Source organism: Strix aluco, chromosome 9 (genome assembly GCF_031877795.1).
Source record: "Strix aluco isolate bStrAlu1 chromosome 9, bStrAlu1.hap1, whole genome shotgun sequence".
Classification (NCBI taxonomy): domain Eukaryota; kingdom Metazoa; phylum Chordata; class Aves; order Strigiformes; family Strigidae; genus Strix; species Strix aluco.
Window position 1 is genome coordinate 12,202,585 of NC_133939.1, and position 288,358 is coordinate 12,490,942.

The 288,358-nt window shown below is 39.8% G+C and overlaps 1 protein-coding gene across 5 annotated transcripts; it reads left to right on the forward strand.

Moving 5' to 3' along the window:
* Positions 1-46,904: 46,904 nt before the first annotated feature.
* Positions 46,905-191,693, forward strand: NYAP2 (neuronal tyrosine-phosphorylated phosphoinositide-3-kinase adaptor 2). 5 transcript variants are annotated; one of them, XM_074833715.1, is made up of 8 exons: positions 46,905-47,691; positions 54,338-54,580; positions 111,743-112,041; positions 133,591-134,688; positions 153,445-153,657; positions 162,260-162,363; positions 187,615-187,888; positions 189,929-191,693. In XM_074833715.1, exons 2-7 carry the CDS (start codon positions 54,375-54,377, stop codon positions 187,840-187,842), a joined length of 2,148 nt encoding a protein of 715 aa, XP_074689816.1. In that variant the 5' UTR covers positions 46,905-47,691; positions 54,338-54,374; the 3' UTR covers positions 187,843-187,888; positions 189,929-191,693. The 5 variants fall into 5 exon arrangements, with proteins under 5 accessions (XP_074689816.1, XP_074689815.1, XP_074689819.1 ...); XM_074833714.1 differs by having other exon boundaries at positions 187,615-191,693; XM_074833717.1 differs by having other exon boundaries at positions 47,672-47,691; positions 111,748-112,041; positions 187,615-191,693.
* The last annotated feature ends 96,665 nt before the right edge of the window (positions 191,694-288,358 follow it).

Sequence of the window (288,358 nt, forward strand, 5' to 3'; positions counted from 1 at the left end):
TAGGATCCTGTTTCTCTTAGCTGTCATTATAATTTGAGTGTATTTTACACATCATATAGCTATATATCTATACAGTCTTATCCAGAAATGGAAGAGAAATATTTCTGATGAAACATTCATTTGCTGAATTTAATTCCTTTTGCAAAGCAGACTGTGATCCTTTGTACATGTGCCATAGGAAGTTATCTAACCACTATTTTTAAACTAAACAATTCCATAGTTAAAATAATTAAAAAAAAAAAATCTTTTTTTAGGTAGGTTAACATCTGAACCATACAGCTCCAGAACTGAATCCTCTGTGCAATGCTTAAGTTTGTGATAGGAATGATTTGTGGGGAAATAAATTTAAAGTTTTGTCTTTAAAAGTTCTCATTGCCGATAACAGATTATGCTACTAATCATGGCTTATATAAAAATTCAGAAAGCCAGCACAAAAGCATGAAAAGTATTTCCATTTGATCTAACCAGAGCCACTGAAAATAATCTATGTATTAAAAGCAAAAGATGTGAGTGATCTCTCAGTTTTTCAGGATGTAGCAAAAGTTAAACAGCACCAGTGAAATTTACAGCCCATCACCACTTGCTAAGGACAAATTTAGGGACCTCCAGGACCACAGATGTGTCTGTATGAACCACGTTCAAGAGCCTAATTCAAACAAGGGAAGTAGGAGTCCCACATGAAATCTTTGGTTATAGTTAATAGGCACAGGAACAACACTTTACAGAAAGGAGACACTTGAGTACAAGATGCAATCGAAAAGATGTGCTAAGTCTGACCATCATGAGGATGTTAAACATGGAATACACATGACAAAATAGTTTGTATTTACTCATTATTAAGACAAAGAATTCCAACCACCACATTAAGAGACTTGCATGTCTAATTTCTGTCCCAGACTAGTGGGGGACTTTATATCCAAATTATCTTCCCAGGCTTTTCATTAGTAATGGATTAGTTTGCCAAAACTTTCCTGTTAAACTTTTTTCCTCTATGCCAAAAAGCTGCCAGAATGGAAACCACTTGTACAAAAGAAACAAATTTGGGAAAACTTTAAAAAAAAGTCTTCCAAAAAAGTAGAGCTAAAAGTATTTATGAGTTTATAATGCTGATCTTGGCAACCTCTGTTTTCAAGAAGTTACTATTGGGAGGGAGAGAAGGAGGGAGATATTTCTGTGAGTGTTTGCTCTATAGTGATGGGAGTTGTAGATCCATTGCCTCTGCAGTATTCTACCTTCTGTTCTGGTTTATACATGATACCTAACAATAAAAAAATAAAGATGTATGTAAGGCCAAGTTGGACGGGGTTTTGAGCAACTGGGTCTAGTGGAAGGTGTCCCTGCCCATGGCAGGGGGGTTGGAACTAGAGGATCTTTAAGGTCCCTTCCAACCCAAACCGTTCTACGATTCTATGATTCAGTGCATTCTGATTCTGTAATCACTTCATACACATTTCCACTTTCATAACCACAGGCAACCTTTGCATAGTGCACTTTTGCAGTCATATTTGGCTAAATGCCCTCAGTAAAAGGATGAGAAGTGCTACTGTAAAATAGTTTTCTCCCCAAGCCTTCCATGCACTTTCTCTGTGGTCCCTGGGAAAATAGATGGGCTGTAAAATAGTCCCAAGATTAGGAAAGTCCTGTCTCACATTCACAAGTGGGTATTTTTTAGCTGAGACAGATAATTACTAAGATAGATACTTGGCCCAAACAGATTGTCACCCCCCTTGAAGATTACTGACCCCATAATAGACAAGGCTGAAGAAAATACATACATATACTTCTGTGGAGGCTTGCAAGCAAATACACACACAGTCCACTCAGCTGTCCTGATAGAGTGGAGAGAAGGAGAAAACAGGTATCTAGGGTAGCAACTATTTCACCTGCCTGCTAAATTTGCTTTTCACCCTCCCCAGCATGTTGGGGAGAAACTAGGATTCTTCCAGGAAAAAAGGTAAAGGGATTCTGTATAGTTGGTCCTGGTTTCCACACTTGTGACAGACTATCTTGCATTGATACCTAAACTTTCACTGTGAAGAGACAAATCCTGACACACAAGGCTGTGTCAGGGCTACCCCGTGGCTTTTCACAGCAAGGTCAGAGCAGCAATTTAACTTACTGTTTAACAGTCAGTTCTTAATTGGAAAACTATATACCGTGAAACTCTGAAGTAAGCAAGTTAATCACCACCCTAGCGCAATACAGCACAGTACAGCATAAAGCAGGTCCTGCTGAGAAGGTGAGCTGCAAGTCTGAAACAAAGCAAGCAAATAAATGGAAGGCACACCCAGACATTCCAAGAGGATTTCTAGGCCGCTGTAGCCATAGAACTTGGGACTGACAGGCATCTTTGACTTGCTGAAGTCAGTAGGAGCTATGTATGTATGGGATTACAGATCAGCAGGCCTTTAAAAGAATTTCAGCTTCACTACAACAAAGCCTTGAAACCTTTAGGAGTGTCATATCAAAATATCATTCAGTATTTGACTCCCATTTGCCCAGCCTGTTCACAATAAATAAAAGCTATCACTTCTCTTCTTGCCATTTTCAAGCCCTCTGTTTTACAAAAGTAAGTTCCTTGTGGAGCTGGCCCTCCCCTCATTTCTTCTACTCCACTCTTCTGTTTTACTTTTTACCTAGAACATAGAAAGAATGTCACAGATTATATGCTTAAGAAATTTTCCTAGTGAAAGTGCTTTCTTAATACCAACCAGCTTATTTTTTTCACATTCCTTTAAAATAATGTTGTTTAAATTTTGTACATTCATTCCAACACACTAGAACTGATTTCAAAAGTGACTGTCAGTTTGAAAAATTAGCCTTACGTACTGTGCTTTCTACACTGTTAAGGAAAGATGACAGGTGCATCATCAGCAACCATGCAAGGTTTTCTATGATTAAACACTCGAGTTCATGTCAGAGCAGATGAAAGGATTTAAAGGCTTAAATTCTTAATTATTTTTTTTTATTCCTAATGAACTAACTTTAAATATTTAGTGATTCTTAGAAAGCTTTTGGGTATGTTTTTTTTTTTTTTAAATGGTATTTAAAAAAAAATGTCCTATTTCTTTTCTATTTTCTAACCCATTTCTTTGCTTTATCTGAAGTGGCCACTTATCAACTGAAGGAAAAGTTTGGATAAAGCTTATTAAGAGTCTACAAATAATGTTAGGTAGCATAAAAATTCAAATCAGCATTGCCAAGTTTTCTAAAAGGAATGTCCTTAACAATAACAATAATATAGCTGCATATTGTTTAATGGTAATGAAGACAAACAGGAAATAAGAAATCTAAGTGAAGCTATTTGGAAAAATATTTTTTTTTTCTCTTGTATATTCTTGACTTCCCTAGTTATACAACAGTATATAAAAGACTTAGTAAATTATGTAGCTGTATAGGACTGTTCATCATGCACTGTAAGCCTAGACATTTCCTTTGATCCATTTTCAATTATAAGGCATAAACTGATGGACTGGGAAGTGGTTTCATCTTCCCCTCTGTTAAGATATTGCACCTGCAGCCAATGAAGTTAGGATCTAATCTGAATCCTCTTAAAAAGCAGTGAAAAGATTCATCAATTTTAAATATTTTAAGCCTGGAGCCTTCCAGTGCAGTATCAGGTATCTCTGTTACGGTGAGAATACTCTGTAAGACAGGTAAAAATCCTGACACTGCTACAGGTACTGAGACCTTGGTGCCAGCACCAAACATGAATAATTCCCTTGCTGAACAGTATTTCTACACAAGCTAGGCTATCAACTTGCATCATTTTAATGCTACTGAAAACAGGAGGGAGGAAGCCTACATACGAGACATTCATTTTTATGCAAGACATCCTCATTTAAAAATAAAAGTGTATAACAAAATAAACTTGTATACTGAAACTGATTTCTAATTGTTCTCAGACTGAAGCTCCTACCAAACAGGATGCTCCACTAACCACGTCTTTCTGCTACAAAATGTCTCACTGAAACCAATGGTGCAGCCTTTCTCCCAGTTTGAAAAGGAATTTGAGATTAAGATGGATGGACTAAAAAGTAAAACATGTTGCCAAAATTGTTTGCTAACAACCACTCCTCAGAATGTATGTAGGCACACATTCATCAGGGGAAGTCTGCTTTCCTTCAGTCTATCCTTTTACAGATCTTTCAAGAAAGGAAATAGCCATGCACACCATGCACAAAACCTGCCTAGCACCTCTGGAGATTGCACTTGATATGAAAACTCTGGGCCTTGTTTATAGGATAGCAAGACCCAGATGCCAGCTAATGGAGAAAGCAGAAGGTAGAAAGAAATACCAGTATTTGGCCCACAGCAAATCTTCTGGGAGGACAGGGCTCTAACCCACTTTCCCTCCTGTTGGCACTGCCCAACATGGCATAGACACGCAGTGTCAAGTGGCATAGTGATCGATGATTTCCTCCCTACACTGCAGCTGGTTCACTCCCAGGCTGGACATGAGAGAACATTTCACATGGTGCAAGGTAGCCTGTGCCAAACGTGTTATGCCACTAGAAAAGCACAGCAGATGGGCCAGAGCATCTGCTTTGCAGCATACATACAGTATGGCTGAGTTCAGTGCACTTGAGCTCTTTAGACTTCCTCCTCTGGTTTACAGGAAGCTTTGAGTTGTGCTGGGTTTTTATGAGAACCAAGACCCAGAATCTGCACAAACTTTTCCCATTACCTTCAGCCCTGTCTCAAGTCCAGATCAGGCAGAGAGAAGAAATGCAATAGAAAGAACACTCAGGTTTTGAAAGAAGTCACACCACTCATGAGGTAGAGCAAATTTTCTTCACATAATTACTTTTCTTTCATAGTTTTTCTTCTTTTCAATAACATAAAGGATATGCATTCAGCCAGAGTAATTAGATTTCATTTAATAAAACGTTTACAGCTTGATTTTGAAGGGGAAAGAAAAGAAATATGGAAAGAAAGAAACACCAGCTGTTTTTGCAAAGGTAAATTCAAACACACAATAGCAACTCAACATTTTTCAAAGCCCCACCCCACAGGGAGCTCCAGACTATTGCCAGTCATGCCCACTGTCTCCCACAGACATGCAATATTTGTCACTGACTGCATTCAAGCTTTTGTCTGCTGACAGACCTGGAATGAAGTGGTGCTCCCCAAAAGCAAGCTACAAATGCAAAGACAAAGAAATTGTATGTCACAGATCGTCAGCCAATCTAATTATTTGGCTGAAATGATGTAACATTCCAGCAGGAAAATAGCATTTAATTAGGCTGTCATTCACACTGTAACCAGAAATAAAATGAGAATTCAAACAAATGCCATGTATGGGTATAATCTTTACATAACAAATAGCAACTTCAATAGTGCAGGTAATTTGTCATAATGCCATCACCTATGTCAAAAATTAAGGAAGAAAAAGTGAAGTTATACTCCAGAGACACACTTTTTCCAGGGCCAAAGCATGGAAAAATCTGCAAGAATTGTATATTAATGGTCAAGTCATCCCAAGAGCTCTTGGAGTCAAGCAATAAGGAAGGGGCCAGAAACACTCAAGAAAGAAGGCAGGAGGAGGTGCCAGAAAGGCTCAAGAAAGAAGGCAGAAGGAATCAAGCTCCTGAAACAATTTATCTAATTTATCCCAAGTTCACATCTAAAAAAACTATGGGAAAGAGGGTGGCAAAAATCCAGCCAGATTAATTAGTATGGTGGCCAATTTTGGCCCACAGACTGTAGGTTACGCATTCTCACTCTAAACTACAGGGAAATAGAAGGTGAATCTACCCTTGGCTTCCCCATTTTCAGGCTCAAAAACTGTATTTTACCCATAACTTCAATCTCTTGTGAGCTACAAAGCTGAGAAACCAGACCCTTCCTCAGTATTCCTTGGTACCCCATCCTCAAGTCTCTTACTGTAGTGATTAGGTTGAAGAGCTTCCTCTGGTCCCTATCTTCTAAGGCTCATTGATTCGTTACTGCTGTCCCTCCTCTATCATTTCTCAAGGTTAGATCTTACTCTGTAAGCAGTGCACAAATGAGTGACAACTTGAAAACAAAACAAAAAATCAGGATTGAGTTCACAACAATGAAGTACCTTGTTGTGAGATAGAGACAGGCCTTGAGATTGCAGACAGCAATACACAGAGAGGTTGGCTGGGCAGTGGATGGGAGAAGCTGCAAAAGGAGAGATGGGAGCTGTGAATGCAGCAGGGCACCTTGGTCTTGATTTTCTTAGCAGGTAACACCCATGTCCTCAGAGGAGTTACCCTTGATTTACACTTGTGTAAAAAAGAATTAGATCCTTTAGCACTCCCAAGTTCCAATAAGCAAAGATAGATGAGGTACTCAGAAGCAACAGCATTTTCTGTGTACAGTATCCAAGCAACCTGATGAGGAACACCAATTGTGCTGCCTTTAATACACAAAAATCGCAAAGGTAGGGAAGAAAGGGAGAAAACAAAAGCTAGCAGAGAGGCTGGATTTCCACTTGAAGCTTGAGCCTACTTCAGAGGAAGTGACGTAGCCAATCTGGTAAGATGACGCAAGATCAAAGGGTGAGGAACCCAAAAGAATACCGAATTCACCTGATAAACAGATTACAAGCTCCAGAAAATAAACATCCACAAAAATATAGAGGTTAGTGTGTTGGGTTTGTATTTGTGTGGTGGGGTGGGGAGGGGGCTAGAGCAGTGGCTCCTGTGAGAAGTTTCTCAAAGCTCCCCTGGCTCCAAGTCAGATCCTCCTCCAGCCAAGACCAGGCCAATTAGCTGCACCTCTGCCCTAACATATTGAAGAAGGGGAACTTGAGAGGAGTAGGAGTTGTGAGGGACATACCTATGTGAACACTGAGGTCAGTGGAAGAAAGGAGGAGGGGGTGTGCGTGTGTGCCGGAGCTGAGACCCCCCTGCAGCCTGTGATGAGATGGCAGGGCTGCCACCCTGCCACCCATGGGGGGCCACTGGAGGAGCAGATGCTGACCTGCAGCCTGTGGAGGACCCCATGCGGAAGCAGGTGGCTGTGCCTGAAGAAGGCCAGGACTCTGTGAGAAGCCCCCACTGGAGCAGTTTGTTGCTGGGATGATTGCAACCCATGGGAGGGACCCACACTAGAGCAGTTTGGGAAGAGCTGCAGCCCATGGGAAGTACTCACTTCAGAGAAAGTTTGTGGAGGACTGTCCTCCGTAAGAAGAACCCTATGCTGGAACAGGGGAAGAGTGTGAGGAGTTCTCCCCCTGAGGAGGAAGGAGTGGCAGAGACACCAGGTGATGAACTGACCACAACTCTCATTCCCTGTCCCACTGAAGCACTGCGGGGGGAGGAGGTGGAGAAAATCAGGAGTAAGGTTAAGCCTGGGTAGAAGGGAGGAGTGGGGGGAAGGTATTTTAAGATGTGGTTGTATTTCTCACTGTCCTACTCTGATTGGTAAATTAATTGGTGATAGTATTAATAAAAAATTGTTATTTTTTGTCTCCTAACGAGTCTGTCTATCTGCCTTTTGCCTGTGACCACAACAGGTGAGACATCCCTCCTTGTCATTATCTCAATTTCTGAGCCTTTTGTTGTATTTTCTCCTCCCCATCGCTGGGGGCGAAGGAGTGAGCGAATGGCTGTGTGGTGCTCAGTTGCCCTCTGGTCTCAAACCAGGACAGTAAGCAATTCCAATTCACTGCTTGTTTATAGAACAAAGTTACATGTTCTACTCTCCATGTACCAGCATTACCAAGAAGGTGTTTTCCAGAAGCCAGGCACATTGAGGAGAAGAATTCACTATCTGAAAACCTGGAGACCAACCAGTCTGAATCCTCAGATGTTGACTCCTTCCTTCCCACCATTGTGGGCTATTGCTGCAGGCACAGGACCAGCAGTCCTGGGCTCAAACTCCATTCTCAGACTCATTTGCTCTGCTCTTGTGTGTTCACAAATTTCTGTATTGATTATGGATATTTCATATTCATACAAAACATGAATATTTGTAGGAAATACAAAAGTGAGTGCTGTTCACATTCAAGATACAAAAAACCTACTCTTGGGTACTGTTCTGTTAGGTACATATGACTTTATACAGATGCCCTTAAGTTCCTCATAATAAATTAGAAATGTGCAGCTATGCACTTGTCTAGGTTCCTCCCATCTTAAAATACATAGTACTTTACTACCACGAGTGTGAGTTTTTAATTTCCCTTAAATCATCCCCAGCTTTTAGTGTCAATTCTCATTTTGCAGAGCTGCAAATGTCTCAGTTGTCATAGGAGACAGATATAGTCATAATTTCATTTACAAATGATTTATTTCTATAAAGTACATAAAAATTATTTTGACCATATAGGTTTAGTATGCCAGTGGTGCAGCTATGGAAAAAAAGGAAAATGTCATAATTTCTCAGAGTAATGAAAAAAAGAATCTCGTTTTATAAGAAGTATTGATAAACTGCATCTAGTCTTTCTCATATTTAATAATCAGATTATTGAAGGGGGTGGAGCAAAGACCACTATGTCAGGTTGGACTTGCTATCCATCATGTCTGATGTCCCATGTGCAAAGCAATCAATCTTCATGTTTAAAAAAGGAATTTCCTATCTTCTGCCAAAACCAAACAAATCTTCAAGTCCTCCTGTAGGTCTCAATGCACCAAGCCAGCAGGAAAAATGTTCTGTTCTACCTTTGAGACAACAGAATTAGATGAGACTTTGGGCCCTTTAAATTACCTAAATGCTTCACTCTGACCCCCTGAGTTAGTTCTAGTCACTTACAATTCACCCATTTTCCCCTCCTATCCTTCGGTTTTGAATACATCAGCTCTTTGGAGCTTATGCGCAGTTGCTGAATCTAAACATAACTTGAAGACAATGCAAAATGCTCTCTCTTTCTGGCCGGAAAGAACTTTCACATTTGTGCCAGTTTTGCTAATCCAAGAAATTTAGTCCCTGGTCTCAGATCTTTCAGGATCACTGTTACACAACACAACCTGATGTCCCAACTGTTACACTGCAGTGCAGTGTACCTGCTTCAAATCCTCAAAACCGTATTATTTTTCTTATGAGCTCAGCAGTTTACTGCAGGAAATCAGTAAGTAATTACTCATGGTCTACTCTGCCAAAAGCTCATCGTGAAGGCCTGGAAAATTTCCCAGCCATGAAAACAAAAGCATTTCCCTTATAATACAGTGGAACATTTGTCACCAAGGCTCCTCATTTCCTCAAACCAGGTTTCAAGTTAAAAGGTGTCAGTTTGACACCATATGCAAAGCTGCTAGGTACCTAGATTGGAAGTTAGCACTTTTACTCCCTACAGACACAAGAAGTACACATGAAGGTTAGAACAGATGGTGAGGAAGTCAGGAAACGTATGTTTTTATCTGGACACCTTCACACTACGAAACGAAAGAAACCACCTTTCCTCTATCTGTTGATGCCACTCTTTGTTTTGTATGGCTTCAAGTTTGGCAGAGAAGGAGAGTTCGTTCTTTTTGCCTTCCTGCTTTTCACCACATAAACTAGTTCCGCCTCTCTAGGCAAAATGGGGGAGTCCTATCCCTCCTCTCCTGCTTTCTGTCATCCTTGGGAGGATGTCACAAGCGACCAGGGAGGGATAACTGCAGTTGTATATAGTGCTGCATGAAACACTCTAGATGCTTTATAAAATCATAAATAGCTAAAAATGTGAGCAGACAAATCAGAGATTTTACCAGTTACTGCTTTATGAGTTTTAACTGCTCAAACACCAATTTACAGAGAGGCCTAAAAGACATAAGCCTTCTACTGGGACAGCAATAGTGTAGATAAGGAGGGGAGAGTTCCATTTTTGTCAATCATAAATGTTTCACCTTGGAAACATTAAAAATTTCAAAAAAAGTCTTTAAATTAAAAATTATTATTCTTGACTGATGAATTTTGGTCTGGTATTCTCATAAAATTTCAACATTTTGTTGAAATATCAGTTGCTCAATCACTGCATGACTTTGATTCAAAAAGACATCATAGAACTTTGCAGAAATCAGCAGAATTGCTCTCTTTCTTGGCACACTGGTCTCTCTGCACAGGTTCTATTTTTTGCAATATACCAACACCCATGATATATCACCCTTCCTCTCACCTATAGAAGGAAAAAAAAGAGTAGTGTGACAAAGATTATCATCATAGTACATTGCTGCTAATTCCGGTCTGTCTCTGTTCCAGCCTCAGGAGGCAGAAGGGCAAAGGTAGAAGTGTTACATTCTACATGCACAAAGATGAAACTGCAAAATGGCTTATTTTACATGAAAAAACGTGGAAGGAAAGAAGTTTCCATGAAGGACTGCAGCATTTCTGCTGACCACAATACACACTAAGAGAAAAATATTTTTTGTCTCTGCATGAGGGTTCATAGAAGTCTGATTCTCTTTCCAGTCCTCTTCCCAACACACAATAAAACGTCTTGGTATTTTAAACAATTAATTTCCCTTTATGCCCTACTCAGCTTTCAAATACCCTTAGACAACAGTCAGAGCCTTTCCTTTGTCACTACTTAGTTGTTTTATACATGCTTAATCTTTCCTTCCAATTTCATCCCAGCAGATCATTAATCATTGTCCCCAAACTACCTCTTCATCAGGATGGATCATGAATGCTCCACAAGCGCACACAGTCATGCTTTAGAAACACTGTAACAGCAATGCTCTGTCTTCCAACTAAAACCTAACCTTCTTAATAGCCGTAAAGGCATTTCAAAGGCAAAACTTTCTGGAAACCTGTGACTCATCTTAATGCCCCAGGTGGACAATTGTTTGGGATACAGGTAGTTTTCTGCTGCCCAGACAGTCTGCAAAGGGTTATAGACAACTAACTCTCCTGTTTCCTGGAGATCAGCAAGCCATCAAGCCAATGACACTTCCCAACCTGTAAGTTTGGTGGTAAATTCTGTAATTCCAGGGATGTCTGAATGTACAAAACTATGCAAAACTGAGCTCCAAAGGCAGCTTTGCATTCTAGCTGGTTCTGCACAATTTGAAGCCTTCCAGTGGACTAATTTCAGCTGGACAGAAGCCTCCATTCACCAGGAACATACTATCCAAAAGATGCTCTAAACCCTGAATTCAGCAGGGTACAGTGAAATCCAAGGAAGAGTACATCCCAAATCTTCACGGCATGAATATTTGCCATGCTGGGGATTGCTGTGATGATACTGAAACTGGGGAAGGATTTCTTGTCTCTTTTTGCCATGGCTTCTAGGAAACTGCATGCCTCTGACAGCATTAATTGTGACTCATACACATACACTACAACCACAGGACAAAGATCAGAACAAGCCCCAAGATCTTTTAATTAGAATATATCTCTGTCCTGAAATTTAAATATCTCTAAAAATCACTTAGTGATCACTGTTCTTTTGGTTTTTGTTGTCTGAAGGGAAGAAAGTGCAACTTAAAAATCACTAGCTGAAGGAAAAAATTCTATTGATCACATTTTGCTGTTACTACAGCATGAGTAGCCATGACATTCCATTCACAGTTGTATGGAAACAGACTTTGTGACCATGAGGACTTCTGAGTACAAGCTGGTTAAGAATCTTAAAAAATACATGAAAAGGGAGTACACATTTCTCAACCAGAAATAGGTTTCTGGATGAAGGGTGTTCTGCCTGCATTCAAGAATATTTTGACTAGCTAAAACCCAAATTAATTGTTCACAATATTTTTTGAGGATTTATCCCCAGATAAAGTCATGGCTTTCAATTTTTCTTTGCTGCCTTTTGTCAAACTAAAGGCAAATTAAAAGTATTCCCTCTGATGCATTAAGGTAGAGTATGATTCTTTATGCTCCAGTTACTGGAAAGACCAGAGCAGTGGAAATAACTGAACTAAAAAATTCTATGAAATATACAGTTCCTTTAGCTCCATAACCTGGGCAGCTTTTCCAAAATCACTAGCTTCAAAAGCTTTAAAATCCTAAGAAAAACAGTAGATGATACTCAGAGGGGACTGTGTTTTAATAAGCTGCAGTGGAGCTATTATGCCCAAGTCTTTTTGCAAGTTTAACTGGTTTTTTTTGACAGGTAAATTCTTAATGCCTACCTTAAGAAAAGAGCTTATTGCACAGAAACAAAATAAGATACCAAAGCCAAAAAAATATAGAAGACGAGAATTTTTTAAAAATAGTTGGTATTCACTATGAAAGAGATGCAATCCTTGCTGAACACTGGTCACACAAACAGGGATGTGATAGCAAAAAGTGGTTAATGGGGCACCTTCCTCCTCCCCCCCTTTACTTCTGCCTTACATGACAATGCCTATCTACATTGCCCATTCCAATCTACATGTTGCAACAGTTACTGCTTTATCTTGAATCCACTGTTTAAAGACTATCTGCCGGGAATAACACAGATCTGTAAAGAACTCATTGTTCTTTTTTCAGCTACTGAGACACTTTGAAAAAATAACTAAAAGTTGTGCTTGAATATAGAAGAGCTGAAAAATCACTCCTCTGTGAAGGGACGAGTTTACAGGGGGCACAAAGGTAAAAGTTAAGCAGGCAGAAAAGTATTGTTTGGATTTACTGGGACAAAACCCTACTATTCCACTTGAAAAGGTGTCTGTCAGTATGTAAGTGGTACAAGGATTTAGGGTATTTATCAATAATAAAACTGAACAAGAGCTGAGGGCGAACACAGACTATAAGCTAATCAAGAGTATGCAGCAATATTCACACAAGCAAAGACAGCCATGCTTCTGGGCTGCGGAGGCAAAAACCACTACCACGGGCAGACGCATGACTCCTGCTCCACATGACCCAGATCTGACAAGATTGACATTATCACATCATCATAGCCACAACAGTGAGATGCAGAAAGGTTTCCTAAATTAACAACAGAGATGAGTGAGGGGTTAATTTCTCTTTGACTGGAACATGAAAAGACACACATCAGGAATTAACACCAAATAATGCAAATGTATTAAGCAGGCATAAAGCAGCTCAGCTCTGCTAAACTTAAAGGCTCAGTCTCTGAAAGAACTCGGCAGGTTTATACTGCACTAGGAGAATGCTGACAGGCAAGTGAAAGACATGTACATTTCCCTGTGTATATCATACCTCAGTTGCAATGAAGGAAGATTAAGTGCACTAAATACATACAGCTTGACCAGGCGAAGGCTGAAAAGCAACAAAACAAGACTGCATAAATTATTTACAATAGAATAAACACCACCATGGAGAAGAAAATTATTTGAATATAAATAGCGCTAATGGAATGAGAAAAAATACATATTTGAAATAGCAGGTAAAATTTTGAAAGCAATAAAAATATGGGTTTTGGGGAAGCAGCTGAAACACATTCACTTTGGTCTTACTGAACTGAGACTAAGAAAAAAATCTTGGAAACACATGCTGATAAACTAATTTTCTTACTGGATATACCAGATCTTTCCTACCTTTAACACCCTATAGTCTGTGACTCTTCACATTCATGAAAAAGAATTATAAAAACCCCCAACCTCAAAACCTAGCAACACAGACAAGAAAAGTAATCACTTTAAAATCGGACTGCCAATTCTTGGTACATAATTTCAGGTGGTTTAAAAATAAATTGTCTTTTATGTTTCTTTTAACAATGTCATTTCATCAGTATGTAGCATAAATAAGGTACTCCTAAGACTACACATCCATTTGCGGATGATTTGCATCGTGTTTAAAGTTAGTAAATATAGATATGAATGAAGCTGGAAAAAAATCCAATTATTTCTTACGTACCCAGTCACTGAAGGAGGATTTGGTAGTGCTCTTTCCCAATACAGTCTCAGGTCACAACAGCAAACAGCTGTAGCTACTAATACACCCTATTTATAAAGAGGAATACAGTGTCTCAATTTCTTTTAAGAAATTAAATCTCTATATATGCTTATATATTAAGTACTATATATAAGCATGTCGTGTTATTATATTGTCAAAAATATTATATATTGTGAAAATCTGCAGGAAATCTAATTAACAATGTTTACCACTACAAGAAACAGGTGACCTGCAATCTACAGTGTAAGTTGGTGGTATCACAGTGGTGATTCTTCAGAAATCAAAAGGCAGTTATTAGTACTGGCTTCTTATAAGTAGATTGCACCATTTTTTACAATGCAATAACATTTTCTCCCTTTTGTAGAGCAGGAAACAGAGCTAGAGGCATAAAACGACTTCCTGAGACTATTTGAGCAGGCCTGTAGTAAAACAAAGACGCACTATGCACAAGCAGTGCTCCTACTGCTAGCCACAACAAAAAGGCCAAAGACTGAAGAGGAATGAAAATTATCATTGTCAATTGTAAGGAAAGCATAGACAGGGAAAGTATGGTGAAGTTGCTGCAGACTAGAGCAGGTCAGAACATACTGCTCTTTTCAAGCCATGCTGTTCAGAAGGCTGTTGTGAAAGAGAAAAATTTTCACATATAACAGCCTTTTGGAGAGTAGATGTAGGGCTTTAAGTCCCTTTTGGGCCCCAATTATTAGGAATCACACAGAGCGCAATCTTCTGTGCACCTCCAAGTCAAAAAAGACCTTGACTAAACAAATTTTTTGAAATCATACCACCAAAACAATGTTTTAACAGTCTCTGTTTATTTCAAAGTAAAATAAATGGATATTGAAAAAATCAGAAGTACTCTAAAGAATACACAATTGTTATCCTCAGCCCTCTATAAGACTAAGATCTTCAGCTCTGCCTCATGAATTTTTGGCTGCTTGATTTCCCCCCAAGTGCCTTGAAAATCCCACTGTGTTTACAGCTGTAAATCTGTCACCTTTCATAAGCACTAAATTCACTATAAAAATAAATATTATAAAGAATGTAGTCACAAAACAGGCAGCAGTATGTCCCACATACAAAAACTGATCAGTCGGTTTTTAAACAGCATGGACAGGTATGACTCAAAATGCCTGATTAAAATGTTCTACTGCAGTTCCACATTTCTCTCAGAGAAATTCCTCATCCCCAAGACCCCTTCACAAAAAAAAAGTCTTTTTCTGACAATCTGCCTTACAGCAAGAGCACTGAATAGGATTCAGAGGAAGATATTTTCCACATTGTGATAACCATGATCTTTTTGTCTTTTTGCAAAAGTAAAGCCACCATTTAAGAGAATGAATTCCAAGTCTAATACAATAATTTATTCTGTCTGTATGGAGCATGAGGGGATTCTCTTTGGTCATGTTTCCTCCAAGAGACCTTCCTGCATAAATAAATAACAACTGGAAACATTCCCTCTAAGTGTTTTGTGGTTATATACTCGTAAAAGGTGACTACATGAACTGACTACATGAATAGCCAGAATCTTCAGGTAACTTACTATGTGTCAAACACTTTGACAAGCCTATTTCTCCTGTCATCAGAGGAATAGTAAGTTTACACTCTTCATAACTCTATGCAAAGAAACTCACCCTTTCTCAATGGAAAGGAAGTGTACTTGCCCAGTTTAACCCTATAGTGAGAGTCCTGACCATTGCATCTCAGGCTGTCCAAACCCCTTTGAATCAGCAATAATTCCTGTTGTCCACAACAATATTTTAATTTTATTAGCACATGGAAAACATATTATTCCTGGGGTTCCCCTTATGCTATCTTTGTCATTTATACCTAATCATTTCTGTTACAGATGCTTAAAAATATGTGCTACAGAGCCAAAAAACACTGTGCATTTTTACTTAAACTAGTGCTCCACATTTTCGATGTCTTTAAAGAAGCAGGACAAAGTAACAAGTTTGTTCCCTTTCATTCATGATTACCAAACCTTTCAATTGCATTTATTGCAGGTTCTGCACTTTTAAACACATTGAAATACTGACTCCGCAGTCCAGCCCACAGCTGCTTACAGGAAAGGAGCATTACATCTGAAGCAGAAAACAAGGCTAATCTTCTTCACCTTAACCTCTATAGCAAAGCCAGAAGCAAGGAAGTTTCTCAAAAAAAGGTGGTCAGAATCATCTGTTATGCCACCAAAAAATAGTATTAAAATACATAAAAGAACAGTTACTGTAACACGGGAGGAGGGAACCATGAAAACAATTGCACAGCCCTAGCTGGTATTCCTTTGTCAATGAATATCCTTAAATAGTCCCAAGAAATTAAGCAGAAAAAACCCTTAGAGGAATATAACACTCATTAAGCAACTCCATTTCAGTAGCAAGTGAGGGCCTATGACAAGTAATTTGTTCTTTGTATTCACTCTTGGGTCACTTACTACCTGTTCATTTCCTCCTTCTTTAAGACAGAGGAAGGCTTGGAGTCACTATAAAAGCAGCAGCCTACTGGTATTACAGCCTGCAGCCATACAACCTCAAGCTGTGACCCCGTAAACTGCACAGGGTGAGGCCGGGTCACTACCCGGGCAGACCATGGCAAGGGAAGTCCCTCAGCAGCAGCAGCAGGCGATGCTCACTGTGCAGCCAGCTGAGGTGCTGCGGAAGAGGTGCACAACAGCCAGGCCTGGGCTCTGGGTACCTGTGAACACTCCCAACTGCCCTCACAACATCGGAAATTACAAGCCAGTACCTAAGCTGGGACTAACGTCTCTTTTGTGCAGCCATTACCAAGCGTGCACAGGGAGCCATGGCTAACGGGCACAGACAAATGCACAGACTCCTCACAAGCAGGCCTCAGCTATCCCATGGTGTTTTTCAGAGGGAAAGAGATGTGATGACACAGCTGCCTGTGAACCCAGCTAACTGCACATCACCAAACAAAAACCCCTGCTTCCAGGTGTTTTTTACCAACCGCTTTCCTTGTTTCCCAGGGCCTGCTCAGCACCAGGAAACACCTCTGCTTCCAGGCCTCCTGTTTCTACCCTGTTCCTCACACACGACATAGCGGCAGCCACACTGAAGTGGAAGTAACAATGCACGTACCTAAAAGCTTCTCCATTTCCTTTGGAACCTGCAGAGGTATGGTGGGAGAGGGGGTAGCCAGCGGGGCGGGGCTGTTCGATACTGCCTGAGGCGGTGAGGGAAACCCTGCCCAGGGCAGGTGCTGCCATGGGCGCCTCTCTGAGGGAGCGCGGCCGGGTGGTTGGCTCCTCTGGCCAGTGTTAGCTGGGGCTGGTGTGGTGTGTGGCGGCATTACTGCGTGCCTACTACTGTACTCTGTCCTATCTGGTATACCTTACACTCAGAAAAGTAGTATGTCTGGGGGGGGGAGCGGGAGAGACTTGCAATTAAAAAATCTCTGTACCCAGAGCAGCAGCATAGCACTGGTGCCTGGGGTAGCGTCATGTGTGGAAGTGTATTTGCACTTCCACAACTAAAAGTTGCCACCTTACAAGAAGTACTTTTGATGGTCCAAACTCTAACCTGTTTTTCTGGACTGTGTTTTTTTGGTAGCTTTTAGAATCAAAAGACTTGGTTTAGGTGGTAGCAATTTCTTTTTGTTGGAAGAGACTCCGCCCTTTTTCAGGAGAAAACATTTTGTGCTTGATGAGCACTCGGGATGAATGTACTGTCTTTATACTGTCAACATTACCACCTTTTTTGCGTGTGTGCTGTTCTGTCTTTTACTTCTTTCCTCACAGCACATTGTTACTCCCTCTGCCTTTCAGTATGTCTGGTGAGCAGCAAGCAGCAGAGGGTGAAGGCTGAGGCACACCACCCAGAGCGGGAGCTCTGCTCTGAGGAACAGCCTCTTCTCCTTGGCTGGCAGTGGCTTTCAGCAGGGGGCCCTTGAATAAGGTGTTAGCAGCTTTTGTGAAAGAGCATCTCCGATAGCTTTAACTGTGGTTTTTGTAATTTGTTAGTTTTTGTTGTAAGACTACAGAGTACCTGGGGGGTCTGGACAACCTCACTGCTTACTGCTCTCCCTCCAGTGTCTTGAGAAGCAGTGAAAAGTCTGTGATACTATTGTCCTTTCAACTTGTTCTTCATATGTCCTTGATACACACATCTCTGTTTTTGACAGGAAGGACATGACATCTAATGAGTTTAAAAAAAATTTTAAAAAAAATCTTGTAAGGGAGAGTGGGTTATGTCTAGGGCTTTTTTTCCCTCCTTTCTGATTCTGATGGGCAGGAAAATGGCTATTGACTACAAAAGGAATCAAGCTTTAACGTGAGTTTGGACTAGAATTAGGGATTTGACCTTCTTTGAGAAAACATAAAGGAAGACCACAGCACCTTCATTTCTTGGGTTGAAGTAATTTCCTTATATAAAGGTCTCTGTAAGCAAACATGTCTCCTAAGCCTTTTACAAGTCCAAACTTTTGCACTGTGTCCACAGCCCTGATGGTGACTTGCCTGGGATGGATCCAGGATAGCTATTCCTATGCTTTAATTCAGATAAGCACCTAAACTGTTACTAATCCTGTATTTATCATAGTGACCTGAAGCCTTCATGGAGATGCTTAGTGCAAACATTTGCCAGTTTTCTACACTGTGCTTCTTTTTCAGTAGTTCTGAACATCATGCTGTGTGACTCTTGCCTCAGGTCTGTAAATTACTCATTGTAAACACCATTTTTTTGTCCATTTTTTCTCCCTCTGGTGCCCTGCCCTCCTTCTTTCCAGTATTTCTCAAAGACTGTGCTGCTATGTGTTACTGCATTTTATAAAAAACAGCAGCAGTGGTTGCTGGCTGAAATACCAGGTAAACTTTGATGAAAAGGGACCAGTTATCCAGACTGGAGTAAGATACCAAATCAGTTTGCTGTAGGTCATGGAGGTTTAATGAGGAAATTGTCCCTCCAATACAAAAAGATAGAGCAGAACTGTACCATCTGGAGGGTGACATGCTGGTGAACATGCATCTGTGCATTACATTTAAATGGGAGCAGGAGGGAATTGCCAAAATGAACTATTCGGGGAGCAGCAGGGGGCCCAGCTCTCCCATCTCTCCGGATGCAGAGCTCCCTCTGGAAGCTGATGAGGGAGCATCTTGGAGAGCAGATCTTAACTGTGTGAATTCCTTTTTCCTGCCTTTTCTCTGACTTCACTATTTGGAAATTTCTTTTATTGCTTTTCATGCTGTGTCATAGACTCAGTGTCTGGTGCTTCATGTCAAGGCCAAATTATCAGTCTTGGGAAGCTACCATCAAAAACAGGTGTGAAAATAAGGTGAAAGGCTGGGGAGGGTGAGAACATAGGAGGTGCTTTCTGTGGTTCAGCTGTGTTGTCTTTGTATTTATGAACACACCCATACTGTTTCTTTAAATCTGTTGCAGGAGGTGGGCAAGTTTCATGTGGGAGCAAGCAAGACTGAAATTTTGCAGTGAAAAGGAGGAAATTTGATTTCTCAGAGGAGGCTATTTCCAAACTGTCTATGATCTACTTTCTGGAGCTGAACATCAGGAACCTTCTCAATTCTTGTTGCTCCTGAATCAGTTGTAATTGTGCCTCAAAAAAAAATATAAAATATGAATAAGCTGGACACCGTTTATTATTGGAAAAATATCAAGAGAAAAAGAGACTGGTTGGCAGTCTTGTTCTGTGGCTCTCCTGAATATTAAATTTCATTAAAGCGGATCTATGGATTAGTGCTCTCAGGGTACAATCCATGCCACTGGAGGACAATTCACCAGAGTAGTTTAAGGTGGGTTTTTTACATTACTTTTTTTTCCTGGTTCAGGAGGAATGGTGACAAGGAACAGGGGAGGGTGAGGTGTGTGAGGTCTTCAATGCAGAGTGTGAACTGGCTGTATAAATCATAAACAGAAGAAATGTGTGCACTGAAGCTGGATATTTAAAGATGAGGTTGATGGGCTTGAATGGGCTAGAAAGAAAGCCTAAAATTCAAGTCAGAGTTTCAAGGAGAGTCTTGGTAGCCAGAGTTAAACATTTTGTTTTAGGAACTGCAACACAATGATAGAAAGGCAAAGGACTTAGGAACAAAGCTTGGGCTGTTGGGCTGCATTTCTGCCATTTTATGTGTGCTGCTGTTACTGTTGGCATAATTTCCCTGTTCAGCAACTCTGGTCGAGATGCATTATGGATAAATGAAGATGAAGAGCTGGAGTTAAGAATTAAAAAGACCTTTGTTTCCTCAGAGACCACCCTTTAAGGTTGATGAGGTTGAAACCATAGGACCTGTAAAGCCAATACAGCTGTCAACTGAAGTAGTAACAGTAAGAGAATTAATTTCACTAGCTGAAATTGGCAGTTGTTCTCTCCAGTAAATTGCAAGTCATTGAAGTGTTTTGGTAGTGCAGCCAAATTTATTTTCAGCATATGTTGCATATTTCTTCTTCAGTTTGTATTTTCCTTTCATGTTTGTACTGAGTTTCAAACGAGAAAACTAGCGTTCATTCTGAAGGAATAAAATTATTCAACATACCTTCTAATTAATAAATGACTAACCATACTGTATTAACCTTAAAGCATACTTTATGTGGATGACATGCTAATGCAGTGTACTGTAATTGGTAATATATGGATTCATCAGACTATACGGACCCTTACAAGCTATCTAGCCATGTCTATCAGTAGAAAATGAAAACTAAATCATGCAAGAGGAACACTTTTTCAGAGTTCAAGTGCAGAATATTCTGTAGAGATATATATATTTATGAAAAAGCTTAATTGCTTTTTCTTTGTTTATATAATACTTCCTCTTAAACAAGTTTCAGGAATGCAGGAATATAATATTAACACATGCAGTGTAAATGTTTTCTGTTGAACTCTTGTGGCGCTCTGAGTATGTGAAATACTTGACCTTTGTAGAGTAACACGCTTATGCTTTTCCAACTGGCAGATAAGTGGAAAGTGAAACTCAGGAATCCCTTGGTCACTGGAGTTTCTTCCCAGCTTTTTAAAGCCTGGAGGGGTGAAATGAATGTCTGCCCTGTGCTGCTTTCAATCTTTCACTCTGCTTGTGAGTTGGCATCCTCAAAGTTTCATCTCTTCTCATTTGAAGAGTTTGCCAGTCTGTTATTTTTCCTGCATCCACTGTGAGTTATCCTCCCTAAAGTCCAATGACTGGAAGGTTGGAAATTGCTTACAGACAGCTAGCAGCTAACAGTAAGAAGTGCTGCATTCCAGATCTGCATTTTGAACTTTTTCCTTTTTAGACAGATGTCATGTACTGACATTTAGTTTCGGAACAGCCAAATACTTGTGTTTCCCACTTCATTCATTCTGATCCTTTGCTGGATCCTTTTCAAGCTTATGCAGTCTTCCCTGGATTATTTGCTGCCCAGTTAAGTCTCTCTTTTACCAGCTGTAGTTCCAGAACTCTGCTTTGGGACTTCTGAGGAAACATACAAGATGTTGTATCCTTGAAGGATGCATGAACTGACATAAACAGGGTGGTGTTATGAGCTCTACAAGCACTGTTTTTCCTCCAGAGATGTAAATGACCCCTGTGCAATAGTTGACCTCTACCAGCAGAGGAAATAACATCATGTAACATCTTTTTGTGTTTCCAAGGGATAATACTGAGAGTTTGAGGGGGTTTTTGCTTGGCAGGTAGAGTTTTCTTAAATCTGGCACTGGAAATATATGGTTTCTTACAATGGGACAGATATAGCAAGAATAGCAAGTCAGTACATTTCCCTGTATCCGTGTATGTTACTTTAAATTACATGTTGTTCTAAAGCCCTATTTAAAGACATATCGAAGTGTAATTTTTTCTTTGTTAGGTGTGCACTCTTTTACATTACACAGCTGGTAAGTTTAGGGGAGAAGCATTCCTGTCCACATCAGAGACATCATATAGGTGTGGGAAGATGGGAGTCATATTCTGCTCAGATGTATATCACTTTTGAAATCACGTATGCAGGCATCCTACTTGCAATGTGAAGGGGCTATGTTAATTTCTAATGAATATGGCTCTAAGGCTGCAATTAAAACTGTGGCTTGTGTTCATTTCTATTAACTGCTTCAGCTGTGCTGTTGTTGCTCCCAATAGGCAATAATACTTAAGATGACATTAGGACATCTGAAGCATGCTGAATTTGCAATTGTTTGCTTTAAAGTAAATTTTGCTTCATTGTAAGTGTCCAGCATGGTTATTTGGGAGTCACTGCTGATAATGGAATACTTAGAGCTGTTATGAAGTAGGACATACTCAGCTTTAAGGAACAGATTCATGGTGAGATAGTAAAATATTTTCCTGTTCTGGCCAATGAAAGAAGTTTCATTTAGTGATAATGATCAAAAGAAGCATTTTGAAAAGATTTTAAAACCAAATGAACTTGGAAAAAAGCTGCTGAGAAGTTCATGTAAATTCTTTCATCTGTAAAGTTCAGAGCAACCTCTAGGTCAATCACTTTGCAGCAATTTGCAAAAATCTAAATGCCTTGATTAAGTAAGTTTTCAATAAAAAGGGGAGCTAGAAATTGTTGGCATTAATGTATTTATAAATCTATGCTTTTCAGCAGTGGGGGGGAATTGTGTTTAATCTCAAGAGCCAACACAAGATTGTGAAAATTTCTACAGAAATTTTGTGGATATAATGGCAAATTCATCCACTTCATAACTGTGGCCACAGGGTGTTGGCATAACTGGCTAACCTCATGGAAGCAGATACTCGTATGAAGCAATTTAATCAATCCTTAGGATTGTTATCAAATATGTTTTCAAGGGGCTGTGTATTAGCCCAGATTGTACACTGACAGGCAAGCAATTGCCTAATGGAATACATTGCATATGTTTAGTAAGTGAAAGCAACGGTCCCAGCTGGGACCAAGATGTAAGCCTTAGATGTTTCATTGAGTGCTTTGTCTGTTAAATGAAGCCAGTAAGAAATAGTACTACAAACTATACAACTAGTTCCAGTTTACAACTTCTTACTTTAAAAGAAAATACACAGGATTACTGTTCTGTCATGATTTTTTTTGATTACTAGACTATCTGAAATACCCCCCTGCTCAATTCTCTTACCCCACAAACTGGCAAAGGTCCTGGGATAATTGTGGATGTTTGAATCCAAAGCATGAGCATAGATCTAGCTATAAAAGTTCACAGAGCAGCAAGATAGACAGATAACCAGGCTGCTATTCTCGTGGTCTTTGTGAGAATGTAAGTGAACAGAGGTGATGTGGGTGAATGTGTTCTTGTAAAACAGACAATCCTCCTCCCCACTCACTTCCCCTGCCCTTCCCCAAAGTTCAGAAGCAGCCTTTGCTACAGATACAGGGATATGTAACCAGCATGGGCTATTGGACACAAATGTTCACTGCCAACTGTGCTGCATACCTTCAACTGTTTACTGAAGTGCTGTATTACTGGCAGCAAAGCAAATATTTGGACCTCTACTGTGTCATCTCTGCAATAAGGAGCCAGATCATCCTGTTTTATGGTCCTATTTGACTCTATGTAAGCTAACAATATAATCTGAAATGTAATAGACTGGGTCTTCTCAAAATCTCTAATGATGCTGTGGGGATGTATAACTTAGTGGGTGCAGTGAAGTGTAAAATGCATCCTTTCCTAGTCTGTTCATATAGGTCTAAATCATGTTCCCTGATTTGACTATGCTTGAGCTCCCTCCCGGTGTCTTTTTTTTAAAGGACTCAATGAAGCTTCCAAATTTCAACACCTGTGTCAGCAGTCAGCATCAATCTACTTGAGATCTAAATGAGACTCTAGAACAGTGATTTATTTTTTTGTATTTGGGGGGAAGGGAGAAGGAGGAAACTGCACTGCTTTAGGCTTCGGTCAAAAGAGGCTGATGTTGTGCCCTAGTCAGGTAGGGTCCTGCACCTTTTCTTGGTTAAAGCTGGGCAAGGTCTGTAATTGGCAGAAGCCTCAGAAGTGCAGTAGTTAACAACATTTCCAGTCACTTTTGATTTTTCTCTCTTGAAACACCTCTTGTAACCGGGTTGAAAGGGTAAGGTCTTCAGTGCAAGGTTTGAGTTTGCATCTCCCTGGTACAGTACTTTCACCCCCTTGCAATTCATGGTCTTCAGGCCTCCACCACAGCAGTATCAAGCGATTAGGCAGTGTGAATGAGCCGAGTATGTTCTCTTGTAAATCTTGTATAGTACTTCTGGTTCTTGCCCAATAGAAAAATCAAAGCCTTTTTTATGTTTGAGCTTCTGCATGGATGCCAGTTTGTTGACTTAACTAGTCTGTTTATATATACAAATATAATTAATTGAATCCAATGGGCTCATCTCAATTTGAGCAGTGTATACCCAGAGTTACTCCCCTCTGAAGAACAGAAGTGATAGAAAATAAATGCAGTATTTTCTTTTTGTGATTATCCCAGGATATGGTTTATAACTTACAACTGCCAGCTCTGGCCTTATCACTTCATGTGTCCTCACTGTCTGCTCAGGGTCCTGTTTGTGAAGAACTGAGTCTAACTGGTGCTTATTATCAATTGAACAGCAATAATGAAGGAAAAGTCATTACTAAGGCTGATGTGAATTAGTAGTAAATCTATTGTGGCAACAGCTATTACCACTGTTTACTTGGTTGTCTGGACCATTGGCTTCTGATATAAAGTGGGCAATTTGTATAAAAAGACCTATTTACAAGAATGGTAATTTCCCCCACAACATTAAAAGGGAACCAGTGAGCAATGATGACACATCTGCCGGATGCATCCAAGCTCACCCAGGTGATGCTGCATATACAAAAAATAAGGCAGATTAATGATCAAATATAAAATGAGGAGAAATCAGGTAGGCACCAGTACTCTTGAAAAGACTCATTGGCAGACCACAAACTGAACATCAAGCTTCAGTACTATGCTGCTGCTTGAAAAAGGCAAACATACTACTCTTGGGCAAATGAATAGGATCATCTTATGCAAGACATTATTACAGTGCTGGAAGTTCTCTTTTTGGGAGCTGTGTTTTGAGAAGGATATAGACAAATCTCTAGCTCTCTGTTTTATCATTGTTCTCTCTTAGATAACGGAAGCTATGAGAAGTTGAGGTGATTAATTTACAGTATGTGAAAGTTGGTTGTAAACAGAAACATGACCTGATACTCTCTGTCTTCCACTGAGAGCAGAGTAAGGACTTGTTAGCTGAATTTTCAGACTGAAGCAGGTTTCACAAGGAGATGGTCTGTCCTCTGTCATTGGAAGCCTTTAATAATAGGTTAAAGGCACCTGTGTGAATTGGATTATGTATCCCTCTATTGACTTGGAGCAGGGCAATGGATGACACAGCTGTTCTAGGCTTATTTTCTGTGAATCATGTAGCATGTGGAATCTTTTAAAGTGATGGTCTCAATGTCTACCTGAATTGTTTGTGCAGGTTTTCAAATCTTAGCTATAACTTTAATAAAATAGACTTCAAGATTAAGAACCATCCTGGGTTTTGTCCCAAAGATTAGATCTCTTTGACACAAGCAGGAAAAACCAGTCCAGATTTTGCATTATCTCAACTTTGATTTCTGGCTTCATTGACTGAGCAGATGGGATCAGTCCCATCTCAGTATGCTGCAAGGAGAATAATGATAATTGCAACTCTCTGTTGAGGTACTCAGAATATTTCTCATTCAGAGCTTAAATTAGTTTCAAATTGTTTGTAAATTTAGTGCGTGTTATGCTTCTGTGCAGCTGAAGGCATGTTGTTTGAATGAGCAAAAAGATTTGGTCCTACATATTTGTTATTATTATGTGGTGTATTTTTTTCCCTCTCAACTCAGCAAATATGAATGGAGTAAATCCTGTCCTGTTAAAATCTGGAAAGTATGCACACTGACTTCAGATGCACCAGGATTTCAAAGTCCCTTTGTCCCCTACATAAATGCTAAAATCTGGAGAGCTAAATTTAGCCCAAGGTGGTTTTATTTTTTTAAAGCTGGGAAGATCTATAAACTCCGAAAATAGCAACTTTTGGTACTGATGCACTAATAGTTGCACTTCTGGTAGTTGCATTAATATTGCTTCTGTGAAGTCTAGGATTTACAGAAAGTAAAAATACACAAATTCTAGTAAGCGTTTTAACAGAAATAAGAGTTCGTCAATTTCTGCGTGATAACTGAAATATAGGACTTTTGTTCTCTTTCTAAACAGAACTCTGCCATAATATCCAGAAATACTTCCCATTAATCATTTTGTTAAGTCTTTGCCAGCATGTAAATCTTGCCATGACTGGAAAAAATTAGTACCCAAAATGAAATGGAAATCAGAAGCACTGCAATAGCAATATGTGATGTGTTGAGCATTCAAATTGCTGAGCTATTGTCAAAGGTCTAAAAAGCAGGTTGGCCAACAAATGAGCTGGTGTGCCAGTCTGCTGCCTAAGAGCACTGACAAAAGTATCTTGCTGCTTGATTAAATTGGTACAGCACAAAAATGGGTGGAGAACAGAAAAAGCTGGTTTCTGCGTCTGCCTGCAGAGCCCAGATGCTCACCCTCTTTGTTGCAGAGGGCTGTTAGCACGCTGTTGTATGGGGTGGTGACAGAGCTGGGGAAGGCCAGAGTGAGAGAATGGGAAGTGCTAGAAAGGAGTAATGCAGCCGCTGCTGCTCCATGGAGTAGGAGGAGGTGTTACGGACCAAGCCCCTTCAAAAGCATGGCTTGAGTTGGATGTATTTTTCTCTTGGAAATACTGAGCACTGCACAACCACCAGAACCACCTTCTGAGTCAATAATTCGGTCTTTAAGGATCAGGGAACTGGTTGAGCAAAATACTGGAGTTTTTTCCTTGCCTCCCAATCCCTTATAAATCATTAGAGCCTTAAATGTTTGCTGAAACTCATGCTAAATCTGGACAAAAATACATCCTTTTAAGTATTCATCTAGTTTTTCATGGAGTGAGTTTTGCTTTGCTGTGCTGCAGCTTATTTCAGTCCTTCCTAAATGATCAGTGTAAGCTGTGACTGTCTTTTTGGTTTGGGTTTCTAAAGCACTAAGCACAGAGCAGGCACTGTATACCATATCACACCTTGGGTGACACTGGAAAGCAAATACTATGCATGTGTGTGAGCAATGGTTTTCATTTCTTCTCAGTACATACTAAATATTATACATGCTTTGATATCTTAGTAGTAACCTCTTTGCAAAGTTGCATATGGAAATACTGAAAGAATATTTATATTTTCTTTGTTCTCTCACCTGATACCTTTTTGAGTGAAAAGGTACAGTCCTAGTGCCTAGATTGCTATGGGAGATTGGGTGCCTAGCAAGACTTTTAGGTTCTTAGAGTGTTGGTGTTTGGAAGAGTTTATAAAATCTCTAGGTGCCTACATTTCCACGTACAAGCTTAGTGTTTCTTAAGCATTTTCTAAGGTGGTGTCTAGTAAAATAGTATGAAAGAGCAATCTGCAGAACTTAAAAAAAAAAAAAAAAAAAAAGCAACAAACAACAAACCCACCTCATCTGTTTTTCTAATAAATGTAAAAACTGGCCAGAACTTCTGTTCCTTTTGACCAAGACAGAATTGGAAGTAACAGCTTGGTGTTGAAAGCATTTATATCTTATTACTTGTCCCTTGAGTTGTGCAGTTCTGCCATCAGGGTTTCACAGAAGCAAACCTTCCAAAGCAAATAAATAAATAAAATCCCAGCTGACAAGCTAATATAAATGGTATGAAACAGAAGGGTAAATGGGGGGGAAAAAAAAGACTGATTTGACATAAACAAATTAGAGCTGTTGACAGCGTGGGTGATTTTGAGAAGTGCAGTTCCATTAAATTCACAGATATGAATCCTGACAAATAACAAGCCATAGTAATTTATATAAACAAGGAGAGGAAATAATGAGTGGATGTGGAAATCTAACAAGAATTTGGTTGTTAGTACAGCCCAAAACATTGTGGCAGTACCGATAGAGAAAACAGAGAGCCCCTGCCATAATGAGACAGTGCTAATGTACAGTGCCCCACTGGAAATGGTCACAACACTGCCAGTGTGAGAAGGTTGGAGGAATGACTGCAGTTTTCTGCCTTTCACACTTATTATATCAAAAATAGAAAGCACATATAATCAGCATGGTTAGATTGTAAAGTCACATAAAAACTGAGGTCTCTTGGTGCTGTGCTGTAGACTAATGTTTGGGTGCAGATGTCTCCAAGGCTAATTCAAGCTAGCAGATGCCCTGCACTCTACAAGCAGTAGGTCTGTGGTTTGTTCATTGCCTTGGAATGCCTTTTCATTCATCCAGCATTTTATCTGCTCTACGCTGACGTTTCCATGCAGGTATGCAGTACTTGTTCAGTGTGAATGGTCAATATCGCATACAGCCTACTGCTTCCTGCCTGCAGGCACCTCATAAAGTTCATATCCCTCTGTTTTTCTTTTAGAAAGAGCTTTTTTTCACCTTTCATTGAGGGTTCTTAATGGACAGACCTATTAAAAATTCAAAGGACTGTATTTATTTAGATAAAAGCTGTTAATTATAAATGTCCAGCCATATGGCCATTAAGACTAATATTTAGTAGGATAAAGAGGGAATGAATATTTTAGATAATAAAGAACTGTTTTAGAAAACAGAAATTTTCTTGATGTTATGTTTCATGTAGGTTTAACAATGGAGTGGTAGTTGGTAGCCTGTGGTGGTTCACACTAAAGAACTTGGTTTTCTTTTCTTTTATATTTTTAATGCCTTGCTATTGAAGAGTGTCTATTAAAAAAAAAAAAAAAAGCCACAAAAGAAATGCCTCAAGGAAAGCCAGATGGCTGAATATTGGCATCTGAAATGAAAATAAAATATTCAGCCATACATATGTGCCTTAAATACACTTAGCTGTAGTCCTTTGTTTATGAGCCAGACTCTTCTGTATTGCTTTTGCGATGGTAACTTTGCACTTGTTTTGCATGGTTCCAGTAGATCAAAGTTGAGCAAAAGTATGGTTAAGGAAGTTTTTGTGCTTATTGCATCTAGGCCCAAATCGAAGATACAAGGCCAGGTTTTGGCTAGATATCATAAACTGAAGTGGTGGGGGTTATTTTGGACAGAAGAGGAAAATAGTTTGTTTCTGTATTACTACCTCAGTCTGGCAGGTTTTGGGTTTTTTTAAAGCTCTGAATGTGAACAGGGATATCATTAGCAACTTTTTGAATGTGTTTCAGCATTTCTGATAACACTGCTGTTGCATGTAGTTTTGCTCATACTGAAAATATTTCAACTTCATTTGTAGCAATGGTGTCCTTGTTGCGTGGAACCATGTTGTGCAAGATGAGCAACAGTTGACAAAAGCATGTGTGTAGATAAGCAGACACCACCAATAACTAAAAAGCATAGTGGAGACATGTGAAAACACAGTTCTTCTATAGAAGCCAGCCAACTCCTGGAGCAATCTGCGAAATTCCCTGCAGGTATCCAGCATTGTTCATCTGATATATAAAAAGGCAACTTTTGTATTATTACTGCATTGCCAACCTCCTGCTTTGGTGGAAAAAATTCCTTTTAATATTTCCCGTACTTTCTTGTTTCAATAGAGAACACACATTTGAAGAGTGTGACTGAAGATGAGGGTAACATCAATTGCTGCCACCAAAAATGCAATTTTAGAAAATGTGTCCATCAGATATCCACTGTTGTGAATGGTGCCTAAACAGAACCTGCCATTTCCTTTGTACTGTATTGGTTCAAAAGACCCTTGAGGGAAATGTGCTTGGTGTATGTTTTTGAGTTGGGTGAGAAAGCCGAAGAGATTACAGTTCATTCCAGTCAGTCCTGTTTACTTTTTTCCTACCTCTGTCTCAGTTTGGAGATGAAGCTGTGAGCTCTGTTTTTTGTGTAGTCCTAGCCTGGACTTGCTTGCAGGGTCATTTTGCTACTGTCAGAAACTCATCACTCCTTCCTGTCTTAAGACTGTTAAGTGAGTTTAAAGTACCAAACTGTTGGCACTTGAGATTCAAAATGTGGGAAGAAAACTATATAGTGTAAATTGAAACTGGCGTGAATTACTGTTGTGTGTCCCTCTGCACAGTCTCTTTCAGGCTTTCTTACCACCCTCACCTTTTGGCCCATCTGCTCAAGAGTGCCATGAACTTTTGTGGCATGTGAGACAGTGTAAATACCATTTTAACAAGTCACTGTGTATCTAAGAAAGGCTGTGAGTGGGTGCAGCTCTATATACCTTGCTCCTGTTGATGTAGAGAGCAAAGAAGGCATGATCAGAAATGAGATGTGGCGGGGGCTGGACTGGTGGCTTTCCATCAGGTCTTCACTGTCAGAGTTGCTGCCTACAGCAATATATTTTTAGAGCAGTTATATATTACAGCAATGCCAGATGCTGCTTTAGGTCTGAAGGAAGATTGGGAGAGTGAAAAATGGATTAAGGTTTATTGTAAAATTGCTAAATCTGTATGAAGACATGCAAGATCTGATTCTTGTTCAGTACAGGGATGATTCACAACTCTGGTGAGAAAATACTAGGAAAGAAAGAGGCCCATCTAACAGCTTTAGATTTATGCTTCAAATAGATAAAGGGTTATTAAAAATTGTTCAGTTTTGAAATTGCGTTTAAATCAGCACAGTTTTCTCTAGCTCTTAGTTCTTAACCTGCTGCCAGTTGTCTCACCCAGCAGCAGTAGGCAGCAGAGATTCCCAGAAGTGTTCTGTAGTCATGAATGCCACTTAGACTCTGAACTTCCCATTCATTTACTGGGTAAGTTTGCATCTGACACCTAACTGACAGAAATTCTAAGTCAAGTTTGAAATATTAATGAATAGCAGAATTATAGATGAATAGACAGAAAATATTTTAAGAGTGTTCAAATGTTGGTAGTGTTTAACTGTGACTTAATTCAGCCACTAGACATTTTGATCTATTGTGGTTACTCAAAACCTCCAGCTGCAGAAGCCATGTACAATTCCTGAATATATAAAAATAAAATGAAAAAGACTGGATTTTGCTGCTGGGACAACAGAGGATAACTTAAACAAAAGCTATTGTTACAGATGTTACCACAGGTTAGGAAAACTGTAATTGAAGTTCTGTAGATAATTAGGTTAGGTGCCTTCTGAACAACACTACTCCAAATAATAAACAACTCCTGTTTGTCCAAGGAATCTGAAGCCCTTTGGGTTAAAGCAGTGATTTGGGATAATTTTGTCCCACTGTTAAGGTCTTGTTTCTGGAATAGCAAGTTACAGTTCTGAAGGGCCTTGCCTGAATCCAGTAAAAGCAGCTGTCTGATCTGAGACAAATCAGAGTAGACTAATTTCTGTAGGAATCATTGTAGTCCTAATGTTCGCAGTGATCATACTACCCTTCATCATGAGTGCTTGTACTCTGCATGAGGTATATAGCACAGTGTCTGTGCTAGCAGCCTCATCCTTTATCCTTTTGATGTAAGAGTTTCCCTGAGGGATCTGCTGGAAAAGTAGTTCTTCCTACCTAGCCTGTCACAAAAAACCTGAGCAAAACCTGGGTCCAGTAGAGAGACCCCCTCACTTTCCTACTGGTAGCCTTTATTTCTTCTAAACCTCTGCAATTTGTTCCACAGCAAGAAGTGAGAAATCTCCAGGAAATTGGTGGTTGTTAGGAATGTCTCACTGTTCCTTAGGTTTCGATTTACTGTACAGGGGAAGGAGAACCTCAAGAGGTTATCTTCAAGATCAGCAATGGAGGGTCATATGGAGAGTTGCATTCCAATCTGCACACTTCTGCTCCTCATGGAATATGCAGTTAAGCCAATGAGTGGGTCTCCTTGAGGGGTGGGCAAGGTGGTCAGGCTACTCAGAAACAAAATGCTTAAGATGGGGCTCCCAGGATTTCACACATGATAGAAAACATTTTGCTTCATGCTGAAGTGCAGAGGGACATGTGTCACATCCCTATTAGGATGACTGCAGGATGATTTTCATATGCCTGTGTGCCTACAAGGGAGTTTAAGATGTTATAATAGATGTTCAAATCATACATTATTGTTCAGAGGGAAGCAAACTTAGTGGGAAATCCATAGCAGGGAAAGGATTTCTGTGCTCTTCAGGTAAGTCAGCACTATCATGATCCATACAAGTTGATTTGGGCCAGTCACATGAGACTGCTTACTGTGCTTATGGGGCAGAGTATGGTAGGAACTGCCCATCAAACACCAGTGTCTGTATAGCATCCCATGTATTGCTTTTTAAGGGGCTAGTAGTAGTACTCGAGTACATACTGACCAGTGGTAACAAAAAAGGGCTTTCTTGAGTTGGCTGTTAGTATTTCTGCATGAATCCATCATGTAACTTTCAGTTAATGCCCATGGCTCAGGTCTAATCTAGATGCAGAGTTTTTTGCTGTATTCCTCCATTTGTTGTGACCACTGTTGGGGAATCCTCTTATATTCTCATTTATATTTGTAAACCACTTCCACTTTAGCAGATGGAAATGTATTCAGTGACTCTATCTTATTTAATGTGAAAGTCTATTTCAAAGCATGTATCCCTTATTATTTAGAATGAGATCTTTGTAACCATAAAAACTGGGAGATGGACCCAAAATCTGCACTGGTTATGTTAACCTTTGTCATGCTGACCTTCATCTAGAGATCAGGAAACAGTCAAGTCAGTTCTCAATCCTTTGTGTCACCCTCCCAGTTAATTTGTTTCAAATTGTACAGTGACAACATTTACTGTTTAAACAGAAATCTCTTAGCCCATGTCTGTCTGCATTGCCTTTTCTCTCCTCCCTTGAAGCTATTTGCAATTAAACCTCAGTAAAATATGAAGCATCAGAAATGTTAAACTATCTTGGCAATGAAGAGGCATGAGACAGATGAATAATGAGAAGCAGAAGATAAGCAGTAATGCCACTTTCATTCTGGAGTGCCTATTCTGGCAAAGAGTTCACATCACCTTTTACTATGTCATATCCTATATCCTATTTATGAGTCACAGGAATGATTAAGAAAAAAAAATCCCACCAGAGAACAGTCTTCAGATTTGTTTAAATTATGGAAATTCAAGGCCTCTTTAGCAAAAGATTAAGAAGTATTTATCTGAGATTGCTAGTGCACTTTAACTTAGAGAATTGTGTGGATAAAGGAAGAAAAGGAGGAGACTTGTATTTTTCTTGGATATGCCCATTTTAAGCAGTGTATGAGTAGAGCTGACACAACATCATAAGCTGCTTCCTTGTTATTTCTTCCCAGATATTGGCCCGGGACAGTTCTGTATTCATGGATAACGTACATTTGTGATAAATATAAAAGCAAAGCTCAGTGAACAATGAGCATGAGATCACGGGGATCTGGAGACTTCCCATGCAGCTTTCTTATCTCTTGTATTATTTTTCTATGTGAGAAAAACATGTTGGCATTATAAAACTCATGGATCTGTTTTCTCTTCTTGTTTACACAAGTTTTATAGGGGTGCTTCTCTTCTTGCTTTCAATGAAATTTGCTGATAATTTTCACTGCTGTGAGAAATTTGAGCCCTGTGTTGTTTGGCAACTTATAAAGGCTCACAAAATTCTTTACTTTGTCTGGATGACAAAGATCCTAGCCACTGTTTTGGGGTACAAAATAGTGTATACATTGATATATAGTCTATACATCAATATGTGGAATTACTAATTTTGTGCTATGTATTTAGCCTTGATTTTAACAATCTGGAAAGCAGGAATAAAAATCCTATTGAATATTTCTGCATGGTGTGCTGAAGGGGCAAGTTTACATAAGTCAATGTGAACAGAGAAACAGTGAGAGAGAAATGTGGAGGCATTAGATCTGGCTTCTCAGCACTATGGACAATTGGGGTAGTGCAGAGATGTTCAGCAAAAGTTTCTGGAGGAAAAACAATCTAAAGATATAATGTGAAGGACCAGAAGCAACGGGGTAGTCTTATGCAGAGAAGAATGTAATGGTTTGAAAAGCTCCTCAGGGTGTTTGAAGGATGTAGCACAACACTGATCAATCATGCAGAGTGCTGCAACTCGATCCTATCCTCTTGCTACCAGTTAAACGTGGAGTGGGATTAGCAGTGTGTCTTTATTCTTTACAGCATGCTGTGGGATTGAGGAGATAATCAGCACATAATTTGATCCAAATGCTGTGTTTACTATGTATGGCTATATAGCAGCCCAGAACATTTCTGGTGATTTTTGTAACAGAAGACATGGGATCCCTAAAAGAGTCTCTTAAATTGTGTGGTAGTATGCCTGACAACTTGTTATGGACCTTAAAGCTGTTTTTTCAAAGATCTGAGTTTCCCTGTTGCTTGCCACTAACCTGGCAGGTTTCTACTGCAGTTTCATATTGCCTCAGAAGCTCTTCAGCTTAACAGAGATGGCATTTTCAGATTTTAAGAATGCTTTGTCAGAACACCTCTGAGCAATTTTCAGCAGTGTTCACAACAGCAGTCTGCCAAAGGACTTGTAGTGAGCATTAACTAAGGTATTCAAAATTGAAAAGAAACTTAGATAATAAAATTAATCTGTGGTTGTATTTCATCATATTTCTCTTCTGTGTGTGCTTAATCAACTTGTATTCTATGTAGCCTTTAAACAGTATCAGCTCTTCACATTTGTTCTCTATACTGCACTAGGGAAAGCAGACTCCACCTATGGTATGTTGGAGACCTATAATCTGACTATTCCAATTAAAGTAGAAAAGAACTTGATACATCTAGAAGCCCACTCTAGAGGGACTGCAGGAGACACTATGGAAATTTTCCTCTGACCCATGATTGTAACTGCTTGCAGTACTGTGCTGTGAAGATGTAAAGGAAAGCTGCTTACAATTCTGCTCCTCTCGCACACCTAGATAAAACTGTTTAATCCAGTTCTCAGCAAAGCTATCTCAGTGACAGTACCTCGAATTCAATACACCCTGGACTAAGTTCTATTTGTCCAAGTCACCCATTTTCCTAATAACTCTAAAGGAGACAATTTCCCCCAAAGGGAGAGGCAAATGGTGAGTAATCTGAGAATAGATATGATGGGTAGGGAGGAACAATATTGTTCAAGAAGGCTGTAAAAGAGAGGAATTGTGCTATAAACATTTTTTCACCTTTATAAATAAAGCCAAAGGAAAATTACAAATTCAGTGCCCGCTACCACTTTGTTTGCACAGCTCACAGTAGGGCAATGACTCTTGAATTTTCCATGCCCAGGAAGAATTTTTTATTTTGACTGCTTGCTGTAATTTGAGTAACTGGAATGTAGGAGACTTAGTTAATGAAACATTAAGAGCTATGCCATTGCTTCTGTTCTTGGGTTAGAATAAAAGCAAAATCTTACCTGACACACACCCCCCTCCCCCTTTTTTTTTTTTTTTTTTTTAATCTAGAAGAGAATTCTGGCAAAGCATCCATTTGTTTAAATTTCTCTTTGGTCACTAGAAAGCCTTGAAATACTACTAATATGAGATTTTCCTGATAATGGAGGAAAAAGGATGTCATTACATTCCTGCAAAATGTGTAAATTAGGATGAAATTTCCATTAAAAAAAGCATGGTCTGAGTGTTCAATCAGAATTGATCTGTGTAGATCTGTAGGTAGAGGCATGCAATGGCATCTGTTTTGAAAGAATTTTGAATGCTTAATTCAGATAAAAAAAGGGCTAAATATCGCTGTCTAATTTGGGGGCTGTGCTGCTTATTTAATCATTGGGTTTGATCTCTTAGTGGTCCAAAATGGTTAATGACACCTGAGAATAAAAAGCTCAGAAATGCCTGTAATTTCTGCCCACTCCTCTGCAGTCACCATCTTTAAGTGGAAGTTGTTCCTCAGACGTGGTTTTACCCTGATCAAGAGACTTTCCTGGCTTCCTGTGCCTCACTTAAATTGGATCTGATTGCAATTCTAATTAAATGCTTTTTCAGTTGGAAAATGTTGATTCATGGAAACCAAAACATTTTGGGGAAATGTGCTGATTTGTAATTTCTTTCATCAGGGTGACTGTCTGGCTTTCAACAAAAGGTTCTATTTTGATCTTAGGAACCAGAAATAAGTACAAGCAAACCACAAGTTTACTTCACATGCTTCCTTTTGATCCTCTTTCCCAGGGATTACAGAAAGGATTAATTATTTCAGGTTAATATTTAGTCTTTGAAATGTCTCACTGCTGTCTGTAGGTGACATGATCTATTTTGCTATGGGGTCATCTGTTCTGTCTGAAGTCAACAAATACTCTAAATTGTGTTGTCCCAGACCTCTCCTTTCCCCTTCCAGGGCAGAAGCTTAATCCCTTCTTTCCTTTTACAAGTTGCATATCAAGAAAGGAGGGGAAACTGAGTCAAGCATGCAATAATATAAACCCTGCATTTCACTTCCTGCCTGTTAGCACACTTTTGGAAATGTTGGCATCTTCTCTCTTATACTTTTTTTTTAGCTTAGAAAAAAAGCGCAAGGCAGGACCGTTTCCCACATGGAATCTCTCATTGATCTGGTTCTGTTTGGTGCCCCCTTAATGTTCTTTTTTCCTTTGACTTGTACTCACAAATAAGGCTGTATTGCGGTTTCTTCATACCTGGATAGAGGTAACAGCAGTTGCATCAAATTTTTATTCTTAATGCCACCTGCATGTTATTTGTCCCACAGTCACAACAAATAAAATGCCACTGATAGCGGGGGAAAGTCTCAATCCCATTCAGAGTTTATTGTTGGCTCTAGGCATGATGGAGCCAAGATAAACATCTTATTTTCCTTTTTTTATGTTTCCCATCCACCCCTCCTCCTTCCCTAGCCTATGTCTTAGTTGTTTGGTAGATTTTTGCTTTGAAGTATTTACAGAAAATAAGAGTAACTGGCCTTTAATGTGTAAACTCAATGCAGACAAGGTTATTCCAAATTATTTCTTGTGTTTACTCTGAAAAAATGCTAGACACACCATTATTGGTATCATGTGTAATGCTGAGTATTTAAAAATTTTTTTTTCTTATTGGCATGACTGGGCAAAAAGCTAGTTGGTGGTTTGGAGATATTCTACAGACAGATGATTGTTTTACAGAAAGATGTAATTCTGTGGTTGGCCTTTAGTGGTGCCAGGCCCATTTTCCAGGAAACCGAGGACGTTCAGTTTTACAGGAGTTTTACATTGGAAGATGTGAACTGTAACTTCCATTGCACTGTTGCTTATTATTTTCTGGATGGGATTAGTTTAGCAAGTACTTGGTTCAGTTTAGATGATAAAGCAAAACACTTTAATGTTGAAGATATGCCACAAATAATGGAATTTTAAAATATAGACTGAGCAAGGTTAGTATTACAAATGTATAAAAGGCCTGATTTTACAAGCAGTTCTGTCTGGTTTTGACTTCATGAACTGGAGTACCCTCATGAATTCAGGGAACTGTAAACTCAACCAGTCCCTAAAACTAAGGACATCTTTGTAGGGCTGCCAGAAAGCAGTATTTCTAGCACTTATGTATGTGGTGGCATTGGTTTGTATGCCTATAGACTGAGTATGAAAAACATAGCTTTTCCTACCAGTGTTTTATCAGCTGTAATATATAAAATGTGAGTCATTTTCAGTTGGTCTAATTAGAGTTTGCAAACAGTAATTCCAAACAAAAGCCAGTCATGCTGTATTAAACACTTAACACTGGTGAGCAGAGTGCAGTTTTTATTTCTGAAGGGTAGTCTGTGTACAAGATGTATTTAATTAGTTTTCATCAGAGCTATGGATCCTCTATTTGAGGATTATAAACAAGCCAGGAAAACCTGGCACAGCTGAATTGCTGTGTGCAAGCTCAGTGCTCAAAATTGTGCCAAGGTGCATATAGATACCAAACAATACCATTGTAAATTTACTGAGAAATCTTGTGGTGAAAATAAGGATTCATGATATATACCGCTCCCCTTTTCCATCTGGGCATTGGTTAAAGAGTTCTTATTCTCCCTAGTATGCCAGCACTTTAACTGAGAATGGTTGATGATGATAATACTATAAAATGCTTAAGTGTATTTAACAAATGCAATATATATGAATATGATACATTTGTAATGAATTTGTCACACACAAAAACCCCATTACAGTAGTGTGGAGAATGTGGTTTGGCCATAAGGATGCCAGGGGACCTTAAGCTATTAAGTCTGAAGCTTTGTCCTTAATTCACCCTGTCACTTCTTGGTATTACAGTACATGGCACCAAATGTAACCCACTGACTCACATCTAGTGTAAAGAAAGGATGGTATAATGTGAAGTATACTGGGCAAAAGGAATCTGCTGTGAACTGAGCTTCACTCTACAATTTTCACAGTGTATATTTAGGTCAGGTCTTTGCAAGTACTTGGGATTTTTTTTGTACATTAAGTATTTGTAACACTGAAAACAAAATTATCCTGCAAAATTATTCAGTGTATTTGGAGTACAGAGTATTTAGAATGATACATTAGAAAACAGGTACTTAGGGGAATGTAATGGTTCAAGATAACAGAGAAATCTATATTTTGCCTCATTTGAGCTGTGTATATGTATTGTGTAAATCAGTAGAGGTATATTCAAGGTGATTAGCTAGGATTTAGTTCTGTGTGGGAGCAAGGGGAAAAGGTCTAATGGAAATGTTGACAGACCATTAACTAGAGTATCACTAATGGGTGCTATAATAGATAAAGATATTTTTAATTGTAAAGGGGTTAATTGGTATTCCTCATTTGCATTCCTTTCTTCCTGAGTGTTGGGCAATTTGAGCTCATCCATTGATAGAAATGGCTATTATACTGAGAGAATATAAAGGATCACAATATTTTCTCCAAGAAAATAAGCAGGAGAGAAAACCAGGAATATGTTAACTGACATACGATGATTAACCAGCTATAGCTGTGGAGAAAACTGATTTTCCTAAAATTTTATTTAGGGAGTGCCTGCAGGAGATTATTGTTTCCATAGTAATTAGAAGATTTTTTTTTTTAAATTGCTTTATATCTGAGCATGGGAAAAAGCTCACATGGTCAAAGTGTTTGCCATGACTTAGGTGCTGTTACAGACTTCAACCCTTTTCTCTGTGGAGATAAGGATCTTTTGACTGTAAGGGAGAAGCTACTGCTCTTTCCTTTTGCTTAATCTGAGGTGGTGAGGGAAGTGCTTACACAGCCTGTATCTAAGCACCCAGACACCTAAAATAAAGCGTATCTCCATAAACTGATGGGAACAAATTGAGCTTCTGCTCCTTGTTGCCCTCATAGGAGCTTAGTTGGTCCATGACCAGAGGAACTGGTCAGCTGATGCCAACTGAGGCTACCAGGTTTCTTCCGCCTTGTCACCTGTCTGTTCTGTCAATAAGGCCTTCCCCTCATGCTTTTTGACCTTGGATCATTGCACAGGGTTTAAGTCAGGAGCAGCTAATGAGGGCTGGGGAAGCCTGGCCACATGCCACCAGGGCAAGCTGCCGGCAGTGACTTCTGACTGTATGACAGCCAGTCTCCATTGTCTTCCCATATCTCTCCGTGCTTGGATTGGGCTCCAGGGGCTTGTGGTCTCCTAATGCTGGCTGCCTATGGACTGTAAGGGAGCTTCGAGCCTCCCCAGTGCCTTACATAGTCACTGCCTCTCTGAGTGTGACTTGCTGATTCGGGTGATGTGAACCACACAAGGTAACTAGCTTCCCTTGCCACTTAAAGTCCCATGTATAAAGCCTTCTTCCGCCAAAGGTCACTGTTTCTTCAACTCTAGAGTTAACGAGACAATCTTTGTCTCATTAAGAAAAGCAAACAAACAAACAAATGCACATCCATGCCCTCAGTTTCTTCTTTTCTGCAGTGGCCATCTGTTCTTTCGCTTGGGGTCACCGTCCCTGCATTCTCAAATTTTGTTCCTGTGCATGCTCTCTCTAAGGGTTTAACAGCTTTTTCATCCAAACTTCACTTGCCTTCCTGGCCCATCCTGAAGTGTATAGCAAGAAATATTTCATGTGGACTTTTAAGTACTGAAAAGAAATACATTTGAAAAACACATGATATAGTTGTGTTGTTTATAAAGCTTATTTTACTGAACAAATAGCATATTTTAGTTTCTTTATAAAGCTTATGCCTTATAGAATTTAGCCAACAGCAACAATTTACTCTTAAATACCATCTCAATGTACATAGCACACCTACATTACTTAGTAGAGGAATTTGCCAATTTGTCAGTCCTAAAGTACAAACTCCAATTTCTTCTCTGAGTCTTTCCAGTCTTTCAATATTTAACATGCCTTTATTTAGTGGTCCAGATGCTTTTTTTTGGTGAAAGTGAGCAACTCTGATTTTCCCCATCTTTGCCCATTTCCTAACTAAATGGGACTGACTTACCTTTAGTGCTGGAGAAAAACTGCAGATTATATTAATGAGTGCAGATAGGAGACTTCAAGTTCCAAGAGTTTCTCAACTCCCATTCCCAGACCTCTTTCTCTAGACTTCATCATGGGTTGCTTTTACAGATTTTGTGCTCTGTGGCCTTCCAGGCACTTTTTTTTTTTTTTTTTTTAGAGTTCAGAAATGCCGTGGGGCTCACTAGAGCTCCTTGTTCACAGCTGAGTCTCTGAGTAGCTCAGATAAAAGCAAGAAGTTGGCTGCTCCTGAATGAGACCCAACTGTCTTGCCTTCCATCTGCTGGGCTGCACTGGGTCTCTGCTGCCCACTGATGACATAGGCAGGGTGGTCCTCTCACAAATAACATCCATGTGGTGCCAAAATCCCAGGCTAGTTCTCAGCTTGATCGGTTTCCCAATCTGCTTCGCCACACGGCCAAGCAGCATTTGTGCCAGCATAAGTCCAGAGGAATAGCTGGGGGTGGGAGGAAAGTGGAGCTGCATTCTTGATTCTGGTTTTTTTAGCTGCAGTGCTGGCTTACACAAATTTGAAATGCCTGGAGTCAAGTGCTCTAGTAAAGCACTTTGCAATTTACATACGTGGTCCTGTTTATATACTGTGTACATACCCCTCTCTGCCTGTCTTAAAGTAATTGAGTGCTTGCATGTGCTTGTCAGAGTTGTGGAGTTTCTAGGGCAGCGAGGACTGCCTGTCAGCTCCCTGACTGCCTGTAGGATTTTCTTTGCTCCTGTAGGCTTCAGCACGCCAAGTCTCAGTGCAACAGCTTTGGCATGTGTGCTGCTTGGGCACTGGAGTCATTCAGATAGGAGCTTAAGTGCACTAGTAGCGTCTGTAGCATAAGGACTTTTCACTTTAAAAGTCACCGACCACTTTGGCAGGGGTACCATTCTCACGCTGTGAAGTGCCCTCTGCATTGTGTAGTGCAAGGAAGTGATTTGGTTGAAAAGAACATCCTCTGTTTTTTTTTTTTTTTTTTTTTTTTTGGATTCCCCCTCATTCCCACCCAAAATTATTTCTGTTCTGGATTATTTCCATGACCCAGTTTCCTGCCAGGCCACACAAACAGGAATGAGCAGCAGGGTGGTGGGGTGACAAGCAAGCTTAAACCGCCTTGTCTTTATACTCCGTAGGATAAAGAGTGCTTCCTTGGAGCTAGAAAATTGAGGCTACTATAGCAGAAATAGAGCATAGTGTAAGGGCAGCCATACTGACGCAGCTGGGTTTATCCTGGAACAATAAACCCACCTACTACCCCCTGTATGAGCTAAACAGTGAAAGCACAGTTTTACTGGTACAACTGCATCTATGTTGGAGGATTTTGCCAGCATCCACTATGCTATAAATACAGATGTCTGAACTGGGGACCTGACCATAGAAATGTATCTTTACCAGCTTTAATTGATTTTAGCTAGGAGCTAACAGGCTCCAGAAGAACTACTTACAGCTTAACATTTCTGTTGAAAATGTACCATTTAGTAATTAATGGGTTTGGAAAGCAGCCAGAATCTTTCAATCTAATCCAGTTTAAGAAAAAGGAATCAATTGACTCTTTTTTTGAATGGTAAATATAATGAAATATTTTACAACAAATCATGGTTAAAAATAGCCCAGTTGCACCAGCTGTCATGTAGGATAAATCACTTGCAACAGCACATGATCTTTGTGATTTGTGGTCTATGCAAATAAGCGCAGGGTTTTGCTCCACATTTTGTATTCAGGCAAAGTTCCCCGTGGACTTCAAGGGAATTTTGCCTAAGCAATAACAGCAAAATTGGTCCCATGTGAAAAAAATTGATCACTGGGGAAAATTAAGAGATTTTTCTTAAAGGCACAGATGGCAGTTAAGCATTTAACTTTAATTGGCTTTTTACATGAGTGGGGACCCCTCTACTGTTGTACTTTTAGAATAATCTTCCTTGGTACTCTGAAAAGATAAATGTGTGCAATGGTTGTGGATAGTCAGTTGCTGGGAGGGATAGAGCCAGTGTGCTCCAGGGAAGTGAAAGGGTGCTACAGAGGGATGTGAAATAGCTGAAGCAAATGCCAAGATGGAGGTGGAGAAATTAGAGCTTCTTTTACTCTTACTGTATGCGTAGTTGTACTTGTTGTGGCAGCACTGTATGTGTGAGGAGGGAGAGAGGAGCAAAATGAGCCAAACGCTGTTAGGAGAAGGAGCAACTGCAGAACTTCCAGGGTCTTAAGAATGCTTGAGGGGAAGAGTCATGAATGCTAAAGCTTCTCTGGGGCATGGACTGAAATAATTTGGGAAAGGTGGCCTCAAAGCTCTGATTGATGTTTTAGCATATCATGTTGAAAATTAATTGCAACGAGATCATTAGGTTTCCACTTTGCTTAGCATGATCCTAGGTGGATATTAAGAGCATGAACAAACCAAATCTGAGAAAGTTGTGTAAGGTCAAGGTTATAGCGAGCACTTTTGGATGTAGTTTGTTTTATATGCATTTTCTTGAATTAACCCACTGCCATTTAAAAATATTTATTAACTCAGGTTAATCTAAGTAGCTCTTTTCATGAATGAACAGCTGCCCGGGGAAGTGGTAGAACCCCCATCCCTGGAGGTGTTTAAGAGTCGGGTTGACCTAGTGCTCAGGGATATGGTATAGTTGAGAACTGTCAGTGTTAGGTTAATGGTTGGACTAGGTGATCTTCAAGGTCTTTTCCAACCTTGATGATTCTATAATTCAGTGCTAAACGAATATCATGGTGATTGCTAAACCAAGATTTAGGATGCAGCCCAGGTAAGATTGTCACTGAAAGTTTCATTTGCCTTATATATGACAGTGATGATAGTCTCTGTGAGGAAACTATTGTTTTATCATGAAATTAAGACACCTAGCTTGGTTGTAACAGTTGGGACTGATTAGAACCAGCTACCAGGTGTTGGAGTCAAGAAAAGCCAAGTGCAAGTGCTGGAAATGTCAAGGATAGTAGCAAAGCCTTGTTTACGACATGTGGCCAGAGATCAGGCAACAAATCCATCCTGCAAGGGGCATGAAGTGGCTCAAGCTATTGCAGGCTGGCAGCAATAGAAACTAACAATCAGGACTAAGTACATGGGAGACAGGAAAAAGTAACTGAAGTGAAGAAGTCAGGGTGAAGGCAAAAGAAGTAAACCTAGCTTAGCTTAGCCAAGAGACATGTTAATCAACCAAAGTCAGCACCTTGATGGCCTTGTATTTGTAAGTGTGGGTAAATTGTCAACCCTTAGCTTCCCCTGTGATGAGTCTGGCTTGGTAAGCCTTTGGTCTTGCCCTTTGGACTGATAGGAACTCTCTCTCATTTGGTTGCTGCATGGACAGGTCTTGTTCAGTAGCCTCTTCCCGTTCACTGGGATACAGAGTTTGAGTACAGGGATGTAGGTTCGTTCATATTACACTCCCCTTGCTTAGGTATCAGGAATTTCCAGGTTTAAACTTCTCCATTTCTGGTTTTAATTTCAGGTTTTTTAGCTCTTATGGAGTCTCAATTCATGGAACTCTTCATCTATGGCCTTAGAGGTCAGATACAAAAATCTGTCAGAATTCCTTCTCAGGAGAAGCTTCAGATGACCTGGGGGGTGGTGCATTCAAAGTGAAGAAACCGGTCCTTTTTGACCCCCATAAATGTAAATAATTACATAAAGGTCCCTGCATCAAGTCAGGTGTTACCAGGTTCAGATCTGGAAACAATGGAGTTTCCTTTCCTTGCAGAGCCTTCTTCCTCTGTTCACCAACCAAGCAGAGAGGGAGTCAGTAGCACTGAACTCTAATGCATTTGTCCTCAGGCTTCCCTTATTTCAGGAACGCAGACAGTCTTTCTCAGTCACTAAGTGGCCAGTTAGCATCTTAAATGAATATTCTCTTCCTCTTGAAAGCCCTTTGTCTCTCCTGCCTGTCTCTTCAGGCCTTGCAAATCCACTTGTGTCTGAGCCTGAAAAGGCTTGTCATCCCCTTGGCAAAGAAGCCTCCTGCAGAGGTCTGCCTTCTCCCTAGTATCTAGTGTGTGCTTCCAGCCTACTTAGCATAGCCCATATCTGGCCATGCTGTATCCTGCAAGGATTGTAAGGCCGAGTAGTTAGCTGCCAGTGTGCATTTCCACAGCAAATTGTTCATCTTCTCTTTTCTTAGTGTGCAAATGCAGCCACAGGCCAAAGTGACATGTCCCCGTCTCCATTGGTATATGTGTGTGCATGTCTACATACACATATATAAACAAAATTTGTTCATCCATGTGCTATGTAATGAAGCCTTGCACTTTATTTAAAGAAATTCAAAGCGAACACAAATAATCTACGTGTGGCAGAATTCTGTGTGGTTATAACCTCCAGGCAGGATGTGGAGCAAAGGAGTTGGGGAGAGCGAATTGGCAGCTACTGTGAGGAATGACTCTCCACCACTAGCTGTCTGGAAACCAGGAAGCCAGGTGCAGACCTCTGCAACATGAAAACACAGCTAGTAATTTGTGGGGGTGCATATATTTGTACTGATTAGACCTCTTCTATAACTAAGGAGTGAAAGCCAGTTACAGCTTCATTAACGTTGTCATTAAACATGTTTAAAGATAATCATAGCACTGTTCTGTAGGAAACTTGGAAGAAACCTACAAAAGAGGTGACCTGAGTTTTGATCCAGTTCTTCTGCCATCCACGCAGACAGTCCCATGACTGATTCTGTAGGTGCTTTTTCCTGGGTTGGTGCTATCCGGCTGTGGAGGCAGATGAGACTTTTCTGTGCTTTAACCAGGAATGGAACTGCCAGCCTTGCAGAGGTCATGATATTCCCCCACTATCCTTCCCCACAGTGCTACTGGAAGGAAAAATGGACATTTCCTTCCATAACTGATGGAGATATGGCCCCCAGGAACCTTGGTGCATGAATAATGAGATGTGGAAAATGCCAAAAGCTGCAATAATATCTGTAGTCCGGAAGATGATTCTATCTGGGTTAGTTCAATTACTGAGATGAACCATGTGGTGAAGACATAGCCAAGTGTTTCACGCTTGTGGATTAAAATTTGTAGTTCTTCAAATTGCTTATGAAGTTGTAATGACTTTACAGTGGTATCTTTGTTAAAGTAACATGGAAAGAAATCTGACTGGGCAATTTCTCTGGTTTTGGTGCATGACTTGGGGCAAAGATAGGGAAGGTCTGAAATTCTGGAGGAGTATTGGAAATAAGAGGCTATTATGTGACAGGAATCTCCAGCTGATGAAAATGAAAGAATTCCCCAATTACCGCACAGTCACAGCTCTTCTTAAGGTATCCTTCAAGGAAGAAAAGATCAGAAGCAGAGCTGCAGGCTAGCCTCTGGGCTAGGGGAAGAACTCTCTCCTTCCAGAGCTGCCTCCAGTTCTTCTACCCCCCCCCTTGGTACTTCCTTTCCAGATCTCTTTCCCTGACAAAAAGAAAACCCCTTTGTATCTTCAAACCCTGTTCTTCTGTCTTTGTAACCCTTCTTAAAGCATCCTTTTGAAATGGTCTATTGGAGATGTGACGTGGAAGCTTCACTGCCCCATTTCCCAGGGTTGCAAGAGGTGTGCTGGGGCACACACAATTACAGTGAGCAGTGAGTGAGTTACTAGTGAATGTGAGAGAGTTTCAGGAGCAGGCTTTTCTCAGGCTAGGGTTCCAATGTTAGTATTGGCCACTGCTGTGTGAAGGAGGTCACCATGTTTTGCAATGTGTGTCAGTGGCAACCTTGAGTGCTCTTGAATGTGAGGTAATATTGATATTTCAGTTGGAGTAGTAAATCTGCAGGAAGTTCTGTGTGCCTTAGGTGAGGTCTTATCAGTGTACTAGCACTGCTTTTCACGTGAACATCCTTTGAAAGGACTTTATTCTGTGACCATAATTTCTGTTATTACTTTGAGAAATAAATTCAGCTGTTCTTGTAACATCAATCAAGATTTATGCAAGAGAAAAATATGCCTGTAACTTAAGGGGAAAAATGAAATGGCATTTAATGGTGGGGTAGCGCATTCTGTGCCCATTGAGACATTTCCCCTTTTACTGGCTTTTGCGCAGGGAGTGAATTCTTTTGCTTTGTGTCCAGGCTGCAGGTTTGGGGGAGAGAAAGCAAACCCACACATATTCTGCGAGGAGGAGCTATAACACAGATAGATCCAGTTGAGAAGAAAGGAAATGTCTTCTTCCAAACCATTACATTCACAAATTCTGTATGAGCATAAAACTGTGCAGTTTCACCCTGAATGCATTTCAGACAGAAGGCCACTTTCCAGAGTGCACATACCAATATAAGTAAGCTGGCGTGTCAGGCACATTCTGTCTGAGCAGCAGTTTTGTTCCGTGCAATGGGAGCAGGTGGTGGGAGGTTGTTTTGAGGAGGTTAAGAAGCTCCTCCCCGCTTCGCCCAAGCAGCAGCAGCCTGATCTGCGTCAGCAGTAATTGTGTGCCTTGCACTGCTTTGCAGTGAGGGTGAGTGCAAAAGATACATCAATGTGGGGTATCAAACTGAGGCTTAGATGTTCCTTTTAAGTGGCTGCTCATCTCCTTGAGCCATAACACGGGCTAAAGGTCAACTTACACATTCTCCGTGGAAGAACAATGTCCTTCTTGGGAAGAGAGAGGGAGGGGGGAAGGGCGTTGTTTCCTATTCTTTCCTACCTATAGACTAAATGTGATGTACGGTGCTGTTCATGCAGATTTTTTTTTTTTTTTCCACTGGATCACTTGCTAATCAGACTTCCGTGCAGTGGCGGTAAGAGCGAGGCCGGTGCGTGGCCAGGCGGCGCCGCCGCTCCCGCCGCCCCCGGCGCGCCCCCGCCGCCACCCCCGGCGCGCCCCCGCCGCTCCCGCCGCCGCTCCCGCCCCTCCCATGGGCCCGGCGCGGGGGAGCTGTCCGAGGTGCTGGGATGCCGGCTGCGCGGGGGGCCGGGGCAGCCGGAGCGCAGCAGGAGCCGAGCCCCGCAGTCCCGCTGGCACCCGAAGGTAGGCTTGCTCTTTGTTTGAGAATCCCTGATTAATCGACAGCAGCAGCAGCAGCATCAACAGACTAAGGCAGCTGGAGAGAGCAAGCCTGCCTGTAGTCACGGGGGAGAGAGAGAGACGATGCCACCAGCTAGACTGCCTCAGACCTTCTGTATCTAAGTGGCAATGCGAGAGCGAGCGTCTTTCCTGCTGCAAGAAGCCATTTGGATAGGATGTCTTCTATTCCTTATATTCCATTCTTTTTGTCTCCACAGAACATATTCAAATGAGGCACCTTAGAAATCTCTGTGTTAGTGCATATGATGGTGCTGTAATCTTCTGTGTTGTAAAGTGGGTAAAAATCATCCAGTTTCTTCTCTGCTGGACCTCAAAGCAGGGTGTTGTTTATACCCTCCCATTATCTGTACCCTCTCTTCTCTGAATGTGGATTTAAAGAAGCAAGCACCTGTCTTCTCTTGCCACTGCATTTTTTAAAAGCCAAACTTTCCATGCCATTTTAATCGTATGTTAAGAAGATCTGTAACGTAACACACTGACTTCTAGTGATGCCGAATACTACAATCTGGGCAATTTTGCCAACAAGATTTAATGCACTTTAACTGAAGAAAAAACTGAGCCTAACTGCAAATCTGTTTCTTATGGTGCTGAAATATCCCTTCCGACTGCACTGAGATAACCACAGGAAAGGGCTTTTACAGGCAAAAGTCACCTTTGATTATTGCACTTAGCAGTCCCCGTGGACTTAAATCTTGGTACGTATGTATTTTAATACATTATATGAGCATGCTAATAAAATATGGTGATAATTAGAATGAAAAAAATAATATTGCAAAATGAAATAATGAGTAGTCAGAATGCATAATGATGAAGTTGCATGCATTTTTAGGTATTAATTAAGCCATTGCTAAACTAAAAGCTGAAGTCTATCTGACTGTTTTTGTGTACTTCACATGTTGATTGTGCTTGTAATAGAGACATTTTGCAGCTGGATTGTTTTTGTTTGTAAAAAGCACTGTTGAATAATTGAAAACATTCTTTGCTATTTTCTGATTAATTAATTGAAATAATTTCTAACATCTATGTTAGTTACTTATCAGACCTGCTGCCCCATTAATATTTTACAGCATCTTAACATGATGTTGGCGATAGTGAAATCTCCATTTCATTTTCTTAAGGAGGAGGAGGAAAAAAATACATCAGAAAGAAGCTTATTCTTTTTTTCTGAGTTCAGATTCAGTCCTGTTTGCATACAGAATGTGTGTGTATATGTCTGTGTGTTGTGTGGTTGTATTTCTTCTTGTTGTTCATAAGTCTTCTGCATAATATTGGGATGAGAATTACAATTATGACATTTTAAGTGCTGGCCATTCTGAATCTAGACTTGTAATTGTCCAACGTCCATGTGGCTAGGAGGAAGCATTATTTTCCTCAGGGGCAAAAGTGATAAAAGTGTTGCTGTATTGCAAAGTAAACAACAGATCTTTACATTCTGGAGTCATAGAGGAGTCATTGTTAGCAAAGACCTTTTCCCTTTTCAAAAGGCACTAGCAAGGAAGCCAAAATTAGAGGATTGGGGTATTTTTTTCAGTTCTTAAAAACTACAGGGAGCATAGCTTTACCTTATGAAGGGTGGGATGTCTATAGAAATGGACTATTTCTTTAAACCCATGCAGTAGCATTCTCATTCTACTGAAGGATCCACTTTTAACCTCTTTAAGTGAAGGGTTTAGCACTACTTAGCTTCAGTGATTTCACCCAGGTGCTAGAGCTCATGCTGTGCGGTGTAATGAGGACAAGGTATATAATCTGTAATCCCAGTCAAAATACAAAGTATATATTGTACTTCCAAATGAGTATAGAGGTTCTTTTTCTTTAAATATCTGCATAAAAAGTTGTCAAAGGATATATAGCAGGAAACTTGCAACATATTTCAGAAGCTCTTTCCCCTTTGACATTAGAATTTAATACATCATTGTGTGTGAAAACAATAATGCCAGCTTGTTGTTAAGAATGAGAAGGGAATGCAATTCTAAAAAGCATGTCTTAACAATTAGTCTCATCACATTCAACTGTTTGGGTATTTCAAAGCTCACTTGGTATAAAGCACAGTTATGATAAGAGACAGAGTTCTGCAAAGTAGTCTCTACCATATTTTTCCATCACTGAATTTTTCTTCATTGCAGTGAAAGTATTTTTGATTACTGCTGCTGTTGTCAGCAGTTTGTGAAAATTGGGTATGGCTAGTCTGTCTACTTTGCTCTTGCTGCCTTACAAGCAACTAGAATGCAACAGCTCAAACTCTAGGGTTGAATGGCTGATTGGCATCCTTGATGTGTGCAGAATCCTTCTGACACACTGCATTTAGTGGAGGGAGTTGACAGGTAATGTGAAAGCAGATGTGTTCTCAAAGAGAGGAGGCAGTATCTGGAAGGGAGACAGGCAGGACTGAAGGGGTGGGTAGACCTTTATAAATTAGAGGTTGGACTCAGGACTTTGGGCAACCCCACTCTTGTGTTTCCAGGCTGTGTTAAAATTGAAAAAAAAAAAAAAAAAAAAAAATCCCTCTGGTTTGGAAGAAGGCAATCAGTGCCTTTGTCGTTACTTCAAAAAGCTCCTTCAGTTTAATGTCAGCGTTGCCAATTTTCAATACAGCACAGCTGCAGTTTATGGCTGTCAAGCATACTGAAAATCAACTGGTATTTTGGGGATCCTCATGTGAATAAGAGGGAGAACTGCATGTCTGAATATTAACATATAGCACTGCCTTGATACTGTGATATCGGGTCGATTACTCTTCATATTCTGAATTCAATTTTTTGCATACTGATCATATGAAAAGGAGGTGATTTGGACCAAGAATGCTCTATGTTAGGCATCAGAGCAAATATTTAAATTCGAAGTAAGGTATGCAACAATCTTGTGAAGCACAATGCGTTATACTCCCATAGAAATTGTGTCTGAATCAATACAAAGATCTTGAATTAGTTATATAAATATTTCTAGGGAAACCAGTAAGGGGACTGCTTGCCCTTGCCAGTAAACCAGATGCACTGGCAGGGAAATAAAAAAGAAAAATATCTTGCTTGCTTTACTCCTCCTATGCTGACAGCTGACTGCATGGACCACAACAGTGTGAGCTGCTCTGTGCTCCTTTGCCAATGTCCCTCTGATTTGGGGATGCCTGGAGGGGCAGGTGCCAGTGAGCATGATCGTTGGGTTTTTTTTCTCAGTGACGTTTCACTTAGTGTTAGTTTGACCTTTAAGAGGCAAAGCGAACACCTTGAACTCCTTTGTGTCCTTGCACTCAAGTGAATTTCCAAAGATGTTTTTGTTCACTGAACACTCACAACAAAGTTCCTCCAATCAATTTCTGGTAAGTTCTCAGTGTGTTGACTTCAATAGCTGAAATCCAGGGCTTTTCCTCCTCCCAGCTGTCTCCTGCTCCTTCACAATGAGAAGGGGAAGAGAAAGGAGTGTCAAAAGAATTTCCCAAACAGAGCAACTCCTAGTTACAATTTTCCATTGTCCAGAAAACAAAATGCACTGAATAAAATCAATTTGATTGCAAATACACAAGTGAATCTGTATGGTCCTTGTTACCAGCTGACAAAATACTTGACCACAGCATGCATGTTAGGGGTACTGAAATGGTGGTGCCTCACCTACAGCTTACATTACTTATTTAACAACTTGCATTTACATATTTTTAATCAAATATAAATGTACTCAAACAGAACACTTGCTTGTACTTGTATCTGCCCTGGCTAGGAATTGCTTACTGTTGTGTTGGTTTTTTGTTTTTCTTTTGTTTTTTTTTTGTTTTTTTTTACTGCCAGTTGGCAAAACCTTTGATTAAAAGTTGACCATTGATCTCCACTGATTTTTTCCAAGGAGGGTGACAAGCAAGCAATGCATGGGACTCAATGGCCCACATATATTGGTTGCAGCCTATTGCAGTTATAAAGCCCATTTATTAAGGTAACAGAGTATCTCTGAAGTGGCATTAATACTACATGTATATAAAAATTGGTCCTAGTGTGCTGTGCAAGGAATACTTATAGTGTAAAAATGTTTACAGCAATTAGTTAAGCTTTTTGCCCCAGCTGTTTGCATTTTTATTCCCTGTTTAAGCGTAGCATACACAACTGTCCAATATTAGTAAACGCAATGAAACTGTAAAATACCATGCATGCGGGAGATACACAGGTTTTGATGCAGAAGATGCTTGCTACTTGCATAGATGTTTTCCAGAGTTAGCACCATAAGAGCTGCTTCAAGGTTTTGAAATACCTGGGAGTCCCCCAACATCCTCCAGGAGTACCCCAAACTGAATTTGGTGTCACAAGCATGCAAGCATCAACAGTCACAGGAGGAGTTCAGTAGCTACAGTTGCTCAGTACTGTTGCAGGATTGGACCCCTGTTAGTACAAAGGATATATCTGGATCTATTTATTAACTATTGTGTGAATTTTTGTCATTCTGAATGAGTTTAGTAATAGAAAACATCAGTGATAAACCAGTATATGAAGCATCTGGTCAGTGCAGGCAGCAGAACAAAGGCTTTTTTATTTTAGTCTTTTTTTCAATTGGAGTGACTTTATCCTCTGGTATGAAAAATAAATATCATAATAAAATGAGATTCAGCATATCCTTAAGCGTCAGCTCATTTTTGACCTCCAAAAAGAAAGGGAAACAATGAGGGGAAAAAAAAAAGCAGTATTGTTGTCATAAATGAGTGTAAAGCAGATCAAGTTCTGTATGTCTCGGGGAAAAATGGAACAGAACTGCATTTATTGAAAGCCTGCTGAAGTTATCTTCAGTATAAAATTTCATATTGTATTTCAGGAGTAAAATCTGGTCACTGGAGAAATCAATGGCAAAACTGCCATTAAGGTTGCTAGGGTGGGGTTTCTCTGTTGTACAGTTTTATCTGAATTTAATTCAACATATGGAGAAACTAGAAACTAGGCTTCACTAGAAGTCCAAAATGGAAAATACAGTGAAATAGCCATCTACTGGTGAAATGGCCCAGACTTTAACCATCAAAAAGCAGACACTATTTGAGAAGTTCAGAGACAGTGGACTTAGAGCTGTCTATGCTGTTAGCATTGTTTTTAATCAGGTAGGCTTCATGTTGTAGACAGACTCCCAGAAAGGGGCTATGGTATCTGGACTTACTCTTCTTAATCAGAAAGGTTAGAAGATGGTCTAAAATGATGTTTACTGAAGCATCAGTAACGCTGATAGTCTGTTTGGCTCATTGTCAGCTTTGCAGTTTACTCCTTTGCAGATACTGTGACACTTACACTGAATATATAGACCGGCTCAACACGTATTCCAACTCAGTGGAGTTGTAGCCACTTCCAACATGGAAGCTGGGTGAAATTGCATGCATGCATATTGGGCTGCACTAAGATCTCCTTCACTGGTTTTACCCTGTAGGGATTAGCAGGAAATACCTATATCCATGCCTGAAAATACTTTAAGAACAATTTAGTGACCCTGACCATCAGCCTTATGATCATGTTTCAGGCTTAATTGATAGAAAAGGTTGTCTTGGGAGGTGGATGAGGTGATAGGAGCAGACCCTTTGCATCCTCTGAATCTTCATGATTTTAACAGTCAGGTTACCATTGTACAGATAATTTTGATATAGAGACACAGAGAACAAGGGAAAAAAATTATTGGTGTGCTTTTTAAGTATTAACTGCCTGAAACCAACTGCTTGTTGCTATTACTGTTTCAAGTGATCAAAAACAGGAAAAAAAATTAAAGGGTGGAAAAATATCTCTCTTTTCATGCCATGCAGATTACTTACTCCATGGATGTAAAAGCATTTTGTTCTCATGTTCAGGGCTGTGCCTGAAGGCCCAGAGTGGATTGCTAGAATCTATAAGAGCTTTTAATTTATTCTTTTTTTTTTTTTTCTTTTTTAGAATGAGTGCCAACCCTGATCAGGGTTTTTCTTGTCGGGCAGTGTAATAAAGATTAGAAATATGGCAGTGTATTAAGAAATGCAGGAAAGATTTTTGTTGCTGATTACAGAGGGACTCTGCCCCTAAAATCTATGTGCAGACAGGATACTCGTTGCCTATTTGATAAGATCACTTCTAGTTGCAGTGCTGGCATGGTTCTCAGGCTGATTCCGAGAAGTCACACCATCCTCCTTCGGGGAAGGGAGGAATGCTGTAGTAGTGAAGAAGCAAACATGCCTTAGAGAGCTGAGCCTAGCTGCCAGGTCTGCCAGCATGTCACTCAGTCACTCTCTGCATCGATGCCTCACTTGTAAGATGAGGACCCCCCTCACAGGGCTGTGTGAGGATCATGCCACTCAAGATGGTAATGTCTTAAAGGTAATCAGTATTTAAAGTAAGAAGATGACACAATTCTGTTTTCTTAAAGTTCTATTTTACTTGTTTAATAAGTAGTTAATCCAGTTGTATAGAATTTAGATAGCCAGTATGTTTCTTGAAATTATACCTTGCCTTCAGTCACTGTAGTATTTACTGATGTGTGTATACACCAGAGTTCTTGCAACTGCCAGGGTGTCTGCTGCTGAGTGGAAAACCTTTGGGGCCTTTCTGAGAGCTTTTAGGCTGCCTGCCATTGAGCCAGGAGTGACCTAGGGATCTAAGTGTCTCTGTGCTCTATGCTGCATAGCTAGAGGTGCTGTAAACCCAGGTGTCTGTCCTACCTGTGGAAGAAATATGGAAGCTTGGAGAATTCAAGGGCTTTTGAGTTCTGAAGGTCCCAGCTCAGCTGGAATTTCTTGTCTGTTCATGGAGCTTCAAGCTAACAAGCTGTTGTGGAAGAGATGACCAGGGCTTATGGGCTCATATCTATGGTACTAAGAAATATAGGAAAGTATTTCACAATATTTCTTTCCAGATTTTGAACCTGAAGAAAATTTTGAACTTTTTTGTACCAAAAAATGGAACAGTATTTTTCACCTGAACTTTAGAATATCCTGCAGAATAGGAATTTTATCTGGTGATCTTCTCTGGTGCAGCTTTATCTAAACTGCAAAAAGGACCTGTTGTCCTGGGATGGAAGCCTTTTTAGTCCAATTCAAACTGAGATTCAGGGAGGTCAGTGTTGTTGCATCTGAAGGGTATTAGAAAAAGGGATGGGGTGGGAGAAAACCTTTTTGGGATTTGAACAATGTATAACTGGACAGATCTGCATTGCTTGGAAGAAGACACTCTTGGTTTTTAATCTCCTCTTGTCTCGAGTAATGTTGTTCTGTGTTCTGAATTGCTTTGTTTATCCTTTAGACAGGAGAAAGTCTAAAAAATTGTCTCTTACAGAGATGTTAATTACAATTGACACAATCTCGCTGTCATAAACCATAAGCTATTTTCCTACTGATTAAGGTATTATGTGTTTTTCAACCTGCAGGAAACGTTGCTTTCCTTTGTTCATTATCTCCTGCAAGATGATGAGTTCTAATCAGGAGGAGGTCACTTTGGGCGCTTTTCTCCAGTATATTGAAGATATGGGGATGAAGGCCTATGATGGCTTGGTTATACAGAATGCATCAGACATTGCTCGAGAGAATGATCGCATGAGGAATGAAACAAACCTGGCTTACTTGAAAGAAAAGAGTGAAAAACGCCGAAAACAAGAAGAAGCAATAAAACGGTAAATATTTTGATAAAAAGATGAGTGGTCTGGCAGAGTGAATGAACAGTGAGGGCTTTGGTCTCAGATACGGTAAATATGTGTAGACCAGTTGATTTCTAAGCAGCATGCTGGTAAAAGCAGTATAGACCATTGGCCCATGTCAGGCTGCCAATTGCATGTGCATTATGTAGACGTAATACTGAATGGTTCTACCTCCCTCAATGGAAGAGAATATTCTCATCCAAATGTATTCAGTTTGAGCATTTGTGATTTGTAACAATAAGTGTAGGTGTTTGGAATAGGAGATGCAGATCTGGTGGAAAATAGGTCCTCATCCACTTTTAGATGCTTTTAGATGGACAGTGTGTGCTTTGTGGAAAGATATATTTGTGTGTTGAGCTCTGGCAAGACAGGGACAGCCTCGCAGGTCAAAGTGGACCCTCCTTGAGTTGATGTTTTAAATCTGGTAAATTTTCAAAGCTCTTTAATTGTTGTCTGAGGTTTTACAAAAAAATATGTCTGTTATTTATTATTTTCTCACCATTTTGCATGCTCTGAAGTCAGTAAAAATATTGCAGTCATTTTTTTAAAGGAAAATGGATCAAGCCCCTGATGGGCAGAACCCTATAATGGCTCTTCTTGAACAATTCCATTGATTTTAATTGACAGTTAATGAGAGGAGCACTCACATGACCTGGCCTCTTATGCCAGTGGATAGCAATGAAATCTCTGTAGCCTCTTGGAGAGGAAAAGAAGGTTGAATGTGATAGATATAAATATTTATTACATGCACATTTGCATATGAAAAATTTGCATTTTCTTGAGGAGAGGGACAAATGGTGTAATACAGGTAAATCATCTGTCCAAATGCTAAACTTTTATATGCAAATGGATTGCTTGAGCACAAACTGATAGGAGGTCCTTTGAATTTTTTCCCCCCAGCATGAATCTTCTGAATTTCAGTCTGATTAAATTTTATGTTATGTCTTGGGTACTGTACATCTACGTATAACAGACATGCTGTGCTGTGAATGTTCCAGCAATGCCTCGGTAGTCTGGTAATTTTGATGGAATGTTAAAAGGGAAAGAGCATCACATACAGTTTGACAGAGGAGGAGAAGCAGCAACATAAAGCAAATTTCTGTCTGCTTTATGTTCAAGGAAGTAGAACTTTTTCAATTGTCACAAATTTGGTTGGGATGATAAGAATAACGTGAAAGTAAGGTGAATAATGGGAGCCCATGCAATGTGTATTTTGCTGCCTTCCGGACTGTTCTCTTGTCAGTTCAACTTTTGGGTGATCTTTAGGGGGATTCAAACTATTTGGGAGTCAAAGGCATAGGTTACTTGTAGCAGGAGCTATATACTATGCAGAACTTCATGAGAGAAAATGTTTTTTCTTGCACTAGATTAATGCAGGAGGGTTTTTTTGTTTTGTTTTTGATTTATGCTGGATATACATTTGGTTTCATTCTTGCCATCTTTGTTTAGTGTTCATGTCTCTCTCTTGATTACTGAGTAGCTACATAAACTGCAAAATTTCCAGGATGAAAGGGTAGGGGGACCCACCTCAAAATATTTCTTAATATGATGAAGAGGGAAGTTAAGTTCTAGTTACATTAAGCAGAGGAAGAATTTGAATCTGTCTCACCTGCAAAGTGAGCGCATACAAAAGTTCTAGTCAATAAATTGCTGTTTTAAAGTAGTGAAATGAAGAGTACTTTCTCATCTTACATTGCAGGCTCTTCTCCACTGAGGGGGAAAAAAAATCAAATTTGCAGCTATTTTGAAATTATTGAAACTTCACTATTTCATTAATTTAGAATTGGCTGGAAAAATAAATTCCCCAGTCCTTGTGACAACTTCTTCATTTGATGATAAGCTATGTTAAACTCTCAATGTATACAGATGTATTTAGAATATAGTGTTCAGAGTTGACAGCTAATTAGGCTGTGCTCTGGCTAATCTGTTTACATGCACCTTGGTATGTGTGACTATGAAGGTCACTAAGTGCCAGAACAGGTTTTGTTATGAATAAGTTTCTTGGGGCATGAGAGTGTAAACTGTGGACCTACCTGGTTCTTTATACTCCTCTAGCCAAGGTTCTCTACCTAATTTGAATGGTGGTAACAGTATTTCCTACCTTGTGGTTGGTTTGTGTGGTTTTATTTATTGATTTTGGCAAAGTGATTTGATGAAGAGCTCTGGATAAGTGCAGATGATTTAGGGCTGAACCAAAGCATTTAGCTTGCTCGTGCTAAACTGAGATCACTGAGAACAGCGCTCTGCTCCCCAGATACAGTAAGAAGACACAAGGATGATTAGCAGCAATATAGTGGGTTTATCAGAGAAACAGCATGTATATGTGTGTGGATTGGAGGCATCAACATTTCTTGAATATAGTGCTCTTTTAGGGGAAACCACGCTTGCGGCGGTCCCCTCTACTCCTTCCCCGCTTGGCTTATCTCAGTAACATTGAGGGAGTAAATGATATCTGTCTGAGGAAACAAAGTAGGAAAAACACCTTAGGAAATCTTGGAAAATGCTGTCTTTGAGTCTGTCTTTTTCCTCTGTAAACTTGGAAAGATGAGATATTTGTGATCAACACTTGATTAGGAAAACTAAAAGCAGTGGTAGACCAAGGGAGAACATCTGATTTGACTAAAGGAACCATGGTGTCTGAAGTGACTTAGGCTGATTGCAATTGAGTCTGCTCCCTGTAGTAACCTCCAGAGACTCACCCAAGACCATGTTTTCTGTTGAAACACAGCAGTTAGGAAAGGTAAAGTAGGATCATTGATTTCTTCTTTGCTCTGTACTATCTTCCTTATGTCTTTACCTTATCTTAGTGGGTAGTTATATTATCCCTAATTCCTGATAGTATGGCCTAGATAGCAAGTGGTGCACATGTGCAGTGAGAACAGTGCTACCAGTCTGGAGACTACCAACAGCTGAAAACAATCTCCTTGGCAACAAGGGAGCCATCCCCTGTGATTAACTGCAGGTAGATTTTGAGCAGGAGAGGGGGTTCCAGCAAACACTCTCCTTTTGCTTGTGGGAATCAAAATAAAGCAGCTATAGGTCTTTGGCACCTACTGAACATTACTTAATAGTCTGATTATTGAATTTTTGAGAAGCTATTCAATTTTAGCGTTCAGATGGTCTCTTTTAGAAGAAGGCTGATCATGTACATTAACAACATAATGATGAGTAATTTATTATCCAATAAAGGGGTGGTATTCACATACAGCACTGTTTGGAAGCAGCTGTTATTTACCTAAATCATCTCGTAACCATGCTGAATGACTTAAAAGTTCATTGAAATGCATTAGTCTGAGCAGTTGGGAAACAAGATCTGAAAAATGACCTAAAAAAAAAAAGCCGTTTGATTGTATGTTTTGCCTTCCTAAGGATATGTTGTGTTGTGTTTCTTCAGAAGCACTGATATACCTTCAGTGCAATTGCTATCTCATCATGTGAGGTTCTGATAGGTTAACTGTGGGGAAAATGTATGGATCTATTGTACATTGCAGGGGATAACGCACATCATATTGGACTGGAAAAAAAGGCAACTAGTCTTTGTCTGATCTTGCTGGGCTGAGTCAGCTGATCTGATCTGAATTTCTGACCTAATTTTAGTATGGTACTTAGTGATCATGCAGAGAAAATAAGGTTAATGTGCTGATGAGTAGCTGAGAGTAAGCAACAATAAATATGTGAGTATTTATATTTTGGGCCTAATTTTCAGACCTTTTTTCTTCCATCTTTTATTCATCTGGTCTCATTACCTGATCATTGTCTCTTCAGGCAGCAGTGTCCAGACCAAGAGAACATACTGGCATATTGCCCATAGAGCTTATAAATTGCAAATAAAGTTATGAAGCAGTATCATTTTCAGTGGCAATAAAGTTGCAGTACTGCGAGATGTACATTTGCCATGATACAATATCTGCCCTAGGCAGCGTTTCTGGGAACAGAAGGTAGATTTGCCTCAGCTGTTACGGGTGCCAGGGAAAAGGTGAGTATTTTGAGTTTTCATAGGGCATCTGTTAGAATGAGCAGTTGCTTTCTGACTCATCCATAATTGAAATACATATATTTAGATACTTTATATCTATTATACATAGTCTTGTGTGGGTACTTCACCAGTGCTTTTTTTTAAATTGTATAAATGAAAAATCTTGGTAAGAAGCAACTAATGAACACTCCTCCTCCTCTGAAGGCTGAGACATGTTGCATTAATGATAGGGAGTGGCTGGGGTTGTACACTTTCATAGGAGATGAATGCTTTCAAAGTTCTGGCTTCTAGTTTTCAGGTGTCATTCAAGCTACTGTTTCTGTTGGGGAAGTCATCATTTTGATTTGTAACACTATGAAGGTGTGACTGCTTTGGTATAAAGCTGATGGTGTTAGTGGGCATGAATTTCTATCTATCTGACAAATCCTGGACTTAGCCATCAAAATATTTATTTCTACTTCTAATGGTTTCCCTTACTTGTAGCTCATTCCCAGCACCTAAATGGCTCTGTGGAAAGCCTTGTTTCTGCTTGTTGAGGGAAGTGTCCAGACAGATGCTGTCAAGAGGAGGAGCTTTTAGGAGGACTGTTCTGTGCTAAAGCTAGCAGAAATGGGCCAGCCGCGGAGTTAAGCTCTTGTAATAAAGAAGGGATTGTAATGAACAGCTGTCATCCTAACCTCTCCTTCCTTTGGCGAATCAAATGTTGAAGACTAACCCATTGGCAAAAGTAAGATCATATTTTCCTCTTGCTCTATTTTTTTTTTTTTTTTTTTTAAGGTTGTGGAAGTAATTGAATTCAGGTATTATCTGTCTGTAGTTTTCTGTAGTTCCTGTCCTTAGGTTCCTTTCTGATCAAGACATAAATTATGTGTCCTTCAGCTCAAAGTTAAGTGTTATCAAGTGTGGGCAACAGCAAGCAAATATAAAAATATTTCTATGCATGGGATTATTCACTGCCAAAAGCTCTGTTCAGCTGAGAAAATGTGTGCAGTCTTAGAGTATATGGACATGCTGAGGTGTTTCTCCCAAAAGATTTCTACCAGAATCAAAAATGACCTAAGTAAAATACTTGCGTTATGAACTTACTGTTTATAATAATGTCTTGAAATCAGAAAAATACTTTAGGTAAAAGAATGCTTAAAGTTCTGTTTCTTCATTTGTCTGTAGTTGAATTTTTATGTAGTGAACTACACATTTCTGAATTTGCAGGAATACTTACGCTTGCTAGATTACAACATGCTTACAGCCAGACCTCAAGAAAAAGGTGAAAGAAATACAATAAATATTTTGGATCATGGCAGGGGACTTGATTGAAATACCTGGAAGCACATTATTGAGATGTTATAAATTACAAACTTGTGAACCTGTTGTTATTGGTTTGGTGTGTCAATGTGGGTTTTTTGTGATTTTGGGTTTGTTTTGTTTGGGTTTTTTTTAATTAAAATCTGAGTTCACTTAGTGAATGTGATGTTTGGTTATGAGGTCAGTGGTATGTGCTCCTTTAGCAAAAAGGGTATGTGTTATGAGGAATCTTAACTGGTTGTTTTCTTTATCTTCCTCCTGGACATGTTGCATACTCATTTCATCCTAGATTAAACTATTGCTGTGATATCACCTTTATGGTAGAAGTGGCTGACGAGGTGTGATAGAGACTAATTTTAGTATGATTTCAAAACCTTTTCTTGTGAAAATGTCAAAGGGTCTCATTTGAAGTTGGGTTGATGTAGAAAGAGTAGCACTGACAGCTTTTTTTCATCAAGAAAAAGTAAAATGGTTGTTCAGTCAGTGACCTCCAAACGTATTTTTGTTGCATTTATAAGTAAACAGATGTGATGATCTAGCCAACAAATCCTCCCTTCCAAATGCTCATATCCATATGGCCGCCTGTATTATTGCCACACAAAATAAACAACAGACACAATGCAAACTATATTATGTTGCTGTTATTCCAAGAAGTTTTATTTTAGGACAGTCATGCAACAAATGTCATTTAAAATTTACCATAGAGGCTGATAGCCTGCTTGGTAATCTCAAGTACCAAGGAAATAAAGCAGAAATCATTATCAGTTTGGTATCTAAATCTTGATGTTATTTTTCAATAAATCTTCCATGATTTTAGGGCTCCTGCCTACAACTTTTACTCTTTTTCATGGAAATTATATGATCTCTTCCCCTTCACAAATTGCTCACACATATACTGGCCCACTATGTAAGTGGATGCATTTTTGCTTAGATTCTTTGACTATATTTAAAAGCATAATTAGAAGTGTGGGGTCATAGAGACCCCAGAAGACTTCAGAAGGGGTTACAGACCCCTTTTCTTATTAAAATCCAGTTTGAGTGGCTTCATGCTATTGGTATTTGCAGGCTGTCTGACCACCTGTGTAAGCGAGTGAACTGGCCTTGCTCCAGTTCCATCTGGGCGTGTGTTCGCATACAACCTACAGGCTGGTGCCTCCTCGGCAGCCTGAGTCATTCTGGAGGAGGTCTGTTGTACTGCTGGGAGACAGTCCTTGGCATACCATTGCTGAGAGATCCTGGGGGGCGTATGGATCTTAATGTCCAGTTTTTAGTCATTCATTCCCATTCAACTTTTATTTCTAGTTTTTTTTTTTTTTCTCACTATTTCTTTATTACTATTTAACCATAGGATGTGGGATTGTAATTTTAACCTGGTAGTTACAATTATCCAGCATTGCCTCTAACCAAAAAGCCCCTCTTAGCAAGACAGAGATGCACGTAGACCTGTGGGGAAGTAGGTATTTTGCACAACTCTCTAGCGTTCTGATGGTGCTGCTATTTATAGTCAAAGCTTTGCATTTGTTTGGAAAATGTCAAGTATATTATGAAATTGCATAGAGTAGAGCAGAAATAAACAAACACTCTTATTGTGAAGACTGGATTAAAGAAAAGGAAGACGGTTTTTAAGCTTGCCTAGATAGTCTTTTTAACTAATCTAGGATGGACTTCATTAATGGAGAAATATATTCAGTAAAACAGCACAATTAATATGCCTTGTAACATTATTAAAGTCCAGCCCAGGACTGCTGGCAAAATTGAAGCATTGATCTGTTCTGGTTCAAGGCTTCCAGTAACTAAAAAGTGCTCCATACTGAAGTTCACTGACACCTGACAAATGTTGTAATTGCCTGTGATCTGAATTAAGAATTCATATTAAAACCTGAAGGACATATACTTGTATAGAAGACATGCAGAAAGTAGTCTCATGACCCATAAGTGGCAAAAATGCAGCTAGCCACACTCCTCAATGTGCATGCACATTCAGCCACATACACTTTGGAAACTCTGCCAAAACCATCTCAAATAAACACTGGGAACACACAGCAATGGTCTGAGAACCAAGCAGAACTGAAGGTCTCTGCTGGCATTAGAATAATATGAGTGAATCTTTCTGTGCCTTCAGGAAAATCCATCATTTAACAATACCTGTTCATAAAGTTAAAGAAAAACAAACATGTTCTTTGAGTGAAACAGCTTAGTGCATTTCACTTTCCAGGGCAATAAATCACAGCTGTATTTGGCTGCTGTTAATAATAGCAAAGATTATTTTATGCCCCACCCAGCTGGCAGGCATTTGTTCCCTTTGCATGTTCTTTCTCAGCACCCTTCTGACAGGCATGCTTTTATTTATTTTCCTCCACAGGAAAGCACAAACATAGTATGATGCTCAGTAATTTAATTGGGATATTTATTTTCTTAGCCCAAAGAGGAGAGTCTGCTCTTGGGTATACCCCTGAAAGCAGAGAATGTCAGCACAGACCACTTCTGCCACAAAAGAATCTGGTGATGGGCATCTTGTTGCCGAGTTACACTAGATCAGTGGCTAAAATTTTTATGAAAACAGGAATGTGCATGTGCACTGATTACATTTTTATGTGATTGGATTATAATGGGAGTAAGGAGAGATTAGAGAAAAATGGATTGCAGAGACATTACTAGCTGTAGCTTTTATAGTTAATTTGAGACTCCCTTTATTTTTCCTTCTGGCTTTCCACTCTAATTTGACTTGTAATCCTAAGTGAAGTCAGTCTAAAAACATTAAAAAAAACCCCAAAACACAAAACCAACCAACCAAAAAAACCCCCACTGTGTGGAATGTGTTCTCAGCAAAGGGTCTTTATCAACAATATAGAGCCAGCAGCCATCCCTTGTGCTGGGAGGCTGCGGCGGAGCTGACGTGGGGAGAGCCCGGCTTAGCTGGGGGCTGACAGTGCCCCTGCGCTGCTGGGGCGAATGCTGCAGCTCCCTGTCCGGGCTGCTGGGAGCCTGGGAATGAGCAAAGTGAGCTGGTTTGGTTCCACAGAAAGCAGTCATAAGTGCAATTGTTTTTTATTTTATTTTTTATTGCACACTACCCAAGGACCCCAAATGGAAATTAGATTCCTGTGAAACACTAACCCAATACACGCATGCAGCACAAAGACAGCTCACAGCATGAGCTGAAATTGTACCCAACAGGTGACTAAAGGGACAGCTGAAAAGCTAGGGGACTGCTCGTTTCCTTCCCCATATTAGTACAGCAAAGAATAAACTGAAGTATATCCCCAGTGGTTGTGATGAATTACATCCAGCAGTACTTTCTGGAAGCTAGAAACAAACGTTTTCAAAAGACACTGGCAGACGCTTCTGGAACGTGTCAAGATTGAGAAGGCCACAGCCACCTAAACCCCACAGAAATATTCCTGCCAAAAAGCGTGTTACTTGACAAGAGTGTAACATTTTAAAAGATCAAAAATGAGCGTAACTGTAGGGTTTACCATAAATTAATAAAATTTACCTGAGTTTAATCCGTTCTCCTTTTGGTGGATTATATAGGGTGTATCTCACCAGTAGATCCTCTGCTAGCTGAGGGCACTTTAGTTATTAAGTTGAGATCACATGTTAGGAGCCATTAAGTGAATTGCTTTGTACAGCCTTTCCCTGAATGCTAGGGCAAATGCAGTATTTCATACCCTTAGCTAATTTCATGCTGTAATTTAATTTCTGAAACATACTTTTAATTGAATCTTTAAAGACAAAAGGAAACTGCTGAGTCCTTTAGTATTGCAAAAGAGATTGTTTAAAAATGTAGCCCATCTAGAGAATAATCTTCTATAATTAAACGTAAAGTTTGTTTTGCTTCTCTGCATGCAGCTATGGAGAAGCAAATTCCTGCTGTCTGCAGAAAGCTCAGGGCTGAAAAGAGGTATTGGGGAATGCAAGAAGTTATTTATCTTATGCTCAGTTTTGTAACCTCAACATGAGACAATCCTGCAGCCCTCTACCATGTGCAAGTCTGAATAAGTAAACAAAGAGGCTAATTAAAAATTAGCCTGCTAACACCAAAATCGTATTAGTAGGAGCTCTGACTAGTGATCTAATTTTTCTAATTTTTGGTAATCAGATGAACTTGAGAGAGATGTCAGCAATTTTGTCATAAACAAAACCAAGTAGCACAACAAAATCAGTTATTTGCGTCTTGAAACTGCATCCAATATTTTAGTGTAGTAATAGTAATATATTAGATGAATCCAATATTCATCTTCCATAAACAGAGAGATTCAAGGTAGTTTCAGTAAAAATCCATATAACCTTGTTATGCAATTCTGTTATGGGAGAAGCATCTTGATTGGATCAATAGTGATGCAGGTCTTCAATTTTATGGACATACAATTAAAAATAATAACAATCAATGCTAAATGCAGCCCACTCCAATGGAGAGAAAATCCTGGAGCATCACTTTGTATTTTACTATTCCGATTCCTTTAAATCAGCAAGTGATTTGCAATGGAGATTTTCCCTTGTATTGCTACTGGAGAAAAACCTATGATGTACAGTGGAAGTGAGCTGTGTATGGGGGCATGGAGAATGTAAGTGGAGTAAGAAGCATAAGGTTAAAGAGAAGGATCTGAAATTAACCCATGAAGCCCCAACACAGTATCTTTTAGTAGAGGGAAAGAACAAAAGCAACATCTTGTTCTTTATGTGCTGGGAGAGCTCTGCACTTCCAGATGCCCTGAGTTGGTAGTAAATAGAGGCATGAACAGTGCTGTAGGTTTTGAGACCAGCCCCATGTAAGTGATGGGAAGAGTTTGGAAGCCAGTGTGTAGTGGTGGGGGGAATCCATTTGGCTTTAACTCAAATTTAATTTTTATTTGGTTTTCTTGCTGGAAGGAAACACTGAGAGAATCAATTGTCTTTTCAATACAGGTTAACCCTTTTCAAGGACTTCTACAAAAAGCATGGAGACAAAGGGCTAACTTTTATTAAAAATTCCAATTGCACTGAAGTCTGCCTGCTTTTATGTAATTGCTGAGGCTTGGGTACTCACTCTTCATGTCTAGGCTCCCTCTAATTTTTTGCTTGAAGGTTGTTTGTTCTGTAGTATCAGAAATTATTTCAGGACTTTATTTAAATTGTTTCTGCTTTACATACGAACTGTTAGGCTAAGCAAAGTGCAGCTTTTTTTCCTAGGAAATCACATTCCTGCATTGTTAATCTGAATTCTGCTACGTCTGTGATGAAGCAGATCAAGAGCTGTATATGTACTTGCCATGGCAACCCCTGTATCACATGACACACACTAGTTCAGCCAAAGAGCTTCATGGCTTATTAAACAGGCATGCACAGACCCAGACACACACCATTTTGCCATGTGACTGCTCTAGCTCTGGCAGCTTTTTAAAGGGAAACTGTATTTGAGCATCATAGTGTTTTCATCAGCACCATCTTGCCTGAGTTCCTTCCTCTCCTCTTAGATACTGTGTTGAGTTTTTAAAAAATGGATGAAGGTTGACAAGACTCTGCTTATAAGTGTTTTCTTCTTTCACTTGGGAAAAAAAAAATCTATGTGTGAAGATAAATAGTGTTTATCATTTTTTAATTAGAAATTAAGGGGGTCTTTGGTGCAGCTGAGTGCACAACATATTGCTTTTCTGGGCACATTTTCTGCTCTCACATCCTGTGGGCTTTTACTAGTTTTCAGGAGAGTATATGAGGACAGAGCAAAAAACCTCTCATCCATTACAGTATCAACAAAGCATTCCCAAAACATTTGCTTGAAAACACCTTTGCTCCTTGCTACTTAATGTACTTCCTCTTAGACCTAATGATAATGATCTCCAACTCCTCACCCAGCAAAATGTGGCCTGATACAAGTTTTTCCTAACTTTGCTTGTTTAAGAGAAGTTATGCATGGCACTAGATTAGCAAATCTGAGGGGCTGCAACCTCAACAGAATGAGTGCTGGTGAGCAAAGAGAAGTTAAGAGGGGCTAGAGTTGAGCAAGTATGTCTGTCTCCACCTTACTGTCCCCGAAGGAAAGGAGAAGAGCAGAAATACAGGCTTTCCCCCATTCCATTGCTAAAGGGCAGGAGCAGTGTCTGCTGCTGCTGGTGTCATCTCTGCTGCCCATTGGCACTGTTATTGAGGAAGAGCACACTCAAAGAGGAGCTGATGGAAAACTGATTCTTTACCAAAATGGCACACAATGGGAAGGAATCTCTTTCCTGTCCTGTTTGCCTTTCCTCTATCAGATGCCTGACTGAAGTAGCATGGGTTTTCCTTCTCATCTAGTTGGAACCTGAGGGTTTTGTGGCAAGCACTTCATTTGAGCCCAGATATATTGCCAGGTGCCTGACTAAAATGGAGAACAACACTGCAGAGCAACAAAACATTGTGAAAAGACTGTATTAGTCTTAATTAGTAATTGCCCTCAAAAACCCCTTAAGTTATTTAGTCTCCTTTGTCTGCTGTGCAGATGCAATTTACCAAGAGTTATAGAGACACCAACTTTCAGGTCCATGTGCTGAAATTAATAATTTTTGTGATTTATGGTCTTGCTTTTGAACTTAAGGAAAATCTATTTTCAATGTCCGGTTCCAGTCTGTCAGATATTCATCTTCATTTCCCAAGTAATCAGTCAAGGTGGAAATATTTACAATTAACACTATTCACTGAGAGACTGCTGGTTCCGGGTGTTCTGTTTCAAATGAGTTTATTGTTTGGTTACCATTTTGGAGATGATCTGTGGTAAAGGAACAATAACCTGCTTTGGGAATTAATTTAGAGAGGTACTTGTACATAAATTGACCATTAAACATAGAAGCAGTATTATGTTTGTTATTAGGGACACAGATAAGAATGGTGCTTTCTTCTGAAGTGTGTATTCATGCATCTCTGCCAGTGATTTTACAAGGATTCTAATGCAAAATCAGTGATTGAGTAGGAGACATTTTAAGATGATGTGTAATAAAAACTCTTTTGCCAGGGTAAGGTATTTTAGGTTACTGTTTAATTATATTTAACACTACTGTTTTTTCAGCATCTTTAACTACTTTTTTATTAATATCTGCTCTGATATTATTAAGAGGGAAAGAGAACTTAAGGATCATTTATTTCCTAGGAAGACACTGAACAAAGGCCCTGCCCACTCCACTGAAATGTAGTGAAGATTTTGACAACTGCTCCTAGCAGTCTGCTATGGCTCCCTTGTGCTAGATTTGCCGAAGTGCAGTAGTGGCAGCAATATTTCCTCTTTTGTGTGCAGTCAAAGAACCAGCTTTTCAGAATTCTTTCATGCCTACAAGTGGGATTGCAGTTTCAAAAGAGAATACCAAAATTAAATTCTTTCTGAAAAACTGGCCCAAACCTCTCCTCTATTCCAGAATTTCAAGTTTAATTTCTTCAGTTAAATAAGAGTTTTGCTATCTAAAGGTTTGTATTTAAGCCACAGGTTTCTATATTGTGTTTGTTTGCAGTTACGGCAGTGGAAAAGGCTATTTAGGCTCATGACAAAATATTTTGACTAGCTTCTTCCTACTTAGTCATTTGTTTGTCCTCAGTATATGTTTATTGTGAATTGTCTTCCCAAGAGATTATAAACAAGATGGTAGCTTTCACTAGCTGATCTTTGCTGTCATTTAATGATGGGCTGATCCAGGAGGTTCTATACAAAGGGGGTTTGTCAGACTGGGTCTAAAATTTGTGGAAATAATGTCATTACCAGAATACATCAGAAAAAAAAGCCCAGTAACTTCATTGCAAGACAGTTAAGGTTGCTAAGAGACAGAATGTAATTATCTGCCAATTTGTTTACCATTCCCAAACACTTAGAAGGGCGAGAGCTGTGGACTGCCCTGAATTCTAAGCTATGCACAAAATAAACTGAATGCATTTTGTTGTCAAATGCAGTTTTAAAAAGAGCATATGAAAATTACTTGAGAGCTTTAAGTTTGACCTCTGGTTTTCTCTAAATGTATAATATCTGTTATCTTCATTTCCCTTTCACTCCTGAAATCTACATACATTGCATGTATTTTAACTGATATTTCAGAAAATGTGAAAAAATGAAATTTATAGAAACATGCAATTTTTTTAGTAAAAGACTTACAGCTATGCTTTCTTGAAAATGACACATTCTTACTTTAATAGTAGCAATGTTCAGCGTTCCTGCATTATGATTCCTTTATTGATGTATGCTGATGTTAATTTCAGGTTGACCAGCGTTGAGTCATTGACTTATTTTATGTTTCTTTTTTCCAAAATATTTTGTGTTGTGCTTGCACTTTGCGATAAGTACTACAATTTATTTTGGGTGCAAACTAAGTTTGTGCCACAATGAAGTTTACATTTCTCTGTGTCACTGTGACAATTATGTAGACAGTATAAGATTTATGCCATCCTAAGCTATTAATTTTCTTGGTTTTAAGGGCGTGCATCTGGTAAATTAAGTACAGGCAGTAAAAAGAGAAAAGTAGAGGTTTCTCCCTCTGTTTTCGGAATGGTAATATCTTCTATTGCTTTTTCTTTAATGGAAATAAAGATTCATTTTTAGCTAATGTGAAACACTAGCTGTAAAATTGAAGAACTCACCACAGTACTAAAGGAATAAGCACTTCTGACTGGCTTAATAGTAAACTCAAATCTGAATTGGTACTCAGTCAGTAGCTCTGACATCGTCATGCTAACATATGTCCATACAGGTGCATTACTGTTTTGTGGGATGTTGCTCTGGGAAGGTTGGGGCAGAGGGTTGTCCTGGAGTGTGCTCTTTGGCCTCTGTACCTTGCCCCAGTGAGGACTGTGAATCCTTCTTTCACTGAAGTTCATCAGGACAGATGAAAGTAGATGTTTTCATCAAGCTTCAACATAGCCAAACTGCAGGTCACTTTCCCAGAAAAATTGTCCCAGAACAACTTTACCTGCTAAACCCTTTTTACATAGATGCAGGTAACCTCTCACCTCCTAGCCATCTCTTCAGGGAAGCACACCAGACTTTTAGGGAGATGGTATCAGCCCCTCAATGTCCTAGCTCATTCTCTGATCCTTGTGGCTGCAGAAGGAGTCTTTGTTAAGTTCTGATGAAACATCTTTTGAAGACTGCACAGAAACAACAGAGTTGCAGGCACATTGGCCTGTTTCACAGACGATCGTTCTTTAACTTCCACTGGTAGCAATCCAACAGTGGAAATCAGCATTGGGCAGCCAAAGGTTTAAGTCCCAGTTGTGCCCCGACACTGCTGACTGCTCTGGAAAGCTGTCTCCTAGGCCACAGGAGCTCAGCAAGGGCTTTCTGGTGGTTGCTTCTTTTCTCCATAGGGTCCCAATGATCTGCTGTTGGCTCCCATGTATAATGTAAACAAAATGGCATGCTGCCTTAAGAAAAGGAGCTGAGTCTCTGCCAGCAAAGTCTAGGAGGGTAAAGCTTTGTTGCTGGGTGATCTATTTTGACTGCAACACTAACACCCACATGCTGTGTCTGGATGCAGAAAACCCTAAGAGTGAGGAGATGCCATTCCATGAAGGGGTTTGCTGCAACTTTCTTTTCCTTTTTTTTTTTCTTTTTTATTTTTGTGATAATTTTCTTTCCTACTCCCCACTAAACATACCAGGACAAAAATAGTGTCATTTAAATAATATTCCTTTACCTATTTCAACTTCTAGATGCACAATTGTCAAGATGAAGAAGAATTGAATCTGAAACTTTTCCTCCTCTTTGTACAGCAATCTAAATCTCCTAACTTTTTTCTCTTTTTCATTTTTCAGAATCACTTTGGGGTGTTCTTTGAGAGCAAATGAAATGCAGTGACATAAAGCAGAAAGGGAGGTTGGTTATTTTCAACCTTTCATGCAAATAAGGGGGAGGAAAAAGCTCTTTTCAGTCTTTCTCTTTAATGGCAAGGTCATCAGAACTGCATATTTATTGTAGACCTCATATTGTAATGTACTTTCTAAAAGACTGGGATAAACACTGTAGTGATGATGTTGACACTGAGAATAAGGTGATGCTATGTGTACTTTGCTGTTTCTTTGGCACACAGCATTTCCTACACAGTTTCCAATTTTGCTATCTGTAATCACCAGCTCTCCACCCTCATGTTGCAATATGGAGATAATGTAAGTTAAAATCTAAGAAAGGAACCAAATGTCTTTGATACTGAAATTTTTGGAATGACTTATGCAGAAGGCTCTTTCCCTTGTGTGTTTTCTGTTTTGAGATACTGGTGATAATCATGCCTTTTATAATTTTATTATGAGGACTAGCCATTTTAGTTGATAGTTATTTGCAAAGGAGACCGTAATTTTTTTTAATGGAATATATGGATGTTTATATTTTTATTTAATTAAAGAAATGTAAATAATTGTCCAATGCACATTAACAGTTAGTTTACAGATATGTGTTAACTACAGTAGTCTAGTTCATGAGATAATGCATAATTTGTGTTTTATTCTAGTGTGTCCTCTAGTGCTGTATATAGTCACACTAACCTCCTACCCCAAGGTCAATTCCATGTTTAAATGGCGTATAGAAGGTCTTCTTTATTAGTTAAACAATATTTTGCAATTACTTTTTTGTATAATTAAAAAAAATCTTTTATCCTTCCATACCGTATCATTTCTACCATGGTATTTTGTATTAAGACAGAGTAAAATGCTTTTGCTTTTGGTGGAAAAAGCTGTCAGTATACCTGATGGCCTTTAATATGCCTGACAGATTTGTTGTACTTCTTTGATACTTAATTATATCAGTTTGGTTTCACAAAGTTGCACTAACCTGTGTTGATTGTTTCTATGGCTTGTGGTCAAATTCTGCATGATCTGCAGAGGCGCTTTGCTGAGCTCAAGCCTTCATGTTCACTGTATCTGACGCTCATTCTTCTGAGTACATTAAGTTTTACTGGGCAGTGCAAACACCAGCTGCTCAGTACTTGGATTTACTGCTTATGCAGTAGCTGGTTTGTATGTAAGTGTTGCAGTGCCTCCTGCTCCCTGAGGCCGGGGAACTGCAGGAGGCTGGGAAACAACGTTATGTCAATGTTACGTTACCGGGGGTGGCTTGGATGGCAAGCTCTACAGCTCAGCTCCTTTGTGGCAGCTGCAAGTCCCATCTGAGCACGGACCCAGGGCACAAGATACAGCTGTTTTTCTCAGAGCTATAGCCAACATTTTGTACCTGTGTGCAACTGTGTGTAGCTCCAGAAGAGAGCTGCTGTCATCTGGCATGGGCCTGCAGCTGCTGAGGAAGGGGATTTGTACAAAGAAGAATGTAACTTCAGGAGCTTTCTTTGGATGCTTATTAACTGTGTTTAAAACAGGCATTGTGTGTAATTCCAGGTGTCTGTTGGAGGCTACTAGGTTCTATTTTATTTAACTAAGTAAAAATACCTGCTACAGGAGTTGGGGTTGTTTTTTGTGGTTGGAACGTAGCTCTGCCGACTAACAGTAGTGTTCCTACACAGTTGTCTTTACTTTGTTTAACATGATGGCTCTCAGTGTATTAGCCTTTGAATACATTGGAGAATTCAGCTACCATGTAAAAGGTAAAGAATCTCAGATCTGCTTGTTGGTATAAAGGCCTAGTAGTCACAGAAGGTGACAGCTTGTTCCAATTCTGCTCTTTTGTCCTTTGATGCCTGATGGAAGATTGAAGGTGAGAACATTAAAGGAATCCAACTGAGGGCAGGTAAATACTTCTTGGGCTCACCTAGTGGAGTGCTAGGTGATGAGCAAAAAATGCAAGTGCCACTTCCTTTCCATCAGATCCATTTGGTCTTTCTGGCTGGTGTTGATATCCAAGCAATGGATTCATGGCCTTGATTTCTACAGTAACAATAGTATTTCCCAAATGTTATCAGAGAATTTAGGGAAGATGATTAAGTTTTCCAGTACTGTGATGCAACACAGACACAGTATTTTAGTTCTTAAAAACAAATACTGCTTGAAACACTTATTATAGTGTCTGAATTAGCCCAATGATTTAACAAGTCATAAGCAGAGCCAAATACTGGAGCAGGAAATTGCAGGTGAAGGCAATTCCATGTTGAAGCTAACACCTCAAGAAAATAGATGCTGAACAAAGTAGCAGAATCTCAGATTGAGCTCTGCTTCTTTACCACGGCCTCTTCTGAAGACAATGACAGGAAGTGTTCCTATTAACAAACCCTCCCTGCTTCACTCCCAGGCCTTAAAGCTTGCCCAAACTCACCAGCAGCATGGCTGCATCATTACAGATGGCTAGACCAGCCCTCTGCCCAAGTTATGATCTGGAGACCATTTGCTTTTCTCCTGTTGATAGAGAAGGAAAGATCAGGTTAGTGGTAACTGATGTATGCCTGTATGTTGCAGTGCAGACACAGGGCTGTGAAGGCTGTGAAAAACTGTCTCCACTAGAAACTTCTGTCAGCCTCTCTGCTGCTTGTTTATCAGGCCTGAAAAGTGGATTAGGCCCATGTGTATTCTTGTCAACTATGGCAGAAATATTGCATAATGTTGCTTTTTCCATTTCTAATTGGAACAGCACAGTGAGACCATGCTGATAGTTAGGAGCCACATGCTTTGAAAGCTGCAGGTACAGATTCCCGCAACTTTCCCTTCTTACTGAACAGAGCTTAAGAATGGTGAGAAAAGGGTTGTTAGAAGGAGGTGAGATCAAAGCAAGGCAAAGAAACACATCAGATAAATCACGCAAGAGTAAAAATATTTCAAGTGTTTTAGAATTCTCCTGGTCTAATATCACCAAATGTAGCACATAATAACCCAGCATCTATTGTCTTTCTGTGCTTTCTCACTCTGCAGATCATTAGTTAATAATTAAGTCTGTCATGAGAAATTTTTTTCTCAACTCCACAGTCATGTTTTCCTCCTACAAAAGAATTGTGATAAACTGAAAAATCATTATGTAGACTTTCAAAATTCTGTTCTGTAGGAAATTCTACATCTTCCAAACTTTTCTTTCCAACTAAAACCAAAACCAGAGTTGTTTGGATTGCGGTTTTTTTTTCTCATGTGAAATGAATTTAAAAGGCAAGGTCTAAGTTTGGTTTTTTTTCTTTTTCTATATGCAATTTTAAAATACTGAAAATAAAGGTCACTTTCTGTTGGAACATCTACATGTTAAAAACTTCAAATGTCACCACTGAACACTAATTCAGTGGACATGATTGCTTTTAAATGTTTGTTTTTCAACATAAAATACTATTAAAACTGGCATAGGCTGCAGAAAGTCTTGCTTGCAGCAAAATCCTTCATAATTTTTTCACATAAAGTACCCTGTCAGAAGATTCTAGACAAGCTCTGGTATAAATGTGTGAGTGATACTTAGGAGATGCAAAAAAACCCTTCATTCTGCTTGTTTAAAATGATCACCTGTATCTGTTCTCCCTGCAAGACAGCACAGCTTTTAATCTGCTATATCCCTTTGATGCTTGTTCTGTCCTGTGGGTTTGCTATGGTTCCTACACTGGTGACAGCAGGAAAATGTGAGCATGTAGGCTTTCAGTGAAGCGCATAGGGGGCAACTGAGCAGTATGTCTTATATTAATCCAATACAAAAGTCTAGAGGCAGTAAAAGGGGGCCTGAATTAGTATACATCTAATAGACTAAGATTGCGTGAAGGCCAGCAGTGGTTGATCCATGTTTATTTCAATGTGCTTTATGAACCATCAGTCATATTCATGATCCAAGGTCCCACTTGTTTCTTAGTACTTGTCAGCCTTGTGGAAGAAACTCTCCACCACCAGAGTCAATGAGCAGAAATAGAACAGAGAGAGCCAGCAGAGGAACTGAAATTCTCAACTGTTTTCTGCCAAAACAAAAGGAACAGAGTGGTAAGATATAATTATGTGCTGTTGGCAATTCGCAGTCCCACAACCCACCCTTTCCATTTCTTGGTTTGGAACTGGAAGTCCTTTCTCCTATGTCCTCCGTTGTATATGGAAACCTTCTATCAGCTTTCAGCAAAGAAGAGAAGCTAAGGTCTCTACAAAATGACCACGTAAAAGTAACATATAAAAATTAATTTAGGTGTACTCTGCAATATAATCTTTCTCTAGCAAATTCATTGATAGGCTGTGCATCAAAGAAGGTCTTTTAATTTCGTTGGAAGAGCAAATTGAACTTTGTTTCACTTAAAACATTTAATTTTCTATGCTTTGCCTTTTTTCCTCACTTAGCAATATTAACAGTCTTGGACTTATTATTTACATGACGGTTTATTTTTCCCATTTTTTGGTCATGTAGATCAAAGCAGGAGAGCAGATGTACACATAATGAAAACTGAGGTGCTTGTTTGCTAACAGTAGCCATTTCCTATACAGGTTGTTTTTGGGCAATCCCAATACTTTGAGACCTGCAGCCTGGACTACAAAGTTTAGACTCCACCTGTAAAAGTCAAAACATGGCAAATATTTCATGTTTAGTGAACTGATTGTTGTGTTGACAGTTTTATGTGTGTGATGAGAGTTGCAGTTTTGGTGAGTGCAAGGTTTTACAGTATATAAGTCACCTTCTGGTTTGTGAAGTTGGACATCTCTTGGCTTTGCAAACCACAGCTGCATTCATGAGCAGATGGTGCTTAGATTCAGCCATTTGCAGGTTTAATTTTGCACTATATCCCAATGTAAATGCCTCCACCTATATGACCCACATGTTAAAAGTTGTAACAGAAGGTTCTTGGATGTGCAGGATTGCCTGAACATTTACTGTATGGCTGTAAGTAACTTAGTGTTAGGATTTGCAAGGGGATGCAAGTCTCAGTATGGCGCAGACTTGCCAGAGCTTTTGGTTTAAAAGGCTGCAGTAGCCTTAGGATAGCTAAGGTGAGTGGAACTTGTTCAGAAGGGTGAGTATGAAATGACAGCTTGAGAAAGAAATATACTGCCTGCTATTTTTCTCTCTTTCTCCAGGAAGTCAAAACATTAAGCTCTTTTTAGTTTGAACTAAACCAAATTTCAGGTTATTTGATCAAAATTGATTCCTTCCCTCCTCAGTGATGTCTTCAATTTGCAAGAATTTTCAGTTTCTTCATTGTGGTTACGAGACTACAGGATATAAAGATATCTAATCTTGCTGTTTTACCACTGTGTTTTTTTTAAAGCTTGGGATATTTATTAGAAACAGTCAAATACCAGCAGAAGTAATTTGATGAGTAATTTGTTTGACAAGCAGTGGCAAAGTTCCTTGGATGATTCATACTCTCCGATTGCCTCACCTAAAGCTTTGTAGTTGCTTTGCTTTCACTGCTATGTCCTCATTTGTCTCTTTGCAATACTTTCTGCTGAAAGTGATGCAAATCACTTTTCCCAGTCCTTTTCATCTTTCTCTCTGTGTATGCATGGGAAACAGTGAAACATATCCAAATCTGAGCATTTTTGAGCCTGTGGTGGCTAAGGCTTTTATGGCATGCACTCAGACCCCACTCTGAGCCCACTCATTTGAACATAGAAGGGGAACATGAAATCCAGTTGTGCATTCTTTCGAACAAATGTCTCTTATAAACTGATGAAGTATTTGGGAGTGAATTGAGCTTAATCTTAAAAGTAGCCAGTTTTTTCCCACTGGAGTTTTAGAACCTCATTGCATAGATGATTTAAAATGTAGTTTTCAGCCTAAAGCAAGTAGGTTTCTGGAGTAGAGTTCTCAGTCTCTGGCATCTCCTTTGTTTTGTTTTTTTGTTTTTTTTTTCTTTTCTATTTATGAAGTGCCTCAAAACAACAGGACAGAGGTCTTCTCAACGTGACACAATCTGTGGCCATTTTTTGTAAGATGGAGTTTCCACTTCTAACAGCTGTGTTGGTATTCATTTAGGTCCTTTATGCCTACTCATGAAGGAAACAATTAAGACAGTTTATTCTTTATCCTCTTTCTTGCAGACTGATGCTTTTGATATGCTTTTTGTTGCTTTTTAATGTGAATGTGTGATGGGTCTGTGGTCAGGTCATACTATACCCACACTGGAAAAAAGCCTAGATGGTCAAAAACCCTTACAATTTTGTAATTATAATGAAGGCTTGTATGTCTGTTCCTCTAATTGCCTCGAGTGAACCATTTCCTGACCATGCTAATAATACATCCTATTACAATAATCATGTCTCAACCATGTTAGAATACCTGTTAACTTGGGATGGTAGTTGTAAAAAAAGAGAATGAAGCACCTCTGCAGAATATGTTAAATTTGCTTCCACTTTGATTTCATTGTATTTGTCCAGATGAGAAGCCAAAAATTGATTCCAACTGTTTCCAAAAATCTTTAATACCTTCTCCCACTTTTCCCAAACCTGCAATTTGTCCTGAAGCAGTGAGGGCTAACACCAGATCTAATGCAGCTTCCTGTATTTGCTGGAGTGTAACATTTGGGATGAACTCATTCCTGAACTTTATTTGTAATAAATTATTGGGGAAATGCTATTTTCTCATCTCTGTATGGTTTATTTGAGAGTAGCCTGTTGCATTTTGGTGCTATTAGAGTAAGAATGCTGACGTAGAATGCTTCATTATTCATCTGTACTCCAAATAAATAGTTCAGTCCTTGCTGCTTGCTATGACCATCATGCTGCTGAAACTGTCAGAGATTGTAATAAGCAAAACAAAAGGCCGTGAGCACTCCAGGTCTTTTAGCAATACTGCAGCAATCCTTCCTTACAATTGCATAAGCAAGCAACAAATACAGTACAATCAAGTTGCCTTTCTCATCTCAGCACTTCGTGATCATTAGTGGCTTTCCACCATGTGGAGTTGTTCCACCCAAGGGAGATGAAATCCCACCTGAGAAGTTGTTCCTTCTTAGGCTGATGCATACACCAGCTGTTTCACGTCTCTTTTCTTTGAAGGTGTGACAGACTGTGAAGGAACAACCAAAGTGGCTGCTGACATCGCGTGCGATGGCTATCAGGCTGTGTGCATCCTAGTGTTCACTCAGCAAATCAAGAGCATTAAATTAAGGCAGTAGGCCCGGTGTGCCATTTGACAGTAATGGTGTGTTAAACCTGCTGCTGTCTGTATGTTAGAGGGATTACTCATAAAATCATAATGCTTTTTGAAAGAATGTTCCCTGATTCACCCTCAGCCAAATTTTCCTGGCTTTGTGGGGTGGTTTGGGAAAAGAGGGCACTAAGAGGAATCTCATTCTGCCTTGTGGCTGCTGTGAAAGAGTCAAGAGATAAGCAGAGCCTGAGATCTGGAGGGATGCAGTGACGACAGCTTCCGTATGCCTCTTGGCACCAAGGTGGAATTGGGCCAAGAGGAGCAACTTGCCTTTCTGCTGTTATGAGCATGATGGAGATCTTGCTTCTTACTGCAGGTTTTTTACAGCTTTCTGTAAACCTTGGGTGTCATCAAAGAGAACAGGCTAGCTAGACTTTGGGTCTGATCCAGTAGGACAGTTTCTGTGTACCAGTACTACCTACGATGTGGAAGTCTTTTGTATGTACTGATAAATTACTTTCAGATTCCTTGGTTAAACTGGCTCTAGAGCAAAATCTTGAAGAAATAAGGCTATGTTATAAACTGACAAGTTTGAGTTAATTTCCTAAACAATGCTTCAAAATTAAATATTTTCAATTTCTGATCATGGTCATTCACTTGCTGTGGTTGTTTTAGTTATTCTTTCTCTCTCAGACAGCTCACTCAAAAATAATGATTCCTTTTAAAGGCACTGTGATTGTCAGGACTATTCCTAGTCTATAAAGTATTATGTGATAGGTAATTTCCACCCATATTCTCTTTGCAGACTTGGGATTGATAGGGTAGGTTCCAAACTGTCATGTTATAGCCTTTGGTAATTAAAATATAGCACAGCATTAGTATTGGTTCTAGATAATTACTTGTTTTTCAAGCAAAGCTTTGACAAACGATATTATGGAAGGTCTCCTGAAATTTGTTTAAAAAGGTTTTCTTGTGCCACAGAAGCAGAGATTATATTTTGCAGGTAGGGCTATTTGGAAACCAGTTGGTACCATTTAATGTAAGAGATGGTTGAGTGATTTGTGGAAAATAAGGTTATCTGACAAATTCAGCCCATATTTCAGTTCATAAATCATTCATAAGCTGATCGTGACTTCCACAATGCATTAATTATTCATAAGTGCTCACTGAATACTTTGTGCAAACAAATTTCAGCCTATAGAGTACCCGTGAGTTGTTTTGTGTTTGTTATTCTTAGTGTGTGATCATGGTGTTTGGTTTTATTTTCTTACTGTACGCAAGTTGGATGGTAGTAGATAACATTGAATAGTTTGCAAAGAAATGGCATACCTTTCCTGTATGAGACAAAGAGTATCCATGTCTTTGCCAATGTTGCTTTTAACACAAAAGCATTGGTGGGTCTGTAGCTGCTTATATCTTCAAGCAGAAGCCCACAAAGACGAGGTTCAGTTGGGACTATTCTGCTTAAGAATTGTAAGTCCAAACTTCTAGTGTTGTCCAGTTCTGCACACATTTTTCTCAGGAAATGTTTTAATGCCTACTTCCTAATTAGCCCTCTCTTCTTCCTTTTTTTATTTTCCCATTCTGTTCAACAGAATTTTTGCATGTGCTTCTTTGATGTTTTCGTCTTCATGAAAACTGTGATTCACCTGGCTTCCAGGAGAGCAGGGTGTTGGGGAAGGGGAAAGGGGTGAGGAGTAGGAGATGGTACAGGGAGATAAATAATTTCCAGGAGATCTTTTTTATTATTATTTATGTTTCAAAAGTCATCAATATGAGGGTTTGAGCTGATGGTAAAGAAATCCTCAGCCCCTTTTAAGTTAGACAAGAGGTTAAAGTGTGGGGAGTATCCTGTTAGTCAGAGGAACAAGGTTGGAGAGACTGTTGTTTGGTCTCCCCTGCCATAAGCAGCACTCTAGGAGGCAAAAAGTTACCAAAGTAGGGCTTTGGAGAGAAGGAGTTACTTCTGTCTCTGCCACTGTTACAAAATATGACTTTAAAATCATTAAAACTCTTTTCCTTTCCTTCTTCCCTTTTTGCCTGCTTCCTCTATTCAAACTATGAACTACTTGCAGAAGGGACTATGTCTGACTGGTTGTGCTGTACATATGATGGGGCCATGGTGGCATGTGAGGGATGCACCAAGTGTCCTGCCTACGGGTCCTTTCACTCAGCCCATGTGGCAGTGGTGTGATGTATCCTGTGTACTTCCTGAGTAATGCTCCTTTATTTTTTTTCTTCTTCATCATCTTAAGCTGAAAGCTGCTGGCTCAGAGGCCGTTGATCATTTTAGGAGTCTCAAACTGTTTTAATTCCTTTAGGTCTTGCCAGGCTTGTTTTTAATAATGGAAAACATCTAAATAAAAGGGAGGTATCATTCCTTAATTGAGGATTCTGGGGGAGACTAAAGTTCAGATGCCATTATTTCCATTAGCCTGTAGGAAAACAACTGGAGACAAATTTTCAGTTTTCTATTCATTATAGAGAGTAGATGAGTTATGAAAAGGGATTGACAAGGTACTCCTTAAGTAGCTGTTGAGATGTAAATTTTGAGGCAACAGACCTTTTTATCAGTAGTTTGGGTTAACAGACTGTTAACCCTGGTCTGTTTCAAAGTGATACTGAGTTTTATTGTGAGGGGAAGTAGAATATGTTGTAAAACTGCTAGTTATATCTGTATGTTCAGTGTCCCAGGTTTTTTGTTATTGTAGGCATCAGATATCTTGTGCACCAGACATTTGGAGACATAAGCAAACCCCATCTTTTGTGTATACACCCATAGGTAGAGTCCTGGAGTTACTAATATTCATATTCTTGATGAGAAAAAGTTGCACACATCCTAATTATTCCTGTTTGGAAAGCAATAAATACTAAGGTTGTCTGGTATTTATACAACTGCACCATCATCTAAGGAAGATTAAAAACAGTCACAAGCTTCACGCTAGAATGGCACTTCTGAAGGCCTGGGCATTGAGTACGGCTCAGGAGAAAATCTGAGGCACTGGCTATTTGAGTTTATATTTGGATGCTAGAATTAAATCAGAGAGAAAGGATACAGCCCAGAAGTCCTGTGAGATGTGTGACATTGTTCAAGTTGCATTCCTCAGCCTGTGTCTCTCTTTCTATGTAGTATTTGTAATGTCAAGAGGAGAGTCTGGATAACTTCTTCAGGAGGCCTGGATGCCTCTGACCTACTAGTATGGAAGTTGGAGATTTCTGTTACCAGGTAAAGGTATAATTTTGTGACGACCATACCTACTTGGTGTCAGACACAACATGGTGACCTGTTATCATCATTGTATCAGACAGCAATTTTTGCAGGTGTGTTTGGAAATAGTTCCCTTCTTCACATCCACTGGTTCTACACTGGGAAGGAGAAAATAAATGAACATCCCCATTGCCATCATTGGACATTAGCCCAGTTTCTGGATTAGAAACATATCCCATATGTGAGTTTAGGCACTCAACCTTGGTGTTTGGCCTTGAGTCATAATTCCCTGAATCCAGACAGGTCTCAAACATTTGGGAAAATTTAATGAAATATCTAATTCTGCATTCAGATTTCACTGCCTATTAGGTGCTCGCATAAGCTTTGCCAGTCTCTGAGCCACAGAAATGAAGCTGTGTTTTCCAAATAAGATGCAACCAGTTGTTCTGCTGGAGTGGGATTGGATAGTTATGAGAAATATTTTCTCATGTCTAGAATTAAGCCTTCCAAGGTAGGAACACATCACACTTGGAGCAGTATGTTTACTGAGAAGGATTTTCTGTTGTGCCTCCAAATAAAAGGGTTGTATGAAAGAAGAAAAGGGCAGGTAGAACTTCTTAAACCAGTTTTGCTGCCAAAACTAGTGCTTCCTAAAGCTTCACCCTCACTGTAAAATGATGAATAATGTACCATCTTTTGTATCACTGTTTATGTTTGAAATGGAAAAGCAAGCATCTATATTAAAGGGCTCATCTTTCACAAGCCCTCAGTTCGCCTTCAATACTTTAGTATGTACTACTACTAATAATGTTGAAGAGATGCCATTATGCCGTATGCCCTTTCATGGGACTCTAGGGAGTATTTGCAAGTACACAGATAAATGTAAGTTATTGCTGTGATAATCAAACCATGTGTGTCATATGGCACATAGAAATGATATACTATTTAATAAAAAACCTTTAATTAAGCAACATTTCATTTAAAAACAGGTATAGGCCTTTATCTTGTATATAAGATTGAATATATATATGCATCATGGAAAAGCCCAAAATACTGTAAGCAGTAACTGAAGATTGCTTGATCAGATCTGGAGACCTCAAGAAAAGGGATCACTTTTTATGCCCTCTCACATATTGTGCTTAAATGATCTTTTCCTTCTCCCTCTGCTTTACTGGGTGCTAATCAGCTGTGTAATTGAATTGGCAATACTTCCATTGCTTAGGTTATCAGTCCATATTTTTTACTAAATTCAGCCATCCTTATGTCTAAAAAATATATGAGCTTTTGAATGGACATTCACAGCTGGAGATTTTCAATCACTTGGTAAATAACAGAGACAATGGAGTTATTTTCATTTCTTCATGTTCTTGCTCTAGATTTTCTTTCTTTTCTAAAGACTTGTTTTAAAGTTTATAGTTTGCCTACTGAGAATACACATTTCTAAAGGATTTCAGTGGAAGCAAAAAATGCTGTTAGTGTACTCTGCCTTCCCTGTTCAAGAAGATATCCATCTAAAATGTATCCTTTTTTGTTTTGCCAGATTTGATTAGTTCAGGACATTTGCAGAACTTTCCTCCTCCCTGACTACTCCTAAATATTTCTATAGCTGAAAATGATAATATTTCTGTAGCTAGCAGGAGGATATACCTACCTACTCCAGCCCAGAATAACCTTCTTAAAACAAGAAATCCCTCATGAAAGAACACTGGGTCCTAATCCTGGAGAGGGAAGAAGGAATCACTATGTGGCTAAAAATTAGATTCTAATTATGCATAAACTGAATAAAGTAGGAATTGGATAATTGACACCAACACAAAGAATTTGCAGAAAACAACCCAGGGCTAGCTCCTGCTGCATCCAGTTGATGGAAGGGTTCTCACCCACTCAAATAGAAGCAGCACCAAGCTCCAAATAACTCTAGCATTTTAACTGCTGTTTGTTTGGTTTTTTGTGATCTTTCTTTCTTTCTTTTCTTTACTCCTGACAACCTAGCTGTCAGGAAACTAACCTGCTATTTAATCTAATGATGTGTTTACATTTATTAATCAATTTGAATATATATCTTCCTCAGTGTGACATTCTTCCCCCTTGTCTCCTCCCCCAGATCTAAGCTGGCAGCATTCAAAGTGATGAGTATCTTTCTTCCTTTTTCACTTGAGAAAGTGGCACAGAAGTTAAAGCACTTGAAAGAGATTGTTATCTCTCCGTAGCTATTGTATAATTAAACAACCTCTCCGTACCAATGTACATTCTCCTTGATCTTTAAGTATGGAAACAAAAAGAAGAGGCATCTCCTATGTTTGTCTCATCTAACAGATGAGCGTTATCTTTTCACCTTTCTGCTCTAAACTGGTTTGGCTTTGTTGGAAAGAAGCTGAACTAGGGCAAAAAGATTTGCATGCTGCTATATGAAACTACTAATATAATCTCTAACAATTGATAAAATTGTGCAGATGTGTGATCAATGATAGCTTGGTCAAATGTGACCTTTTATATATAGGATAGGATGTGTGGAATGACTTGCAAGATATAATGTGGAGTTTTAGGCTATGGACAAGGGGATGCTTGTCCCTTTTGCTCAGCATGTCTCAAATAGATTTTAGCTGTAGCAAATTAGGTAGAGCTAAATGAAATGAGAGCCACCTCCAGCTGAATTATCCAACTTAAAACAGCTTTAGCATGCTATTTTTAGATTTAAATATTCCTGCTTCATGGTGGGAGATGCCAAAGTTAATCTGCTTATGAAGATTCAGACTTCTAAAGTTTCCACATGGGGTCTGTTCAAGAAGAAAATAGATTTCTGTTTTAGTGTTTTAAACAAATTTAACTTTGGATTTTTAATTTAGCTGGAGGAAGCAAGTTGCTATCCAGGACCACATTTTGGTATGGTAGATAAATCCTTACTGAGCCAAATTTTCAAGCATGCAAACTCACATTGTGCCACTGACTTTGAAGCTACAGGATTTCTGCCATCAGGCAAGGAATTTGCTTCTCTGGAATCAGTCAGTGCGAGTGGTAGGAGAGGGGACAGGATGACATGGCACCAGACACTCCTTGTTTTCAGCTGTTTCCACAAAAAAAAGCCTGATCAAAGGTGTTTAAAAACATCTCTACTATTACTATAAATGACAGTAGACTGACTGTATAGAACTGTAAAAGTCAACTCAAATGAGACAGGTGACAGCATTTTACTCAGTTTCAGACTCACTGCAGTATGGTTTAATGAAAGCATCTTCTAAAGGCTAGTTTGTTTGAGCTCTAATTCATTGTTATATATAACATAATGATAACTATTAGTGTTGCTGAACAATGGTAGAGGGCTGAATGTGCAAATAGCTTTTCCTCTAGTCTGGAACTAAATGTTACTGGTGTGGCTGCAATCCCAGCTGGCTGGTTAAAGAAATGTGTCAAGGGATCACAGGAATATAGACATCAGTGGTGCATTTGGAATTAAAGCTTGCTCTGAGCTCTTGAGTCCTTTGCTCTCCTTAAAGATTTCCAGCACGGTGCAATGTGGGTAACTAGCACAAAGAACCTGTCCAAGCTAGTGTCTGAAGTATGGTTTCAGATGAGTTTTCTCTAAGGAAAATATTTGTCTTTAAATCTTTTCAGCTCTAATTAAGCCCACGTACCTACATTTTATGTCTGTGTGAGCTGTAATTGCTAACATTTGCACAGAGGAGCAAATGAGGAGCTGTCATGGCTGCTTTGTAAAATGCAAGCAAGCGTAATCCGTTGGTCAGGCCCAGTCAGTTTTAATGACTGACTGGTTCTTGTGAAAAAGGATGCAGCTCTCCTGTATTTGGAGGCTGCTTCAAATAAATATGCCTTCTCTTCAGAACCAGGGATTGCAAACTTCTTCCCTTCAGGGATTAGACTGCTTTGTGGCAGCACTGCCAGGGGAAAAGGCTGTTTGGTGTAGGCCAGGAAAAGCTTGGGAAAGGGCTGTGCTTGAGAGAGGAACTGCAGCCACAGGACAGAGGAGCCTTTGCTTCCCTCCCAGTCCATGATACAGATATCAAAAGCACAGGGCTAGACTAGCAGCTTAGGATAACAGCTACAGAAATAAGGAAGGGAGAGAGGAGTAGTTGTAGCTGTCTGGGTAGTGAAGAACCGATTCATTTCTTGGCTCCTGTCCTGCTGGTGCAGCAGGTAGATGTGGGTGTGATGGAGTTGTTTTATCCCCCCTTTTCTTCTTCCCTTGAGGCAGTAGGAGCCACTTGCTAATATGCCCATGGCAGAGAGGATGGATCTTAGCTCATTATGCTGTGGATCCAAGCACAAAGGAGAATGCTTCATTTCTTCTATTTGTGGGTTTGCTTGTTCTGGATGAATGGACTGAAATGATTCTCTCTGCGGAGAATGGGTATGTGGGAGGTATGTACGTTTCTGCCTCCAGGCAATAGCTACCTTGCTTCTGGAATTGTTCTTTTGGCCTGATTTTTTCACCTTGCCCAGTTATCAGTGTAAGTCAAGGAACAGTTACAGAGATTGACTTTTACTACTGAAATGTTACTGATGTGTTAAACTGGTGTGAAATCAGTCTAGCTACTCATGTCAGCTCCCTGGAAGTAGGGAAGGAGCTGAATGCTTCCATCCAACAGAAAAAGTCACTGCATGAAAATCCAGTACCTTGTCTGAGACTTCAGCAAGGACTTCACTGTCCTCAGGTGAAGTACCAGGTGAGGTACATGAATGTCTGCTAGTGAACCAAAACCACAAGTCTATTGCATCAGCTTTTATTTACCAGAGTTAAAATGGAGTTTATTCTCTGGAGGTATTACTGTCACTCATTATTAAAGGTTTAATTTATGGTGTTGTTTCTTTATTATTGGTTTAGAATTAATTTCTTTCCCACTTCATGAATGTTAGCTATGTAAAAATAAAGGCTTTAATTGACTGAGTTAACTTTCCCAATATACATCAGTCCCACTCCTTCCCACACATGTATCCAGAAGGGCAGAATAAAAGTGACATATGGTAAAAGGAAGCAGAATGTCTAAGCTCAGGTCATTAAAGTGGTAATAATAAAGGCTTCACCAAATGGAAAATACCATCAGTCTACTTTGAACTGTCTTGATCAACACTCAATTCATTTTTATTGTTTATAGTGTTAATTATTTTTTTAAGTATAAATTTAATTCATAGAATGGTTGTTAAATTGTAAATAACTGAATGCTGAAGCTTTTCCTCCAATAAAATTCTAATTGGCCTTTTAAAGTAACTACACTAATAAATTTCCCTTCTCCCTCCTCCTCATACTTAATAAAGTGGAGATCCTTAGTTGCTGTAAATCAGTATAATTCCTTTAGTCCTGTGAAGTTTTGCTAGCCTACACCAGCTGAGAATGTGGCACAAAGCAGAGCTGAGACAAGGGAAGAGAAACATCACCTCCAAGGTATTCATGTATAGGATTGTTACTCTGGCTGAAGTCGATGCTTTGCCACTTAGAGAGAAGCAAAACAGGGCATTAAAATTATTTATACTCATTGAAATGTTTTATACATAGTGATAGAACTTTGGAGTAAAAAATATGGTTCCATTTTTCAGTTGCTGCTATTTACATATTGAACTGATTTTATTAACGTACTAAACAAATGATAGCTGTAATGCACCACTTTTCCTCAGGATGTCTTAAGTACCTATGTGTTGCTTGTTGTTGTAGCACCTCTGCACCTTCTGATCCGCAGTGTACCTGATCTCAACTGTGTGGTTGTAAAATGGGGCAAAAACCTAGATTCATTCCATTTTAGCCCCACGGCCTGAATCAGCAGAACTATGTTTGAACTTCTTGGGCACCTGCTGTGGAAGGACAAGAGCCTCTAAAGAGTGAATACTTTCATGAATGATGATATGAATGATTGAGCCAGGCTGCTCAGGCAGTGTGTGGTGAAGCAAGAGAGATGAATGGAGGTCTTCCAAATTTTGAACTGCCTGTGACTTCAGGAGTATCCTCTCCTTTGCAGCAATCTTAGGCTGTTCTGATATTTTGCTCTTATTCTCTCTGCTGTTTCTGATAGCAGCCGTGCCTAGAGATCATTTCTTTCTTAATTACTTTATCCAAGATGATTTTGGTTTTATGCACAAGAGTCACAAGAGTGATTCAGGTTTCTTTGCTTACTGTCAATATATTTCTTGGTTTTGGATGTTACGTCTCTCCCACTTGATGGTTAGTGTATTTCCAGGATGCTTAATCTACAGATTCTGCATTAAATACCGAGGCTTGTACGTGCACCCCTTACAGTTTTGCACGTGTACAGAAAACTTTATATGTGGCAATACACATTTCCAAGTGCAGTGATCCAATTTTCTTGAGTTTGTACCTGCAGATTTGGTGTACCTTTACATTCATACTGCAGGTATGTGGTATTCTGGCAGCAATTTGCCCTGCAAAGGAGTGTGGCAGAAGACCCAGGGTGGTCCTGGAACTTGACTATAGTTTTGGGTGCTGGGCTGTGCAAGCACATAACCATGCTTCTCCGCAGGATGTAGAGCAGAGCTCTCCCCCTCACTGCCAGCATCCCCCCAGCCTCCATATAGTCCCTTTGAGTTCTAGAGAAAGGAGCCACCCAAGATGTCACTTAATGATACTGTTGTAGCTGCAGTCTCCCCATTGCACATGGAGAACCATTCCTCCTCTTACAGACATGGGACTGTATAGATGCACCAGAAATTGGCCCTTACGTGTCAGATTCCATGAAACCTGCTCTGGTGACTCATTATCCTGAGTCTACAGGGTGGATTGCTGATTCCCTGTAAATAGCACTTAGTCTGGTCTCAACCTGTTAAAAGTGTATGACGATTAACTTTTTTTTTTTCCAAGTGTTTCATTTTGACAGTACTAGAAACAAAAGCACTTCTATGCATCTTTCTTTGCTGAATTATTTATTTGAATGTAGATATGAATCATTCTTTATTGCAGAATACAGTGCAGTCAGGTCCTAGTACTAAAACATCAGTGCTAATTAGCTGGAAATAAAATTGTCAAAAATACTTGATCCTAATTAGGGTCTTTTTAATGTTTATACACTGTGGACTTGATCTTCCTCCCAATGACTGTGTAAATCTGGAATGCTTTCATTGACTCTAGTACAGTATTCATGCAAATAAGCTGATAACTTTATGGCTTGTTCTTATGGTTATTATATGCTGTTAGCTAAATAAGAAAGCAGTTCAAACTTGTTCAATTAAGTAAAATCAGCCCACGTTTCCTACTGCATATTTAAAGCATAGAAACTTTTGCAGTTATACAATTCAAGAAGTATAGATCTGACCATATGCTGAAAAGTGACTATATACTCTATTTAGCATACAAATATGTGTAGATAATTAACTGACTTCTTTTTATATTAGCTGGAATTGTTCAATTTGTATGGCTAAAGTATTAGAGTTGATCTGCCTGACAAGCGATACTGAGTCATATGTGTTAAAAGTTTCTTAGGTCCTCTGATGTTTCCCCACATAGTTCATTTTACCATTCTGTCTCTTTCCCTTTGAAATCAATTATCTGTCTGTCTTTTCTTAAGTGAAGCTCAGCTACTTCTCGATGTAATTCCTCAGCTGTTCACCACCCATTTTCCCAATCTCCAAGTTCATCAAAACACTCGATCCTCTAATATTTCCTCAGCTTTGTGCTTCTGTCCCAAGAGTTTTCTAGAATAACTTTTTGATGGTTGGGACCAAAAACCAGATTTAACCAGATGTGAAATGGGTTTGGATTTAGTATTTTACTCTGTGTCTTCACAACTGAGACAAAGTTTAGGTTTGTATCTGAACCTCATTGAACTTTAAGATAGGTCACATTTAGTGAACCTGCAGGATCTCATCCTTGATTAGCAGGAATTCTTGAATCCTGAGTTGTCTCTCACTGACTCTCGGTGATCTGCCAGGACCTCCAGAAGGTCTTCTGCAATTCCTCCAGTCCAGACTTTGTGTTATGTCTCTCTAGGGTCCATGCCCTCCACTTTATAAGTGTAAAGACAAAAAAAAGTGTGTGTTCTTCGTTTTTCTGAAATGGAAGTGAACTTCAAAATTCATAACTGCTTTTGTTAAGAGTTAAATTCAAATGCAGTTATGACAAAGCAACATAATTGTAAACTGTTTATTTTTGCAGCTACATAAGTAGAAGACTTTTTTTACAGCAAATAATTGACATGTTATTTTTCTCCTTTATAAATTGCTTAAGGGGGGGGCTTATGATTTTATTCATATATCTATAAATTTATTGTAACTGTTTGGATAATTCTGTAGCTAATTCTTGAGCTGTTAAATAGTTTATAAGCAATTTATTTTGAGGATTTTTACTTCAAAATTCAGTGGTTACCAGTAGCTAGTTTCCTTGGTTCATGACTAACTCCGGGTTCTCACTTTTTCATGGTCTGTAGGATGAGTGTTGGGTCCCTGTGTGGGACCTTTAAGGGCAATTGCAGTAGAAAAGAAATAATAGTGGCTTTAAGTGGGCTGATTTAGCAGTGCACCATATTAGGTTTCTGGTATGACCACCCCACTTTGAATCTTGCTGTCTGGGAGTATTCTCTTATGTTTAACCCTAACCTAAGCCAGGTCTGAACAGATCCCAGATCTGGGTGAATTACCTCAGACATTTACTTTAGGATTTGCTCACCCCAGGGTCTCTTAGGTCAGGTAAGAATAGAAACTGTTTTGCTTTTTAGCTGAGGATTAAATTAGAGACGTCTTCTGAAGAAATGGATAATTTCTTTTCCATATAGGTCCTGAATGAATACCCAGATGAAACTCTCTCCCTTGCCAGCCTCCTTTGCTGTCTTGAGTTCTGCTTTATGGGGGCTTGAGCCTGAATCTGTCCTGCTGCAGCCCCATTAGCACAATCTGGAGAGGCCAGCTAGGAAGTGCACAGATGTATAGTGACACATACATTTGTGTTTGATGAAATACAATTCAATAAATGGAGAGATTGCATTTATCATCTGTCCAAGGAGGTTGAGCAGGAAACGGGAGGTGCTTTGGAAACGGCTGTTCAGCATGTTTTAGGTTATATCTCATTTCATTCCAGAAACTCCAACTCAGTCAAATCTGCTGCATTTAAGATGACTGTAATGAGGGATGTAATGTCTCTGTGAATTACCTGAAAATCTTTTAAAAGCTCTGTCACTATTCTTTCCCTTGAGATTAAAGACTAATCTTGGGTATCTGCCATCTAGGAATCTACCTAATTACCTGAGGTTATATGCTGGTCAGTAAGAGATACTTCATGAAGGACAGAGGAATTGTTCTAGTGTTTGAAAAGTCAGTAACTGGGCACATCATTCCCCTGGAGATCGGTTTGAGGCGAAGGAACTAGGAAAGTCCTGATCTCCTAACAGGAAACTCCTATTTCATGAGATGAACCACAAAGAACTCCTATTTCATGAGAATTTCCCAAAAAGTGGCTGGGTTGCATGAGGACTTCAGACTGGGCAGAAGACAAGGCTCAAAGCATGTATTGCATCCAAGAAAGCTGGTGGCTGTTCATAGATCCAAAAGTATTTCCTCTAGTTATAAAGCAAAATTCCCTTTCTAGTCTAGTGAGTAAAAAGTATAAGGATGCTATCAGCCCTTCCCTTCAGAGACAGTTTCATGCACTACTGCAGCAGTTCTGCAGCCCCTTTTGCTTCATCGCTTTCCCTGCCTTTCCCCAGCTGCACTGAACTATACTCCCTGACCAGCTCCCAACTCTTTCAGAGCATTTTAACTTGCAAAACATAATTGTTCATATGGAGCAACTACTTTTCTCATTCCTTAGAGACCCATTGTCTCTGTTTGGCTTTTCTCATTGACATTGCTCGCTGGCTAGTTCTCCTGGGTCTTGTGTTGTGCAGACTAGAAGGAAGGGGTCTCGTTTGTCCAAAAGCAAGATGAGGACGGTGGCTTGTGTTTGCAAGCTTGAGTGAATTATTGCTCCCAGCTGTCCTCCTTACCTTGCTGTTGGAGATGGCTAAATAAGATGTATCCCCTCCCTAATCACTGCAGTATGCAATCAGGCCTCATATTGATATGCTGGGCTTCAAAAGATGGCTGGACTACTACTTGATCTGTCTGCTGTGGGATCAAACGTGAGGAGGATGGTCACTTCATAGTGCCAGCTGAATTTGGCTTTCATCACAAGTCAGAAGCGACTTGCCTTGAGGGAGTGGGATGAGGAACAGAGTTCCAGCTGGATGGAGAGCGGCAAGAGCTCTGCCTTTCATTGATTTGGCATCAGTCCTTCAATGGGAAGGCCTCATGATGGTTAATACCCACTGTGAGAATTGTGAGGTGATTAATAATTATTAAAGAGGGTTTGTTTCTCCCACTGAGCTTTTCTTAAATTTGTGCTGTGAAGCTTGCTCAGCAATGTAGTATAGAAGCAGAGTAGTCTTGTATTTGGATCATACTGTACTAATGTAGTCTTTTTCCTGACCAGCTCAGGCCAGCAGTAATACGGATCCTTCAAGCCAGGGTCACCCCGCTTCTGCCCATCCCTGGGCCAACAGCTCTTCAGGTTGACCTTGAAACAGAGAGTTGAAGTACTGTATGTTCAGGAGCACTAGGAAGGCTTGCAGCTTACTGGTGACCTGCACTTGCAGGCAGGGCTGATCCAAAGGCACACCCTACTTATACTTGTTTAGTCAACATTACCAGGAACATTATTATTCCCCAGTTTCTTTCCACTGATGAGGAAATATTTCACTGGTAACTCTCTACCCTAAGCAATAGCAGCAAGAGAAGCCCCCAGTGGAAGCCAAAATTCAAATTTAATTCAGAGAGTAAAATCCTAATGCTGCTGAACTTTGGAGGTAAAATACATCATTGGTGCAAGGTGCTCACATTCATGGTGCTCGGATCTAGGACAAACACAGTACAGGCTTGGGAAGGAACGTCAATTCCTTCTCACGTGATGTAAACTTAAATTGGGTCCCTAGGTTCAATAATAAATATATAATAAACTACTGAACTTTTGAAAGTTTTCCCTGTAAAGTTCTAAAATATGCGAAGTGTTGCTTGAGAGACTGAAATGGTTTCTTCACAGTCATGTTTATTCAGTAGGTCATACATGTTTAGTTTTAAATCCTTTATTAGGGTTATGCAAAAGTTATTTTTGTTCTAGTAGCTAAATCAATATTTAGGCAGGTTTAAGCTACTTACAATTTTTCCAAGGCACTGGAATAGCTTATTGTTCATTAATCTATCCTAAAAGAACGTATCTAGAATGTATTTTTAAGTACTTTGAAGAAATATTATGACACTTTGTTGACAAGGTAACTCCATCTAGACAGCAACATGAGGAAAAACTGAAAAGACAGGGATTACTTGACTTTGAAAGGGAGTAAAGAACATTCTTGTAACATATTTCTCTGAGCTGAAACTGATGATCAGAAAGTTAAGTATTGTGGATTTTGATGCTTTTTTTCACCATAACTTAGGACGATGAGTTCTACCAGTGTATGATGTTAATACTAGGTACTTTTTTTATGTATTGTGCACAAAAGTGCTTTATAAAGCACTGGGAGAATAGACAGTTTCTTGATGATTTCTGCTAAGTAATATTTTATATCATGCTTCTAGAAAGTGATTTTCTCTGTAGTAGTTGCTAAAACACAGCTTATCAAGCCTTGGTTTTATTTTTAATCTATAGAAAACTGTTTAAAACATGGTTGGTATCCAAAAACTTTCCATCTCAACATGGCAAGTGTGTATAGCAAAAATGAACTGGTTTTCAGACAGAATTTCCTGAACCATATTTCACACATTATAAGATGCATAAACACATGCTAGTAGAAAAGACTTGGCCTTGAAAATACTCTGCTTATACACATAGGAATCTGCAGGATGAGGTTCTTCATTTATTACATAAGATGGCCAAAACAGAATTGGAGGAATTTCTTTATAGTAATTAAATAAATTATCTGGGAGAGAATGTAGATGTTAATTTTAACGCTTCATTTAATACTTCCCTGGGCCTTCTATATTTAAATAAAATGAAATTAGGATTTTTGTTTGGATTGTTGAAATACTCCCACTTCTTTTTTATTCTCAGTGGTAATATCACATTCCTATCCCATGTTTTTAGTGTGAAATAGAATGTCCAAGTTAATGATAAGACTTCTATTCCTACCACAGAAAGTAATGACTTATTTGACTTTGGCCATCTTGTAAACAATGTAGTGCATAGGAATGGAGCAAATACATAAGACATCTTTATTGATTTATACATGCAATGACATTTACAGTGTGTGGTTGCCCAAAGTAGCAACATACAATTTGACCTAAGCTCAGGCTTAGCCTCAAGAATAAACAAAACGGCAAAACTGGAATTCATGGAAATGATCGTAGACTGAATCTTCTGAAGTACTTCCAACTCATTTTACATGTCATTCAACTTAAATCATCAGATCATCTTTTTATATCAGAATGGCAGTTTTTGTTTTGGAGAGCTGCTTGCTGTCAATGAGAGTTTTGAGAGGGAATGAAGGTCACCACAAAAAAGTCAGCAGTTACATGATATGGTATATAAAACACTGGCATGATTTCCTTACTCCAAACAAAGGGAAATTTTGAAGTATACCATTGCTGTGCCAGCAATAAGAGCCATGTCAGCAGATCTAAATCCATACTTAGGGTTTGTTTGCAAACTCAAGACTCTCATCAAGTCATGTGCAAATGTGGGCATGTATCAAAACGCATTAGGTAAGTATATTTGATTCTGGTGTAGATCAAACATGTTGCATGCTCCTGTACCATCAATGGGCTTTATAAAATACAATGCAAAATCTTATATCTGAGTTGGACCTAAGCATTACAACATCTATCCAAAGAGGTACATCAGATTGTCATTGTACTTATGGTCACTTTGGTGATTATGGAGACACACAGAAGGCAAACATGGTTTTACGCCTTTACTCAGTAGTGGAGTTGAGGGTAGAAGAGAGTTTGCTCTCTTCAGCAAATGAGTTTTATATCCAGCCTAGAGAGAGAACAAATGTCCTCCTATATGGAATATTGCCAGTTTGAATCCTGATGAAAGGATTAGTATCTTTGGATCTGGTCCCTGAAAATGGCTGATTTAATACTATGTCTTTTATTATTTATCTTGGCAGCTGATATTTTACCAGTGGCACCCTGTGTTTCTATGCAGGGTTGTCCAAAGAGAAGAGTAAACAGAACGTGGGGATGACCATGACTTGTGTAGGTCATGTTGTAGTAATGTATTCCCAGTGTCAAACTGGACAGCTACTTCCCCTAAAAACTGTGTCATCAGTTTGTGTTTCAGTTTCCCTGCAGTGCATTGGGACTGCATTTTAGGCTGCATATTTTTTAAGTAGCTATTGGTAAAGTCAAAACCTTTTACTGTCTCCACTTCAGCAGACTTTAATTCCAAGGATGGTTTGTTATAAGAGCTGGAAGTCATATCCAGTATCACTTCTATGGGTAATGACTTCTGCAGAGAGCATATTGCTTTTTAAAAGGCCACATGGTTAACCTCTTAAGACTATTATTTATGAAAGAGAGAACTGAATGTGACTGTCACATCCTGAGGTCTGACTTTTAACAGCCCCACTCTTCATTTCCAACCAAGGAATCACTGTTGTTTATTCGTTTCCCAAAGAGATTCAGGTGGACTGGAAGTAGGCTGAAGATGAGCACTGCAGAGTCTCTCCTTGTATGGCTTCTCTTCACTAGCCATCGTGAGGCTAAAGGTGCTGTTGCTACCAGCTCATCTCTAGGTTTTAAGTTCTGACATAAGTGAATGACACCTATAACATGTTAGGCTGTTGGGAAAATAGTACAACCAAAGTACAGTCCCAAGAACTCCCTCTGAATTTACCAGATAAACCATGCTAAATTTAATAGGCAACTGAAATCGTATTCATGGCTTTCACTGTGCCATCTTTTCAGTTAAAGGGATCTCATTGCAGGATAGGTGTCACAGCAAAACATAGATTTTGCATTGCTTTATTAGAAAGCATTGGACTGTCCCCATTTAAATGTACTGTACTGGGGATGTTGTTGTTAACTATGCATTCACACAGTATATTGTGTGAGTGATCCAAGTTTTAATGGCTTTATACTCTCTGTCAACATGATGTATCGTAATTGCTTTTTTGGACCAGTTACAAGCTGAGCGTAAATATTTAGTATTAATGAATTCAGGTTTATTATGTGTAAGTGTATCTGCAGTGCAGCAAATACGCATCCATCCATGAAACATCTTAGCATGCTGAAGGCAGGACTTCCCCTTTTCTTTTTCATCTTCCTCTTCTTTCTGCTTATCTGCCTTCTGAAAGGCAAAATAACTAGCCTCTGTTTTTCTCCAGTTGTTACTGGTCCCCTCAGCCTTCGTGCTTCACCACGTTTACTGAACACACTCTTGCATTTCTGTCTCTCGTGTCCTTTATTATGAGCAGATTGCCCAAATAGTCAAATTCATTCACAGGTCTCTGGCTGAAGGCTGTATCATATTGTCAACATGAGGTATTGAATTTTATCCTTTTTGTATATATCTTGTATTTTATATATTATCAGACTTTTGCTTCTCCTTCCACTGTGCTGGGGAACTTTGGAAAGCAACATTGGAAAGAATGAGATGACAGCTGTAGATAAGCCAAAAGCACATTCTGCCCTTGTTTTCCAGGTCTGAGGCCTTACTGCAAACCCCTTCTGTACTCTCAGGCCAAAGGCTTGGCCTTCTCCTGAGAGACTGCCATTGTCAATTGTGTCAAAAGCGTGAGTTGGGGGGTCTTCGTAGTGTCAACAGCCTCCTCCTGAATTAAAGTGATCCAAGATAGCTTGTGATGCACTGCTCTCTGAAAGCTCTGAGGCTGTGTTCTGGCATGCTACACTGCATTCAGACCAGTGTTTGTGTGTATTTCAGAGGTGGAATTCTAATCACATAGAGAAAAGCAGAAGTGTGACAGAGGCAAAGGATGGTTCTGGGTTTGAGATTGCAGCCTGGGAATTGAATTATGGGATGTGGGATTGCTCAGCTGTATGTTCTGTTGCTGTATGTTCATTGGCCAGTCTTTGAAATGGGCCAATAGCAGTTATCCCACAGAGATAAGTAAATTATTAAGAGATGCTTAGGTAAGGCTAAGAGACTATATAACAGAATCACAGAATTCTCTAGGTTGGAAAAGACCTTGAAGATCATCTAGTCCAACCATTAACCTAACACTGACAGTTGTTCTGTAGTTCCCAACTACACCATATCCCTCAGCACTATATCGACCCTACTCTTAAACACCTCCAGGGATGGGGACTCCACCACCTCCCTGGGCAGCCCATTCCAATGCCTAACAACCCGTTCTGTAAAGAAGTGCTTCCTAATATGCAGTCTAAACCTTCCCTGGCACAACTTGAGGCAGTTACCTCTTGTCCTATCTCTTGTTACTTGGTTAAAGAGACTCATCCCCACCTCTCTGTGACCTCCTTTCAGGTAGTTGTAGAGGGCGATGAGGTCTCCCCTCAGCCTCCTCTTCTCCAGACTAAACAACCCCAGTTCCCTCAGCCGCTCCTTGTACGACATGTGCTCCAGACCCTTCACCAGCTTCATCGCCCTTCTTTGGACACGCTCGAGTAATTCAATGTCCTTTTTGTAGTGAGGGGCCCAAAACTGAACACAGTCATCGAGGTGTGGCCTCACCAGTGCTGAGTACAGGGGCAAGATCACTTCCCTGCTGGCCATGCTATTTCTGATACAAGCCAGGATGACATTGGCCTTCTTGGCCACCTGGGCACACTGCTGGCTCATGTTCAGCTGGCTGTCAGTCAACACCCCCAGGTCCCTCTCTGACTGGCAGCTCTGCAGCCACTGCTCCCCAAGCCTGTAGCGCTGGCTGGGCGTGGTTGTGCCTGAAGTGCAGCACCCGGCATTTGGCCTTATTGAAACTCCTACAGTTGGCCTCAGCCCATCGCTCCAGCCTGTCCAGGTCTCTCTGCAGAGTCTCCCTACCTTTGAGCAGATCAACGCTCCCACCCAACTTGGTGTTGTCTGCAAACTGACTGAGGGTGCATTCGATCCCCTCATCTAGATCATCACTAAAGATGTTAAACAGGAGTGGCCCCAAAACCAAGCCCTCGGGGACACCACTCGTGACTGGCCTCCAACCGGATTTAACTCCGTTCACCACAACTCTTTGGGCCCAACCATCCAGCCAGTTTTTTACCTAGCAAAGCGTGTGCCCATCCAAGCCACGCGCAGTCAGTTTTGCCAGGAGAATGCTGTGGGAAACGGTGTCAAAGGCCTTACTGAAGTCAAGGTAAACAACATCCACAGCCTTTCGCTCATCCAATAAGCAGGTTGCCCTGTCGTAGAAGGAGATCAGGTTTGTCAAGCAAGACCTGCCTTTCACAAACCCATGCTGACTGGGCCTGATCATCTGGTTGTCCTGCACGTGTTGTATGACGGTACTCAGGATGAGCTGCTCCACCAACCTCCCAGGCACTGAAGGCAAGCTGACAGGCCTGTAATTTCCCAGATCATCCTTCCGACCCTTCTTATATATGGCCGTCATATTGGCCAGTTTCCAGTCTGTCAGGACTTCCCCAGTCAGCCAGGACTGCTGGTAAATGATGGAAAGCGGTTTGGCGAGCACCCCAGCCAGCTCCTTCAGCAGCTGTAACTATACAAGACAGCTGTAAAGACTGGACCCCACTTTCTCAGTGGGTCTTCTGAAGTCCTTGCTATCATCCTGCCATGCAGCTCCATCTGTAAGCCTAACTCCTCTTTGTCAAAACAAACTGCATCTATCTGTGTAGACTCAAGGGTGGCCCCTGCTTTCCCCAGTGCTCCTCATGCTCTCCTTTCCCTTGCCCCTAGATTAAAATCAACTGTTGTAAAACAACAGAAGAATGGCCATACAGCTGGCTACAGCTGTGGTGGTGCTGGACATTTGCACAGAAATTCTCTCAGTGCATAACATGGAGTGCACAGGGTGATTGGTGGTCTTGCAGTACAGGCAGCATATACAAAGGAGAAGAAAGGACTGTGAAAAGATGAGGCTAAAATCAAAGGCTAAGGGAAATGAGAGACAGAGCAGTGGATGTTTCTCTCCAGGAAGTGCTTGTGAACCTTTAGGTTTCCTGCTGCCTTCCCACATTTTATAAATGGACTGAACAGATGACAGTTTATATTCCTAAACCTAACTAGATGTTACTAGTCTTCTGTGAAATTGGTTGGATACCTAGTGATAAACTAATACTTAGTAGCAGTTTTCCCTCTGATGGCAGTATGAGTCCTAAATACCCAGTTTTATTTGGTGTCTTTTGTCATAAGGCAGATGATCATCTTATTAAGGCATGACTCGGGTAGAGCCAGCTTCCTCTCCATAGGCTTGCAGGTCTCACAAGATGCTTCTGAGCTGTTATGGCTCTTGGGGAGACAAGTCCCTTCTGGGGGACACGGCTGGCTGTGATGGTACTGCCTGCTGGACACATGCCCACTGTTCCTGCCTCAGGCGATGGTGTAGATAAAATAAATGCAGGGGAAAGGGAAAGAGGATGTTGAGGCCACCTTGTTGCAGTAGGGGTAGCTGGCTTAGTCTGCTTCTCTCAGTCCCCAGCCTCTGTTGGCCTGTGGCTTTAAAGTTTGGTAGCCAAAGAGAATGCATGGTTCTGCAACAGTTATGTAATTGCTTTGTGTCTGAGATGACCTGTCCTGAGGTTAATTACGTACACATATTTCACAGAACTGCCCAGAAAGTGGTAAGCATTTTTGGAGATCAGGATGACTACGTCTCTAATGCCGGCAATAAAATTGCTATTTATATTAAAAGCTCCAGAGTGCTTAAAATTTAGTTGGAAGTCATAGATGAGACATTACTTAATTTTCTCCTGCTCTTGCAAAATCACAGTCAATTTTTGCTGCTGTTTTTAATAATAAATTGGGGAAAATGTGCATGCTGTAAACCTTTTAGCTATGATTATTTAAACTCTCAGTTTTGTTTCTTTTTTCTTTTTTTTTTTAGTTTGTGTTGATAAATAACTTTAATATGATTTTTTGAAAAAATTAAGACAAATAATAATGCCTGTTTTGGATAGCTTGGAGGCTGGCCCAGCTGTTAACTGATGGAAGGCCTTTCTCATGTAATCTCTTGTAATTTACTTAATATTGCTAGTATTTTATAGTCATAACTGCAGTGGAATAAGAACTCTATGATCATTCTGTAGGGAACTCAGCCCTCAAATTGCATATAAAAACTGTGTTGTTGGAGCTTGCTGTAGGTTCAACTCACTGAGCTGCTTAGTGGTTTTATTAGCCATATTAACTAAGAGCAGGTGTATGCCTGCTCTTGGAAATTTTAAAGCTGCTTTGGAGAATTCCAAAGTGGGTTTCCATTGTGAAAGTCATCAGAACGAGCCTGCATTGCTGATTGCCATATATCCCTATCATGTGTCTAACAAAGAAACTCTCTAAGTTGTTTTGCCCATTGACCTACTAGTCACTTTAAATGCCAGTGGAGGCAAGCTTCTTTGAGGGTTTACAATTACTTATTTGTTGTTCAGCCTTCCAAGAATAAAGTTGAAATTATATTGATGAATTTCCCTTTGCCTTAATACAATGAGATTCAGAGTCTATCAAACACATCACTGCAGATCACCTTAATAATAATCTCAGTTTATAGACTCACTCAGCCTGAAAATAAATTGAAAGGTACTAGAATTAGTTTCTTGCAGGAACATTTTCTGCCACAGAAGTTCTAATGAGCAGGCAATTGACAGACTTGGCAAGGACCATAATAATAATAAAACATATTAGGAATGGAAGCTAGCAAAATAGAAGATGCAGCAAAACAAGAAGAATCAACAATGGTCACTATTACCAAAGAATACCAATGGAATTATTGAATTACATATTGGAGCATTGTCATTGGAAAATGGCACTTGCTGAGACTGAAGCTTTCTGTATAAGATGTGTAAATTGTACGTGTGGGAGGTATAGGCATGTGTATAACTCTGTCTCTAAAGGAAATTTTCAGAAGCTTGAATCTCAAGAACTTTGTTTTGTGGGTCATTTAGTCCCTGTTTCATCTCTCAGTTACTTTGCACTTTGCAGTTAAGAGGCAGGACAGAGGAACAGCCCTGAGGTGACCAAATGACTTGGGAGACCCGTCTGACTCACACTCCTCCTTGCTGAGCTGCAAGATGCAGCAGGGCACAAAGTGCTCCTCTCCAGGGACAGCCCGTCATTTGTCCAGCCATTCATGGACACTATAGTCATACTGAGTGACTTGACTTGTAAGAAAAAAAAGTTGACATTTGTTTATTTCCATAGAAAACAGAACTGTTTGTTGCTAACCCAGCCCTAACCTTGTAGTCCTGACAAAGCATATAAAGTTTTAGTTGGAAGAGGCCAAACCTGGTTTTGACAAAGGATGTGATGTGACTGTCTGTGATGATGGAACAGAGGGCACTGGGGAATGTAGTCCTGCTCAGGTTTCTCAGTTTTGTAGTGTTTTTTCCAAACTTGAGATGTTATGTTGAATTTGACCCTCTGGTCTCAAAAGCAAGATGCTACTGATTTGATCAGGTGAGGTGTTTGCTTCTTACAAGCCTGCCTCTTTGATAGCTTCATGACTTGCAATCAGACACTTCCCAGCTGAAATAGTAGACCTTTTGTGGAAGTACCATTGATGTCTTTTAAATGGGATTTTTAACTGCTCTCATTATACATCAGTATTAATACAGGCATTCAGTCTTTCATTTCCTGGCTGTATTCTTGTTTTGTTTAATCTTTAAAAAAAAAAAATCCATATACTTTCTTTTTTATTTTCAATTCATCAGCCAAATTTAATGTTTATATAAGAGTGAAAAATATAGGAAAATAGTTTTCTAGCTGTCAGTCCTGTAATAACCTGTGGTGTGTGCAAATGGAAAGATCTAATAACAGATTTAGGCATATGTCCGGCTTTCTTTTCTGGTATGCACTACTCGATTCTGCTGAAAGTCAGGAATAAAATTAGTGCTGTTCATTTTCCTATAATTTGAAGCAATTCCTAGCCTGAAATTCAGATTATTTCCCAATCTCATTGTGTTCAGAACATGAAGGAAACACTCATCTGTTCAGTCCTAAAAAAGAAAATTCGAATGCAGCTTTAACATATCTCTTTGCTGATATGGGCTTTCTCTGACGCACATTGATTGCCTGTCATACTCTGTAAATCAAAGTTATATATCTACATGCCCCTACTATTGCTAAAAAGAGATCTAATTGTTTCTCTATTCAGCTTGAAGGGCAATAAACACAGATTAATAAGCATATGCATAAATAACTAAATAACTCATACTATGAAAGATTATAATTTGCACTTATTTTTATCTGCATTTCAAGAATTATAGAAGCTAGCATGTATTAGACAACCCAGTTTTGTCACTTTCACAGTAGGGACTCTCTCCCTGGGAGATATTTTCTTTCCTTGACACTATTCTTTTATGAGCCCTCTTAAAGTTGATCTGAGTCCTGAATCAAAGCTATCCTAAAGATTTTACTGGAAGAATGAACCCTCTTTTAATATCTGAGGGTGGATTAAAAACTTTATCTTAGATCAGTCACAAACAACTGCAAAACTCCATAGTTTTGATTTCCCAAGTTTTTTCTCCAGTGTCTCACAATCCTTAGACTGTGTTTAGTTTTCCTTTCAAGAATCCAACAGCAAGAATACAAAAACACGACCACAGGTAACCATATAACTCAGAACCTGTAATGGGAAATATGCTGGGTTGACCCTTTACCTCCACACGGACTCTAGAAGGCACTTTTTAGAGCTCCAGTAATGTAGTTGTGCTGCTTCTATCTTTTCTTACATCTGATCATCTGCTTTTGTTGTAAAACAATGCATCCACTGGCTAAATAACTAGATGCTGGTAGGGTTTATTTAACAATTGCCATCTTTCATTTCTTACTGAGTAAAAAATAAAATACTAAGAGATTTTAGAGACCAGAATAATGATCTGGTCATCACCAGAAATATAAACATTTATACATGCTGTTCTAGGTAGCCTAGAAAACCATTTCACAAGCAAATTCACAGAAGTGCGTGTGTGTGAAGTCCAGTACGGTTCATCCTTCCTAGAACTCAGTAGCCCTTTACTGCCTTCAGTAAGTGGGTAACAGTGCCTGTTAAAAGATATGTTGCCATGAGCTCTCTGTAGAACTTGAAAGCCTGCCTGATCCAGTACTATGCATAATGGCCCAGAATGTTTGAGTCGAGCCTGCTCTAGTTTGAGGTTTTTATCGTGAGACCATCCTGAAGGAATATTTTTTGGCTTAGCATTACAAATCTTGAAATTCTGGGGTAGCAGGTGCAGTAAGCACATTGCAGCAGGCTTCTGTGTTCTGTGTGGGCACTGGGCAGCAGGGCAGGGAAAGGGGCATCATGTATTCTGGAGCAGAGAACAACAGTATATTCTTGTTTGTTTGGTTGTTTTGGGGTTTTTTTTGTTTTTTTTTTTTTTTAAAAAGAGTTGAATTGCTCTTACTAGAGACACACAGATATCCCTTTGTGCTGTCTAGTCTGCAGACTAGCTGATTTGGACTGAAGTGCTTGGTACATGCATACAAGGTGTCTCTGAGCTCCTTGGTAGTTTAAGTTGTTTTAAAGTAGACTACTGCCTGCAGTGTAACATTGGGAGATGGCAAACCAGTTCATACTATGTTAGGGTTATGGTTTCTAGCTAGAAGACTTTTCAAAGGGCCTTAAGTGACCTAGAAGTGTACATACACTAAAATTGACTACCAGCAGCTTTGCAGATTTTAATAGTAATTCTTAGTGCAAAGAAAAGCAGCAACACGTATTTTTGGATTGTCATCTGAGGTCCGGAGTTCACGTAATCCTGGTTGCCACAGCTCACCACCTCAATGCACAGAAAGCACTATTTCTTGCAAGCTCAGATACTTTGAACATGCCACTCCAGTGAATGACAGCTCCAAATAGTTACCTGAGGAATAAAGGGCATTTACACATTTAGCATGAACAGCACTGAGCTGATCACCTCTCATGCAGGGAACTAAACCAGTACATTCTCCACTTAATTTACCATTATTCATTGAGGTTACAAGAGTCTTTGCTCTTTAATATTTTAACTTCCTAAAAAAATCCTCACACAGATTTTCACAGCTTGGAAAACATACTTCTACTGTTGCTTTAGCAAGATTTCGTCTCACTGCAGCTTCATAGGCTGCAGTGACGATCCTTTGGGCAATGCTCCCATGTCACTAAAGGAGCATTTAAGTACTACACTTCCTCTGACACTTCCTTCAGTGTCAGAGCTTGTTGGATGTAGTTTTTGCTCAACTATTTGGCAAAAAACTACCCCTGCAATTAAAAAGAAAAACCCACAACATGACAGTGATGAAAAAAAGATAATTAGCTGAACACATCCATTTGCAAAAGCAATTCTAATCAATGTGTGCTGATTTTTGGCAGATTTGGCAGTTTTAGCTTTTTTGTGTAGCTGGTTGTCTCTGGTGTTAAATTCCCATATATGTAGAGACCTTTTAGGAGTCTGCTAGAGTTACTAGATCTGGCCCATTAGCTGTGTGCATGGATACAGAGGAGAAAAGAATTTCTGTACTTTGCATTTGGACAATTCACCTTGATTTCTAAATGGAATTGCATGGACAGGCAATGGATGTATTGGAAGACCTAAGCATGGAATTGGTTCAGGGGCACTCTGGGTACATGTATACATGGGACAAGCTACACTTTTGCTGGCTAGCCAGTGTCCTGACTGAAATCACTAAGTCTTAACCACCTATATGCCCATTACACTTGCTTTTCACATACTCTGACATGCAATATGAAATCAACTGTGTTTCTGAAACTGTAATGTCCTTTTTAATTTATTTCTCTGAACAAATAACCAGCTTCTGACAACCCTGGCTAAGAAACTGACATCCATCAAGACAGGGAAAGAGTTGTTTTATATTATTATTTCTAAATTTAGGTGTGAAGCACATTAATATTCTGTTGTGACAATAATGGTCACATTGCTATCTATAAAAAAGTGATATAAGCAGAGAAATTTTCAAAGCAGCTTTGTATCTTAGTGAACAAGTCTCTCCAGGCTTTGATGCTGAGAGCTGTTGATACTGATGTACAGGATTTCACACAGTTTTAATTTACCACATTGAGACTGTCCAGGGAAGAAGGAGAGAGAGAGACCAGTGTACACATCTGTGTGGAGTGATTCCCCTTCCTGCTTTCTGGGTTTATCACACCTGTGAAAAACATTTCACTTAGTTTTTGGGGTCCTCATTTCATTTTGCAAGGCACAGACAGATACTCATGCTGTCCAGTTAAATCTCAAAGTGATGATCAACAAATGAGTGAAACCTTCCCTCCAGAAATCAGAAGAAACAGAGAGATGGTAATACGGATAGTTAATAGCACAAGGCTACTAATGCTAGCTGTAAAGTTGAGGCAATGGACTCTGGCAGGGCTATTCCAGTGCAAAAAAGGATCTTCTGGTGCATGTTTCTATGGGTTTCAGCACCTGTGACAGTAAGGTGATGTATTTATGTAGTTAGGGTGGCGTAGGCTGCAGTAATTTTTTTTTTTGTTTGTTTCCTGTGCGAAGACCAGTTCAGCACACAGAAACATTGTGTGGGAAAAATACCCAAGTAAGCCTTGCACTGTTTTGTAGAAACCTGCATTGTGCATTCCCCTTAAATAAAAATCTAAAAATACAATTTGTAGATTACAATGGATTTAGTCCCATTTAAATTGCTAATGTGCAGATGCTTTTTTAGTAACTATGAACTGACCCTGAATATCTGTGAAAGCAGTACCTAAAATTGTACCTGGAATAATTGGGATATATGCCTGTTCAAGAGAATGCAAATCCCTGAGTTTTGCTATGTGCTGAGATGTCTGGAAGCAAAATTGCCCTATATGAATATAACAGATCTGGAGTGGTGAGCTGCCAAGAGACAAGCATTTGCATAAAACTGTCCTTTCAGTGGAGCCTACATCCCTGTCACATCCCTACTGTGACCATGCTACTGAGACCTTCTCCCAGGCTCTGTATGCCAGGCAGTGCCTCTCCCTTTCTTATCTACTCACATGGCATATTTATAAAAGAAAACAGAGAGACAAGCAGCCCAGGGAATATGTCTTGAACTGAGAGTTATGAATGACAGTGTTATCAGAAGAATTATGTGAATAACTGGAGTTTCAGGTCACTAGTTGAACAAAAAAAATCTGTATGTTTTGTTACAGACCATGCTGAAGTGAAATTTGTGAGGGGTTTTCCTCCAAAACAAAATGTTCTTCCTGTTCACTGCCAGGTTAGGATTGAACTCTTTTCTCTTTGGGGCTGGAGGCTATAGGAAACATTTATTTTAAACCTTTATTTCCTTGTATTTGAGCTTGGATTTTAAATGGAAAGTAGAGTCATGTTTGCTCAAGGGACTCAGAAGAGCATCTGTACAATCACTGTTTGAAATAAGCCTGAATCTGGAAAGGTTAGACACAGTGTAATATCTCGGCAGGCACAGTGCACTTGGTTTACAAATTGCCATTCTTAGAGTGTTGGCGCATTTCATTCATTTGTCCAGATTTAAACTTTTCCCAGCATCTGATCCACAAAAAGGTTTTTTTACTTTTTACAGATTTTCCTTCCATTACAACACTTTGACTCAAAACCAAAGAAACATTTTATTACAAAAATGCACAAAAATTATTTTATATGTTAATTTATTCCCATATCTCATTGAAATATTTACGTAGCCACAGTTGCTCAGGCAGAGTGGAGTCTGCGCCATGTGGTTTTCCACTGAATGTGACAAAAACACAGCCTTGTTCTAGCTCCACCCGTTTTTGACAGGATGCAAAACCCCACTCCATTAACGCGAACATGCATTTGCACTCAGTTTAAACATTGCATATGGTTGATGTCTAATTCTAGGTGACTCTGAACATATGAGCTTTCATTTACTGGCTTTTAGCTGTGCATCTCCCATGCAAAATTAAAAATATCTATAGTCATATGAAAGCAGAGTGCTTTTCACTCCTGCCTGTTAAGTGTCCTCTGTATTCACACCTTACAAACATTTCTATATGCATCAGTTAGTCACCAGTCGTAGGTGGGGCTGGAGCACTGCAGACCCTGTGCCCCACATACAGTAGTAAGTGTTGGTCCTTGGAGGAAAGCAGCATCAGACCACTGCGGATGTTCAGTCCAATGTACTTGTTGTTATTCCCTGGTTGAAGAGGCAGCCTACTAAAGATAGAAAGAATGCCAGTGAAAATAAGAAGTAGTACTTGCACTTCTGTTCAAACTCATGAAATAGTGTTGTTAAGCTCTCTGTGGATCAGAAGGGTCCCTACTCCTCAGTTACTGCTTTCTAAGCTGTCTAGCGCATGTTAATTTGTTGTAAAAATAGCAATCATAGTTTTTATTTATCAGTGTTTCTTATAAAGTGTTTTGGGTTAGTTTTGATTTTGATTTTTTTTTTTTCCAAACTCCCAACTATTGCTACCATTTTCAACCTTTTGCATTATAAAAATAGTTGACTGTGGACCATAGCAGATCACCATTTGAAATTAGGTTATCTGGCATCCTATGGAAAACCTGCTGTGAAGAGTCTTGGTTAGTTTTGCTTTTGTCATTCATTATGCACTGCATAGGAATTACAGCTGTCTTTTGTTGGTTCACAAGGGACTCGATTAATCTTACAGTGCAGCCACAACACGTGGTGGTTCAGTTTGATCTGGAGAATCTTCTGTGTGCAAGATTCCGTCCTGTTATGGATGGCAGGAGCCAGACTCTCAACAGCAGCAGAGAGTGCTGTTAGGGGTCTGTTACATGTATAGGTTGGCTTGAAGAATGATTTCCTAGAAATAATCTAGTGTCAGACTATGTGGGCACACCTCTGCAAGTGTTATTGCTTAGATTCACAAGCAACAAGGAATTTCTGCAAGGCCTCCTAGTTATTCCAGTGTGATAGTGAAGCTACACAAAGAGAGAGTATGAGCTCATTGCATGTTTGCAGGATCAAACCCTAGGCCTATGGGTTTGACGGATGTGATAAAAGAATAAATTTTATTTTATAGCACTAATGTATGCTGTGTCCTGAGAGGCCTGACTTCTCAAGTAGCACCTGATCTCCTACCTCAAAAGCAGAGGCATATGGCAGAGATGTTTGATGTGCACGGATATGTCAGTTGCTCACTTTAGATAGTCCTCCAGGTGCACAAAATGACTCTAAATTTGACCTTTGTCATGATTCATTTACACTTTAGCCTGTGTCCTAAAGGATGGTAGTATTATCCTCTGAATCTGGATGTAAGATCATTGTGAGTTATTTGCAGTCTTTCAGAAACATAATGCAGAAAAAAATCTTGTATGTATATCCTTGGTAATAGGGAGGGGGACTTCTGAAGTGCAATTTAAAAAAAAAAAAAGAAGAAGAAAGAAATGTGTGTAATTTGTATGTTTAATTTCTAGAATAAAAATGGTGTAGATTTGTGTAAAACCATACTTACAGTGCAGTTCCTGAATCCATGATTGTGATCCTGCCCTTCTTTCTTTAGTATTACATTTCATGGTCTGCTGAAATCATGTTTAGGGGGATAAAAATAGTATATCTTCTGTTTTTTGGCATCCAACCTCTAATTTACAAATATAATTTATGCTAATCTTGAAAGTGCTTCTCAGATACAAAGTAAAATGTGTCATCCTTAGTATATGTGTGTATAATTTATTCTGATGGGGAATAGACATTTCAAAGCCATTTCAGCCCTTTATACTCAGAACATTTGATATGAGCAGAGAAGCTGGGTGTTCACTGCTGTAAGGAAGTGGTTAAAATAACAGTAGCTATTCTCTTAACCGAAAAAAGGCAGATGCACCAAGGGATGAACTGCTGTTTGCTCAGTCAAACCAGCTCATATACAATCCTTAAGTAGTTTTATTCCTTTTGTATTTTTGCTGGTGGTTAGTCATTTTTATGACGGACTTATGAGAATCTTCCTACATCATCACAGTTAATTTTTTGTGACTTCTCTTTTCCTCAATCTTTGATGCAGATGGCTTCCCTGATGGATTAGATGCATGTCGTGGGGGGGTGGCACTGCGTGGGCTTGCAGCTCCCCAGAGAGAAGAGGCCTGGCCATCCATATGCATTGTTTGCCCTATAATTCATAGTTCTCCCCACTTCTGCAGAGGAGCCTGCAGAGACTCCCAGCTCAGTTTCTGCAAGCTAACAAACCAGTATCTGTGACCAAGTCTTCCTCAAGCACAAGAGGAGTGAGCAGCTGCTGTTGAAATGGCTTCTCTTGGTTGTCTGGAGTTCCAACACTTAGAGAAGGACAGTGACCTGCTGTGGTCACAGACTGGGGTGTATCACAGCAAAGAAATGGCAAAATACCTTCAAAGATGCCACATCACCAGCAGAGTACTTTCCCCTTTCTCCTGCTTAGGAGGTCAAGTCTCATAATCAGGTGTAGTTCCCCTTTTGAACTTGTGGATAGAAAGTCACAAGATCTCATGTAAAGGAGCACAGGAAGAAAAATATAAACTGTACAAAGATGAGAACTACTAAGTGGTTCTTGGTGCCTGAGGCATGAAACTAATCCATTGTAAGCTTGAACTGGTAAGAGAATTTCTGGATGAATACCAGGAACAAGGGTAGATAGATGGCTGGGAAGAATATATAGCTCTAGGGTATTCTGACTTTATGGGACTTAGATTTTCCCAACAATTTTCCTACTCTTTACAACTGCACTGAGGGATTTAATATTCCGCATTATTTATAGTTAAAGCAGTAACACCAAGTAAAACAAAAGTTTTCACACAAATTCGTTTTGTTTTCTAAGAATTAATTCAGTTTCTGCCTGGACTAAGTAATGAAACTTCACAGCAAATTAAAATTGTTATTTGCAATGCTAAGCAAGAACAATGCAAATTAAAAAGACCAGACCCATTCAGGCAGGCAGACTCTGGATACTTTTTCTTTCCCGTGTATTTTTCAGCAATGTGATGAGAAGTTCTTTTTCTTAGTTTTCTAACTTAACAACTTGAAAATATATTCCTAGTCAATAGGAACGTTATGACTCATGGCAAAGCGAGGTGGAAAGTATCTTGCCCATGCTCTGGCCATTTAGAGTGTAATCAAATGAATAATATAAAAGACTTTGCCCTCTGTAGTTCTTCAAACACGTGAATGTTTCAGTTATTCCATGCTGTAGTTTGGTCTATGCTCCAATATCTACTTTATAGAATAGAGCAGGCAGAGCACAATAAACTGAGCTGTAATGTGTCCAGGACTGCAAAGATTACAGTTTATGTGCAGGCAGGCTGATACTGCAGGTAGGAACAGCAAGGTCAGTATGGTTTTATGCTAGTCCAATTCTGACCTCAGAAGTCTCAGCTGACAGATAAAACCTGTATTGGAGGTATAACAAGACTCAGCAGATCCATCAGTTGGAGCTCTTGTTCATATTTTAGAAATGAAAGCTGAAATCCACTATTGCTGATTTAAGGCAAATAAAACCATTTTGGTATTTGTTGTAATGATTCAATTCCAGAACTGTGTGGAAGAGGGAGAAGGATGGGAAGCTCACTTACCTTCCAGTGCACCCAAGGAGGGAGCATGTAATCTGGCAGCACTCTATGGCCTACATCGGGCTTGTTAGGTAGGCTTTGGAGAAACCCAGTAATGTTTTTGAAAGGAGAGCTGCATCAGAACACTCTTCTTAAGGGTGTCTGGAGCCAACCTCACTGCACTGCTCTTTTTATCATCCACTGCAGCATCTGTCACTACACCTAGGCAAACGCCAAAGTGCATTTTCAGCACAAAGTCAGCTTTGCTGTGAGTGTGCAGCGTGAATGATCATATGATTAATTTTGTTATTATATAATTCATGTCCCTCTTTGTAGATAAATATCTTGCGTTTTTAACAGTTATTTGAATGCTGTACATAATTCTTTGTCAGAGAAGCAGTTGAACCTGGTCAAGTTCAAATTGAAAGCTCCCAGAGGAATAATCCAAATCTGTATCTCCATATATATTAGTAAAATGTGTAATACTTGCAGCAACTTACATAATACAGTTTTGAAATTAGATAGAACTCATTATCAGTACAATGAGGAGCACAGGCTCTTTCCTGTCAGAAATAATGGAGTGAGATCTACACAATTATTTTCCCTCACTGTCTCTGTAGTCATTTATGCAGCAAGGTGCATATAAATCTTTCTCAGCCTGTTGTGCTGTAGTGGGACATACACCAGTCCCAGCCCACTCGTGGTTGTAGGCAAGAGGAGTATATAAATAAGTCCTTTAATTCTGTCTGCTTTCATGATGTAACATCAGTAGCACTGTGCATTGCAAAGCTGCATTGCACAAGTCCAAATGGAGCTTTAGTATGCTGCTGCGTGAGGGTAGGGGATGCCTCGTTTGAAATCTGCCATCCTGCTTTTGTGCCTGTGCTCTGGGTATGAGTGTGGAGTGACTCCTTTCTCTTTGCCCCACGGTGGATTTCAGTCTCTATTACTGAGGTGTGAACTTGGCAAGCTGTGCTAGGAAACACCTGCTGCCCAACACTCAGGAATTGCTACCAGCATAAGTAACAAACCTAAGCCTTTGGTGATCCTGGTTGATGACCAGGGTCGAGGACCAAGAATTAGAGGCTAGTCTTCTTCAGCTTGGGGTTTACAGTGCCTAACCATTGGCTGAAGGTTGGCTCCTATGCTTAAAAAGAAATGGCCTCTCTTTTAAACGTGGCTGAAAAGAGGGAAATGGTGTCCTGCTGGTTTTGTCTAGTACTTGAGCAGAAGATGTAGAAAAGCAAGACCAGATCTACTTCAGCCGTGAAGCAGAACAGCAAGGTCTGTTCCCATCTCAGTGGAATTTGTGCAAGTCCATCCAGAACAAAATCTGCCATATAGTGTGTGGTTTAAACAACTCCATGCAGCAGTGAAGTAAATGCACTAGTAACCTGATAAGAATTTTAACATCAGACACACAATGAACTGAAATTTTGTTTGCTAAACATGATTTATCCAATGGATTTAAGGAAGGAAGCAGACTCCCCACCTGCGTTCTTCAGCATGTTTGGATAGTAATCTTCTTTAAATAATGTGACAGGCACTTTTTGTAGTCCAGCGTCAGAGGATTATATTATTTTCAGAACAATTTATGAAAGATTAGTAGAGGCATAGTTAATCATTTAAATTAGCTACAGGTTTTTTATTAATCTTCAAATTAATGAGTTCTACCTTTTGATCTTTCTGGCTGCAAATCCCTCTAGAATTGATGCCAATTAGGATTTGGTAATAACTTGGTTATGAGCATGGACCAGCGTGTGCATATGCGTGGTATGCGTGTGTGCACGTGTGTGTGTACATGTGAGGGTAGGTGTCAGTGCCCCCGGAGAGTGGCACATGTTCAGTTAGACCTGTTCAGCTGTTAGCAATTTGGAAAGTGGACCTCTCCACTGGTGGAAATTAAATAAAAATGCAAAGACAGTAGTAAGCAAACAAAGGTTCTGCTTTATCATGTCCAAAGTTGTGCATTGCACAGTGCCAATCTGATGCTTTTAGGATAACTAGATATAGCTTGTGTATTACCTGCAATGAAGATGAGAATGGTATCAGGGAATGAAGTGACCTTACTCACTCTTCACATGAACTGTTGAGAAATGTTCTTGTCTTTTAAAGAAGGAAATGTGTTCCAAAATCCAATAAACTGCACCAGCCCAAGGCAACATCAAATAGGAAACTTACAGAGGAGCAGACTGACCCTGCTTAGAGCTTCACTCTGTGTGAAGGGGAAACAGGAGGTAATTAGGGCTTTCCGGGACTTCACAGTTCACATACTGACATTTCTACGTATCAACTGTGGTACCATTTCAAAACTCCTTGCAAACAGGCCCATGTTCACCTGTGTGTGTTGCTGAGTTTCTTTGTAGAGTCACTGAATTGCCTTAACTGAAACGTCCTGTTGGTTTTACAGTATCAGTAAGAACAGTTCTTCAGAACTGATCAGCATGCAGGAGTTCTCGGTCCTGCCATCCACAGTACAATGTAGTACTTGGTATGATAGTGGTTGTTTCAGCTGAGCTTTCCTTCTGTGTTTCTGAATAGTTGGAGGTTATTTTCTTCCTGGGGTCACACAGCCCATTGCCTTTTCATCTCCTACACTTGTATTTTACTAGTCTGATGCTACTCATGTTGCAGCTTCATGTGTACTTGATGAGATGTTAATGTTCAGTTTCCTATATCCAAGTATTTTTTAGAGCACTTCTTTCTCCTACCATTCTTTAATCTGAAGGGAAATGATTGATTGGACTCCAAGAGCCTTGTTTCCCAAGGTACATGAGTGTCTGTAGTCAAAGATGAGTACAGGGGAGTGTGGATCAATACATGATGTTGCATTTCTAAAGCAGTATTCTTTGCCCTACTCACAGTCTCTTGTCTCCCTGAAAAACTCAGTTCTGACTTCCAATGTTTGAAATTTGTTCTATAGACAATTTGTAGTCACGATGCTATGAAAGCTGAACAAAAGCTTTTTTCAATTTCTTCTTGTAAAATTTTGAGTGAGTGCATAGTGGTATATCTACATTTCAGTTGTTGGCAACTTATTTTGAAAAGTAGACTACTCCATTCTAGTACTCATCTTGTTTTAAGAAAAGAGCATTGCTTATTTCCAAATTCAAAACTACAACCTGCTCATCATGGGCAGAACTGAGACCCTGGTTCCAGGTACAGTTCAGGCAAAGGTGGATCATTTACTTATATGTGTATTTTCTCTTACAGCATAGGTGGAGAAGTAGTGAGAGGAAATGAAGGAAGCTACGTGGGGAAACATTTCCGCATGGGATTTATGACAATGCCTGCTCCTCAGGACAGACTGCCACATCCTTGCTCCAGTGGCTTTACCGTGAGATCCCAGTCTCTTCATTCTGTTGGAGGAACCGATGACGAAAGTAGCAGCTCTCGTAAGCAGCCGCCTCCAAAACCTAAGCGAGACCCCAACACCAAACTGAGCACCTCATCTGAAACAGTCAACACTGGAACAACAAGTAAAAGTGGGAAACTACCGGACAGGACTGAAGGTAAACACTATAATTCTTTCAAAAAAAGGTTTTTTGTGACCCTGTGTTAAAATTATATAGTTGATAATCTTGCATTTAAGAATTACCTGTATGTTTCCCCATCTGTGTAACAGTGCCAGCACAGATACCATAGATCCCTCATCTCTAAATTGTGGACCAGCGGGTAATTGCCAACCTTTGACATTTCTCACAGAACTGTACCACTTATACAGCCTGGTTATATACTGGGGAATGAGCTGAATTTATTCAAAGTGAAGAGAAAAAGAGATTGCTGTCAGATGGCATGTAGGACAATTCTATCTGCATGCCAGTCAAGGACCACTCACCATATCACTAGCACTGTACAAACCACAGCTTTGGAAAAGGTCCTCCTCAACAAAGTGAAGAACAGAAATTATTAAAAAGAATACTGTGTGACCCTAAACTCCAAAGCAAGGAAATATCATCCAACGGTAAAAATTGTACCTGAGATGATATAGTGTATTGCCCAAAGCTTCTGTTGGCATAGGAGTCTACATTTTCTCTTCTCATTTCTCCCAGTTACATTTCAGCCAATATGGCATTCAGAAGAAAATAAGCAAATTTGTTGAATAAGGATATCGCTTCCTTACTCTGACCTACTAAAGATGAGCTAACACTATAGGGATCTTCTCCTTTTCTTCCATGCTGGAAATGCATTTTGTGCAGCAGTAGGACCAGCTGTACTCCCTGCTAAGAGAGATCAGGATGACTCTGCTTCACAGTGGGAACTGTAAGGAGGAACCCTTAGGGACAAATGGTTTGATCAGTGCTGGTCTTTCCCACTGCTATGTTACATATCAGTTTTGACATCCCGTGCAGTATGTTGTGCTCTTATCCCTTTTGCTTGTTGTTGTGGCCAGAAATACTTGTTAGTTACATTCATGCTACAACCCCTTTTAAGCAAATCTGATTTTAAAAAGTCATCAGTGATAACAAAGATGCAAAGGAATGTGTAATTCAACTGGTGGCACGTAAGTCTACGATTGCAAGGTTGAACACAAACACTGAAAAAACCTGTAGATTTATTTATGCTGCTGTTGGTAGTTACTTTGCATATGACATTTACCATTATTTCCATAGCTTGTCTTCTACAGTGACCATTACATCAACTGCACTGGACAGACTAATGTGACATATCCAAGCATTAAGTAGCTGCCCTTAATAAAAGCTGTTTACCACTATTTTACGGACCAAAGCCTACATAGAAACTGTTCAGATTTGTGCCACAGAGATTTAAAATCTCATATAAAAGTGTCTTTCAAGTCTTTCATTTAATACAAAAAGAGAACGCATGGCACAAACTTTGCAGTCTGATATGCTCTGAGGTGAAAGGCAGGACCTCTTAAGTTATTCAAAAGTTCATTTAAAAAATATTATATTTTAAGATATTTTTATAATTCTTTAACATATGTTAGCACTCCTTCTTCCTGAGTCTGCACATCCAGAATTACCAAGGCTATATGAAGTTTGTTTTGCAGACAGGGCAGTAAGACAGGCTTTAATGTTTTCTAACATGTTTAATGAATATTCCTGCAAGTGTGCATTCAGTCACACAGTATGTCGTACTCTTAGCTATAGCTGACCTTGACATTATCTCTAGGATGATTAGGAATGAGGTCTGTTTTACATTTATCCCCCAGCCCTTTTCCTCATTTACTGAGAAGCAAGAGACTTTGACAGCCTTAAAGTAGCAATAATAATAATGATAGTGATAATTGAAATACATCCAAGTATTTTACCAATCTCACGGAGGTTATGGCAGATTCCTTAAGCAGTCTGTGTCCTCATGAAACTAGATCATCTTCAGCATTATTATTATGGAAGGTTCTGAAAATTTTGCTTCCTTTCTCTCTTCTCCTCCTGACATCTGATATTTGACACCAAGGACATAATATGTAGTCATGTCCCTTCATGACTACATATGACTACAGATTTCAAAGTTTGAAATTGATTGACATTTCTGTTTCCAAAGCCAAGTACCACTTTGCCTCCTCCCACGCTGCGCAGGTTGAGCTTGATCTATCCCATCACATGATGGTTATGAGAGGCACGCGTGGTATTGTACCAGTGTTCACTTTGGATAATTGGTATGACAATGGTACTACTACACCATAGTACTAAGCATTGCAGAGCGCCTCAGATTTATTATTATAATCAAGAGCTGAATATTCATAGCAAGATCTCTGTAAAGAACTGGTGAATGAGTAATACTCCATCACTAGCATAAAAGGTAATACCTAAATGCTACCTTTTAGTGTGACTAAATGCCTTCATGGAATATTGAGACTCTCTGTGATACTTAACGTATGTTAATTCTGTTGGTTTATATGTAGTGCAGAAATGGGCATTTTTAGGCTATCATGAAGAAGCTCCTGGAGATTTTGAATTGACAGAATCCTTTAACCATACCATTGCTTTTGTGTGTTGAGAATATCTGCCCTATTTGTACGTGTCTTGTTTTATATGTGCCAGGCATATAGGGCTTTCACCAAAGAGTTTGGTAGGTAGAAGGTAGTATCGCCCTGTAGGGGTTTTTTTAAGTAAGCAGTCAAATTTTAAATCCTGAGATATACTCAAGGGTGATGCAACATGGTGCTTGGATGAACAGGCTGGATTTCTAAAATGCTCTGCTCTCACCAGGAGAGGCTTTGCTATCACCTGTGCACTCCAAGGTAACATGTTTGTTTTGATGAAAGAATTTTCACAGTTATCATCTGGCTAGGGAAAGGAATGTTTATATAAAAACTGTGGTCATACATGGATGAGGACATCTAAAGATGAGCAGAACCAGAAGAAAGTCAAAGTTCATTATCTGCAGTATTGATTTGATACAAATATTAAACAAGCTTTGTCCCAGAATATGAAATTATTACTGTTGTTCTAATAGTATCTGAAATTGTGCCTAGCTCGGAGACACCTGTGAAGCTCTGATTCTGCCAGTCTGTTTTTTATGTGCAAGGGGTTAAGTTTTTCCATATCTAGTAGTTCTCATTCTAGTAGCAGTTGTTGAATTCAAGAAATTGTAAATCTGTATCTTTCCAATTTTGGGTGAGATAGTCTATAGGATACAGTATTTATATTCTCCGAAGGAGGTCTCTGGAAGCTCAAGTCCAAGAACAACACACAGGTTTACCTTTCGGTCAGTGTTGTCCATATTGTACCAAAATATTCGTATATGCACGTGTGTCTCACATTTGCATGTACTTGTGGTATTTGCAGGCTGAATGGCTACAGCTTTTTCCAGGAACTATGGAAAACGATGTTGAAAAACCCTATTGTTTCTCCATCAACTATTGTGGAATCGCTACAAAGGAGTTGCCACAAAATTGTTCTCAGCTCATATTTTTTTTTTATGGCAGTGCAGAATAATTCAGAGTATAATGTTTATTGTCTGACCCTGTGGCTACTTTGAAAAGGCATTTCCTAGGCAACCAGGGACAGCCTCAGCGCTCATTTTTATTAAACGTTTACTTTTTGCTTTTTGTTAATGATCTAGTTTATACAAACAGAAGCAGTTACTGATGGTAACTTTTATTCTTTTTCTGATCATAGCAAAGTCAAAATATTGAATTCATCCCATCATAATACCTACCATAACATTATGTTATGTTCTGAGGATGAGCCTGACTTAACTGGAGAAGTAAGTGGCAGAAGAAATTTGGCCATGAACTTGAAAGACCTTTTCCTCCTGAAGCACAAATAGCATCAGTAACAGCCACACTGCCTCTGCGCACTTTTCTTATAAGTGCTCTTGCTTCCAAATTTGAGGGAGTGTGAGGATCTTCTTTTAAGTTGCAATGACACATATTAACCCTGTCTCATTGTGCAGCAGTGTGATAACACTTTGGTTTGTGTGTTTCATCCCAGCCTACCTTGGCTCTGCCTGAAAGATCACTCTCCAGCCTGAAGGCCTCATTCTCCTTAACTTAACTTTAATTTTGTTGCTGTGTTTCTACACTTCTGTGTCCCTCTTATGCTTCAATATTCCTTTTTTACTCTTTCGGCTACCTTTCATATGCGCCCACTGAATGCTTTCCACCCAAGGCATTTCTCCTTCGTGACAGATTTCTAGAAAGTTGTTTTTAAAAACGTGGGTTGTCTTTTCTGCAGAGTCTTCAAACTCTGGTAGGAACAGCAAACAAATGTAGCTGTGCCCCACACATTGGAAGTGAGAAGTGAACTGAAAAGGGTGATTTTAAATAACATTTCAGCATGGAAGGCATATCTAATCTTGATCCTGAAAGGCTCTTTATTGCAAAAATGCAGGAGTTTAATTAATTGATGTGGTTTCGGTGCCCAATCTTAAAGAAAAAGGAATTAATAAAACAGTATAATCAGTGAATGTAACCAGCCTCCAGCAGTGTTTTTTGATATGATCACTGAATGCCCATAGGAGAGGTTTACAGATCTACTGCAGTGCAAACATAAATGAAGAGGTGTAAGTGAATTGCATTTTGAAAGTTAACTTCTTGTTAAAATTCTGTTTAGTAATATGAATGATGACTACTTTGTATAAATATAGGCACATAAAATATATATAATATAAACTAATTTATGTATACATAATATACACATTTATGTATAATGAAAATGCAAGTTTTGTGTGCTTGCATATACATACAAACATGTGCACACAAATGTAAATTAAAACTCAGAGTAGCGTTTTCAAAATGCTGTTCATAGTTGTGATTCTGCTCCTGCCAGAGCCCACAGGAAGTTTAGGTCTGATACATGATAATGGTGCAGGGATCCCCACCTCTGGAACCCACTCAATTGGTTTAGTGTTTTCCTTCTAAGTGTTGTGTGTGGAAGAAGATGTCCTTCTTGCTGCTTTCTAAGCCCCATGCAGTGGAAGCCTGCCTCTGTTGCTCAGCAATCTCTAAAGGTGGGCAACTTGTAAGGGAAATTTTCCTCCGGAGAAAAGCAATTATAGTAACTGTAACTGGGGTTGCAGTCCAGCTGGTCTCTCTCATAAATCTAGTTTTCTGTCAACTAGACTGGTGACTCTGCATTGTAAACTTGAACTTTTGCTACTCGCATTAAACAGAACTTGGATTAAAGGGATTTAGCACTTTTGCTGTTTTTGCGTGATGCTGGTTTCCTTTTATTTCCTACCTTAGTGAATAATGTATTTAACCTGAACTTTGAAATAGTGTCCTCTGCAGTAACCATGTCATGTCCTTCCTTATAGCCAGATCTTATTCCCACGTCTTTTCATCCATGGCTACTAAGGGAAGAAATATCACTAATGAGCCCTATTCAGACTTAACGAGTCTAAAGGGACTGACAGATGAGTTCTGGTGCGTATAGCTGTGGGCAGTTTAAGATGCTACTGCTTCTGTGCTGTCTGCTTGGCCTCCTGCCAGACATGACAACCCAGTGCTGACTTAGCAGAACGCAATATTTTAGGGACACGTATTTGAGTCGCAGGTGCTCCTGCACCACCCTGCTGCTGGGCAGGAGCTGTGGCAGGGGAGTGGGGCAGGCAGGTCTGGTGAGAAGCATCCTGCGGTGAAGTCTGCCAGAGCCCTGGGCAGTGAGCACGAGACTCGTGCGGATGGCTCTTGCAATGCCCTCTTAGCAAGAGCCAGTCATCACTGTGGCCTGCAATGCTGCTGCGATGCCGGGGTGTGGGGCAGGATGGGGTGTGCTGCCTCCTGAGGCCTGGCCTCCAAGTCATCCTCCCAGGGCATGGGCTGCTCAGCTGTGCCTGAGAGGCCTGAGTGCTTGCATGGTATGCACTATGTTTTTTAGCTCATTTTCCTCTTTCCTACAGTCTGCTCTGTATTGTAAGCACACTCTGTATTTTGACCCATGAAAACTGGAGCTAGTGTTCACGTTCGTTATGTAGGAATAATGTAAGCCGGTATTCAGCCATGTGTAAAGCAGAGTCTGTTTTCCTTCACATACCTTAATCTGATTCTTGATGTAGTGCTGCATTACCCGTTATTTTTTGTATGCTGTAATGCATCTCTTGCAGACTGTGGAGCTTGAGAGGGCTTAACTTGAAACTATGCACACTGGGAGAAAGCAGCTGGCAATGAAGGAGGAGAAGTCAAATCCAGCATCAGAGAACACATGCCCTGTTGTCAGTAGAGTGAGGTGGAGTTGGCTCTTAACTACCGTACACGACTCCAGAGAACTGCCCTGTGTGTCCAGGTGGCACAGGGATGGATATGGTGCCCTCAGCAGTGCTAGAGCAATGCAATCTCTACTAGAAACCCAACACTTCTTTCCCTTTGTTCAGCCCTGCATCTTGGCAGCCTCCTTGCTGCTGCAGTGGTTAAAAGGCTGGAGGGCAGCGCTTGGCCTGACGTTGCTGTGGGACTCTGCCCGGCAGCGCCTCTGCTCTGTGTTTGGCCCCTTTGGTTGCTGAAGCAGCTTGTTCCCACTGACCTGCACTCTAGCAGGAAGGGCACAGAAAAGATTTCAGTCTATTCTCTAGCATTTAATAGCTTAGATATTTTCAAAGGCTTTTCTTTTGAGGGGGGTGGGTGGGTGGTAGTTTTTCAGTGTTTTGAGGCTTGGTTTTCTGTGCTTTTGCTGAGATTTCAGTTTGCCCCTCCCTGCAGCGAGTCAATTTTCAGATTGCAGCTCCCAGAGCTGAGTTACTTTCCTGTGGGTACCACCTCCTCCAGCCCTTCATCTTTTCAGGTCTGTTTTCTGGTCTCTCAGATAAGGGAGGGCAAGGGGAAAGGAAGGAATGAAAGCAGCAGTTCTTATAGCTGTTATAATAGCTTTCTGCGCAGAGCAATGAACACAATATGATTTTTGGAGGGATTTATAAACAAGTTTTGAAGCCACAGAGGCAGTATGTTCTTACCCTCAAGGCACATATGTATACTCATTAACGTTAATGGCAGCTGCAAGCATTGAACAGAAAATAGACCATGCAGTGGTAAAAGACATGAAGATCTAGTTACCCACTTGGGAATTGCATTGTGCCCAAGACTTGGCAGTTGGCACTTTAGCTATGTTGTGCTAGTCTACCCTGTGTACTTAGTGTCTTTTTAAAAAATTTTTAATTTAACAAAGTTGCCTTCTATATTCCTCATCTCTCTTTTCACATTAGGATATTGCTCATTTGATGAAAGACACTGCACCTGTGTAAAAAAGTGCAAAATTAAATGTTCAGCCCCCCTGCAGTACCAATATCTCTCTGCTCTCAAGGTTGATGGAAGCTGTGATGTTCTTGATAATGGAAAAGCCTTAATTACGTGAGTTCAGGGAGCGTTGTGCTGATTTACCAGATTGACTGCAAATGCAGCCAGTCCAGGAGGAGGCTGCCTGCCCTAAGTTGAGGCTAGTAAGCCCTGCTAAACGCTTGTGACTCCTGCTGAGCATGTGGGCTTTTCTGCACCGAGTACCCCAGAGCTCTAGGGCTCAGGAGAGTTCATAAACCTGGTTGCAAACCCAGGCCCAAACTGAGCTTGTGAATTCATACCATTCTGCCCGGGAATTAACAAACCATCTAGGAACTCGAAGTAGTGTTGAGTATAACACAGACATGCTGAGTAGGAGACTTTCTCCAGGCTGCTGCAACCCTGAGGTCTGGTGACTGTATAGGGTCACTGTAGTCCCTGGGCACATCAACAAGGCAAGGAAATGTGAGCCACCTATTCATGCAGACAGCTGGGGTCTAGGAGAGAGTATTAGCACAGGTTTCACATCATATGAAAGTCACCGGGCTGCTTTTGGAGCCAACCCAGCCCTGGAAGTACTTCAGCTGTACTTTTGAGGTGTCTGAATCAATAAGCTTTACCAGAAAGACCACAACGAAGACAGAATCTCTGAAGAAAGCTATCATGTGGGTGCTCTTGTGCACTGCATGGTTAATTTGCGACCTCGGTAGACAGCCCCTATGTAACTGGAAGGTTATAGTGTCAATAAATCCATTCATAATCATTAGGTCACTGTATGTCAAGCCTGGAATACTTTTAGAAAAAACTATGTCATCATATTTGTGACTGTATTTCATATTTTACTTTGTTTATACCTCAGGAGACCATAATACTGGGCCTTCTCAGCATTTCAACCTGTGAGCTGAAATACTATGAAACATTAGATTCTTGCATTAATTTGCATCACTGAATGTCTCTGAAACCAGGGCCAGGAGAGAGGAGGGTAGGAGAAATCTCGCCTCATTATGACAGCCCTTCAGAATTTGTTAAATAAAATGAAATGCCTGTGAAACTACAAAAATAACAATTTTGGAATACTTGTATTACACTTCTGTTTTCTGTACTGTCTTTGACATTGTCTGTTAAAGACATTGTGGACAAATGAGTAAGGGTTTGAGGGGGATCAGTCTGAAATCCTGAAGTTCCTGTTTACTCTCAGAGCTTGTCAGTGATAATAGAGATGTCTGGTAAAGTTCATTTGGAATTAAAGGAAAAAGCACAAAACTGCTGCACTTATTCCACAGCAAATACATTGGATTTCCATCTCTTCATCTTACCTTATTTTGACTGGTGCCCTAATTTTGTTCTCGCTTAAACAACCAAATGAGACAAACCCTTATGGCATGAAGCATGACTGAGCTCTCAAAGCATTTCCTGTCAAGAGGTTGATACTGGGGGGCCCAAGCACCCTACACTCATGTTGGCTTTACTGGGAACGCACAGTGCTTAGCAGAATCACGTCCCAAGAGATTTAAGTCTGGCTCCAGGTGAGATCCTGTCGTGGCTATCCTCTATTTCATTGTCAGTTTCTTTCTAATGACTCTTTGAATATAGTAGTCTTGGTTGGTGTACTGGTTTGCTGCTTTCATCTCTTTCACTTGGCTTAATCCTGGATGACATCAAGCAACATATGCCTGACATGGTACAACTGTGCGTGGCACTTCATGCTTTTCAATTTGTATGTGTGCAAACAGTGCTGTGTTGGGATAACATGCGCAGCAGTGACAGCTCAACAGAGCACAGCTTCCTTTTTGCAGTGCCATCAACTTGCCTGGAGGCCACAGTGTACCAGCCTGGGCTTTTCACAGATGCATGAGGAAAAAAACCACAATAAGCACACACAAATTTTTGTTCTAATTTTAGTGACCATAACTTTGTACTGCTGGCATGTCAAACAAGAAGCACATGTCCACAAAGTCCAGCATGATTTGCAGCTGGCTGATGGTTCAGGGTGAGGAGAAGCTTAGATGTGGGAGGTAAAAAGCTGGAACGTGGTGTATTTGACGTCATCAAGAGGCATAGCTTAATATCCAATCCAGTGCAGTGGTATATTTGCCATGGTTTCCACCACTTCTCTGAGATAATCTTGAATAATACTCTGCCATCAAATTCACAACCAGCTTGCATGTAATGATTGAGTAATTCTAGCTCCTCTTATGCTTAGTAATAAAACAAAACCAGTACTGCAAGTACAGGACTCGTTGAGCATAAGTACACCTGGAAAAACTCAAGTCTGTGTTGGGAGCAGTATAAACTTTGGGTTGTTGGCCCTAACAGTGCTCTGTGGGATGAAGAAGATTCCTGACATTTTCCCCTCATGCACAATTGCAAAAGGAGCTGTCTTCTATTTCTTCTTGGTAGAATACTGAAGGATGGCTTGGCTATAAATCTTGCCACAGGATCAGTGTGATGATGCCACAAGTCTCCTCAATTGGGAAAGTTTTAATGGGGCTAGGTTTTTGCTTATGGCAATGGAAGTCTCTTAATGCTTGGATTTTGGTGAATAAGATGGTAAACAACCCCTTGATTAAACTAAAAACAACCCCAAGAAACCAAAAAAAAAAGCAAATACACAAATGTGCACCAAGAACAAGCTTGAAGCTATACCACTAGTGAGGTTTCAAAAACTTGATAATCTATCCAGCCTGTTTATTTTCTTAATTATGAGTTTTTGCAAACAAAAGCATGGAAGCTCAAGGTATTCTATGGTTCTGAATTATTTGTTCTTTTCTGATAAAGATGAGATACCTTTTACAGCTGTTGTGATTACGTATCTGCAGTGACTAATTACCATAAGATCCCAGTCCTGCAAATACATGCTTGCATGTGAGTGTTATGCCAAATGGAAACTTCTGTAAATAATACTAACCATCTCCCAGGGGTGTCAGTGGAGGGACAGGGCTCTTCACAGCTCTGCCACTGGCTCAGATGACCCTGAGCATTTCACTTGGCACTCAGTGTCCTAGATTTCTCCTTTGTAAAAGAGAGAGTGATGAGGACTTTGTTTTATGAGATAGTTTGCAATCAACTTATGATCAGACTATTTCTGCTCACAGTCAAAACTTGGGCTAACAAGACGTGTGAGTGCTTTTGTGAACAGAACTGTAGAAAGAGGCTTTTGAGCAGAGAAGGGAATACATGAAAAAGACTGTCCTTGTTTAATGTGAAATTCCACACATCTGGCAGGGTTTCATTTGTGAACTCAGGGCAGTCACTGTGGAAACAAGGACTTCAAGCAGCTTCTCAGCATAGGAACTGCTCAAGTTCCCTTTCCTAACCTCCTGTTGGTATCACTGATGCTGCAGTGCATGAATAAGGATGACAAAATCAGGGATTCTGGATTATGGTTCAGCTCTGTGAAATGCTGAATGCCATCGGTTTACAGCACTGACAGTCCAGGAGATGGTAGGTAACAAGCCCCCTCAGAGTTTAGGCTTTTAGGTGCTGTCCTATACCAGAGGCTGTGCCTCAGTCATGTGGATGAATTCCTGCAAAAAGCTTTGCTTCTGTGCAACAGCAAAATGAAGCAGGCTGTAAGCTCTGGGTTATAGTGATAGCTTCTGGTTTCCTGTGGTTGTGCAATGGCTCAAAGTGTGGGTGCATCCCTATGTCCTAGTGACAGTGGGAGTAGAAGCTAGTTCAGTCTTCATGGGGAACTTCAACAACTGCAAGATAGGATTAAAAGGAACATTTCTTGCAATGAAAGTTGCTTGATAAGATATGTTACCTGAGAAAGCTGACTGGGATAATGGTCTTAGCAGTCACTGGCATTTCACTGGCAAAACCATCATTGGCTTGTCCTTACACCCATACCATTGTGTTCTGCACTTATTTGACACATTAGGCCTGGCTTAGGGGCTGTGCTGTAAGGTTGAGTGGGTCAAAATTGTAAGTAAATGGGAAGGAGAAGGGAAAAATGGAAGGAAAGGAGAAAAAGGGGAAGAGAAGAGGAGTGCTGCATGTGCTCACTGCAAACACAGTGTGGAGTGGAAGAGATAAGGGGAAATAACAATACAGTTCATTCATGTAAAGAGCTTTTGGGAGCAAATGATGATCTTGGCTCTCTCAATTCGGTCATACTCTGGTAGCTGATGCCTGCATCTTCCATTAGATATTGGCTAAGATCTTTTAGCCTGTGACACTGCTCTTGCTTTACTTGCCTTTCATTTATCTCAGCTTTCCAATCATTTTTGCTAGAGAGCTCTACTTTTCCTCATTGTTCCATCTTCTGTCTTCTGCTTCTTGGTCTTTTTTCCCTTTTTTGCAGGGTGCTAGTTTTTAATCAAGTCTCTTGTTCCCAATAGTTCTGCCTGAGAGTTGAACTGAACCAGGTTCTGCAGTCGTGGGTGAGGTAGGAACAGCTTCTGGCAGAAATTCCTCTGTTCTTTTTTGTGCTCCATCTTTGTCTTTTCATCATTCATCTCACTTCTCAGGTGGCAAAATGAGGTTAAGCCTGGCATTTGAAACAGGAGGGGACTCTCCCAAAGCTTGTCTGGAACTGCGTACAACACTGTCAAAATGGTGCTGCACACTGCAGCCATATCAGGTGAATTTATGGTGATTAGGCCCGGCTGCATGACACTTATAGATCAACACTATTATAGGCTCTACTAGTTTCACTAGACCACTCTGCAAATAAATGCAAGATGAAATGATAGATGCCAGGCGCACAGAGAAGCTCTGAGTGGGAGGCAGCTGATAACGTGTGGCTTGTCTGTAATTTTGTCAACACTTTATTTAGAGTTGAGGGGGAGAGAGGACTCACCCCTATGGAGATGGAAGTAAAATGAATAGCTGTGAGGCTCTTTTCCTAAAGCCGATTACACTATTTCAGTAACACTCAGCCTCTGACCACAGAGCTGTTACATGTCCATGCACTCCTGCCTGCCTGTAAGCTGCTCTGACAATGCTCTGTTCACTGCAGCTATCAGCTTATTCACCCAAAAGATGTTCAGTGACGACCTGCAGGAACTGATTCTGCAGGGTCACCTTGTGTCCTTTTGGTAGAGGCAAGACTACCCCTTTAGATGAACTCTTGTTCATTGGGGCTTATTTGCTTTCTCGATGCTCCTGCTGCAGTGACTCATTTGACCCCTGCAATCAACCTTGTGCTTTGTTTTGAAATGTGAGCTCTGTGGTGGAAGGGCCTGATGGATGTGTCATTCTTCAGCAGCAAGAAGCTTTTTATACAATGGCCTCAAGGAAAATAATTGCACAAAGCCCACAGAATTTCCGGGGGAGAGGAGGTTAGTGAAATCTGGTGGTTCCTTGTCACTGGTGGGAGACACTGAGGAAGAAGAGCAGCATTTGTGGGGCCGCTGTGCTTGTGGAATAGTTGGACACAATACATTTCATGTTGGAGTCCCCAAGAGGTCAGTATTATACACAATATCACCTTGATAGGTCTGCCGGCTTGATTTAATGGGCTGCAATTATTTTAGAAGCCTGGCAAACAGATTGCTACTTATGTAAGCAAATAATGGATTTGACCTACTTATTTTATCTGTAAGTAGAAGATAGGCATTACTGTGGATCTAAAAAATGAAGAGTCTCATATTGCTGAACAAATTATTCAAGTCTTTGCATATAGTCACTGCAAGTGTTCTGGACGGGATGTTTGTGAACCAAAGCAACAATTAAATCAAGGGAGCAAAACCAGACTATTTTTCTAGATAAATGAAGTAGGTGAGCTAAACTTACTGTTTCCTTAAGATCTGCTGTTTCTCTAGCTTGATTTTCTTCTTTCCCTTTTTTCCCTGTAAATCATCTCAGAGTCCACTATTTGGGTGCAGGTAGTGGATTTAGAAATCACCCAGAGCAAGGAACTCTTGCAGAGATCAGTTTCATTCAGTGTCTCTGAGTGCTGGGTCAGAAAGCCTCTGTACTGTCCCTTCTCTAAGAAGTTTGTGAAAGTCCAGCAAATGATTTCCCACATCATTTCCCTCAGCTACGATAGCTAGTAATCAATAGCAGTGTTGTTCCTGTGGAGCCAGGAGTTGCATTCAGACTGGAGTATGCCTTTGTTTACATGAGCATTGCCAAGTGATACCAGAGGCCTTCAGCGTCCTTTGGGCAGCAGATAATATATGAATACGCAGCTCAGCCCTCAAAGGCTTACTGGTATAGTGGTGTCCACTACATACCATGCTCATATGACGTAGATGTCTAGGGCACATATCAGTGGGACTTAGCTCTTCACATATACCCAGAAGCATCCCTTTCTGAGCAGAAGTGAGATCTTTTCTTTCTGCAGGTCAACAGAAATGCTGCTGCACTTGCAGTCATCACGCAGCACAGTCTGTAGAAACTCAGTCAGCAACATGCAGAGCCTCAGAATCTTCTACGTGATATTCAGGGAATGAGATGGGCAGCTACAGAGAGGAAGAGGGGGCAGAAGCACAGGATGACAGCTATATGAGAACTGGCCTCTAATAGCTGCACTGCAACAAAAATGCTGGGTGGGGGGTGGCGGGGGCTGATGTCGCCCATCGTTCTCAGCGTGAAATGCAGTCAGTTTGTGGGTAACTGTAAGAATACAGTGATAACAGTTAATTTACAGTAAAACAGTGAAAGCTGTTCAGGTTTCATCTACAAGATGACAGTCAAGATACCATAAATGTTGCTTTAAAACTGAAGGGCTTTACTCATGCTGCTGATCTGTGACTGTTTTTCCATACTCTGTTGTGACCATGTTTAACTCTTCAGTGCTCCAACTCTGTAGGAGAGCACTAGAGCCACCAATAAACAAGCACATACGCTTTGTAAATTAATTTCTTTGTGAGCATGATTCAGTAGTGCTATTTGCATACTCTCCATGTAATTCATCTAATGATGCTTGCGATTGATAAATTTCCCATGCCAATTGCCTTTCTATAGCTAGAATTCCTTCAGATTATATACAGTTACAGAATTTTTTATTGCTACTGTGGCACTGGCTACAAAATCTCTTTCACATATGCAGACCTCAGGCTATCTGAAACAGAACAAACCAGCACTTCAGCAATATTGGTTGCATGTGTGGGCAGTGTGAGGATCCTTTACTCAGATTCCCACTTTCCCAGTAATCCTCCCACCTCTCCCTCTTCAGAGCCAGCTTCCACTGGAACTGCTGTAACTTACACCCATATAATGCTATAGATCCTGGCCCCTTGTGTCTGGGCATATTAGTTCAAGGATATTTTTCTAAATGGACACAGAAATAATTGTAACCTAAGAGAAGTCACTGTGAGATTTTTTGTTTGCCTCCATTTGCACTCAGTTCATCCGTTTTCCTGTAAAAGAAGGATGATTCAAACTGACTTTTCTTTCTTATCCAAAATCTTGCTTTTTCTGCCTTTTCAGGGCTGTGCTGACTGACAATAATTTTTAGCTTCTGTGAATAGTACAGAAGGACTTAATTGCAAATAATTTGTAATTATTTCTCAAACACTCGCTTTTCTTTTTTTCTTTGCCTATTCCATGTTATCTGGAAAAATCAGGGACATCAATTGCTCATTCTCTAAAAGAACCAGGATGTGAAGTTCAAAATATATGAAAACATGAGGCTGGGCATTCAGTAGGAGACTTAGTCACTTTGTAATTTTGGACACCTTTTCACTGTGGGAAAAAGTAATAAGCAGAGCTCTGTGTGTCAGGCAGATGGGCAGAGAAGTGGAGGGCTATGGAGGAGAAAACCTGGAAGTCAGTCTGCTCTGAAGCGTGGCAGTTTGGGGAGGGACTCTCTCCAGCATGCTGATACTCTGAAGTTTTTGAAATGTCCTGGCATCTCTGGCTCTGTTTTCACCTTGATAATGCAGAGCAAAGGACCTGCAGCCCCTGCTGTCCTGGGAGGAGGCTCTGGTGGCAGGGCAGTTAGTGCAGTAGGCTGGCTTTTGTGAATCCTAGGCAGGTATGGCTACCTTGGCATATACAGCATGAAAGGAGCCATGGTGTTGGGGCTGAGAATTTGGGTTTGTGGCCCAGATACACAGCCTTAAGCTGAATCTGCCAGGAGCATGTCTTCAACCATGGTGCCTATCGGTTGTGGTAGTTGTATTGTTGGATTAATGCAGAACTAAATTTAACTGCAGGGCCCAATTCTGCTCTTTGTTATACTGGTGTTTAATTCTGGAATATCACTACTGAAGCCACTAGGTTTCCACCACTTTGAATTAGAGCAGAAATCAATCATTTTAAAAGCTGAAAGAAGTTGTAGCCAAAATAAAGGGACTTGAATACTTTTGAAGAAGTCTCCTTAATCATAGCCTTGAGACATCCGAGTGGCATGTCAGTATTACTTTATGACACTGTCTTTTAGTCATTTCATTTTCAGTATAGTTTTGTCCTCTTTAAATGCCCCAAAAATTTCCAGTAAGAGCTAATAGATTCAGGAGGGGGAAGAAATATGTACTGCATGAAATCATTGTGCCGAAACCACCTATTGCTTGCAAAGCTGTTTGAATGAATCAGATGGTTCTTTTATTCCTTCCGTGTTCTTTCCCTCTTTGCTTTTTCCTACTAGCATCTTTTAGAAAAGAAAAAGGTAACCTGTAGGGAAAGGACTTGTGTTCATGAGGACAATACTATTTTGAAAGCCAGGTTTTTTTCATGACAGAGACACGTTCTCTGATGTTACTTCAATCTAGGATGATGTTTCTATAATCATTTGCTAGGATGCATTTTTGTGTGTATATTTTATGGCTGTTCACAGTGTAGAAACATTTGCCTACAAAAATTCATCAGAGAAGAAAAGATGCATGTTCAACACTGCATGTCTCCCGTAGATACATTTTAATTTGTTCTTGTTTTCTACTGTTGCTCCCAATGATGGGAACCACTGTGCAAGGATTAATATAAACAAATAAATTAAAATAAAAACCTTGCATAAAATATCTTAGAACCTAAAATGGCAAAAAATAGATGGTAACAAGTGGTATTAAGAGGTAAAATGACAGGCCTGTGGCCTGTGACAAAGAGATGAATTAAACTCAGGTCTCCTGAGTGCCAATCTTTTGCACAGTTCAGAGGACTGTGCCTTTTTTAATTCAGTTTCACTAAGAATATTCAAACTTCATCTACAGAGATAATGAAATCCAATCCAATATAAGCACTGGTGCACAAATGAACTTAAGAACATGTGCAACTTTGAACAAGGAGTGCAATTCATTAAAGCCAGTGGGGTTACCCATAGTCTTGAATTTACACGCACATATATATAGATCTGTGCTACCCTGGAGCTGGATTTTCTCTGTTGAATTATGTGATGTAAATCAGCATTTGTGCATTTTTGATTCAGTATCCAGCACATTCAGGGTTTAATTAAAGAAATTCTATTTCCTCTCACTCCTGGAAGCTCTTTTTGATAGAGGTACCCCTCAAAATACAGCAAGATTAATTCCTTTTGCATTTAAAGTAACATTTTTAAGAATTTTAAAAATTTTTAGGCCCCAAATCATTCCTTCATTTAGAAAAAATTTGAATACTATAGCCTCTTGTAGAAATTAAAAGGGAGGAATTTTCCCGTTACATGTATTTTTGTTCTGTTTGTTACAGTGAACAGCACAATAAATTGGCTTGGTCTCTGAACTGCAAAAGCTGATAAACACCCAAAGGTCAACATAAAATTATAAAATTCATTTTAGTGTTTAGACATTTTCACTCATTGCTTATACAATGAGCAAATAATAAAAAACAATCTGATAACACATTTTCATATTTCACTCTCTCCTTAAAGAGTAAAAAAACACTTCAGAAGGATAAGATGACCAGAAGCATTCTGTATTTCCAAAATTAACTATGAAAGGCAGATAATCTGGGCATGTCTGAAAGCTATGTGTAACCTTTGCGCTACAAATATCTCATTTCAAAAATGTCATATTCTGCTTATTCAGTAGGGCTCATGTAAGGCTATTTTAAGCGTTGTGCTTCGTACTTTTAGATGAGAACTGAAGTTACTACAGCCAGCATCTTTTGTTTCACTTGCAGTTTATTAGAGCTAGATAACTGCTTGGTAGTAGGATGCTATTAAACACCTAGTGTTTCTGCCCAAGCAGTGTAAACTTCATGAAGTTCAGTTTTGTTTGCAAGGATCATCATGCCTCCAGTTTATCAACTGTGATAGTTTGCGTGGTTCTGATGCAAAAAAGGAGCTGCTAGTATAGCACCCTGAGCTCCCACAGCTGGAGCAGCTCCTGTGAGGGCAGAGGACCACATAGCAGTTGCTGAGCTATCTTCTGATTGCCTCAGGTCTGCTCAAACTCCTCACAGACCTGGCACCCTTGGATTTGTGTGTGTCTGTAATAGAAGCGCTCACAAGAGCTTTGTGGTGCACTTTAATGTGGCTGTTTAAGGGAACTTGGACCTGGCAGGGAAATAGTCCTTACTTTCATTTCTTCCATTTAGCTTTGGATTGGGCCCTGTGTGCTCTGACGTATGAGTGGCAGAGTCTCAAGACAAGTTACAGACAACAGTTGCACCAAGGACATAGTAATCCATGTTGAAAAGCACTTAATTACTCCATGTTTAGAGCAGACAACACGGCAGTATGTGTATCACCAATATGTCAGCATGGTTTGCTTTTCATAGGAGTTTATGTTCCCAGCAGGCACCGAATGCTTTTTCTGCATGATAAATGTCAAGTACTTAAAGCAATCTTGCCTGTTCCTCTCTGGAGATTGCCAAATAATCTCCTTTCATTGGCTATGGGATCTTGCCAGGGCTTCTGCATTCATGCACATTTATCCTTGCCAAATGTTGGTAACACAGGAACTGTACAAATACTCCCTGCTCCTTTCATTAGCTTTTCACAGCTCTGTTCAGTTGTAGGATTCCTGTTTTATTTCTCTGTTATTCTGGGCTGGAGTGGTAGTTCATAATGGTAGTTCATAATCCATATTCCATTATCAGGTGTGCTGTAGAGTTCAGCCCTTGCAGTGGACCTGTGTTTCAGAGTAGGAACCTTTGTTAAATAAACATGATAAGCGTCTTGCATCATAGCCTTCTTAAACCTAATTCAGTTTGCCTCCTGAATGCCCCACTGCAGCTGAGAGTTCCCAGTAGGTGTTGAGCAGTTCCTCCATTTCCAGTCACGATATTTACCCCATCATTTACCTGTGTATTTTCTCTAGGAAGTCTCATAGCACCAAATGTTCCTGCTCTGTGTAGCATATAGGAGGTACCTGTATACCTTTATAAGGTTTATAAAATATTTAAAGCATTTAGTTTTCAATTTTAGTTTGAAAAGTCCAGTCTGTCAAGGTGAGAAAAAGATCTCGGTAGCACACCACATCCTGGAAATAGATGATTTAATAAAATGAACTGTGGCAGAGGAAAAAAAGCTTTTAATAGAAAATGGAAAGTAAATCTTTCACCTTGTCATGTTTTACTCTGTGTATCGTACAGCAAGACTGGGTCATTTGACCTTTTTGTTGATAATGTCACCAAGATATTTTAGGCTAATGCTACACATCATGCAATGGCAGATGAGAATGCTGTGTGTGTCATAGCGGTACTTAATTTCAACCCATGCAAAAGTACTTTCTAAGACTAGATGGCAGAATGTCAGTCATTTTTCCGTGACATTTCTCATTTCCTTGTCTGTAATGTAATAACTTGTGAATATTGTATATGCAAACCCCAACATCTAAGGACAGGTCTAGACCACATGGCAGAATCTCATCAGTTGAATAAAAACTGAAAATTAAAGGAGGACAGAGGTAAAATATGCTATTTCTAGCAATTTGTTTGAAAACACAGTACTCTTAACCACTTTTAGCTATTTTTAGGTAAAAGTATCAGTTAACACTAGCCTTGAATGCCCTCCAGCACAAGAGCATCTTTTGATTACTTTGTCCATCGTTGACATCTCTCCAGATAAAGAGATGGCAGAGTGGTGATACGGCTGTGAGACAGAGCATGTTCTCAGTGTGACACCCGTGGCATAGGGAACAGGGGCTGAGGACGGCAGAGGAGCAGTAAACATTTGTATCTCAGGTATCCATCTAGGATGGTAGCATGATGCACAAGGAATTGAAAACTGTGATTAGCCTATGTATACAAAATACACCTTTTTCAAATGCCGCGAAGTCTGTAACCCTTTAGCCAGTCTAAAGCAGAGTTCAGGTCCTGGGCAACACGTTCAGAAATGCTCAGGCAGTTTGTGCCACTCTCATTGACTGTCTCTTCATTTTAATGACACCAATCTGAAAAAGATTGCTTTTACCAGGGTTGTAAATCAGATTAGCAGAGGTGTGGAGAATGGACTGAGATCAACTTTATGTCAGTAGAATGTATATGAACGTAATACACAAATAACGGACTAAACAAAAAGGAAATAGTGATTTAGCTAGAAGCACGGCAAGAAATATCTGCTAGTATTGTCAAATACATCAGGAGTAATATTTTCTGCAAAGCCCAAATGATTCTGGTAGCCTACATCTTAGTCCCAAAAGTCTATCCTAATACATTCAAGAAAATTAATTTGGGTTAATTAAAAAGACAAATTTAAAGTGCATTAGAATATATCCACATAGTGAAAAACTATCAAGCTACCAAATACTCTTATCTGTGGTAGCTTTTGCATGTCCCTAGCCTGCTGCAAAGTGGAACACATTAATTGGAACCATCATGAAAGCATATCATTTTTTGAGGTTGTTTTGTTGTTTTTGTGTGTGGGTGTTTTTTTTTTTTTTTTTTTTTTCATTCTGGCAAGGTTTCTTTTTCTTCTTGCTTTGTTGTACCTTAGTTATACATTAAGCTTAAACAAATGTTGATAAAGAGTGGTCTCACTACTTCATATATGTGCACAGATACGTTCACAGCTCCTTATTCCTAAACAAAACTGGAATCTTGTTTAACATCTGCCTTTATTACTATGTCTTGTGAAAACTGAAGAGAGGTTATTTAGCAGAGCAGAAATGTGACAAAGCGATAACACTATATTTGAATCCTCTTCTGGTACTGACCAAATCACGTTAGTAGGATGCTGTAAAGCAGGCCTCTTCCAGCCCCGAGCCAGCATCCTCGCAGACTGTCAAAATACGGTCTTTCAGCTGGCAGAGCAGTGCCTCGCTTGCTGGCTTTAGTAATACATCTGAGGCTGTTTCTAAAAGAGGGTTTTTAACTCCATGAGTGCTGCCTGCTTGGTTTAACGTTAGAAATTTGCTGGCTGCTTTCTGACGGGTCAGCAGAGGTGTCTGGAAATTTCGCTGAGTGCTGAGTTTGCAGTGGCAGATCTGTAGCAGTGAATTGCGAGCAGCACGGTTTGGAAAGACAGGAAAGCTGCCATTATAAACTGGCTTGTAGTTTAGGAATCTTTTTTAATTTTAAATTTTAAAAACTTACCAATGAGATCTCAAGGCTTTCAATGCAAGAACTATTTACCCTATAGGAATATAATTAGATTAAGTGTATGTGGTAAATTTTGTTTCTGAATAAGTTTGTTGAGTCCACTTAGGATAAAAACTGACTTCACCCAACCATTTAATGAGGCATTTTATTAACCCCAACATTTAATGAGATGTTTTATTAACTATTTATGCAAAGTGAATGAAATGCAATTTCCATGAGTTTCTTTATTGTTTAATTCATAAAGGATAATTTCTAAGAAACCCTTGACCTCTCATTTCAAATGAATTTCATCACAATGTTTTGATTTATAACTTCAAAGTCAAAATGGTCTATTGTTTATAGAAATAACCTGTTTGGGAAGGATCTGAATCTGTGAGATACTTTGCTCCCCCTTGACTTCACTGAAGTCTCGCTAATTCATAGGATAGAGTCCTGATAAATGATTAGGATTATCCCAACAGCAAATTTTGCAGTATTTGTATGAGAGTGTTTTCTTTCTCAGTCAGTGCTGAGAGAATTGTTGTGCTTTATGCAAGAAGTTACTATAAATAAAAAGGCCTTGATTCATCACGGTGTCACTGCAGTTACATCACTGTCATTCCAGCATGAATGTCCGGGATCTTAACTGTTCTCTTGCAGCCATAAGGAGTTCATTTGGATATTTAGTTTTTTGGCAACTCTTTGGGTCTTTAAAATCCCACAGTGATATTTGAAAAGCCCAATATTTAAAAATGGAAAGTCCCCTGTCCAAAGAGTTTGGGAGAGAACAGATGTCTGGGAGGAAGGGAAGTGCTCACTAGCTACTTAATACTGGAGTGTCAGAACATTCTGGGGGAAGATTAGTAGTGTTTTGAATAGGGTGTTATTTTTATAGTGTTCTACTGATGTAATACCAGAGAAAACCAACAATGGGCTGGTCTCAGGAAATCCATTCCAGAATTGTGACACTGTAACAGAGATCCTGTAGTTGGCAAAGTGTGTTACATACTTCTCACGAATTTATATTTTGTTCTGTTTTCAGTGTCAGCCAAACCAAGACCTCACAGTGATGAATACACAAAGAAGATTCCACCTCCTAAGCCGAAACGAAATCCAAACACTCAGCTAAGCACATCTTTTGATGAAACGTATATCAAAAAGCACGGCCCTATGAAGACAACACTCACTAGGGACGCCTCTTTATCGCAGGTCAGCAGCCCTGCCCCAGACACAGAGGAAGAAGAGCCTGTTTATATTGAAATGGTTGGGAATATTCTCAGAGACTTCAAAAAAGACGAGGATGACCAAAGTGAAGCAGTCTATGAGGAGATGAAATATCCTATATTTGATGATGTAGGCCAAGATTCAAAATGTCAATGTGAATATGACCATCACACTTGTTCTTCTCAGTGTGCTACTCCCACAGTGCCTGACCTAGATTTCACCAAGTCTTCAGTGCCATCTACTCCCAAGGGCTTGCTTTGTGATATACCCCCACCATTTCCAAATCTGCTTTCTCACAGACCTCCACTGCTGGTGTTCCCACCAGCACCAGTGCAGTGTTCCCCGAATTCTGATGAGTCTCCTTTAACTCCGTTAGAGGTCACAAAGCTTCCCGTTTTAGAAAATGTGTCTTACATCAAACAACAAGCTGGAGCTTCTCCATCTTCACTGCCACCTCATACACCAGGCCATCAAAAGCTGGAGAAAGACCAGACAGTATCTCATGGAACGAGCACCCCTGGGCACACCTCCTCACCTCCTCATCCTTCTACCTTATACAGAACACAGTCTCCACATGGTTATCCTAAAAGTCACTCTGCCTCACCTTCTCCTGTCAGTATGGGTAGGTCTCTTACCCCCTTAAGCCTCAAAAGACCTCCTCCTTATGACTCTGTACATTCAGGAAGTCTCTCAAGAAGCTCTCCATCAGTGCCTCATTCTACAGCCAGAAACACATTGCAAGAAGGAGGAAAGATGGTAAATGCCTCGGTCAGTACCTACGGGTCATCGTCTCAGAGTGGTTCCCGTTCTCGGACACCCACCAGTCCTCTGGAGGAACTAACCAGTCTCTTTACCTCAGGACGAAGTCTCTTGAGGAAGTCCTCCAGTGGCAGAAGATCTAAGGAACCTGCAGAAAGTAAGTTCTTGATGTAATTTTTCCTCGATCTGTCATAATAATATCTTTCATTATATTTTACTAAATCAAATGCTTGCAAAAATCAAATACCTCAAAAGTCTGAATTCCTTTCATAAATTTCTTGGAAGAAAAGTGATTATAGTTAAGATTGCTTTAGGCTTCATATTGTTATATTTTTAAGATTTTCAAGTATGCATACTGCACTACAGAAGTACAATTCATGGCTTGGTCTTGCAAAAGGAGTCAGTTTTCATTAACTTTTCCACAGCTGCAAGTATCCTATGCGAGTTGGGATCTTCCCACCATGTCACATCCTCCCTTTCTTGATGGATGCTAAGACATAGTAATTGTGCAAGCAGCTTATAGCAAAACAACCAAACAGTAGTTGTTTTTTGGCAAAGATCCACTGATCGCCATTAACTTGGCCAGTGATTGTGGCGTGTATGATGGTAACCAGACGTACCAGTTTAAACTGTTCCTCTCCTTCCAACTGCCTCCTTCCGTACTGTGCCACAGAGTATCTCTTTCAGCTGTGCTAGTGTGACTGGTTGGGAGGCTGTACTGTGATCTGAAAACCAACATGACCTATAAAGCATTACCTACACACAGAGAAAAGGAGGGAAGGAAGTTGTGCAGGAAAACCTTAAGCCAATATTGACTTTTCATATGCTGTACCATAAAATCATTGTCCCATATGCATTCAGGTTTACACAATGTACACCTAATTCCGAGCTGGTGAAATATGGAAACTCCTAATGAAGTCAGCAGGAGTCACAGGTGTGAGTGAAAGCAGAGCCTGGCACCAGTACTTCTGTTGCAAAATCGTTCCTGTTCAGTGGTGCCAAAGACAATGTCTTGCAGTGGAAGGTAGCTGTAACACCTTTTGTCAGAGTGCAGAGTGAGCTCAGTATGCTTTCTCCTCCAACTTCAGTAAAATCAGTTTATGACTTTGAATTCTCAACACCTGCCTAACGGAAGGGCTCTCTTTGGAGAACAGCTGATTTTATGTTTGTGTAAGTCCTATATTACACCTATTTGGCAGCTGTAACATATTAAATATGATGTGATAAACTACGCTGGTTTATACCCGATAAAGCTGTTCTGGTTTCCAGGCTACCATATCACCACAGAAGAGAAGCGAGTCCTGCACTGCCTTTCTGCTTGTGTTTGTGCCGCTCTGTTACATCACTCATTGCAATGTGGTCACACCATTTTGAGGCACTCTCAGGGGGCTCACGAGAACACCTCCTATGGGTTTTCATGGGCAGAGGTTGCTTGCCTTGCACCTCTGCAACTGAATGAGTAGATGCAAACATGTAAGTATGGAGAAGCTTGGTAGCAATGGTTTAGGTTGGCATACAGAGCATTCCTCCTGATTCATGGACTCCACTGCCCCAACCCCAGTAGTTTTATTCTTGTTTATCTCTGTGCAAATCAGGAATAATGACTGTGAAATCAGAAGTGGAGGTGACAATGGAGTTAGCAGGATACTGAGCATATGAGTTGGTGCAGCAGTTTGCTTAATTTGGCTTTAATATTTTTGTGGCCTGCAGTCATAAATACTGTTTTATGGAAGTCTTAGCCCCATGATTCAGTAGGGTTTCACTAAGTGATTACAGTAATAAAAATACAATAATGCCAGATTTGTGTGCTGGATGGAAGCAAGTTTGTACCTAAAAGGCAAGATGATTCTTGTAATGGGGGACAATTATGAGAGATGTGATGTGACCTTTATAAATAATTACAGTGAAGTGGTAGGGAGATTTTGGCAAAGTGCAGACAATATTGAACATTATTAAACATACTTCTTATTCATAAGTGAGCAGAAATCCCCTGTAAACCCCATGCTACACCAGACCTACCTGGTGGGGTTTGTAAGCTGGACGGTTTTATGCTCACCAATGTGTAGGCAGAAGTACTGGGTTTGGAACCTATAGAAATTCCTGCAGCGAATGTGGCAAGTCCTGGGAAATTTCAGCATTTCAGAAATTTCTGTGCTGCTCTCTCATACCTACATCCAGAAGGATATTCTCTATATTCCACTTGACTGAAGTTGGATGCAGACCTTTCAAGGGACTTTTCACTGATAAATTTAAAATAAATCCTATCGTGCAGATCTGTACCAAGAACAGCTCTCTTCTTGGCCTCTTCTTGGCCTCTCAAGGAGCATTCTGCTTGCTCCTTAGGAAGTAGAAATGTGCTCCTTATTAGTCATGAATGGTAAAACAAGAGAGATATGAAATAGAAACTGTGTTCATTTGCTTTAAGGACAAAACATTCATGTGATAAATAGACACCAGTGGTGAAAAGACTCTGGAGTGCAGCTGTGTTGAGTAAATGAACAGACTGCCCATCTAATCCGATTGTAATTTGTCTGGTATTTACAGTATGACTTAATCCTGTGGGATTACTGCATTGAGCAAAAACCAGGTTTGTGCTCAGATATTACAGAAGTCGAAAACGCTCTAAGATTTATAGAAAACACATGCAGGTCTACCATTTTATGTCTTTCTATTCTACATTGAAATGATCCACCATAAAGAATCTAAACTGTGGGATTTGAATGTAAAATCTGACCAGACTGTCATATTTACATGCCACGATTATACATATGATAGATAGTGTACACTGGATTAATCATATGATCTGTTAGAGAAATGTTGCTCCTGCAAAATTAGACTGGAAGCCTAAGGCAATCATACAGTTCTGGATTCTTTTTTTTTTAAGCTATGGGAGAGCAAATGCATAGCATAGGCCTAACTGGGACTGCCACGGTTTTATAGTTGTCACTTCAGTGTAATTTGCTCTCAGCATATAGAAAGATTTCCAGAATCTAGAGGATAATAAACACACACCCAAAGAAGAAGCTATCTTAGGAAATCATGCTAGGAAACTAAGAATATTTGCTTCTAAAATATAAAATTATTCTGAGCACATCTCAAGCAACTTTCTCATTGAATCCTCCAAGACTCAGCCCTCTGTGACTTGTCTGAAGCTCTCACTGCCATATGCTAGTCAAAAAAAGCGCACAATACTAAATTTTATATTCAGCTGAGTGTGTTTGGAAAATATTGCACCAGTTACAGAGAAAATTCTCTCTCATCTTTATTGTTATTACGGCAACTGACTGTGGAAATTTGGCATTTGAGTCCAAACTCAGAAAATATTCGCTGGCTTTTAATTTGTGGCATTTTTGAGTGGGTTTCTTTCAGAGGAGGGGGAATGCACAAGCCTTATTTCCAGACAACAGCTTTAATAGACAAGCAAAGCTGCCCTTGTAGCCTTTCTGTATTATTTTCTTCACTTTTCTGCCATATTTCCTTTTTTATCCCCCTCCATTTTATTCCTATAGAGTTCACTGGAATTGCCTTAGTGGGAAACTGGGATAAATCAGTGGTACTAAGGAGACTGTCACCTCAGGGCCATGTTTTCTGAGGATATGAGGTTCTGTTGAAGCCCCAGACATATTGCTGAATGCAGTCAGCGTCCACTGACTGTAACTGTGATGTGCGTATCTGGATTTTATAAGCAGCTCAGTTATTGTTCTGTATTCTTCTAAAAATCCTCTTGTGTGCTATTAGCATCTTAAATATGCATTACAGCACAGTTATGAAGGTGGGGAGCAAAGAACAAAGCAAAATAAATTGTGAGACCAAATCAGAAATGAAAAAATTAGTGGAAGATGATCACAAAGAAAGGTAGAAAGATGGAGAGAACCCCTACAAAAACTGAAAAAAGATGTAGAGCATGAAGAATATAGAAGAGTGGAGAAGATAGATATTATTGTCATTAATTGTTCTTTAGCCCTTCCTCCTTTTGTGTGGGATAACATGGTAGTATGCCCTAACAGGTAGCAGAGCCCTGTGAAATACATCAGTCCTTAGAGGTTAGAGGGAAACTATTTAAAGAGTACAAACACTGCCTGGTATCCTTGGGCTGCTGCGGTGTGTCCTTTTCTAATACAGCTGGAAGGTGTTTAAGTATGACTGCTCAGTCCAGCTGTGTTGAATGACACATTCCCTTTGCTTTTAGCATATGCCCTGAGTGTTTGTGTTACCTGTGTCCTTCAGTAAAGAGGGAATTACAGAGAGAGAGAGGGAGGGAACGGTCTTCAGATATTCTGGAACTGTATTTGCTATCTCTGTCTTTTCTGTACCATAGAAACATGCTGTACTCTGTGAAAATATAGAACTGAAGTCATGTGCCTATAGGCATACCCACATCCTAAACAGCAAAACAGAGAAGCTGCTGGTGTGCATCTGAACTGCGCTTACTTCAAGGCAGTACATTTTTTACATCCTTTGCCAGGACCAGCCCTTTCTGTTTATGTATTGGTTGTTTCCATTTGTTTAGGCTTCAGTTTCCTCCTAATTTCCTGGGAACTTTGTGCCTATGTTGAGCAAGTATTGCAAATATTCATCCTAATGAACTGCACAACAGAATACTTACCTCTGCTATGTGCCCTGACTCTGTGTGTGAGATCAGGACACATGATGCACAGCAGCTCATTGCTCTTTTCCTTAGCTGCTCTGCAGGGCTTTGTAGCTGCTTTGGCTTCTGCCTACAGAGAGTTTCACTCTTCAGCTTCTAGTCACATATAGGGAGGAAATTTGTGAACGTGCTACTTTGAAAAAACAGCTAAAGTCATCGAAAATTGGGATAATTATTAACATTTTCTGTTCCTGGCTGGTACCCACTGCACTAGCAATCTAAAACATTTTATTATAAGCTGTCAAATAGTGTGGGGAGGGGGTGCCGAAGTGGCTTAACTTGTTAAAAAGAATCTCATGCTGATCTTAGAGTAGAAATTTTTACTTTTTTTTTTTTTTTTTTATGCTGGTGTTTTCCAGGGAGCTAGAAAGCAGCTTTGGGTTCCCCGTTAGATACAACAGTATGTTGGAAAAGAGAGTTTGAGAAATGAGTCAAGTGAAAATTCACCTTGTGTGTGTCTATTTAGTTGGTTAACCTCCACCTCTGTGCATTAAACACAGGATGAGGGACGTAGACAGACAGGGCAGGATTTTAGCTTAGGTATTTCTAATGGAGTTAGGATGAAGAATGCTGGCCTAAGGAGAGTGGACTTGGTATGCCATTGAACTGTGCATGCATTCTCATTTGGATACCTGCTCAGCCTCTGGTGTTCTGAAGATGAAGAGCTTGCCTGCAAAGATTAGGCTGGCCATAAAAAGTATTATAGCTACTCTACCACATACCATTGCTCAACTACTGCATAGCTGAGAGTCAGTATCAGAGACTGAAATTTGGAAGCCTACGTCATTTCAAACCTCTAGGTTAATATATTTTCTGTAGTTTTATATAAAGCCTAATTCTCCAGCCTTTTTCTGCATTATAGCAATTGATTGCATGCAGTATGAATGCAAGTTCAGTCTTAATGAGACAGCTACAGCTTTACAGAAATAATGTTGCATAACTGAAGTTACTCCTGAACCTTTAAGTCAGAGGTGTATTGGCTTCACCATCACAGGTGAAGCAGCTGTTTCACTAGAAGTTAGCTTTTCTAGTCTGATGACCCATGATATATATGAGATTAGATGAGGTGATCACAGCAGTCATGTCTCGTTTGACAGTCCTGAAACTAGATCTGAAAGAAAAGACTTAGAGGATGGAGCAAGGGGAGGTGCCAGAGGAAAAGGAATAGAGGGTAAGAGAACACCAGCTTTGAAGAGAATGACACTTGTTCAGCACTGGAAGGATATGGTCTTACCACAGTTAATTGCCTTTAGTTAAAGCCTGAAGAAGGCTCTGTCCTTTACAATCTATCAAGATATAAGCAGCATCAGAAGTACTTTCTTCAAGTATTCACTTGTGAGTGCATATTCAGGGCAAGGGCTGTGTACACCTGTATGCACAAAGGTCACAAGCTGTCTGGTCTGCTGCTGTCAGTTAGGTCTCTAAAACTTAAAAGTGTAACATGGAGATGACCAGATGTGGTCAGCACCGTTCAGGAACCAAGTGTTTGGGAAAAAAACAAGATTCATTTTGCAGTTGAATGGTCTTAAGTGCTGTTTCAGCCATACGTGGTGTTGTCCTTCACCAGTAATCCTTAGATCCTCTAGTAAAAAGAGATGGGCACTGTACTAAATATTTTGATCCAGATCAGCTAACCCAGCCAGCTGGAGGCTCTTAATTGTTGAAGCTGACATGTGTTCCCCAATTAACAATCACAGGAAATAACTGGAAAGAAAAATCATAATGTGACAGTAAGGTCATTCAGCTAAGCATGCAAAAGACAGGAAACCGATGTTTCACCTAGGTTTACCCTACATGGGAAAGAGTGATCTGGGAAGCAAAGGTACAAAGAAGAAATGTGTGCAAGGATGCACAGCAGCTTGGGGCAGCTTGCATGTCCCTGAGTGCTAATCCCCCACCGTAGCTACGCCATCACTGCCCCATTTTGCATTGCGTGCCAGTAATTCAGTTCTATCTTGGCACCAAGGATAATGCCAGGTTTGAGCACTTGTTTCAAATGGATAAATCAGTAGGTACCCATTCCTTGATTGAAATGCACGCTATGTTGTTTGTTGTCTTGCTGCTTTCACACAAAGTGAGTATGTCTATTTTAAGGGCATTTAGTTGTTCAATTCACTAATGGGTGGGATGTCCCCTCCATTTTTAAGATGAAGGAATGTCTTTGTTACATGCAGTTATTAAAATAGAAAGCACACGTTTTGAGATTATATGCAATGGTTTTGCTAATTGGTACCATGACATCGTCTCCTCATCTAATTCAGCAATTTAGGCTCATCAGAAAATCAGGTCCTCCTGGGATTGTGACGGTATACAGAAGCATTGAAGAAGACATAATTTCATAAATAATTGCTCAGGTTTTTCTGGAAACAGCTGCTGTTTCTGATTGATGTATATGGATTTATTTATTCCTTCTGTTTATATTACTTGACTGATTGATAGAATTTCTGGTTAGCAATTTAATCGATGTTTCTTTTTATGAAGAAGAAATAAACTTGTAAGGGATAAAAAAGAAAAATTAATAGAGTTAAAACTCTTTTTGTTAGATTTCAAGTAAAAGGCACTGAAAAAGACGTTTTCTCTTTAGGTTTAATGTACAGGAAGATGTGAGTTGTCTGAAAGTTGTAAAGGAAAAAAAAAATCCTTAAATCCACTTACTGGCACCTACTTCACTTTGTTGTGAATAAGCAAAGTAACACGTGCTGCACTTAAGGACATGGATAATGATAATAGTTTCTGAGTTGTAAGTGCCATTGATTTCTCCCCCGCCCCCAAACAGAGCTTTCTAAACCAGAGAAATATCTTGACCTTTAGGCCAAATCCTCAGCACTTATAAATCATCGCTTCTTACTTGAAATCAGGAGAGCTATTCCAGTTTACACCATCTGTGTCTCTGGCTTCAAGAAAATAAATGTCCTTTGTTACCAGAACAGCCTGTATTCAAAATGGTGTAGTCATACAGCAGAACGGTGAATCAGAGAGTTTATTGTCTTTTTGTTTCAAACAGCACCACACAATTTATGACCAATTTATGGGTGCTCAGTAATAATGGTAAGAAATGCTTAATCTGGTGAAGTTTTCCATAAGCATATATGACCTTCAACAAAACTGCTAAATACAATTTCTTAAAATTTCTCACTGTGTTTCTTAGGGAAGGTGGAATCAGTGTAGGGTATGAGGGTCCTCCTTTTGTGAAAGAACTAAGGGGAAAAAATAAAAGAGGATAGGAATCGAACTACTTTGATTTAAAGCAATAGTGCAGTTTTATTTACGTAGCCTCTACTCAGGAAGTTGGAGCAGCCGCGTCGGATGAAGCCGGCCAGGCTGGCAATGCCAGAGGTTTGAGAGGACATGCCCAAAGGGCAGCAGCTGTGGCACCTGGGGTGGGTGGCTGTCCCAACCCCATGCTTTCATCTGTGTTCTCCTCCCTGGGGCTTCTGGATTTGATAGGGAGCCATGCTTTATTTCTGTGTGCTAGAACAGTGAATTGGTTCTATTTGTTGTATTGAACACAGACATGTTTAAACTTTATATGCTATGAAACTGTTAGGGGACTGTCTGGTTATCTCTAACCTGGTGTCAGTTGGAGATAATTTATTTGAAAATAACATGGAGCCTCTTGCTGAAGGAAATGTCTGACATCAGCTTTGGTTTATAGGACTTTTGTAGAGTATCTTACTAAAATTGTATCATGTGTTGCAGCAGTTGGAGGGTTAGCAGTCTTAAGCAGGAACTGCAGTTCAGATGTGAAAAAGGTACCTGTGCATGTTAGCTTTACAAAAGGCAGAAAGCAAGTTAATGGGAAAGCAACATCAAACCAGTGGCTGGGGACTGTAGTGGATCTTTTGGTGGGCTGGCTTGGCTGGCTGGCTGAAGCAATGACTTTCAGGGTGGGACCAGCTGGTGCTTCTGCCTCTGGCTTTGGCAGTACAGGGATCCTTTTTCAAGGCAGCTGATAGATCTTTCAGAACTTGTCTTTATAACCAAGCACTGGACCCTGAATTGCATTTTTATTAAGTTAACAATCAGATTTTCTTTGCATTAGGATTCAAGTGCATTTTTGTTTGTTAGATCCTGAAAGTAAAACTAGAGACCATTAGGAGGAAGGCCTACATTTATTGTGTTTGTTTTTAAGAAGCATGATGTTCATAAAGCATATCTGTTTCAAAAGATTTAACGTGTTCCATGGGTAGGTATATAGAGACAGCACTGAAGTCTGTTTGCTTAAACTAAATCACAGGGAAGGAGATCACAGTTTTGTTTAGGAAAAATAACCGAAGTCCCCCAGACCACACCACCACCACCAAGCCAAGGACTGTGATCTTTAGGAAGGTGAAATACTGTGCAAGTTTCAAGGACAGCAGAACATAACAGTTTCCCCAAAATTTATTGTGAGCAAAAAAACAGTTTTGCAAACAAAAATCTGCTTTTTTTTTCCCAGAATCTGGAATATCTACATCATAGCCAGAGGAGCTTCTCGAGATCATTGTTAAATGAAAGTCTTTTGCATGCTGGCTTATGATCTGAAACCTGGTTTCACGATCTCTTGAGCTGCTGTCATTGCATCTTTACAAGAGATGGAGTCCAATTAAATACCTTATCTGTATGTACAGTGACACAGCTCTAGCTGTAGAAGCTATGCGATTTTAAGAGAAGATGGTGGGAACTTTGGGGGGAATAAAGGAAAGAACAAGGTTTCCTTCCTCAGTTCTAAAATCCACCAATAGTTCTGACTGCTATTTCTCTTGATATTTCTTAAATTACTTTACCCTACTGATCTCTGTAACAAAAACTGACAATTTCTTGGGATAAGTGGTTTATATATCCTTTTTTATTTTTTTTTTTTTCCTGGCATATCTGATTTGATTCCTGGCAGAGTGAGCTCAATTCTTAAACCCCGTCGTTAAAGACCCAATCCAAAGGTCCTTGAGATAAGAGATACTTTGGGGGATCCCATTATAAATGATGACAAGAGGGGTCCTCCCCTTGTCTTAGGCTGTTGTTCCTTGCAAAACCACTCTGCAAACCAAGGCCCTTAGGTATGCAGAATATAGCAGTGAATACTATGAAGACTAAGAAAAAATAGTGGATGACTGCATGATATGCTACACATTTTTGTCAGTGTATTATCTAATCTATACATAATATTCTGATCAAAAATTTTAGACTCTTAACTGAGAAAATGTGGAGATGCTTCTCCCTCAGTTTTCTCCGGACCTTCCAGGAGTCTATCAGTAACAAGAGACATCAAAGGGTTCGAAACAGCTTTATTTGGGTTATACATGTAACACTGATTCAAATATTGAACCATGAAACTTTATGGGTGTACAAACATGTTAGGTATAAACAAGGTGAGAAGTACAGGAACACTGAGGAAATAATTGTCAGGTTAATAATGCATATTAAAAATTAGGTTCATTTACATTCAATTTGATGTGAAGGTTCAGGTTACTTTTATTCCTCTGAACAGAATTATCCATCCCTAATAATTATTTTTTTGTTAAAACAGTAACATGCAATTACCACTTTACCTGGCATTTAAGAATGAGTAAGGAGAACTACTGTTCTTTTAACTACTCACCTGAAAAAGAGAAGCTGCATGTTTAATTTTGCTGGAGATGAAGATTACTGTATTTTTGTGTGTGATTTAAATTCATGACTCAAAAAGTACCTTCTTCCAAGAAATCTATAGCTATTTCACTGCTCAGGCAATGTTTGCATAATTTATATTTAATTTATATGTGCTGTAATCCATACACAGACACTTGTATCAGCCATGCTAGCTGCTCTGCACGCTTGTGAAAGCAATAATAGGAAAGTCTTAACAAGCACAGGCATTGGTCGGAGCTGTATAAGGCCATCTGCAATTCTACTTATTTCCTCAGAATCTCAAGTCTGTGCTGTCATGGCTTAATAATTGCTTAGCTAGCAAGAGTAAAACCAGTTCACAAAATGAAACCTCTAATTAGAAAGTGGGGAGGGCCTAAAATGATTGACACTTTTAAAAGGCATAGAAAGACAGAATGACATGTGGGTTTCATGCTGTAATCGGGAGAAACCTTGAGCATTAACCTGCAGAGCAAATAGTGCTTGGGACCCCGACCCAGCTAGGCTTGACACAGAGGCTGTATAGAAAAGCCTGTACACTTCTTCCTGGCTTTGTAAATCTGAGAGCACAATTCAGATAGGGCCAATGTTAAGACAACATCAGGATTCCCTTTTACTGGTAATGTACTGGTAGAAGGGGAGCTGTACCAATGGGACACTTGTTCTAACAATGAAAGGCAAATTTTCTCATTCTTTAATGGAGTCAATAAAGAGAAAAGCTTTAATAAAAATGTTCTTCATAAAGGTAGTTAAAATACAGATGAAAAAAGCCAGGAAAAAATGTATTTTTACTCCAACTTTCTAATTGATTTTTTTATGTGAAAATATGAGAGTGAGGGTTTCTGTCCCCAGTTTTCACAACCAGTGTCCATTACTATTTGCATTTTTCTGACTAACAACAGATTCTCATTTACTACTGAATCTGGATGAAGGCATACACGTTAGAATAAATGAAGGTGGTCAAACAATGGAAAAACCCTGCATTCAAACTGCTGATAGAGTTCAAAGGCTGTTTTTCAGCAGAAAACTTGATCAAAAAAATGTTGACAAGTTTCATATAGTCAGCACTTCTATGAAAGATTGATATTTTTGAAGTGAAGCTTTGAAACTTAAGGTCATGAACTTTCTACAAAAGCATTTTTCTTAAAGTCTCTGTATATTTTAGCTTTTTTGGCTCACCCTTGCCTTCTTATTTCTTGCCATACTGTGCTAGGACATGTGCAGTGCCCATCAAACCATCGTTTCCACATCCAAACATGAAGGCTGTATATTTAAGAACCTGAATAACAGAATGAACATGCAGTGAGATGAACAGGATTGGGAAGGAAAACAATTATGAAAGAGTAGGCACCCTCTTCTCTTCAAATCAAATGCTGGTTAACAGTTGGGCAACCTTTTACAGTCACTGATTTCTACAGTTTAATTTCATGTTTCGTTTAACTGTGTGTTCTTTGATCAGTGTTGAGTTTAGGGTGGAGATGGCAGTATATGCTTGTGTTGCATATGTGTGTTGGTAAGTAGTCCAAGGCTAGCGTCAGCCATACCAACAGAGGAAGGCGGAGGAGCAAAGAAAGTTTCACAATATGGCCACATTCAGACTTTCTAAACTAGTCACCTTCCTTTTTCTGCTACTTAAATCCTATTTGCTGCAAACAGACATAGACCATGTATGTACAGGTATGAAATTTATGTGCACACATTTAGTTGTTTGACTGAAAGGTCAGCCTGGATTATCAGCAGGAGATCTGGGTGTACAAACTACATAAAAAATATTTGTGGCTCACCAGTGTCAACTATGCTATACATTCATATGAATCAGCGTAGCTGGCTAGCCCCAAATAATAACTGCTGGATGGAAAACCCTTGCTCTGTTGAAGTCAGTGGCAGAATTCCCTTTGACTTGCTGTACTTAGGTGTTTGCCCAGGAAGGCACTGGGAAATGCAGAGGCTTCTGTTGAGGTTCTCCTAAGTGCAGGTCACCAAGTCCCAACACGGCCAGCTCTGAAAGCAAAATAAAAGAATATGTAGTGAATATCAGAGAATTGTGTTCTGCTTAATTATGTAATTGTGACTGGTCCAAGGTAAATATCAAACCTATTAATAGAGTGCCAAAAGAACAACCTTTCCAAGAATGCTGTTTGATATAATGGTGAGAGTCCCAGGACATTGCTTTTTATTTGCTTTGGTAATACATCTGTACAATGTGTATCTTCCAGATAATGGTCTTTGAGGTTCAGGCTGTGAGGTGATCTGCAGCAGAATAGGTACACTTGAAAGATCAAGCACAGTCTTGGGAGAAATTATTAAGAAATAATGATGGCCCTGTTGGAAACAGGATGTATTATATTGTCATCACTTCTATAATGTATGCCAAAATATAATCATCTTGGATCAAATGGATCTCCTTATTTAAGACAAAAAACAAGTTTCCCTGCATTTCAATCAATCATCAATATACAAGAAGATTTTTACTCTTACTCCAGGACCTCAAACAATGTTAAACCTATGTCTTACCATGCAGAATTTTTAAAACTTCATCTTTTAAGTGATTGATAATGCCAGCCGAAGTTTATTGAAATTTAAAGAATTCTATTCTGTTCTATTTCAACCAGATTATAACACTCATAATTTTCACTGAATACCTTTTATTCTAAAGCTTTGGATGATAAATCTATCCCTTCTTTTGTTAGTCTTCAATTAACTGAAGCGTGGGCTTTTTCTTTTCCTGTCTTCTTTTCCTAGCCAGGATTGCCCACTTAGCAGCTTTGGAATAGCCACAGAAAATAAACCAAATGCATTTCATCAGCAATCCCTCTTTCCCCTCCCTTTGCTGTCTGCAGCAGGCAGAGCTGATCTTTGGAGTCTGTAGCAGGCAGATGTGATCTCCGCTGGATTTTACCGTCTAAAGCAAAACAAAAAAAACCCCGCACTGCTCACAGAAACATGTGCTCAGTGAACACTGAGAAGCATTTCAGCCATGTCTCCTTAAATGTTAAATGGTTTGTGAGACTCTTTCAGGATTTCTATTGATTTTGCATGGAACTAGGTCAGAGCTGCTTTTAATTGAACAAGCTGGCTGCTGCAACTCTCACTTAACTGTAAAAAAGGAGTATTAAAAATTGATATGCAAAGCAAACTTCTGCTTAATTAGCAAGCAGATGAAGTCAGAATAGACAAACCACCATAGTTAATAAAGATGAGGAAATAGCTTTCACCGACAGTATAATATACTCCTATTTTGGGGGGAAAAATGGCTTAAGCACTGAGCATTATCCATGTTTCTTGCATGTGGTATTGATAGCCTATTTTCTTTGGGAGAGGTTAGGATAAATTTACAGCTGTGCAGCTCAGACAAACCACCACACATCAAGAAAGCCATTAAAAAGCAGCTCTAATTTTAAAATGTGTAATAAAGGTAAATAAAAATCGCTGAAATAAAAATTTCAGAAAGAAGCAACTGTGGGATTCCCTCAAGGTCTTAGTATTTCTGTACATCCAATGTCCGTGGAAGTGGCCGGCGTGCTGCTGTGAAGCTGGCAGTGTTACATGGGACACTGGTGGAGCTGTGCCTGGCCTGTGCCCTGGTCAGGACCCTGGGCTGGACACGGCTCGCTGAGCAGGGCTGCTGCCAGCTCTGCAGCTCTGCCCCAGCTCCAAGGGAGGGCCTGGGACGTGTCTGGTAGCTCTGGTGATCACACACCCATGCTGGCTGCAGTCTGAGCCCGTGTCTCCACCCCTCCTGATGGCCAGCTGTGCCCTGGGGGATGCTCTTCCCTCCTGCTCCCTGTGTGGCCTTGCAGCCATATGAGGTGAGGTCCGACATGCCAGGCTGGAGGAGAACAGGAGTTCTGATTCGCATCTAAACCCCATCCCAAGTGACTGACTTTGCTTTACACCTGTATGTGTATGCTGAATTTTAGATCCTGTGAGTAGTACCATTTACTTCCCACAGGATGCAAGTTCTGCCTAGAGTGATGTATTATTTATTTAGGTTTATAACAAACACACAGAAAAAAAAAGAGTAAATGAATAATTCATGGATGATTAACTTACACATTTCAGCTCACAGCTGAGAGAAATGACAGAGAGCAACCCTCATTTTAAGTTCCTTAAGACAATTGCTTTTCTTTCTTCCCCCAAAACCCCCAAGCTGTAATAAAGGTTCTGCTGTTTATCACTTAGCATTTACACTAAGAAGCCAGCAGGACCTGAAATTAATTTGTGCTTAACAGCAGAGTGGCAGACTGGCCATAGATTCATTTGAATGACAGTTTTTCAGGTAAGATGTTCTCCATAGCTGTATTTTTCAGTTTGCTTTGGTCCAAGTTACAGCCTACTAACTCAGTTTGTTTCTCACTTCCTTTAGCATTTACGAGTGTTCCAGTACCACAGCTCACATGCCAGCCTTGCCTAGTGTGCAGATATTAAGGGGCCTTTCATAAAGGGGAAATTGTACATGTCAATTATTTGTAAAATATGTTCTAAGAGATTTTAGCTGCCATCTTATTCTTGAAATGGAAAAGCCTGAGATTCAGGTGAAATAAATAAGAAAAATGCATATCTTTAAATATTGAAATACAATGACACCTGGAAGTGCTTGAAACATCTGAACACCTTTATGGCAGTTCAACCAACTGTATCCATAAATATTTAAAGCAGTGAATTATTTCTTGAAATTTACATTTTTATGTACTATTTTGACTTACGAATTATTGAACAATAAAGGTACTTTCCATGATAATTTCAGCTTTCAAAATACAGCACTTGACTGTGAAAAGATTTGCCTGTGGCCATCATATGATTGAGTGAGCTCCCAGCGTAATACTGAGCTTCAATATCTCCTAACTCCAAATTAAGGTTTCTAACAGCATGAGGTAACATAGATTCCATCTGTGTTTCTGCACTTCTCAAATAAAAAATAATAAAAAAAAAAGCTGTGCAGCAGTTACTGTTTCCTTATAGCAGAATATATATATGACTGGTTAGAGTTCATGCTTTCAGTATGGGATCAATGTGGATAAAGTGGCCATTTAAATCCTGCTGTAGCTTTTATAAAGGGTTATCCTGTTTAAAATATACTGGTTTGATTTTCAGTGGATGATAAGGTCACCACCCCATAGGTAACCATAGCCAGCAGCTACACGCATGTTCTGCTTTCTGCCAATGCCTCGTGCCCGACTGTGGGAGCGAAAATGCGGAGCAATGAACGTGCTTTTATGAGACGCAATAATTTGTGCCACTGAGTTTACTCCATGGAGCGGCATTTGCAGCAGGGAGTAGTTGACAGTATAACAACATCGAAGTGACTGAGACAGTCGACAAAAGGTCCCAGTAATGCAGCGTGACCTGGGAGGGGAGCATTCTGCATTTCTGGAGCTGTCACGGCATGTTAGAACTGAGATACTTTTTCAGTCAAGCAAGAACTAGCACAGTGATTTTTTTTTTAATTGAATTCAAGTATGATTCCCATTGACATTTATTAAGAAAGCTGAAATTATTCTAAAATCCTCCCTAAAATATCTGAGCAAAAGTGATGCATTAAATAATTTTTTTTTCATTTTTTAATGTATTTACAAGTGAGCAGGAAAGTAATATTACAGAAAACTATATAAAACACTGACGTGTTGTTTTTCTGACTGTGTATCAATGTTACTGATAGTGATCACCAAATAATAATGATTCAGCCTCTGTGATGGGTTGCATGACATTATAATCTGATTCAATCTGCTTTTCATTTTTAGGATATATTACTTTTCAGATAAACTGAGAACTGCAAATCCCTAAGAAAGGATAGTGGAATGTAAATTTACGAAGTCTAGACAGCCAGCTGAAAACAGATTTTCTACACCTTATAAAGAAGTAGACTATAAGCCAAATCTTTATTTAGTCTGAATATTTCCATAGTTTCCAGCTGGTTGCAGAGAACTGCTGTGCTTTGATTCAGCTGATAATAAAACTAAGAATGCACAAATCATTTTTATCAGGCAACAAGTACAAATGCTTCTCTGTTAAGTAAACTGAAGTGGATAAATCCTTAGCTCCACACTCAACCAGGGTGTTTCCACCACAACTAAGGCTGACTGCATGACTGTGTGAAATTTCAAGGGGTGGTGTTCAAGTAGTGTCAATGAGGCACACACAACGGAGGTTTTCACTAAGGTAATCATAGCACTTCCAGTAACAGCTGAATGACATCGTAAATTAAATCTATTGAACGATGCATTAAGTTGGTGGGGCACTTGCAGAGCCAGATTCTGACTTTTTTAAAGCATATTCTATTCCTTTGGCTTTCTCTTCATTTTGCTGGAAAGGAAGAGCTGCAATCTAGACAGCATCCTGTATTGTGGGAAAGAGGATTGTGTGCATTTCCAAAGAATTTTGAAACTTTGTTCATATCTTTCCTTTTCCCAGATAAGTAGTATCTTGAAGTGAATGGTATTGGTATAAAGGAAAAATTCAGATATGATTGCATGTATCTGTTATGTGAAAAAGTACATCATTATTTTTGATACATCAATGCTCAGAAAAATATAAGAGCATTTTTGTTGATAACCGAAGCGTTTCAACTCTAGTTATAATTTGGGCTCTACATCTCTTCGCACAGCTCTTTGTATTAGCAAGTCTCTCTATGCAGTCACAGACAGAGCTGTGTTACCGACATTTCGTAGCAAAGGTCCCTGAAAGGCAGATGTCATGTTATATTGATACAGAATTCAACCTTGTACCCTGCTGGGGTTACCAACTAGGAAAAACAAACAGTTTGGATTTTCATTGCAGTGTCTTTTTGCGTACATTAAAGTAGGTAAGTGACCTAAATGTTCAAGGAAAAAGTTTGATTTTTTAAGGTCTTTGTTACATAAAATGTCACTGAATCCTATTTATGAAACTTGCTAAACTGGGGTAGTTTTATAATTTTCTCACGGAGTGTTACTACTGTGAATAATTAAAAAAAATCTTGAAGGTTGTAGTATGATATCTTTAACATTGATTTTTACTATTAACTGACAGTAATTCATGAAATACACTAATGATTACATATTGCACTACATATCCAGTTAGATATTTTTACATGTTTCCTATATGACATTTCACTGAGGAAACTTCAGGCTGACTGTGTTGTTGCTTATCAAGTTCATTTGCAGACTAGAATGTCAAAGAACTCAAAACAACATGAGATTTTGTTCCAGTTGGGCATAGGTGGGGTCTCTACCATACCATATAGATATCTAATATTGCATCTTCTGCTGTTTGCTGTAGAAAGGGTAAACAGTGTGTGGGTTTTGAGCCACAGATGGACTAAAGTGGTTTGAATGTGGTTCTTTTTCTGAGACTGTATCATCTGAGTGGCAATTCCTGTTGGGTAGTCCCAGTTCCTGTCCATGGGGATAATTGGGAGAGGAAGTGGCTGCTGAGACAAATTTTGCTGTTGCATCTCTGGCAGTCCTGCACAGCCAGGCCACTGCCATTCCGCATGGGTCCCCTGGGAAACTGTTGTCATCTCCTGCCTGTGAATGGCTCCTGGCGTTTTCCCTTTGCTTGGCTCTCCCAAATCTTGTAATATCCCTTGTAGCCACAAAAAGATTATGAGATAGGGCTCAAGGAAAGATTGCCCTTCTCTATCAAATGTGAATTCCAAGACTGTAGATACTTACAAAATTTAAGGTACATCGGACATTTGATTTATAAATCTGAATGACTAGAACTGAAGGTATCACATAGGGATGTCTTTGGGCTTAAATATGAGGTATAAAATTCTGCAGTCAGAAGGATTTTTTTTTTTTTTTCTAAAATGAGTCAAACAGTTCAGCAAACTTTGAATAACTTGACTAGCACAGTAATTAGCTGTTACAACTAAAAGCAATCTAATGTTTCTTCTGTATCTAGTTTTTCATGTGAATTTTTCACAGCTACAGATGGAAAAGATCAGGAATGAATTGTTTCTCCATGCATTGCTCAACCTGCAAGAAAAGAAATGAGGGTCTCAAGAAAAGAACAAAAAATCACCAGCCATGAAGAAAGCAGACATCCCTGCTTCACTTGAAAAATCATTCAATTGTTTTTTTGAATTTCTTCTCCTTATATTAACTCATGGTGTTGCAAGCAGAAAGCCATTTTCTGACTCCAAGGATTTTCCAACCAAGTGAAATTTTATTCCCTAGATTATGGTGCAGGGCACACCCAAAATATTAACATTGGACAGTTTTGTGGATGGTGTGCTTTTTATTGGAACATATGAGGAGTTACAGATATGTTGCTTGCACAATATTGCCTTAGGAGAGTGCTTCCTTAGAAAGTGCCTGAAGAAGAACTTGTTCCCAATGAAATGATAGATGAAAAGAATTCAAGTATTTCCATAAATTGTTAATAAAAACATAATTCAGTAGGATATAATTTTCAAAAATATTTTCCTGGCATATAAAAGTTGTAACAGAAAAGTTACGTTTTATCCATCTGCTGCACTGTGTATAGTTTTAATAATTAAAAAGTGTATTGAAACCTACATAAACTATAGGTTTTAAGCCTAGATGCTAAAACCATGATATAATCTGCCCTTAAAGGATTTATGATTGGTATATATGGAATATTGAGCAAAAGATTGTTATACGATGTGGGTAATTAGCAGACACTCTATAATGAAATGTGCACTTGTGTATTTTTTAGAACCACTAGATGAACTGAAGATCAGAAGTCACAGCACTGAACCACTACCAAAGCTGGAAAACAAAGAGAGGGGAGGCCATCATGGGACAGCTTCCTCCAGGGAGCCAGGGAAAGCTCAGGAATGGGATGGAACGCCAGGCCCGCCTGTGGTGTCTAGCAGGCTGGGGAGATCCTCTGTCAGTCCAACCATGTTGGCTGGAAGCAACAGCTCAGGTACGTCAAATAGCAGAGCAGGGAGTATCTCATGAATCTCCTTGTGAGCTGAATGATATACAGATGTAGGCAGGCATCTGGATTCTTTAGGCTTCCAGATATCTTCTAGAATCTGCCCTGCCCATTGACTGCTACAGTAATAAGCATTGTGCTGTCTGCTTGTGCTCTGGACTGGAACAGGACTGGAATGGTGGCAGGCAATATAAGCATGTAAACATGGTGTTCATCTGTTTTAAAAGAAGTAAGGAATTCCACTTAACACTGAAAAGGGACACTATAGCAAAGGCACCCCCAGGATGGCACCTCAGGAAGAAGTTCATAAACAAGGCTGTCTTATTGATATGCGCAGTGAGTGGACATGGGCAGCCTTTGCTTTATGTTTGTACATAAATTTCTAGAAAAGTGACTATGGATCTCAGAAGTCTCAAGTTCATACCTATCCATTTTATTAATCAAATTATATATATATATAAAAAGAGTGAATTGACATAAACCATGAAAAATAATGCAGCCTTGTTTATAAATTAAGACAAACAGAACTGATACATGAATGAACATCTGTAAACAGATATGTATACGTCCAGCATAAGCACTGCATTGTTACTTTTTGAGATTTCACAGTTCTCTTCAGTTGCTTATTGGTTGGATTGTGAAAAATACCCACTTTAAAAACAGTTGGCATATATAGTACTGGAGCCTCATGGTCAATGTTCAGTAAGCATAAGACCATGAATGAGCTACTCAAACAATAAATTATTCCTGCATGAGAGATCTGCTGGGCAGTCAGTGGCAGAGAGGAGTCTTTACAGTGCCAAGCTATCAGAGACACTTGCCCCTCACCCAGGGCATCATCTCCCTGTGTGATAATGGGACTCACATTTTCCCTGCATTGCTGGAAATGACACCTGAAACTCAGTACATAACTTGAATAGGCTTTGCTGATGTGACACATCATTTGCAGCAATCGTGTAGTACAGCTTTTCTTCCTACAGACCCCCCCAAATAGTCCTTCCTGAGGCAGCATAAGCGACTTCTCTGCAAATCTCGTGACTCTAGCACAGGTTATTTGGGCGTTACTGCCTTTTGCTTACTGTCTGTTCTCACAAAGCATCCTGGTAGGTAGGAATTTTCCAGATTAACTCACAGCTTTGTTAAAAATTCTGTTCCCAGTGTATTAGTGTCATCTGTGCTAATGCAGGTAAAAGGGTGGGTTTAAAGGTACCACATCGAAGTATTGGGACATCTGATAATTAGACCAGAGGTGTATACCAACATTTTCAGTTCTGTGAGATGACAGTACAGAGCAGAATGGAAGAGAAATGAAAATTAAAGAATAAATTCTTAGCAAAATATAGCACTTCTGTCCAACCTTCCTGCATCAGTTTTATTTTAAAGAGTTGGTTGATCTCCAAAAGCAGACAAAACATGTTGGCCTCAATCTTCATTTGGCATCAGCAATCTGTAATAGTTGTTGAATCATGCCTTGATTTAGTTAACTGTGACTTTGTCTTACATAGCTAGGACTGTCAAAGAAAAATTATGGAAATATTTTACTGGCTGAATTTTTACTCCTTTTTTTATGATTAAAATTTGAGAGCTGATTATGATTTTCCTTTCCCCACAGTTTTTATGACATTTCATTTGATGAATATTGCCTCTCATCTGCCATGAATATTTTTCCCCTGTGTCTCTAGCTGTTGCCTGAGCAACGTGTTTTACCTTTAATCGGTGGGGCATTGCATTCAAAATGCTGTACACAGTTCTCCTCAATGAACTTGTACATGAACTGTATCAGTTCATTCTTCACAATTAAATTAGAACTGTAACAAAATGCAAGAAGAGGGATTTAATAAATCTGTATGGATACAAATGCTTTCTGGAGTCAAGGAGATAAAGTAATTTTGTGCTAGGAATTGAGAACTTAGATTTATCACAGGACCAAACAGAATCAGGGCAGTCCCCAGTACAGTCATCGTTGCTGTTGCTCTCTTTCCAACATCATAGATAAGAGAAAAAAGGGTACTTTTTTGTGCAGACATGTCCTTGAAACACCACAGTTTGTTGCCTACCTCCTAGTTCACACTGGTACAGGCATTTATTAGGGCAGCGTTGGAATAGTTTAAAGAAAATGGAGTTGAATTGCTCTGCTAGAAAACAGAAGGGATCTGAAAGGGCTTCTCATGTGTGCTCAACAGGCAGCTCTGCTGAGGCACAGATTAACTAGGAACTGGAGTGGTCTGAGCAAATACCTGAGTGAGAGTACTGATTTTTTGTGAGTTCTCCCAATCTCTGCACCTGCTAGTAAGATCAGAGGGGGAATGAGCCACCTCCAAACAGAATCTTGAGCTTTCTGGTTACATTGTTCAAATGAGCCCGGGCTGTCAGGTGCACATGGGTATCACTGTCTCTAATGCCTGATTGTTCTCTCATCTGTCATGTAATTTCTCAAGGCCACTTTCTGTTTCTTGGCATCCTATCACTTCTTATGGAAAGTGGTTTAAGTGGTTTGGGGGCATGCTGGCATTTAGGAAAGTCAGTGCAATTGTAGTGAACAGCCAAACGAGATCTGTGAAACAGAAGGCTGTGATAACATCACTCCAGGAGCTTTGAAGAGTATTTTCTGGAATGTTGCTGCTTTTTTCCTAACTGCACCCATGAAGCATTTTGCATTGCCACCTGCTGCTAGAGACAGGCACTGCGCTGCCTTTTAAATCTCAGATACTCTGTTTTTGAATCACCATCAGCTTGTCACTCAGCCAGCCCATTAGTATTCTAGCTGAAAACGTTGTAGATAATCAGGAAGGCAGTAAAGCCCACCCTTCATTGGAATTACTGGCTAGCATTGTGGATTTGCAAAAATAATGAATAGTTAAGTTCAAGCTCTTTGGGAATGGAGCGATGCCTGCAAACTCCAAGGTGCAAGACGCGTTCATTGGTACAAGAAGGAAGTAATGGCAAACTACCAATTCATGCTAGCTAGGACTGCTTCACCCAAAGATGACTGAGTACTCCCACCAGCTTCTGAATTTTCTCCTCACAGGCAGTATCAGAATATCACTGTGCTACTAAATCCTCGAAGATTCTTCAAGTGAAGACAATTTAATGCTGGAGGTATATGTTACTGGGCAGCCTGCCCAGTGAGGTCCAGCCCAGGATGCAATGCTTCCAGACCTTGCCTACACTAGTCATCCATGTTGTCTGCACAGCTGTCCCCTAGCAGCGCCTGTCACCTAAAGTAAAATGAGTAGTACTGGGAGCTGTATGCTAAGGGCATCAAGCCACTGCACCGTGAGCCAGGTGTGTGATCTCCAGGGTGTAGGATCACAGTCACAGAGCCTGGCTGTAGAAGTGCACACTCTCTGCAGCAGTGGCATTTACAGCTATTTGGAACAATGCACAATTGTCCTTTTGATCTAGAGCCCCAAGACTGACAGTAGCCCATGCCAGAAGCTTCAGAGAAAAATAGCAAGAAATTTTACGGAAAAGACACTGCTGGTAGGACATGATTCCTTACCTCATTGCTTCAGCCATTGACACAGACCTGAGACATGACAGTTCAGAACAAATCTTAGTTTAAAACATACCCCATCTAACACAGACATGGTTTTTCTCATCACCTGACTTGCTTTTGACCTATGGGTATCTTGGAACACTGAGTTCCACAGGTTCAGTACTCCCTTTGTGGAAACAGTTGTTTGACAGGCTGCTGTGTTATTTCAGCACTAAGTGGCTTCTGCAGGTGAAGTCCTAAATACTTTTTTTAAGTGACAGAATACTATAGAGTTTATTCCACCTTAAGGTTTCATAATTTCAAGTTATGTTTCAGTTTACTTATCTCTTTTTAGGAGACCAACATGGCCAGGCCAGTATGATGGTAATAGGTGTGATTCATTTTTCCAGTATGCATGTTTTCTTTTTCTTCTTTTTTCTCTTTTTTGCATGTGATTGCTCTCAGCCTGTCACATCGCCTTGTTTAATTCAAAACGTGCTTCTTGGCAGCTGTAGCAAATAAGCAATATTTCTCTTTTCATGTGCAAAGAAGAGACTGTGACAGGATAAGAAGCTTCTCCAATGTAAGTGACAGCCAGGGTATTTTTTTGAATTAAGATTAGGATAGGCAGAATGCAGGCTTCCTTGGATGAATAAAAGAACTCTTCCCGTTAAGATCCAAAAATAAAAAAAAAACCATGCAGAACTGTTGTATTTCTGGAGAATATAGAAAACCATAGCACATTGGTATAAAACTGATCAAAAATATTTCCATAAAATCTTGTCACATTTCAGCACTCTGCTTTACTGAGAAAAATCCAACAACACCCCTTGCCCCAAATGCAACCAGCCAAGCCTCTCCTCTACATGTTTAGTTACAATGACAGCACTTGCACTTTTGGAAAACAGGTCATTTATGTGAGTGCTTGAATACATAATGAAGTACACAATTTTAAGGCAATCCTATCCATGATTGGAAAGCCTGTGTTTCTGTGTTGGATAGTCTCTCCTAAAATTCTCATCCTTAATGCTGTCCTTTGGGGCTGTCCACTTGCTTATGTCCATGAGTAATCCTACTGGCCTTGTCAGGACTCAGCTTAAACCTGAGAGTCCAGTGATGCTGGTTTCATTGCAGCTGGCTACGTGTGTGGGTTTACTTCAGGCTGAGGTGGCTGTGGTCCCAGACACTAGCATTGTTGGAAATGTTGTGGTTGCTGTGGGTGACATAACAGGGAGACACAGCTGACCCGCCATCCCCTACTGTCATTAGACTGCATCAGCACATCGCTCCTGGAGGTGGCTCAGGCACTTAGTGAGCAGTGCGTTTTTCATAATATGGCACAGTGTGAGGGATACGTCATTTGAAGCTGTGCAAAATGATACCACCAAAGTTTCATCAGTTAAATGTAGCAACTGAATTTTATGAACATTTTTTGTGCATAACATAACTAAATTTGTTATGCAGCTCTCTAGCTATCCCAAACAATCTGGTGAATTCAAACCTCATGCTGCCCATTGATTGCACCGGGCATCTCTAATGGCTACTCAAGTGCACTGCATCCCCTGGCCCCAGTCCAGTAAAGCACTTAGACATATGGGTTCCCTAGCTTGGCAGTAGGCTGTTAGCCCTTGTCAGCAGTTGAGTGGCTTACAGCAGTGTCAGAAGGCCCCTAGCTGTGGATGCAGAGAGGGTCCTGTGTTTGGAGCCGTGTCTCTGGAACCCTCTTTCAGGCAGGTGTGATTTAGAACCCACCCACCCACCCAGTGAAGTGAAAGTGCAGATATGGGGTGCCATGGTAACTTTATCAGTATGGAGCTAGATGGATTTTAGCTTGTGTTTTCGTGGACCCTGAGAAAATGGGTCCTTCTCAGAGGACAGATAGCTACAGAGCCTTACCTATATGCTTATCAGGCTGGCTGATAAAACTCTGCACCACACCATGCATTACTGCACAAAGGGAACATCTCAAGAAGTCTCAAGACTACTCATTGCAGATGTTAATACTGAGCTGTCTCAGTATCGTCCACGTGAGATAAACATGAATTAAAGACTAGAAAGCATCCCTGAGATTTGCTGTTGTTCTTCCTTCAAGATTCTCATCAGTAAATATGAAAACCCATTTTCATTCCAGAACAGGAATCAATATCAATATGCAGGGCTTGCAGACAAGCTGAAATGACCATTTAAAAAACCAAGAGTTAAAGATCCTGAAAGTGACTGGATGGTGGACATAATTATGCAAGAAGACCTCTTACTCCTTTTTAGATAGCCCGAAGCAGAAGTTATTATTTGAGGGGATCATTATTATTTTGAAGTGATCAAAATCCACTTAGCCTCAGTACAGTGAATAAGCTGTACACAGCTGAAAAATAACATGCTGCAGAATACAGAGCAGTCAGTTGGGCATCACTTATGCAACAGACCATTTATGGATTTTTTTTTTTTTTCCCCACAGTAGTGTGCAGTGTGAAGATGTTACTCAGAGCACTAATTACAGTAGAATAGAGTATTTATTTGGTCTAAAAATATTCCCACTGAGACCAATGGAATGGCTATTAAAAAAACCCATTTCCCTTTCACTGCACAACCCAACTTCCTGAACTTAAAAAAAAGCTAGATGGAGCTGTCTCTAAAACCTCTTTTGGTGAGGATCACCATGAAAATTGCAGTAGTTTCCTTAATACTGTAACATATATTACAGGGTGATAAAGGAACTAATACTTCATCTGTGTGTGATAGGTTTTATTTCTTTGATGCCAGATGAAAGGAGTCTCTTTGGCAAGGAAATGGTAATCTCATGTTGTTGCACATATATCCAAATTGGAAATTATGACACTTCTCTCTGCTTTCCCAAAGCAAAGAAAATAATTCAGAAGCAATGGCAGACAGTGCCTTGGAGTTTTTTACATGTTGGGTGTCTGATTCTGCTTGTCACAGCAAAAACAGAGTCTCTACTTAGCAGTAGGGAAAAACAACAAAAGAAAACCCAATTCTTGTTCTCTCTGAAACCCCAGCAAAATTCCAGGAGGGAACAGACATGAGTTCCATTATTATATCTATATTATTGAAAGAAACAGTCAGAAATCTGGCACACAGACAGTGTGACATCAGAACAAAACCAAATCTAATCAAACCTTCAGAATAACTGCCCAAGTCCAAAAAAAGCAAAACACCAGATTATGTACAAAATGCAAGGTTATGGGGGAGATCAGTCTGCTCCTTTCTGCATACTTATTGCCGTGTTGACTCGTGGTATGTTTACAGACTGACTAGGAATGAGTGCATTGAATAATGCATTTGTCAAACAGCATAAATATTTTTGCTGCTCAGCCAGCTGGATGTTAACCAACCTATTAATATTTAGTTGATGAATATTCGCCCATACAGATGCTTTCATTGGTTTAAGTGCTCCAGCTTAAGTGGATAGCTCTTCTCCATACCCTGTTGAATTCTGAAACATCTGAGGAAAATAAGCATTTAAGGTGACAATGAAAAAGCATCAGTGAGATTGGAAGAACACATTTCAGCGTGTTGCTGGTAGGTGGTGTAATGTGCCAGCTGTCCTCAAGTTTCTAAGATGTGCCAAGCGACCTTAAGGACATGCTAGTGATGGACATCTTATTCCTTTCAAACAATGGGCCAACCAGTGGCTAATGATGATACCAGAGATACATGTAGGAAATAGAGATATTAGTATAAAACAAACACAGACAAAGCAACAGTGTAAATGAGGCATGAGAAAATACATTTCAGAGAGACGCAAGCCAAAGATATGTGAGCAAATGTGCTTCAAAGGCAAATTTGCTAAACCAGGATTGCACAAGGCATAGGTCCTTCCTCTCTTCTTGAAAACATGAGATTGAGTAGAAGGAATTCTTTAAACCCATTGTAAGGAGGCATGGTATTATTATAATCACTTGTTATTCATGGTAAAGCAGTACTATCAGTGCTAAAATTGAGAGTCTATTATTGTACAAAGTGTGTCTGCTGAGTGCACATGTTCTTGGTCTCAGTGTTTACCCACTAAATAAAAAAGATAGGTGCAGGATTGGGAGGAAGGCTTATAAAACATGAAGAGAATGAACACATTCATCTGAGTCAAAAGTCATGGGGTGAGAGATGTTTCCTTAGCCATAAACAGGAAATGTAGGAACAAGTATTTTTGGGGGGCAGAAACAGCAGACCCTTTTCTCAGGAAAAGACAGTTTCTTCTAGACCAGATGTGGGGTGTTGGACACTGGGGTAGCACACTGGTGTCAGCATGGCTCAGACACAAAAACCTTCATCCAGGACTCCTGAGCTGCATGGGAACCTTTGTGTCAGTACATTAACAGTAGTAACCTGCGCTAGAAATTAGTGGGGAGCCTTCCAAAAAATGCATCCATGTACAACAGCTGAAGGAAAATGAAATAACGGTGTCATTTCTGTGCTATTCTCTGGAATAGAGCTTTCTCTCAAGGCAACCTTTGCTTCTGTAATTGCCTTGATTCTGGGGAACTGACTTCAGAATTTGCCACTGTTGATGTTCTGATTTTTCTCCTTTCTTCCTACTTTCTGTCTCTCAATTCACTGCCATTAACATCAGTTTTCCAAGTATTTTTAGTATCATTACAAATTCCCGAGTGCAACAGTATCCTCATCACTTTTATACACTCCCTCCTTCGTTTTCTGGCATTTCGTGCTTTCCCTCAGCACAGTCTTTGGGCTACCATCTCCCTCAGCTCTGGAATGGAGAGATGAAACCAGAAGCTGCTGTAACTCCCTTAATCATAGCTGTATTTTATGAGGAGTAGAAAAAGGTGCCAGGGCAGGGGGGCAACAAGAAGGTTTCCTTTATATGCTTCCTGTCTTTCTGCTGTTTCACGCTCTATACTTCAGCTTCAGAGATGTTAGAGGAGAGGAAAGAGGCCAGGACATGGGATGGGTTCTTTCTTAATCCCCCTTCTGATCTCAATTTCTGTTCATGATTCAGCCAGAAGCCCAAGACTTTAACTAGAAACCAAGCCTGGAGTCTCCATTTCAAGGGAATCCTGGGACCATCATGTTTCAGTTTACTGCAGCAGTAACCCGCCTCCTGTTCACTGGTGTATTTTCTTCTCTCTTCCTTCGCAGAGCCTAAAGCAAGTTGCAGGTTAGGTCGGTCTGCGTCCACATCAGGTGTGCCTCCTCCATCCGTTACTCCGCTCAGGCAAGCCAGTGATCTTCAGCCGAGCCAGGTACCATCGTTAGCCAATCGTGAATGACTTCATGTGCTGCAACATGCCAAATGTTTCTCACCTCTGTGTCTGTCATTTGTTACAGTAAATGATTTTTTTGGTTTTTGTCTTTATTTTCTGTGTGTCTGTGCGTGCATCTGTGTGTGCACATCTCTCATTGGCAATGAAATTCCACTGGCCACATCCAGTAGAATTTTCTTTGCTCTTAATTCCTTGTATCCTTTTCTGTCTTCATTCTGTAATATAAATGTAGTAAAACTGTACTGTATGAATTGACTGGGTTTTTTATTTTTTCATGTTTTCTGTACTTTTTTACTGTCTTTAAAATTTATCAAGCTTTGATAAATTTAATCTATGTTTTTATGTAAATTTCTTTTAAATGTCTTGTCTAAAGCACTTGCACCAATGTTTATCAATGACTTGTACATACCTGACTTCTGCCCAGTTGTACTTTAATATTTGTGCCAGTCTCACATTTGTTTTGAGCTTAATGCATGATTGTATTACACTGTGATTTATCACTGTCCTGAAAACTGCTCTTACAGCAAGTTATTTTGTTTAGTTAAGGCAGCTACACTCTCTTCAGCTATAGGCCATGTAATGCTTACAGGACTGTTAAATAGTCCGCTGTAGTTATACTTATTGTATATTAGGAATCAAAAACTAAATCAAAGGGGTAATATCTCCTTGTATCTTAAACAAAGATTTTTTTTCATCAAAACCAAAATGCTACATACACCCTTGAGAAAGAAATGAAAGTCTTTGGGTTTGGCAAATTTCTCCAACAGCAAGAAAATGGAAAAGAAATAAAGACATGGGAAACCTATACTTACCTTTATTTTATATGCTAATGCTGATATTGTATCATTTTGCTGCGCAGACCTGTATTATTAGTTTGACAGAGCTAACTGCTGAGAGTAGCAATTGAGAGAAGAGGTTTCACTTAAACATAACGTGAATGCCTTCTGTCAAGCTCAGAGCACTCCAGTATTGTATCACTTGTGTGTATGTGTATGGGCCTACACATTGCTGTGTACGTGTGTGGGCACATATATGCACAAAGAGACATAAACATATATGTATATATGTGCACATACATATATGTACACACCCGCACAAACACCCTTATTTGGATGGTGAATTTTCGGTTGGCTTTCAGGCAATTAGTCCCCACAATCCTCTTGAATTTCAATGAGATTTGAGTGGAAAACTCCCTGAGGACTGCTTTGCAATAATGCAGTTGTTTGTAGCCTGGTGAGTTGCTTCTAGAAGGCCTTGACCAAAGTAAATTCCAGACGAGTAAGGTTGATTTATTCAATCCAGACAGCCAACAACTTGTTAGGAAGGTTATATTTGGGTAGCCTAGTCCATACAGGTTAGAATTCTTTAACCTGCAAAACTGATGCTATCGTATTACTTCTGAGCCCTGCTGGACACAATGACTAACAGAACCTTGAACGTTTCTAAAGCATATTTTACATAAGAAAATCCAATCCATAACAGAGATTCAAAATGATAGCCCATTTAAATACCGCATCGAGTGTGTCTTCATCTAAGGAAGAAATTAGGGTAATTGTACTTCCAAAGGTTTTAAGTGTCCCAGTGATTATGTAGTATATGATTTTTTTATTAAATGGGTCTTACAGCAGACATGATGCTTTGCTGGTTATTCAGTGGAAAAGGCACCTTGAGTGTTTTGAAGGGATTTGAGTCTCTCGATTTATATTAAGAACTAAACAATAAGCCTTGAAAGCAGAAGCTGATGTGATAGAAGAGATAATGAGCATCTTAGAAGCTGCAGCCAGGGTTCACTGAAACTGTGGAGGAAAAATCCACCTCACTTCATAGAGAAGAAAGGAACAAAGATGATAAGAGGAATTTTCAAGTGACTGTACAGGGTGATCTTGTTAATTGAATAATGTATGGTATGGACATGGCTTCATGAATAACAAGAAAAAGTAGTAAAAGCTTTCTCTCCCCGTAAGTCTTCCCTTCAAGCTGTCTGTCTATTAAGTTGTCATTTATTATGATGGCATAGTTTTTTAAAGGTGTGGATTTGACCCTGACTGCAATGGAATGACAAAAGTCTTATTATCTCCATGGCAGATACAAACATTACTTTGATTGTGTTCTTTATATACCTATTCTATCTTAATGTCCAAATAATCTATGGCAGGTGAAATGTGTTTGGAAATGGCTGGGTTGTTAGCCCATTCTGAATCTGACAGATTGTGGCATACAGGGTATTTATTTTCATGTGCTGTGGCTATTGATTGTATTGATACTGGTTTCCTTAACCACATCGTAATCAGCAGTTAGACTTTCCAGAAGATTACAAGGACGCATCTTCTTTGTTGATGAGATGGGTACAGCTAACATTCATACAGGGATACAGTATCTGGGAAAGGACAGATTACTGTTAATCGGTTTTCTCAAATCTTCATGGATCCCAAACTGATGTTTTTCAAAATGTTTAACTTGGCAAAAAAAAATCAGATTTGCAACTGAGCTCTCAAGACCCATCATTTTTAATACAGAATCATTCAAGGAAGCGGTGAGGATGCTTAGTAATTAAAAATAGGTCTGATCTAAGGAAACTTAAATTATAATTCCAATCAAATATTGGCTAATGATGTACCTATTGACATTTAACTTCGCTATGCCTTATTTTCTTGTTTGTTTATTGGTGTAGGACTTGTGAGGATTAACCAGGTAATATTCACAGAACATATTTATGGTGTATTGATGGTAAGCATTATGGTGATCACTTACAAATAAAAAGAAAGAGCTTACAAGCAGAGATGAATTATGTGGCTGGTCTCTGACAGAGAACACTTTAAAATTCTGTAGTGCAGCAGCAGCCAGCAGTTACCAACACACTGAGGCAGACAGAGAGCATGCTGTTCTGTACTTAGTTCTGGTAAATGGTGAGGGCATATTGAAAGAGCTGGTTGCAGGAAGTAACCTTGGATGAAGGTGTGAATTGACTCAATTTAAACTGAAAGATAAACATAGGTTTATCTTGGAACTGAAGTTATTGATTGTGTAAGGACAAAGTTTAAGAAATTAAGGAAGTAGCAGAGGAAGTCAAGGAGAGAGCTCGGAACCGTAATATGGCAAAAGCATGGAATATATTTGAGCTACAGAAGTGGCATATAGCTATAGTTCCTAAATACGTATCTTTATATAAATATCCTAGAGGAGTGTAAGTAGCAGAGAAGTGTTCTAGATGTCACAGAACACAATGCCTTGTAAAGGTTCTCTGGTGTTAGCAGAGAGCTTACAGGGAATGGAAAAATGTTCTAGAAAGTACAGTAAATTATATCTTAGAGATAAGAAATGTGTGAATAAAAATAGAAATAGTGAAAGTCCATCGGAGTTTAGTCTTTATATGAAATTAAAGCAAGTACCATCTGTTTGTAGCCATCCAAGTGGACAGAGAACAGTAGAAGTTAACCACCATGTGAGGTTTATAAAGTGGAATAAACATGGTCCAAGGTTGCCCCAGTAAGTAACTCATCACCCATATTGCTGGGGCCTCTGTGCTAGTGCCTGAGACTTCTGTAGCAGGCATGGTCAGGTGCTTCACCCTGCAGTGGTAAATTCTCAGTCATATCAGGGGGCCCCCATACTGAACAACCTTGTTCATTTGTGTAAAGCAAGCAGGATTTGGAGTCACAGGTGTCACTGTGATACAGGGATGCTTCCCTGCATCCTGTCATTCTCCACATCTTCACCTCAGGGTAACAAAGGATTATGCTCCATTGATGGACTCAAAAATCCCTGAATACAGGATACATGTGCACTGAGCATGGCTGTCACAAAAGACGAAAACATTTCAAGCAGCCTACACTGTGGAAGTCCCTCTGCTGGAGAGCAGAGAATCTTGCATCCAGATTTTTAAAGTACGTAAAATCATCTCTAGGTCACTGCCAGGCTTCTCCGAAACAGTCTTGGCACACCAAAAAACCACTGATTTCCATTTTAAGAAAAAGGAGCCAATATAACTATCTCTAGATTTTTTTTTGCTGCAAGTGAGTTTTGCAAACTGAAGTTTGTTTTCATTAAGATGTAGCCAGATATTGGAAAATCACATGTATTAAGCTGCATAGCAGCACAGCAGTGCAGGTTTATAACGAAGATCCACGATCTGAAGGAAAATTCACCCTTTGAAAACAAACCTCCTGATAGTTACGATGTGGTATTTCAGCTTTTCTGCAAAGCAGAGCCTATTTTCAGACAGATATCCACAAAACTGAGTACCTTATCTGCAAATGTGCAGCCTCTCTTCATGCTGCCTGTTAGTTACTTTTCAGTGGGAAGACAGCACTGTCCTTTACTCTTGCCTCCTTGAGGTATGCTATCTTAATTCTGAAGGTTTGCATGCCTCTTAAGGTCTGGTGTCTTCTTGTGGGGAGGGCCAGGCAGTAATATCTAGCTCCAATTTAAGCAAGGAAAGAAGATTTAAACTTTACAGTGGTGATCAAAGTAAAATCCAGAAGCCATGCTGAGATTAGAAGGAATAACTCAGAGGAGGGAATGAAGATATGTGAACTGCTATGAATTAAGAAGGAGTTTCAACTTGCATTGAAGGCATGAAGAAATAGCTAGAAAATATATCAGAATCAACACTGAAATTTTTTGTGGCTTATTTTTTCAAAAAAAAAATGTAGCTCAGTTCATTGCTTGCCTGGTATCTGCCTGAGCTCCCAGCAAGTTGAGATGGCATTTTTCTTCCCCCATATAACCCCATCAGTGAACATGACGCAGAATGCCCACATGATGGACAAACTAACCATTACCTTCCAAAATTGAGGAGAGCTTTCACTTACTTTATGTTTTATCTGAATATAATATAGCAAAGTGGAAAGGCCTGCCATTCACAGAATGAACTTGACCATGTAATTATTGCCTTCCACCAAATGAAGTGAATCCATCAATAGTTTATCTGAGTATGTATCTGATAGGCAAGAATTTTAGATACAAGTCGGCTCCTTAAATTCGTATTTAGGTAGCTAAATAATAAAACATGCTTGTAGAAGGAGTAAAGAGTGTACTCTTTAGCTGAGATCTATCCTACCTACCTCTGAGATGTCTAAATCAGGGGTATAATGCAGATTCCCCATGGGTTATGTGAAGAGAGGCACCTGCAGAGGGGATTCACCTAGCTAAACCCTCAGTGACCATGGAGAGCTGTATGGCTGTTACCTCGGATAACCTGGTAATTTATCCTCCTAATTTAACCACCTCTGTCAGTTGTGGAAAGCTAGCTGGGATCATTCCTGCTCTGTGCATGTTAGAGGCTCCTGGACATTTACCACTGAACAGATAACAGTCATCAAAATTTCCATTGCTAGCTAATAGACATTTATACCTTTTTAGACTTAATCCACGTGTGCTGAGTGTTAGGGAGAAGCTATATGGATTATATGGCTGGGTCCTACCTACAGTTAATCTTTAAAATGACGCACTTTTGGCATCTTCCCTCCTGCTGGGCTTTGTAGTCAACAGCAGTGCCCAGGGGAGAGCAGCAACGTGAAGTGGTGTTGGGGTGGGTGGGCTGGCTCTTGCTCTTGTGTTTGACCTCACTAAGGGAGCTGTTTTAAGGAAATGGAAAGTCAAGCTTTGCAGAGTTCTGAAAGCAAGAGACCAGGATTTTTCCAGCATAGTTTTCTATTGTGGTGGGTTGATCCTAGCTGGACATCAGGTGCCCACCAAAGCCGCTCTGTCACTCCCCTCCTCAGCTGGACAGGGGAGAGAAAATATAACAACAGGTTTGTGGGTCAAGATAAGGACAGGGAGAGATCACTCACCAATTACCGTGATGGGCAAAATAGACTCAATTTGGGGAAATCAGTTTAATTTATTACTGATCAAATCAGAGAAGGATAATAAGAAATAAAACTATTATCTTAAAAACACTTTCTCCCCATCCCTCCCTTCTTCTCAGGCTTAACTTCACTCATGATTTTCTCTACCTCTTCCCACTTAGTGGCGCAGGGGGACAGGGAATGGGGGTTGTGGTCAGCTCATCACACGTTGTCTCTGCTGCTCCTTCCTCCTCAGGGGGAGGACTCCTCACACCCTTCCCCTGTTCCAGTGTGGGGTCCCTCCCACAGGAGACAGTTCTCCAGGAATTTCTCAAATGTGAGTCCTTCCCATGGGCTGCAGTCCTCCACGAACTGCTCCAGCGTGGGTCCCTCCCATGGGGTGCAGCCCTTCAGGCACAGACTGCTCCAGCGTGGGTCCCCCCCGGGGTCACCAGTCCTGCCAGCAAACCTGATCCAGCGTGGGCTTCTCTCTCCACGGGGCCACAGGTCCTGCCAGGAGCCTGCTCCAGCACAGGCTTCCCACAGGGTCACAGCCTCCTTCGGGCACCCACCTGCTCTGATGTGGGGTCCCCCCCGGGCTGCAGGTGGGTCTCTGCTCCCCCGTGGACCTCCCTGGGTGCAGGGCACAGCTGCCTCACCATGGGCTGCACCACAGGCTGCAGAGGAATCTCTGCTCCAGCACCTGGAGCACCTCCTGCTCCTCCTGCTGCACTGACCTTGGGGTCTGCAGAGTTGTTTCTCACATATTCTGACTCCTCTCTCCTGGCTGCAATTGCTCAGTTGTTTTTTTTTCTCTCCTTAAATACATTATCCCAGAGGCGCTACCACGGTGGCTGATGGGCTCGGCCTGGGCCAGCGGCGGGTCCGTCCTGGAGCCGGCTGGCATTGGCTCTGTGGGACATGGGGGAAGCTTCCAGCAGCTTCTCACAGAAGCCACCCCTGTAGCCCCCTGCCACCAAAACCTTGCCACGCAAACCCCATACATGTATTGATGTAAGTAGGGAAGTAGAAAGCAGCTTTTCTACTTTAAATATGCAACTGGAAGGGGTTTTGTTGTTGTATTTATTTCCAGTTGGGTCTGAGATAGGTATAATGCACACTGGTTTATGTTCAGCAAGAACATAAGAAAATACCCTTTGTTGTTTGGGTTTGTGCCGGAGAAGTCCTGGATAAAAATGCACTTTAATAACAGTTCAAAATGAACAGTTTGGAAAATCCAAAAGCACAGGAAAAGCTTTCTTTTTCCCACAGCTGGGCACGTGAAGCAGGGTGCCCGCCGGGGGCAGCGCTGCCGTTCCGGCGGGCTGGCAGCCGCCCCGGTGACCGGCGGGACTGGGCCGATGTGGGGAAGGCGGCGGGAGCCCGCGGCCAGCTCGGTTCTGCGTGAAAAATGGGGGCTGTGAGCGGCCCGTACCGGGCGTCGCCCCGCGCTGGTGGGTCACAGCGCTGCCGGGAGGCGGCCGGGCCCCGCCCCGCGCCCCGCCCGCCCCGCCCCAGGCCCCGCCCACGGCGCGGCCCCGCTCGGCGGGCCCATGGCGCCCCCTGGCGGCCGCCTGCGGGTGTCCGGGCGGCGCGGCGGGGCGGAACGGAACGAAACGGGGGGTTTCCCCGGCAGCGGGGGCGCTGCCCTTCTGCCGGTGACAAAGCCCTGCGCACCTGAGGCAAAGGTACAGCCTGCTCAGGTCCTAGGGGATCTTCACCCGAATTTTCTAGGCCATCAGTTATTGATTTCAAGCGGAGTGGTTGCGATGGTTGGGTGTTTCCAGCCCTCAGGCTTTTCCTTTCCCTGATGGCTGGAATCGTAAGCGTTGCATCAAACAATTGCCAGAACCTTGTGCCGAAATCGCTGTCAGCCCTGTCCCTCGCCGGTGCCTGCATGCCCGCAGGAGGGCTCGGCGCTCCCGCGGCCGCCACCTCGGCACCGCACCGCGGCGTGGGGCTTGCACCAGCCGCACCTCTTAACCCCCGGGTCTTCCACACAGCGCCTTAGGTACCGTTTTGCTTAAGACTCGATATTTCGGTGCTAACCAAAATGCAACTAAACACGCACGTTTTATCGTGAAAAAAATTTCTAGCATTAAAACTGATGCAAGACCTTATTTTCAGGGCAATTATTATTTAATTTTGTACTCTAGCCGAAAAATCCCAAACAGATATTCTAATTGTTCCATTTTAAAACAAAAAAGTGATGGAAGGGAAATACAACAAAGAAAAAACTGAATATACATTTAGCTGCTCTCCACAGGCATTCTTAGAACAATACCCTATATTTTAAGTGCAGTATAAGCCTATTGTAAGAAATTTACAGAACATTAGAGAAATAATTTAGAGCTGAACTTTGACAAGTACTGAGTAGTCTTCAGCAATGCAGATAAGTATTTGTCTCATGCCTAATTTCATAACTCAGGGGGAGTCTCACCCTGCTCCAAAGTGTGTCAACTAAATACCACAAGCCCGGCTCTTAATATCTCCAGCCTTACTTGTGCATACAAAGCATATTGTAGTCCTTGTGTGCCTTGTAAGCATTGTGTTTGCCCTGTAATTAATGAATACAAGAAGGGTGAATTGTTACTGTTATGGCTATAATTATTTTTGAAGGCACCTAGACAAAGTACTTCCCCAATGAATTGACATTATCATGCTTTAGTTGGCAAATGTGCATTGAAAGTGTATGTCTCTATGCTATTCTGTGAGCATAAACAAAGCATCTGTGCTCTTCTGTTATTCTCAGTTTAAAGTTGCCATTTTCCCCAGCAATAGTGTACAAGAGTTCAAAGCAGTCAGTAAACACCCTGCAGTTGTTGGGCGTTGTAGCAGGTCTGAGTTCCTGACTGCTGCATTTAATGAATTCTGCTGCTAAAAAATGAGCACCTACAAATCAAGATCCGCTGTTCTGTATCTGATCACAGCAGTCTTTCTTTAACTTCCATCACATGAAAGAAATACAGCCATTGCAGGTAGATGGAGAACTCTGTAGACTGAAGTACTCTTTCATCCAGTTTGGATACTAGGGAAATGGTAACACCAAAAAGTGTGCTGGTAAGAGAATTTGTATCTGCTACATAGCATAAACCCCTGTCATCGCTCAGTACTGTAAATCTTTGCTAGATGCACTCCTTGATGAATCACAATCTGAAACTAGGATCAAACTCTAGTGATTCTGCTTTTGTAGTTTCAGTAATGCAGAAGGATTTGCAGTGAAAGAACCAACTTCTGCCATACTTGCTTTCTCTGGGCCAAAGGGAAAAAAAGATCCCCCTGGGCTGCTGGTTAAAGATCTCAGGGGAGATGCAGTCCTGAATTCCTGTTCAAAAGGGATATCTACCTACTGTGCTAATTGCCACTCTGGTATGACTTTCTCTGTCCCTCTTTTTTCCTTTAATTTTCAAAAGTTTTGAAAGTCTATTGTGTATTTTGGATGTAGAATAGCAAAACATATGAAACAATTCATGGGATGGTGGCAATCTTTTCTTCTCCCTGAGTGCAAATGCCAAGTGTTCCCCTTCAGCCAGTGCAATGCCTCTGAGATCTCTGCCTCTGTGCTCTTGGAGCCAAGATTATGGTTGTTCCTTTTTGATACTTGATCTTTTTCTTCATTCAAATGTATGTCCACAGTGTGGAAACAGCCCCATCCCTCTTGCTCTGTAATCAGAGTCCCATGGGGTTTTGGTCTGGACTTTCTATACACTATTTATTGCTTTGGATGGTAGCTTCTATTTTTGCCTGTGAAGTTATTCCCTTAAAGGGACTTAATTACTCCTTATGTTTAACCATCACCTTTAGTAAGGCTTGGGATAGTCGCTGGATCCAAAACCTGCTTAATGTTGGCCACTAGGATCTACCACAATAACATTTGCAGTGGTGTCTAAGAGTCATAGTCATAAATAAGGTCCTTGTTTGGTAGACAATGTGTGTAGAACAAAGACTGTCCTTATCCCAAGGATTTGTAAGCTCAATGTAATAGATGGGAAAGTAGGCAGTTGCAGATGGGAGTAGACTGGGAAGTATGTGACTGTCAGGAATTGCCTAAGCTTCAATTTATGTGAAATTAGAAAATGCAAAGACTATTTGAGGTGCAATCTACTGTATCTTTGACAGTGATTTTAATTAGTTTTATATGCCACCAATACAATTAATGCATTTGAATGTCTAAAACCAGAAAAGCAGGTAAATTTTACTAGGAACATTTTACAAATGATGTCTCTCTCTCAAATGTCCCTCTCATAGAGAAGTCCTGCTCCTCCAGTGGAGAAATCTTTAGTGTCTGTGTAGGTGAAAACAAATGAATGCAGACATAGACTGAATCTTGTCAATGCTGGTTTTGCAAATAGCTGGGAGGAGGAAACTTCTCTAGGTCCCACCTGGGAGGATGGACAGGGATGGAAGAACCCATGGTAGGGTACAGAGAGAAATCCCTGGCACAGGCACTTCACTGATGGGACATAGGTCAACTTTTACCTAAGATGACGTATGGATTTGGCCAGCATGTGGCCTGAGTTTATTTGAAAATCTGAATCTTCCAGAGCCATAGAATTTTGCCGCCTTGTTCAGGGTGAATGTTCACAAGATCTTGTCAGGGATGAGTTATCCCACTGCCTGCCACCACCTACAAAGAAGTGCGGGGGCATGAGCTGTGCCCTGCAGTGTCACACAGTCTTCTAGGGAATTTGCACTGCTAAAAATCTGTGAGAATTTGGGTTTCCAAGTACGCTTTTGTGCCTTTCCGAAGTGCAGCAGAGCCCCGTGCCCACAAGAGGGAGCGTTTGGATTACTTTACACAGTTTTTTTTTTTGTTTTTTTTTTTTTTTTTCCCCTGCAGGGACGAGTATCTTGCACACACGAAGGCAAAATTCTGCTGTCCTCAGTCCAGCTAAATATGCTGTCAACATTTTGGATGAGAGTAACAACAAGAATGTTAATGCTTTAGGGAAGGCTCCACATTTCCACATTGCATTGTGTTGAGTTTTAGCTGGAATCTGGTCTTACATAATCAGTGCATGGGTCCAGAGCAGTGCAAATTGTTTCTAAATATACAAACTGCAAATAAAGAATGCTTATTAAAAAAGAAAGAAAGAAAATTCAAACCTTGAAATGGAGGGAATTGCCACATCCATCATCCCTCACCTCCAAGGCACGCCTGACTGACTGGCATTAGAAGCAAGTGTGTCAAAGCTGTCTTCTGTTGGCAGACAGCCCTGCTGTTGCTGTCCCAACATCTTTTCTTCAGCATTCAGCTGGGCTGGTCATGCAGCAGAAGCAGGTCACTGCATTGCTGGGCCCTGCTTTGCCAGGACTCTCTGATCTCAGAGCCTGGGAGAGTGCGTGCTCGGTGGCCCTCACACCGCCGAACGGCGCGGGGGAAGCTAGGCAGAGGTGGATCTGAGCACACACCGCTGTGGCGGTAGGTCCCAAGGCCCAAGCGTGGCTCTGGTGGCTCTCCTTCTCTGTACTGCTCAGTAGCGTGGGATTTAGGCACAGAGAGGACATGTTGGGGAGAAGCAGTGATGGGTGAAAGCAGGTCAGCTGTAGCAGTAGTGCCACAGAAACAGGGTATCAGAGGTGGGAACAGAGTGACCAGGCTCTGAGCACCAGACCTAGAGTCTGTCTCCATACCTTTCCTCACCCTCAAGTGCTGGCTTGGCTGCCGCTATTTCAGCTGTGATGGAAGAGAGTGGGAGGAAGAATATTCTATTCCCTTACTCTGATCTCTTCTTGTTCTTGCATGGGCTTTGTAAGCTTGCCAGCAGAGTACAGAAAGAGGCTTGTTCCCTCACAGAAGTTGTTGAAACTTTTCAAACACAGCAGTATTCTGACAAAGAATGAAATACAGCATTTATGAGGGTTTTCACTTCCTGCTCAAGACTCTTTTACTGGTTTTACCTAGTTGTTTCTCAGATTGGGAGTTACAATTTCTTTAAAAGGCATAGGACAGGCATGGGAAGATCTCATCTGTGTGGTCTGTGGTTTCAGGGGGTTGTTATGTTTTTGATAGAGTTGGTATGGTGTGTTTCAGTAGTTAGAAAAATAGTCTTATCTCAACAGAGAAATTTATGGGGACAGATGCTACAGCTGATGCAGCACAATGTAGGTGGTTGTTCCCTGGAAGGTGATATACCCTCCTGCCCCTGGAAGTTGGTGAGAAATTGGTGAGGACTGTGCCTCTGGGACCTGAGGGCTCAGACAGCCAAGCATGGCCTTTGCACCCAGACCTTTCTTTTGAGAGTCAGACTTGTACGCAGGGATGTAGAATGTAATATGACATACATAGAAACTAATAACTAATATTTCCAATAAAAGATTTATGCAGGTCAGTGAGATGGGGAGATACACGCCTTGAAAGTCTTACAGTGTCATTGAACAGATGTTTCTAAGCTATAACTCTTGCAGCTTATAAGACACAGAATCAGTGAGATCACTCCTGTCCTGCCTACAACAAGAAAATAAATATTATTTGGAAGTTTTTCATCTCATTTTCAGCTGCTTTTGCAGAATTGTACATGGTTCTACTAAAAATAAGTAACAACTTACAGTAATACCAAACAAATATATAACATAATTTAAGTGAAAACATTTCAGTCCGAACATCAGTAAGTTGCCTATGAAGGAATTTAATTTGGTAGCATTCCTTCCTCTTCAGGGAGTCTCTCTTTAAGGCGTTTCTCATAAATTTACTTATTCTCTTCCAAAACTTGTAAATTCACTTCAAAACTTGTTCTGAGACTTTTGTGTGCAAACAATTAGTTTAGTCACATTAAGAAGGATGCAGTACCAGAACAATAACAATTGCTAAGTTTATTTCAAATGGTCTTGCAACCACTATTGAAGACATTGTGCCTTGGTTAAAAAAATATTTTAAAAAACCCCAGAAGCATGCAATTTCCTTTTTTCCCCCCCTTTTCTGTGTGTATTTATGTTTAACTCAGGGCAAGAATTTTATAATATTCTTAAAGGAAAAAATAGAAATAAAAATGGCATGAATTCATGAAAGCATGGGTTTATATATATGCATTCTCCGTAAATGAACCAAACATTCTGTATTCTAGGTAGAACAACCTTATTTGTCTGCTCATATGCATTTCAGTTGCCGCCATGCACTCCCACTTGTCTTACCTTCTTTGTATATGAACTGAATGTATTGTACCATGTTTCTGTTCGAACTGTGTGTGCCTGATGCATAAAACACAACACAGAGCAGCAAGGTTTTCCCCACCGTCTGCATTAAGTCACAAATCACCCAAGCTCTGTTCTCATGGTTGTCACCCTTTCACCAGAATCTTTCGGTGTTTGTATAGCCTTATACAGTATATTGCACTTACTGTACCTGTATAGTATCTTGTCTGTATACTGTATGCACATAAATATGTATATTCACTCATGTATGTATGTATAGTATGTTTATTTATCTCTGTATATGTATGTGTGTTTGTTCATAGTCTTTCACTAGAAATGTGTGGCTATTCATATACATTATGTGTATGCCAATTATAAAGAAGTATGAATGCCAGCACCCACTTTTGATAACCTACTTTTATTCTCATTTTGTCATGTTAAACAATGAAAATAAAAATGTCATGTATTTTAAATGAGAACTTTAAAAGATTATTATTTTTACTAATTTTAAGGTTTCCACTTGTTCAGAAAAACTATTTGAACAGATCCAAAGTTGCAAAGATATCTGTGTTTCTCTTGACAGTTTTCTCTGGTTGAAAATATTTGGTAACAGCCCATACTGTGTAGTTTTGGTTCTCAGTATCTTATGCTGGTCAAGTACTCCTAGGTTTAGAAATGTCCTTAACCATCTGGACTCCTGTGCTGCAAATCCCAACTCTATTCACATGAGGGACTTGCAATAAATCTAGGGGGTGACCCCTGTCTATAACATCTTGCACATATAAATGCTGGATATAGAAGGGCCTTAGGCTGGAAAGAAAAGTTTCCAGTGCAGGTGAGCCTTGGAAATGGGTGAAAATACCATACTTTATGAATCGATTTTATGAGAGCATTACAGACAGTATTTGTCAGACCTCTTAGTCTTTGCAGCACACAGTAACATATAATTGCCAATTGATTAGGCATTTATTAAACCAGCTAACAATCACTTATTAGCCCTTTGTAAAATTATTCTTAATCACCACACAGCTGTATGTAGGCTCAGTTATCTGGCCTTGAGGCAGCAAAGCACTGGCTTATCTTAAATAGCAAAATATCCCTGTAACTCAAGGGGATGACTGATACATATTTTCCTGTTGAGCATGTTTTTAAGTTATACACTGAACTGGAGCTTCAGTGATAATCACATGTGTTTCTCTGTGAGACCTAGGAGTCATAAATTTGCTTCCTTTACAGTTAATTTTGTCATTGTATTAGCTTGTCCAGCTGGACCCATCTCAGTGCATAGTAAGTTACTGCAGCAGAGTGGCAGCAGCTACTTAGAAAAATCTCAGAAGACAGATCTTTATGCAGGAAGTCCTAAGGAACTTGTAGGATGACAGAGCCACTGCTAGGAAGAGCCTTCACCCCAAGTAAAATTTTGTAATAGAAAATCCTTTTCATTTTTTAATTTAAAGTTATAGGGTTAAATTCCGACCTCACTCACGTCAACAGCAAATTCCCATTTCACTCGTAAGCTATAACTGGATGTTCAAGGAATCCTTTTCCTCAACAAAAAATAGGCTGGGGAACGGACACATTCCACTAATGGAGCTCAGTGTTTATGGGCCAGTGGCCTCTACAAGTCAGTGGTAATTAGTGGACTCGGGTTTGGTTGGCCCATCTCTTTTCTTAGAGTCTGTAAAAACCCGTTTACTATCTGGGGTTTATAATCACAATTGTATAATTCACAATAGAAGAGAATAAAAATGAGAAAAGCCAACAGCAATATGCATTTTTAAAATTAATATTGGTCAGATCATGGCTCTTGCTTGATTTCTGCACCAAACTTTAAAACACAATCAGAGAAAACCACATTTTTGCTGGTTGACAATTTCTTTGCTTATGTTACAGCTGATATGTGTGTATAGGTTAACATGAAGCTGAATGTTTTGTTTGCCATGCACTGTTGTTAGCCATTCCTTTTAAGAGGGATATTTAAATTTCCTCTGTGTTCTGGAGATCTGAACTCAAATTCAACCTATGCTGCTGTTGTAGGCTAGGTCTGGTTTGCCTGGTCACTCCATGCGTGGAAGCCTGCGAGCAAAGCCCTGGTTCAGCAGACCGGTGCTCGTGGTGTAGTGTGTTGTGGTCTCCTCAGTGAGTTAGTGCTGACTCAGTGTCACACGCTGTATCAGCCAGTGCCATCTTTTTGGAGACTGCTTTAAACAGGAAAATAGAAACAAGGTACAGGGAACTGCTGCACCCGATGAATCCCATTTTCTAAAGCATGAGGATGCCAGTCTTCATTTCTTGCAGGTATCTCAGCTATTTTGTGTGTCAGGAAATCATGTCTATATTAGATTTGGGTACTATATTGCTTAGCAAATTCTGATACAAATGAAATTTCATGAAGTTGCTGTGAGGGTAGAGCAGATGTGGTATCTCATACTACAGAATATTATTTTAATAATTTTATATTTTTTTAATTTTAAAATTATTCTTGTGGCCATTTTCTTAAAAATGCTAGATAAATATAAAGACTTCGGGGCTTTGCTGGCCAGCTGGTGTGGTGATGTTCTTCAGCTATCACAGCAATAAAAGTTAGTTAAATCTTGAGTTCTCATACTGACTTCAACAGGAAGAGTGCTGAAGCTTATGTACATGTTTTTAGCTTGGAAAAACTGAGGTCCAATAAAGTGGGGAAACTAGTGGAATTTGTGGTTTCCCCACACGTTACATTTTTGTAACTTTAGGATTGGCCTCAATCTGGAGGAGGATCTGGAGGAGGAAAGGATTTTGCCCACCAGTAGCTCTCACTGCTCTATGCCACCTCTTAATGCAAAGAGGAACGTCCTGTTCATCTCTATGAGATTTACAGTCTGGCAGTTTTTCAAAACTACCATGGTTTAGAGTAAGAAACACTAATTACAGCCCATTGCGTGATCAGTGCAACCCACTTACTCCACATGGCATCAGTTGCATGGTGGAGGGGACGACTCTTCCTTTGAACATCCAGCCCAGCACTGGCAGTCGAGGTGCCAGGAGGAGCTGTGCTTCAGTGCTTACGAAGCTGCTCAAGCTCCTTCATATGCTGCCAATATCTCTTTTTCAGTTGGAGTATAGTGGGCTTCAGATCCTCTATATTCCCAACTCAGTCATAGGCAGGGCCAGCTGTAATGCTCATTGAGGTCACTGGCTCAAATTATCCTGCTGTTTTAAGGCTGGTTCATGAGCAGTTCAGGCACACATGCAACGGAGAGCAACCTCCAGTGAGAGGAAGAGATGGGGAGACAGGGTTAGTAACCTCTCAAGGAAATCTAGGACATCAGACTGTTAACCTGCAGGTGCTGTACTGCAAAATGCGGTTAACATGAGATCTCAGTATCACTGAACTCTAGCAAAGTATTCTGTCCTCTGTCCCTCCTGTGATTGACCTAATACAATATTGAATTTTCCTTTCTATTTTACAGTGAACGACAGGATGTATCATAGTGGGTTGCTTGAGTTCTGCATTTATTGCTTAACAAAGGCATAGACTAAGCTTTGATTTTTAATGAGTGATCTCAATAGGAATGCAGTTTGTGATGATCCACTGCATAAATGAGATGCATGAGACAGCTTTACACAATATCCCTGAGTTACTTTACAGGCTCTTATTTTATACATACTAGCATTTACAGGATGTGTTAACTAACAGTAGATCAAGCAGTACATTTCAGACAGTTGTTCAGGGTTAAAAAAAAAAAAAAAGCTTAGATGAGAAGAATACATGTTTCCAAATAAGATAATAATGCAAGGTCAGGAAGATCTATAGCTAGACTGATTGCCAGTATAAAAATGGAAAGCAGGACGGTGAATTTATCATTTAAAGTTTGCTTTATTGATAGCCTCAGCAATAATCCAAGGGTTACCGGAAAACTTGAGGCATAGGAGTATGCGCAGGGCTGGTTCTGTATAAAGTAACTGTGACATTTAGTAATTGGAAGCAATGAATCATGAAACTGGAGGTCTGGAATCAGAGGTGCTGAAGGTTTACTAACCATTTGCTAATTTAATTTTAGGATAAGTATTAACTGCTCATAATCTTGAATCTTCTGGAGTTCCTGGAGTTCCAAAGATTCTTGTCAGTTGTTTTTAAGTGGTGAATTAGTCAGGCTGTAGAACGCAAGACAATATAATAAGTCCTTTAGTGAGTCCTGTGTTTGAAAAAAGGTGTCCAGAGTTTTCTTATGATACTGCATCATATAATTACATTAAGTGGTAGAACAGTTTTTAGAGGGACTCTAGTTTTCATTTTTTCTGTAGTAGTATCATTTGTAAGAAAACATATTTCCAGAAGTTTAGAAATTTAGAATAATGTAAATCGAAACCTTAAGCACAGCAATTGAAATGTTACAATAGTCCTAAAATGTGGGGGCTTTCATACAGTTTCATAAGTTGAAATAGCAGTTGTCAGTGAATTCATACAGAGGCAGGTTACAAAGTGCTCCTTCTCGCCCAACTATTTTGTCAAAATTAAGACTAGTGTGCTGGGGGAATTCTTTCCCAAGTGCTTAGAGGGAAAATAGTGATGTTACTTGTGTCCCTTAAAAAGAAGAATTTGTGAAAGGCCGGAAAGGGTAGTTTGTGTAGCGCTTAGCACCGTGTATGTGCTTGTGCTTGTGCTGCGAGTACGTGAATGCACGGGATTATTCTAATGTGGTTGCTGGCATCATAGGACACCTTCTAGAAAACACTTCAGACACTTCTAGAGAAGAATTTGCAGTTACATTGTCCAGGGTCCCTGGGGAGTGTTACCATGCACTACAAATTGCATGGAGTGTCTGCTTTCACAGCTCACCTTGCACATCCTGTGTATTCCTGAACATGCTGTTACTTTAATCACCTTTGTGTTGATAATCAACTGTTGTTTTGAATTTAACAGTAACAGGATAACAGGTTAGCAGTGCAGAGCTATATGAACGACTACCTATCTTGAGCCAAATTACACTGTCTTTCATGACAATATCATTCCAGAGTACCTCTGTCAGAGCGAAAGAACTGGCTGCAGGTTTAGCCTGTAGCTCTACTCTCACTGACTTTTGCAGTCATTGGAAGTAACAACCTTCAACTGCAGTGAAATGGTTATAGCTAACGGTTAGCAAAAGAAATCTTGTCCAACATAATATTCCAAGAGCTCTTCTGAAGGCTTTTTTAATCATTTGAGGGTTTTTTACTATTTGTTTGAACAAACTATAGTCAAATTGTTAGACCCATGGAGTCAGCCAGTACATTCCTGTTGGCTTCAAGTGGGTGAGGATCTCACTGCTCAGATTTTTCTGAAACCTGATTCGGGCTGAACTCCTGCCTCAGACAACTCCCCTTTTGCGAACATGTGCTAAGAGGACCTCCACGTCAAGCTAAGAGTATCAGATAGCAGTTTGTGAAGTAACTGCTGCTACTCAACATAACCCTCCACCACTTGCACCCATGGCACACGACTGCCTTCTAGGAGTGGGATTTCACACCCTCCCGAGTGGAAATACCTTACCCAGCCAGGTGGCTGGGCCTCACCTGCACCAGAGAAAGTGCCGTCAAGAGTTTTGGTGGGAAAGAGAGTTTGGAAACTCCTGTCTGAGAACAGGCAAGAGGGAGGGAGTACCTTTTCCTCCTGGAGGATGGTAAGTGGCTTTCAGAAAGCCTTTCTTCAGTTACTGTAGCCTGCCAAAATAAACCAGCATGCTTGGCTCTGCTGAATGATGTGTAGCACTGCACACAGATTGCACTGTTAGAGATTGCTTTGTTTACAGATCCAGGAGGTATTTCTAATAATCTCCTCCAAATGTTGCTGATATTTTTTATTTCATTATAATTTTTGTTGGTTTAAGATCCCTTTGCTATAGCCTCTCATCAGTTCTTGGGCTTTCATTTTATCTGTGATATGCAGTTGTCACAAAGAAAAGGGTATGTGTACATGATCGCATACGTGTGATGTGGTTTTCCTCATCCTTCCTGTAAATGAAGAGTCAGCCCCTCTGCCCATCCAGCAGGACAGGGAGACACTCACAAGGGCCAGAAGAGAACAGCATCTTCCTCAGCCCCATAACCTTTGCAATTTCAGCACAGTAAGTGGGAAGCTATTATACTAGGGAAAAATTATGGAAGTACCACTGAATGATGGGGCGATCTTATTGCCCAGAGCTTCTGATTTCACCTCAAACAAACCAGCAGCATTAAAAATAGGCAAAGCAAGAACTTGCCAGCCAAGATGTCATGAGGAGAAACAACTGAATGGGATATGGTTTTATCTAAAGCCCTCGGGTAAACTATAGTGAAAAATATTTTTTTAGATCATTAGAAGTTCATACAGCACAAAAAAACCCCACACACTTATATAAGTGTCCAGAGCATGAAATATCAGGTGGTCAATTTGCATGTTAGAAAAGCTTCCTCAAAAATGAATGAAAACTGGCAGCATTTTCTAACTTTGTGTAATAGAGCTGCCTACAATATTTCAAATATTTCTTCTCCCCCATGGCATTTTTAGCAGCACATTTTTTCACAGGCACTCATGTGAAAAATCATAGTGCACCTTTCAGTGTTAGGTTTCCTGAAATGCCTCTCAGCTCCGGGAATTAGCATGACTTTATCCTGTGGCCTGACTTCGGAGGAGCAGAATCGCTCCCAGCACTTGCCCAGGCGCAGGCAGGAGTGCAGGGCGCCTGCCTGCCCAGTGTATAGGGCTCGTGATTAAAGTTACATGGGGCTCGATTTGAGACAAGATGCGAGTGGGACTTATGTAGCACATATGTCTTTTTACTGAGAGAGCATTATCTATCTGTTTATGTAGCTATTTATGTCACACATGAGCAAGTAAAATTTATCACACCTAAGAAAGAGAGTCCCAGGCCTGGTGCTGGGGATTTTTCACTCTATATTTTAAGTCCTGCTCCCAGATTTTTCTTTTCACACCCCTCATGTTTTCCATTTGGAAAGACTATGCTACATGGTATCATTTGGTTTGTATATAACTTATAGGTACTGCCATATTTTTTTCAGTAGCATACATGTGTTCAGTAACTTACAGAGACGTGCTTGTGCACTGTACTGATGCACTTCGCCTGGTGCTCCTTATGGTGAAAGTCCAGTTCCTGAAGGGCCAGAAAGTCTTGCCTCATATTGTGAACAGTCACCAACAAAAACATACAAGATGTTTGCTACACAGCTAGCAAGTGTGCAAAGTTGTATCCATTGGTAGCTGCTTGATTGTATTATTGGAGAATTTTTTCTTCTATTTTTTTCCATCTGTAACTATTATTCTCTTTGCCAAACCAAGCTATCCTGCTTAGTTAAAACCAGGGAAATAACTATGTTCATTTACATTTATTTTTCTTGATTTAAACACCCATATTTTGAGCACTTTTGTGAATCTGCTGGTGCTGGCTGCCACAGCAGAGCTGCGCCGGCATCATTCTGCAGGCAGCGGTGGGGGTGCCTGGGGCCAGGGCAGAGCCCATGCCAGGGCAATAGAAAACAGAAATAGTCTGCTGTGACACCAGGGAGTTCCTGGCAGCATGAGTCATTGTCTGTTCCCCAAAGCCTGCTTTGAGTTTTCCCTGGGATTATGAGATTTTCTCAGTAAATTCTGATGTGGCAGAGAGCTACGGCATGTACTGACCTCTGGCTCCAGGTCCTGTCCTCTAAAAGTGATTGAACTGTAGATGTTCTGGCCATCAAACCTCTGCTCCAAGACAGTTCTGTGATCTAGCTCAGGGCTATCTAATTTAAGCACTACATATATTTGTAAACCATTGTGACTGATACTTATCTTTCTGGAATAATTAAAAATTTCATTCCTGTGAGGTAAGAAGAAATGAAGACAGGCCCACTGCTAGTGGAGGCACCTACACACAAAAATATACTGGTTGCATTTTGCAGAAAAGGGAACTAGTTTGGTTCTCAGATCTTTGTAAAGCATTAAAACACTCACCAGAAGTGATCTTTTTTTACTTAGGTTTTCTTAGACAAAACATTTTGTATTGTTTTGAGGATGTGTAAAGTTGTTGTTTTTTCCTTAGCTGAAAGATGGTTTTATAATATTACTTCTTGTTCCATGGCACTGCCAATATAAAAGCTGAGGTTATGTAACAGATCTTAATAAAATTCACTTCCAATGTTTTGGGAATAAAAATATCAGAAAAAATAAGGGCAGATAGATGGTAAAAGTAAGGTGGCAATGTAGACTGGTTTCTCCTAAGGCCTTCAAGAAAGCTGGTGATTAAAACTATATAGAAGAATTCAGTTTTGTTCAGTGGAAGAAGTTTCTTACTTTTTGTTGTTGATGTTCAAGTCTGGAACAAGCATTTGCTTTAAAGAAGATTTTTGAAAAAAACTAGAGAATAATGAATAATCAAAGGTTTAGTGTGTTTCCCAAGAACTCGTGAGACATCCTCATTTGCACTTGCGCTCAGTCACATCCAGGTGAGAGCATTTATGCCACCACTCTACATTCCTGTATGGTTCCTACATACCAGGTTATCATGCAGCTTTTACAGTCTGCTTAGGAGCAAGGATTTGAGCCTACCTCCAACACCTCCTAGGTAAATGTCCAAACTTCCAGGCCTTTTGTGTCTTCCTTCACTCTCTTGCTCTGTCTGATTTTGAAAAAAAATTGTGTCTTAGACCCCGGATAATTTAATGAGTAAAAATTCCATCAAAACAAGAATTGATGTACAATCAGCAGATTTCATAATTCAAGGGAGATTATGGTGGCATAGTACTTGATACACATCCTGGAGTCTCCAGGAGATCCCTTCATACAGTCCTAACATTAGCTGCTGGCTCGCTCTTCCCTTTTCAGTAAGAACAGTCTTTGGGCCAAGACTGCTTGGTCAAAACCAACTTTGCTTCTCCTGCGCTGTGTCTCATTGGCTGTTACCTCCAGTGCTTATGTGTTTTGTGCCTGTCTGCCTACACCCACATCTGCAGCCAAGCTCTGACATGCTGCAGGATATGTACTGTTCCTCATGTGCTATGGGATCTTTCAGGAACAGGAGAGCTGTATGGCTGTATAATGTTATGAATGCTCTTCTTTTTTCCATAACTTAAGTTGTAACATTCTTTTTGTGCCTCTTACACTGAAAAAATCCCTTGTTATGCTGTATCAGGGATATTAACAACCTGGTGCATGACCAGAGGAGCAGGCTGAAGCCAGAAAGGAGGGACGATATGAAAAAAATTAGTACTGGAACTAAGCGTGAGCGCTGTCAGTTCAATCACAGGAAGGATTAGGCCTAAGTCCACAGTGCTAAACACATTAGCTTTAAGCACCTCAGTAGCCCTACTGCTATGATTAAACAGCTGGGTTGAGTGCTGGCTTGTGCTGGCTTGTGAGATTTAGCACCTGTAGTTTGTCTAGGACACACTGAAAGTTTAGTTAATGCTCTTTGGGATTTTGTATTAGCAACATGGTTGTTGACATACCTGTAATTCATTGATCTACAAACTGGTTATTTCCTCTTATCTCTGTCTTGCAACTTCAAGAGACATGCACCCTTGTTCAGTACATTTTTATTTTGTTGCACATTAACACTAGAACTGGGCAAAACTATCAGATAAAACCCTTCAACATTTGTTCTCACTTCTAAGCTTTTTTTCCCAAGTCTTTCAACATCATATGTGTTCACTTAGTCTATTTTAGCAAATGACTTTGCACATATCAGTTCTGCACGTTCATGCTGCACATACCATTACCTGAATGCAGTTACAGGAGAGGAATGTACCATGTGGACAGTATATCTGAGAAGATGCTGGTGTAAAGGACTTAGCCATCAAACAAAAATAACATTAAAAAAATCACAAGTAGTCTTGAAAATCTGTGTCTGGGAAAGCAGAAAAACTCAAATTCTTCATAATAAATGATTCACTAACTGCAACACAATATGGTGGCCAGTATAAAAAAGGATTTTGGAGCTGCCTACACTCGGGTTTATTTTAGGGGCTGTTTTGCAGGGGGTGGCAGAGTGTCTGTGTAACTGATACATTCTGCAACACCATTTCTATCTTTGGGAAGTTGCAACTGGTACTTTAGAGCTTAGCATGTCAAAATCCTGCTTCAGTCCTCTTGAATCCCGTGAAGGAGATCAGCTACCAGAAGAGACTGTGTTGGAAACGGCACTGTGTGTAGTACTGTGGCAAGAGTGGGGGTGACGTGGATGTAACACCCTCACAGTGACTGTCGTACGTGCTGCGGATGGTGCTTGTGGTGCCTGGTGACTGGAGCACAAGCATACCATAAGGATTTGGTATCAGCATGTGCTCCATTTACTTACATGATGGGTTATAAAAGAGAAGGTATTTCCCGATGCCTAGAAGAGGAAATCTGCACTCAAGCACCGTTCTTGTCAAATCCAGCCCAGAAGCTGGTGTGCAGCTATGTGTTGTGAATATTTTGTGTAATGAATTGTGTGCAGACTGTGCCCCTGTCCTGCCCCACGTAGGAGGACCCAGCCAAAATGAAGACTACTGCGTAAGTACTAACCTGTCACTGATGAGTAGAGTGGCAGGAAATCTGACTCAGGTAGAGCCTCGTCCAAAGACCTGTGAAGTCGAGCCAGGGGGCGGGAAGGAGTATCTCCAGTTCAGTCGGTGAGTTTTGGACCTGAAATGAAAAATAAGTATTCAGTTAGGAAGAGCAGGTACAGCAGGCTTCCAGAAGACTTTTAGCTCAGTCATTCAGGAGGACACATTGCAGATATGTTACCTGCGTCATTCTAAATTCATAAGAATATTCAAGAAAAAAATTCATCTTGTGGTTTAAACTTGTTCTACTCAAAGTGCTATCTAATGTATAAGGTAAGCGTGGTTTTGTTTCAGTATAAAGTAAGGTAATTCTATCTGAAATTCTTTTATCTTGTGTCACTCCTTAACTTTTTTTACAAAGATATTTGAAAAAAATATGTACATTTCTGTATTCTCTTTATTTTTCTGTTTGAGTACATAGTTTATTATTACTTTCTCTGGTAGGCTTGCTCACATTTATTCCTTTTGCTTTGTTTTCTGCTATGAATCTGAACATTTTCTCTATCTATTTATCAATAAATTCTAAATATGCTTCAAGCTGACCACAAAAACTACCGAGATAAATGAAAGTTTCTATACTGGCTTGTAAGAAGACCAGTCCCCAGTTCTAGGAACCTGGTGTATGCCCACACTTGGCACTCTAAGATTTGTGAACGAAAGGCATATGCATTATTAAATGTACTGAAATAGTCTTAATAAACATAGATATCCTTCATGAATCATAAAACACTGCCAAAGTATTCTACATGTGCATTTTCATGACAAGATCAAAGATGTACTTGGACAGCCCCTGCGAATGTATGGCGTGCGTTTACTCACACACAAATCCTTAATATATGACCAGTGTGGAAAATAAATGTTGGGAGACTCAAGACATCACTTCAAATTTGCAAAGTAAGTGTTGAGAGGAAGTTTTCTGATTTGCAGGTATACAGTGTGTCATCCAAATACAATGAGCCCTTCCAGGATATTTTAGTATTAGCGATTTTGGTTCCAATCAAAAGCCTTTGAAGACACACACATTTTCAATCATGTGAGCACCCTACTGAACTCAAATGAAGCCACATTCTCAGGCTTCAGAGGGGCTGTGGCATGTACTTACAACTAAACATATGCTAACCTCATTTTTTGGATCAGGATCGTGTTTTCAAATATTCTACATTCATGAAAACATGGAGTTTCTAAACTCTTAGTGCCTTCCAGTTAATGAAATATCATCACAGAATAAGATAGGTTAATCCATATAATTTGCATGGAGTTCATTAAATCATTTAAAAAAAATTAAACACAGAGTTATATTTAGCTTGATACTCAGATGTGTTAACAACATGCTTTTAATGAGACAGATTGCATTTGGAAAGCAATATAAAACATGGGTTTCAGTGTATAGAATTTTTTATTTCCACAACTTAAGGACGTTGTTAAGATCCATGTGCCTTTTTAAGATCTATTCCATCATTTAAAATCCAACCAGTGCTAGTTTGACAAAAACATTTATCTTTATTAGCTTTCAGTGCTCTGGAGACATTGAAAAGGAGACAGTTTGTTACCATTTTTTTTCTTAAAGTAGTACTTAGAAGTAAAGACTGACTGTTTCTGTCGTTGGCATAGCGATTTTTTTGCTTATCAAACAAATTAGAGTGTTTCAAATAAGAGTAATGTTAATCTTGCGAAGAAACAACATATTCAGTCTATGACCAAATAGTTATTTGTACATTTTCTTTCTTCTTTTCTTTTTCCTTCTTTTCTTTCTTTCCCCCTGCCATAGGTGACATGTATGCAGTGGTTGCAAGGGGACCATACAATGCTTGATATGATTGAGAAAAAGCGTTGCCTCTGCAAAGAAATAAAAGCTCGACAGAAATCAGAAAAAGGACTCTGCAAACAGGACAGCATGCCTATTTTGCCGAGTTGGAAGAAGAATACCGGGACCAAGAAATACAGCCCTCCTCCTTATTCCAAACAACAAACTGTTTTCTGGGACACTGCAATTTGACAGGCGTGTGGAGGATGCCCTCTCCACTGTGTTGCACCATGCACAGGTAGCCTGCTTTCTTAATAAGGCAAAGGCTCTAACATAAGACTTACCTGCAGGTGGTGAACTTCCTAGGAGAAAACCACACTGATACAGTGCTCACCTGTCAATCAAGAGAGAGATTTAAGTTTGCGACTGGATTAACGCATACATATTTATCCAGGATTTTTTTGGATCCAGAAGATATCAAAATGTAAATATTCCACCAATATATTGAAAACACCCAAACTGATACACTGTTTAAATATATATATAAAAATTCAAAAATTTATGAAGAATTTTACTATATAATGTTACTGTTATACTGTTTTATTACCTATTTTCTATGTGGCATTCTAATGTTTCCCCACACCGCCGTGACCATTTTATTTCTCTTACCTGCCTAGATTTGGCCTCTGTACAAAAACATGTGGTTGTACGTTTTGTTGAACAGGACAACGTACAAAACAACTCGGTGCTAGGGCTGTAGAAGTTACCGAGAGTTGTACTCATTAGATGTCCTTAGCTTTGGGGGGGGCAGGGGGGCTGGACAAAGGAGAGAGTTCTGGTGGGAAACAGCAAAACTGCAAGTAGTGCACAGAAAAGTGCTTAATGTGGATGCACAAGTTGCATTTAAAGTATGAATTGTTCTGCATCAGTTTTCCCATAAAGTTAATCAGATACATTGCCCTTGGCTTTCTACAAATCAGTTACTAAAATTATTTGGCCAAGAAACTAAATTTTCTGCAGAAAAGTCTGCAATAGAAACTCTTCTTTCATTATATTCAGCTGACTAGCAGAGACCATGGTTCACTGTGACTAAGCATTGTACAGCCCGTGATGGAGAGACCTGGTCACTTAGCAGGTTAAGGCAGTGGCACTGCAGCCGCGGTTCCTGTCCACATTTGTCTTTGGTCCAGAAATTAAAGGCGACAAAATCTGTTTACATGTTTATTATTTTTAAATCCAGCAACACATCCTTACTTTACTCTGTGTTAGATTTCCTTGTGTTATTTAGAAAGGTTGGAATTCAGACCCCTTGAAAGCCAGTAGGGAAATCCCTCTTGATTTCATGCGGTTTTGAAGCAGAGGCCCACGTAACACGTTCTCCCGGGTATGCTGTTTCTTCTTCCCGGCTGCTTCTGTAATTGGCTTGCAATCCTGTATTATATTACACCAATTTTAACAGAATATTATGTCATGACCAAAGAATTATGACCTCCTGGTTTTAACAGGAGAAAGAGATGGCTTATACTGATTATGAGGGTGAAATCCATGCGGTGAAATATCTTCCAAAAGGATCTGTTGAGAACGAGGGAAACTTGTACTGCTGTGGAGTAGGGAAAAAAAGATCTATGGCATATATTTTGTATATTTAAATTTCTATCTACGTGTCTGAAGTTTCGTAACACAAAAGTCCCTCTTTAAAACAATCATTTTAATATTATATTCGCCGAGAGGAAAAGGTGTGTTGTTTGAAACTTCTTGTTATATTGGCTTTTCTTTGAAATCATATTGACAGCATTGCCACAGCTGTAATTGCTGATCAAAAAAACCAAAAATAACAAATTTTAGAAGGTTTTTGTAATCTATATTGCTAAAGTTTGAGTTTGAGTAATGCTTTATCAGTAGTAGTTTCTTTTCAGCCTCTGAAATAAAGTTTTAAAATATTTTATAACTAATTAACTAATGTATATTTTGATGTCCAAACTGAGATTTCTGTAAAAGATAAAGTGTGTGTTTATATGTGTGTATGTATATTAGCATTACTGTATATGTATATATGCATATGTGTACACACATATATATGTATATATGCATGTATCTCTATATACTTACTCATAGATGTGTGCATACGTATATACCCACATACATTAAGTATTGATATGTGTTATGAATATACAGTGGCTGGAATGAGTACGCAATTGAAATGCAGATTTAAAGAGCCCCTCACAGCCGAAATGACAGAAGACATGAAAAAACCCAGAGGCTGTGAAGGAATCTTTGAGTACATGTTACATCCAAAAGACACCAACTGTATATTCTGCTTATTCTCTTTTTTTTAAAGAAAGAAAATGGCAGAAGAAAAACTCCAGGGATCTCGCAAAGTTCCAGAATCTGCTGGAAAGAAGACGACTTGTTGGTTGTGAGAAATCTGTTGAGATAACAGGTTCATTATTCAGAAGATGTTTATGCTTTGTCTTCCTTGTTATGTGACAAGAGAAGAAGTTTTCATAACCATGTGTGAAATACTTAGCTCAACCCTTTCCCCCAACTGCACCAAGTCTCTGGTGACAAAATGAAAACCAACATTCAGTCAGTCTTGATACTCCTGCTCTGCACTGGTCTCTTCCTGGAGCAATTACTTTAAAAACCCTACTACCGAAGCATCGATTTTGCAGTCCAGACCTGTGGGTACACACGGGCGCTGCAGTGCCAGGCCCTTTGGGGGAAGGCAAACATTAATGTAAACAGTTACGTGTTTAATAGTGTTTGTTCATATTGTGTCCTTTTCATATCGATACATAATAGGAATAATGATCAGGGAATTGAAGCATTCTTGTCCTAAGCAGACTTGCTTGTACACTTAGCCCACCGTAAAACCACTCCTTGTTTTCCTTTTATTGCTCAACACTGTTTATGTTGTCCTTCCTAAGTAACTGCCCATGTGCTTCCAGACCTCCATTGTATCCCATGGAAACAATGGCTTTTTGTTTTAAAGTGCGACAGTACATGAAAAAGTAAAATATAACTTAGCACTTACCTTCAAAGCACTTTAGAAATGTGAACTAAACCTCACGCTTGCAAGAATCATTTCACAGAGGCGGGAAGTGAGGCTCAGGTGGAGTAGTTTCCAAAGGTCATGGGCAGGGCCAGAGCAAGACATATGCCACTGTCCTGTCCTGTGACTGCTGGCCCACCCCATCGCTCGAGTAAAAGGCGCATGGTACTGCCTGCCGAGAGCGTGCCATCAAAACGCTGTTAAACATTTTCTACATACCTATTGTCTCAGCAGTTTCTGTGTCACAGGGTGAATGGCAGTGCTTAGTTACACACGGTCATTAAAGCTGTAGTCTGTATAAATATGCAATCTGTATATACATACAGATCACATATATACACACACTTACGAAGACTGTATATATGAAATTGTTTGGTATGCACTTATTTTGCTTTAAACTCCTAAAGTTAAACATTATAGTGTAGCAATTTGTGTAAAGTGCACTGTGATTTCAAGAAAGCACAGTCAAGTCACAGGTCTTGTTATTCTTGCACTAAAAATGTGTTTACGTATATTAGCCAATGTATGTCTACTTTATTGCTCCTTTTGACAAATTAAAGCAAATGGTATAAAATGGTATGGGGTTTTTTGGTTTGGGTTGTTTATTTTTAAGTGGACAATGGCACTATGTTTTTAAATGACAGGGTTTTTAAATAAAATTAAATCATTCTGTGTTCATTCCAATGTAATACATTTACCAATATCTTGAAATTGAATGTCATGTTGCTTTTTTTCATATTTCATTAGAAATTGTCAGGTATGTGCCTGAGATTGTGTAGGAGTAAGGAGTAGCTAGAGGCTAACTGTAATCATATATTATTAGCCGTTTCTATATACACAGTATAAATACATATTAATTTTCTTTTCATTTTTGTACTTGATTTTTTTAGGTAAGATGTAATTAAATGTACTTTGATACTTTTGAAGTAATAAGATGTTGTTTGAAGATCAATTCTGCTTTCTTTAGTGCATTGACAATATTTTACAATAATTTAGTGCTTATTTATTTGTGCTCCAGTGTAATTATAATAAAAAGCAATAGTTTAAAATATTTGGCTATTCATTTTCATTTGATGGTTTCAGCTTAGAGGTGGGTTATTCACTAAGGATTAGCCAGAGATTCCTGGGAAGAAAAGTCAAGTCATAGATGTATATTTATAACATTCCCTAGGCACATTTTTAATCACATCATTTGTTGGAGGAAATTAATGAATTGCTTTAATAGGTTAATATTTGCAAGTCATGCCTGGTTGCATCTAATGCCATCAGTGCCATCCTCAACTAAATCCTTAGGATAAGAGTTCTCCAAAGAGCAGACAGAAATTTTTCTATAAGCACCTTTCACAGTTTGGGATGGAAGATGCTCACTTCAAAAACACCCCTTCAAAGATCTCCATTTGCAGAATATCCATGAAGGGGAGAGGGACCCATCATGCTCTCCATAAAGCTCTAAAAACATCTACTTAAAAGTCAGTATAATCTTTGGTGTTTCCAGACAGAAGCTTTACTCCCATCAGGATGTAAACCCCAGTCCTTACAGAGGAATTCCAGAGTGGGAGGAGGGGAATAGGAGAGGGGCTGTGGGGGAAGAAAAGGACCTGTACGACCTTGCCAATAATACTGATCTTCCAGTTCTCAATTTTTAATACTTCTTGTTTTTTGTTGAATTTTTGTAGCCTGGATTGTGTGACTGAGAGAAACTCCACTCATATTTTTTTAAGAAGACATTTTGTAATTTAAAAAGCTTTCCAAGAGCAAGTAAGCAAGTAGTTAATAAAGAACCCAGTAAGAAACAGTAATGTTCTTGCTGTAGCTCTGAGACCAGATTTCTCTCCCTTCATGGAAAAAGCTGCCTTTAATATTCAAAAAAGATACTATCCATGTTTGTATAGATCTGTATGCAGAAGCGAACCAGTAGGAATCTTTTGGTTGTCTTCTGCAGGAGCTGGTTCTGGGCCAGGTTGTAGATGATCCAAAAAGCACTTTCAAAGTGCTTCCCTGCCCCAGGAGCCACATGGTTTCCACAAGGCCCAGCCTCTCTCTCCTCAGCAGCAAGCCCATTGCCAGGGCCCATATAATGGCTGAAGAGCTTCACTACCTCTTTATGCTCCTCTTCCTCCCCAGCCCCTGGCATGGATGTTCAGAGTGGCTCGTTGTCTTTCAAAGCAAACTTCAGCCTTTTGTCCCAGGCTCCGTGTTTCATAGGGAAAACCTATACGGAAGACTAGAAATGAACCGAACAAGGTTTTAAAGGGATTCCTCCAGACCTAAAAGTGGAAAGAGATTCTGTCAGTTTAAGAGTCAGATTGTTGTCTGTACTCCAGTGGGACAGTTCATGAAGTTCCTGTGTCCTAGCTCATTTCTAAAGACTTTCCAGGATGACTTCCAACATCCACTTCACTCTCCAGGCCATGCCTGACCGCTGATGGAGACAGCAGCACCTGAACCAGAGAAAGAACAAAAGGAGAGGATTGCCAAATGCAGCAGGGAGCATAAATTTGGGACAAATTCAGATTTTTCCCTATTTGAAATACATGTATTCACTTTCTTTGCCACTGCAGAAACACTTTCTATGTGTCATTGTTTCTTAAGCAGGAGAGGTTTAAATGAAAAGGAGACAAGACCATAAAAAGCAATGGTTGAGTTTTACTCTTGTATTTGCTCTGTTTATTTAAAAGTGGAAAGGTGCCTGAAGTGCTTTATCTTGGGTCTCTGCTTCTTTTGCATTTTAAAAACCGTCACAATAACACTGGCTGGAGTTACTGCTGTTTCTCTGTTGCAGTCACTCAGAGTGACCTTAGCTGGTGCCAGAGTGGCTGCGAAGCAATTAAAGCACACAGGGGCCTGGCTTGCTTGGGAACAAGTAACCTGCCCTGAGCAAAGCAGAGAAGTTGAGCAGCCATTAGAGGAGAGATGGGCCAACATCTCTCAGATCTATGGCCAGAGCTGACAGAGCTGGCAAGGGAACTGCAGGAAACTAAATAAAATTTACAAAAACGAAAGACAACTGAAAAGAAACACTGCTCAAAGGCAAGACTGAACACATTTGGCATTTATTTTCTAAACCTGCCAACATCTCTTTTATGGTGTGGTTTTGCCTTTAAAACAAAATTACACACCTGTCACCTTTCAATTGAGATTTTTGGCACTGGGGTGGGTGGTGGTTTTAGTGTTCTCCACACCTGTGGCATATTTTCATCTCCCTCTGTCCCCTTCTCTCCTTTTGTCTCAATCCTTTCTTTCATGATGTGCTTTGGGAAATATATTTGTAGGTACAATGAGAGTTCCCCCGTCGTCTTTTGTTCCTGTTAATGTTGTGCTCTCCCTCCCCTGTCTCTATGCTCCCTAACCCTCACAAAAACATACAAAGAGAGCAGGAACCACCCCCAATTTTATTTTAGAGAACAGCATTTATCAATGCTGTTCTCAGTGTATACGTAGCAAGTTTCATGGAGGGATTCAGAAGTGGCTAAAAAAGAGTTGATAAAACACAGAGGCGCTGAGAAGCTGCAGGCCCGACCATGGCTACAGTTGGTGGGCAGCAAAGCCAGGGCTGATGCCCACGTTTCTCCTGGGCCCAAACTTCCTCATCCCCAAACCGACTTTGAGTGGAGGAATAGAAAGAGTGGCACTAGGGCAGAGGTTCTCTGACTGCAGCTGATAACATCAGTATGGACCAGGAGGAAATTAAATAAAACTAAGGACAAATTCTTCCATAAATCTTCTCCCTCAGCTTTCACATCTGTCTTGCATATCTCCTGCACTATAAGCAGCCCACAACAATAGCTCAGGAGAAGCTCTGCCTACATCCCAAACCCCTGAGGAAGCTGGTGGAGGAGACCAGGAGCTTCACCCAGCAAGGTACTGGTGCGAACCTGCCCCCTTCCTGCAACCTGCCTTGGCCCTAGGCTGGGGCAGTGAAACAGAGAGAGGGAATGGTGGTGGCAAAACTGTTGGGAGCTCACAGCAGCCTCCAAGGAGCTGGGGCACGTGGGTGCTGGGGCACTGGGAGGAGGGTGTGGAGGGCAAATCATCCAGAAAAATGTCTGACTCTGCTGCTGAGGGAGAAAGCAGCTTGTCAGAAGGGAGTGGGCTGATGTGAGGAGCGGAAAACTCCTGTCACACCCAAGGGCCAAGCCAGCCTTCCTGAACATGCATGGAAAAGTAGGTGATGTCCCTGTCTCAGCTGGGAGCAAAGGGAGCAGGGGGAGAAGGACTCCAGAGACAGGCTGAAAGTGCAGTATCATGGACCAAGTTTTGGGGAGAGGACAGGCTCCTGATGTCTGATGGCTGAGGGAGCTGGATTGCTTTTCATTTTTGGAGGCCAGCAACATTGCATCTGCTTCTGGCATGACCGGGCCTTTAATTCAGCAGCCTCACTTGATCAAAATCCAGCAATACCCGACTAGACCTTCATACCAGGAGAAAGGAGGAAGGGCAGCTCACAGGCCCAGGTCCCTGTGCCACCTTGCATGGTGAGGGTTGGGCTGCGTGCCCCAGGGGTAAGAGAGAATGGCAGCGGGGTTGGGGAAAGAGAAATTACTGGAAACTTGGCGGTAAATGCTAAACTTCAGTCTCCAGTACAAGGGAGCCCCTGAGGCAGCAAGGCCAGGCCGCAGTGCCCCTGCAGTGTGCTAGGTCATTTCTGTGTTTTCCAGGTGGGGTTTCCCAAACGAGGTGTGGTGGCAGCTTGGCTGCACTGGCCCCTGCTCGCTCTTGGGCTTTCCCGCCACTTTTGCAGCCGATGCCCTGTGCCCCTCAGTAACTGGCTCTCCCCTGAGGGAGGTGTATCGAGCATGGCTGCGCTGGCCAGCCACCATGGGGGAGCCTCCCTCAGGGTTTGGCATCTGAGGGGCCACCCCATTCCTTTGGAGAGTGTTCTGGCATGGTGGGGGTGGCCAGAAACTGCTGGAGCTCACTGAGGCTGCAGCCAGACCTCTGGTCTTCCAGCTAGTGAGACCAGCACTTTGCCAGGTCTTGGCTTGGCCAGTCCAGTGCTTGGCATGGGCTGAGCTCCTTGGGCTGCTTCAGAGCCACCTCTTGCTCTTGGTGGGCTTTGGGCTGGCAGACTCCATGTTGGGTGCCATGCCTGCTGTAACCTCCCTCCCATTCTCTCATTTCAGAGAAGCACAGCAACATGGCGGTGCCCTGTGGGGATGGAGCCCACGGCTGGCCAGGGCAGCAGCAGGCAGAGCACTGCGGGTCATCTCAGAGGCACTGTCAGGACGAGGGGAGGGTGTGGGGACATAGCTCTGCAGCGCTAGTCACACCCACCAAAAGGTAATCTCCTCTGAACAGTTTTTTGGTGACCATCACAGCGTGTCCCCACATAAAGGCTCCTGTTTGGGGAAGCAGTGGGAAGCACTGGGGCTGTCAGTGCCCTGGAGGAGAGGAGCCTGCACTTTCTCAGCAATCACTCTTAATTGAATGTCTCTGGGTCTGCTCTCTATGACCTTATACTTTGTTTAGACATTAACACCTCTGCAAAGTGGGTGTTAAATGGTGCTGTTAGTGTCCTTAACGTTTTTACATCCACTTGAGGAGTATAAATGATTCTACAAGGTGCAGGGCAGTGGAAAAACAGCCTTTCCCTGGCTCCAGCTGGCTGGAGAAATTCAAAATAACTCCTGTGGAATCCGGCTCCCATCAAAGAGCTCTTTTCTTTCCCAAGTTCTTCAGGGTTTTTTTTTTTTTTACTGTTCTTGTAAACACAACAACTGAATCTCTAGTGTGTTTATTTTTTCCAGTTTAAAGAGGCTGAGATGTCCTTGTCTGAGCAGGTGGAGGCATTCACTTTCTGCCTGGCTTTTAGGTCCATCGGTGTTTGAGAATTTTGTCACAATTTCTGCTGAAGTATGTGGCCTATCCTAGAAGTCTGAAACAGTATTTTCTTTTCCTGGCTCTTACCCTGTGTGTGAGATGTGGTGACACAAGTTGTATGTGGAATAAGCTGACAGGATGAGTTACTCCCTGTGGTATGTGTTTGACTGGCTGGGCACTGCCTGGCTTGTTGAGTAGTACAGTAGTGATCTTCAGGAGGGATGGTGGCACCCTAGTGTCCACTGCAGGTGGCTGTGGCAATCTGGAGTGTGCTGGTACATGCTGTGTTGTTAGGAACAAGGGGATTGGGTAGTGAAGCCATGATGATCTCTCCATGCAAAACTTTGTCACAATTAATTAATGGCAAGGTTTTGTCTGCCCAGGTCTGTGCCATCACCCCCTGGATGCTGGTTTCAGGGGCAGGCAGGAGCAGGTCTGTTCTAGACTGACATGAAGATAAGAGCTTTCAGAACAGTATAGACATGAATCCTCTCTTGTGTGTTTTCCAAGCAGTTTAAGCAAGTCAAAGCAGGAATAAACTCAGAAGAATAAGTAGTGCACCAGAGGAAAACATTTGGTCCTCCCAGTATATATTGTTGCTGAGCTGTTATAACCACTTAAAATGCAGGAGTGTTGCTTCATCCTCTGAACTGTTTCAGTTGCAATTTTCACATTCACCATCAGTAAGACTTCCTTGCCATGCTTTGGCCATCTCTCTCCCCAATCATGGTGACAGAACATCTGGCCTAACTTCTGATTTGTGGAAAACAGACTCTACAACTCGAATAGAGTTATAAAGCAGGTATGTTTACTCCAGCGCCGGGGTGCAAGGGGATTTCTCCACCAAGCTTGCACACCAACAGCACTTTTTACCAAAAACTATAAATAGAGTGTGGATATACATATTCATTGGATTACATAACACAAACATACATATGCATGAGTAAGGCTGGGTTAGTTCGAAAGGCTGGTGTCAGTAGTTTATGTTATCTTTGCACCTGCGCATTGCCTCCTGGGGGGCGTCTTTGGGAGGAAGGCTTATAGTCTTTCTCACCTTGTTTTTCCCTCGGAGCATGCGCAGATTCTCTTAAACCAATCTCTTGAACAACAAAAAATATTTTTCAGCCGGTTTACTCATCCTATCTTATTTAATGGAACCAATGAAACTTCTACAATCCGTATATGGCTATCTTTACTCATTACTGAGGCCCAACTAGTTAGACTACACCTGTTCTTCAAGGACAAAAACATGATTATTTTCCTGAACACTGCAGTTCTTGGTAGATTTTCACAGTAAACTGCTTTGTTTTGATGGACACAGTAGTCCTTGGTAAAATTCCACAGAACAGTCTGGGAAAGCAGGATTCTTAGAAATATTAAAAATTACTATAAGTAATACTATAACTTGCTATAAGTAAGGAAATAGGTTGCTAAGCAGTTTTCTATAAGTAAATAAGTCTTAAAAACAAGTAATCATTTCTCTGTATCACTTCCTGAAAGGTATCTAATCTGGTGGTACCACAGAATAAGAGAGGAAATTTCCAAACTAATAGATATAACCTGTTCAGGGTACTCAAGGTTGCAAGCAATGTCATGAGCCTCAACAAAAACTATCCTTCTACTCCTTGGGCAGCAGCAGTCAGCAAGGGAAAACCTGCAGTACTGTACACAGGATCAAAGGATTGAAAATCAACACCTAGAAGGGTAATTTAAGTTTACCTAAGCCCCTGAATACCCCATGTAGATCATCTTGCAGCACTCTTGGGTTTGCAGCATTACTGTGAGAAACAGAAAGGTGGTGTCCTTGGAGGGAAAGCCCAGACAGGCATCTCAACCAAACACCAGGCCAGGGGTTGCCCTGCCGCTGTACACACTCCTGTGAGTGTGTGTGTGTGTCTTCATGTGTGACCAGAACACTGCTGTAAGCCCTTCAGAAGCAGGTAATGCATGTAGTTACCACAGTCAATGCTGGAATGATCTTGCCGTCAGTTGTGCCAAGGATTTAGTGCTATAGACTGACTCAGACTGTGAATTTGACCAATTATCATGTTTTTCCTTGTACTTTTGCTGGTATTTCATTTATCCTAGGAAGCTCCTCTCTGTTTCATCACTTATGTCTATTTTTGTAGACATAGACAGAAGTACAAATCTCCAGTACACTGTCTGAATTAATACTCTGAATGTATGTCTGAGAAATGCTGAAAATCCTTCATAATAACATTTTTTGAAATGAACTAAGTAACACTTCAGAATTTCTTTTTTTTTTTGCAAAAAGTTTCAGATTCCTTTACTTTCCATATGGTTCGGGAATTCAAACACACGTGATATTTTGAGACTTGGTACCAAAAAGAAATTTCAAATTTTGACAGGTTTTAATCCAAGTGAACATAATCTAAGCATAATCTCCCCTTCAGAAACATAGGAAATCAAATGTGAGCTCAGGCTTTCTGTACTTCCATAAGAAAGCTTTCTTACTGCCTATTTCATTTCCACAGAGATACTATCGCTTATATTAACAGACTTTTACCATACATAAATCACCTTTCTGTCCTTCTCTCTCCAAGAAAGAATGAATATGTAGTGCTTTTTGCTCAGGTTCTTCTTTCTCTGTATGTCCACAAGATAAATGAATGCTCTGTCAAGTGAGGTTAGTGGGTTTAGGGGAAGGAAGGATTGTTTAGTGTCTTGGTGTGGTGAAATATAGCACTTAATGTACATATTCTGCTAGTTCAAGGCATGCCTTAAGAAAGTTTTATACTGTTTCTATGACAAACTAATAGAAAATCAGACAAAATGCTGACTTGGGATTTTTGTTTGTGACAAAGTATCCTGTGTCCTTCAAACTGTATCTCCACTGGAGAGCACTAGATAATACAACCAAGAAGTATAATTAATGGTACATTTACTGCTGTGCTAGCATAGAGAAATACCCTTTTAGATTTATCCTGGACTGAGAATATTTTATACACCTTTGATTTATCTTTGGGTAGACTGTTATTGGCTGTCTGATACTGTCAAAGGTAAATCAAAGTCTTAATGAGGGCCCCGTGTCAACCTGTCCCACTGTATTTCAGAGAACATTTTAAAAGTTTAGCCTCAAGTACTCCCTTTTACCTATCCTCCCCCTTTCTAAATCTAGTCCCATTTTCACAATGTGCGCCTTACAGATGCTTTCCAGATGGCTGCTATGAGCTAGTTTGCTCTGGGTTTTTTGGTTTGGGTTTTGTGGGTTTAAGTCTTGTGATATGTTTCTATTTCTCCTGTATACTCTCCTGTAAACCTTTGAAATAAGGAATAAATTAGTTTGCCATGACAAGGAATGGACATATCACATATATCACATACATAACACATATTCATGTATGTATGTATAACTTAAAAACAAAATGGATACCCGATTCTAAGTGCTCCTGAGCAAGAACAGGAAAATGGGGTCATTTGCCTTTTTGGTGTTCAGGTCCTTCACATTAAGAAGGTCTCATACTATGTTATGACAGTTCCAGCTTGAAAACCTAATTTGAAGATGTCATTTACTTTGCCATAGATTTAGGCACTTATTTACTTAGGCATGTGAGTAACTTTCCTCTGGAGAGTAGAACATTACCTTCAGAGATGGAAAGAAATGTCATTACATGGTCTCGCAGAATTCAGGCAGCAGTATATGCTTTAGTTTAACAAATTATTACTGTTTTAAAAGAAAATAGTTTTCAGTGTCACATTTGTCACGTGCTATTTGATTAATGTAATTCTGCAATGGAATGTGAAACTTGAAGATAGTGCCTTCTTTTAAAAACTCTTCTGAGGGGCATTAAGCTCTAGTGTGTCTAATTAATGCTTTAAATATTCTTTCTTATCAGTTTAATCTTTATCTATCTCTGTGCTGCCTTGTTACCTAATGTTAACTGCTCATTGAAATTGATTGTTTCTGGTCTTTTCAGCCGTTGATTGTTCTTTCATGGCTGAACATTTTAAAATAACAGTATCGATTTTTCTTACATTATAGCCCTCCTCATAACTCCTAACTAGAGAGTGTCATTGTGGCCTAAAAACATGTTGGGACACTTATCAGTGCTGAATTTACAATGAAAAATATATATTTAGTGCAATATTCATCCAAGCATCAGGATGTTAAAACAGTCAATTCTATGATTCTACCTTAAACCGGGTGTATTTTCTTTAAGAAATGGTGAAAATATTTACTCACAAATATGAAATAGTGTGACACAGATCCTAGAATGTGCTAACTGGAATATCTTGGGTCTCCACAAGCCTCTCATTTACTGAATTTCCACAGTTTCATGGGATCAGAGAGGACTAGAGAATAATTTATGTTCTCCTTTCTCCTGTAAAAAAGCCCTCATTCTCACAGGTCTTATCTCTGTTGGGACCATGTGCCTCTGTCATGCTCTCCATCATCTTTCCTGGCTTTTCCATGGTCATCTATGTCTGAAACAAGAGGCCTCACAGCCACCACAGCCTGCTATTATAAAAAATGCCTTGTGACCATCAAAAAATTATTATATCTATGTCATTTTAGACTTTGTAAAAACTAAGGTATTCCATATCTCCCTAACCGTGCAGCTTACATAGTGAAACGAAGATAGAGAATGCCTACATAGTTAATGTCTGATGATTATTCCTGCCATACTTACTGAAGCAAAGGATCTTTTGAAAATACAGTCGGATTACAAGCAGAGAGGTGCTCACAACAGTTTTGAAGAAACAGCCAGCTAAGTGTGTACAGTGGATAGGGAATCGATACCATCTCTTGCACCTCTGATGGCCCAGAGCACTCACCTTGTGCTTGGAGGTGACTGTCAGGCTTGTAGAGTAATCACTGGTGGCTGTGCAGGAAAGGAGAGTCACATCTGCTCCGCACCGGTAGCATTAGCAGTAGAATGACAAATGTCAGGCTTATTGCTTACGCCTTTTGTGGTCTGATATTACTGTACCACTCAGCCCTGGCTTTAAGGAAAGTATTCATTGGATTGCTTTCCATTTTCATTGGGGAAAGAGGGACAATTTTAACTACAGAATGAAATACCATGTGGTCAAGAAAAACTTCTTTGCATATTATAAATGTTAGGATATATCAGGAAGATATATGTAAAGAATAGAAAATACAATTGATTAGAAAATTCTTGCCAGAAGACTTTTGTCTAGAAACCTTTTTTGGTTGATGTCGAAGCATGATAAAATTCTGTGTTTTTTTAGAAATGTGAATCAATTCTTGAATGTTGATGTGTCCTATGATTTATTTTGCAAGTGGAATGTTTTTTCCATTCTGAAACACATTTTTAACATTAAGTAGGTTTTATATATTAATAAAAAACTTAAGTAAAAATCAGTATTTTTGTGCTGTTCCTGAAGTTTAGGACTTGGGAGCAGGAAAAACTAGAAACCTTTTTCCTTTTGGAAACAAGTTTCAAAAGGATTGTATGCTTTTACATAAGTAAAATAAGTAATTCAAATAAGTAAGATAAGAATTCAGATCATCAGAACATGACATACTGACACATAAACACCAGGTCAGTGGCCACAGTGTGGTCTTTCAGAAGAGCTGGCTGTGGACATAGTGTCAATGGACAACATGAATATTAAGAAAACCCTAAAACAAACCCTCAGACTCATGAAAAGCGGTTGTCTCTGCAAGCACACAAAGTGATGTGACTCTATAAACCAATGCAGAAACAAAAACACGTGTCATGGCCTGTTCTGTAAGATAGAAAGTCTTTTTACACAGGACAGAGGCCATCTTTGTCAGAGAGCTGATTTCAGTTAGCTCCTTTCACTGTATTATTTCCACCTTTTGACTCAGGATGCATTTCTGACTCTGATCTAACGGTATCTTGAAGGCAGGTGATTGCTACAGATACATGACTAATCCAGACATCATGCTGTGACAGTTATTGGAAGAGTTTGATTAAAGTCTTTGCCCATATAGTAACTGAGATCTCTGTAGATTAGATAATGCACCCAAAAGAAATCTATACATAATTATTTCCATGTGTTAGGAAGGCTGAAAATATCTGCATGGAAAAAAGTTCCTCATATGTCATAGATACTGAGAGTATTTTGTTGGGTTCATTCTGGAGAGGATTCTCGTAAATGCATGGAGAGGAATCACCCAAGTGAGCATATTAATTTAAAAGCCATACACCTGTAGACCACATTGCTGTCCTTTCCTAAATAGCTGTCAGCACATCCCGGCTGGCAATGGCCCTTTGCTAATATTCCTGGCCTATTACAACATCCATGGTTTTGTTTGTACATATGTGTGTGGTGTCAGAGACCTATGGACACATTTTCCTTACTAGCCTTGATCAGCTTCACCTGGAGGCTCCACACACACCCCTGCCCATGGGTCCAGGAGCCCCATTTAAGCTCAGCCCAAGGGCACTGGTCCCTTCCTGAGCAATATGGTAGCGGTGGTCTTCAGCTCTGCTACAGTCCTGTTCTGCTGATCTGGACCTCAGCCTTGAGGTTGATGTCCTGTCTGGCTGGGCCTTGGACCTGTCTTGCTGCTATGGACTTGCCTGGTAATCTGAGTTGTTGGCTGCACCCCAGCCTGCCCTGCTTTCATTTATCTCATCATTTGGAACAGGATTATTTCAAAGGATGATCAGGATTATATAGAAAAAAGACAAAATCATGTGGAAGAAAAGTTAATACAGCATTTGAATAACCACAGAAGGCAGAAGATAACACACTGAAAAATTTGTAGCCTGACCTAAAAATGTGAAATGTTGAAGAATAAACTGAATGTGCTCTAGTGGAGGAAGTAAAATTAAAAGGGAGAAAACAAACATTTACCAATGTCATAATTAATGCAGTTAAATAACACCAGGAAAACAGCCAAAGATACTGTTATAATTTAAGGCTGACACAATGAAATTTAGCATAATTAGTAAAAAAACAAACCCTGCAGGCATTAACTGAGTAGATGGGGAAGGATTTTCAGGTGTTTTGAGCACCTGCATCACCTATACTGATGCCTGGGCCTTGTGAAACAGCTCTTAATATTATGATATACTGGACTCATCAAGGTATGTTGTGATGCAAATATTTTTACTCTGAAAACAATATATGGTTTTGGGATAATTTTTTCTGTTTTTGAAAACTTGGTTCATTATTGTCAATGTTTGGTTTGGCACAGGAGATGAGTGCACCAGGGCAATGCTGTCAGTACCCAGCATGAGACACGATCCCTGGATCTTGGGTCCCAGCTATGGATCTTTTGCCCTTAAGATGTTCCTCGCTAGCTTCAGAAAGTTGGAAATGGTCATGGGAGTTGTTTGGGGTTTTTTTGTATTGGCTATTAAAATCAAAATGTTGTTGTAAGGTTGTCCTGTGGTAAGTGAGCTGCTCTGGTTTATCAATTGTTTGCAAGGCACTGTCAGACACTTCCTTCATGTGCACATGTTGGAGAGAAACCGCATTAGAAGCAGTGGTCATTGCATCAGGTGACGTATGGCCCACCAGTCCATGGACTAAGGCTGAGCAGCAGAGACCGCTGAGAAAACATTATCATGAAGTCTTATCTCTGTGAGAGTTTCTTTGTATTTCAGTGATGACTGCTTAGCATCATCTGAGCAAGTCTTTAAACCTTCTTCCATAAAGTTGTCCAAACTAACAAAGTATCATGGAAGACAAATGTCAACTACACAAAAAGCCTCCTGAGCTTGGCCTGTGTTATCTCCGGTGAACTTTTAATTTTTTTATTTCAACAGTGTGCAGTGGAGCAAGACCTTGGGTCATGAGCAGGACTCCTGGTCAGACAGGCTTTGGGCAGGTCACTGAAGCAGGCCTGGAAACAACTGTTGTCCCTGGGCTACTAGCATCCAATCTAATTCCCTGCATAATTGTGACAGTGATAGCAGGAGAGGAGTCCCACTCAATATGAAGCTGCAGGCAGAGGGTCTGCTGCAGGCATTGAGCCAGAGGATGTATGTGTACAGTGAGGTTAGATCAGGGCGGCGACACAACTGTGAGGTGCTTTGCTGGTGGTGGGTGGATGCTCATGAAGCATTCCACAGTAATCTTTGAAATACCCTGGATTTAATTTTGGTGTCAGACTGCTTGTTTCTGCTGAGAACAGTTTACGGCGGAGTTGTGTGTTTACAGAGAACTGTTAGGCTGCCCTTTAAAGTGTTTAAATAATATTGTATCAACATGGTGCAGACTGATACGTATCTTAGCAACTGTGTCAAGTTCACGATGGGCTAAAAATCCAAATGGAAATCAAACAATCTGGAGTTTTAGAGCTTAGAAAGCTGAGAATAAGGAGAAAATTACAAGGTTATTCTGGGCCCAAACGATGCTCTCCTTCAGCTTCACACTGTGCTAATTGTAGATTAACAAGTACCTTGAAACTGCAATTAAAAGATACAGACAGTATCTCCAAAAATCAATACCATAAAAAATGGTGTTTCAAGGCAAGAAAAAATAATGAAATAACAAGTGCAATTGAAATTTGAAAGGTGGTAAAGTCTGTAATGAAACAAAATTCACTTACCTGGTTTATTTATGCTTTACTCATTTGTTGGTTCTTAAGTCTGGAAAACTCTGTATTTGAATACAAGGTTGAATGCTGTATGTTTAGCCCAAGTGCTATGTGAGAAAGAAGTGAGGTGCAGCTCCCTCCCTAAGCACAAACAAATACATGTCATCTACTGTGCTATTACAAAAAGACATGCAGCTCTGAGCTGTGCCGAAACCAGCACCATAGAGAGTTTGCAGATCTCCTGTTCTCAAACAGGTTAAGTGGGTCATAAATTGTCCCAGAGCTAGCAACAGTCACTTGGCATCACATTTCGATGATCTACATTCATGGTCACCCTGTTTATTGGGTGACTATTTCAGATCATTCCTGAGCATACTGCGTGAGCAATTCTTTTTGACTTCAAGAGGCTGAATTGGTACTGCCTGCAGTACCTGATATGGGTCTGCAATATCTTTTACATTAGGGAATGAAGTATCCTCCATGAAGCACATTTCAGCTTTCAGAATGTGTCATACAAGAGTTGTTCAAACATCCCAGGTACTCATTTATACAAAGATCTATGATTCGACTAATGGTTTGTATGAAGCCAATACTTAAAGGCATTATTAGTTAAGCCTATTAAGTACCCTGAGAATGATTGTAGGTCTGAGAGTTTCTAGCTGCCAGTACATCATCAAGACCAACTCATCAGATGTCTCTGCCAGAATTCTTACAAGGCAGGATTGTGCTTCCTTTGGTCATCTTTTTCCTTTCCAAGAACAGATTTTAGTAGCTCTCATTGATTCCTACAGGAATGGCAAAAATTTCCTACAAGCAATAGTGTGTACAATGCTCTCAAAAGATCACAGATCCATGAAATATCATATTGACTAGGTGGTACCATGTCTTAGTTTGAGTCTAATTCATAAACTCATTTGCACTTCTGCAAAGCTTCCTTGTTAGGGCAGTCTTTCCAGAGGTGTTTATGAGACAAGATAGCCATAATTTCCAAGCAAAGCACATAGCAAACTGGGTGCAGGGTAGACTTTTTATGGGGGTTGATCTGTTTGGTTTTTTGTCATTACTTAGCCAAATTAAATTCACATAGACTTGCTAGTATTTATTATGCATTAACTATATGGTAAAGCCAGGACAGGTGAGTTTTCAAATGATGCAGTGGACAAAGGGGTGTCTATTACATAGTAATATACTGTGGAATAAGGGAAATAAAGACATTTTGCATTTTTGTGTTCTTTACCTAGAAAATGATGACCCATAATGAATACTTGTAACTAATCACAAATATTTTTCCAACTGCATCTTTAAAAGCACATTTGTATAGAGAGGTGAAGCTGATTGGTTTGTATGTCATGGCTTTTATGGAACATTTTCAATACCGTTCTTAAAAAATATACTGAAATAAGACAGATCTAAGGGAGAATGAAGGAAGAATAATAATGGCCCAAACTGAAACTGATGCAAAGTTTGGTTTAGGTGTTAATGGTTATGACCTTATAGTTCTTGAATGTGCCAGGCAAATCACTGCAGTAAGTACCAGGGAGTCTCAGCAAAGAGTATGGGCCCCTTGAAGTTCCAGCCGGGCTTTGGGAAGAGATGTGCTGTGTGAGAACAAAGCGTTTGGTTTGGCACATGGAGATTAAAGGATCAGTTTGGTAAGATGGAGCAAGAATACAGAGTTATTAAAGTTAAAAGGATCTTGAACTTGATTCACCACGTGATGAGGCGAGGGCACAAGGGGATTATGTGGTTATGCTGTTTGTTGTACAGTATGAACCTCTGAAGAGTGGAGGTCCTATTTAATCTTTAGTTACTTTGTCCTTCCCAGTCCTTGTGTCATGCCTGAGATGTGAGATTTTACTGACTCTGTATGCTCAGTAACTGAATCTCCCAGCTGATTACTTGAACCTTTCCCAGGAAGCACAACAGACAGTCTAAACATCTCTATACTTTAAGACACTGAGAGCATTTCACCATACAAGGTTGACAACTTCTTGAAGATCCCAATGGCTCGGAGTATTGGAAAGAGCAACAGAGACAGGGAAATAACAGTAAGTCCAACAGTCAGAAAGAAAGCTTATTTTCAAGAGTTATTCTTTTGGAAGCAGTTCATTTTTATTAAAAATGTAAAGTATGAAGATCTAAATAGAAAGGCAGTAGAGTGATTTCTCAAGAGCTAATAATCTGTTCTTAACAAATATTTTAAAAAACTAAATTACTATGAAATCGATTTTATCAGATGATAAAATCAAATGGGTCTCTTCCATCATGCATATTCTCTGAAATTAAATGGCCTTTTTGGTGAAATAACTGGTTTTTTTCCATGGGAAAATGATGATTTTACAGGAAAGAAAATATTTTCCCCTCAGGGAAGTTTTGCCTGAAGAGAGAAAATAAGACTGAGAAGCTTTTTTCCTCTGAATATCTTACTGGGAGATGAAGATGCTAAGCACCCTGCAGTCTCACTGTCCCTTCAGCAGCCAGCCAAGGGAGGCAATATCTGGGAGCCTGGCTTCTCTCCATCAGCCTAGGCTGTTCATGTCAATTATATTCCTGTGAAATTACCAAGATCCTTTCCAGCAGAAACCAGGAAGAGAAAATTCATTATGGTTCTTCCAAAACAGTTACTTTTTGTCCTAAAATTCCCTTTCCATAGAGCAGAAAAAGTTTCTAAGTTTTTGCCACCTCCTAGGAGAAAGCTTTCAAAACTCTTATCACCTTTTGAAGGAATGCATGTGACTTTCCCAACTAGTCCACTTGAGACATTCACTGGATGTTTGTCTAACATAGGCAACATGCGGGGAGTGCTATGTGGTAAGAAGGAGGAGCATTGTGTCTAGTGCAGGTGAGACACTGACATTTCAGTGGTCCTGGCCACAGGATTGAAGATATTTCAGAATGAAGGAGGCTGTCTACAAGGGCTGTAATCTCCAGTGGAGCTTCACAAACAGTATTGTGTTAAATTTTGAAAGCTATCTGGTAAAATTCCTTTTACTAGCCAATCCCCTCTCCCCCTTTTTTTCCCCCACCTGTTCTCCCCTGCTTATCTTTTCCTCCAGTTTATCTTTCCTTTCTTTCTGTCACCTTTCTCATTATGTATCACCCCCAATTTTCTTGGGGGGTGCGGGACAAGGAATCTGTTGCATTCAATCCTGTTTCCTCCTGATAACCGTATTATTAACCTTCATGATATCTAAAGATACTTTCAAGGTATGACAGAAGAAAAGAACTAGGCAGTGACACCACTAGTCCTTCTGGCACAGTTAAAAAAATGAAATGAAATGGCACAACCTGAATGTTTATGCCAAGGATAATTATAACAACAGCATGCACTGTTTAAATAATAATATTCTCCTCTCTTTTCACAATTCTGTGAAATGTGTATTTTTTTCTTTATCTAAAATATTGTGGTTTAAGGGCCTTGGTGCTTTTTGTTCTTGTTGACTTGCTCACTATTCTGGAATTAACGGTGTTGATTCCTTTAACTGATATCTAACCAATAGTTTTGAAATGACTAACAAGTTCTTGGGCCTCAAATGAGACTAGATCAGACTAGATCAGACTTCGCTTGAGAAATTCAGAAAGAATTATGTCACATACACATTTGTCTAAGCCTGCCTGCACTCTTGCTCAGCAGGTATGCATTTGCTTTAAGTCTGCCTGCAATTTTAAATGAAAATTTTTGGTGATTGCCTGTAAAATAATGATTTCCTGAGCAGTCTTTCTGTTTCAGCAGAATTTCTTAGTATTTTGTAATAGTAACTTTTTTTCATCAGAAAAAAGTAACCACATCTATTTCCAACCAGGCTGTGTGAGAAAATAAATAAAAATTTAGTGTACTTGGCAATCCTTTCTTCTGCTTTCAGATACTTCTAGTGTGAGAGAGTTGCAGTTTTCTGTAGCCCATGATGCACTAAAATGACTTCAAGGGCTTCAAAGAAATATTAATTCTCATTGCAACACTTGTGTGTGAGCATCGATCACGATTCTGAAAGAGCTTTTGTATCTTCCCCTCAGTTACGCTGACACTTCAGGTACTGTGTAGAACTCAGTTATTTTATTACAGGAGAATGTGTTTGTTTATCTTTTCTAACTAGTCCTCTGAAGCAAAATTGCTTTTTATGTCCATTTCAAATTTTTCTAGAATAATGGCAGTTTATATGACTGTTCTTCTCCCAGATGTTGTCTAGCATTCAGCTTCCATCTTTTGGTTTAAATTGTGTTGCAATGTTCTCATTTGTTTTGAGATTAGCTATGGTTACAATATTTGGATTCAGCTTTTTGAACACTTTGGAGTTAAATAGTATTTAAATCCAAGATTAATCATGTTGGTTTTTGCCATTAGAGAAAGAGTTCCATCTGCTAAATTTAAAATTACTTCGGGTTGAGTAATTTCAAATATTAACAGCGAGGCATTTAAGCTTGGGCTTGCTTAAATTCTCTCTATCGTTTGACATCAAAACTCTTCTACTCCCTTTATACTTGCTGTCAAATCACAATACAGTATTTAGAAGAATGTTTTGTCCAATCCATTGGTCACAAAGATATAACAAGATGACATTCTACTTTTTCATTCAGCACCTGGAAAACTTTCTTTCAATATATAATAATATATATATATACACAAGTAATAATATAATATTAGTATATAATATTAATACATTATTAATATCAATATAATATTAATAATATAATTTGTCTTTCTTTCTGAAATGTTTCACATGCAGACAAACATGCAACAACAACACAGTTCTGCTATCCTCTTGGTTACCATGTTGTCCATGCCTGGTTACAGGACAGCCTGTGCTTGAGTAATGGGGAGTATGTGCTGATAAAACACTTCTGAAACTCTCTCATTAGCAGCACTTGGGCTGATGCTTCAAAACAGAAATTACAATAGGTACACAAGTCTCCCTGATTTCATGGAGACTAAGGTGCAACTAGATATTGTTCTTGTCTCTATCTCTTATCTGCCAATCGAGCTCTTCACCCTGGGGAGCACTGCAAGGACGTAAGAAGCCATGCTGAAGCTGGTGAGCCTCTTTGTACAGGCAAGGATTAGCTGTCATGATTAATGATCTCAAAAGCTAGCTCTTATTTACTTCATAGGGACTTATGAGAAAATAACCCTCTTGGTTTTGTTTTGATTTTTTTTTGTTGAGTGGAAGTTGGATTGGGGGTTCCTGCCAAGCAGTTATTTTACAGTGCATTTTGTATCAATTTTCTCTGAAAACAGTAAAATCTGCCTGAAGCAAATTTCTATAAATCATGGTTATGTATTTATTAGAAATGATTTCCAAGTGTTCTTGCAGAAACTGGAAAACTTCACCTTGGATTAAGTCTATGACCAATCAATGCCTTCTCTGAAAATATTTGTTGAAGGCAGTATTTCAGAAAGGAGAAAATATGTGGTACAATACCACTACCTTTTCCTCGTCAGCATTAACCTTCTTTCATGTTCTTCTCTCATTCAGTTAGGGGGTTTTAAATCCCTGCAGTGAGAAATATTCATGACTAGAAGTGTTCCCCCCACTTTTTTTATGCTTCCCTCAGCATATAGGTATTTTTTCCTTTTTATCCTATTTTCAGACTTGTTATTTTACCTCCCCTCTCTCTTTCCCACATACTAAGGGAAAAGGAGGGGTAGTAGTTGAATTCCTGAGACAGAGATTTCAAGAGTGGATTTGATTTCTATAATGCGGAGTACTTTCATCTCCAATTAAAAAGAATAATGAATGAATCTGTTTTAAACACCAGTTCAGCCACCAAATTATTTCATTTTACCTATACTACTGTGGTTTAAAATTTTCATGCAGCACTGGATCTAATGGACATTCTCCTCTGAATGACTAGGAACTGAGTCTTAAGATACTGAAGTATAAAATAATAAAAAATATAATTAAAGAAAAATTGCAAATTAAGGCATGGCTTATATAAAGTTTTCTGCTACTTTTTACAAGCTGTTAGTTATTTAGGAAAAAGGTGAGGAAATTTCATTTGCTATTGCATAATAGCTCTTTCTGTATCTTATAATGGATTTTTAGCATCTAATATACAAATAGGCAATAAAGTATTACACTACTCTGACCAAATTCAAGAATCAGCCAAAATTAATGTGTTCTCTCTGTGGACTTTAAACAACACAAATATATATATATATATTCTTCTTTCTGTGCAACAGAGCAAATGCCAGGACATGCATGGACATAAACTAAGGCAAGCTGGATGAACTATGTGTGTCCTCAGTAAAAAGAAAAAAGTTTAACAGCTTAATCAAAAAAAAAAAAAAGCAAAAATTAATCTATTAATCCCTTTCCTTAAGGTCATTGAGTTTTACAGAAACTATATAAGGCTGTAGTTACAACAATGTTTTTATACCAAATGTGTTATATATCAGCACCAAAATAATTTAAGGTTACAAGATAGATGGTATTACTCAATGAAGAAACATTTTAAGAAAAATGCATAGCCACATAATGATTTTAAAACTTGTAATCAGTTTTGTCTGCCTTCTCAAAGTGGATAGGTAGTCTTTGAGTATCATTATTGGTCTATTAAAGAGGAACATAATACTTAAAAAAGAAAAATTATATACAGTGAAATTTACTGTGAGTGTGGGTGTCATAAAACAACTTTCAGAGGGAAGTAGAGCAAGCATGAATCTAAACAGTCCCAATGCACTGCAGTGTGACCTGTTGCAACTACTGGTACTGGTTGAGCAATATTAGCTTAAAAAAAAAAAAAAGAGATTCAAAGCATTTTAACACCTTTTTCACTACTACCAGAGCCAGTAAGTCAAGTCAGCAAGTTGAGGTCCAGATCAGAGAGGTAAATGGCCAGGCACAGATGCAAAGCAGCTCGGGCAGGGACAAAGGAGAGGGTTTGAGATTAAAAGCAGCTGCTTGAGCAATGGGGAAAAGGCCCCCAGCAAAGCATCTTGGCTGTCACATAGGTCTTTTGTCACCTGTCTGATATGGGTGACAGCTACCCCATATCAGACCTGGTCTTAAGCACAGTCAGGAAAACAACTTAAATGGGTGCAGGAGACCTTGACAATTAGCAAGAAACAATCTCCTGCATTGATTGGGCTGTGACATCAGAAGACAGCCTATATCACCTTTGTTTCCAAAAAGCTCATGTAGGCAGTCCCATCCAGGTCCCACCACTTCTGCAGCTCCTAGTCTATGACTGAAAAGGTGTGATTGCACTTCTTTTTTTCCTTCCAATCTTAATGGGAAAATGCATATCAACTCACTAGAGCATGCTCTTTGCTTGTTTTTTGTGGTTCTGTAATTCCAGACTGTCCCAGGTTTCATGGGTGAAGGCCATTGATGTGTTAAGAACATTTGTAAATAGGCATGAATTACAACAGTTTTGACAGAGTTGCTGTCATTTATGCACATACCTTATTTTGGTGATTGCTATTGTGCTTTGATTTTCTTTTTTAATGAGGAAGTAGGAAGTATGCTGGCTGTGTGCGCACCTGCTATGTGCCATAGACATGTGGAAATGCCTTTCTGCCTTTTGGAGTAACAAGCAGAATTTCCAGTTTTAGGTTGACTATTGAAAAACCTGAGTTAGGTCTGACTAAGGAGCCTCTCATCTCAGGGAACAGAAGCTCAAAGAAGGGAATGGCCAGAGGGAATAGGCCTCACTCCAAAGATTTAATCATCCTGTTTCAGGAGATCTCATCTTGCTTGTCAGAGGCAAACATGGGCATTTGGGTGATTTAGAGTAAAGGAGACATTATTAGCAATTAATCGGATTTATTATTTTCTGTCTGATTGCTACTTATTCCAGTTTTCTGTAGGTTATTGAACTTATAATCAACCAGTCAATTTTGGAGTATATTTACTTCTTCATTAAAAAAACAAAAAAGAAAAAGTGACAAAGTAATAGTTTTGAGAAAAAAGATTTTCTAAATAATTGTCAGAAGCCCCAACATTAAAATCAAACCACAGCTATACATAAAAAGTATTTCTCCTTTTCTAGTTCAAATGTGCTCAAAAACTTTTTGTAATCATCTGACTGTTGCTAGTTCACGAGACCATGTCTTGTCAAAGCAATTTCCAGTAGTTAATGCCAGCCTTAATTTCTGGAATGGAAACACAAGAGAATATTCATAAATAAATTACCCTTAACCTCCATTAAGCACTTGGTAAATTAAGTCCCAGGTTCACAAGGGTATTTAAAGACAGAACTCATACTTGCCCAATTCTCTGAGGGAAATTGAAACAAATGGGAGTTAAGTGTCTATTGAGAAGTTCTGGATCTGGGCCTAAGTGAAAAAGGCTTAGCTTAATTTGCCTTAGAGCTCTGCTTTTCTCTATCCTGTACCAATAACAAGATTATATTTTTAGTGTTCATGTTTGGAAATTTGACACCATGCTATTGTTTACTGCTTAAGTTTAGTACTGACCAGTGAAAGAAAATGCAAGACATGTTGCCATTTGGACTATGTTTATAGAGTATAAAACTAAATTTTAAATTCTGTTTTGGTTTTGCTCAGGCCTGATCATGCAAGGTGCTTGATGGGCCATAGGAGAATTTGTTTCCTCAAAGTCTTCCAGATCACTGTAAGTCTAACACCCATTAAAATGGGATATAACCAGGAATGTCAAAACTACTAATGGAAGTGATGAAAATGAGATAGGTGTCAAGTTAATTTCTTTCTGATAACTATGTTAGTGAAATTTTGTTGTGGTTAACAGAAAAAACTAGGGAACAACTTATTTTAATTTCAGTCTTCAGCTATAGGTAGCCTGACCAACAGAAATTGACTTAGTTGGTGAAACAGAATCAGTGCCTTGACCCCAGCAATTCAAGAATGATTGAAAAAGTGCCTTAGGAGGGCAGGAAAGGGTTCTCTAATCCAGAAGCTTTTCCAGGCAGGCTAAAACCAGTGTGACAACTTCCATGCTACACTTTGCATTGCTATTTATGGATGGCTAGGGCACAACTATCACCACCACCAGCAAAATAACTTTATTTCAGAGGCTAAAGCGCTCTTAACTGATCCCAGACTCAGACGTAAAGTTGTATATATTGTGGTGGTTTAGCCCCTGCCGGGGTCTGAGACCACGCGGCCGCTGCCCCTCCCTCACAAAGGGAGTGAAATACAAAGACCCGAGACTGAGATAAGAAGAGGTTTAATACAGCAGTGCAACAGCAACGCAGCAAACACAACAATAACAATAAGAATAACAGTAATAACAATGAACAGAGCAAAATCTCTACCAATACAGCAGTGAGAACAGAGCCAATCCCACAGTACATGCGGTGACCGACTGTCCGCTTAGAGGTGGATGTGAAGTCAGCATGGTATCTGAATAACCCGGCTAGAGCTCCCCCCCCACTGATGGGGAAACTTAACCCTATCCTGGCTAAACCAGGACAATATATATATGTATATATGATTGTGATAGGTAGGTGTTTTTTTAAAGATGGTGAAGAACTGCCTTTGTTTACCCTTCCTCTTAGCAGTTTTGCTAAACATGCTCTACAAAAGCAGAGTTACAAAGCCAACATCTCAATTTCTAGGAAATGGTGTCATTGTATATCTTTGCTTCAGCTTTTGGATTAACTCATTTCACATAGATTAAATATTAGGATAGATTTGATCTCATAGTCAAATTTTCATAGAAGCTGGGTAAAGACAATGGATGCACTGCTGAAATATAGTCAAAGCAAACTCTATAGCAACTGATGTCTGTCTCAGATGTCTTCCACAGTTTGCTTTTCATTGTATTAGAACCAACTGATCCCAGTACAGATGGATTCCTGAGCTCTAGGGGTTAGTTGCATACCAATATCATTCTGGCATCACATCAGAAAAATAATCAACCCTTCAGTTCTTTATATTTTTTTCTTAGTAGTCTTTTTCCTGAGTTTGAGATAATCCATCTGCCACAGCCTTAATTTCTATTGCTTTGTGGCTTATCTGAAAAATCTGATTTTTGCATCTTTATGTACCACCTGGCTCACAAGAATGAGACTCAATATGAAGAACAACAAAGAAAATATAGTTAGGTTTTTCCTCAACAAATCTTTATTATAGATAAAACTATTCAGTTCCTTAGGGACTAAGTGAATGTTTCCTCGAGTGCTATACTTTTATCAAGCTTGGGTTTTTTTTCTATTATAAACTACCATTCTTATATGTGTTGTTAATAAATCGTTTTGAGGGGTACTGGAGGGAAGAGAAGAAGGTGCAGACCTAGTATTATTTTTTTTTCCCTATGTAAGCCTAAATATTTCTAAATGTATAGAATCAAAATATTGGCAGTTTCAGGTTTTGAATGGGTTTACATTCACAGAATACTTGGGATTAAAAAGATGCTAACTAAAAATGCTTCATTAAGACAACTTCACTGCATTGTTATGCACTCAAAAATCAGGAAATGATAGCATTAAGGTTTTGTGTCTAACTTTAAATGTGCTACCTTTGTATTGTCATGACAATACAATCTTTGGATTGTAATAACAGACTGCATTTAGTACTGTTGTTATACCTTATGGACAGCATAAAACACATCTAAATCAGAAAACAACAATTCTATCTTTTTTTAAAAAAAAAAATCTGTCACTTTCATGTTTCATCTTGAATAGTCTGAGAATTTTAAAAATCTTGAAAACATGAAAAACGTGAGCGTGACAGAATAGCCCTTCCCTGGCAAGGTTGGTTATCTGGCAGTGAGGGCATCCCCTGGCACCTTAGATCTCAGCTGTTGATAACACATCATGGTCTTAAAAAATCTCAGACAAAGTATTGTTGCAATCACCTGTGCAATTCAGGATAATAAAAAAGTGCTGTTAGAAAAATATTCAGGAATGATCTTTCAGAATTGTCAGTGTTGTATATGGTATCTGCCATTATAACTACAGTATTTGCCAAGGCTAGCCACAAAATGTCTGTCATAACCGTGGTTTCTGCCTGCACTTGGAAATGAAGATACCTGTGATAAATGGTTGGTAACAGTTTATATATGATAAATTTTACTTCATCTTCTGTTTCTTATGCTATCTGTAGAGTTATGTTGTGATAAAGCTTGGGCTTTGTGTGTTCAGATATGACAGATGTTTAAGTCATCATCAGTATTCTGGGCCAGATCTTTGTGGTCATATTTTCTTTCTCATATCTTTCAAGGGGCAGCCATAGAGTGAAAAATTTCTTTAAGTCACTCCTGCCCCATTTTGGTCCAGGAAAAGATGCTGTGTTTAAATTGCATTTAAACTCTGGCCATTAATGCTGCCACACTGCTGTTCCAGAACAGAGTCATGGGCTTCTTTCCTCTCCTGTGGCTACATGTATGTTAGCTGCCAGGAGTCCCTTGGAAAGCACCTACATCTACCTGCTTGGAGCAGCTTTACTTAACCACAAAAAGTCTACCCATATTCACAGTAAAATCTCACTATGCAGTGAGAACAAGCTACTAAATAAATAAATCCAGCTTGGCTTTTTACACAGGCTGTATCAAACTCCCTCTCTTACTGAGTGCAGATCAGAAGTCACTTAAAACCAGTGAAAACAAGACTCCCAAGTGAAATGAAATAGGCTTGGGATACGTCTTGCACAGGACAAAATACACCTTTTTACTATGCACCCTTGGGGGCTGCAGTAAATATGTGAAATTTAATGTGGTGTTTTTGAACTGAGAGCACAGTCTGCTGGGTTTTTTGTCTCTGATCATTTAAGACTGTATCATACCTGAACTTTCACTTCCAGTAAAATCTGCTTTTATTACTCCAGGGATGTGAGAGCCAAAGACTAATTTTTATCGTAGGGTTGTTTTAAATAAATATTGGTTTGATGTGTCTGTTTTCTTTTGCCTGACTAACCTCACCAACAGTTTAGCATCTTCTCCCATGGTAAACCAATTGGTGCCAAATAGTAAATGAGGGGGAAGCTGTTTTGGGACAGAACACAGTCAATGACTGCTAAAAAATTTATTGCTGGGGAGGGAGAAATTGCCATTCATGAGAAAATCAGGGTCTTAATTCATGGGTGGCACATGCAACGAAAACCTGGCCAGTCTACAGGTGCATGCTTGCCACATCCCTGATGTTCAGAGCAGGCATATTTATAGGATGTGATGACAGAAGTAGGGGGAGTAACAGGGTCTACTGGATTTGCAAGCAGTATGGGCTGTTGTCATGACCCAGTAAATCGTAAAAGTTCTGTGATCCCCTTGGGTTAAATTAAGGTGAAGTGACACCAAATGACCGGTGAAAATGTTTTACTTGTGGTAGAAACGGCTTAAACTTGGAAAAAGATAATAAGCAAGGTGGTGTCTTATAAATCTATAAGAGAGAAAAGAAAAGAAAAGAAAAGAAAAGAAAAGAAAAGAAAAGAAAAGAAAAGAAAAGAAAAGAAAAGAAAAGAAAAGAAAAGAAAAGAAAAGAAAAGAAAAGAAAAGAAAAGAAAAGAAAAGAAAAGAAAAGAAAAGAAAAGAAATCCAGTCACCACCCCTGGATCCAGCATTGTCTTGGGTCTGGTAATCTTGGGTGGTGGGTGCACACACAGCAAAATTTTCTATTGCCTTTTAAGTTCATCTTATTTGCTAATTAGCATACTAGACAGAGAGAGGCAGGTACTCTATGAACTCATTTCCATGAGAGATGGAGAAAAGGTGGAGCATGTGTTCTGCATGTGCATCGAGCAGAAATGGGGTACATTAACCCTTTTGCCCAATTGAGTCAGTGATCACAATCTCCCCTTACCACCTTTACCTTTTCCTCAGTTTTTGTTTCTTGGGCAATTATCCAGTCATTAGCTTCATCTGGTGTCAGTTGTTTATCTCTCTTACCAATCTTTTAGCTCTTCTTCGAGGCTATAGTTGGAAAGTAAGGTGTAGGCATTAACACAAACATATGGTTTTACTCAGTCTAGGTCTCCTCCCTTCAAGGCTTATCTAAGGAATTTGGCTATACAACTGCAAGGGAGCAGAGCCTTGCACCCTTTGATACACTCTGTGCTTCCCTAGGCAGATAATTCCTTCCTTAGACTAACCACAAAGGCTACAATCTGTCCTTGAGGCTTTTCATGTTGATGAATGTTTGAGGCATTAATTCCTTCAGTTCCTTACAGATGTCCATGCAGTATTGGTGAGCAGAAGTGGAAGACAATGAAAAGTGATCTTGTTATAGTGAGTTTATTTGGCAAACTTTCTCCCTCTCCACCTTTCTCCAACCCATTTCCCACTCTCCCTCAACATTGTCTTAATCTCTCATTTCTCCCAGTCTTGGGTCTCTTGCATCCATTCTTTCTTCCCATATGAATAATCAGTCAATTATCCCAATGGATAATCTGCTGTAGACAGATCACAAACTCTAAATGAGAGCCTAGAAATGGGAAGCTGAGATGTGTAGGAAGCAACCTATTGTCCAGAATACCCTCTGGTCAAGATGTGAAAGAGGCTAACAACTGCTGAAATATACTTTACTGCATTCACTGCTACTGTGTTTAGATGCCCCTTCTTCTCGCATGCATTTTCTTGGCTAGTCCCTAGCTTCCAAAGAAATTCCTGTTTCAAGCTGTGGGGGTATACACGGTCTCCTTCCATGGCATGGCTCTGCAGAAGCCAAAGCATGTGAAATCATTCTCCAAACAGTGTGGTGGGAGCAGGCTTTCTGAAGAATAAGTCAACTGTGACAAAGTAGAATGACTCAGCCATAGTTTTAACCACTAAAGATTGTGTAGCAACATTTTTTCAGACAAGAAAAATGCTAGAGAGTAAATCAGATGAGTTTTTAAACCACATAGCAGAATGAAAGTGGTGGTTATGATACAAGCTGTTTTATCACCCTAGCAATTTTCCAGTGGTCTCAACTATAATTTTAGTAAATCCAGCTGTGGTGTCTAGCAAAAAAAAGAGGTTTGGGGTTGGTTTGGGGTTTTTGGTTTGGTTTTTTTAGTTTTTGTTTTCTTTAATTGACTGAGTTTTCACATACTGTAAGAGGTCAGGGATGAATGGGAAAGGTTGATTCATTTCTCTCTGATCTCTACCTGCCTCTTTAAAAGCTATATTTTGTCACTACTTTGGCCTGAAGTTGGCAATTTATCTGTAACAATCTGTATCTTGTGGTCTAAATCAGCCTTATCCCAACATACAGAGGCAGGATTGGCGTCTTTGAACTAGAGACATAAAAAGTAGCAAGGTTGTTCTTTTATAATTCCAGAGCATACTTTTTACAAGTCTTCTCTCTAATTGTGGTAAAGATGATGGCCACCCTTCCTTCAAAGTACTCTTACAGGGAGCACATCTTTTTATTTCTGGCTGGGAAATGAGAGGGATGGCCTGGCAGGGAGCAGCATTGCTGGAACTCTCCTGTCGCCGCCAGCGGTGGCTCCCACATGTTTGTAAGATCATTTCTGAGGCCATGATAGCCTAAGAGTATAAGGGAGGCAAAATCTGCGGGCAGATTTAATGTTTTTTATTAGATCAATATTCTTGGAAAAAGACAGGCTTTCAGGCACTCAGCCCACCTTCATGTCTGAAATTGTGTTCTGCACAGCCTGCCACGGGCTGATGGGCTGAGTGCCTGCAAAGCAACTCTGCTTTTTTCCAGCTTTTTTTCTGTTCTAATCAAGGCTATTACCTCTTTCTACAAATGTTGACCTGATTATCAGACAATGTTGAGCCTTCAGCAGGTGGCAGAAGCTAAGCCAGTCTGGATAACTTCATCACAAACCTGAGGTGGAACAAGTCAGAGGTGGCCCATACTGCAATGGGTGTGAGTGTGTGTTTCTACCCACCTGAGTAAGTCCAGGATTTATTTCTCACTGTATGCTCTGCCTGTGACAATGAGCCTACAGAGCAACAGAACCTGAAATTCAAAGAACAAGGTCATTAGGCAATATGAACATAGAGAGGTTTGTTAACACAGTCCTTAACTGCCTGCATAATTTTTACACAATTTTTTCCCCTTGACATTGGGCATTGTTTTACAGTAGTTCCCTTAGTCAATTCCTTGCTCAATCATAGTGTAGCTGAACAATGATGAAGAGTGTTACAGGAGTAAAGACTTGAGCATCCTTCTCTTAAAGGTCCTAATAGTTTAATCAACACCTACTAGAAACAATAATATGCATATTACCATGACTTCTTAACTTCTGTATATGAATATCAAAACCAAAATATACTTGGCAAGTGCAGATGGTATAATTTTTATTGCCTGTTCTTACTCTAAATTTTTTTTGCCATATGATTTTTTTTCTGAACAAGAAAATATAATGAAGTTAACTTATATTGCTAATGTTTCAGTTTGGCTCTGCAGCAACCTTGTCGTGGCAGTTGCCAGGTGTTTCTACTCATAGTCAGCATGGTCAGCCACTCCTCATTCTGGTATATAACCCTTAGGAGGTGAGAAAGAAGTTTCATGGAAGGTACTAGTTTCCTGGGTTCTTGTCTGTGTCTGTTAAAAGGCCTTTCACTAATTATAAAATGAGTCATGCAATTCTGTTGAATTACAGTATATGCACCTGTAAAATGTTCTGCTAGATAAGATAGATTCTCTCAAGTATAACTGAATGTATCAGTGTCAAATTCAGCTTTGTCTGTGATGGGGTGAAAAGCTTTACATCATATGCAACATTTATTTAAGTGCATCCACATCTTGTCACTCAATTAACCACAGCCAGGTGTGATAAAAGTGCCAATCTCAGCACCTGGGTCTCCCTCTGAGACTTGGAGCTAGTCTCATTAAGGGCAATGAGGCTCAGCTGTTCTGGGGGTGTTGCCCTCACCCAGTCATGTGTGCGAAGAAGCTGTGGGGTGCATAAGGCTGCTGTTGGCTTGGTATGAGAGTACAGCCAATGTGGGTGCCTTGGAGGTGAGGAGGTCTGGGAAAGGTTTGCAGTATAATGGCAGAGTGATATTACAGAGGTGCTTCTCTTTAATGTGGTAAGCTAAAAATCTTCTGCTGCATTGCTAAAACAACCTTCCTTCCACTTTTAGGGAAGGCAGTAAATGTGGACTGAGAATCAAGCAATTTTTTCCAGAGCAAGGGAGACTTGCCACAGATTACCTGTGAAACTGAGAGTGAAGGTAAGTCAGAGATCTTTTAAAGTGGTTCACTTCAGGCATTCAAGATTCCTATCTCAAAAGCCAGTATTATATATAAATTTACTTTGGATTTGGTGTTCATTGGGGGCTATATGTGATCATCCTCTTGATGTCTTTTTCTCTGAATATCAGTGATATATCTGAAATCTCACAGGGAAACAGTTTTTATTATTATTGCCTGTGCTTCTCAGAAGGACTCAGCCTATTTTTATTTTTCTTGCACCTTTCTGGTTGCTTCTGGTTTATTTTGGCTTAGGCCCTTCCGTACTTGGTTCAGAATGTGAAGGTCTCTGAGGCCATATGTTTTCAGTTCAGGTGTGATACAATACATATCAAAAATTTAACAGAAAATTCTGGAAATTCCTGTGCTTGAAAGAAGGGGGGGAAAAAAAAAAGAAAAAGTTGTGGTGAAAACCAAATTTGTTCTGTGGAACATACTGATAGTCCTTCAAAAATAAGAGTATCTCTAAACCTTAAGCTTATGTGTTATTAACAGAAATAAGCTCTGAAAGGTAAGGTCTCTCATTGGACCTTCATTGTCTAACCATGCGAGTATAACATGATAATTCAGAAAACTGGTGTTCTTATTAATTTTATGTAGTTGAAGTGAATTACTAATCTTACAGCTGCTTTATACCATCAGTGATCTCTCAACTGTGTGGGTTCTTCCATGGCTCCTTTCATCAAGACTTAATCTGTGATTTATAGCTCATAGTAATGAGTCAGACTTTTGGTGGTTTCCAGATCGCATCTGGAGGAAATATTGTTTTGTGAGCTAAAACTTTAGTTATTTACAGCATTAGTAAATCCTAAAAGTGACTTAATAATTTTATCCAGTTTAGCATAGGACTGGGCCTATCTAGTTGCTTCCATGTACTTCTCACAGTATGTATTAATGAGGCAAACTCTTTTGTTAAAAAAAAAAAATACAGAAATTTGAAAGAATCTTTTTGTCATGTCAGGCTTTATATTAAATTTTTTTTGTTGTTCTAGCTTTATAGAAGGACTTAATGTTTTGTAAGTTTTGTCTAAATTTGTCTAAAAAATTTAAATATTATGAAACTTAAGTATTTTTTCCATATCACCACTGGTGTAACTTCTATGGGTCTCATTTTAAACTTTATGTTAAAGTAACTAAAGTTTACAAAAGTCCTCATTGCAAAGGCAGAGCATCTAGCAGTTTTCATGCTATAAGTATCAGTGCAAGTTGCACTAAAAGACTTTCAGATAAAGATATGGTTCAGTCTCTTTGTTTATGTTCTGGGACTGCATCTCAGTCTAACAGGCAGGAAAAATGAACCCACCTGCTGTCTCCACCAGTGACTCACTCTGCTGCCTCTGCTCCTCAATTTCCCATGTGTAATAAAACAGTAAGAATGACACTTTGCCCTGCTTTGTAAAATATTGTCAGATATCTGAATGCAAGTCTTCTGTAAGAGCTGAAATTATGTTCTAATGCTTCATATGTATATGCATAAGAACAAGCCACTAGTAGTAAAAATAGCTGAATTATGTAGGATGTTAATATATGGAAATTCAAGAGTCATGCTCTTATGTTTTACTGTCACCTGGTAAAACTTCTGCACAACTTTGAAGAAGTGATGACTAAATTATCTTCGATTTCAAAACTCAGTAATTCTGGAAAAGACACAAGTTCATTGAGATCCCCACAGTAAAAGAAAGAAGCCTAGAGCTGCAGAATTGACAAAGATAGATATTATCAGCACAAAGTAACTGACTTGAAAGAGATTAATAGAACAAATAGGTAGGATGGAGAACTCTATTAGGTCATTTTGAAGGAAGTACTTGGATAACAAATTTGCTCTTGCTAATGAGTGCAGGCTACCTCCAGTCACAAAACCAAGATTGTACTGATGTTTGGCCCTTTTATTTTAAAATATAGATGAAGATTGCCAAATGTTGTGCTTGACATGGCCATGTTATTTTTGGTTCATGAATGAATAATAGAATAGGAAATTTGACAGTTAAGCCAAGCTGAAAACTACAGCAGAGAAATGAATCATATAGCCGAAAGATAATACAAATGAGATCTCTAACAGCTAAATCATTGGCTGGTAAATACAGTTCCTAGTGCTATGCTGAACTCCACATTAACTTTATGCTTATGTTTCTTCACATGGAGCAGAGAGGGCCAGAAAAGGGCAGGAAGACTAGGTCTCTTTTGTACTGGTCCCTTACAGTCTCACCTAGATATCTAACGGGCTGCCAGTAGCACTGCTGAAACTGTATTTCAGAAAGGCAGAGGCACCTGCTAGAGCAAGTCTTAGCCCTGTGTTTCCCAGTACCCTCCCTGGACACAGGAATACTCTTTAGCAGAAAGTCAAAATCTGTGATAGTTATGCAATGCATTAAATATGAAGAAATGCTTTGCCAACTCTGGTGCCTGAGGCATGGGATTTCTTAAACATATCATCTTCACAGTGTGCCTAGCTTCTAATTGTTAATGTTAGTAATTGTCCCCTGATTTTCAATGAGAGCCTTGAACTTAGTTGCCCTGGACCTTGATCTAGTTTGTTTCAGTCTTAGAACAGAAATCCCCTAACCCCATTTGTTCTACTAGTCACCTTATTGATAAAAGCAGCAACCATGTTGGGTGGCTGTGAATCCGGAATGTGGTATTTGACATCTCTGTCAAATTTGGTTTGTCCTAGTGATTCTCTAGTGCTTGTTTTTTTTTTTTTTTCCTAAATGCAATACAGTTGCCTTGGATCCTGAAGTCTAAGCTATGAAGAAAAACTTATCAAACAGTTGTTGTTAATCAGGTAGCATGAATGTTTTATAAATTTTGAGTTGAATTTTTCTCTCTGCTTGTATAAGACTAGTGCCTCCTGTGTCCATGACGTATGCATACAACTAATTTTTCAGAAGCAGTCATTGAGCCTCACACACTGTAGCTGTATAGTAATTGGCTTGGCCTAGGCAGAGAATTGGTGTACAGGCCAAAGGAAGGCTTTGTGCATATTCAGTTCTCCCCATTTAAAAAAAAAAAGCCAATTTATCTGGAATAGATTTACACATGCATATGTGTGTACATAAATAAATGCATGTATATGCACACATAAAGCATAATTAGTTCAGAAGAAATCAGTGAGCTCCCCAATAGAACCAGAGAGAAGAAAAAGTGGAAAGTAGGGTACAAAAATCTGTGGGGAGTTGAGAAGTAACTGCTTTCTTCAGTTTCCTGGGAGACATCTTGACATAGAAACAGAAGAGATCCTGGCTCAAGCTAAGGAATGGGTTAGTGGGTGCTGCTTGGAGTGCTTGTTCCCACGCATAAACTTTCAGAAGTTTTGGGGCTTATTTAACTGTCTGCCACTTCTAAACAGCATCAAGTAGAACTAATTACTTGTGTTTATTTATTTATTTTCCAACAATACAGACCTCACTGGCAAACAACTTCTTTCCTCTCAAAACTGACTTTGTAAGCATGGGTAAAAAATGTCAAAAGTTTGTGGTTTTTTTGTTAGGGGGATTTTTTTAGGGTTCTGGGAACTGAAATGCAGCCTAAAGCTAAAAATGACACACCCAAATATGAAGTTTAGATAAAATCAGACATTCTAAAAATACTTGAAGCTGGTCTCGCTTCTGTTAAGTAAAGGGTAATTACAAGAAATTCTTGTGTTTGATAACAAACTGAATCCTTCAGTTGTGTCCAGTATTAGACGGGGGGCAACATCACTTAATCCTGATAAAGTAAAAATGCAGCAGACTTTTCTGTACTGAGTTGTGAAAGAAAGAAGATTATATTGATACTGAAAAAAAAAATCAGGCTTCACCATAGATGAAAGCAGTAGGTTAAGCACTATTAATGTCGAATGTTTTTAAACTCAGGATCAGGTATTTTTCATCCTGTCAGTGGGCACTGCGCACCAGGATATCTATACGCACCTTTAATTGCTTATGTTTTTTGTTACTCTAATGTTATAAAGCTATTCAAGTAACATTTAAGTAACCCTAGTTTTACAAAGACACAGGGTTGTGAGGGTTTGTTCCCTAAGCATGAGCATCCATGTAGTAAGGAACAGTTGTCTTGGAGGTGTAGAATTGATATGGCCCCTTTTGTTATGAAATTACAGAAAGGATGCTGTAAAAATAAGAACATGTGCAGATAAATACAAAATTATTTAGAGTAACAAGGACATGCTGTATGTCAGAAGATGTCTACTTGGTCTATTAAATTCTCCAAGTGAAGATTAAGATGTGACAAAGTAGTCAAGTGTCTTTGTAGGGAAAATAATAGGTAGCTCCTACATTCAGCTAGAAAAGGCATAGAGAAATCCAATGGCAAAAAGTGAAGCTATGTAAATTCAGACTAGAGATAAGGCAGTCTCTTATCAGTATGGGTTATTCATCACTGGAATAATTTACCTAGACATGCAATGGTTTCACCTCCACTTAGTGTATTTAAGGTATGACTGAAGATCTTTCTAAAAGAGATGCTATAACTCAAACGCAAATTATGGTTTTGAAGCATAAATTATTGGGTGAGGTTCATTGGCCAGTGTTATGCAGGAGGTCAGACTGGTCCCTTTTGGCCTTACTATCTATGACTAAATAGCTGCCGGCATGATTATGTGGAGGTATAAATCTGTCTTAGATGACTATCCCTATTGAGCTTGATGAATTTTGTATATAAGCTTTATGAATCAGGCAAAAAGAATAGTGTCCATAAGCACTTGACCAGCACTGCATGTAGGAAAAATCTTAGTCTTGTGGATTTTCTAAACCCCTCCTGTAGTCAACCCCAATTCCTTAGAACAGTAATAGTAGGAAAATCTCTGTTATTATCAGCCTTGTTTGTTTAATTCCACTGAACTATCTAGTGAAATCCTAGTGAGGTTGCTGGCATATTTACAGCTATCTGCTAAACTATTGCAGGATGATGGAATCTGAAGGACAGTTTATGATATCGGTAAAAACACCAGATGTTATATGCAGGCAAATGTAATGAATTAACTGACATCAGTTACAATTGATGGTTAGTGTAATAGTCCCAATTTGCAGATACTTTAATAATGGGTAATGCATAAATATCCTTACTGAAATCAGTTGGGCTATTCACATTGCCTAGTAACTTCCAGGAGCCTTGTTTCTTATCCTATCTAAATAACTAAAAGATCAGACCTTATATAAGCTTGTACAGATTTGTGCCCCCTTGCCATATGTTTAACAGCCTATCTCATTAGACTCCCAACACTGGTAAAAAAAAAAAAAAACCTTCCAGTACTAGTGGTGATGCTTCTGAAATCAGAGCTCAATTGTATGTATGTTCTATTGTAAATGAGGAGTATAAGGAATACTGCCTCTTAATGCATGATAGAGCAACAGATTTCAGCTAAAGATACAGAGGTCTCTCTAGTGAAAGAATTGTTGGCCTTGAGTGTGGCTTCTTTAAAAAAAGGATCTCAAAGGACATCATGTTCTCTTCAAGGTCAAACTGACATGAGCGAAAATGTCCAGATAAGTTACAGAAAAAAACCTATTGTGCTCTCTGTACAGACTCCTTAAAGGAGCATGCCAGGTTTGACATCATGGAATTATAAACAAAATCTGACTCTTATTAGCTTTAATTAAAATGTTATTTGTGTCAGCTAAGTACATAATGCCCTTAAAAGATCATTATCTTGGGATCTGTCAAGGTTGAAATGTCTCTATAGCAAAATCTAAGAGCATATTTCAAAACTTATTAGATCCCACTGAAAACCCATTAAATCCTAGTAATCCAACACATCCTGATTGTCAAATTCCACTTAGAATAGGTATTTATTTCTCTAAAATGATTATAGTCTATCCAGCAGCAGTAGTATGCTCTGGTTTAATTTGTGACTAACTTAACTGTATTTGATAGCTACATGTAGGATGGTCATACAGGCTGCAGGAGAGTCTTAGTTGAGTATGTTTCTTTAAGGGTGGATTTAAACAAACTTTCCTAAGAAAGCTGGTGTGGTCCCAGCTGTCCCTCCTCTGCAGGGTGATGTTAGTGAGTGCTGTGGACTCTTGCAGGGTTTTCCCCCTTTTCTCTGTGGTGCCTGCAAGACAGAACTCTGCATTGGGCAGTGGAGGAGGCATGAATGGGGTTACCATGCTCACCTGCAAAAGCAGAGATGGCAACATTTGCCATTCCCAAGGGCACGTTGTGAGCCCTTCTGGTACCCCTTGGTACCTCAGGGCATGGCTGGGGACAAACAAGATTCAGAGGTGGGCAGGGCTTGCTCTGTGCTCAAGGACTGCCTTGGCAGTGCCAGTAACATGACAGGTGGGATGAGGTATGATAGTGCCTGGGTGTTGCATCATGCCTATGGGTACTCAAGGCTGCATTTGAGCCAGTCTTGACTGTGCAGGTGTGAGTAGCCTCTAACATGGTTCCCATTGCTACCTGGTTATATCAACAAGGGTAAAATTATTCAGTCCTAAATAAATCCTGGTTCTTCAGGCTGATACGCAATCTGGAGCTCAACTCAATCAAAGCTGAGACCAATTTATATCTATTTAAGGCCAGTTCTGAGTGCATTCCTAGCACACCTTTCACTTCATTCAAGAACCATTGTGAAAATTTCTGTAACTAATTTAAAAGCAATAACTGCATTGCTAGATGGCGTTCAAATGTTCTTGAAAACCTTAGGAACAGAGACTAGTTCCTGCAGCGATGTTAGAATGTTGGCCAGGGCCAATGAAAAACACAGTGTGTTCTTGGACTGGACTGTGGCATGCTCATTTATTTCATGATGGAATGTGGCACTTGAGAATGGAGACCAGTGCTGCAAAAGACAGGTTTCCTAATTAACTCTCATCTCTAAACCCTATAGTAGGATCCTAGTCATGGCTTGTGGCAGCACTCTAATGTGTAGTTTTGGCATGCTAAAGTTGTCTATAGGAACAGTCCGAAAATTAGTTTTACTGTGGATGAGCCCCTTTGCTGTAGGAAGGAAATGATCAGTAAGTCTCAAGTCAATAAAAACAGTGTATTTAAAGCACTCTCATGGCACTCTCGAAATTTTCAATGAAAACTTTTTCAACAACACACAGTCTCTTTTTTTATTTTTTAAAAATCCTGGTTAAGCATTGCAAGGATTGTAACAAAGGATTGAAATTGTATTTGGAAAGCTGGCTAATGTGGATTTGATATCTTTTCATGTAACTAAAATAGTTACCTGCAGATAGTGTTAAGTGTTCAGACATGCAAACCAGATTGAGGCAATCAAAGCATCATTGTGGAATTTGAGGTAAACAGAATGACATTTGGCATAAATGAGCTATTTCTAGAAAAAAGTGATTATTCAGCCTCTCTTTTTCTAATAACTTTTTATTAAACTCATAGATCAAAAAATCTTTGCGTAGCATACAATCATTCTCAGAAGAGATTATATTACAAGTGTATTTAATAATGCTTATTGTTGCATTACACTTTTGAAGGACAAATGGTCCTTTGTAATGAGTTTCTACGACATCTAGTGCAGCAAGACAGGGCAAGTTTGCAATGTTAAAGTGAATGAAGGTGAAAGACATTATTAAAAAAAAAAATTACTTGATCAGTGAGTATATGATCCTTGGTACTACACTTAATTATGTTCATGATCACTTCCTTACCTGTTTTACAGAGAGATGGAGGGGAGGAACAGTTACATTTTCTCTTCCAAAGTGGTTGTTGAGCAGATAATCATACTGCCTCTTGCCACTGTCAAACTTCTGCTGTAATGGGGCTCAGTGCCCACTTTAAAGAAACAAACCAGATGCACGGGTTAGTTTACCATCTTGAAAGATAAAGTCCCTGACAAAATAAGGACTGAAATGAAATGTAATGCAATCTAGTTTAGAAACAATCTGTAGAAACACAGACTTATAGCCACTGAAGCCAAGGGCAGCATATTGGTTTTATCTCTGCAGAAGGAAGATCAGGCAGCTAGTCTTTAGATGCAGAAGATTAATTTTGCATTACTGTGGTTATGTAGAAATTTGGTGAGAATAAAAGTAAGCTGCCAACTTAAACAGAGCAGATATCCAAAAGATGTCATTGTTACTTTAAGTTATTTACAACTTTTTTAAATAGTTCAACACTGATGACTGAGAAGTAAAGTTCCCACTTAGCATCCATACCCATGTGTAAAATTTATTTCTAGATTAATGTTTGGAGGAATAAATATTCTCATTTGAAAACTTCAGTGTAAATTAAGCTAAAAGTTATGATTAATAAAGTATCTTATTTAGTAAATGTTTTGATGTTGAGTCACAGTGTTGCATAACTGGGCAGTAGGAAGAAAAGAAGTATTACCCACATCTACTTTTATTTCACTTCAAACTTTCTCGCCATCAAGAGTGAAGCTTGTGGTGTTCCTATACAGCCTGAGTAATTGGGCTGCATTGTGTAATCAGAACGTGGTATGGCTGTAACTGGGGCAGAAGATAATTGCTTATACAGCTTTTAGAGTGGTGGTAAGGACAAAGAAAGTCTCTCTTTAAAGGACTTCACCAGACTGCAGGTTAGCACTTTCAGAAAGGGGTGATAAGAGCAAGGAACATAGTCTTTTTCTATAAATGAAAAATACACATTTAAAGAAATACACAAGTGAGAATTTTGTTTCTGAACTCAAATAGTTATGTAATCTGATTAGGGACTTTCAAAAGCTGTTTCATCTAGACATGTGCATCTTTATGCTTCAAAATACTGAAGTCTTGCTTGGATGATTTGGTTTCCTTAGGTTTTGTCTCCTAAATGCTAAAGTCCTGTTTGAAAATAGGCTATAGGTATGATGTGGGAATTATTTACAAATTCTACTTGTGACACTTAAAAGACAATTTTTTTTATTATTCTTTGCATGATTGTTATCTTTAAAACTAAGTTTTTTAACATATGGGGAGTGTTGGTTTCTTCCTTTGTCCAGACAGGACATCATGTGTGTATATGTCCCATAAATCATGTCTTCCAGCTCTGATATCCCTCTACTTAATAGTTAGTAATTTTCATATAAAGATAATTTCTACCAGAATACCTCCTGGCAGTCTTAGTCTCCTAATTATTCTTCAGATAAATTTGAGGGTTGCAGGAATATACACTATGAATAAAAAAACAATTGCCATGGAAAGTTCTAAGGGAAAAGAGGTGAAGGGGGTAATGGAGGTAATTTCCAAGGAAAACTTTTGACTATTTGGGGTGGGGTGTAAATCTTTCCTGAAAACCAGGAAGTGATCATCTGGGAGGTGTCACATGGGCTTCTCAAGTTCCCTTTTCTGGGCTTACTGTGATGTGGGATGTAATTTCCCTGCAAAATGGAGGCAAGTGGGATCCATCCTATAAACCAGATTACACTGCAGCCATTTAAAAATAATTTTAAAATCTTTGGCTGAAATCTGGATACTGTCAATGGATACAAAATACTTTGTGGAGTGCAGGTTTGTTTCACACAAAAAAAGGCAAGCGAATACCAGTATTCCATCAAAATTTTTTAAAATTTATTTTGCTGAACGTAAGCAAATTATAGTACAAATTACCTGATAAAGTGTGCAGAATTTTTATAGTATAAACAACAGCATTTATCTTCCATTGCATGCTTATCTATTGAAGATTAATTTTAAAGCTTTTATGTCTGACTTGTTAGAATGGTCTAATATGGTAATATTTACTATGAAATTACCTGTTCTGGTAGAACCATTAAAACAATGCATGCCAGAGTTTCTCATCACTTTATAACCACTTTCCAGGTCTGAAGGGCAGAATTTATGTTCTTTTCCTTCTGACATAGCTCAAAAGGCAACAGCTGAGGTGTTTTGTATAATTAGACCAAACAGAAGTCGACATGAGGAGAGAGAAATCTCTCTCATGGCTTGTCACTATTTGTAATCCTCCACATCAATAGCTTGTAGCTAAACATACTGTTGTTTTCAGGCCAGTAATGAGCAATTGCGCAGTGTATTCTGTAAGGTGAAGTAGAAAATGCAAGGAATTGGGGTTCAAGCAGTAAAGGAATGAAAGTCTTCAAAAGGGTTGGAGAGGAAATATCAATAAATATCTATCTGAGGTCTAATTTTCAGAACAACAGCAGAAACACAAGAGGACTAGTATTAAAAACTTACCTTCTCTATAGCATACGTGTTTACTGATCTATAAGGTTCACTGTCCTTTCCCAAGGTGGGCTTAGCTGTGTCTCCACTGTTTCTGCCCATGTTTCTTTGCTATAAAACCTTGCAGTGAAGGCCACTTCAGTCCTTCCTGTCTGCCCACTCCTGCACTTCTGAACTCTGCCTTTGGACAGCTTTTCCTTGTGTTCTTTGGTGTCATTTCCATCAGCTGAAGACTTTTAGCCCCTAAACCTATCTACTATGGGAATGGAAAGATTTCTTTTCTTGCCACAGTTCACCATGTCTGTCCTTCAGCATCTTCTTTTAAGTAAACAATTCCAGTTCACTCATTCTTTCCTCATATGCTGTTTTTTCTAGGCCTTGATTATTTCTCATTGCTTCCCCCTGCTCTTTCTATTTGGCCTAGATAACTTGTATAGTCTGGTGGCCACAGTGGAGCTAGTGGCACCTGCATGATAAATAGAGCAAAGGGACTATTTTATGCAATTCATGCTTGCAATCTGTTATGACTCCCTGATTCTTTTCTATAGATCGGCTGCTTGTGTAATCCTATATTATTATTTCTTTTTGCTTCAGAAGAATACTCAGTCTGTTCACCTATTGACTTGCATCTATGGTTTTACTTTTTTGTGTGTTTAAAATTCAAATTAATTTTGACCATCCAACTTCCAATGCAGTGAGCAGTACCAGAGCCAGTGTGGATTCTTGCAGAACTCTGCTTTGATATACCTTCTTTCCTCACAGTGAACAACTGACAGCTCTCTGGATATGATTTTCCAACCACCTTCAAAATCCTTACTAAATTCAGGGTATGACATCTACTGCTTCTCCTCTGTCCATAGCACCTGTTATCTAAAACAAATCATGTCAAATCAATCCAGTTTCCTTCCATTACAGGGTTATGTCCAATGTGGATGTGTCAATTGCCATGTTATCTTCTAAAGTATTTCTAAAGTGTCTGAGTATTTTGCTGGATATTGAAGGTTAAGCAAGCTAGTGTATTTTCTTTCAGCAACCTGTCTCTGTTAAAACATCTGTTGATATAACAGAGTACAGTTGCAAAAGCATTCATTTTAGAAAGTATCTAGAAGTTTTACAGCTCATGATATGAATCTTTAGACATGGTGATGGATGTCTTTGACAGCAGCATTCACTTCCTTGACTGACTTACAGTTAGTCTCCATTGTAAGGACAGAATCATAGAATCATCTAGGTTGGAAAACACCTTGAAGATCATCTAGTCCAACCATTAACCTAACACTGACTGTTCTCAACTACACCATATCCCTAAGTCCTATGTCAATGTGACAAACACCTCCAGGGATGGGGACTCCACCACTTCCCTGTAAAGAAGTACTTCCTAATATCCTGTCTAAACCTTCCCTGGCGCAACTTGAGGCCATTACCTCTTGTCCTATTGTTTATTACTTGGTTAAAGAGACTCATCCCTGCCTCTCTGTAACCTCCTTTCAGGTAGTTGTAGAGGGCAATGAGATCTCCCCTCAGCCTCCTCTTCTCTAGACTAAGAGAAAAGCAAAGTCCCTACAGTCTTAAGGACAAAGCAGTCCTTACAGCCACTTCACATGTATAACTTTATGCAAGGGCCTGAACTTACTGGCACCAAGAGGAGAGTTCACCCTTCCTCTGAAGCTGCAGGTACTAGCTACAACTAGGAGGTGTGAAGAAAAACTTCAGCAATAGTTTAATGTGTCAGTAAAAGCCATTTACAGTACAGTAGGCTTTGCTAATGCCTACTGCAAATTTTTAATTGCACAAGTAAACAATCTGATCTAAGACTGTTTCTTTAGGGCTTTCTTCTCCCCTAACTTTTAGTTTAGAGAAAATAGTCCAGTATGCTAAAACACAAGATAAAAGGCTTTTTCTGAATGAGAAAACAACGGCAAGAATTGAAGGCAGAGTATAAATGTTGTATCACATGTTAACATACTTTATTAGATTTAAAATATTGAATTCCACAAACTAACAGTTGTAGCTTATGTTATATAAAGACAGGCTGACTCTGTATGCCTGTCTAAAAGATTTCCATGGGTTTATACACAGTGAGGAGATAGAAGTGCCTGGAAATACATTACAGAGCTGTAAGAGGAGGGGAATCCAATAACGCCATCTAAATGCTCCTATACTTGGCAAACAGGTGTTGTATTATGGATTAAACTTGCTAGAAAGCTTATATAACTCATGTAATTTGGCTTCCTAATTGAAGTGATATTAAAAATTGCACTGATGTGTGCAAGAACTAGATTCTGTTGAGCTACCGAGAAAATTTTACCAAATAACCTGCTTCACACTGTTTAAAAACATCAAATCTGAGGAATGTTAAATGCAGTAAAGATGCTGCTAGTTATATACACGTGTCTGTTAAATCCTGCCTCAGTAAAATGGCTTAGATAATTTAAGAAAAATGAAACGGATGTAGTCCAAAAAAACCAAAGATATGACAAGCTGTGGGTGAATAACTAGAGCGAATTCCAATCCTTGGATATGCTTGTGACTTCCGATCATGCACATTAGGGAGCAGAATTTGGGCCAAATAGTAAGTATTTAACTAGAAAATTGGATATAGAGAGATATGAAAATAACAAAAAACAGCTGGCAAATACATTCTGTAAAACAAATTGAGAATGAAGTTGAAGACAATGCGCTTGAACAAAAAACCTGAATTCTTGCATTTATTTCTTGAGTCTGTTTTTTAAAGGAAATGTGAGCACAGGGGAAAAATAATATACCCTTAAACATTTTCAGGAGGAGGGTGATGTCATTATTACAATTCAGTATAGCTGATTCAAATATCAAGATTCCAGGATGTAAAGTGCACTGTGAGAATAGGCCTACAGGAGAGAAAGAAGCCAAGAAGAAATTGGAAATGGAAAACAGAAGTCTGATATGTAAATGGCTTACACAGACATAATAGCAGACATTCATTGCTTAACAGCAATAAAATACAGGAGTGTTGTTACAAATTGTTATACATTTTGAGGGCAGGATGAAAAGGAAGTCAGTGGGCTGATGGTAGTGTATATATAAAATGGTTTGAACAGTGATTGTAGGAGAGGTTAATTATTCTGACAATACTAAAAAGGGAAGAGCAGCCCAGGAGTGAAAAGGATTAGTGTGAAGATGCCCTATTTTTGTCAACCAATGGGGCCACACAAATAACTTATTTTTGGTCACCTTCATAGACAATGTAGTAGCCAGTGCTTTAGGACAAAAAGGAAGATTTTTACTGTTGATTGGCTTCCTTGTGTTCAAAAACCTTCTGAAAATCAGGGTAGATATGTTTTGATTGTTCTTTCTGTGCTTTTAACCAAGAAGGCAAAATAGCCACAAGGAAATATGAAGAGCTTGACTATCATTGATTCAGTACAAAGTAAGGTTTGTGCAGAGCAGTAGCATCTCTTATTAGACCAAGTTATTCAGTATACAGGGATGTCTTACTTTGAGCAATTTGCAAGTGAGGTTATTCTGTTGGTCTGCTGCACTCGCATCCAGTGGACTTGGACATATCACAACAAATCTGTCCTAAAGCCTAGCAGCAACTTTAAGTAAAAGGAAATTCTGCTTGCCTGCCTTGTTACATTTTCGTACTTTATTTTCCTGCTTTGACACAATGAGTGCTAGAGACACATTTTCACAGATAACTTGTGCTGGTGTCCATGTGGCTTATGCCAGGGATGAAGTGCATCCCAAGAAAGTCTAGACAATATCTGATCATGTATCAAACTCCTGCCTTTTTCTGACAGTCATTGACTACTCAGGAATAAAACATGCTATTGTGTCCCTGTATAGAACAGGTCCTGTATTTGTAATTTGTCTGCTACCTGTTAAAGCCATTCCTTGTCCTAGTAGTGTTTATCCCTTAGCTATCTTCAAAGTCAGTTCCTTGGGAAAATGGAGCACTTCGAGGCATTCCACTACTTTGCTGCTTAACCAGGAAATTCGTTTGTGCATCATGAAGGACACATGTGACACTCAACTCCTTGCTGTTGGTAAGCACAGGGGACCAACCTCTGGTTGGTCTAGGGAAAAAAACAACATGCTTGTGCTTAGGGACACACGAAGTTGAAAGCCTGAATTTAGATTCCTCTTGTCACATGGAGGCATATAACAGACCTTTGGAGGTTCCTGTGCTTCCCCCCAAGAACCTGCCTCCCACAGCCCCTTGGGAGAAACTCAGTAATATTCAAAAAGCCTCTCTTTTGCAAACTGTTTTCTTATAATCTTTTCAAAGCTATTATGTATTTTCTAAAATTATTGTTTGAGGCTGGGATGGTGCTAGTTTTCTTTTTAATATGCAACAGTTTAGCTGGACAATTTCATGGAGGAAAGGTGTCTAACTATTAAAATGACTGGATCAAAGAGAAAGGGACAAATTAATATGCAGTAGGTATGTGTTTGTGTTGGTTTTTTTGTTGTTTTGTTTGTTTGTGTTTTAAATACTGTATGATAATCTTTTCATTATGGGACACAGAGTTCTGAAACTTTTCCATAAAGTGAAGGTGTAAATGAAGAGGTTAAGGGATTTGCCTGAATGAGAAGGAAATTCAAATTACTGAAGGTTAAAACCAAGAGAAATATTCCATGAATCTGCTTTATTGCATTTTGAATAATTTTAAATAAAGTGTGGATGTTCAAAACTTACAGTACCTACTTCATATGTCTTTTTGACCTGGTTGAATCCAGAACAGTCCTACTGAATTAGGTTAATGGTCCCTCTGAACTAATATCTTACCTTTGATAGCAACCAGCCAGCAACACATGCTGAGGCAAGGAATATAAAAATAGCGCGAACATATAATGATCCTTGGTGTAGACTACTAATTTTGGGCATCTGTAGTCGTCTTAAGACTAAGACTTCATTTGCACCAATGTTTTTAATAGCTCTTTGAAACTTTTTTCTATGAACTTGTATAAATGATGTAGAAGGTAATGTTTGTTTGTTTCTCTGTTGGCATTCAGTGCTTCTGATAGTGGTGTTTTGCAACTTTAGCTGCATTATATGGAAAAGGTGATTCCTTTGTTTTTATTTCTGAGTTTACCACTCAGTATTTGCATGGTTAACTCCTGGTAGTCAGGTGTTAACCTTATCCACCCCTTTGATATTTGAAAGTCCCATTATATCCATGGCACTCTCTTCCAGCTCTTCCACCAGAGTTCTAAATTGTTTAATCTCTCTTCATGTGGAAGCTGTTATGGATTTCTCGGATTATCCTCATCACTTTTTTTCTAGTCTTCCCGCTTCTGTGGTGAGGTGACCATAACTACGAAAGTATCAAGGAGTGGCTGTGCCATAGATTAGCATATCAATGCAATGGCATTTTCTCTAGGTTCATTATAGTTCTAATCATGCTTTCACATCCTTTTGCCTTCTTAAGTGCTGCTGAGCATCAAGATGCATTTTCCACACAACTATCTACATAGAATCCAATGTAATTTCCATGTTATAGCTAATTAAGCAGTGATGAATTCTAATGTATTTAGGGTTATTTTCCTTACATATGCAATTCTACTTTGAATTTCAGTTGTGACTATTGCTGGTTTGATATGAAATCCTCTGCAATTTTTCAGTCATTCTGATACCTGCTCAAGTATTTTGCAGAGTAACTTTTCTCAGTCTTGAACAGTTTTTTACCTGGGAGGATTTTGCATAGATCCTCTGGCAGTTCAGTTTCCTTTAGAGCCCTTGATACTTCTTGCAGTTTCAAGAGTACTGTGAGATGATGCCTTGATATATCACTTGCTCAATACTATCTTCGGGTAACTTTCTTAGATTTGGGCAGTATGATATCCCTTTGTAAAAAGCATTCTCAGCTCTTACCCATGACATTAGCGTGTTAACTATTTTATTCTTTATTATTGTTTCAACCACTTGGACACTTGCAAAACATTAGATTTCCTGTTCTGTATATTTTTGGGTCCTGCCTGAAGGCTTCCTGAAAACTGATCTCCCGCTATTGTTTCTGGTTGTAGTGTGGATTTAGGTGAGGAACAACAGGGTATTGACGATGTACCATTGACATTAGTTAAGCATTAGATCTTGCCTCAGTAATTCAGCATAAAGGAATTGGTACTTAAGCTTCTTTTGCATGATAGAATGCAATGGGGGAAAACTAAGAGTCTTTTGGGATTTCTAGCCTTCTTACCTTATTTTTGTTGCCCCTCTCCATTCACTGGTGGGCTTTGCTACTTTGAAGGCTCCCCTCCAAGCCATACAGGAGGACACTGGCTGTCTGAGAACCAGTATACTGTGCAGACAACAGAGACAAGCAGTGCCTCAGCAGGCCTTGATATTCAGAGTAGGAACAAATCGGAAGGATGGAGACATGGAGTCTAGTGCTGACTTTATTTGTATGGGAAAGGTTATTTCTATAAGTCACCTGAATATGAATTTTCATGCTTTCAGACAGCACATGTATTTTATAGTTTCTTGCTTATAGAACTTAAAGCATAGGTCATACACATTTTTTTGTAAATCATGGGAACATGATTTATGTTGTTCTTGGATTTTTTTAGCACTTTCACATTCAAAGTTGCTTGTGCTCACCCTTTAAGTAACCCTTCCTCTGGTTTGCTAAGAAATATCTCTGCTTTATTTCTTTCTTGACACAAGTTTTCAAATGTTGAAGTCTTACAGACAAACTCAGATGTCGCTTCAAAGCACAGTAAAAAGGATCACCAAAAAGATTGCTGCATTCTACCACTATGTTAAATGTCCAGTAGCAGAATAATACCTTGCCTGTGAGCATTGAGTTGTTGCTCTTGGGGAGTAAGTGAATTTTCAGCAGATAGATCAACGTTAATATTTGTTACCTCCATGAAAATTGAAATTAGAAAGTCATCACCTTTATAAAGGTATAACTTCTTTAATTTGTCAGCATAAATATCTGCATTGTATTGACCAATGTCAATTTTCCATGGTTTCTACATGCAACCAGTTAAACTAATCAGCAAGTAATAAAAGTCTTACCTGTGTTAGTGTTTTCTCCTATCTTACGGCATTTGGTAGTGAAGGAAAAAAAAGACCAATCATCTTAATATGATTCGTGAAGCTGGAAACTCAGCAGCATCTGGTATTAATCCTAGATTTTGCAGTGAGAAAAACATGCTTTGAGTTACAGCTTTTGGCAGGGGAGGATGCCTCCCTAAAACAGATGTAACTCAATCTAATTAAACTCAGGAGGAAAATCGTTGCATTTGCAAATTCAGATTAGTCAATGTCTCTTTGCTGTCAGGCTGGCACGGGAGTGCTGTAGGACTGGTTGCAGACAGCAACTCCTGACACGTATTATCCAAAGACACCCTCCCTTCTTTGCTGATCTCTGTTTTCTCAGCCACTAGCACTTGTCAGGAGTTCAAAGGCTGGTGGCACACAGTCTACTCAGTTGCAGCAAGGAGAGATGCAGCAGCTAGCCTCTCCAAAGAAGTGAGCCACAACAGTGCCTGGGCACATGCTAGCCTCCATGTGAGGAAGCTTTTATGCAGAGCATGAAATGTCTTGTGAAAAAACCCAGCCCTGGGTGCCTTTGGGATCTCCCTGGCACCCAGCTAAATTCTCACCTCTCGGTGAAGATCTGTGCACTGTAAAAATCAAAAGGCCATGGCACTGAATGCCTAGTGAGAGTCCATGGTATAGAGTGGAAATTTGATTATTGGGTTTCCGTGGAAAATCCACTTAGAGATATTAAGAAGTGGAAGGAAATCACTTTTTTAGGTGGGAAAAAAAAAAAAAAAGAGGAAAGTAAGGAAGTTTCTTTTAATAATAGGCTTTAATTCTTTCTTGGCTTATTAAATCTGAATGTGCTTTTAAAGACATATAGTTGAGAAATGAAGGGGGAGATACCTTCCCTGCTTTGTTTTTTTCTACTAGCATAGCCCTGTTGGAAGAAAAATCTATGGGCCAGGAGACTTTTTGCATATTGCTTTAAGGGAGTAGGTTGATCTACTTGAATTTGGTCATCAAAATGGCTACAAGTGACTTCAGATTTAGGAAAATAAAAATAATGTTTAACAGAGAGGGGAGCTGTGACAATGCCTGCAGCTCTTCTGGAAGACTTGCTTAAGAAACACATAGACATGGTGGATCCAACCTTTCAGAAAAGCTGAAAAACCCCAGTTGCCTTATGTTAACTTTAACTTCCTGATTGCCCAGCTCCAAAGGTGCTGAGACTGGCACTGTCTCTTGCTTAATTACCTGTGAAGTCTGTTTTGCTGCAACTTCTGTGGATGTTCATGGTATTGCACCAGATCCTTCAGCAAGATACTTAACCTAGTAACCAAACTAGATTTTTATCTGTACAGCTATGCAAATACTAGAAAACAGTGTTTGTAGCAGTTCTTGTTGACTGGTACTAGTGATGCTGCTCACTTCAGAAGTTTTGAGTAATCCAAAGAAGGAGCAGAAATGATGTCATGGTATGTATACAGCATACTTAGCCAAAGGTGTATATATTTACAGGAATAGCTAATAGTTGGGTTTTGTGTAAAAAAAAAAAAAAAAAAAAAAAAAAAAACAAAAAAACAAAAAACAAAAAACAAACAAACAAACAAAAAAAAACAAACAAAAAAAAACCCAAAAAAACCCCACAAAAAACACCACAAAAAACCCCCCAAAAAACAACAAACAAAAAAACAACAAAACAAAAAAAAACCAAACCAAAAAAAACCTACTTGAGGAGCTGTAAATATAAAGCATACAAAAAATGAGCCCTCCTCTCTAGAAGATGTTAAAATAATGGAAGAACTAACTGAAAGACAATGTGATAAGCTTTGATAGTTAATAATAAAAGGTAGTATGATAGCTCCAATATATAAGGTACCAGCTGAAACCTGTCCTGTAAGGTTGATGTGTTGATACTTGGGAACTAAATTATTTTCAATAAAAAAGTTTGAGCCAGCTTTCTCAGCTGAGGTCTATAGTTGAGCGTTCAACTGGAGAGAAGGTACACAGTGCCCTTCTCTTGCCCTTCTATCCTCAAACTCTGAAGTAGTGAGAGTAGAGAACATAAAGCTGTTGGTATTTTCCTTACACCCCCTTCTCGAGGTCCCAGGGGAAAGCCTGCTCTTTACAGAAATAAGGCACTTCAGTTCTAGCAGTTCCACTCCTGAACACTTAAGCTTCTATGAGCTGTACTTGGTCCCATAATGAATTCAAAGGTAAAATCAAAGCTTATCAGGCATAATGTTTCCTTTAATGTACTTGGAAACACCTACCTTCATGCAGTGTAGCCAGAATCCCTACTCTTGCTTTATACTTCTGCAATTGAGAGAATTTTGCATTTCACTTTTAAAAAAAATTTTGTTTATGTAAGTTGCAAAAGTTCAAGCAGATGTTAAGTGGAAATTCCTTCCTAGGATGCTGGGAAAACCAAAGTGCTCTTTAGTATGCAGACTGTTAGATAACTACATTATAAACAAAGTACCTTTTTTTTCCTCTCATTTTTTTTAATCAGGCATGTTTCACAAATAACAATTGGGAACAGTATTTCAGAAAAAAACCCTATAGCTAATCAGCAGCAATATTTTCAGTCCATAGTCCGTTTTGGCCATATTACTGCCATTTGACTATCAAACAATCTGTGTTTAAAAATTTGTTCCAGTTCAGCCCATGTTTACATATGTACAATTCTCAGTCAGCAGTTGGTTGTAACTTATGCAAGTTCAAAGTGAGTTTTTAGATGCTAAGATGAAAATACTGCCTGTAAATAGAAGAATTAACCTCTGCCACCTAGGTCATTACTTTCTAAATCCATTCTATCTCAGAAAAAAAGAAATATTTTAGAGCATTGTCTTCTTCAGTCTTATAAATCAGTGCTTAGTTGTACTGCTTAATATATGTTTATATATCAATTATTTGGGATAAACACCATTTGTGGTCTTGGTGTCAACATGAGATACTGCTTGGACCACCTAGAATCTATAAACACACTCTTTTGAATTAATTGGGTGCAGTTGAAGGTACAACTTGATCCAGTGGGATTTTTGCTGAGCTCCACTTACTTTAACTTGCAACTTGTGAACTAAATCATCAGAACATGCATGAACTACCTACAACAGATATTTTTAAAGATTCATTTCATTCTGTTTCTTAAGATAAAGCTCCAATTTCTAATATTTAATAGAACCAATTAATTAGGAAATGTATTGAGATATAAATGGCCATGCTGAAGACATGCAATGTCATTCAAATGGAAATTTCTTACATACACAGAGATGTAAAATACTTGCATGCTGTTCATATATACACAACCTTATCCCCCTGCTCTTCTGAATGAAGTCTCTAGCTCTTTGTAGACATCATCTACAAGTTCAAAGCAGCAACTATTGCTTTGAAAGTAGCACTTAGCATAAGAAAGTTGTATGCTAGGTCTGCTCTTAAATGTTACAAGTTCTTGGGATGGCACCCACAGGAAATAGTATGAGGCTAAGAGAGTGAACAAGCTACTATAGAGTATCTGGGCAGAAACTATACTGTGGTAAAATATTAACCTTTTTTATGGTGGCTGTATTAGGATTATTTTCTCCCCTTCTGATGACAAGTGAAAGATTTTACTTCAGTCTGAATCACACTCCCACATACAATATCCTATGCTACCTGGATGATACTTAGGTCTCTTTCACTTACAAATAGTTGCATGATTGAAGGCTAATTTTATACTAGAAAATCACAAATTGCCTGGGAGCCCCCTTCCTCCCTTATGACTGGAAGTATAATTTCATCTAAAATTCATAGATTCATTTTACCTATAGCACAGTGTGCAAAGAAAACTCTGAATTAAACAAAATAGTGTGGAGCGATGCAAGTGGGGACAAGATCATTTGCACAAATCAGCAAGCTCCCAGTTAAACAGTGTTTTAGCTGTGCAAGTACAAATCCCATGTGTTTCAGCAGGAAAAGCAGAACATGGTTTTGTGTTCCTCAGTGACGATAGAGTGCCCAAAACATACCATGAGTGGTGCTCAAGGCAAGAGTTCTGGTTTTTAATTGGAGTAATGCAAATTCAAATCCCCAGAAGTATGGCCATATGTTTCCATGTCAAATGCACTGTGCAATAATGGCAAAGGTCTGAAAACTGATAAAAAAATTTACTTAAGAGAATAAAGTTAAAAAGGCATCTCACAACCACAATTTGTCCATTGCCAAAGTTTCCCTGGGCACATGATGCAAACATTATGTGTGAAGGTGTTGGGGGGAGCTTAGAGACTTCTGTATGTAGTCACAAGTAGTTAACTGTGTGCAATACAGTTACATGGCAGACTTTGCCTTTGAATTTTTAACATATTAGCATTCATCATAACATTTATATGTCTGAGACCATAGCTCTCAATCCTACCATGGATAGAGAGCTCCAGTTGTTCTAAGCAAGGAGCTGTGTTTACAGCAGAAAAAAACCTATGCAAGAAGCAGGGCAGAGCTGAAGACCCATTAGATAGCTAGTATCTGAGGGTGGGAAACAGGGAGGCAGCTGGAGCAGTTTCAGAAATGTACTGTCACCTCCTTTCTGCAAAATATCTTGCTTCACGGCTGGCTGATAAAGGGGTGGAAAAAATTGTTGTTGGCCAATGGACGTGAACAGTTAAAAGCTCATTTTGAGTCAATTTCTATTATAAGTCTTTTTCCTACACAAGCATCTCCAACATCACAGCTCCACAGAGCTAGCCCAGGGCTCTGCTGCCACAGAGGCCTTGGGTGAGGGAGTAGGATCCAGCTCCCTTTTGTGCCACAGCTCCTGTCAGCTTGTCATGCTCCCTTGGGACAGGGCCTGGCCTGTGGTGAGATGAAATCAGGCAAAAGAATAAAAAACAAAAAAAAGAGGGTGAGAGATTGATAGGAGAGACCCTCTTCACAATCTGCAGCCTTGGGATGTCCCAGTATCCCCTTGTGCAGAGTTTAATAATACTTGGATGCTTCTTATAACTGGCACAGTGAGTTCTTCAAGTTACATGCCTGATTGTTAGCTGTCATATACTTCTGTAATAAAGCAAACAACCACAATTACTAGGCACTTCAGCCAACAAATATCTGATTTTAAAATAATAACACAAAAAAGCTGGATTTGGCAAAATGTATAGGTATGTGGATAAATCCAAAAGATTTGATTTTGCAAAAGTTTTGTTTTCTTCAAATGATAATATTTTTGGCATGTGAAGTTTGATTGTTTCATAAGGCCACAAGGGTCCACTCTATCTAGGCCAGCCTCTTACATAAGACGTGACACAACTTCACAGAAATCGCTGCAACTCTTCTTGCCTGTGGTTGAGACTACATATTTATTGTAGAGTAATAGCCAGTGTGGAACCCTGACCCTGCTCAAGTCTTTAGAAATAACATTACGGTCTCAGCCTTCATAAAGGCAGAGCTTTTTTAGTGAGGCGTAGGGAACTCGGTAACAGTTAGACATTGAAGGCTTCTGGCTCTTTGAAACTTTAATCTTCCAGTCTCATGTGGGATATACATGATTACGTCATTTATGTAATAGTTCCTATAGTAATTTTCCTGTAAAAAAAAATTACCTTATTTTCCAATAGAAAAAAAACCAAGATGCATTTTGTATTTTTATAAGCTCATGTTGGAGCCCTCAACTGTCAGATTCTTTCACTGAATATAAGGGTTTGGAAGTACTGATCATCTGCTGTACTATGCTTGGGTCATCCTCCCAGAATCATGGTGCCAAGACATCATGCAGGAAAGCTGCAACTTTTCTCATGCTTTCCTAAGAAAATCTCTCTATCGTTTCTGTTCTATATGATACAAAGCCCTAGATAGAGCCCAAACCAAGTAGTAATTGCATAGTTCATAAAAAAAAGTGACAGTGGAGAACCATCAGGGTAAGAAAGACATTAGGTGATGCAAGAAACTTGGTTGTCTCTAATAATTTAAAGTTCTGTAATTCACTTAAACTGAAGTAAATTGGCTGTAGTGTACTCATGGGTCCCTGTTAGTGTGTTATGGCAGATATAAGGACCCTGAATATCCTCTTTCTGTACCCATGAGTACTGCATGTCTCCTTGATCAACTATTGTAGTTCCATTAAAATATTTTAACTTCACTGTTGGGGAATCTTGATCACATTGTGTCTTGCTACAGCTGTCAAATCACCCATATCTTTCCTGTTTCAAGGTTATTCCTCAGTGAATATGGAAGGTGTTTAAGGACTGGTAGTTGCAAGTGGTATAAATAGTGTCTGGAACACTGTGAAACAGTGATGCTCTGTGAGTAAAATTGTGACTTGTTATATAGAATTTTCCCTAACAAGCCTCGTTGATCATGTCATGGTGTCAGCAGCAGCTCACTTGAAGGCAGGCAATAACAATTTTAAAATAACATGGTTTGCAGTTACTGTATAATTGCTGTAATCACAATTGTTCTTCCTAGAGTAAGATAAACTCTAATTTTAAATCTTTTTATGATAAACTCTGTTTATAAATCTTTAACACTTTTTGTTTTGCTTTTCCTGACATCTGTCAGGAAACAGCTGTTTCACTTTATAAAGAATATTACTTCAAAGTACCAGATTACTGTGTATAATCTACTAAGAAAACTGATTGCTTCACAATAACAGATAGCATTTTATAATATAGGGAAGGCACCTTTATAGTTATTAAGGATATAGCTCTTGTTGAGACTGGCAACTGATTTATTTTTGTCAGAAGCAGAGCACTGAATCCTAGAAGAAATAAATATGAAGAAAATGCCTTTAGTTTTAAAAGTGAATCACTAAAAAAAAGACATCTTGATGCAACTGCAGATAATGCAAAACTGTCTGCAGATTGCAATGCAGTAAAGACTTCAAGGTTGTGTGGGTGCATGTGTGCACACAAACATGCATGTGTGTCTATGTTAATTTATGCATAAATTCATCTAAAATCAGTGGAAGTTGTCAACACTAGGTAGTGTCCTCAAGAAACTGTGTGTCATAGCAAGTACAAAAAAAAAATCTGTAAAATTGTTTAGTATTACTAAAGATTTTAATTCTTTAATTGTCACTGAGCTATATCTTGGGAATATTCCTCATATTGAATTGTGCACAGTAAGAAAGGATGGTTCTGTGAATGCAGATGTCCTAGAACTATAGTATGTTCCAAAAAAATAGCCAACAATTTTGACACAGAAAGAAATGGCTGTGAAAGCACTACTATCGGGGTACAATTCAGAATAAATTATTCATTTGTCTGTAGAGTATCATCTGCTTTATTCAGAAGAATATATGCAGTGTAATTTTCCAGTGTAAAACAGGCTTTTTAGTGACCTGTGTCTATGAATTTAAATGGACACTTTTATAATTGTGTTTTTCTAATAAAATTGTAAGTGTAGCCCAAAAGAGGCCATTTGCCTGACCACAGGTTATTGGCTCTTCAAGTGTGAAGGATGCATAGCAGAAAATAAAGCAACAGGCTTTGCTGTAGAGTAGTTGTAATTCATATGGGTCTTACACGGTTTCTACTCTATCTAAAAACTAATAGGCTGAAATTTTTCTGGACACTGAATTCATAAATTATGTGGCATTTCTAGCCAATGTGAGTTTTGTCCAAGGAGACCAAGAGAGGCCCCATACTTACCTCAGTGTTAGTCCAATATAAAAGCTCAGAAAATGTACAGTCATGGCTATAAATTTCAGATCTTCCCCTAGGAATATGTCTTTATCACTGGATCAAAGCTGAAACTGGCTCCTAAGTTTATATAAAAAAAATAAAAATTAATATTTAGGAACTAAATTCCTCTTGATTTAACTGTTAAACTCACTGAGATGCAAGTGTAAGAATAATTTAATAGAGTGTATCAATGACTGCCCAAGAATCAGAGATGAGAAGAGGGAGGATCATTCAGCTTTTGCAGTACCTTACTAGTCAAGATGTTATTTCAAATCACTTTAATTGTTTCAGGTAAGATGATTTTATTCTTGAATCTTAAGTGTAGAATAGCAAAAAAGCAACAAAATCGAGCTGCTCCAGGTCTAAAGAAATCTGGTGTCCTGCATCTCCCACATGGATTATCTGATGTGTAATGAGGAGTGAGCTCAGTTTGCCACATGGCCTTCACCGGGCACTGATAGGGTCTCTCTCTGCCACCCATCTTCTTGTTTCTACTGAATTCGTAGAAATTCAATGTCTTTGGGCTCTCTTTTGAAATTGTCCAGTGGGTACAAAGTTACTGGGGTAGACTGACATGCTTAAACACACAGCGTGATTGCATAAATCCCATTCCCCTAGGAAACCAAACCATAAAAAACTGCATTCCTAACAATCTGTATAGGGCAAGCCCCAGGTCCACTGAAGTCTGGTGGGAGTCCTACCATTTGGTTTCAGTGGGATCCAGATTTGGTTGCAGAACTCTATATTTAGTTGGAATGGTTCTGTGCTTTGGTATTGAAAGATGTGCAAGATATTTAATACCACGACACTAGCTGGCTCAAAGTTTAATTAATTTCTTATGTAAAATCAGTGCTTGGCCTTTTCTTAGGTCCACAAAGACAGTATTAGAGATGGGCGGTCAGAGACTGAATTGTTTGCTGCTGCCTCACAACAGGGACCACAATCTATAGCAGAAGATGGAACCTCTAGGACTAAGAGGGATTTTTGTATTTATATGTACCTAATAGCTTTATTCAGGACAAGTTTTTCAACTGTGAAACTGTGTTGCATACTGATATATATTGTTGCTTAGAAACTAAAAATAGTGGATTTAGGTACCTTGAACAAAGGAAAACACCCAGTGCAGTTTGAGATATTTGGGTATCAAGAATGGGGGTCAGAGAGGAGATGCAGTGGAGGACTTCAGGCAGACTACTCAGGTAGCTTTCTGGAACAGCAGCGTGGAGCCCAGGCAGACAACTCTGGGTACCTACCTGGCACTAGATGCTCGTTGTCAGGCAAATAAACCAGTAACTACTAATGATTCATACTTTTGCATACAGAGGCCTGAAGATTATCTTTGCAGCTCTCCTCACTCCCTTTGCTCATAGCCAATTCAAGAGTAAAGGAAAGAACTTGCAGCATAAAAGACAAACACAAAGGCAACATTGTGATATATTATTTTCATTTGCCCAGGAATTATAGCCCTCATTTATTCATACAAAAGGTTGGAACAAATAAAATTTACTATCTTTTGTTGCGTTTTGAAAGGAAAAGAGTATTCTCTCTTGAAAAAGAACTGGAGTGAGAATCAAGAGCTCTCCCCTTTATCTGAAATTTGAATATCCAGGCAGTCTAAATTCAAGAGTTTTAATCAAGGGCTACTGATAGCTCACCTGGCTTTGCAGGCCATTTTCCTGTCTAACTTCAATCTCTGCCATAGAAACACACACGGGGTGGGTGGGGGGGTCCTGGTCTTCCATTCAAGCTTGCAGGGTCACTGCGTGGAAGCGATGAACACCCCTCACACTGGCTTTACGTATAGGGGCTTGCAGAACAGGTCCTGTAGTTGATTTTAATGAAGGCAGAACTGGATGTAGCTGTTGCATGTCAGCAGACTTAACATCAGTCGGAACTTTCGCAGTGCTTTACTCCAGCTATAAGTGCAAAAACTCCCTTGTTATGCTTGGCCTGTTTGTCCCCAGTGAAGAGTAAGAAAGAATGCTTCATAACTGAATCATTAAGACACAGTGAAAATGTACTGTGGCAAAGAGGAAGTAAACCCTCAGAGCTTGAAAAACTCTTCCAGTTCTGAAGAGCTCTAAGGTAGTGAGGACAGCATCTCTTGGGAACTATGTTGTTCCTCATCTGGTGGCCAGAGGCCACAGCAAAGTGGTTGGCCTCAGGACAGGATTTGGTGTGGTGCATGTCCCCTCTGTACCCTCACTCTGCTGTGTGGAAGAGGGCAGGGAGGATTCTGTCTTTGTTCTCCTTTCTTCCCCCTCCTGTCCCAAACCAACATCCTCTGTGGCAGGATACTTTGCTGCTCCTGATCCAGCAGCATCCCTGGGTGGCCACTCACCCCATAGCTGCTGTGAGGAGCAAGGGTTTCACCAGCAGCTCCTCAGAATGAGGGTGCTGTGATTCAAGGGCTGAGTCCTGCCCCCTCTTCTTGTTTCTGCACAGCTGCACTCCTCTCAGAGCATTTAGAAGCCCTAAATGCAAAATGTACCCTAAATCAGAAATAAAAAGTGGGGATAGGATTCAGGTGGAGGAAGGACCCAGTCTTTGGAGCAGGGGAGAGACAGTGAGAAGAAAGCTATGAATATCATGTACAAAATGAAAAAGGTGGTGTCTGTGTGAGTGGGCTTAAAAGGCAGGTAGAAAAGGCTATCTCCTGCAATGTAGCTTGTAACAAAAAAACCAAACGTTTTGAAATCCCCATGGGCACTTGTGTAACAATATAGCACATCATACTTGTTGGCAAGTCCCAGTGGTGGTTTTTAGCTGGCTGTTGAGTTCATGTTTCAGTGTGGCTGTCCTTCTGGGGCTCTGTGTGTCTCCACCACATCTGCAGAGTCTCAGCCACCCTGTAATTCTCTTCCAGGTCAGAACTCATGTATGCATGGGGTGCTTGGTGCTCTCAGTGGTTTCCCAGAGCCTGCCAGTTCCATTGTGGGTACTTATCACAGTGCTGCTGCAGACAATATGCACCATGTTAGTTTTGGCTTTCTCTGTGTCTTGGGTACAAAAATACAGTCATTGTCTCATGTCTAGGATCTTTGCTTGTGTTTCCATTGTGGCCTTTTGTATTACAGCACTTTTGCCAGAGTCCTTTGCTTTGAATCAGCCTTGAGTCAAGCTTTGGTCAGCCTTTTGCCCTTCTGCTCTAGCAATTCCCTGAAAGCATCTACGCTGTGGGATATCTTACTGTGGTGAGGCTGAATATGTGTCTCTGGCAAGCACAGTCAGGTTTAACTATGCATGGATCCATGAAGAAACCCAGAGAGATACATGTGTCCTAGAGCAGATATATAAACTTGATATGTTGATGTCTGTAGGGCTACTGAAAATTAAACAGAAAGTGCATCTAGCCAAGGCAATCTCAACACACTGGAGACATAGAAATATCAAGGCAGCTTAGTACAGAGTGAGTTACTGAGCAAAGGGCTTGTGGCAGCAGAGCAGCTAGGGCCACATGAACTCCACAGGGAACAGGCTCCCTGCAAAATGGATTAATGTCTGCTCTAAGGAGGGATGCTTAGTGTAGCCTGAGGTACTACATCACTTTGAAAACCAGTCTGATGTACGCACCAGCTACTTTAATGCAAGCTAACCACAGTTAAAGTGGTTCAAAACCCAATGTAGACATGGCCTAAAGCAGTGCAATAAAATTCCCTTCTTTTCCAGGCCATTTGTGGTTGTGTTGGCAGGTAATATAATCCTGGAGGTAGAAAAATTGCTGTATTACCAACAGAAATTGGGAGAGGAAGTCGGTTAACAATATTGCTAGCATTTTTATTGCAGAATCAGCAACTACAATGCAATTCTCTGGTTCCAGAAAAATCCAAGTATGGACACATGACCTCAATCCCAGGAATACACCATCCCTGAGAGCAAAGAATTTCTTATTATTAGCATGAGAGACATTTTTGCATAATCCATTTTGCAAAGCGTTATTCAGACCTATGGAGTGAAGCCTGTGTCCCTTGTTTCTCAATATATACCTTATTTTTCAACATATTCCAGCACTAGCTATCTACATTTGGGAAAAATAACTTCATATATTTCAGCACTATATATTTATAGGTTCATAAGACTTCAAAGTGGAAACTTAATAACTTAGTTCATTTTATGTTATCAGTTTCATGATGCCTTCTGCAGGATTGTATTTTTAATTGCTTGTGTAGTTCCCTGACGGGTTTGTCATTACAATAAATCAGTTAAATTATTGCTATTAATGATTATATAATGCAAAGGAAAAAGGCATTTCTTAGCCTGGGGCACAGACAGCTAGGGACACAGGTGGTTCTGGTGTGGTAGCTGAAGACTCTGTTATGGTAAGATGGAGCCAACACATTCTCTTCTGCTCCATCTTCAAATATTAAGGGGGACCATTAGGTTTTGGCAACCTTATAGGGTGTACTGGACATTTGCTCTTCTTACTGAGAACCTCCAAATACTTGTGAATATAATAAAAAATAATTTGGCCTAGGAAAAATCATACATGTCCTACAAACGTGTGGTTTATCATTTTGAGGCAAACACTGAGTGCATTTTGTCTTATTTTCATGCTTTAAAGTTAAAATGAGGATACAAGAGTTTATACTTTCATGTGAGTATAGCAACCATGTCCTATCTGCATAATCATCCATGTTATCAGCTAACTGAATTTCTAGCAGACTCCAACATTTATTTCTAATTTTTCATTTCATCTATTTGTTATCTTTGAAAGCCTACACACCAGCAGGTCAAGTAGAGTACCTGCTCTGAAGTGGTCCCTGAAGCACTGATGTAGCTCAGTGCATTCAGCTATCAATGCCAAAAAGGCTTGATGTGGAAATGGAGCCAGAGAACAGTGTCTCATAGTTACGTACATGCAAAATGTTGGCACTGGGCTCGTAGCATTTAAATCCCATTAGTTTTCTTTAGAGACTTGAAAGACTAGTCCAGCAGAATGGTCCACTGGCTTTTCAACAAAGTAAGGGCAATTTGGGTAATATCACTGGTCACTTAAACTAAATTTAACTTTGTTTTCTTAAAAATGAGATCTGAAGGGGGTCAAGGAGAAGGAGGAAAGGAACAGAGGAGAACCACAGTCACCTAACCTAAGTGGTGTGTACAAACTGCCTGTCATTCTTACAAAGTTAAAGTGTATGCTGGAGTGAGAAATGAGGGCACCTTTATTTTCAGCTGTGCAGTGGGAAATTATGAGCCTTTCTGTATTTGTGACCAAGACCAACTGTTGCTTCAGTCAGGAAATACTGCACTGAGTAAACCTAAGGAAAGCATACCACTGTTTTTCCATTTAATTTTATATGAAAATGAAATTTAAAACTTTGCCAGATTCTGCAAGAAATGTCTCTAAAATTAAAAAAAGCCCTGAACTGATGGCTGTGTGCCAGTTACACCACTGATCCATTGATCCATCACTATAAGACCTTCTGTGACCACATAAGCTCATCTGCTATTAACATTGCTAACCTGTAGTGTTTCATATTAAGGGGTTTCCATAATAACAAAATGGTCATTGAAATGATTTCTTAATAGTCTGGGGAAAAAAACACTGATAATTACAGTATTTGAGGTTAATTACTTGGGGCTTGCTTCCTTTCAAATGGTATACATTTTGTAGTCTCTCAGTATGTGCATAAATGGTGCAGCTTGTGAACTTAACAAAGCTAAACTCCTTCCTTCTGATTTATATTTTTAATTCATTCTCAGACTTGTATTTTAAAAAGTCTGCTAGGCTAGAAGAGAGCCAGAAGAGAATGACTGAAACAAATTAACAAGCAACAAAAAGCAAGAGGATAAAAATCCTGCCAGGTTCACAGAGCTGATGAAGAGAAAAGATGGATGAACCTTAATTCCTTATATGCTGTCCTTTAGAATCTGCACTAAGCCTGATGTGGTAATACATCCTGATGTACTCAAACCAGTAGTATCTATAATATGGGACAATCTTCTTTTCCCCATAGTCTATTAGTTAAAGGGAGAGGTTGGTTCAAGCTGCCCTATGATCTTTCCATTGGCTCTTTGGGACAGTAGCAAACTTCTTTGGTTTTGGATATTTCAAACAAGTGGAGCTCCTGGTATGAATCCTGAGATAGGAGCAGTCTGGTAGATGTTGGAGGCAGTTGGTTGTGCTTCAGTGTAACATTAATTACAGGTGTGGAAGAAATAAGGTTGAATGGAAAATATAAGCCAAGTCATGGATATGCTTCATTTTATACCCTGTAAATTGTACACAGCTTGTATTACAGAATTAAGTGGGTGTGCATAGGTTTACTCATAATTGTGGCCTTATCTCTGTTCTAAAGCTTACTGTAGTACAGTTTTCTTGTATGTTTACCTGTATGTTACAATAAACTGGATGAGCAAGCTTATCAGGCAGTATTAATAGATTGTTCTCCTGGAGTCCATCATCAGCATGGCATTGAGTCTGACCCCTCAGGGCTTTCCTGCCTGTTTTTAAATTCTCTTCTGTATTTTCACATTCAGCCCATCTAGTCTTAGTGATTCATTGGTTTAGTAATTCTGCAGGTTGCTTTTGAATTGTGTTTGTAAGGAATAAGCCTATCCAGTAGGAAGAAGCATACAGCAAAATGGCAGTCAGAGGCAGCTTCCCATGTGAGGCAGTCAACCTGCAGATCAGCTGCACTCCCCTGGCAGACTGCAGCTTTCTGTTCATGTTAGATGTTTTCTGTGATATAGGATGTTGTCTTCAGGAGAGAAACACCCCTAGCCTTTTAACAAGTCAGACTAATTTAGGCACCCTTGCATCTAAAATGCCAGAGCCACAGGTGCCAGCCAGCTATGTCAGAAGAGAAGGCAGTGTACTTCTGTGATTTGGGTGCCCAGCCTGGCCCTCAAGCACTTCCCTGTTACCCAGGGGAAAATTGAACTGGCTGGGCTGCAAAATCCTGGATCTGCCATGCTAACCAAAGAGCTTCACCCCAGGAGACTGTCTGTTGTTCCTAGCTAGGTGATATATGAATAACATCAGGATTTTACTGCCTGCTGTATTCAGAAGACTTTAAGGTAGTGCACAGTTTTAAAGAAAGGTTATGACTTGCAGCCAATGAAATGATGTGATCCTATTCTTATTTTATGTAGGTGATCAAATTTTAAAATGGGTACGTTCAGGCAAGTGCCTACAGCAACTAAATGCTTTCTTGCTTGACAAATGTGTGTGGCTTTGAATTTCAGTGACAAAGCGTTCTTGCTCTTTGGTTTTAATTGTTGCTTCTGACCAGCCAACTAATAGGAGAACTAAGCTTTTTTCCAGTCATCTAAGGCTGTTCTGGTTGAAGTTCAGGTGAAGACTTGTTTTCCTTGTTTTACTGGGATCATGAACAGTTACTATTGTGTCCCATTTGATGATGAACTGCAAAAGGGCAGAATAAGCAATTTGCAAAGAGTTGTTGAGTTGAAACGGGAAGCAGACAAGATGGGAGCTTGTTTCCCTGCAGACTGAGCATTTGCATATAGAAATGAAACAGACCAGAAGCACTGAACCCATATTATCAGAATTTGACTCTTTCACAGCTGCAGGGCTGGATGTAGCTGTGGGTGATCTGACTCTAGCTACATTTACATAGGTATACATTCACGGTTCATCCACTGAAATCAATAGACTTTAATATAATTTAAATTCAAATCACTGCCAAAGATATCAGACTTGGGCCCTATGGTTTCTACATACCTCTAGAAAGCCTGAGCCCATTTTTGCATGGACTTTCACCTCATAGAACCCCATTACCCTCACTAGGACCACACAAATGTTACTCAATGAAAAACTGGCACCACGTTTCCTGAAATTCAGTCTGTGAACTCTAGTTTCTGGGTGGATAGGCACATATCCTAATTCCTTTTCTAAAAATTGCATGTAATTCATCATGAAAACAGAAGACCTCTTTTCCCCATTAGTATTTATGATCCTCTTACCCTTTTACATAGGAATATGAGTTTGCATTGGTGTCACTACGTAAAAACTTTCCTTCACACTGGTATGCATGTTTTGCGTCTTTTAAAAAAATAGCTAGATATATTAGCACAACTGAAAAAGGCATTCTTTTTTTGTTACTAAAATTATTAAGCTTGTTGATTCTTGAGTGTGTTTGATACTTAGGAGATAAAAACTAGATGACCTCAGTTCTAATGATGATCAAATATATCTTCCCTTCCATGGCCCTACAGCTAAAAAATCAGTTTAGTTAAATATTTATTTATCAGGCTGTTGTCATTAATGTAACACATCTATAGTGATTCTAATCCACAAAAAGGTGCTACTTCATAAGGCAGAAATACTGTTCCATAGCTCTGCACAACAAAACAAATACATTTATTTCAACCAGCACAATATATATTTGGAAGCAATTACTACAATGTCACAAACAAACATCACTTAGCAACTGATTACATGCATATTACTCTTTCCATAGATTAAATGAGGGTATACGGATCATAATCTAATTTATTTTCCATAATTCACCTAGCTGCATGCATGGTCCTAACAGAAAGTACTTCAGACGTCTGCACTGTAGGAAGCCAAATAATTTTATCTTTGTCTAGCTACATAGATTTTCCACAACTGCTCTTCCTTTGTTGTTGTTGCAGGTGCAAAGTTGCACCTGCCTACTTCCCTGCCAAAGAGTAGGGGGGGTTGGTTTTTTTCCCCTCTAACTCACCAGTGCTGTAGCAGAGCCTTTGCACTAACTGTTGCCCCTTCTTGGTGGGCATAGGAAGGGAGTGCTCAGCTGAAGGATCTCCCTCCATCCCCAAGGAAGGCAGGTGGTGCTGCTAGCTCCTCAGATTGGCAGTCAGCACACAGACCCAGGAACTGTTCCAGTGTGGCAAGGTGCCCAGGCTGTTCTGGGTGGCAAAAAGAAGTGACCCACAAGAAAATCAGCCATCAGCAAGTGTAGTTAATCCAATGCATATGCAAGTATGTAAAAATATGTAAAAAGGTGTTATGTCCCACAGAAACAGACTCTGAAGTTTGCTGAAAGCATGGATAGTCACATCCACTGTTAAGAACTATACAACTGAAAGGAATTAGACAAGCAGTTTATGTCATGGGCAAAATAAGGCAGAACAGGGCTTTAAAGGATCTGCTTGCCTTTTTCTGCAGCGTGTCTGAATTGTGGGTGCAGAGAGTTTCACTAAGAAAGAATTTTGTTTGCACCTTGCTGATGCAAGGTGGTACCATCCACTGGGACCTTCCAGCTTGTTAATGATAGGGAGCCCTTGCATTGCCTGAAGAGACCAGAAATTCACCAGTCCTTTGTACAGGGCTGACTTCCTCTCAGCTTACACATGAAGTCTATTTGCCTAAGGTGGCTAGATTTCACATTTGAGAAACACCTGCAAGCACACAATTTTTGGTGACTGCTCTCTGCAGCTTTCCAGGGGTTTGGGCACTGGCAGAAATCAAGCATAGGCAAGGTTGTTCTGAGTGGCTTGTAGAAGTGACAAATCACAGGACTCTTAGGATCACATGTTTTGGCTACATTAGAATAGGTGCATGTTTTCCAGTTGCCTGTTTCATTCTTGAAACATTTCTATCATATTTGCAGCCCCACAAAATCAAAAGTTTGGAGACAGAAATGCTGCAGTTTTGTTGTTTCAACTCTTTTAAGCTGCATACAGTCTGTTTCTGTGGTCCTGGTTCAGTTACCTAGGAAACAGCTGTAGGACAGAATTCTAGACTGTCTGAATAAGTGTCTGTGATATATACATGAGGCTTATCCTGCTTGTGTCTCTGGAAAATCAGTGAATGCTCTTATTAGGTTGATACGAGGTATCTCTAACCACATGAGGGCAATTACTGGCACTATTTAAATGGTTAACAAAAATCCTCTGTAATTCTCAGAAGAGAAGGGTAAAAGAATGGTTCAAATATATTATCAAACACTTATGATGTTGGGTCAGAGAGAGAAGCCACAGGAGACCACAGCTGTCTGAAGCAAATGGGGACTGGAATCCAACTGGCTCCTTCCACAGAAGATAGCAGCGTGCATCTGGAGCATGCTGTGAGCCAGGCGGAGGGCTGCCCACAGCTCACCAAAGCCGGAGGTACAGAGGAACAGACGTGGGGTCAAATCTCCTTGTCTAAATCACACCCCAGTAGCCAAGACACCGAGTTTGTGAACTCGGTCAGTCCTGTCCCTAGGAGCTCCAGTAAAATGCTAGCTCTTGCAGGAAGGGATGAAGCAGAAGTCCACGTGCTCTTGTAGCCCAGCTTTGTTAGCACTGTACAGCACAGGGTAGTGACCCACTCATGGGCTGATATACAGGCAGCCCCCCCGTCTTTCACCTTTGTCCATGCATCCTCACCACCCCCTTCTGTGTACAGTGTCATGCCACATGAAAAGCCTGTGTTTCCAGGCTAGAAGACATTTTCTGATTCATATCAGCTCCCAGTGGGAATCATTGCCCTGTTGGCTCCTTGCTCTTGTCCATTTCATTTATTTTTTTGACAAGAACACAATGTTTTCCCAAAGTGGCTATCCCAAAATGCCCTGTGAACTTGGGGAAGGAAGAGAAGATCACCAGCCTGTTCTTTATCCCCATCCTTCCTTGCTTTCTAAAGCTCCCCACCATGATGACCTCCATGTGGACAAACCTCTGCCCTCAGCAGACCAGCATTGCACATCAGTACTCACACACAGTGTGTGTCCAGCCTGACATATGCTGATGTAGGTTTCATGTTTTATAGTACAGGGAAAAGTTAAATGGCAGACAGATTACAGCCCAGGCTTCATACATATTTTTTAAAATGGTCATTCAGGCCTTGTTGGTAGTCCTGGAAGGGCTCTTCTAGCTCCCAAGGGTGACTGTGTGTAGCAAAGATGCCCACGTGTGGGCTTGGAACAATGCTGCTAAGTGAGGTTTTTCACTTCTGTTTCCCATTGTAATTGCTCTAATTGGTATGAAGGCAGAGCATCTGTGTCTACTTTTAGTAGCTGGTGTAGCTGTGGCTGCACTGGATACCAGCAATTTCTAAATCAGGGTAGTCTCAGCTGGATTTGGGACTCTGAGTCCCCAGGGCTGAAGCTACACCTCCCACTTCACAGCCTAGGCAGCCCTGCTGACATTGCACCCTATAATCAGCTGCAAGTGCTGGGCCTGCAATAGAGGTCAGGATTTTGGCTGCATTACTTTAGCCAGCATGTTGAGAAGAAAATTTTGTATTTCAGTAGGGTTTGGTTAGATGGCACAGGGAAATTTTGTGTGAATAGAAATGTTTTCAAAGGAATTGAGCAATTTTAATAGTAAATAAGCATTTGATGACTACCTGCTAAACTCTCCCACAGGGTGCACCAGGTGGACCCTTGTTCTAAGATGACCCCAGCTGTGTTTTAGATTGGGGACTTTTATCCTCCTTTCATAAACTGTGTTGTGATGCTGCTACTGCTAAGTGCAAAGAAGGCTGCTTGCTCTGCTCTGATTTATGCACTGTGTAGTTCTGGTTTTAATAGTATTAAGCAAGAGGGGGAAGTAGAGGCAAAATGTGGCCATTCGCTGTATTTACTGTGTGTGTATCTTTATTGTAATGTTTTGGTATTTCATCCAAAGATCATAAAGTGCTTTACAAAGATGGTAAAATTATGAGGTGTACTTTATGGGTGGTAAAACTGACTCTTGTTAAAAGAATTTCCTAGTGTCACACAGAGTCAAGAGCAGGAAGAGATTCCAAGCTTTTTTAACTCTACACTCCCTCCTTTAATTGGCATATTATTTATTATAATTAATATAGGCTTTTCTTGATACTACATTAGCATAAAGCAATTCAAACCACTCAGAAATCATTTTTAAAAGCAGAGGAAATTCAAACTCATAGTGTGAGCATACAGGAAATTAAAGCTTGTAAGAGGTTTATGAATTTAACAGATGGCAATCTCTCATCTCTTGGTACATATGATGCTACAAGTTTTTTAGGACATTTATTTGAGAGGAATTCATTACACTAGTAGTGTGGAGTATTCTTGCTGTGGAGAAAATCTTATTTTTGCCTCTAGATGGCTCACCTGGAACTGCCATTGCAAAAATGTTATCCAAAAAGGAATTCCTACAGTATATTCTGATGTTATAATGGCTTGCTTTTCCAGCAGCAATGGAGAGTCAATCATGTAAATGTATTATAACTGTGTAAAAACATTCTGCCAAATTGTTTTGCCTTTTGTAAGAACAAGAATAACAGATGGATTAGGGACAGAGCAGATTTATGAGTAAAGTAACTTTCTATTATCATGAGTCACATCCTAAAATATCTTAGGGAGAGCTGTCTTTCTGGTTGTAATAAACACTCTCCAGGTGCAATCCTTGCTGTAGGGTAGGTGGTATCTTAGGCAGTGATCACATTGTCTATTATATTTCTGCCCTCTGCCTACAGTCTATTATATTCTGCCTACTCTGGGGGTGTAGGATGCAGACTACTGTATGTAATCCTAAAACTTCCAATTATATAAAGATAATCACAAATAATCTGTGTTTAACCTAGTAGCAATTAAAAAAATACAGAAGTACTTAACAAAAGAGCTAAAAAGTTCTACTTTACTTACTAAGCAATATGGTTCACACAGATTTGTAAAAGTCCAGGTTAAAGTATATATTTCTTATTATGTCCATAATTTACAGAGAAATGAAAAAGGACAGCTGGAGGCTGAGAACACAGTAAAACCCACTCAGATTCCATGAGCAGAATTCAGAAAGGGCTGTCTGTGCACTGAAGCTCACAGGTTTTGTGTTGTGAGAACTGCAGCGTTTCAGGGAGTCCCATCACAGTCTGCAGATACTGTGAATTCCATTTAGAGTGCTCAGGGGACACAAAACTATACAAGCAACACAGAAATATGTGTCCTGTTATTGGGGCTCCTGTGTACCTCATGGGAGTGTGAAACAACTTCCCCAATATTTTTTTTATGCTATGCATTTTGGGGGTTTTTTCAATGGTTTCTTTAGGGTGAGATAAAAATCAACAGGATAACTGCTTATGTCACACCATTCTTCTGACTGCAATGGAGACTGTATTTACCCTTCATCTGTCAAACAGGAGCAGCCCCCTTTTTTTTGGTGGTGCCCCGCGCCATTCCCACTTGCGCATTCCACCTTTGTTCTGCAGGAGGAACTCCCCTTGACGTCGATATGTATTCCACACACCAGGCGAGTGCAGAGCTGGCAATCGACAGCTTCTGAGTTGCAGCCTCAGGAGAAGAATATTTCTCCAGATAGTTCCTTGCATTTTAATAGTCCTGAGAAATTAGAAATCTCCATTTTCTGAAATGAAGAGGGTAAATAAAGGAATAAAAGAAGGATCAGGTATTGAAGTAAGGATTAAACTAATTTGATCTTTTTTTTTTTTTGCAATTCTACTATTTAGTCAGACCAGCATTTGAGTGATACGTTAAATGTTAAGATTGTAGCCTCAGATTGCAAAGATGAGACAGATTCACCAGACACTTTAAGTGAAGAACTGGGACATACAGAGATCATGACACATGCCCAGACATACAGCAAACTGGGAACAGGACTGAAATGTCTTGCAAAGTCTCTTCTGCCTCTCTGGTGCATGATTTTTGGGGACAATTTTGCTAATATATAGTAAAAACTGGAGAAAAAAATCAGGACAATATTTGTCACTGAAACCTCCATCTCAGCCAAATTGCTTATCTGTTGTAGGCTAGTAATAAAAAGATCATCTCCAAAATTAAGTCTTAAAAAGATGTTAAACAGAGGTTGTGCCTGGATAGCTATTATGAACTTTGATAAATGTGTGTCCTTAGAAACAACATGAATTTCTCAGGGTGGTCCCATTATGTATATCTGCGTGCCTGTGTTGTACCTCCTGGTCACAAGCCTCTTTCCACACGTGTAGAAATCTCACCTTCTTTCCCCAGAATCTGGACTTCCAAGCTCCTCTACCCACTGACATTCACCTCAAACTTAAGTGTCATCTCTATCTCAAAAGGACATTGCATGCATTTCCTCCCATGCACACATTTTAGTCCACAGTCCATGATATGAAAGATGCTAGATTTTTTGTGCCTCCCAAATGAGATACTGAGAAACACTACCTAGAAGTGGCTCTGCTGGTTTTTTTCTGGTGGGAACTCCACTGAGATGTGAACTGCAGAGCCCACTTAATATTTGTGGTCTTTTCTACTTGCTCAGGTCTGTAAGTTACAGTAGGACTGAGATAGGCTCCAACTAGAAGGGCAACATGTTTAAGAGAGGCTATTTATTAGAAATTCTACCTCTTCCTCCATTCTCCCAGGACACATCATACCTGAAATCAACCCAATCCTATTGCTCCTTGAAGAATTTGTCACAGTTCAGCACAACTAGCCAACCCAGCTCAAGAAAAACCTAGAGCTACATTAACACAGAAACCAAATACGTGCCGTCGGGTTGTAATGTGGAAGGGAGAGTCTCTTTAGGTCAAGGGCAACAGCTGAGCAGAGATGTGGTTGCCTGCATTGGCACTACTGTGCCTTTTGTATGTACATAAAACTTTGGTTTCCAGGGGTTTGCAGGCACAAACATCCCTCTGACACCCAAACAAATAATCAGAAATAAATAACTCATGAAGCTGTTGATACTAAAGCCAGAGAATGGTCATTCATAGAAATATGCACTACATCACTCCTCCTGACTGCATGGTGATTTGTCATCGTTTCCCTTCTCTCGCCTTTTATTCTTTAGATTATCTTTGCTCGGGGATCCCTTAAACACTTTCCACCTAATTTTAGATACGTTTTTGTTTGAAATGCTAGATCTTGGAAAAAGCCCTTTTCAACAGGAGTATTTCCTATAAGTAGGTCACTGCAGTAAAGGGGTTAGATGTGCAGCCTTTGCTGACAAGATACTTTGCTTTCTAAAGCACTTAATGCTGCTTTACAAAAAAAAAAAAAGGAAAAAAAAAAAAAGAAATAAAAGATACCCATTTGTTGACCTTTGTCTGGTGCTGGGTAAAGTGTTTTTCTGACCAGCTCGAGAGAGACGTTAAACCAGTGATGTATAGAACTATATTTATACTCTGAATAAATAGCCTAAAAATATCCCTTCAAACAGGGTAAGCTGTAATTTTAAATTGTAGCACTTCTAAAGAGCTTTCACTGATATCAGACACTCCCAGGCTCCAAGCAGCATGGCACTGCATTTTAATCAAATAACTGTGAAACCATTGCCACAAAATTACAACTAAAATGTTTGTGTAATGTTATGTAGCTAGGAAACAAACTTGGGCTTCTAGAATTACCTTATTAACTGGTTCATAGCAATGGGCTCATCACACGGTTTTGGCAGAGTTGCATGTTAGGCTGTGCAATTTCTCCCCTCATCCCAAAGACAAGTAAACCCCATGTAGACTCAAGAATGGGCAGGCATGAAGTAGTATTGGGGCCTTATTAACTTTAGATTGATTAAGGACAGAGCAAATTCCTACTTTACCATTAACAGCTGGGACTGGTAAATCAAAGGTTCTTGAATGCATACAAATGCCACATGGTGTTTATAATGGTATTTCTCAATTATTTTATTATATAATCTTTCTTTTCAGAACCACTTCATTTTAGTTCTAGCTACTTAGAGTGCAGGAAAGATACAACCTTTTGGTTACTATGTGTTATGCACAGATGACTCTAAAGTTACTAGATTGATTTTTTTTTTTTTTTTTTTAATATGAATTACATTTAAATTAATCTATTTACAGAGGGCTACTTGTGTTCTTCCCTACCAAGATCCATTTAGGCTTTGTCAGGAACTACGGATATCTAGGAGTGCTCAGGGATCAGGAGGTCCCTCCACCCTTTTCCTTTTCCTCCACCCCCTCAAATTTCTGGTGACCAAACACCAAAAATATTTGTTGTGGACTTCACTCTTTTACCTTATAGTTTCCCTAAAACAGGACAGTTTAGTACAGAGTATTCATTTGCTCTGTGGAAAAAAAAAGCAAATATCAAATGAGATATTAATTTTCTACTGGGGATAACACAGGGCTATATTTTAGATGAAAGCTACTCTTTATGTACCAATAAGCATTTATCAAAAGCTAAATATTCTAAAATTCAGTCATGCTGGAGATGAGTTTCAATATGATTGGCATTGTTTCCTCTTTTTTTAATCTGACATAAAACATCATCAGTACTTATTGAAATCTTCCTGTATGGAGGTAGAAGGCAGAAGAAAATTGCATGTTGGTGAGAGAATAATTTTGTATGGTGTTTATTTAATGAATCTGTATTTGGGATGAAAAATATCCAGGATCTATATTAGTGGCCATGACAGTGCTCCCATGGGCACACAGGGAAGGGCAGCAAGGTCCCAGCTCTGCCTGGCTGGCTTCCAGGGGAGCTTCTCTTGGCTCAGTGCTACAGGGGGATGGCAGATTCTGATGATCAGGGACTGCCTCTTATTACTAAGCTTCCAAGAGAAACACCAAGCCTAGGTATCTCTTTCTGGTCACAAAGCAAGCTGTGAAACACAAAGCAACCCTCAGGCTTATTTTCAGTCCTCTATTTTCTTTGGAGGTTGTCTTTCTGTTACTTGCAAAGGGTAGGGATGTAGTTGGTTGAACTCTTTACAACCAACTCACCTTGCAATACAACCTTGCTAAGTCACTTGCTTTCATCAGACAGATAGCAACACACAGTTTCTACTAGACAATTCTTCAGGTAAGTGAGGTACCTGAGGGTCGCCAGGCTCCACTTCCACTCCTGTCCTCAGAGGATTGTGTCCATGACATCCCTTCTGATGTAGCCTTAGCAAATGTCAGAGAAAAAGTGCTTGGTTATACTTATTTCCTATCTTAAGAGAGCAGGGAGCAGTACAGAAACTTTCTCTCTTTCTCTCCCAGCAATATGAGTATCATGAACATCATAGAAATCCTCTAGAAAGCAGGGTGTACCTGGGGAGCTCTGGGGACAGTAAGCTTCTGCAGAAGATCTGCAGATGGAGAAGCAGGAGAAACCCTTTGCAGATCATCATAAAGGGATCCAACAAACTATCTATTAGCTGCAGTCCTAACAACTGAACTCTGAACTCACGTGGGTATCTTGACAGATATGGTAGTACTTGTCTCTTTATACCTGCCAAGGAAGGCACACTTAGGGAGGACTGAGTGAATCCAACACAGGGGACTGGGCAAGCCTGCTCTGGGACAGGGGCTCATGATGTGTCCAACGCACAGCTCTGCCTGTTCTCCTAGCCAGGCCAGAGAGCTGTCAGGAAGGGGGATGCACTGTGAGGATGTTTGTACACAGGCAGCTGAGAAGGGAGCCATGTAGTGAGAGCTGACAGCAAATGTCAGGGCAGCTGCAAAAAGACCTGAGATGGCCATTACCCAGCAAGGTTTAAATCTGTATTCTCCTTTCCAAAACTGTTTTTCTTCTGCCAGCAGCAAGAATCAAATACAGTTTATGTTTAAATCTGGAAGAAACTAAACATTTGCTCTTGGGTGGGAGTCAGAGAAGCTGAAGATGCACGTTGCTCTGAACCCAATGTAAGAACAATCAGCGCAGTGCTCATATCAAAGTCCAGCAGTGCTGATAAAGGCCCATCAATTTCAACATGCCTTGAATATGAATGTGCTCTAAATATAAATATTTGTCTCCTTCACTTTAGATGTGGAAATCCAACAAGTGGGTCATGATCCCGAAATAGTGTGAGAAAAAGGAATTGTTCATAATAATTAGAAAGGATTTGTGTTCATGGTCTTCACAAACTCATATTGACCAGTCATAAAATTACACCCCTAAAAAATGTGTAAGGCTGCCAATTTCATATGGAAAATGTGAAGACTTAGACATTAACAAGAAGACTGTTTTGCAAGGCTGAAGTATTAATGCCAAATCAAAGCATTCAAATTCTGAGTCAAGTTACCAAAAAGTGTGAGATTGGCTTACAGTCTTTTTTTTTTTTAACATAAAGATTGTAGAGGTGGTTGTCTTCTGATTATGGAGTCTAAAATTCAGATTTTCAAGCTTTCTCTGCAGCCATGAGAACCAGAGGCTTACCTTTTCAAATGTGTAATCTGAGATTTTCATCATAAATCCAGGATTTTAGACTTTAAAGAAAACATGAAATATTGTCAGGTTTATGATAAAATCACAAGAGTTGGCAGTGCTGCTTAAGCCGACATTTTCTCAGCTTTCCTATGAACACAAATGACAGGATGTTCCTAAGGTTTTCCTGGAAAGGAGAACTGTGCCAGAATACTGTGCCATTTACAGTGGTAATATTCAGACTGGTGGTTCATTTCAAAATTGGTTGTTAGTATCAATAAATAAAATATTTAAAGTCTGATTTGAACATCCAAAATTGCCACTGACTTCAGACAGTTTTGATTGTTGGTGGCTCTAAAAATCATGTTCAGACCAACTTTTTGTTTTTAATAAGGACATCAGAATACCTGTACTGAATCAGATCTAAAGTCTCTCTAGCCCATTTTCTATTTCTGACAGTGGTCAATAACTTCACTGAGACAGAGCAGGGCAGGCACACTTCAATGATGCGCTCTTCCAGCCTCCAGAAACAAGCAGATCAGGAACTTTCTGAGCCACAAGCACCACCAACACATTTTACAGCCCCTGATGGATTGTTCTTATACCGGAATCCTTCTAAACTTTAAGTATCTGGTATTACCCATTGTTTGAAGAACCTGCTTTGGTGTTCTGAGTAGGCAAAAGATGACCTGTCTCTCTCTCAGAAGGCATGTCAAGATTCACAGGTTCCTCTACTAACTCTCCTGGAGTTATGTGGTGAAGATCATTTAAGCAGATACTAATTTTTCACACGTGGATTGGGTTACCTTCAGACTAGAGGATGATTGGAGTTGTGACATCTTCCACATGGTTTTTAAAATCACATCTGTATCTTCAGCAGCCATGCTCGTCTTCCTTCCCACATGTCTCCTATTATACTGGCCTCTAGAAATGCTTACCAGATGCAAGCATAGTATGTACCAAGGAAGAAAAGATTTACCTAGGAAATTCTCGAAGAGAACCAAATGCAATTCTTTCTTGGACTTATCCACCCCAGAAATTCTGGAGACAAATGTCTTAAAGTAAAACTAGGGCACTTCTTATTTATGAAAGAGTAAGTTATTGGTGCTGTCATCTGTTTCACAACTTAGAAAACCTCAGAGAAACTGGGGATAAGCAGCAACTACCTCTTCCTAGAGGTGTTTTAATATTGTTTGTCAGTCTTACAGCCTCTGATGAGTCTCTTCAGCAGGATTCCTTGTGAATAACCACTGTAAACCCAGCCTTTTGACCATAATCAATCACCTCTACCTAGGCAAGAAAATATATAAAAGACAGCTGGTTACAAAATTAAGTGCCAGGACACATTCTTAAGATGTTGAGCAGTTTTAGTCTCGAAGGGAGGCATCCTCAAACGGTATTCTCCTCTATGCCTGGCCTAGGAGCAAATCTTGCCTGTAGTTCACAAAGGTCTTGGGCAGGAGGAGCTTCCAGTGCTCCTGCAGAAGAGCTGCCCTTCTTCTCTTTCCCTTGGGGAGTAGTGACAACAAGTTGTTATGGTTCACAGCATAGAAGCAGCATCCTGAAATGGGCTGGGATGGCTGTAATGGGGCAGGCACGCTGCCCAGAGCTGAGCACATCTCTCTGAAAATTAGTGGATCTCAATAAAACTATTGAATGGGCCTTGGTAAAAGTTAAATAGTGTTGTTCCCAGTTAATGGAGGGATGGTATCTCCCAGTCCTGTGCCATCAGCTGTCTTCTGCTTTAGGCCTTCCTTTCTTGACAGCTTTCCCCTCAGTCAAAGGCAAGTTGGAATCATCCAGCATGACTGGTGTGGAGAGATTTGCAACACCTCAAATTAAGGTGTCCTTCGAGGACTTCTATGCACCCAGTAGAGAAAAGGAGACTCATCCAAACAATGCCTCTGAGCAGCAGCCTAAGGTCAGGGGTACCATCCCCAATAGCCATGGCTCCTCGGTGTCAGAAGCCCACATTTGACTTACTCTTGGCAGGAAAAAAGCACAGCTATTCCTACTGATTAAAAGTAAGAAGCCATCTTATAGTGGAAACATCATTAACAGGCTGTAGGCACAGTGCTGCTGCAACCTGCTACAACCCCACCCCTGCACAAGTTACAGCCAGTTCAGGAGAACTTGCTTTAAAAATGAGTACAGTCTGTAGGATATAGGCTGAGGAGGCGGGGCTGTGTCATTCCCAGATGGCAATACAGCAATTGATAGAAGCTTTCAAAATCCTTTTGCAAGGACTAAAGAGACTAATTTCTGTGAGTAGGTTGACTTCCAGTTTTCATCAGTGCCTGTGAACATAAGGGAGAGGTCTGAGTATTTAACAGATACTGGTAGCATTTTATTCATGACAGAAAGTAAGGTTTTGTAATGTAGACAGACCACACAATATAATATAGTCACTCTGGGACTTTTGATCACATTATTCTCAGTGTTCCTTTGTAATTTTATTCTAGAGGCTGGACTTATTTTATGTGGAGGTGAGAGAAATGGTTGTTTGCAATGAAACCTTGATTGTTTAGAACTAGAACCCAGGAAGGTCATGGTTTTACATGATAAAGATGCAAATTTGCAGCTTCTTTTGGCATTTATTTACAATAGGATTGTTGCTTCTCTTCCTAGGGTTGTTGAAACTACAGTTACCTAAGTTAGTACCCTCCTTTTATACCTACCACACTGATTATCTCTTTTGAAAGATTTGAATGAAGAAAATTTTCCAAATGACACTACATGTAGATACTTCTGGGCTTTAGGAAACAGCGTAGAAAAATGTAATTACCTAGTCTGTGAATCCTGCATAGGATAGAATTCAGATACTGTGAAGACACTGCCATTTCTTGTACTACACAGTATCCAGATTTTAGGTACAAACAGAAGACATCACCAGAGAAGCTGCACGTGTCTTGAATTTATGTACCCATGCTACATCATTTGGAGTGAAGTGTTAATCTTGGTTATGATTTTTAGCCTCAAATTATAGAGTTTATATTCTTAAAATCTGGAAAACACATTGAATGTATGGTCACAGGCAAGCTGCTGGCTGTTGACTCCAGACTGAACCTACACCAGATAGCACCCATGTGGGTCAGCATCAATGATTCATACCCACATGCCCTGGATTGCACTGCTGAACAGCTGTAAGTTGAAAGTTGTTTACTTAAACTGTTCCTCTCTCATCTGTGGTAAAATGTTCAGCCCAAGAGACATGGAACGGGGAAACCTTCTTATTCTCTTGTGGATGAGCTACAACACTATGTAGTATTGTACATCAGCTGTGAGGACTTGTAGTGATCCTGGTGTTCATGGTTTATTAAAGATTGCCAGAGAAAATGCCTGAAGTGCTGTTTATCTGCCATAAATTATTTCAAGCACTTTAGTACTGTAGTATTAATGTTCTATGTAATAATTTTGTATAGATATTATATTTACTTCTAGCAGCTTGAACAGAAGCAACGCATTTGAAAATTCTGGAACTCTTACAAAGGTAGCTTTTATTTCAGGAATCTGTTTAACTGATTCATTTAAAGTGTTTCCTATAGATATATTTAAGTATGAGTTAGATGTCTGTAAATGAGTAACAAAAAGGCAATGTCTGCTAACAAATTCAATTTTTAAATGCAGTGGCCAGTAACAATTTTTTTTTTACAGCATTTATTCCTCCTCATCAGGCCTCTGTGGAAAAAAAAAAAAAGACATAAAATGCATGGGGAGAAATTCCCAGTTCTAGTGATTTCACAGAAAAAGTATAATAGAACATCAGATGAGCAATGAATTATTTATTAAAAACAATTGAATTTTCAGTTCCTGCAATTTCCAGCTAAAGATAAGATAGAAAATGGTATCATTCTTAAAAAAAAAAAAATAAATTATGTGTGTTAACCTGCTTTTTTCTTTCAATATTGACGTCTGCCTTAGGCACAGATCCTCTAAATACTTACTGTGATTTTAACTTAAAGCATAAAACCAGTCATAAAATCTCTGTAATGGGATTATTCACATGCTTACAGTTAGGAACACAAATATGTTTCCAGGCCCATGCATCTTCTGAAAAAGAGAATTCCAGGCCTTAAATCAAGACTATATTTCCTCTTGTATGGATGAGGCAATTAGTGCTAGACTGCTGTTCTGGGGAAACCATCTATAGAGTTATTTTCAACATCATTCACATTTTAGGTCTTATTTTGCTTGTTCTGTGGTCCTTCATGAATATTACCATATGATAAGAGTGTTGCACATAAATGTCAGTAAGAAAATGGCATGGCCATAAAAATTAGCTTTGATTGTCTGTAGATCCGTGCTGCACAAAACCCACATCCATCTCATTAGTGCATAAGAAATCGGTAACTTAGACATCGTCCAAAAGTAATTCTAAATACCACTTTTCAGTTTGTGCTGATCAGGAGGTTAATCGTGTGAGAGCTGGAAATCAGCACAAAACGTTATTTCCAGTGAGAAATACTTAGAAAGTCCCTTGGTTATGACTGCTTTGAGCTACTTGCCAGTGAGTGCTAACACTGGCAAACTAAAAGGAGACAGAATAAAAAAGGAGGCTTTACTTCTCTCTTGAGAGTCAGCACTCAATTGGGAGTTGCTCTATATTGGGGTTCCAATCAAGAGACCCCAAAGTGGGGTTTACATTTGGGTCTAAACTAAATGTGTGTTTAAGACCTATGTGGTGCCATTATGCATGATGAAGTTCTTAGCAGAACATTTGCACAGTTCCTGAATGTCTACGTAGTGCTTAGTGTCTTCCAGCACAATTTCTACTTCTGAAGGGCAAAAAATAAAGATACATAGAAGCTAATGTTGTCAAGTAAAAGGCAGTCATAATCTTCTCTCATGGGTGAAAAGAACTCAAAATATTGTCTGTTGGCTTATATTTTATACTAAGTTGCAAAAGTTGGAAATTTACAGGGTGACAATGATACTAGAAGAGGACACCAATGTGATCTAAGGAATATTTGTATTTGTCAGTCACAGCTGGTTTCAAGAAATTGTCATCAAAGAAGGCAAAGCTGAAATTGCCACCACTTTTTAGTGGAGTGCACCGGCTTGTAAACTTGTACATAAAAGGCAGTAACATAAGACTTTTCCCCAGGCTTTTTGTCTATACTGCTTCCTTCTGGTTGTGCAAGGCGGCTCCCTGCCTGGCATCCTGCATCCCGTCAGAGATGCCAGTGCTCCCACGCTTGCTGTGGGGAGCCCAGCGGTCAGGCATGGGGTTTGGTCCCTGTGGCGAGGAGGGAACCTTGAAGGGTTCTTTGGTGATGGTGTCCACATATTTTGCTGAGGCTCCTTACACATTTTCTTCATTACCTTTTTCTTACATGACTGACCTAAGCACATTAGAAAATTTGTTCTCTGGGAAAAAAATTCTACAGGATTAAGAGTTTTCTTTATATTGGAGCTGGAATGGAAGAAATTTCTTAATGCTTGCCCATTTAAAGTATTCAAAGGTGTGTCTGATTATTTTACTTTTCAGTCATGGCAATATAAATGATAGGTCCTATTTCTCAGATCACTGATTAAATATGTACACATATCAGTTTGAGTTTGATTGGATCACTTTTTGCCATTTATCACATAACATTTGATTATTAATTACCTATAAATTTCTCTGAAAATAAATGAATTGAGTAAACATTTGTTAATAAGTACAACTGGGACAAAAACATGATTTTGGAATTTAGGTAAGTGTTGTATATATTATACTCACTGGGAGTTGACACGGTACATATAGAGCAATTTTTCATATTCTGTGAAGGTACTGGTCAGTTTGTTTAGGAAAGGACAGAGAATAACAAACTGAGTATTTTCCTATCTTCTCCATGAAGATTTCTATTTAAGCACTGAATTTCTTTCTTTTTGTATTTCTTCTTAATGATTCCCTGAATCAAAAGGTTCATTACTCTGATAAATGCATTCTTCCACCTGAGGAAGGTTTTTCCTCTTCCAGTCTACGTCTTATGTGGTTGTTTGTTACCGAGACCTACACAATGACTTAATCAATACAAAGTACCCTCTAGGCAATGAGAGACTACGAGAAAGTGCAGCATCATTAAACTGAATTACAGACAAGCACTTAAGGAGACAAATAAGTATTTTGTTACTATAAAGCTTCACTTTTTTATAGCTACGATGATTGAAAATGTTTACAAAGCATGCATGGTACAGGGGTGGCAGTCAAAGAAGGCTGAGGAAAGTGCTGTAGTTGAATGGCAGCAAACTCCTGCTGCATATTGAAAAATGGGTTGGGACCTGAAAACCAGAGCTCTCCTCCTGGTGTGTCCGGAGAGCCACTGAGACACAGCTGGCTTGTAGAGCTCTCCTGAGAAGCAGCCCCAGCTTGGGGCTGAGGAGGAAGCAGACGCTCAAACACAGAGCAAGAAATGCAGTTCCCCTCTGGTGTGAAAATGTTAGGGTAAACTCACAGATGAGAAATTGAATGTTGGTCAACAAGGAGATGTGCACAGGTGTCCAGGGACACCTTACAGACAGATAAGTAATTTCTACTTTGAATACACAATTGCCTCCTGTTTTCTCTATTTATTTCTAAAGAGCTCTTACTTAGCTATTGAATATTAATAGCTGTGATGATTTCTATTGGAGTAATTTGAAAAAGTCATCAACACCTTCTGTAAAAAGTTGCTTGTCTGATTTCCAACATCCTCCTAATCAGGTTTTCTCTTCCTGTTATTTAAAAAAAAAAAAATAGATAAATCATACAGTTCACCCAAAATTCCCATGACAGAGCATGCATGTATCATCCTTCCTCGTCTGTCTGTCTGTCTGCCAGGACTGTATATGAATACCTTCCTTATAAAATTGAGGAGCAATAGTGAAATCCCTGCTTCAGTTGATGTAGTCTTTGGCTCATCTCCCTTTGTGGGAGATTAGCCTTCTGCTCAGGCTAGGATCATATATTTAATCTTTATGCTTTGCAGCTGGTGTAATTATTTAGAGCAACAAAATACTGAGTATCTTTCAAGATAATCTTAAACAAAGCATAAAGTTTTTCTGTGGACTAGAGTCTTCTTTCATATTTAAGGTTGCATAGCTGAAGAAGAAAGATGTCTTCATAAACAAGAAAAGTCACCTAACAACAGAAAATGCTTTATTATATCCCTCTTCCTCTCTGCAAAAATATGTGGGCAACGGCTTATGTATGTGCTGAGCATGCACTTGAATTCCTCGTGCAAAGAAATCAAATGCCTATTTGTAAAAGGATCAGGGATGTGTCCATTTTGCTAACTGCATGTAAACCACTGTCTTGTGCGGAGAGAGCAATTGCATGTTGGAAGTGCGTATCTGCATTGCTTGTGAATTTATACAGGCAGATCCTTAATGGGAATTGAATTGCTGGATAAGATTTTTTGGGTGAGTTTTTCAAAACTGTTTAGCATTGGCTTAACTTTGCTTCAGTTGACAGAAATCCAAGAATTCATTATTGACTTACAGGAGACCAAATTAGGCTTGTGATGAATACTTTGGAAAACATTTTTTTTTCTTGGTCATCACACACATTCAAATTGTGATCCAAAACCAACTAGTAGCCTAAAGTGTGTTGAAAGATGTGGCTATACACATGGGTCTGGACCATCCTCTTCAGTTCTGCCAATTAAACTGCATTATGGTTAGCTACAAAATTTTTCTTCTCATCAGTTAGTGACCCTACACCACACTCACAGTTCCTTTCAAGCTTCCTTCCTGGTGAAGGAGCAATCACTGGCATGAAGTCTGGGCAAACCTACAAAAGCATGGATTCAGTAGCGGAGAAGTGGAGCTAAATGGGTTTTGTCCCCTCATTAGCACTGGTGTAATACCTACTCCTGGGAAAACCCCTCTACACATTTATTTACTCTGAGCCTACAACTAGAGCTAGTCAGGGAGTACGTAGGAGATTTCCCAGTTGCAGAAGTCTTACAGTTTGTAAAGAGCTGGAGAAAGCAAATCCTTCTGCTGCCTGCATAGCTGCCTAAGCCCTGGATCTCGCACGCCCCAGTCTAAATGATTACAAAGCTCTGGCCGTAATTGAACTCTTGCTTACACACACAGCAATATACTTTAGAAGACATACACCTAAATACTTTTTTGATTATAAGGAACTTGATATAAACAACTATAGTTTCTGTAGTACTGGTAGTTAACCAACAGGGAGAAGTGATCTGTGTTGGTCTCCCATGACACAAGGTGACCCATAAAACAAACTTTAAGATACAATTCTTGTGAAAATGTTTGGGTGCACTTTGACTAGAGAATGCATCACAAGAAGGAATGAAATGCACTTTGTGTTTAAATGCAAGCACTATTATCATTACATATCAGCCTCACAAGTTATGGCATCTGTCTTTTTTCAGCTTAATTTGTAAAAGTGACTTGGTTTAACAATATGATCTGAAGTATTTACAATGTATTAGAGCTGTCAACATTTCTAAATATCAGAATTAGAAAGAAATAATTTAGTTTCCTTAAATTATGAAGGCAGGGAGGCCCCAAGAGGGTTTTGTTATTAAAAACATTCTCCTTTTTATCTGAACTTTGGTTTTCAATTCTGTTTCTGTTACTTTGAAATGGGTGAGGTATGGTGAGAAAGAGGACAGGACAGGTCCCATTCAAGTACGCACTCTGCTGGTTGATGCAAACTGGAATTTGTGTCAAGGTAATGGGAAAGGTCAATGACCTAATTTGTTTTCTTGCTCTCAGCAGAGTACTTCATGTGCTCTAGAAAGAGGGGAGAAAAAGGCTTAGCTCTTATGGGCAATGTCCTAGCACTATGAATAAAGTGCTCAGTGTCATCCACCAAACCATTGTGCAGAAAGTCTCCTTTTCTACACCTATGAATATGACAAGCCCTCAGATCTCATGGCAGCCATTACCATCAATCCCTCACAAGCAGTATGACGTGCGGAAAGGTTATGGTTCCGTACGAAATCTTGGCACAATAAAACGCCTGTTTAGCAACCTACTTTCTCAGTACATTATTCATATCTGGATATGACCTGATCTAGGTAAGGTGGGTGTACTTAAACAGGGCATCACTATGAAAATGCCTCTCAATTCTAGAGGAATTTGCTGGCATTTAGGTTGACAAAGAGAGGGAAGACCTTGAGGATCTCCTAAAATTCTCTAGAATTGGTACATGTGTCTCCTGTAAACCTAACCTGATGTAAACAAAAGTGGCTCAGTCCATAACTCAGTAGTTCTTCAGATTTAAGATCAGTTGCACACAGGAGCTAAAAAGAAAGCTTAGCACTGTCAATCCGTCAGTCAGACACCAGGATTAAGCCTCGCTGCATTCATTGTTTATTACACTCTTATGCTTGAATAGCATTAGAGGTAAAAAGTAAGAAAATGCCCAGATCCTCCAGTATTCAGGTTGTAGGCAACATTTCTGCCTGCCTCTGAGATGGGGTTATTGCTTTCCCAGAACATCCTCCCCCAGGAAGAGTCCAAATTTAGCGTCATCCTGCATCCACGTATCCCCTGAAATGCATGAGGATTGGAGAATGGTAGATCACATAGAGTAAAACCTTCTTTCTGTGCTTTAGAGCAGATTCTGGCGAGTTTTCAGTGCTGGTTGGCCAGACTGATTTTCCTTTCCAGTTCAGGAACTGAACCTGCCAGTGGGAGCTAGGAGATGCTGCTCCTCAGTGGGTTTGTGGGCACTCACTGCTGCCACAAGGAGGGAGTTGCCCACCCTCACGGGCTCAGGGTGCCCATCTGGGGATGCCCAGCTCCCAGCCTTGCCACGTGCCACCTGTGACAGGCATTGCTGAGCCCTGTGCCAGAGCCCTGCCTGGCTCCCAGGGTGCCTGCCTTTCCTTCTTGCCCTCGCACAGCAGTAACACCTGATCTCACTCCCAGGGAGACAGCTTTGGAAGCAGGAGTTGTCCTAGAAAACACAAAAGGTTGATTTTAATTATACAATGAAAGAAAAACTAGCAGCATTTTTGCTAGTGTGAGAAGAAATGTCTTAAGAAAAGAGGTTTTGTTGTCTGCTAAAACATTGGCCTGCCTCCCTCTAAGGCTTGGCTGGCATCAGTCAGAGGCGCCATGAGTAAGGAATTAATTGAGGTGGTTCATCTCAACCCCAATAGAAAGTAGATCCCATTCTTTTTTTTTTTTAATCTACATGAAATTTGTTCAGTTTATCATGTTTGGTAAACCAGATTTAGCAAAGAAATTTTGCAAAGACTTGGCTAAAACGTAACACTTTCAGTTCAATGAAGTCTTGAGTACACTGGTGCAGCAAGCCTGGTTGTATGTTTCTTTATTTTCTTTTTCCCTTTTGGCTGGCATTTCTTCCTTCAGTTAGATATATCTTGACAGATTTATTGTCCTAGGACCATCACTCATAACATTGTATAGAAGTTTATTTTTAAATGTCTTTAAACAAACTTGCATAGAAGCACTGGTTTTTAAAGTCAGTAATTTCCACAGATATCATAAAGCTGACTGAGAAACCATTAGCATCAGGCACTTAAAATAACCTTTCTTTAGTGCACTCATTAAGCCTTTAGTTCCTTTAATTGTATATATTATATTAGCACGTCAGTGTGTGGCTTTGCCCTTCATTTCTTCATGAACTTTTTGGTAACTCTGTAAATGTTTTTTATTTCCTCATTTCTCTTGGAAGGAAAATAGTAATCTGCAGAGAAGCTGTATTAAATAGAACAAAATGTCTCCTCACATCAAGGGATTGCATTGAATCCTCCATGTAGTTTGCTTTTAGTTTTCCAAAGGTGTAGTTATTAGGCTGTTCCCTAAGTATTAGGTAGGGTTGAATTGGATTGAGCTAAAACAATTCAAGGTGGCAAATATCTGCTCTTGAATCATATGGCTGAAGGCAATGAAGCTCCTGAAGGGCAGTTCTGTTATCAGTCCTAGAAGGCTGGAAGTCAGAAAGGCTCAGGAGCGCCAGCCCTGGAAGGCCGAGTGTCTTCAGGAACTGCCCATGTTGGGGAAGATTCCCCTGCTCACCCGGCTGGAGACCCAGCAGGGATCACTCAGTAGCCCACAGAGAAAACCCCCTTGGGTGCACAAAGGGAGGGAACAGCGCTTCCATCACAGGGTGGGTCACAGACCTGGGAAAATTAGCTAGCAGTTCAAGGCAGGTCTTTGGCAAGTCAGGCTAATTAGAAACGTGGTGTACTGACTTTGCTGTTAGACACCCCAGCTTTTGCCATTTTAGGGACATGCTTTTCTCTAGTATCAGTATTGCTCACAGTCTGTTTCTCAAATCTGGGGCTGTTTGCCATCTGTGAGATTACGTATTTATGTAGATAGATTAAATAGCTCACTCTGACACGCTGCTTCCATTCCTATTGTGCTAGTTTATAAATTTACATGGTTACAACATTCTCTAATTCAGTGTTAAGAATAATATCTTTAGATGCAGAGGTTAGTAATATTAACTCCTGCCTCCCCAAGTATGGCAAGCAACCATTAGTATTCTATTAGCAGACATTTCACAGAGAATGAAATTCACTTAAATTAGAGCTGACTGAAAAAGGTAATACATGCATTAAATATTAATATAGTTTTCTCATGAAAATATTCAGAGGACACATCAAAATTGTCATTTAGCTTTCCCTTCTGTTTGTGGAATATCTGTGATCATAATTTTCTTCCATTCATTCCTTATTTAATGAATTGATTATGAATATTTGAAAGCCAAGCTGTGCTGCTCAGTTGTTACTCATCAGAGAAGCCACACAGTACTTTTTACATATTCAAGCATTTATGAAGCAGATCCTCACATGTGCCGGTTTAAAATTTTGCTTCCACAAATTCTCTGTGATGCAGCTTTGAAACTTCTGTTTTGAAAATAGTTGAACATAAATGATTTCTAAAAGTGATAGGAATTGTGCATTTGGGGGTGAATTCAGCAACACACATTCTACCAGATGCAAACTTCCACGTGCAGGACTGACCTAATAAAACAGCAAGACTAATAGAAATGCATATCTTGTGAAGTGGCTGCTTGTGTTTAGAAGCTGAATTATATCGTTGTTTAGCAAATCTAGGGAGAGATGTATCTCAGATAACTGTAGCACCTCCAAAGGGCTATTCATTGCACCTTCTCTTAGACATCTCTGGATGTATCAGTCTCTTTGCAGAGTAGTGAGGCAGCACAGACAACCAGCTTAGACATGCCATTTTTAGATAGCTAATGCTGGGTGAAATGAATGTGACTGGACAGTGCAAGTCTCAGATGTTGCACTGGCTGGTTGTTGCGTCCCTTGCAACCCAGAAGTAAAGCCAGTTAGGAAAAGTATTGCTTGACATAGATATAATTATCAGCACCTGGCGCTCTTTTTGTGTTAAATTGGAGCTCTTAGGGAGTTTATTTATTAACTGAGGTTTTCAAGTTCAAATGAAGCCATTTCTGTGTATTCTCTAATTTAATTCTGTGTGGTGCTAAACACTGCTTACTGCACTTGTTCAGACTATGCCAGCCTCGTTATCTAAAAGTTCTGGAATGACTTGCAAAATTTAAACCCACAGAAAATATAGTGTGCTGCTTTTTTTGCCTTTGAAAAAAACCTGAAGTTGTTGTATATTCAAACTGAGCAACAGGCCTTCTGACTTGACTGAGCAACTCCAAATTCAAGATATTTTAAAGTCTCACAGAGCCTGTCATGAGCTCTGGAAGGAATAGCGAATAATATTTAATCAATGTTGAAAGAGATATAATGTGAAGTAAGCTCTGCAGCATCTCAGGATATTATTGCATGAGGTTTTCAAGCACTATTATCTTCAGGAGCACTTGAAATATTCATGTATTTAGGCAATTGATAATTCTGGAGTGCCTCCCAAAATAATATTGGATTTTTCATTTAAGGCTTTTCAAAGCAGCACAGAGTACTCACTCCTAGAACAACCAACATCTGTAAGGCAATTTAGGCTAACAACCCAAAAATGGAGGCACCGCTAGCCAATATTAAAAATGTAGATCTTAGCTACATTGCAAGGAATTTGATGAATTGTAGCACAGCGTACACCAAGATGCCAGGCACTGATCTTTTTTTTTAGAACAGATGTAGCCTCATGCTGTTGAATCTTCATATTCAAATAGACACATGAGAAATGCATAGCATTTAGCACATTCCTTCAGAGCAGTAACTCCAAGGGTGAGTTAAAATAACTAGCATTATTTCTCTGACTGTTAACAAAAATAAATTCATACTGCATATCTTTGTCTATCTCTCAGTACAGTATAACACATTTATAGGGCCTCCCTGCTTGTTTGCTTCAAAGAATATGCAGTAAAATGCTTTCATTTGCAGTGTGGGCAACGGCAAGGACTGTTCACCTGCAGATCAGGGATTCTTTACACTGTACAAACAAGGCACAAGGACACGCTGTCTAAATGGGATGAAGCAGATAGGCACTCTGTTTGAGCTTCACAGTACTGTTCCTTTTAATAAGCATTTCATTTTTTGTACAGCATTGGAATCTGCAACTTGGCTTTAATAGTAACACAGAGCTGAAAATGTGACAAGGACTTTACAGACATTACCAAGATGCATCCTGGGTCCCAAAGGACTTTCAGCTTCACTAGCTGATATAGGAGCTTCAGGATAAGCATCGAAAGAAAGGCAGCCAGCCTGTCATCTATCCTGATCACCACTGGTTTTTTTGAACTTTGTATTCTGATTCATTCCTTCTATTTAAATTGGGAAATTCTACTAACAATCATTGCCACTTTCTTCACTGATTTTGATGCCTTCTTTTAAAGGCAAGCCAGTACTGAAGGACTGGCCAGCTGGTGAACTAGGTGATGATAACTCCTCCAGAAATAATGATTTCATGAGCTGCAGAAAGAGCATGAAAGTTCTTTTCAAAAATATGAAAATGTGTAAAATGGACTGTCTTACAATTTTTTCCATTTAAAAAAAAGTCTCTGACTTTAAGCATTAGACAGTCAAACTGCAACTATTAATCTGATAAATTCCAGTCTCCATTTAGCACAGAGCTAGGAGAGACATTGGCTTTTGCAGAATTTATCAACTATTCACAAGTGTCAATGTTTGCAAAGTTGCTAGGTTGAGCTATGCATCTGCACAGCTATTTGGAGAGAGATAAAGGCAACTTTTAAAAAAACGCCCTATCTCTCTGCTATGATATTATTAGATACTCTGTGGGTGGGTTCTCACTTGTCTAAGGTTATTCCATTCCAAAGATCTTATGTATTGTCCTTAAGATACTACTGTCCTGGAATCAGAGAGATGACAGCAGACCACTGCTTTCCTCTATTAGACAGTAATGTTTCTCAGCTCCCTATCCCCCCCCTTTTTTCTTTACATCTCTCATTTCTGAGGGAATGTCTTGTAACTTCAAGCCTGCTTAATATAATTGGCCAGAGAACAACAGTTCCATTCTATGATAACTTTAAAGGTCTCAAACTCTTTTTATTCCATCCTGGAACACACAAAATATGGTATTTGGAAAATACCACAAAAACGAACAGTTGCATTTGTCTATTTTAAATGGAAAAAAAAAAAATCACATTTTTTGAGTCACTGTTTTCTTCTTTTCTCTCTTTGAAGTGATCTGCACCAAAGGAATATTCACATTCAGAACTTGTTGAATCTGTACTTCTTCAGAAATGTTTATGCTTTGACAATGCAGACTAATCCACGGAAATATATTTAGCCAGAATCTTCTGGCCATTTATTTTGTTGCAACATTAGGGAAAGACTTCTGATATTTGCTGATGCATCTGCCAAGTGTGATATCTCTCTCTGATTTACTCATCAATTTTTACTGCAGTCATCGTGCCACCGATTATTATATCATCCTGCCATTTAAGGCAGTCCAGGACTCTTCAGGAAGAGCATACCCCTAGAAGTTAACTGGGAAAGCACTAGTCTATGTTTATTCGTCCTGGTGTATGCTAGCATGTACCACCCCTCATGAGATTTGAAATGAGAAATGAGATTAGAACTTTCTCAGAACTCACAATATTCTGTGATTTCTCTGCTGCTTGCTGCCTGAATGTGAGCTCTCCAGGCCACGTACTTGGTCGTCTTGCTTGTGCAGACTCCTGGCTCTGTGTGGGGTCTGTGCGCTCCCCGAGGGCATCTGAGTGCTGCTGGCTTTGTGATATCACCAGATCTGTTGGAGTAGGTATCCTCCACCAGATCTTTCTGCCCCCATGTTTTCTGCTCCAAAAGCTGAGCACACCTTGCTTCTTCCCCTTCATCAGACACCCCCCAATCACCCCCAGCAGCACAAATGGCTAATCAGACCCTCATATACAAGTCAGCTTGCAGAAGGGACCTGTACTGCTGCTGTCTGCAATTCCCAACCCAAGCAGCATTCCCAGGACTCAGACTGACAGGAGCCAAAGGGTCGACATATTAGCACAGTTGTACTCCGTGCTAAGATATGACACTGCCTTTCCATTTGCCAGCATCTTCATGCTGACCTTTCCATTGCTGGCACATCTCATGGGGCCCAAAGTAGCTCCCTGGACAGGTGGTTTAAATGTTACTCACAACTTGTTTCTCCACGTGTGGTTGTGAGGCTCTTGTTTACATGTTTGCTTAGAGCTAGCATTAGAAGAGGTTGGAATGCCACCATTTAAAATAAATCTTTCTGACTGCATTTACTATGTATGCCAAATTTACATACATCTATATAATGAGGTGTGGGAGCTTTGCAACACTTCCCTAGGACACATAAGTTCTGCCTCAAAATGGTGACATATAAATAAATGTATACGCATAACATATAAATAAATGTATACTCATAAAACTGCACTGACGCTCATTGATCCTGTTACACCACAGATTTACACGGCAGCCTCCTGTGTTTCTGTCTTGGTGGTTGTAATTCTTGCATAAATTCTGCCAGTCACCTGACCTCAGTGTTTTAGTCTTGCTTGAAAAAGGGGTGGGAAATTGGCCTCGTTGACGTCAATGGCAAAACCCCCATTAAATTCACCAAGAGAAGATTTTCTTAGCCCCTTTATATAGCTCTAAATGAGAGGTTTGTATATGTGTTTTCAGCAAAGCAGGCTTTTGCATCTCTAAAGAGAGCTGTGTTGCAAAGACAGCACAATGAGAGATGCTACCCACTGTAAATTATATAAGGGGACTAAAAGGTGATAGCACATAAGCTTCTAAAGAGAGGCAAAGCATGAGGTCTTTGTGCTAAAGTTTGTAGCACATATGGGGTTCAGCCCAGGGCCTGACCATACAGCTTCCTCCCCATTTGTGTGAATGATGTTCATCAACAGCAGAGTGTCTTATCTGGTCTTTGCGAAGGTCACTGATTTCAGAGAATGAAGTTAATGCAACACTGATGGTTTCCTGAGAGATCCTACATGGCAGATTTATTGATCAATATTAATTGTGCAAATGCACAATCCCTGTAAACAAATGTAAACCTCTCCTCTGCTGCCCAGAGAATAGTGCAAACCAGAAGCCACTTATCTAGTGCAGGATCTTCAGATGCCACAAATACATCTTCTGGTTTCAGCTGCGAACACTGGTCTTCCCACCAGGCCCTGTTGTTGCCTAAAACACACAGCCCTGCAAGCAAGACAAGGGATTAGGCAAAGGTACCTGTGGTAAACAGGTCTGTAACTGCAGATCCTACCTTGCAGACTTGAGAAGAAGCTAACAAACAAAAGTTGCAGGAAGCCTCTCATATGGCTAGTGCATCAACATAAATATCTGACATCTTTCTTATTTATTATTGGGCTATTCCTACATGGTATAAATAAGAAATTGGTCTAAATTACATAAACGCTGGGAAAAAAAGAAAAGATGGCACTGAATTGTCTGATGAGAGAGAAAATAGATGACAACATCTGTGATTCCTCCTTACAAGAAATGGCTTTGTAGTGTGGTATATTTCAGGAGGGTATTTACCTTTGTCCTATGTTCCACTTTGGATTACAAAGAGAGGAAAAGTAAGCAAATGTTCAAGCAGAGATGATGCCTTTGTGCCAGAACCTAGTCTTATAGAAATACTGGGAACATGTGATCAAGTTAAAAATGTTTATTCCTACTCTTCATGTCACTGGAGTTTCTCTAATATCACTAAAAGAATTCAAAAGTAGGTGACAAATATGGTTTAATATGTAGAATATGTTACTGCTGCAGAGATGTATTTTTGCTTAGATACATTATTAATTAAATGGAAAAGCAATTGCATTATGGAAATACTGTAACTCAATGGCTACAGATACTGCTTCATGTTCAGATATCTATATGTAATTTAACTGCAAGACCTTTCAAGCTTGACAGAACAAAAGCCATTACTAGGAGGCATTGCCAAAGGGAACTGTGGAGTCCTAAAGTTTTGCAAACATACTTTGAGGTCCTCGAGCTTTAGCTACAGAAAATGGAATTCAGCTCAGAGGCAAATCTATGTGGAAGTGCATAGGCTCTGCAGTTTGCACCAAGCCCTGTCTGAGGGGGTCTACTGCAAGAGACAACACAACTCATAGCAGCAAGGTGTCAAGGTTCTCCCTCGCATATACAGGCAAACGACTACAAATTTTCCTTTTATACCTTTAATATTAGGTAATAACAAGCAGTCATGAAATAATCTTAAATAGATCCTACTGAGGGATTTTCCTAATGCAGAGTCCATGCCCTATGCACACGCTTTGTCAGTGCAGCCAATATTTGCAAAAGTCCTGGTCTGACTCCAAAGAAGCGACCTTTGTGGAGAACGGGAGAGGCAATGGGAGCCCAGGGCCTGGCTACATGGCCACAGCCAAAAGCAGCTCAGGATTCCCTGCCTAGTCTGAGCACTTGGGGAACATCAGGTCTAAAGGTGTCCTTCAGTTAATCTTACACTGAGCCACATATCTGGCAGTCTGTAGCAGTTTCCTTAAGAGAACTGAGGCTGAAGGGCCAAACTTCTTTTTTCACCTAGGGTTTTTTATCCCAATCTTGACAGATAAAACCTCATAGTTAAGGGCTTACTAGCTGCCTGTTTTAAAAGAGTTTCTGGAACTTTTGATAAATGTGATTGTTCCCCAGAACTGTTAAAAACAACTCTATAGACTACAAAACACAGTTCTGCGTTGCCTAAGGCTGGAGGTAGCCACCACAGGAACTTCAGCTAGCTGGGAGATGAAAGACATAGCTCACAGCAGCAGTCAGTGCTACAAAGAGCTGCCCCAAACTTAACAGAATAGAAAATATAAGAAGAATATAAATAGAACTAAAATTTAGCTGTCAGTAGTATGGTAGGATGATTGCTCAACTGATTATGAAATGCCATAACTTCTTAACCTCACGAGTTGCTTCATAAATACTTAATGGGGGGAAAATTCTGTTTTCAGAAATTAGTTTTGCTGAATACTTTCATACAATGTGTGTTAAAAGCCAAAAATATTGAGAGGCATCACTGGGGTGAGCCAGAGTACCAAAAAACACCACAGCAAATAAATACTTGGAAGATAATGGGAAATATATTTGGGCCAATTTGCTTTTTGTTTATACCAGCAATTTTAGGGGTTAACTCCAATCAATACTGGCATTAGAATTATAAAGACAGAAAACTAAAGGGAGAGAAATGAATTGATTGAAGCTTTTATGCCTGCTTTTTCTGATGCAGGAAGGTAAAAGGAAAACAAGTTTTCAGAAATGAAAATAGAAATATGAAATTATTATATAAATTAAAATCCAGAGAAGATTGGCCAGAAAAATGCTAGACTTAAATGAGCATTAAAACAGCACCAGCTTGTTCCTAGGGATCTCATGCTATTTATTGCATGGTTTGCTAATGAAAGGTGCCAGACTCACTCTTCTTGCTGTATAACAACACACCAAGGGGTTCTGGATGGAATACAGGATGATACTAGGGTGTCTCAGAAGCACAGGCAAAGCCAAATAATGCCATCTGGTAGCCAGGTTTTAGTGAGTGAACGCAAAAGCTGATGGAAGGTTATGACGAGCACACCAAAGCTTAATAATGCAGAGACATTAATCCTTTCTCCCCTGCCTGATTACCCCAGCAGAAACTCTGCACCAGCCTGTTCTCTGTAAATGATTCAATTTACCTTTTTTTTTTTCTTGGGCATGGGTACAGCATTTAGCATGTTTTCAGTATTGCCCAAATAATAAATTAACAACCAAATAGAAAAAAAAAAAAATCTATTACATCAAACTCTATCTTGCCAAGGTACAAACTGTGCCTAGAATTACTTTTATGCAGAAAAACTGTACTCTTAAGCAACAAAAAGAAAAAAAAAAAAAGTATTTTCTCCAAGAAGTTTCACCAGGTGTAAGCATGGCATAAACAAGTGTGGTTTTCCTCATGGTCATTTAGTGCAGTTTACTCCTCATGTCTACAGGATTATCAAGAAGTTTTACCTAAGTCTTTGCACTCCGACATGCCTGAAAGCTGGTGGAAAGACCGTAGTACTTACAGATCCCTGATCCCAGAAGATGCTAACCAAGAACTCTGAATCATAGGATTCCTCATCATGCCCTTTGCTGGGTCACTCCCATTGTTGCCAAAGGTTCTTCACAGCATCAAGATCAAGGTGAAGATAATTTGTGCAGATGCTCATCCTACTTTAAGGGCATCATCTTGTGCCTGACATAAAGAGGGTCAGGACAGAGCTTCCTTCTAAAGGAGCTGCAGGAGAACAAGATCTGTTTGGTGTAAATAGTACAGAATATTGGCTGTGATAAAGGATCTAACTGTCCATGCCATTCAGAGCTGACCCTGAGCATATGGTACCTGTACTGCTATAGAGAGCCCACAATTCCTTCTCCCTCTGCATTCAAGCCCATCTTGGTTCCTACGCACTGGCCACATGCCACTTGCTAAGCTGCCCCTCTGCTCTCAGCTGCCATTTGGCTGGTAAGTGCTGTCTCCAAGCTGCCTGATGCACACAGGCAGGGCAGGGACTAACCTGAGCTGAAAGGCAGGCAATCCTCCCAGAGACCACTCATCCTCCAGGGGCGGATATTCATGGTGAGCCAGTCTGTGTTTTAGGAAGAATAAAAGTATGTTTTAACATGTACAGGGAATGAAGCAATAAAATGACCATGCTGTGGGTTGAAGAGCTGTTCTGGCCTCTGTTAATGAGAAGATAAGATGTTTTCAGATGGAAACCTAAATCCATAGTGGTTGGCTCTGATCTGGCTCTGGCCTGTGCCAGGGAGAGCTCTGCCAGGGGAGATGCCTGCATGTTCTCAGGATTCACCCCTCTGGAGTGTGAACCCAGTGTATGCAAGAAGTACAGATCCCTAGCAGAGACCCCATCCACTGTACCTTTTTTAAGAATCGAACTGGCCTTGTCCTAATGAACTCTTAGATAGATGTGGAGGCATCAAATCTGGTGGATGGGGCTGTGAGATCACATACTAGAAAACTGAGAGACAGGTCATGAATTGTTCAGTGTACAGAGGTGGTGCCTACCTATGGCAAGCTCATTACCTTCACCTTTGCAGCCTGTAGAAGCCTGAACAAATAAATACAAATCATCCACAGAGCAATGAAAATAGGCAATGGAATAGTGATATACATAACTAGGATAGCCATATGTCCTTTAAATGTCCCCTCTGGCTTGCTGAGTGATGCCCTTATGAATACTTGTAACTAATGGTAAGAACTGAGCTGAATACTTCCTAGTGACAGAAAATAATTTTGAGCTAGGCCCTGTGTTTTAAAAAAGGAAAGGCTGATGCACCTGCCTGGAGTACATGTGCTCGACTAGGGCACATGCAGCAGGCAGGGCAAGACAGGCGGGTGCCCATCCCAAGGGCTCAGGGTCCAATTTTGGCATATGTCTGGCAGCTGTGAGCTGGCCCTTGCTTTGGCTGCTCACTCTGAGAGCTCAGAGCGCTTGGCAGGGTTCAGGACCTCCACCGCTCTGCTAAGAGGGCTCACACTTGTCATGTTGGAAAGTTCATCAACCAGGTCTGAAATTCTGTGTACAGAAGTAAGATACTGGGAAAAGAGAACTCTAGAATATGAGACACTAACAATTTTGCACAAAATATTCCCTTTCAACCAGCAGCAAACTGAGCAAATGTCTATGGCCCAGTGCTTATTAGTGCAATCCTCTGGGTTAGGTGAGCACAAAATAACTTCTTTCTGCATCAGTCTGCCAAGCTCATTTAAAGCAACCAGTATCCTTGTAATTTCTTGCAAGTCATGGCTGTTGTCAGCTGAGAAGTCACTTGAAATGAGAACATCCTCAGTGTTTTTCATTGTGGGAAAAATCTTAGAGAAGTGCACAAGCAAGGCCAGTTTTGGATCTTGTAACTAACAGGGCTAGAACACCATTTCTCTTTAGGGCAGCTACCCCAGTTGCCATTAAAAAGCCAAGGGAAATAAAGTTGAAAACTCAGTTTCGGCTGATCACATGGAGCAGTGAGCTGAAGGCTAAATAAAAGCTCGAATGTTCAAGGCTAAGAAGCATGAGGCTTTGGTTTGAAAAAGCCTAGGTCAGATTTGAAGAGGTGGTACCATAGTGTTTGACTTGGAAATCATGCAACACTGAACAGAAACAGAACAGAAACCTCTCTCAAAAAACATATATCATTCAAATATTTCTGCCATTTTTATTGATAACTTGTAAATACAAATAACATTGTTCTGGAGTGTTTTAAAGTATTCAATAGATGCTGACTTAATTGTGTTTCAGAGGAGCTGCTCTAAGGCATGGAGAAGGATGTTGAACATAACTATCATTCTTATCATGGAAAAAATATTGTGATATTTCCAACCAACCTATCTACTTTCATATCAGGGGAGAATTGCTGGACAAGCCATGTCAACCTATGGAAAGCCTCTTATTTTGCTGGAATAGTGAAGGGACTCCTGCATGGATAAGTTTCCTTAGCACATATTTTTTAATCCCTCTAGCACAACATATGCAAATCTGCCCAGCTAGGATATTCTTCCTCCCCTTCATACTTATATATGTTCCATGCTAGCTAATGTTCAAACCAGGAGTGCTCCTGCAGTGCCCTGTTTGTCAGTAAACGAAGCTCTGCAGTGTAAACCCCTGTAGATTCATGAAGATAAGTACGGCTTTCACCCCTCTGTCCTCCCTTTGGGCCTCCATCCAGTTTGTCTTGTCCTTTTGCGCCTATTTCATCTGACTGTCTTAAACAAGTGTGACAGAGACTCCTGATGTTATTGCCCAGTGCCCTGGTTGCATGTTGCTCTGAAAACACTGAAGCAGAAATTGGACAGTTGAGGTGCCTTCAACTCAGCAGAAACTCTAAAGCCCTCCAGGAAACATTTCAGTGGAGCTGAGGTGATGGGTGGAAAAAGGCAGCAAGGCTGGGGAGGGAAGAAAGACATATTTTTTGTTATTTTAAACACATGTACTTGTCTTGATTCAGAATGGGAATTTGGGTGGGAAGCACAGCTGGAAGGGCAGAGGGAGAGGCTTATTTTTATTATGAAAATATGTGCTAATTGTGGCTCAAAGCAGGGAGGGAGGGTGGGACAGTATATGATGGAGAAGCCACCTGCAGTGGAGGTGGGGAAGGAAGAGAAAAAGGGCAAAAGGATACTATATTTTTCATATCCACCAATTGAAAAATATACCTATTTTTTCTCTAGTGACTGAACACCAGCTAGCCAAGCAGCCTCAGAGCACTGAGTAACTCAGATTCAGCTGTTTCTGGCAATAGCTTTTATGGCTTGGTGCTAGCACCTTTTATTTAGACTTGTGTGAACAATTGTTTTTGGGTGGAATGAAATGTTTCAGTTGACCCAAAACTGACATTTGTTTTCACTCAGTCTTCTAAAAAGCATATTCTTTCCCTTTCAGGCATCAATTTGTATTATGTTTGTGTTTGTTTAAAGCCAAGTAGTGGAAATGCAGAGAGGCATGATTTATGCATGCAAGAAATTGGAAAAATTTCTCTTCTTTCTCAGCAGTGAAAAACCCAGGAATGTCCACATCACTCTCCCATGTTGTAAGAAAACTCTCTTTGAGCCTTTCACTTTCTGAGAAACTTTTAACCCCCAGGTGAATCCGGTGATTCTGAGCAGCAGGGTATCTGGCCAGGACTCTGTATTAAATGCCTGACTATATATTGGTACTGATGCTGATAAGAAGTCAGGCAGCCAACTGCTCCACACATTGGGTAAATGTCCAAATGCTCTTTTTCTCAACGGCTACGGTAGAGCTCCATACAAAACAGAATAGCTTCATCAGGAGAGACCCATAGCATGGTGTTAATTAATTTGGTAGAAATGGTTCAGGCAGCAAGTCAAATAGCATTATTTGAATTAAAAGACTATTTGCTGCAGGTCTGAGTTTTTTGGAGCCTGAATTTATTTTTATTAATACCGAGAATGTAAATGGGGGTCACTAGCACGATGTTATCTGGGGGCCTTAGAGGCAATCTTGTCAAGAGGTGCTGGAGGGGTTCTACCACAATACTGGGAGATACATCTTGTTCTGCAGTAAACCATATAAACTCCAATGGGCCTGATACCTCCTCTGAAATAGTAAAAGAAGCTCCACTGCTTCCAATTACTATTCTAGGTTCCTCTTAATGTAAATGATTCAGGCCTGCTCCTCTGGACATGACTCTTGAGCCAGTGACCCTCAAGAGGACATGCAGCAGGATTTTTTTTGTTTTGCTTCTTTCTTGTGGGCAGATAAAAAAGCAGAAGAGCTCATAATTCCCCTTGAGTACCTTCTGCTTTCACCTTTGAAATATCCTGCTGTGATCCTAACTGCATTGTTCAGGTGTCTAATACCTTTGAAATCTACTCCTAAACCACTTCATCCTTTATGCAGCAAAGTGCAATATTTTATGCCTGGCTGAATGAGAAAAAGGCACATTAAGGAGCTGATGAAAAGTAAAATTTAGGTTGCTACTCCTTCAGTTCGAAGAACCAAGAGGGAGTTTTGGTGAGAGAAGAAAGGAAAAAAAGTTAGGGATATACTGATGTACTCTGAATCTATGGCCAAGTTTTTCCTACTCTCCCACTCAAACAAGTTCCCATTGTCTGGTGCTTTATGTGAATTATCATTAACCACAACTTTACTGCTCTATTCTGCTTACTCAGTAAGCACACTTAACAGCCCCTGACGACACTCATAACTTGCCTATATCTACTAGGACAATTTTGGTGTGAAAAACACTATATAAAAATCAAAGTCCTCCAGCTCTCCTGACACTTTTGTCATGAAAACGCAGTAAGCAGATAGGTATAGCTAAGATTAATATGCAAAGTCTCACAGAAAAAACATTTTTCTTAGGCACCACAAAATGTTCTGCTAATTTTTTTGTCCTTCACACCCAAAAGTTGGCCAGGAGGTGCTCTTGAGAAGAGCTTTACAGTGAGCTTCATTGAGCTCTGCAGTGAAAAAAAAATCTCCTAAGGGACCATGCATGAAGCAATATAGAGGGTGAGTCAATTAGAAAATCATCGGTGTCATGTGATGCAGGAAGTTCTGTGGTTGGTATACATACAACAGTTTTCCCATAAATAGAAGTGAGGAAATTGTTTCTCTAAAACTTGAATGTGTAGCTAATTTGAGCGTGATCTCAGAGAGTTGTTGCGGAGTTCCTATTTGTTATTATTTGGTGATTAAGCATAGCTTGTACATCTGAAAATCTTTGTCTATTCATTCCGCTTTTAGACTTGTAGCAGCAGATGCCATACCAATTCACAACAGAAG

Coding starts and splice junctions, on each gene's coding strand:
- NYAP2 (XM_074833714.1), top strand. CDS start 54,375: ATGATGAGTTCTAATCAGGAGGAGGTCACTTTGGGCGCTTTTCTCCAG. Junction 134,689..153,444: donor ATCTAAGGAACCTGCAGAAA/GTAAGTTCTTGA, acceptor TGTATTTTTTAG/AACCACTAGATGAACTGAAG. Junction 153,658..162,259: donor GGCTGGAAGCAACAGCTCAG/GTACGTCAAATA, acceptor CTTCCTTCGCAG/AGCCTAAAGCAAGTTGCAGG.